General features: G+C 42.5%; 1 protein-coding gene across 1 annotated transcript; it reads left to right on the top strand.

Annotated features, from left to right (window-relative positions):
- Positions 1-35,927: 35,927 nt before the first annotated feature.
- On the top strand, positions 35,928-193,740 carry LOC137319851 (eukaryotic translation initiation factor 3 subunit E). The gene is made up of 13 exons (XM_067981769.1): positions 35,928-36,036; positions 37,937-38,054; positions 45,865-45,982; positions 61,529-61,571; positions 62,850-62,954; positions 74,333-74,458; positions 74,664-74,788; positions 98,981-99,107; positions 115,328-115,429; positions 150,086-150,195; positions 170,096-170,198; positions 177,749-177,883; positions 193,538-193,740. Exons 1-13 carry the CDS (start codon positions 35,947-35,949, stop codon positions 193,574-193,576), a joined length of 1,341 nt encoding a protein of 446 aa, XP_067837870.1. The 5' UTR covers positions 35,928-35,946; the 3' UTR covers positions 193,577-193,740.
- Positions 193,741-202,330: the final 8,590 nt, after the last annotated feature.

Here is a 202,330-nt window from a genome sequence, read left to right on the forward strand (position 1 = left end):
GCGGCACCCCACTAGTTACAGATTGCCATTTTGAAAATGACCCTTTTATCCCGACTCTCTGTTTTCTGTTAGTTAGCCAATCCTCTTTCCATGCCAGTATATTACCCCCAACACCATGAGCTCTTATCTTGTGCAGTAATCTTTTATGTGGCACCTTATCGAATACCTTTTGGAAATCCAAATATACTGCATCCATTGGCTCCCCTTTATCCACCCTGCCCGTTACTTCCTCAAAGAACTCATAAATTTGTCAGACACGATTTCCCCTTCATAAAACCATGTTGACTCTCCTTGATTGTATTATGAGTCTCCAAATGTCCTGCTACCACTTCCTTAATAATGGATTCTAGCATTTTCCCAATGACAGATGTTAGGCTAACTGGTCTATAGTTACCTGCTTTCTGTCTCACTCCCTTCTTGAATAGGAGGGTTACATTTGTGGTTTTCCAATCTGCTGGGACCTTTCCAGAACCTAGTGAATTCTGGAAGATTACAACCAATGCATCCATTATCTCTGTAGCCACTTCCTTTAAGACCCTTGGATGCAAGCCATCAGGTCCAGGGGACTTGTCAGCCTTTAGACCCATTAGTTTACCTTGTACTTTTTTCTCTCGTGATAGTGATTGTTTTTAGTTCCTCCCTCCCCTTTGCCCCTTGATTTTCTACTATTATTGGTATATTAAATCCCTCTATGGCCTCGCCCCTCCTTACCTCTGTAACCTCCTCCAGCCCTACAACCCTCCAAGATCTCTGCACTCCTCCAAATCTAGCCTCTTGCGCATCCCCAATTTTAATCGCTCCATTGGTGGCCGTGCCTTCAGCTGCCTAGGCCCTAAGCTTTGGAATTCCCTCCCTAAACCTCTCCGCCTCTCTACCTCTCTCTCCTCCTTTAAGGTGCTCCTTAAAACCTACCTCTTTGACCAAGCTTTTGATCACCTGTCCTAATATCTCCTCAGGTGACTCGGTGTCAAATTTTGCCCGATAATGCTCCTGTGAAGCGCCTTGGGACATTTTACTACGTTAAAGGTGATATATAAATGCAAGTTGTTGTTGTTATAAATATGGATAAGTGTGAGGTAATGTATTTTGGTAGGAGAAATGAGAAATCAGATTGTACATCAATGGAAAGACACTTAAGGGCATGGATAAAGAGAGACCGAGGGGTTCAGATACATAATTCCCTGAAAGTGCGAATGCAGGTAGATAAAGTCATTTAAAAGGCCGCCAGCATTTTGGGTTTTATAAATGGGGCAGAGAGTACAAGACATAAGAGATAAATTTGTACAAAGCATTGGTTAGGCCACAGTTCAAGTAAATGTCCATTATAGAAAGGACATTAAAGCCATAGGGAGCATTCAGCATAGGTTCATCAGGATGATGCTAGGGATAGGAAACTATTGATCTGATGAGACTGGAGATACTGGGACTATTTCCACTGGAGCAGAGAAAGCTAAGAGGAGATTTAATTGAGGCTTTTAAAATTTTGAAGGATTTTGATATTGTAAATATGGAAAGACTATAGGGTACGGTAGCACAGTGGTTATGTTACTGGACTGGACTAATAATCCAGAGTCATGAGTTCAAATCCTGCCATGGCGGCTGGGGAATTTAAATTCAATTAATTAAATAAAATCTGGAATTAAAATACTAGTATCAGTAATGGTGGCCTGAAACTACCAGATTGTCATAAAAACCCATCTGGTTCACTAATGTCCTTTAGGGAAGGAAACCTGCCGTCCTTACCCAGTCTGGCCTATATGTGACTCCAGACCCACAGCAATGTGGTTGATTCTTAATTGCCCTCTGAAATGGCCTAGCTTGCCACTCAGTTGTAAAATCTCGCTGAAAAAAAAATTAACTCCCTACCTAACAGCACTGTGGGAGAACCTTCACCACACGGACTGCAGCGGTTCAAGACGTTGGCTCACCACCACCTTCTCAAGGGCAATTAGGGATGGGCAATAAATGTCGGCCTCGCCAGCGACACCCACATCCCATGAACGAAAAAAAAATTCCTCTGGTTGTGGAGTCAGCAACAAGGGGATCATCAATTTAAGATGATCATTAAGAGAGTGAGGAGAAAGGTTAGGAGAAATTTCTTTACACAGAGGGTTCTTGGAGCATGGAATACTTTGCCACAGGGAGTGGTTGAGGCAAAGACCATTGCATCTTTTAAGGGAAAATTGGATAAGTATCTGAAGCATAGGGAGATACAGGACTATGAGGAGAGAGTGAAGCAGTGGCATTAGTTTGTGAATTGCTCTAGCAAAGAGCTGGCACAGACACGATGGGCTAAATGGCTTCCTTCTGTGCTGAAAACCTCTGCGGTTCTATGGTTGTTACTGGGAATGGCTAATCATTGGATAAATGTTGTAATGCCTGTTTGCAGGTGTTTGCTGCATTAGAAGACTGCTTTGTAATGCGAGTCCCAGTTGATCACTAATGAGCTATAAATTGAAGTACGGCATTTGCCAGCCAACTCACATCCTTTTAATGAGAACATTTATTTCGATGGAATATTTACCGAGGTGCTGTTATACCCTCCTGCGTTCGTGCAGCATTCAGTATAATTAAAGTGGTCACGTAAAGAGAACATTATGATAGACACAAAGGATGTTGTCATTCACAGATGCAGGCTGGCATGCTATTTGATGCATTTCATGTTAAATAAAGGGAAGACCATAAGTCTTTTTTTAGCAGATTGTCTGTCTGTCTGGCCACATGTTTGCTGCTCAATGCCAGTGGCTGGTATAATGACAGTCATGGCACCAGACGAGGATGAAAGGTACTCCATATAGCACACACACACCATCAGCAGGCACACAACGAGTCATAATACAGGGACGAAACATTTGGTCTATAAGTAGCAATACTGCTATTTATGTTTCTCTCAGCCATATCCAGCCTAGATTAATCCCACCGCCGCCACCCTCCGCACCCCCCCCCCCCCCCAACCTCCACCCTCACACTCATCCATCGTCCAGAGTTACAGTGCCACATGTGGTAATTAGTAGTAAAGAGTTAAAACCAGTGACTGCAACCACTTCGGACTGTGTGGTTTGAGAAGCAGATAGATTTACATTAAGGTCTGGATTTAAGTACAATAACAAGATACCCCCTGGCGATCTGTTGCTGTGAAGTCGAGTACGATTCCTTCAAACGGTTCAAAATGCCCACTTGCTCACTCAGTGACAGGTTATGGCGCTTTTCTTTTCGTTTCTGTTGAGCCCTCTGAAAAATTGACTTCCATTCCTTCCTCACCTGCACAACACGAATAAGTAGGTGGAAACTGGTATGCAGCCACAATGACCAGTACCCCCCAGTCAGATTGAGAGGTGAGAGCCTCCCAGTTCAAAGGTAACAAACCTTGTTAAAGTGGGATTCCTGAGTGCCACACTTGCAATAAATGAAATTGCGATAAAACAAACTTTTCACAATTGGAAGTACAGTGGGGGAGAAAGGGGGACTCAAGAAATGGTTGCTTTAAAGTGGGAATTGCAATCAAGTGAGTTACAAATAAACGGGTACAACTGTAATGCCATACTGTGACAGTGGAACTGAAGATTTGTGTGATAATTCAGCTCCAACATCACTGCTACCTTTCCTACCCCCTTACTTGCGCCCTCCATTTCTACCATACTCAATGTGCCTGTTGCACAGCTCCTAATAGAATCCTTTGAAAAACTGACCATACGTTATAAAGAATAACACATGTCTGGCAATCGTTTCCAAACTGTAACTCAGTTTCTCAGGTCTGCTGAGGCTCATAAACCAATCGAGATTTGCTGTAAAGGTTTACGATGCCACTAAAGCCCTTTGATTGAATTACCTCCTTGAAACGCAGTGTCTATTATCTTATGCAGCTAAGGGTGATGCCGAGATATGTACCCAAAACTCAAGCCCCGGTGCCTTTTCCATTCAGACCTCCCAAAGGATTTAGTATGGGATTAAATCGCCTGATTAAAAACTTTACGTTTCACACTTTGCACATTCTGTGGAGACAGCCTCGGGCACTATGCAGAGTTTATTTAACAAAGAAACCCACTGGTGGACTCAGTTATTAGCGGATGTTGTTGGATTGTTCGTATGATGCAGGACAATTGCGGACATTCGATAACGTGTGGAGTCTCTTCAAACTTCGTGGACCTTATTGTATGTGTCAGGTTCAGACCGTACATATTGTTTTCTGTATGGGTACGGTGGTGTAGTTGCTGGACTAGTGAGTCAGAGAATGTGAGTTTATATCCCACCATGGGCAATTTAAATTCAGTTGAAAAAAATCTAGAAATAAAAAGCTGGTGTCAGTAAAAGTGACTATGAAGTTGTCAGATTGTTGTAAAAACCCAACCCTTTAGAAAGAAAGAACTTTCAAGATGTCCCAAAGTGCTTTACAGCCAAAGAAGTACTTTTTGAAGTGTAGTCACTGTTGTAATGTAGGAAATGCGGCTGCCAATTTGCACACAGCAAGCTCCCACAAACAGCAGTGTGAGAATGACCAGACCAAGCCTTTTAGTGAGGATGTTTAGGGAAGGAAACCCACCGTCCTTACCTGGTATGGCCGATATGTGACTCCAGTCCCACAGCAACGTGGTTGACTCTTAACTGCCCTCTGAAGTGACCGAGCTAGCCGTTCAGTTGTATCAAATCACTTGCGGTTCAAGAAGAAGGCCCACCACCACTTTCTCAGGTCAGCAAGGGATGGGCAATAAATCAATGATGTCCACATCCCAAGAATGAATAATTGAAAAAAATAATTAATTTCCTGGGAATTTTTCAATTTTTGTTTTGAATTCAATAATACAAAAACTTTAACAGTTATTCACCGTGGCATGTTTGCTATTTAGTTTGGGTCATGTTTCTAACAAGTACATTGGAGAGTCAACGAGAAAAAATACTGCAGGCCTCACCAGACTCTATCTCCATGTGCAGCCGAGAGAGATTGAACAAACAAATTCTGTAAGATCTATAAAAAAAACCTTTGATTTTTGGAAATCTGCTGGGTTGGTAACCCTGATGCAAATTGAGCAAAGAGAAAGGATTTGAAACAAATTAAAAATGCAGGAGTTCCTGATAGATAAATAGTGATGAAACTGAAAATGAAGAGGCTTATAGTTACCATCCTGTAGTAGCAGTGAGCTGCCAGGCTCTGTAAATCACTGCTGTCTGGACCACTAAAGGCTTCTTGTAGAAAGGACATGGGCTAGAAACAGTAAATGAGGTTCTTGTGTCTAGACTGCAGCAAGTGTGTGTGTGCTTGGCGTTGGAAAAAAGGTCAGAGTTTCCACAGAAAAAAAAAACTGAGGCAACCTCTGGCCAGATGTGCCTTGAGTGGGAACCACAGAATTCGAGATGTTCGCAATGCGACTGAGGTCCCATTCATAACTGTGGAAGCTGCAATCAGTTAGAAAATACAGAGGAAACTAAATGAATATATCTCCTGGGATATCCAGTCTGCAGTGACAGAGATGCAAGATCCTTTTCTTCCATTCGCTTTTTGTTCTTACAGAGATTCTTCTTCTTCCTTTCTTTTAACTCCTCATTTTGTTTCAGCTGCGGCTCAGTTGGTAGCATTCTTGCCTCTCATATCAGAACATTGTGGTTTCAAGTCCCACTCCAGAGAGACTTGAGCATAAAATCTAGGCTGACACTCCCAGTGCACTACTGAGGGAGTGCTGCACTGTCGGAGGTGCTGGCTTACGGATGAGACGTTAAACCAAGTCTCAGGCGGACGTAAAAGATCCCATGACACTATTTCGAAGAACAGCGGGGGAGTTCTCCCCAGTGTCCTGACCAGTATTTATCCATCAACCAACATCACTAAAAAACAAATTACCTGGTCATTATCTCATTGCTGTTTGTGGGACCTTGCTGTGTGTAAATTGGCTGCCACATTTTCCATATTACAACAATGACTGTACTTCAAAAGTACTTCATTGTCTGTAAAGCACTTTGGGACATCCTGCGGTCATGAAAGGCGCTATAGAAATGCAAGTTATTTCTTTTGTTCCCCGTGATAAGTCATCATTCCTTCATCAGTTGGAAAGATAGGTCAGTAAACTGGAAATCCTGCAATGTCCTCCATTTATTTATGTCGCAGGGAACACTGGCACACTTGCCATATGATGAGTTAAATGAAGTGTACTTTCTTTGTGGAAAAGGACTCAAACTTTTCTGAAGTGCCCTACCTATTAGTCAGACTGGAACATAGGAACATTAGCAAGCCATTCAAACCCTCGGGCCTGCTCCGCTGTTCAATTAGATCATGTCTGATCTGAACTCCTTTACCCACCTTTGCCCCATATCCCTTGATACCCTTACCTAACAAAACTCTATCGAGCTCAGTCTTGAAAGCTACAATTTCCCCCTGACATCCACAGTCTTTTGGGGAGGGAGTTCCAGGTTTCTACTATGAGCATTAATAGATTGGCTGCCCATTATACACCCCGCCCGATCTTTCTTTCCACTGACATCAATAGATAGGAAATTCGGACAAAGTTTATAACGAGCAACCAATCCACTAACGCCCGTTTTGTACCACCCCCCACCTCCCACCGACCCCCCTCCCCAACATTCGTTCTTACTGGAACTAGTCAGGAAACGATCAAACATGCTAACTACCTCATGCTTGTTCCATCTTTCAAATGTGGGACAGCCAAACACACAGGCAGAGTGTGTTTTAAATGTTACACATGTACATCAGCAGTTCACAGCCCACTGAAGTTCTATCAATGAAGCTGGATTTGAAAAGTGGTCAAAGGTTTCTAATTAACTTACCAAATAATATTCACAGCTTAAAGCAAAACCACATTTGATCTCCTTTAAAATAGTTTGTGGAAGGGTTTATACTTAGACATCTGAAAAATGGAAAAAATGTCTAGTAGAGAAGGTTCATTATTCCTGAAAGCCACAGCAGGAACATCTGGAAGTGTAGATCTCACTCCTTCATGTGTCATAGGTAGAGGATGTAACAGTTTGAAAGAACTGGATTGCAGGGTCTCTTTGTCCTATAGTTATGGCCATATTTGGTGGTGAAAGTAAAAGAAAGAACTTGCATCTATATAGCACTTTACACAAACTCAGGACATTCCAAAGCGCTTTACAGCCAATGAAGTACTTTTGAAGTGTAGTCACTGTTGTAATGTAGGAAACACGGGAGCCAATTTGCGCACAGCAAGGTCCCACAAACAGCAAAGTGATAAGGACCAGATAATCTGTTTTTAGTGATGTTGGTTGAGGGATAAATATTGGCCAGGACACCAGGGAGAACTCCCCTGCTCTTCTTCGAAATAATGCCGTGGGATCTTTTACATCTACCTGAGAGGGTAAACATGGCCTCGGTTTAACGTCTTCTCTGAAACACGACACCTCCGACAATGCAGCACTCCCTCAGTACTATGCTGGGATTGTCAGCCTAGATTTTGTGCTCAAGTCTCAAGACATGGTGTCCTTACGTTGTAATTAAATAGCTCAGTTAAATCACAAGGAAGTGAAACAGAAGATACCACGCCAAACATTGGACAAGTTTCTAACAAGCCCACGCTAGCTAAAGTGTCTGCCCTCACTTAACCAGAGGTCTGTAGGAAAGAACGAGACCCATCAAACGATGAGTCACTCTTGAGACCAGCTTACAGAGTTTCCCTGTGGTTGACACGGATGCCTGCGTACAGCTGATCCAATTCAGAATTTACACAACATGTAGAACATTTAAAGATCTGTCTCTTACAAATTTTGCAATGTGAGAGGAATTCTATCCCAGCAGATTGCACTGGATGTGCTTGTAGGGGCATCCCCTCCTCACGTCTATTTATAAGTCCATATGTTATATCGAACACATCAGTATTTCCCTCACATATGTATGCTACCGACCCCATTTTTACTCCATTATGTTTTGTTGACACCAGGCAAAACCAGTTAAAATCAACCCCAACGTATTGTTATATATTCTTGTGAGGTGTATAATTGCCTGGTGCTATGATATATGAACATAGGAACAGAGGAACAAAATAACATTGGAACAGGTATAGGCCATTCAGCCTCTCGAACCTGTTCCGCCATTCAATTAGATCATGCAAACAATGGCAGACAAGAAAAGACCCTTTGGTCCATCCACCCTGTCCCACACAATTGTGATACCTTGTGTATCATAATATGTACACTTCCCACCCCACACCATGTCATCTTCTGGGAGAGGCTGATCTGTATCTTAACTCCATTTACCCGCCTTGGTTCCCTAACCCTTAATACCCTTGCCTAACAAAAATCTGTCAATCGCAATTTTGACATTTTCAATTGACCCTCAGCCTCAACAACTTTTTTTGAGGAGATCTCTCCAGATTTCCACAACCCTTTGTGTGAAGAATTGCTTCCTGACATCATCCCTGAATGGCCTAGCTCTAATTTTAAGGCTGTGACAATGGAATTGATTAGGATCCAGAGTGCAATAATCGAGAACTTATCACTCACTTGCACTGGCAGGGCTACTGTGTGAGGGCAGATGCATGCATCCTCTGATTCGTGGGGCCAGCACATGTTTGAAAGTTCCTGTTAGAAGAAATAAAACATGCTGCTTTAGAACAGTTCTCCTTAATTAGTTCAGCGCACCTCGAAAACCACTTACGGTTCTGTTGCCCAACAAACCGTGTCAGGCGAAGCACTAACTGTGTGCAGTCAACAGATGATTGAGCAGGTCTTCTGAAGTAGCACCTACCAGTATGATGACCATGCCCATCCTGTATGGTATATGTCTCGCAGATTCAAGGAGAGAATAATCTCAGAAAACGTGTTTCCCCCGGGTACCAGGGATGAGAGACTTCAGTCTCACGGAGAGACTAAAGAAGCTGGGATTGTTCTTCTTACAGCAGAAAAGATTAGGGGGAGACTTAATAGAGGTGTTCAAAATTATGAAGGGTTTTGATAGAGTAAATTAGGAGAAACTGTTTCCAATGGCAGAAGGGTCAGTAACAAGAGGACACAGATTTAAGGCAATCGGCAAAAGAACCAGAGAGGAGATGAGGAGACATTTTTTTACACAGTGAGTTGTTATGTTCTGGAATGCACTGCCTGAAAGGGTGGTGGAAGCAGATTCAATAGTAACTTTCAAAAAGGAATTGGATAAATATTTCAAGGGGAAAAATTTGCAGGGCTATGGGGAAAGAGCAGGGGGAGTGGGATTAATTGGATAGCTCTTTGGGCTGAATGGCCTCCTGCGTTGTAAGATTCTATGATTTTACTTAAGGTCAGTATCAGTGCTTTAGATCTGATAAAATTCTTCAAAATATGGCTTGGAAATGTTTGGGGAAAAATATCAATTCACCCTACAGTTTACTTTGAAGCACTCAATGTAATAACAAGATAAATTTGAACAGTCTAATTAGATTCCATTTACTTGAATTGTACCAGCATAAAGAGCCTTTTACAACAGAATGTAATAATGACAGGCAGTAAATCCTGGATTCTTCCTGAAAGGATTTACAGAGATATTTGTTCACTAAATACACCGTGTTTTCAGAAACCTACATCTGTGAGTTAAAGGACACGGTAATTAGCTTTTTATATGACTAGGGCCAAGTATGATAATGTGAAGGCAGAAAAAAATGGTGTTTCACAGAGTAAGAAATGGACAAAACAGAGTGAAGCCATTTAATAAAGATGCAGGGCAATTCCATTTGGAAAGAATGAGTTGATTTATTGGAAGTAAGTCTCCTCTGTCTCTCTCCATATTGATCTCTTCATTAATAAACATAATAGAACTGGATTCTGTAATAGGTTTACAGGCCATATGTCTAAAAATAAGAATCAAGTCAGAAGGTTTTTTAGCAATAATGAATAAAGTGTGTGACATCAGCCATCTCAGCACATCAGGGACAGACATGGTACTAAAAGAAACTGAATCGTAAATACTCTCTTCACCTTTTATGTCTCATTTCTAAACAGCTCAGTGTGCTCACTGCCTTCCTGGGAAATCACCAGTTTATGGAATTTCACCAACAGAAAGAAGAAAGCTGAATGTGTGTCCCACTCCCTGGTCACTGTCTGAGGTTGAACAAAACTGTCCGCAACCTTGGCGTCCTTTTTGACCCTGAGCTGAGCTTCCAATCCCATATCCTCTCCATCACCAAAACTGCTTACTTCCACCTCTGTAATATCTTCCGCCACCACCCCTGCCTCAGCTCATCTGCTGCTGAAACCTTCATCCATGCCTTTGATACCTCCAGATTCCTGGCCGGCCTCCCACCTTGCACCCACCATAAAATTGAATTCATCCAAAACTCTGCTGCTTATATCCTAACTTGTACCAAGTCCCGTTCGTCCATCACTCCTGTGCTCGCTGATCTACATTGGCTCTCGGTCCAATTTTAAAATTCTCATCCTCGTGTTTAAGCCCTCCACGGCCTTGCCCCATCCTATCTCTGTAACCTTCTCCAGCCCCACAGATCTCCAAGGGCTCTGTGCTCCTCCAATTCTGGCCTCTTGCACATCCCCAGTTTTCTTTGCTCTACCATTGGCAGCCGTGCTTTCAGCTGCCTAGGACCTAAGCTCTGGAATTCCTTCCTTAAACTTCTCCACCTCTCTACCTCTCTCTCCTCCTTTAAGGTGCAGCTTAAAACTTACCTCTTTGACCAAGCTTTTGGTCATCAATCCGAATATCTTTTTATTTCTTTTTTATTCATTCATGTGGGTGTCGCTGGCAAGGCCAGCATTTATTGCCCATCCCTAATTGCCCTTGAGAAGATGGTGGTGAGCCGCCTTCTTGAACTGCTGCAGTCCGTGTGGTGAAGGTTCTCCCACAGTGCTGTTAGGAAGGGAATTCCAGGATTTTGACGCAGCGAGGATGAAGGAACGGCAATATATTTCTAAGTCGGGATGGAGTGTGACTTGGAGGGGAACGTGCAGGTGGTGTTGTTCTCATGTGCCTGCTGCCCTTGTCCATCTAGGTGGTAGAGGTCGCGGGTTTGGGAGGTGCTGTCGAAGAGGCCTTGGTGAGTTACTTCAGTGCATCCTGTAGATGGTACACACTGCAGCCACGGTGCGCCGGTGGTGATGAGAGTGAATGTTTAGTGTGGTGGATGGGGTGCCAATCAAGCGGGCTGCTTTGTCCTGGAAGGTGTGAAGTTTCTTGAGTGTTGTTGGAGCAGCACTCATCCAGGCAAGTGGAGAGTATTCCATCACATTCCTGACTTAGAACATAAGAACATAAGAAATTGGAGCAGGAGTAGGCCAATCGGCCCCTCGAGCCTGCTCCGCCATTCAATAAGATCATGGCTGATCTGATCCCAACCACAAATCTAAAGAACACAAGAAGTCGGAGCAGGACCCGGCCACATAGCCCCTGGGCCCTCTCCGCCACCCACAGGGCATTGACCGATCCGAACTCAGCTTCATGTCCAATTTCCTGCCCGCTCCCCATAACCCCTAATTCCCTTTACTTCTAGGAAACTGTCTATTTCTGTTTTAAATTTATCTAATGATGTAGCTTCCACAGCTTCCTGGGGCAGCAAATTCCACAGACCTACCACCCTCTGAGTGAAGAAGTTTCTCCTCATCTCAGTTTTGAAAGAGCAGCCCCTTATTCTAAGATTATGCCCCCTAGTTCTAGTTTCACCCATCTTTGGGAACATCCTTACTGCATCCACCCGATCAAGACCCTTCACAATCTTATATGTTTCAATAAGATCGCCTCTCATTCTTCTGAACTCCAATGAGTAGAGTCCCAATCTACTCAACCTCTCCTCATATGTCCGCCCCCTCATCCCCGGGATTAACCGCGTGAACCTTCTTTGTACTGCCTCGAGAGCAAGTATGTCTTTTCTTAAGTATGGAGACCAAAACTGTATGCAGTATTCCAGGTGCGGTCTCACCAATACCTTATATAACTGCAGCAATACCTCCTTGTTTTTATATTCTATCCCCCTAGCAATAAAAGCCAACATTCCGTTGGCTTTCTTGATCACCTGCTGCACCTGCATACCAACTTTTTGATTTTCTTGCACTAGGACCCCCAGATCCCTTTGTACTGCAGTACTTTCCAGTCTCTCGCCATTAAGAAAATAACTTGCTCTCTGATTTTTCCTGCCAAAGTGCATAACCTCACATTTTCCAATATTATATTGCATCTGCCAAATCTCCGCCCACTCACCCAGCCTGTCTATATCCCCTTGCAGGTTTTTTATGTCCTCCTCACTCTCTACTTTCCCTCCCATCTTTGTATCATCTGCAAATTTTGATATGTTGCACTCGGTCCCCTCCTCCAAATCGTTAATATAGATTGTAAAGAGTTGGGGACCCAGCACCGACCCCTGTGGAACACCACTGGTTACTGGTTGCCAGTCCGAAAATGAACCATTTATCCCAACTCTCTGCTTCCTGTTTGATAACCAATCCTCCACCCATGCCAGAATATTACCCCCAATCCCGTGATTTTTTATCTTAAGTAATAATCTTTTATGTGGCACCTTGTCGAATGCCTTCTGGAAGTCTAAATACACTACGTCCACTGGTTCCCCTTTATCCACCCTATACGTTATATCCTCGAAGAACTCAAGCAAATTTGTCAGACATGACTTCCCCTTCATAAAGCCATGCTGACTTTGTCCTATTAAATTATGCTTATCTAAATGTTCCGTTACTGTCTCCTTAATAATAGACTCCAAAATTTTACCCACCACAGATGTTAAGCTAACTGGCCTATAATTTCCAGCCTTCTGCCTACTACCCTTTTTAAATAACGGTGTTACATTAGCAGTTTTCCAATCTGCCGGGACCTCTCCTGAGTCCAGGGAATTTTGGAAAACTATCACCAAAGCATCCACAATCCCTACTGCCACTTCCCTCAAGACCCTAGGATGGAAGCCATCAGGTCCAGGGGATTTATCCGCCTTGAGTCCCATTATTTTACTGAGTACCATCTCTTGAGTGATTTTAATCGTATTTAGCTCCTCCCCCCCGAGAGTCCCCTGTTTGTCCAGTGTTGGGATATTCTTAGTGTCCTCTACTGTAAAGACTGAAACAAAATATTTGTTCAGCATTTTTGCCATCTCCATGTTTCCCACCATTAATTTCCCGGTCTCATCCTCTAAGGGACCTATGTTTGCCTTAGCCACCCTTTTTCTTTTTATATAACTATAGAAACTCTTGCTATCTGTTTTTATATTTTTTGCTAATTTCTTTTCATAATCTAACTTCCCTTTCTTAATCAATCCTTTAGTTACTTTTTGCTGTCTTTTGAAGAATTCCCAATCTTCTATCCTCCCACTAAGTTTGGCTACCTTATATGTCCTTGTTTTTAGTCGGATACTATCCTTGATTTCTTTACTTAGCCACGGGTGGCTGTCATTTCTTTTACACCCTTTTTTCCTCAGTGGAATATATTTATTTTGAAAGTTGTAAAATAACTCCCTAAATGAACACTACTGCTCATGTACCGTCTTACCCTTTAATCTATTTTCCCAGTCCACTTTAATCAATTCCGCTCTCATACCATCATAGTCTCCTTTATTCAAGCTCAGTACGCTTGTTTGAGAATCAACCTTCTCACCCTCTAATTGGATATGGAATTCAACCATGTTGTGGTCGCTCGTTCCAAGGGGATCCTTAACTAGGACATTATTAATTAATCCTGACTCATTACACAGGACCAGGTCCAAGGTTGCCTGCCCCCTTGTCGGATCAGTTACATACTGCTCAAGAAATCCATCCCTGATGCACTCAATGAACTCGTCCTCAAGGCTGCTCTGCCCAATTTGATTTGTCCAGTTAATATGATAATTAAAATCCCCCATAATTATGGCTGTTCCCTTATTACATGCCCCGACTATCTCCTGATTAATACTTCTTCCAGCAGAGTTGCAACTATTAGGAGGCCTATATACTACGCCCACTAATGTTTTTTTTCCCTTATTATTCCTTATCTCCACCCAAACTGTTTCATTATCTTGATGCTTTGTCCCAATATCATTTCTCTGTATTACAGTGATTCCTTCCTTTATTAACATAGCCACCCCACCTCCCCTTCCTTCCTGCCTGTCCTTCCTGATTGTTAAATACCCTGGCATATTTAATTCCCAGTCGTTGTCACCCTGCAGCCATGTTTCTGTAATGGCCACAAGATCATACCCATACGTAGTTATTTGTGCCGTTAACTCGTCCATTTTATTACGAATGCTACGTGCATTCAGATAAAGAACTTTCAAATCTGTTTTGTGATGCTTAGTTCCTGCTTTTTCCTTTTTTAACACTTTACCTATTACTCCATACCTTCTGTCCCTTCCTGTTACGCTTTCCTCTCTCTCCCTGCTCAGGTTCCCAACCCCCTGCCACTTTAGTTTAAACCCTCCCCAACAGCACTAGCAAACACTCCTCCTAGGACAGCGGTCCCGGCCCTGCCCAGGTGCAGACCGTCCGGTTTGTATTGGTCCCACCTCCCCCAGAACCGTTTCCAGTGTCCCAGGAATTTGAATCCCTCCCCCTTGCACCATTCCTCTAGCCACGTATTCATTTGAAATATCCTCCTATTTCTACTCTGACTAGCACGTGGCACTGGCAGCAATCCTGAGATTACTACCTTTGAGGTCCTATTTTTTAATTTACCTCCTAACTCCCTATATTCTGCTTTTAGGACCTCATCCCCTTTTTTACCTATATCGTTGGTGCCTATGTGCCTTGCAGATGGTGGAAAGGCTTTGGGGAGTCAGGAGGTGAGTCACTTGCCACAGAATACCTAGCCTCTGACCTGCTCTTGTAGCCACAGTATTTATGTGGCTGGTCCATTGAAATTTCTGGTCAATGATGACCCCCAGGATGTTGATGTTGGGGGATTTGGCGATGGTAATGCCATTGAATGTCAAGGGGAGGTGGTTAGACTCTCTCTTGTTGGAGATTGTCATTGCCTGGCACTTGTCTGGCACAAATGTTGCTTGCCACTTATCAGCCCAAGCCTGGATGTTGTCCAGGTCCTGCTGCATGCGGGCATGGACTGCTTCATTATCTGAGGGGTTGCAAATGGAACTGAACACTGTGCAATCATCAGCGAACATCCCCATTTCTGACCTTATGATGGAGGGAAGGTCATTGATGAAGCAGCTGAAGATGGTTGGGCCTAGGACACTGCCCTGAGGAACTCCTGCAGCAATGCCCTGGGGCTGAGATGATTGGCCTCCAACAACCACTACCATCTTCCTTTGTGCTAGGTATGACTCCAACCACTGGAGAGTTTTCCCCCTGATTCCCATTGACTTCAATTTTACTAGGGCTCTTTGGTGCCACACTCAGTCAAATACTGCCTTGATGACAAGGACAGTCACTCTCACCTCACCTCTGGAATTCAGCTCTTTTGTCCATGTTTGGACCAAGGCCGTAATGAGGTCTGGAGCTGAGAGGTCCTGGCAGAACCCAAACGGAGCATCGGTGAGCAGGTTATTGGTGAGTAAGTGCTGCTTGATAGCACTGTCGACGACACCTTCCATCACTTTGCTGATGATTGAGAGTAGACTGATGGGGCGGAAATTGGCCGGATTGGATTTGTTCTGCTTTTTGTGGACAGGACATACCTGGGCAATTTTCCACATTGTCAGGTTGATACCAATGTTGTAGCTGTGGAACAGCTTGGCTAGAGGCGCAGCTAGTTCTGGAGTACAAGTCTTCAGCACGACAGCCGGGATGTTGTCAGGGCTCATAGCCTTTGCTGTGTCCAGTACTCTCAGCCCTTTCTTGATATTGGTGTCAAATTTCATCTGATTATGCTCCTGTGAAACACCCTGGGACATTTTACTACATTAAAGGCGCTGTATGAATGCAAGTTGTTGTTGTTGTATGGCCCACGTGCTCCTCGGCAGACTGAAACTGAAGTGGTTTCCATTTGGGTTCATAAAGAAGGCACTCAAACCACAGCAACTTACATCTCTATAGCACCTTTAACGTAGAAGAAAAACGTCCCAACGTGCTTCTCAGGAGCTGCTGTCAGAAACAAATGGATGCTGAGCAAAGAGGGAGATATTAGGGCGGGGGACCAAAATCTTGGTCGAAGAGGCTGGTTTTAAGGCAAGGCGGAAGGAAGAGAGGGAGGTGGACAAGTGGAGAGGTTCAAGGGGGACAATTCCAGAGCCTGGGGCTAAGGCGGCTGAAGGCATGGCCGCCAATGGTGGGGCGATGGGAGGGAGGAATGCACAAGGCCAGAGTCAGAGGAATGGTGAGTTCAGGTGCGGGTTGTAGGACTGGAAGAGGTTACAGAGATAGGGAGGGGCAAGGCCATGGAGGGATTAAACATGAAGATGAGAATTTTTAATTTGTGGCATTGGAGGACCTGGAGCCAATGCAGGTCAGCAACCACAGGGGTGATGGGTGAACGGGACTTGGTTCGACAAAGGATACGGGCAGCAGAGTTTTGGATGAATGGAAGTTTATGGACTGTGAGAAGGGGAGGCCAGCCAGGATAGCTTCGGAACAGTCGAGGTAACAAAAGCATGGACGATGGGCAATATTACAGAGGTGGAAGTAGGCGGTCTTTGTGAGTCAAATAATGCACCGAGGTTGTGAAATGTCTGGTTCAAGTGAAGACAGTGGCCAGGGAGGAGGATAGAATCGGAGATAAGGATACAGAGTTTGTGATGGGAGAGTTTGTGATGGGGGCCAAAGAAGATTGCCTGGAACCTCCTCCAACCTGACAACTCCCCCCAGAACTCTCCATTGCTTCGACCTCTGGCCTTTTGTGCATCCTCCTTCCCATGCCTTAATCCATTTAGGCCCTATGCTCTGAAATAGTCTTCCTAAGCCACTCTGCCCTTCCACTTCCCATTTCTTTGACCAAGCTTATGGTCATCTCTCCTAATATAGGAACATAGGAACAAAAGGAGGCCATTCAGCCCCTCAAGCTTGCTCCGCCATTCTATTAGATCACGGCTGATCTGTTTCTTAACTCCATTTACCTGCCTTTGCTCCATATCCCTTGATACCTTACACAAGAAAATTCTATCGATCTCATTCTTGAAAATTTCAATTGACTCCCAGCATCTTTTGGGTGGAAGAGAGTTCCAGATTTCCACTACCTGTGTGAAAAAGTGCTCCTTGATTTTGTTCCTGATCAACCCAGCTCTAATTTTAAGATTATGCCCACATGTTCTGGGTTCTCCCACTCGAGGAAATAGTGGGGGTTAAATTGCCCCGAATCTGGGCACGGGCATCGCGGTGCGCGATCAGCCCACGCCCGGTGATTCCGATGCAGGCAGCATGTGAGATTTCGTGCTGCCTCCTCGTTTACCTGATTGTAGTGCAGCAGTCAGGCCTGTCTGTATTGTTCTCACCAGCTCCGCACTTCTCACCAGCAGGAGGGTCCAGATATCGCGTGAGTTGCTCACACCTCTTAAAGGCAGCCTGCATCTCTTATGTGCAAAATACAAGGTACGGGTCCGCAAGGAGTCTGAACGGAGATCAGACATCGCACATTTAAAACACAGATGCAGGTCCCGTCGCTATGCTTACAAAATGATGAGTTATGTTAAAACATTGAATAAAGGTTGCGCACTACTAAATCCCACGTCCTCCAATCTGCACGCCCGACCTCACCAATCTCCCGATCTGAGTTTATACCGGGCCTGTGAGAGAGTGTGCACCAAGGTTCTCTGATGATGCACTAGAGGCCTTGGTGCAAGAGGTGGACAGAAGGAGGGGCATTCTATATCTGCAGGGGGACACAAGGCCCTCCAGACATATGCTCCCGAAGCACTGGGAGGCAGTAGAGGACGAAGTCAATGCCAGGCGCATAGCACCACGAACATGGATGCAGTGCAGGAAGAAGTTCAAAGCTTTAACACGAGTGGTCAAGGTGAATGAGGTCAACTGTCAAGTGACATCTCCTCACCAACTGCATCACGAGTCACATCCACTGCTCCACACACTACACCCCATCACCCACATACCAACAAACTCTTTCAATCACTACTCAACTCTTCCAATCAGATGCTTCCTCTCACCCTTACACATTACCACTGTTGTAAGCTGCACACCCACAACTCACAGGTCACACACACTGGCAGCTAGTCAACCATGACAGGCACATCACCCAAACATCTTGCTGGACATTCACCACTTTCTTGCAGGAGGAGGTGGCGCATAATAGGAGGCAGCAAGTGGCAGTGGCGTTTAGTCCCGCGAGCCAGTTCCGCCATTCAGTGAGATGATGGTTGATCTGTGACCTAACTCCGTATACCCGCCTTAGCCCCATATCCCTCATTACCATTGGTTAACAAAAATCTATCAATCTCAGATTTAAAATTAACAATTGAGCTAGCATCAACAGCTGTTTGCAGATGAGAGTTCCAAACTTCTACCACCCTTTGCGTGTAGAAGCGTTTCCTAACTTCACTCCTGCAAGTCCAGATTCTAAATGTTAGGCTATGTGCCCGCTTCCTAGTACTCAAGTATAGGAGACCTCCAAAAACAGGTACAAATGCAATAGCAGCCAGATGCAATAATCCATCAATTAAGCTGTAAATCCTGCATGGTCCCTTTAAATAGCGCTGGTGGGGAGTCCTCCAGGCTGCCTATCACATGTTCAGCTAGTCATGATTGGGACAGTGCGTTGGCTGGAGCATTGAGTGCCAAAATGGTATCTGTCCCTTTAAAGCAGCGTTTCACGCTGATCTAACACATATTCTCCTTACTTTACAAGCTGCCGGTATTCATTCTTTGTGCATGCATGAACCCCTTTACCAAGATGGCATCCGGCGCACATCACGCTAGAAGTGTCCCAGACACCATAATGCCTAACAAACGGGCGCTACACGGCTGAATTTGTAGCCCAGTTTCTCTCTATCTACGCCATCAAATCCTTTTATTATTTTAAATGCCTCAATTGGATCATCCCTAACCTTCTGAACTTAAGAGAATACAAGCTATGTTTATGCAACCTGTCCTTATAATTTAACCCTCTAAGCCCCAGTATCATTCTGGTGAATCTGCACTGCACCCTCTCCAAGGCCAATATATCCTTCCTGAGGTTCGGTGCCCAGAACAGAACGCTGCACCAGGTGGGGTCTATCCAGAGCTCTGCACAGCTGTAACATAATTTCTACCCCTTTGTATTCCAACCCCCTTCAGATAAAGGCCAACATTCCATTAGCCCTATTGATTACTTTTTGTATCTGCCCACCAGCTCCTTTTTCTTTAACTCAACTTCCATTTTTCTGATCAAGCTTCTGTGAAGCACCTTGGGACATTTTTCTACATTAAATGCGAGTTGTTGTTATAGCCGTACGGTAATTTCAGCATGGAGGTTAGCCATTCAGCCCAACTTTAAGGAACTCGCTACCCTCATTCCAATTCTCTGCTCTTTCCCCAAACCCGTTAATATTTTTCTTCATTAAGTGTTTATCTGCTTCCCTGGGCTGGATTCCATGACTCACATGCCCAGAGCATGGGTTGCGGATTTGGGGCTGTAACCTTATCTTCAACTGTGCTGTGGCTCACTTGGTAGCACTCTTCAGATTCAGAAAGTTGTGGGTTCAAGTCCCACTCCAGAAACTTGAGTACATAATCTTGGTTAACACTCCCAGTGCAGTACTGAGGGTGTTGAACTGAGGCCCCATCTGTCCTTTCAGCTGGATATAAAAGATCTCATGGCCACTATTTGAAGAAGAGCAATAGAGTTCTCTCTGGTGTCCTGGCCAATATTTATCCATCAACAAACATCACTAAAAATAAACAGATTATCTGGCCATTATCACATTGCTGTTTGTGGGAGCTTGCTGTGCGCAAATTGTCTGCTGTGCTTCCTACATTACAACAGTGACTACACTTCAAAAGTACTTCATTGGTTGTAAAACACTTTGGGACATCCTGAGGTCATGAAAGGCACTATAGAAATGCAAGTTCTTTCTATTCTTTTTTCCTGTAAGCCCAGCTCCCCATGGGGAGAATGAGATTGTGGAATTACCCCATTTTATATCTGATTTTTAAAAAAATAATTTTTCCTTTTAATGCATTAAACGGGATAGCCCTGAAATTCCTCAGGGGTTTCTATCGATCTCCCGCTTTATTCCATCTTCTTGGGGGCTTCCTTCTCCAGTCATGGCTGGAGACTAGGGTTGCCAACTTTGGTTGGATGTATTCCTGGAGGCTTCATCACGTGACGTCTTGCCTCCAACTGCCCCTGCCCAGCCAAACAGCCTTTTCCCATCCCCCCCTTCCATTTCCAAAACTTTTATAATTAATAAACAAAAGTCTTCAAAGAAAATTTGAAAATATAATGCCCCGATGAAATTTTCTCCTGGGTTTTGCTTGCAGCAGTGTTCAGGAGATTAATCTTCGATTCCTGGAGACTCCAGGGCAATCCTGGAGGGTTGGCCACCCTACTGGAGACTGGTAGACTTCCCAATGGAATTTTAAGGCCGGTAACATCAATAGGTGCAAGAGAGAGAGAGAGAGAGAAAGTTGGAGTTGAGGGAGAAAAGAATGAGTGTACTGTGTTGTGCAGTAGTGAGAAGGAGTATTGACGTGATGGTCGGCTCAATACCGTCACTGCACTTATAGCAACAAACATGCATTGTGCGAGCTCCATCTTTCTGAATGCTTGATTGATCTGCTTGTCTTTTAATCTTCAAACCTGCAATGTGGCTCCAAGTGAATATGTGGTCAGGTTGGTTAGGCATTCCAAATAATACAAGAACCACATAAAAATAATCACAGCCCACCAAGAGGCCAGGAGTCTCCACTGCTGGCAGCGTCAGTGGCAAAGATTATGGTCGCAAGCTGCAGGCCAGACCAGGCCTCCACTGGGGCCTTTGACGTCAATGCTTCTCCCGTTCAACTTAACTCATTGTCCGCTTGAGCGTGAAGCCAAGCCACAGACGGAAACTCTGACTAAGAACACTTGCAGGGTGTTTGCATTGGAATAACACGGTTCTGGATAACGAGTGGACACACAAGTCTTAAAAACTGGGTTCCAGTGCTTTAAAAAATTAAACAAGTGGAGCGCAAAGACCATGACTGACTGCTGCTTGCGTAAACAGGTCCAGTTTTTACAGCATGTGTATGTTCCCTTTTTCCAAGTACTTCAGCTTAAACAGTTGGATAGTCAGTCAGCAGTTCTTCACTGCTGGATGAATGCAGATAATAAGAGGTGCTAATTTGCAAACTGTTTTCTTTTAAGGCAGGAGCTCCAAAATTTAGCTGGAAAGTGAAAGCACTTTGATCAAATAATTCGAACCATTTATTTTTATAAATGTAGATAACAAAAACCAGCAACTACTTACACTTAAGTCAAGTCTATAACTTAGTGAAATGTCCCAAGGCTCTTCACGGAGGAGTAATCAGAATAAAATGGACACTGAGCCACATAAGGAGATATTAGGACAGGTGATCAAAACCTGGGTCAAAGAGGTAGGTTTTAAGGAGGGTCTTAAAGGAGGAGAGGAAGGTGGAGAGGCAGATAAATTTAGAGAGGTAATTCTGGAATGTGTGGTATTGGCGGCTGAAGGCATGGCCGCCAATGGTGGGATGAAGGGAGGGAGTTGCACAAGAGTACAGAGGCAGAGGAAGAGAGATTTTTGGGGATTGTATGGCTGGAGGAGGTTACAGAGATAGGGAGGGGGTAGGCCATGGGGGGATTTGAAAACAAGGATGAGAATTTTAAAATTGAGGCATTGCTGGACGGGGATCCAATGTAGGTCAGCCAGCACAGGGGTGATGGATGAACAGGACTTGGTGCAAGTTAGGATACAGGCAGAGGGGTTTGGATGAGCTGAAGTTTACAGAGGGGGCGAAGGTAGGAGGCCAGCCAGGAGAGCATTGGAATAGTTGAGTCTGGGGGTAACAAAGGCATGGATGAGGATTTCAGCAGCAGATGGGCTGAGGCAGGGGCGGAGATGGGTGATATTAAGGAAGTTGAAGTAGGCTGTCTTGGTGATGGAGTGGATATGGAGTCGGAAGCTCAGCTCAGGATCAAATAGGACGCCGAGGTTGTGAACAGTCTGGTTCAGCCTCAGACAGTGGCTGAGGAGCGGGATGGTGTCAAATTATGAAATATCTGATTCTACAGTGTTGGGCCTATTCTGAGCTAGCAGATCTCACCTGGGATAGATATGGGGAGCTTATTCCCCTATGGGAAAGCACGCATGTGTGACTATTGGGTAAGTACAGGACTGTGCTCAGCTCACTGTGGTGCTGTTATTGACTCCTGGTCCGGCAACACCTTGATTTTAAAATTCTCATCCTTGTTTTCAAATCCCTCCATGGCTTCACTCCTCCCTAGCTCTGTGACCTCCTCCAGCCTTACAACCCTCCGAGAACTCTGCACTCCTCCAATTCTGGCCTCTTTTGCATCCCCGATTTTCATAGTTCCATCATCGGCGGCCTTGCCTTCAGCTGCCTAGGCCCAAAGCACTGGAATTCCTTCCCTAAACTTCTCCACCTCTCTCTCCTCCTTTAACATGCTCTTTAAAACCTACCTCTTCGACCAAGCTTTTGGTCACCTGTCCTAATTTCTCCGTATGTGGCTCAGTGTCAAATTTTGTCTGATAACGCTCCTGTGAAACGCCTTGGGATGTTTTACTACATTAAAGGCGCTGTATAAATGCAAGTTGTCATTGTTGTTAAGAGCTCAGTGTGGTGCTGTTATGGCCTCAATTCCCACACAAAGAACGATTGCTTGAGTGAGGTAGGAGGCAGTCAGTGTCTTTGAATAATGACCTACGATGAGTCAGCACCTTCAAGCGAGGAAAGGGGAATGCAGGTTTATTTCTAAAAAGCATCCTGATTCTCCACCTTTTACACTTGCAACTTTGTGCATAATATGGAGTAATTTCCCTGGTCTGTAGGAAACAAAGGGAATGTTGATTTCCAGTTTTCATCTCTGTCCTTGTAGCTGTACGAGGTTCAAAATGAGCTCACAGGGAATGTTAGTAACAATAATGAGTAACCTCTGGCATCGAACACTGAAATCAGTATCATATTTAACTGATTGGCAACATATAGAATTATGGAGAGTTGGGAGTCAGTAAGGAGGCTGTAATTTAATCAGTGTTTCAGATGATGTCATATGGTTTACAGACATTATCTGAAACCTGGGATTAAATTGCAGCCTTTTACTCACCCACATCCCTTGGTATCACCATTTAACTTTCATCGCACTGACTGCACTGTGTTCCAAGTGTGACTTTTCAGCTCCACATGAGTCCACCACTCAGTCTGGGTCTCTCCTCCTGCCACTAAAACTGTCGTAGCTGATGTTCCGAATCCACCGGTTTTAACGACTTAGCCTCTTGATAAAGGCTGTGAATAAAAAAACAAAGTAATGTTCGTGCTAAACCTCTATAAATCAATGGTTAGGCCTCAGCTTGAGCATTGTGTCCAATTCTGGGCACAACATTTTGGGAAGGTTGTCACAGGCTTGGAGAGGGTGCAGAGGAGATTTACCAGAATGGTACCAGGGATGAGGGGCTTCAGTTATGTGGAGAGATTGGAGTAGCTGGGATTGTTCTTCTTAGAGCAGAGGAGGTTAAAGAGAGATTTAATAGAGGTGTTCAAAATTATGAGGGGATTTGATGGAATAAATTAGAAGAAACTGTTTCCAGTGACAGAAGGGTCAGTAACCAAAGGACGCAGATTTAAGATAATTGGCAAAAGAACCAGAGGCGAGATGAGGGGAAATCTTTTTATGCACGGAAAGCACGGTCTGAAAGGGTGGTGGTGCAAATTCAATAGTAACTTTCAGAAGGGAATTAGATAAATACTTGAAGGGAAAAAATTGCAGGGCTATGGGGAAAGAGCAGGGGGAGTGGGACGAATTGGACAGCTCTTTAATAGAACGGTACAGGCACGATAGGCCAAATGGCCTCCTTCTGTGCTCTATGATTCCACAATAAAAAAATTGGTGTGGATGATTTTTGAACCAATGTACACGGAAGCTGAGAAAGGCGGAAATCGTCACTTTGTTGTTGTTATGTGTGGGCTTGCTCAGTTTCATGCTGCAAGATTACTCCAGTCAGAAGTTGCTGTCAGTAACTGAGGGGAATTGATATTAAACTGGACAACACTAATGTTTCACTGCCACAAGGTGAAACATGAGTTAGTCCTAGAGCGGAACAGCAGTTAATGAGATTTTTACAGGCACACAGGAGGTACTGTCACTGCAATGAATATCATCAAGAGACAATTTACTATGCTGCAGTGCTGGATCAGTGTTGTCCAATACATTAGCCACTTGTGGCTAATTGGGAATCCAGATGTGGCTAATTGCCTTTCTTATTAGTAAATAAATAATGAGTAATAGACATCCTCGTTGGGCCTGTGATCTCAATACTCATATTAGCATGGCGTCTGCATGTGCCCTTTAACCTTTTTGTGCATGTGTTGGTAAAATGGTAAGACAAAAAGCAGAACGCGAACGTTTTTTGATCATTGAATGCTATATTTCCATGGTTACTGAATGGTGGCAGATGTTTGTTCAGTGACTATACATGTGAAGTACATTTACCTGTATTATGAGAGTGTGTGTAAGGCGTCTTCTGAAAGAAAGAAAGAACTTGCATTTCTATAGGCCCTTTCATGACCTCAGGACGTCCCAAAGCGCTTACAGCCAATTAAATACATTTTGAAGTGTCGACACTGTTGTAATGTAGGAAATGCGACAGCCAATTTGTGCACAGCAAGGACCCACAAACAACAATGTGATAAATGACTGGATAATCTGTTTTAGCGATGTTGGTTGAGGGATAAATATTGGCCAGGAGAACTCCCCTGCTTTTCTTCGAATAGTGCCGTGGGATCTTTTATGTCCCCCTGAGAGGGCAAACGGGGCTTTGGTTTAACGTCTCATCTGAAAGATGGTACCTCCAACAGTGCACCACTCCCACAGTACTGCATTGGGAGCATCAGCCTGGATTTTGTGCTTAAATTGCTGGAGTGGGGCTTCAACCCTTCTGACTCAGAGGTGAGAGTGCTACCCACTGAGCCACGGCTGATGCTACTAAAATTAGCGCATGTGGCTAAAATGGTGTCGCTGTAGCCACACTTGTGGCTAGTCAGTGATTTCTATTGGACAATGCTGGGATAATGATGAAAAGTTTCCACTTTATGACCAACTCTGAAAAATGTCTCCGTCTTGTCAAAGCGCAAGGGCAAACTGCAGATGTCAAGAAAATTGTGGTTTATATAAATGACTGAATACCTTGAGCTGGATTTTACCACCCTTTTTCGAGCAGTTTCCAGGTGCATAATTCAGCAAAATAGGGCATTAAGGCCTACCATTATAAAAACTGTATTATCCTCTGAGAAAACCACTTGTCCAGACCCTGTCTCACCACAGTTGAGTGGGGTTGGGTACTCTTAAATTTCTTTGTTATTCATTCTCCGGATGTGGGTGTCGCTGGCAAGGCTGGCATTTATTGCCTTTCTCTAGTACAACTGAGTGACTTGTTTGGCCACTTCAGAGGGCAGTTAAGAGTCAACCACATTGGTGTGGGACTGGAGTCACATGTAGGCCTAGGGTAAGGATGGCAGGTTTCCTTCCCTAAAGGACATTAATGAACCAATTTGGGTTTTTATGACAATCTGACAGCTTCATGCTCACTTTTACTGATACCAGCTTTTTATTTCCAAATTATTCAAATTCTCAAACTGCCCATGGTGGTTCACGTTCTCTGGATTATTTGTCCAGGCCTCTGGATTATTAGTCCAGTAATATAATCACTGCACTACCGTACCCGTATAATGTGAGCTATCCACAGGTCCAGGATGATGGTGGTCGATCAGGTTGCCTGCTTCTCTTGACAGAGGCTGAAACAAAACTTGCCCCCATATGCAGCCACTTGCCTGCTGGCCAGACTGCCTGCTTTCCCTATTGGGCTTATTCCCAGCAAAGGGCCAAAGCTGCATTGGTGACTCCGAGTAATTATTCAGATGAGCTGAATCGCAAGGTTGTTGAGCGTGGCTTACTACAAAAACCTGGGTTGTGCCGATAGCAGAAAATTGTCCCTCCCATTGCTTGCCACTGATGCCTGAGCTGGACGGGTGCACTGGGGTGGTGAAAAAACACAACAAGCCCACAATTATGATGCAACAAGTTCCAGCTATAGAAGTTTAGTGCACTTTCAGTGTTGGGTTGAAGATCAAAAGCAACAATTAAGACCAAGTTCAATGGTGCAAGAGAATAGAAATGGATGATGCTCCATCCAATGTAAAATTCTGAAAACTATTTTTTTTAATAACTCTCCCTCACGGTCCAAATGGAACAATTTGAGGCTTTGTGTATTTTCCCAGTTGTGTATGGGATGGGAGTCTTTAGTTCCCAATGCTCCCTCATTTTGGTAGAAGGAAATTTGAAATTGGAATCTCATTATTCATCTGGTGGGCCTTAATTCCACATTACACTGCCAAACAAAATATGTTCTTAGTGCCATGCCTCATTGAACCGCTATTAGAAACAGCATTAACGTCAATGTTAATAGCAATAATTAAACTCAGGCTTTTATCTTTTACTTTCATCAGCTATTGAAGACAGCACACCAAAAGTTCAGTTAACAGTACTGACTTCATCCAAATTCAGTAGCTGTGCAGTATAAATCACCTTTTGACATGTTGGCTTTAATTCGACTCAGCCCTCGGTCAGATGTTTGATCACATGCTAACAAGGAAAGCACTGTGTTCCTTGACACAGTGTTTCATTCTGCAGTTAGCAAGGGCTGTACGCAATGCCTTGAGGTTGTCAAGAGAACAAGGTCAGTGGAACCTATTAGAAACGGTCCATTGAGCAGATGGTGTTGGCTGGAAGGTGCTCTGTATGGCCGGCATATGAGCACCTGCACACAGCTGTGCAAGTCCGCCAAAAAATCTGCAACTCATTTATTCCAGGCCACGCGAGTACAACATTGAAAATCTACTGAACTGTCAGCTATAGTCAAAATAAGGCGATACAATGAAAGCATCTCAAATGGTGATCATTTCCTCTGCGTTCGATGAATGAGAAGTGGCAGCGTTATCTTTGATTCCTGTGAGTTACATATCAGAACTCCTTAGGGCTGTGAGATTTGAATGCTCCACAACTGATCACAATTTGCCTAGGGCTGCCAACCCTCCAGGATTGTCCTGGAGTCTCCAGGGATTAAGGATTAATCTCCTGGTTACTGCTGCGAGCAAAAACCCGGGAGAAAAATCATTGTGGTCATTAAAAAAGAGGTGTGTTTTTGTCATTTTCTTTGAACACTTGTTTACTACTTATAAAAATATTGGAGATTTTACAAAAAAGCTGTTTGACCGGGCAGGGCAGTTTGAAATGGGAGATCATGTGATGAAATCTCCAGGAATACAGCCAACCAGAGTTGGCAACCCTAGTTGTACCTGCAATAGTGCGCTGAGCCTCTCATTAAATCGCGGACAATCACTGACAGAGCTGATGTCAGCAACTTGTCGCTAATGTGGCCTTATAGTGTGCATGCCTCTTGCACATTTGGTTGAGGGACTTAGCTTGAAAGTCTGTGATACCCAATGTGCACAAAAGTCCTACATTCCATCAGCTCCTTAAAAACAACCCTTCTGCTTTTTGTGAATGAAATATTGCAACCTGTGTTAATATCACTGCTCCTGCAGGTGGTCCCAATAATCCATCTTAATAGGACTTAGCAATGCCAATATCTATATTCACCGATTTCTTGGAACAGGTTAGTAATCTTTTAAAACTGAGGACCAAATCACAGTAAACACCAAGATAGGCATTCCGTACTAGTACTAGCTTGCAAACCTCATGGTGTGCAGACATACCTCCAGAGGTTAGGGCTTTTTAAAAGCCAAAGTGCATATTCATACCATTGGTTCAAGAAGCTTCATTGGTTTGCAGCACAGGTAATAAAAAACCAACAGAGAATTTGAAAGGAACATGCCTATTTTTGATTGAACCTTCTCCAATTGTGGCCTCTTGCGCATCCCTGATTTTCATCACTCCACCATTGCCAGCCGTGCCTTCAGCTGCCTCGGCCCCAAGCTCTAGAATTCTCTCCCTAATCCTCTCTGCCTCTCCACCTCTCTCTCCTCCTTTAAGACACTCCTTAAAACCCACCTCCTTCACCTGTCCTAATATCTCCTTATGTGGCTCGGTGTCAAATTTCCTGATTGTCTGATAACACTCCTGCAAAACGCCCTGGGACGTTTTACTACGTTAAAGGTGCCATATAAATGCAAGTTGTTGTTGTGTTAAGCATGGCTTAGGTACAAAATAAAGTTCCCTCTACCCTGCCTCAAAATGTCTTAGACCAAACGACAGAAATCATCTACTTCTGTACCACTGCTACCGAATTCGTGCTAACGAATGGCCAGCTATGGGTAGTTTTTGTGCTGTTGATTTGTACCCACTGGAATCTGACAGACTGTGGGAAGTGATTTCATGTGGGATCCTCCCAGCTGTTAGGCAGAAGAGATCTGTGCTTGATAACCAGGTCGAAGAACCAAAAGGACAGTCTTCTAACCCATAGTGCCCCCGATTCCCAGATTCTTCTGTCACACAATCAGCAGTCACTGGCAATTATTGCATAATATGGCTCAAGATATTTAACATGCATTTGTAATTTTGATCACTTTTTGTGCCCATAAAATAATACTTATTTTAATTCACCTTACTCTTAAAAAATCGTCAATGAGATATATTTGATGACTTGCAACCTATTGCACTCTTTTAGCTCATAATTCTCATGCTGAAGAAGGGGCGGCCTTTGTCATCTCTGTGGGTTACAGTGAATCTCCGTGTATGTTGTGTGCTCACCACTGTTGGTGCACCAAGTGTGCAATGTAAAACGCCATTGTTCTTGCTCTTTCAACCACCATAAAAGCTGATGGTTTCCATTTCTCGTGCCTTGCCTCGCTCCATACCTAATATAGCAAGTAGAGGAAGAGCATCAAAGAAGAACATCTGCTGCCAGGATGAGGAGCTGAAATGCTGCTGCTTAATGGAAGTCCTTTGTGAGGGGCTTTGGCCAAGAGATGTGCGAGACTGTCTTCCTCTCCAGGACGCTCAGTGACATTTGTTGTAGGACAGAGATTCCTGGACTTCGGGGCACTGACACAATCATTTTTTTTTGCTTGCTTGTGTTTTATTGTGTTGCAGTTTGGTAAGTCTGGGAGAGAGTGTGCACTCCATGTTAGGCAAGTAGAAACTCTACTTGTGTGGATTTCTCAGCAGCTTGGTGTTACATTTAGAGTCCGCCTTAGATATTCTGTTATGTACAGCAGTGCTGGTCACTCCCGTAAACGGTCTGAGCATCTTATGTTGAGGAGTGTGCCCGTATTACCCAGTATCTAACTATACGTTAGTGTAACCCAGAGATGTAACATTGTAATCTGAACTGGATGACATGTCCGCACATGTACCTCGCCGATCTTTTTGAAGGCAGATTGAGAAACTAGTATTCAAGACAAGTCTAGATACAACTCGTTAAACTGCTTTATTTCACAGCAAATTAACATTAGCAGCAATAGTTTTGACTGGACTCACTTACTTCAATCAATACAACTTGCCTTCACGTAATAAAAAAAAATGAATATGCTATATCTGCCCACATCAATGCCGCATCTTGCTTGACAAGGTAACTTTAAACTGTCCTCCTGTATTCTAACTTTCTGAGTGACGAAACCTTTCTGTTCAAAAATTTGGCTCTCTGTCTGTCTCTGTTGTCTTATCTCCCTCTGACCACAACCCAATGAGAGGGGTTTATGCCAAGCGGTCAGGACCAGAGATCTACTAGCGAAATGGGTCTGATGTGCTTATCTATTGCTGAGACAGGCTAACAAATTGCTTACTGTTTTCCCTCAGTGGGGAAACAACTTCAATGCTTAACTGATTTGGATTTGAGCCACCTTTCATTTCAGTGCTTTATAAAAAATTTTTTTAAGTGAATACACTTTGCTTTAAAGACCTACCACTTAAATGTAACTCTTGCCCAAATCAGTGGAAAGAAATAGTCATTACTCATGTGCACAGACTTTCCCAGCCATTGGATAACTTCCCGAGCTGATGTAAATACATTTTTTTAACAAAACAGCAGTGCAGGTGTGAAGCACAGACTCACTCATACATACATGCAGTTGATTGAACTATTTATCTTGACTCTAGTAGTGTCTCTAGTGGCTGGGAACTCTCCTCGCAATGAAAAACTATTCCATCCATTCATCACTGCTGTAAAAATGAACACTTCTAATCTAAACAGTAATGTTAACAGCAGCGAGAATTGCTTAATGAAGCACTTTTGTGATATAACAGATATCTACTTTGAAGAACATTCATTGCAAAAACATTTCGAAGGATATTAAGTTGCATTTTTTTTAATAAGTTCCATTAATTTGTCCGTAACAAAATATTCCATTAATGGCCCTATTTTTTGCCTTATAGCGAATCATCGTAGGTATTGGGCCAGAATTGGCCTCCACTGTAACACCGAGTTTAATGGCACTCACCTTTATTAATCTGTAAATCGCCCAGCAACTTGTGGCGAGGAAGAGATGTCCCGTGGATTGCATAATCACCACATGTTGCTGGACGATTTGTGCCGTTCCGCCGTGAGCTTTGCGAAAACAGCAGCTTGCCCTCAACCTCCCCGTGAGTTTCAAGAAATTGATGGATTTGCAAATTAATCTCATGGCACAAAGTTAGGGTAATTAACAGTGTAAGGACCTTTTTAACAACGTGATAATTGTTAATGTAATGCCAATCAACCTCTCTGGCCCAGAAAGGGAACAATTTAAACTGTTGCATCTCAGGTAGTAAATTCTTCTGAGAGATTTAAAAAATTTCATATTCATAATTTAAATTTTTTTTTTACTTTTTCTTTCTGTCTCTTTTCTTCTCTCTCTCTTAATCCAATCGCTTTCCCTCTCTTTATTTCTCTTTTTGTACCTCATTTGACTCTAATTCACCTGTTCAATTTATGGGGCAAAACAGTTTTTAGCTGAAGGGTGAGGGAAAAAGTCCAACAAATGGGGCATGCCACAAGATGCCCCACTCCAGCAAAACCTGGGCCATTGCTACTTTCATTACCCACCCACCAAAGCGTCCACGAACCATTAATACTTGGATTGCAATGTATTCATTTCACACTTTCCAGGCAAGGCACTTTCACGCTCAACCTCTTCTCCGTGGCAATATTTTTTTCTTTAATATTTTTCTCTCAGCAGTTTCTCCCCATTCTCCTGAATCCATTAACTCCTCGCCAAAATGGCCACTGTTCACGTGTGAGCTTTGAACAGCGAGTGTCAGTGGGTTAAAAGCAAAGAAAGAACTTCCATTTGTATAAGGCCTTTCATGACCTCAGGACGTCCCAAAGCACTTTACAGCTAATTAAGTACTTTTAAAGTGTAGTCACTGCTGTAAAGTAGGAAACCAGCAGCCAATTATTTGTGCACAACAAGGCCCCACAAACACCAATGTGATAAATGATAGTACAATCTGTTTTTAGTGATGTTGGTTAAGGGATAAATATTGGTCAGGACACTGGGGAGAACTCCTCTGCTCTTCTTCAAATAGTACCATGTGATCTTTTACATTCACCTGAGAGAGCAGACGGTGCCTTGATTTAGCATCTCATCCGAAAGAAAGGGAGAACCTTCACCACACGGACTTCAGTGGTTCAAGAAGGTGGCTCACCACCACCTTCTCAAGGGCAATTAGGGATGGGTAATAAATGCTGGCGTCGCCCACATCCCATGAACGAATAAAAAAGAAGACAGCACCTCTGTCAGTGCAGCACTTTCTAGTACTATGCTGAGAGTGTCAGTCTAGATTATATGCTCAAGTCTCTGTGGTGGGACTTGAACCTACAACCTTGTGATTTAGGGATGTGAGTGCTACCCACTGAGCCACAGCTGACCCATGTAAGAAATATAATAGTCACCCATCTAGATGTGCTGATCAGAAACCATCCAGAAGAACCTGGTTCAACAATGTTGAGACGCCAATCATTCTCAAGGTGGTACAATCCAGGAGGCTACAATACTCAACTCAGGTATTCCCTCTGCTCATTCCACACACCAAAACATCACCAACAGGGTGATCCTTTACTCGCCAATTGTACAATCTTGGGGGAGCTCAGAAGCTGTTTCCGTGATATAAGAAATGAAAAACGAGAGCACCACCTGGCCTTTGCCCATCAGGAACATGTCCAACTTTCCTCCCTACCTTTTCCCTTACCATCCTCATCTTTCTAACTGTCCTACTCTTTCTTTCCTGCCCAGAACCTCCTCCTCTTCTTAGCTCAGCACTTGTCAACAAATGCTATGGAACTCCTAAATTTCATTCTCAAACCATCGAACACTTCCTGTCACTCCAATTTTACCATCCGCTCACTGCTCTTTCCCGCTCACCACCACACGGACTGCAGCGGTTCAAGAAGGTGGCTCACCACCACCTTCTCAAGGGCCATCAGAGATGGGCAATAAATGCTGGCCTTGCCACCATCGCCCACATCCCATGAACGTATCAAAAAAAAAGACGGCACCTCTGTCAGTGCAGCACTCCCTTAGTACTATGCTGGGTGTGTCAGACTAGATTATGTGCTCAAATCTCAGTGGTGGGACTTGAACCCACAACCTTGTGTGAAGCTCTACCGGAGAATGACTGTTTCCTCCTCTTCCCTTCCCTAATATTCATACTTCTTCAACCCAGAAATATTACTCCACAAACTTAAACCTCTCTGACCATCTTATACCCAACTTTGCACTTGAACTTCCATCAGCGGAGGAACTGATACTCATAAACATATCATTCTCAAAATACTTTTATTGAATCGTCTGTATTCAAAATATTACAGTAAGATTATGCTCAACACATTATTCATAATATACAAAAACTTTACCTTTTATCACATCTAAGTACACACTATTTACACATTACGGGGTAGATCTTGACTTTGTGCATTGATGATGACTCCACATGTGCAATGGCACGGGAGGCTGACTGGTAAAATAATATAAAGCTTTTCTGTTCCTTGCCCACATTGAGTCCGACCTCTGCTGCTTCTAGTAACATCATCTCTCATTCTTTCTTCTGTAATTATGTACTGATTCAGTTCATTATTCTCACATTTGTAATTGTGTTCTTCTCTCACTGTCCTGCTTTTTGTCGATGGTGAACTGTCTCTATGTGGATCAGTCACTCAACAGATGCTTGTGTATTAATCCAGCCACTGACAATATTGCGACATTAATTAGACAACTTGCAACAAATCTATTCCTGCATCATCCTGCGTGGGGTAGTGTTACTGCACATTGACTGCTGATTGTGATATGTTACTGCTGGCAATAATCCAATATTTACGGTAATCATTCCTGATCCAGACCCCATGAAATACTAAACTCAACTTTAACACTATATCATTTGTTGACCAAATCATGAAATAAAATAATTATTTGAGAATGGGTCTTATTAGAACAGGCCAGATAGGTGCTGTCTGCTTGCTGTACCTGCATACTAACTTTTTGTGATTCATGTACTAGGACACCCAGATCCCTCTGTACCTCAGAGTTGTGCAATCTCTCTCCGTTTAAATAATATACTGCTTTTCAATTCCTCCTGCCAAAGTGGACAAGTTCACATTTTCCCACATTATACTCCATCTGCCAAATTTTTGCCCATTCACTTAACCTATCTATATCTCCTTATGTCCTCTTCACAACTTACTTTCCTACTTACCTTTGTGTCATCAGCAAATTTAGCAACCATCCATTTAGTCCCTTCATCCAAGTCATTGATATAGATTGTAAACAGTTGAGGCCCCAGCACTGATCCCTGTGGCACTCCACTTGTTACATCTTGCCAACCTGAAAATGACCCATTTATGCCTACTCTCTGTTTCCTGTTAGCTAACCAATCCTTTATCCATGCTAATATGTTACCCCCTGCACCATGAGCTCTTATTTTGTGTAGTAGCCTTTGATGTGGCACCTTGTCAAATGCCTTCTGGACATCCAAGTACACCACATCCACAGGATCCCCTTTATCCACATTGCTTGTTACTGACTCAAAAAACTTCAATAAATTAGTCAAACACGATTTCCCTCTCACAAAGCCGCATTGACTCTGCCTGATTGCATTGAGATTTTCTAAGTGCCCTGCTCTAACCTCCTTAATAATAGATTCTAGCATTTTCCCTGTGACAGATGTTAAGCTAACTGGCCTGTAGTTTCCTGCTTTCTGTCACCCTCCTTTCTTGAATTGAGGAGTTACATTCTCTATTTTCCAATTTGATGGGATCCTTCCAGAATCAAGGGAATTTTGGAAAATTAATACCAATGCATCTACTATCTCTGCAGCCACTTCTTTTAAGCCTCCAGGATGAAGTCCGTCAGGACCTGGGGACTTGTCAGCTTTTAGTTCTAATATTTTTTCGGAACCCTTTCTTTGGCGATTGTAAATGTTTTAAGTTCCTCCCTCCCTTTCACCTCTTGATTCACAATTATTTCTGGCATGTTATTTTTATCCTCTACAGTGAAGACGGATGCAAAATATCTGTTCAATTCATCCGCCATTTCTTTATTCTCTATTATTAATTCCCCAGACTCACTCTCTAGAGGACCAACGCTCACTTTACTTACTCTTCTCCTTTTTAAATACCTGTAGAAACTCTTACTAATTGTTTTTGTATTTCTTGCTAGCTTTCTCTCGTACTCCAATTTCTCCCTCCTTATTATTCTTTTTGTCATTCTTTACTTATAAAAAGGATATAGAGGCATTGGAGAAGGTGCAAAAAAAAATGACAAGGATGATACTAGAACTAAGAGGATATGCTTATCAGGAAGGGCTGAACAAGCTGAGGCTCTTTTCCCTAGAAAAGACAAGGCTGAGGGTTGACCTGATAGAGGTCGAATATAATGAAAGGGTTTGATAGAGTAGATGTCGACAAAATGTTTCCACTTGCTGGGGAGACCAGAACTAGGGCTGGTAAATATAAGATAGTCACCAATAAATCCAATTAGGAATTCAGGAGAAATTTCTTTACCCAAAGAGTGGTAAGAATGTGGAATGCACTACCACAAGGAGCAGTTGAGACGAATAGCACAGATGCTTTTAAGGGAAGCTAGATAAGCACTTGAGGGAGAAAGGAATAGGATATGCTGATGGGGTTTGATGAAATAGGAAGGGAGAAGGCTCATGTGGAGCATAAATGCCAGTACAGACCAGTTGGGCCAAATGGCCTGTTTATGTGCTGTAGACTTGATGTAATGTAGTATAAATGTAAGTTGTTGTTGAATTTTTTTTTCTTTTAAAATTTTTTTTTACCTGTTTGCATCAATTCTTTGTTGTTGTTGAGTTAAGATGGGCTAAATAACCCTGCACATCAGTATCTTGATTGATCTGAACTTCACTCCGCTACTCTGCAATACCAGCAGTTTCTCCTGAATTCCTTATTGGATTTATTTGCGACTATCTTGTATTGATGACCTCTAGTTTTGGACTCCCCCACAAGTGGAAACATTTTCTCTACATCCACTCTATCAAACGCTTTCATTATCTTAGAGACCTCAATCAGGTCACTCCTCGGCCTTCTCTTTTCTAGAGAAAGGAGCCCCAGCCTGTTCAGACTTTCCCGATAAGGTTATCCTCTCAGTTCTGGTATCGTCCATGTGAATCTCTGGCTGCCTCTCTTCCGCGGCCTTGTCCGCGCCCGGGTGGCCCTGGGCAACGGGAGCACGCGGTGTCTGTCGGTACGCTCGAGGCCTTCTGCGACTGGCAGGGACTGGAGGGTGTGGCAGATAATAGTGATAACATTATTATTTTTTAAAAGTTCCTTGTGGTTTTGTGCTTGTTTCTTTGTGAGCCGTGCCCCTTTAAAAGGGGGGCACTTTAGTTTGGTGACACTGGGGCAATGCAGTGATTGACAGGGCGCTCCACCAATGAGCGCAGGGCGGGGTGGCGGTGCTCCGGTGTCCGCGGACAGTCGCTGTTAATAAAGTTTCTGGCGGTTTGAATCCCTTTTTCCCAAGATGGCGGACTATGACCTGACGATGCGAATCGCCAATTTCCTGGACCGGCACCTGGTCTTCCCGCTGCTCGAGTTCCTGTCCGTCAAAGAGGTAAAGGCAGGGGCCCTCCCCCCTCACCTCATACAGCCTCCGCTCGGGGCCCTGGCCGGCCGCACCGCCTCACGTACCCCGGGGCCTGTCAGCGCCACACGTGAAGAGGGCCTGGGCCTGGGCCTGGAGTGAGCGTCGCTCGGTTACCAGCTGTCCGGGCGGGTTGTGGAAGACCCCGCTGCTGTTGCAGGGGGGTGAGGCCGGTCCCCTTGCCGAGATCAGACCGCCGGCGGCAGTGTATTCCAGGTTCCGTCAGTTCAAACCCCACGGGAGCGCCCCGCAGTGGAGGAAAGGCCCCGAGTGCGACCGCCCCCGTGGTCACTTGTCTTGTGTGGGTGCCGAGTCTTGTTTTAAATGATATCACAGGAGGAGGCCATTCAGCCCCTCGAGCCTGTGCCCCCATTCAATTGTAAACAATTTTACAACACCAAGTTATAGTCCAGCAATTTTATTTTAAATTCACAAGCTTTCGGAGGCTACCTCCTTCCTCAGGTGAACATCGTTCACCTGACGAAGGAGGAAGCCTCCGAAAGCTTGTGAATTTAAAATAAAATTGCTGGACTATAACTTGGTGTTGTAAAATTGTTTACAATTGTCAACCCCAGTCCATCACCGGCATCTCCACATCATGACTCCCATTCAATTAGATCACGGCCAATCTGCACCTCAACTCCATTTACCCATCTTTGCTCCATACCCCAACAAAAAATCTACTGATCTCAATCTTGAAAACTCCAATTGATCCCCAACATCCACAGCCTTTAAGGGGAGAGAGTTCCAGATTTCCACTAACCTTTGTGTGAAGAAGTGCTTCCTGACATTACCCTTGAATGGCCTAGCTCTAATTTTAAGGTAATGCTCCCTTGTTCTGGACGCTCCCACCAGAGGAAATCTACCCTATCAAATTCTTGAATCATCTTGCATGCTCAATTAGATCACTCCTTAATCTTCTGTACGCGAGACTACAAGCCTACTCTATGCAACCTGTCCTCATAATTTAACCCTTTTAGCCCTGGTATCATTCTGGTGAATCTGCGCTGCACCCACTCTGCGGCCAATTATTCTGGACGATGTTGGGAGCAATTGGCTGTGGAGTTACTGGGCCACATGCTGTATGGGAGAAGTGAATTAACACACAGCTGAAGCTTCTGGATCAATGGTATCAGCATTGTTGGAATTGGTATATTCAGCACCCCTGTGTCTCAGGGCGAGTAGTTGACAATGTAGATGGATTTGTTAATCACAATACTTTTTAAAGAAAGGTGTTTGACTGTTGAAAGGTTAACCTAAAATGTGGCTTCTTCCATTTTCCTTTTTTGTCAGAATGCATTTCTGTAGCTTTACTGAGATGACTGTGATCTTTTCACAATATACTTGTGGAGGAGGCAGGCCATTTTGCCTATCTTAATCCAAAATGACCCTGCTAGTCCTTCTACCCTTACCATTGCTGCATCTAATTGTTCCTTAAATGATTCCAGGGTTTCCTCCTCCACCACTCTGTCCTGGAGTCCATTCCAAGCATTGATCACTCTCTGCGTGAAGGAGAACCTCCTGATGTCTGTCCAAAATCACTGTTTACTAGCTGAAACCTGTGCGCCTTGTCTACTCCCTCTGTTTATAGTTGTATTCTGTGACGGTCGATCTTTTCCATACCGTTCATTTTTGTATACCTCTGAGATCACCCCTCTGATGTGTTACTGGGTGTTCCTTGTAACTCCAACCCTTGGCACTCAGGGCCGGCATTGTGGCTGTTCTCTGCATTGACTCCTGTGTTTGAATGTGTCCTGTTTCTTGCCGACCAGAACTGGACACATCACTCGAGCTGTGATCCAACCAGAGCACCGCATGAAGTGATTTAAGTTTAAGAATCCTGTGCTAACATTTGACATTTTAATTTCAGATTTACAATGAAAAGGAACTCCTGCAAGGTAAACTGGATCTTCTCAGTGACACAAACATGGTTGACTTTGCTATGGATGTGTACAAGAACTTGTACCCCGATAAAGAAATTCCTCAAGGTGAGTTGTACACAATAGGTTGAGTGTATTTCAGGATTTAAAATGTTAAATTTTCGCAATTCATAAGCAACAGAGGTCTTGCGAATGAAATCCATTCATGACTTGCCCTGTAAAAATATACACGTGTATCTATAGCTTATTGTAGTCGAGTTGTATTTGGGTTAGATATGCGTTTCTCTTGTAATTGGAATTTTGCAGCTAAACTGTGATGAATTAGCCATTGTCCAACCATGTCTCTACGGTGATTAGAATATATTTTAATGCCAACACGTTTAATGCAATGTTGTGGACTACTGCTATGTCTCTTGCACTAGTTGCAGCAGCCATTTTGCAACCTGAGGAGGACTGGGAGACATGAGCACACAGAAGGAGATCCTACTCTGTGACAGGTCTTGAAATTGACTAACTGCGCAGTAGTGTGTTTGGAAGTACTGATGCGGATATGTGCACGTTGTCAGTTAGTCCAAAGGCTTGTGCTAACCAATAAGGTTACTCAATAGCGATTAGTTTGTGATACCCAGGAACCTGAGGTCAACTTCATCCTTGCCAATAACTGAGAGGTGGTGCATTTTGATGGGAAGAATAAGGAGGCCACATCCTGCTTGGATAATAAGAGTCCAAATGGGGTAGAGGAGCAAAGGGATCTGGGGGTACAGATATACAAATCATTAAAAGTAGTGACGTAGATTAATAAGGCCATAAAAAGACAAACCAAACATTGGGGTTCATTTCTAGAGGGATAGAATTGAAAAGCAGAGATGTTGTGTTAAACTTGCATAGAACCATGGTTAGACCACACTTGGAGTACTGTGCACAGTTCTGGTCCCCATATTATAAAAAGGGTAGCGGCATTAGAGAAGGCGCAAAAAAGATTCACAAGGATGATCCTAGAAATGAGAAGATATATTTATCAGGAAAGTTGAACAGGCTGGGACTCTTTTCTCTAGAAACGAGAAGGCTGAGGGGTAGACATAGCGAAAATGTTTCCACTTGTGGGGGAGACCAAACTAGGGGCCATAAATATAAGATAGTCACTAATAAATCCAGTACGGAACTCGGGAGATATTTCTTTACCCAAAGAGTGTTAATAATGTGGAACTCGCTACCACAAGAAGTAGTTGAGGCAAATAGCATAGATGCATTTAAAGAGAAGCTAGTTAAGCAGACAAGGGAGAAAGGAATAGAAGGGTATGCTGATAGGGTTAGATGAAAGAGGGAGGAGGCTTGTGTGCAGCATAAATGCCAGTATAGACCAGTTGGGCTGAATGGACTGTTTATGTGCTGTAGACCTGATGTTTTTCACATACCTTGTGGGACAACCGCCTGCAAGGCCAGCTTTTGGGGTATCTGAACCTGTGGCTTGTAACCCTTTTATATCCCATCCTGCAGTGACTGCAGAGAATAGGTACATAGAGGATGGTCTATTCCAGAGCAGAAGTTTTACTTGCTGAATAAGCAGTTTAAGTGCCACAGTCAATCTGGAGATGCCTTCCAGTATGAGTCACCTAAATTGCTTACGGTCGTTGTAGTGTTCTGAAGGCCATGGAACTTGCCATTCACAGGGCCGATCAGTAACCTCAAGGGAGATGAGAGCCACACAGCCTTGTACCAGGTGGTGAAGAGCCAATATCTGCATCGCAAGGTGAAAATCTCATTGGCCTCCTGTTTCTATGTTCCCAGGTGATATTCAGCCCTTCGAGCCTGTTCCGCCATTCAGTTAGATCATGGCTGATCTGTGTCTCAACTCCATTTTCTTGCCTTTTTTCCATATCCTTTGATACCCTTACCTAACACAAATCTTATCAATTTCAATGGAGGGCCCTCCTGTTAGTCTTCCCATGCAGTCTTTCAATGATCTGACAGGCCTGTTCTTCAAATAATTGAGATGATCCAATCAAATAGTCATAGAGCTGTTTGCAAGTAAGTTTAATGCTACTGTCATGAAACTGTACCCATTGACCTCTGTAAATGTGTGCTGCTCCACCGCTGGCTCTACTCTGAAATGCCTCCCCCACCCCCCACCCCCTAACACTGTTCGGTTGTGCTATTGGTGCTCGTCAGTGCTTGGTAACGCCTTGTGAAGTAATGGGGCAGTGGACTGTTTTAGTTCAGGTGCCACAATTTCTCTGCTGCTACCTAGAAGACTGGTGTCCTTGGATTGTAGTGGGGTGTGTTTTGCTGATTGGCATATTATTGGACAATCAAGGCTCAAAGTGGAGAGGGGAAACAAATCGGATTAGGAATGTATCAGACCATCTCCATAACCACATCTCCCGTAAAGATAACTTGTATTTAAAAGAAAGAGCTTGCATTTATATAGCGCCTTTCATGACCTCAGGACATCCCAAAGCCCTTTACGGCCAATGAAGTACTTTTGAAATGTCGTCCCTGTTGTAATGTAGGAAATGCGGCAGCCAATTTGCACACAGCAAGGTCCCACAAACAGCAATGTGATAAAGATCAGATAATCTGTTTTTAGTGATGTTGGTTGAGGGATAAATGTTGGCCAGGAAACTGGGGAGAATTCCCCTGCTCTTCTTCAAAATAGTGTCATGGGATCTTTTACTTCCACCCGAGTATGGCCAGTACTCCAGTAGATATCGAAAGCGATCTGCATTGAATTTCTCTGTTGTCATGGTGACCTTGCAATATGTTCCCCATACGTAGTGGGAAGATCCTTTCCAGTATCCGTGGTGGAGACTCCCACAGCAGATTTCTTTTTCACTCCTCTCCCAAACATTCCAATTGTAAACAATTTTACAACACCAAGTTATAGTCCAGCAATTTTATTTTAAATTCACAAGCTTTCGGAGACTTCCTCCTTCCTCAGGTAAATGTTTCAGGAGCTCCTTGAAGCCTACGCATTTATACATATAGAACAATACATGGTGTTTACAGACTGCCCCTGCAACTGCCCGTTGCCAAGGCAATCACCGTGTTCATTTACCTGAGGAAGGAGAAAGTCTCCGAAAGCTTGTGAATTTAAAATAAAATTGCTGGACTATAACTTGGTGTTGTAAAATTGTTTACAATTGTCAACCCCAGTCCATCACCGGCATCTCCACACCGTGTTCAGACAGAGAGATGTCACCTGCAGAACCCCCGAATACACATTCAACAAAAAAACAAACAGGACCCACGGCAATGAATCACTAAAGAGACTACACGATAACATCAACAAGTTCCATCCCACCATCAAGCTCACCATGGACTACTCCTCAGAATCAGTTTCTTTCTTGGACACACGAATCTCCATCAAAGACGGGCACCTCAGCACCTCACTCTACCGCAAGCCCACGGACAACCTCACGATGCTCCACTTTTCCAGCTTCCACCCTAACCACGTCAAAGAGGCCATCCCCTATGGACAGGCCCTGCGAATACACAGGGTCTGCTCAGACGAGGAGGAACGCGATGGACACCTACAGACGCTGAAAGACGCCCTAGTAAGAACGGGATATGACGCTCGACTCATCGATCGACAGTTCCGACGGGCCACAGCAAAAAATCGCATAGACCTCCTCAGGAGACTAACACGGGACGCAACCAACAGAGTACCCTTTGTCGTCCAGTACTTCCCCGGAGCGGAGAAACTACGCCATGTTCTCCGCAGCCTTCAACATGTCATCAATGAGGACAAACACCTCGCTATGGCCATCCCCACACCTCCACTACTCGCCTTTAAACAGCCACCCAACCTCAAACAGACCATCGTTCGCAGCAAATTACCTAGCTTTCAAGAGAACAGCGTCCACGACGCCACACAACCCTGCCACGGTAACCTCTGCAAGACATGCCAGATCATCGACACAGATACCACCATCACACGAGAGGACACCACCCACCAGGTGCATGGTTCATACTCCTGTGACTCGGCCAACGTTGTCTACCTCATACGTTGCAGGAAAGGATGCCCCAGAGCATGGTACATTGGCGAGACCATGCAGACGCTGCGACAACGGATGAACGGACACCGCGCAACAATCGCCAAACAAGAGGGTTCCCTCCCAGTCGGGGAACACTTCAGCAGTCATGGACATTCATCCACCGACCTTCGGGTAAGCGTACTCCAAGGCGGCCTTCGAGACACACGACAACGCAAAATCGTCGAGCAGAAATTGATAGCCAAGTTCCGCACCCATGAGGACGGCCTCAACCGGGATCTTGGGTTCATGTCACGCTACACGTTACCCCACCAGCGAACAAATGTTATCTGTTTTTAATATAATGGGTCATTTGCTGGCTCTCTCTGCCTTCCGGATGTTTCTGCCTCTCTGTTTTTTTTTCTCTTTTTTTCCCTGTTTGTTTTTTTGTTGAATGTGTATTCGGGGGTTCTGCAGGTGACACCTCTCTGTCTGAACACGGTGATTGCCTTGGCAACGGGCAGTTGCAGGGGCAGTCTGTAAACACCATGTATTGTTCTATATGTATAAATGCGTAGGCTTCAAGGAGCTCCTGAAACATTTACCTGAGGAAGGAGGAAGTCTCCGAAAGCTTGTGAATTTAAAATAAAATTGCTGGACTATAACTTGGTGTTGTAAAATTGTTTACAATTGTCAACCCCAGTCCATCACCGGCATCTCCACACCAAACATTCCAAGCTGAGGAGCTCTGCAGTCTTCCTCTGCGGCTCTCCTGGCCTGATGTTTCAATGCCGTTTTCTCCTTGGTGGTTTTCGTGATGTCACTGAACCACTGTGGACTTTGCTAGTTTTTAATTCTGGGAGGCTGATGGGCAGCACCCGCCCAGCCCTGCCTTCTGTTGTGTGGGTTTGTGGCGATGAATTCTAGTTTGTGGTGGACTGTATCTGCGCCCCCCCCCCCACCCCAGAAGCACATATTGGCTTTGTTGTTTTCCCCATGTCATCATTTTTGCAGTCAGGTCTGCTGAACAGTGACTTGTCGGGGTCAAGGTCCTGATTTCCAGCTTGTTTTAGTGTTTAATTCTCATTGCTGCTGCCTGATGATTGCAAGGCTTAAAGTATTCAACATAAAATGCCTGATGGTAAATGCAGATAATCAGTACCAGCAACCTCTGCAAAGTAAATCTGCACCAGACATGCTGAATGCCCTAAATGTCATTTTATTTGTTTCAGAACCAAAAAAAGAGTGGTTTTCTCTTCATTCACAGATGCTGCAAATAGTTTTAAGAATAATTGATCTCATGTTGAACATGACTTAATTAAGCTGTCACAGAAGTACTGTAGTGAAATATTTCTGTATTCCAAACTGCAGTATGAACTACTATGATTTGCATGAGTCATCCATGTTGGGTAGAGCCAATCTCTAGAAGTGTTGGCTTGGTGCTTCCACACAGGGAAGTGGGGAATGTACCAGTGAAATGTTTATAATGTGAAGCACAAGGTGGGTGTGGGGGGAAAAAAAAAACTTTTTTAAGAAGTCTTCTACTTTTAAAGGAGAAGTAATTGTTCTTACTGGTTCACAATAATTTGCCTCTTCCTGTCCTGGACTTGCCAGTGACCCTTTTAACTGCTGTTAGCTATAAGAAAGAAAGACTTGCATTTATATAGCACCTTTCACAACCTTGGGATGTCCCAAATCGCTTTACAGCCAATGAAGTAATTGATTTTGAAATGTTGTCACTATTGTAATGTAGGAAACGCGGCAGTCAATTTGCGCACAGCAAGCTTCCACAAACAGTAGTGTAATGACGACCAGATCATTATTTTTAAAGTGTGTTGGTTGAGGGATAAATATTGTCCAGGACGTTGGGGAGAATACCCCTGCTCTTCTTTGAATAGTGCCATGGGATCTTTTACGTCCACATGAGAGGGTTTAATGTCTCATCCGAAGGACAACAGCTCCGCACTCTCAGTGCTGCACTGGAGCGTTAGCCTAGACTTTGTGTTCAAGTCCTGGAGTGGAACTTGAATCCATGACCTTCTGACTCACAGGCGAGAGTGCTGCCACTGAGCCACGGCTGACTGCTACAGACTCTATCAGTTACCAGATTATAGTCGCATCTGGCATGTTTTGAGATCCTTGCTAATGACTGGGAGAAGTTTAGGGCAGACATCATTTGAGTGCCTGTGTATGAACTTGAAGAGACAAATGCAGAGTCTCTGGAGCTTTTTTTTTTATTCGTTCATGGGATGTGGACGTCGCTGGCGAGGCAGGCATATATTGCCCATCCCTAATTGCCCTTGAGAAGGTGGTGGTGAGCTGTCTTCTTGAACCGCTGCAGTCCGTGTGGTGGTTCTCCCACAGTGCTGTTAGGAAGGGAATTCCAGGATTTTGACCCTGCGACGATGAAGGAACGGCAATATATTCCCAAGTTGGGATGGTGTATGACTTGGAGAGGAACTTGCAGATGGTGGTGTTCCCATGTACCTGCTGCTCTTGTCCTTCTAGGTGGTAGAGGTCGCGGGTTTGGGAGGTGCTGTCGAAGAAGCCTTGGCGAGTTGCTGCAGTGCATCCTGTGGATGGTACACATTGCAGCCACTGTGCGCCGGTGGTGAAGGGAGTGAATGTTTAGGGTGGTGGATGGGGTGCCAATCAAGCGGGCTGCTTTGTCCTGGATGGTGTCGAGCTTCTTGAATGTTGTTGGAGCTGCACTCATCCAGGCAAGTGGAGAATATTCCATCACACTCCTGACTTGTGCCTTGTTGATGGTGGAAAGGCTTTGGGGAGTCAGGAGGTGAGTCACTCGCCGCAGAATACCCAGCTTCTGAACTGCTCTTGTAGCCACAGTATTTATATGGCTGGTCCAGTTTAGTTTCTGGTCAGTGATGACCCTCAGGATGTTGATGGTGGGGGATTTGGCGATGGTAATGCCGTTGAATGTCAAGGGGAGGTGGTTCGACTCTCTCTTGTTGGAGTTGGTCATTGCCAGGCACTTGTCTGGGGCGAATGTTACTTGCCACTTTTGAGCCCAAGCCTGGATGTTGTCCAGGTCTTGCTGCATGCGGGCTGGGACTGCTTCATTATTTGAGGGGTTGCGAATGGAACTGAACACTGTGCAAACATCCCCATTTCTGACCTTATGATGGAGGGAAGGTCATTGATGAAGCAGCTGAAGATGGTTGGGCCTAGGACACTGCCCTGAGGAACTCCTGCAGCAATGCCCTGGGGCTGAGATGATTGACCTCCAACAACCACTACCATCTTCCTTTGTGCTAGGCATGACTGCAGCCACTGGAGAGTTTTCCCCCTGGTTCCCATTGACTTCAATTTTACAAGGGCTCCTTGGTGTCACACTCGGCCAAATGCTGCCTTGATGTCAAGGGCAGTCACTCTCACCTCACCTCTGGAATTCAGCTCTTTTGTCCATGTTTGGACCAAGGCTGTAGTGAGGTCTGGAGCCGAGTGGTCCTGGCGGAACCCAAACTGAGCATCGGTGAGCAGGTTATTGATGAGTAAGTGCTGCTTGATAGCACTGTCGACGACACCTTCCATCACTTTGCTGATTGAGAGTAGACTGATGAGGCGGTAATTGGCCGGATTGGATTTGTCCTGCTTTTTGTGGACAGGACATACCTGGGCAATTTTCCACATTGTTGGGTAGATGCCAGTGTTGTAGCTGTACTGGAACAGCTTGGCTATAGAATAATGTGGAACATGTACATTCTCCTTTAACTTATCAAAAACTGTAGCAGATTTTTTTTGTGGGGAGAAGAGGGGAAGAGAATATACTTTCCTTCCCACGCCCCCACTTAGCAACAGCGTGTGTGTAATCTTTAAAAAAAAATCCAAGAACAATTTAAAGCTAGTACTGATTTGAAGACTTCTCTTCTATGAAAGTACACATGTGACCATTCGAGTAAAACAAAAAAAAATCTTTGATTTTTTAGCTTTGAGAGAAAAGCGGACAACTGTGGTCGCTCAACTGAAACAACTCCAGTCTGAAACTGAACCAATTGTGAAGATGTTCGAGGACCCAGAAACTACAAGGCAAATGCAATCAACCAGGTAGGCAGACATGAGACCCGATTACATTTACATGAAATGCAGCCATGTTCGGTTTTTATTTATCTTGGGGTCATTTGTGTAAAGCACTTGGAAAAGTATGGGCTAATAAATGAAAGTCAGCAATAGACTTTAAAGCAAAATTTAAGCTCATAGGGTTAAAGGGGCAGTAGTAGCGTGGATACAAAATTGGCTTCGGAACAGAAAGCAGCGAGTAGTGGTGAACGGTTATTGTGTATGCGTGCGTGCGTACGTGCGACCGTCCGTCCGTATAATTGCAACGTTAGCAGATGACACGAAACTCGAAAATGTGATAAATAAAGTGGAGGATAGTAACAGACGTCAGGAGGACATAGACTGGTGAAATGGGCGAACACATGAAATTTAATGCTGAGAAGTGGGAAGTGATACATTGCGGTAGGAAGAATGAAACTAAATAGTACAATTTTACAGGGGATGCAGGAACAGAGACCTGTGGGTATATGTGCACAAGTCTTGGAAGGTGGCAGGACAAGTTGAGAAGGCTGTTGTTTTTAAATAAACACGAGATCCTGGGCTTTATAAATGGAGGCATGGAGTTCAAGAGTGGGGAAGTTATGCTAAACCTTTATAAAACACTGGTTAGGCCTCAGTTGGAGTATTGTGTTCCATTCTGGGCACCACACTTTAGGAAGGATGTCGAAGCCTTAGGGTGCAGAAGAGACTTACAAGAATGGTACCAGGGATGAGGGACTTCAGTTATATGGAGAGGCTGGAGAAGATGGGGTTGTTCTCCTTAGAGCAGAGACGATTAAGAGGACATTTGGTAGAGGTGTTCAAAATCATGAATGGTTTTGATAGAGTAAATAGAGAGAAACTGTTTCCACTAGCAGAAGGGTCAGTAACCAGAGGACACAGATTTGAGGTAATTGGCAAAAGAACCAGCGGCAACATGAAGCATTTTTTACTCAGCGAGTTTTTATGATCTGGAATGCACTGCCTGAACTGGTGGTGGAAGCAGATTCAACAATAACTTTCAAAAGGGAATTGGATAAATACTTGAAGGGGAAAAAATTATAGGACAATGGGGAAAGAGCATGGGAATGGGCCTAATTGGATAGCTCTACCAAAGAGCTGGCACAGGCACGATGGACCGAATGGCTGCCTTCTGTGCTGTATCCTACTATGATACTATGACTATGAAATCAAAGGGAGATAACCTTCATGCCAGTTGTCTGATCTGGTTTTAAACCCATACCGCATTGTTGAAAGGGGAGAACAATGATAAGCTGCCCTACTCATGATCTCAAGTTGGGTGTTGTTAAGTGCCCAAGTTGACGCTTTGGAGATCGATGACTCACTTGAATATGCTTGATATTTAATAGAAGATAATGATGAAAGATGGAATAGAAAATTGATTACAGGTGCATAAAAAGTTTTTGTGATTGGAATGTTGCATTCTACATTTACCTATTGAGTGTTATATTTTGTATTTTACACAATATTACAAACCCAAATATGCAAATGATACCACTTGCCCATTTAACTCTTCCAGTGCCGTGAATTGTTTTACTTGATCAGGCTTGGTTGGACTTCAGGGGCTGCAGATGGGAGTACAGATGTTTGGCCCAACCATGCCTGACGTTTTCTTGTATGTTGACTGCGTGATACATTTTTGTTGGAACAGATTCTGTACATGTGCACTTGTCAAGGCTAGTAAAAGGAAACTTTTGACTGATTACCCAGGCATGTTGAATTAATACCACCTGTTCATTTTTACTGAGTATGTAATGCAGAAGAACATTATAGCCACAAATTTCCCCAGCTATAAATTACCACAAGCTGTACGGTTGTCGTCCTGCAGTTTCCGGTTTATGTAAATTAAGAACAATTAAATGCACCTTTTTGTTTAAAAGATAAAGCACCAGGTTGCTCCTTGCGTCCCAATGTAATCAGTTCAGTGGAGCTATGGTGTGTTAGTTGTTAGTTATTTAATTAAATATTAGAGCTAATCTTTGTGAGAAGCAATCTAATATGCCTATAGTTTGCAGATATAAAGTGTGTTCTGACCCAGTGTTATATCCCCCTTTCCCCCATTTGATTTCCACAATAATACACACTATTTTCAGGCTGTGGAATGCTACTCTAAAACTGGCTCCTCTGAAGTCCGCAATAGCAGTTTGTCTTACAACCTTATTAATTCCCCCTCCCTGTGAGAGCATGTTGAAAAATGGGGGTGCAAATCTGTAACTTGAAATCACAAACACGGTTATGCATTTGCTGCTATGTATTACCAACTACAGAGACTCGTTCCTTTAAACTTGATGCAACCCGAGTATTAGATGTGGTCATTAGTTCTTGTATTCATCTTGTGTAATCTTGCTGTAAAGGATTGGTAATGGCAAAAGTTTTTTAAGATAATTGGCAAAAGAACTGGGGGGAGATTATAGAATCATTACAGCACAGAAGGAGGCCATTCGGCCCATCGAGTCTCTGCCAGCTCTTTGTAAGAGCAATCCAGTTAATTCCATTTCCCTGCTCTTTCCCCATAGTCCTGCAAATTTTTTCTCTTCAAATATTTATCCAATTCCTTTTTGAAAGCCACGATTGAACCTGCATCCACCACCCTTTCAGGCAGTGCATTCCAGATCATAACTACTCACTGCCTTAAAGTTTTCCTCATGTCACCTTTGGTTCTTTTGCTAATCACCTTTAAATCTGTGTTCTCTGGTTCTCAACCCTTCTGCCAAGGGCTTCTCTTTATGTACTTTATCTAAACCTGTCATGATTGTGAATTCTTTTATCACATCTCCTCTTAACCTTCTCTGCTCTAAGGAGAACAACCCCAGCTTCTCCAGTCTATCCACGTAACCGAAGTCCCTCATCCCTGGAACCATTCTAGTAAATCTTTTCTAAAGCCTTCACATCCTTCCTAAAGTGCGGTGCGCTGAATTGGACACAGTACTCCAGTTGTGACCGAACCAGTGCTTTATTAAGGTTCAACATAACATCCTTTCTTTTGTACTCGATGCCTCTATTTATAAAGCCCAGGATCCCGTATGCTTTTTTAACTGCTTGTCGACCTGTCCTGCCACCTTCAAAGATTTGTGCACATATACCCTGTGTCTGTTCCTACACCCCAGAATTTTTTTTATGCAGCGAGTTATGATCTGGAATGCACTGCTTGAAAGGGTGGTGGAAACAGTTTCAATAGTAACTTTCGAAGGGGAATTGGATATATACCTGAAAAGGAAAAATTTGTAGGGCTGTGTGGAAAGAGCAGGAGATCCGACACAAGCACGATGGGTGGAATGGCAGCTTTCAGTGCTGTAAGATTCTATGGCCAATAGTGACAGTCTCAATCTGCAAATAAGCTGCCAAAAATGTGAACTGTTCATGAGGGGCTCATGATTTTGCATTAGCTTCACCAGGACACTTTTTTGGAGGGCAGGGATGGGTGGGCATCAGGAAGTTCATATGTACTCATCTGTTATTAAAAGCTGGGAACTGGAGTAGAGCAAACAAGATTACTGGAGCAAAATTGTTTTACCTGTCGTGAATTTAAAAGAACAGTTTATTTTTATATAATACACTTTTATTAAACTCCATCTGTGTAGTGTTCCAAATGTTGATAGTTTCTCATTTAACTATCTGCTGTTTAATTATAACCCTGCGCATTAATTAAAGTTTCCAATTATGAATATTGCTGCTAAATGATTTTAGCATGTAGATGAATGGTACAAATAAAAAAAAATTGTGTATGTAATTTTTACAATTATATTCAGTGTAATTTAACTGATACATTAAAGAAAGTATTTTATTGAAGTACTGGCTCTGTGAGGTACCAACAGATTGTAGAGCTTTAGGGAATCAAATGAAAGGCTTTGGTTGTATGCTTGGGGATCAAAGTTGGAGGAGAGACTCTGTGTAAAGTGTCATTAATAGATTTGACAAGCCACATCAAATGCAGGGCAGTGAGCGGCCCAGAGTCTTTTCTGTGTGAGGGACCACAATTGGAATGAAAACTTGACTTGGAATGAGGGACCACAGACAAATGGGTCTTGTCTTGACTGGTTCGTAAGTAATTGAAGATGTCAGTCTTGTGTAAAATATGTCTGGCGATTCTGCAGTGACTTTGACGGGGCCGGTGAAGTCCAAGCCTTTCCTGCTGCTTCAGCTACCTGTGCCTAGTGGAATAAGTAAGGCTGTAATATTTGGGATGTTTCTTCTCAATACACGCAAAGTTTAAGTTCCACTCGAGTCAGGATTCTGGCGGTGTGGCTGGTTGATGCTAGGTTGCAAGTTGAACCCAGCGATTTCCCCATGTGGTGGATCCCGTTCTCAGCAATGTCTTTCGAGGAAGTGGAGAAGGTTTAGTGCTTCTACGCAGGGAAGGGGAGGAAATAGAAAGCGAGTCAACCTGTCCCATGCTTCTGTGTCCCAGCAGTGGCCTTGGGGATGGTTTGATGCCTTGCAGAAGATGGTTTCAGTTCTGTACTTTCTTAGGTTGGCATTGACCATGGCTGTGGTAAAGTTGGCTGCTCAGGTTTTTCCTGGATGTAGGTGTGGGGATAGATTAAGGTAGGAAGGTGGTAAAATGGGAATATAATGGATCCTGAAAAAGATGATGAAACAATGAGGTGAAAGGGGCAAGACTGTTGGGGAGGTGGGATGGAAGTAATGAAACAAATTGCACAGTAGGTAGATCAGGAAGCACTTTTTCACACACAGGGTAGATGGAAGCTGGACTGTCAAAATGCTGTGGATGCTGGGTCAATGAAATTTTCAAGACTGCGATTGATAGATTTTTGTTAGGTCAGGCTATCAAGGGTAAATGGAGCTGAGGTACAGATCATCCATGATCTAATAGAACAGCAGAACAGTTTGAGAGACTGATTTCACTTACAAATGAACCAGCTCTAATTTTAAGATTGACCCCTTAATCTGGATTCCCTCCTTAATCTGGATTCCCTCACCAGAGGAAATAGTTTCTCTATCTACCCTATCGAATCCATTTATCATTTTGAATACCTCAGTTAGATCACTGCTCAGTCATCTTAATTGAGGTAATATAACTCATGTTTATGCAATCTGTCCTCATAATTTAACCCTTCAAACCTATCATACTGGTGAATCTACACTGTACTCCCTCCTTGATTTAATTCCTGAGGTGCCGTGCCCAGCACTGAACCCAGTATCCCAAATGGGGTCTGACCAAGGCTTTGTACAACTGAAGCATGACTTCCTCCCTTTTGTATTCCAACCCCCTTGAGATCGAGGCCAGCATTCCATTAGCCTTTTGATTGCTTTTCATACCTGTGCACCAGCTTTGTAATTTGTTTACATGGTCACCTGAATCCCTCTGCTTCCTTGCAGCTTCTAGTCTTTCTGCATTTAAAAAAAATGCTTTAAATTTGACTTTCTTGGATCCAAAGTGGATGACTTAATGCTTTCCCACATTGATCTCCATTTGCCATAGTTTTGTCCACTCACTCAATCTGTCTTGTGTCCCTATGTAAGTTCCTGCTCCCATTTCTGCAACTTATGTCTCTTAACTTAGTGTCATCTGCATACTTGGACATACAACTCTCTATTCTTTCATCCAAGTTATTAATATTTATGGTGAAAAGCTGAGGCTCCAGTACAGATCCCTGGGGAACACCACTTGTCGCATCTCGCTAATCAGAGAATGTTCCCTCTATCTCTGCTCTCTCAACCAACTACCAACGCGTGTCACAAGGTTACCCCAATATCGTGCGCTGACAAAAATATCGTCAGGGCCCAATATTTAACACATTTCTGCACGGCAGATCGATCTGCTAACCTTTAATATGACCACGTCAATGTTTATTCGTTCAAAATTTTATTTGGCTGCAACTAGTTTTAAAGACAATGAAAATTAAGTTTTGTGAAAGTTGCTCTCACCTCTAAAATGGACAGTGGGAGCCAGGATAGGAGTAAAGCTAAGCAAGAGATATTCAAGTTAGAAAAGGATTGGGTAAGTGTAAAGTAAAATTAAAATATATATAGGACAGAGAATGGGAGGTCTGACAGGTGAACAGAAATAATTTATTAAATTATTTATTTTTAACTAAAATAGTATTATAAGTGCTTATTTTAATAGTCCTGTTTTAATACAGAAATAAAGCTATAGCTAGTAGCTTTATTATGGTAATAGCCGATGCTTCAGCATCACAGTACATGAGCGGGAACCATACAAAGTAAATTGACCAAGACAGGAATGTCTTTAAACCTGCTGGCAGTCCAAGGGTTAAGTGTTCTGGTGTGTGTTAAATATCAGGGGAAACTGCTGGTTATTGTCTGGTTATAGCTGGTTTTGTTCTTTGGACATGAACCTGCTAGAAACTCTGAGACTGCTCAAATCCATTTCACTTATTACGATTTTTCAATTCTGGTGGGAAGCTTTTCTCCCATCACTGTGGGTGGGATTCAAACCCATGTCCCAAAGGGCAATCATTAGCCCACTGTACCATGCACTCTGCCATAAGTATGTCTCTGGTAAAAGAATATTGAACAGAGTGGTCCGGTTAAGAGCTATAATAAAGTGGCCAGAAGAGTGGGTGGCCCAGAGGGCTTTCACCCCTGAGGCCTGGGTTCAAATCCATTCTGTACGAATGCAGCACAAAACTGTTAACTGGCCCCTAATCGGCTGGTGTGGAAAATCTTAGTAACATGCTGGTGCCAGGGAATGTGTTCTTCAGGTTTGCAAATGAGGCATGTTGTTGGGACAGAATAGAAGTATCAGCGAGCAGGTAAAATTCAGTTATTCTCCATTTTTTTTTTAAAAAGGCAGTCTGCCTTAGTGCATAACTGGAGGAAACAATCTTTCATTTCTGAGCGTAACAGATGATAATCCTTATATAAAGAATTACCATGGGCATTGTTTCGTTTTCTCTTTTTTTATTGCTTTTTTTTAAAAAGCTTTAAAGGAGTGGCATTACTTCAGTTTAAATCACTGCTCTTATTTGCCAGACCCAGCCCGAACAATCTCCCTGAAAAGTTTTCTTCATGGTTGCTTGATTCAACATAATTTGTATTGACTTGATTGCTTGGTAACATGGGCAGTCCTGGTGTGTTTGAAAGCAAGTCTCTGGACAGTTGGGCTGTCTCGGCATGCACTTGGGATAGCACCGTACCGACCAGCAGCTATTTTAAATTATAGTGGGGTGGGAGGAGAATAGATTCTGCTGTTGGCAGACAAAATTGAAGCTCTTCATTGCCTACTTCAGTTATTAAAAAAAATCATAGTTGGGCTGAAATTAAAGCATGCTTTTCTTGAGTATTGAGTATCAGTGAAATTGGTTTTGAACAGTTAATGAATTTGACACAGTAAGTAAGCAGAGTTTAACATACCTCGTTGGAATAACATGATTTATGGCTGCAGCTTTGACTCCATCTTGACTGATAGTCAACTCCCTCGCGTGGTCTGGTTTGGCAGCTCCTCCAAGCCAGTTCCTCTGCTGATGTGCTGAGCGCTCATTTCAACATGTAAAAAAAATGATGTGCTGAAGCATGCAATTCTTTGTCACTGATTTATGTAAAAAAAAAATTAACTGATGGTGAAGCTCCTTGTTTTGTTTTTAAAATCACTTTTCAGATTAGTGTAAAATTCCACATGTACTGTGAAACCTCTTGCAGGTCAATTCGTTCATTCGATATTGCTTCAAAAAGCACAGAATAGTGACATTACAAGCTATTCACTAACATTTTCCAGTTCTGCACCAGAAGTATCCTTCGTTTGTATCTTCAGTTCTAAATCTGAATTTAGTGCTTCCTGCAAGGAGCTGTACAGGATACAAAATAGAAGGCTTGAAAGAGTTGGCTGCAGCTTTCATTAAAAGCTACTGCCGAAAGTTCTGGAGTTACTTAGGCGTGTCTTTGAAGAGTGAAGTGTTGTTAATAGTGACAGTTTTGTGACTTGGCCTAGGAAGTCTGTTTCCAAATAGAAGATTAGATGCTGTAGCCTGATTTGTGAGAATATTTTATCTTACTTTTCACTCCATAAATGTCTAATTGAGAAAGGTTACAGGTGTAGAAATGTTCTTCGAGCCACGGAGCCTAAACCTACGGGTGTGAGTTTTATTGAAGTTCTTATTGTGAAGGACAATATATTGAGTACTGCAATGTGCTATATTTAACCTGAGTTTTTTTTTGTAGTGACCTTTAAAAACCTTTTAAATAAACCATACAGAATATTATGCTGCCTAGACATGAAAAGGTTTTCAGTTTCATGCAACACAAAGCTATGACAAAAGGCCATACGGCACATGGAAACTCATCCTCATTGTACCCCAACTCCCCCGTTATAAGCAGCCAATTATGTTGGGATCATATAGACTGTTCTTGTCTCTACTGTCCTGCCTGGCAGCTTAATGGCTCTGAATAACAAAGCTTGTCCCAATTTTTAAAAATATTTTTCACTAATTTAAATGTATGTTCTCTGTTTATACTTTCCTGGTTTAATTCGTAACGGTAATGTGCGATGAGTTTGCTGTTTAATTGCCTTCTTTCCACAGTATAGTGTTTGAGCTTCTCTGATCTTTCCTCCTAACTCGTCACCCTTACACTTGTTGCTTTTTCCTCTGCATCCTCTCCAGTGCAGATGTCCGTTTTGTGACGTGGTAACCAGAATTATACATGGTAATCCCAAATGCGGTCTGCCCAGTATAAAGCCTTGATGTAATTCCTGGAACATTGTACTCCACTGTTCCAGGTGTCAGCTGTGGCTCAGTTGGTAGGATACTCGCTTCTGAGTCAAAAGGTCGTGGGTTCTAGTCCTCCCCCAGGGACTTGAGCACAAAATCTAGGCTGACACTCCAGTGCAGTACTGAGGGAGTCCTGCACTGTTGGAGGTGCCGTCTTTCGGATGAGATGTTAAACCGAGGCCCTGTCTGCCCCCTCAGATGGATGTAAAAGGTCCTGTGACACTATTTGGAAGAAGAGCCGGGGAGTTCTCCCCAGTGTGCTGGCCAATATTATTCCCATAACCAACATCATGAAAACAGATTATCTGGTCATTACCACACTGTGGGATCATGCTTTGTGCAAATTGGCTGTCGTGTTTCCTACATTACAACAGTGGCTACACTTCAAAAAGTACTTCATTGGATTGTAAAGCGGTTTGGGATGTCCTGAGGTCGTGAAAGGCACTATATGAATGCAAGTCAGTCTTCTTTCTTTCTAGCTATATATCCCAACATTCTATTAGTTTTTAATTGCTTTGCCACATTTTCTAGATATCGAAAGTGTTATGTTCACCATTGCTCCCAGCTCCCATTCAAAGCCTTCCTTTGCCAGATCAGTTGAATTTGTTGTATACTGTTGTGCATTTTTGACCAATATGCAGTACTTTGCATTTGTGTTAAATTTAATTTGCCATTTGTCTCCTCCAATCTTTTTGCTGCGTCCCTTGCCACAACTGCTGTTCCTATTTGTGTTGTCAGCAAACTTGACAAACTTAACATTTGCTTTTAATATCCAATTCTTTTATGTAGTTGGGAAACATGAGAGCCCAAGATTCCCTGCCTGACTGCTGTATACATCTTCAGTCTAACTTCACAGTTCTTGCATATGTTCGTTCTCTCCTATTTTTAATCAGTTCCCCATTCTTCCTCCGGCTATTGGTTAAATTAGAAGCCTTTCATGAGGACCTTAAATTACCGAGAGTCCAAGGAAACTATATCTTCGTAAAACGCGCTATCTTATTTGTACTGTCTTTAAGAAGTCAAGGATGCACACCTATATCCATCTTGGCTGTTACTTAAATTTATTCATATACAGATATTCCTAATGTCAGAACAATTTCTATTATTTTACCTTTTTTTTTATTCGTTCATGGGATGTGGGTGTCGCTGGCGAGGCCGGCATTTATTGCCCGTCCCTAATTGCCCTTGAGAAGGTGGTGGTGAGCCGCCTTCTTGAACCGCTGCAGTCCGTGTGGTGAAGGTTCTCCCACAGTGCTGTTAGGAAGGGAGTTCCAGGATTTTGACCCTGTGACGATGAAGGAACGGCGATTATATTTTCAAGTTGGGTTGGTGAGACACTTGGAGGGGAACGTGCAGGTGGTGTTGTTCCCATGTGCCTGCTGCCCTTGTCCTTCTAGGTGGAAGAGGTTGCGGGTTTGGGAGGTGCTGTCGATAAAGCCTTGGCGAGTTGCTGCAGTGCATCCTGTGGATGGTACTGCAGCCACTATGTGCCGGTGGTGAAGGGAGTGAATGTTTAGGGTGGTGGATGGGGTGCCAATCAAGCGGGCTGCTTTGTCCTGGATGGTGTTGAGCTTCTTGAGTGTTGTTGGAGCTGCACTCATCCAAGCAAATGGAGAGTATTCCATCACACTCCTAACTTGTGACTTGTTGATGGTGGAAAGGCTTTGGGGAGTCAGGAGGTGAGTCACTCGCCGCAGAATACCCAGCCTCTGACCTGCTCTTGTAGCCACAGTATTTATGTGGCTGGTCCAGTTCAGTTTCTGGTCAATGGTGACCCCCAGGATGTTGATGGCAGGGGATTCGGCGATGGTAATGTCGTTGAATGTCAAGGGGAGGTGGTTAGACTCTCTCTTGTTGGAGATGGTCATGTTAATAGGCCAATGGACACTTAAATGCCTGGGTCAAATTTGTTGCCTTTTTTAAATATGGTGCTGCCTTTGCTTGTTCCAATCCTGCAGACACCTGCCCAATGATTCTTCAGTGATAATAGCAAGTACCCTATAAATGTCCTCCCTGATTTCCTTCAGATCACTAAAATATGTCATTTGTTAGTCTTAAGTTGCCCTAACTTGTCAACCACCTCTGTTTTCTTGACCAGCTGGAAGATTATGCTTTCCAAGATCACTGAATTCTTGGAATATATTCCAGCTGCTCGACAGCCTCTTCGGGGGGAAAAAAAACTCATCTTACTAATTTCTAGCAGTCCTGCTGAGAGCTAGAACAACTTTCCCATTGAGGAAATTGTGCGTGGAGTATCCATAAGGAGAATCAAACACTGACCCACTAACTGGGAGTGTAGTTTTTGTTAGAGGCACTGGTCACAATGTACTAACAGGGCATCTTTTATGCAAAATATGCACGAACATTTTAGGAACAGTGTATGATTTCCTGTTGCACGAGAATGCCAGATACTCCATTTTCCAGTAATACCCAGCATGTTGTCCAATTTATTGTAGCTATGTAGTGCAAGGCAGAAATTGAATGACCATTATGGCGATGGTCAGAGGAGAAAACACAGGTGACAAATGACAGAACTCTGAAGTAATAGTTTGGGGTTGGGGGAGGGAGGAAAGAACTAAACAATATGCCAGGCAAGTGCTTTGAATGATGTAACACAGTCTTCGATCAGATGACTGGATGAAATGCATAAACTTGGTCAATTGTGCCATCCAAAGGTACCAGCACGTTACAACCTTGTAACTGTCACAGCTAACTTAGATTCTGTGCAGTTGCTATGGCCAATTACAGCTTTAAACAGTTTGGTGCAAATCTTAAAATAAAGCTCGATAGGAAATAGTTCGAGCATTCTACAAATGCAGTGGAGAAAAATCTTTTTTGTCTTAATTTTTTTCCTACCCTTTCATTGCAAAGAAGCACATTTGAAAGAAATCATCATGCGGTAACCAGGGATTGGGATAAAATGTATTCAGCAACTTCAGCTCGTGGGATGATAGTCACATGCTGAACAGGTGGTCCTCATTTTCCTTTTCATGTTTAGAAGATATTTATAAATTACACACTGTGGTGCACATGGACAAAACTCCTCACAGTGTAGAGAGATCCTAAAGCAAATAATAGAACGATGACAGCTATTTTATGTATGGCAACCAGTTGTGCTCATCCGGTTGTTCTTGCTGTCGTTTAAGGGTAATTAGGTGCCCCAAGCTGCTTGGACGTTTGAAGTTAAGTCCTTGTATAATTGTGCTTTAGCTGGGGAGCAGTGCCATAAGGCTGAAGTAAGTTGTCTTTGAACTTTAATGGGTGTTCTAGAGTTATTGCACTGACAATGCCTGACTGTATGCAGCGCTGTAATTAATATAAAGTCTGTCACTTGTTCACAATTGGTTGCTGGTGGATTAGCATAGGTTAAGGAAAATGTAACTTCCTATAGCGCTGTTAATGGAAAGATGTGATTTTTGAAGAAATAAGCCTGGTTAAATACTTCAAGTTGGAGTTTAATTGAGTCAATCTTCAAGTGGATCAGAAGTTTAAACAAATAAATATGGCCTTTGAACAATTCTGTACTTGAGAAAGTGTTCATAAGACTATTGAGGGTGAGGGCTAAAGTTGAGTGGCCCTATTATATTTTATTATATCTCCTGCTAGTACTTGATGTGCCGAATGGCCTCCTTCCATGCTGTAACCTTTCTATGATTCCACTTGCCTGTGCATAATCCTGAAATTGGAATAACTAGAATATCTTTGCAATTAGACCAAGTCATACTTTCAGCTTCCTGCTTAGTTTAGTTTTACTTTAAACTTCAATCAGTTTTGGCCAGCATATTTACTGTGTTAAGAATCTAATTCTATTGTGGAGTGGTTTTCACAATTCAAGTGGACATAAGAGTACAACAATTTCACACACATACCATTACGATTCACTAAAATCGGAGTAGTACTGCTGTGCACCATACAGTATGTTGTAAAGATTATTGCAGCAGTGAAAATATTTTGGATCGATCAGTGCGAATGTAGTGTATGGAAACTTGGGAAGCTCCCTGAACATCTGAGGCAGTTTTAGTAAAAGAAATTGAGATTTTTCCATTGCATTCCACAGGAACACCATTTTATTGGGGCAAAGTTAATCAGGTATGAAAATACACATTGCACCATCACTGCTGGGTTCTAAATGTTCAAAAGTGACCTTTCTCGCCACTTTTTTGATGCATTTGTCTTGGCGTCATTTCTTTCTTGTCAGATTTCAACAAATTTTTGATTAAAGCTTGTATTGTGCAACTTTTAAGAAAGGTATAGAACAGAGTAGGAGTTGCCCATGTATGGTTACTGTAACCAATCATTGTGTGGGCATCACAATTTCAAGCAATTATATTTTATGGAACGGAGGGGTATGATCACTTTGGAACAGGTCATAAGGTTTGCATTTGTTGTGAAGTAGACATTCTTGTTACACCTGGAGTAAGAGTAAACGATGTAAACGTCAATATAATAGTCTTGATATATGAAACTGTGACCTGCCCTCGGGACTAATCGTAGGCATGAGCATTCCAAGCCATTTTTGTTGAGATATATATGAAGTGGTAAAGAAAGTATGAGTGATCAGTACAAAGGACAGATCATCATAGAATGATACAACACAGAAGGAGATCATTCGACCCATCGTGCCTGTGCCAGCTCTTTGAAAGAGCTATCCAATTAGTCCCACTCCCCTGCTCTTTCCCCATAGCCCTGCAAATTTCTCCTCTTGAAGTATATATCCAATTCCCTATTGAATCTGCTTCCATCACCCTTTCAGGCAGTGCATTCCAGATCATAACTCGCTGCGTAAAAAAATTCTCCTCATCTCCCCTTTGGTTCTTTTGCCAATTACCTTAAATCTGTGTCCTCTGGTTACCGACCCTCCGACCAGTGAAAACAGTAAACAGGGAAAAACTATCAAAACTGTTCATGATTTTGAGCACCTCAAATCTCCCCTTAACCTTCTCTGCTTTAAGGCGAACAATCTCCATTTCTTTTGTCTCTCCACATAACTGAAGTCCCACATTCCTGGTACTATTCTGGTAAATCTCCTCTGCACCCTCTCCAAGGTCTCGACATCCTTCCTAAAGTGTAGTGCCCAGAATTGGACACACTACAGTGATTTATAAAGGTTTTTTTGTAACTTTAAGAGTACTTCCATGAATGTAGAGAATTTTTAGCTGCTGTGGACAAATTTTGTGTGGGAGGAACGCATTACAGGAGTTGTTTCACCCTGATCTTGCAGGAGCCAGAGTATATAAAGAGAACCGGACTGGAAATTTACAATTAACTGGGGCAAATTTTGTAAAATGTTAGATAAATATAATTACAAACATCTGGGGCTCATGTGTATCTGTCAGTCTGATTCACCAGTAAAATATTTTTTGCATCATTAAGTTTGCAATGTGACAGCATTGGGTAAATTGCTGTTGCATTTAGGCTGCAGGTAAAACCATAGTAAAAGTGAAACTACACTTAAGGTTCCAGATTACTCATGAGCTGTGCCACACTAAATATATACATACACAGGAAGGTTGTTGATTTGAACCCTGATCACAACCAGGGCCACAGTGGAATTGTTTCATTTAGCCATAGTGTCTTGTGGCTGGGAGGATCAAGTACCCCTGCCGGAAATGGCATTGGTGGAAGCTGGCTGGGGTCAGACTGAGTTTTGGTTGTGCCGAATAGCCAATGACATTTGCCGCACAAGCTTTTACAGAGGAACATCATTTAATTGACAAATTGAAGAGAAGAAAGTCATGCAGTTGAATGGTCTTCCAAAGAAGCGGTCAAAGATGCAACAAAATCTTCAAACATGCAAATTAAGAAAAAAACAAGCTGACAAAACCAATGAGTACTTCTTAAAAATTGCATTGCATTTGTCAGTGCAAAATGAAGAGAAAAATCTTGCCTGTATTGGTGGTTTCTATTGAAGGTTTTATGATCCTTTGTGGATGCAGAAGTACTGTCAACATAATGTTATCCCATGTTTGTTGGCATATCTTAAGATTTCAATAATTTTGTAGAATGTGTAATTGTACTGAGGAAGAAGAAAAACTCGGATGAGGTGATCAGTGAAGGTTTTCATAATTCTTCAACCAAACAGAATTGGCCAATGAGTCTCCATGGGGGAAATATATGATAGAAAATTTGGAGAAGTTCTGATTTTTGCCTAAGATGCTTCATCACTGTTTCCCCACATGTTACAGATGCCTGGGTTTTTACAGCAATTTTGAAATGCGAAATGGTGCACGTTTTATGTTTTTAAAAAGTGCACTGATATCTGGCATTTACTGAAATTAGAGATGCTGAGACCTCTGCCCCAGGTTTGCATCAAAACATACTTCTGCGTGATAGGAGCCCGTTAAACTTGCAGCCACGCACACTGCGCACATTTTGTTGTTTTTCCAAGACTGGCTGGAGTTCAGCAGACTGCCAGCCAAAGCATACTTTCATTGTTAACCCCAATGTGGTGCAATAATGAAAAACAGACCATTATGTTTCAATTTGGGAAAACTTCGTGTGGGCTTGGGCTGATTTGAAATTGCAGCCGTCTTCGCAATCCATCTTGAGCGTTCATAATTGTATGCATGCACATGCTCGGAATGAGTTGAGGGTGACTTGGTCCAGCTCCCATCAGCATTTATCCAACATAAGATAATGTTAGTTACTTCCAAAAACTGTTGATTATTGCACTGATCTTGGTTCCAAATGAAATAGTGCACTTTTTTACACCCGATCTTTTGTTACTCTTTAAAAACATCACGGGACATGATTCTTGTGATGTCCTTCAATCCTAAATGATTGCTAAATGCATGTGTGTTTTCAATTATTATACTTTTGAAACTTTTTTTCCCTATCTATATAGGGATGGACGAATGCTGTTTGATTATCTAGCAGAAAAGCATGGGGTAAGTGATGGGCATTCATTTATTCTCATGAATATTTCAAGATGACTGCAGCATTGCATTGTAGCTCAGTTGCTGCAAAATGAAATTGCTGTGATTGATGAGTACAAGTTGATGCAAAATATTAGTACCTTCCATATTAGATTTTCCCCTAAAATGCACTTGATTCTGCAGTAAGTTTGGCTGGCATAGACTGATTTCATTTAACAGTGTTAATCGATTATTTTGTAACTGACTAGAATTACATAGAATGTACAGCACAGAAACAGGCCATTCGACCCAACAAGTCCATGCTGCTGTTTATGCCCACACGAGCCTCCTCCCTCCCTACTTCATCTAACCCTATCAGCTTATCTTTCTGTTCCTTTCTCCCTCATGTGTTTCTCTAGTTTCCCCTTAAATGCATCTGTTTTTTGCCTCAACCGCTCCCCGTGGAAGCGAGTTCCACATTATAACCACTCTCTGGGTAAAGAAATTTCTCCTGAATTCCCTATTGGATTTGTTAGTGACTATCTTATGTTTATGGCCCCTAGTTCTGGTCTCCCCCACAAGTGGAAACACCTTCTGTATGTTTACCCTATCAAACCCTTTCATAATCTTGAAGACCCCTATCGGGTCACCCCTCAGTCTTTTTTCTAGAGAAAAGAGCCCCAGCCTGCTCAATCTTTCCTGATAGGTGTAACCTCTCAGTTCTGGTATCATCCTAGTAAATCTTTTTTGAACCTTCTCCAGTGCCTCTATCCTTTTTATAATATGGAGACCAGAACTGTTCACAGTACTCCAAGTGTGGTCTAACCAAGGTTCTATACAAGTTTAACACGCTGCTTTTCAATTCTATCCCTCTAGAAATGAACCTTGGTGCTTGGTTTGCTTTCTTTTTATCCCATTGCTACTTTGTGATTTGCGTATCTGTAACCACCCCCCCCCCCCCCCCAGATCCCTCTGCTCCTCTGCCCCATTTAGACTCTTATTATCCAAGCAGTTACCCTTATTCTTCCTACCAAAATGTAGTATCTCACACTACTTCATTAGTTGTTAAAACAATTGCTCAAATACTTTGGATATGTTTTGAGATCAAATGTAACTTTGCAATATCATGCTCGTTTATCGTATCTTAACGGGAAACTGGATGAAAAATGACTGTGCTTTGAAACGCTACACGCCATGGTATAATTTACGTCAAATTGAATCTTGTGTTTATTCCCCAATGTAAGTGTCTTAATTTTTTTTTAAAAAGTCTTGCTTCCCTTCAGCTGATTGTACCTATATTTCTTTTTGAAGTTTCGTCAGGAATATTTGGACACCCTGTACCGATACGCTAAATTCCAGTATGAGTGTGGCAATTATTCAGGTGCAGCAGAATACCTCTACTTTTTCAGAGTTCTGGTGAGTACCATTTCCTAGAGATAATTGAAGCTTGGTGCTCGACTGTCCAGAAGTTCTGATCTAGTTGGTCTTTCCCATGATTAATGGTAAGACAGTCCCCACCGCCAACAGCAAAAACGATCTGCCCGCTATATGTGATGGCCGGTATAATGTGGTAGCGAGAGAGGACAGTTAAAATGTCCAGACAGAAGCAGGATTCATACAGTAAGTAATGCTTTCCCTTGGCATTGGCTCTGAGTTACAGAATAGATAAGAAAAGAGTAACAATCTTAGTTTGGTCAGATGTCTGTGATTGACAGGTTTTACATGAGATTATATACTCATGGAGTACTCTGCTAACCCGAGACCTGACCAAGGACCTCGGGCTCCGCAGTGCCAACCCCATAAAAGTGATTAAATAACATCATGCAAGCTGCTAAATTGTTTGACCAGCCCACTATAGATGCCTTTGATCCAGGGGGCCAAGACAAAAATTGACAGCATTCTGTTATTCATGACCCTGAAAACTTGTGTAATTCACAAGAATATATCAAGACTGCAAGGTGTGAACTCGTGAGTAAAACACAGCTGTTTCTGCCAGAAGTAAATGGAGCACTTAGGACCTGTAACCAGCAACTTTGAAATTGATGTTAATACAAATGGCTAATGGTTATCACTTTGTGGTTGACATAAACGACTGCCCGTTTCAAACTTGGATGTTTTAAGTAGTGGGGACTGTACTGTAATATACATTCCCAGAATACCTACATGAAACATGGAAAACAATACTGTCCTTAGTTCTAAAAGTAGACCGTAAAAACCATGAAAACAAACCGCTTGCTGATACAGTGCTCAAAATTTGCCTTTAAAGCAACCACACACTTGGAAAGTTGTACTCGAGATGTATACAGTCTGTACAAGTTTGGCTTCTATTCTTTGTGGTTACTGTAACCAAAACCCAAAATGTATACTGATGCTACTGTACATACAGAAATGGCATTGTGTGTGCACACACATACACACACACACTTATTTTAATTTTGTAATGTTGCCTAGAATTGAAAACTGCAATCTCGAGTAAATGGCAGTGGGTGGGAACAGATTTAGGAAGTGGTCTTTGGGTATTGACACAGTTCATGTCTTTTGCTAGGATAAGAACATAAGAAATAGGAGCGGGGTAGGCCATACGGCCCCTTGAGCCTGCTGTGCCATTCAGTAAGATCATGACTGATCTTCTACCTCAACTCCACTTTCCCGCCCGATCCCCATATCCCTTGATTCCCTTAGCGTCCAAAAATCTATCGATCTGTCGTTTTACATTAAAAAAAATCAGATATTGCTGAAATTGCAACTGTGTTGCTGTAATACAAAGATTTAAAAAAATAAAAATTGACGTGCGTCATCCCTCTTTATATAATTGCGATAGGAAACTTGGAAATATGTAGGCTAACAATGTTAAAGGAACAATCTGTGAAAAGTGATCTTTCAGATAATGAGAAATAGTATGTTTATTTCTGTGACAGATTTAGTGCAGCTTTTCAGCAGAATATTGAATGTTGAAGGTTTCCTGCCTATATTTCTTGACCTAAATGTTACATTTAGATTGAAGGGGTGCCCTTTGGGAGAGATTATAAGTGGGGACCTGAGAGTTATCGCAAGGCTGAGAGCACAGACAGAAAAGAGTTCCAGGAAAATCTGTCTAGAAGTGGTACGAAGAGGTCAGGAGGAGTGACTGGAACAGTGACTGAGATGGTTTGTGTGAGTGTTTGTTTCTAAGTTGGAGAGGCAGCAGCAGAATTCTGTTCATTGGTGCAGGAGTGGGTGGCTTGGATGGTAAGAAATAAAGGCGATGCTCATGGTATAAAAAGTAATTGCTTTCCACTGAGCACTATTGAGGGAATATAATTGAGTGATTTAAATAAAATGCAATGTGCTGTATTTAATTTTAAGTCATCATGATCAGATTTTTCTTCATTGAAGTCAATGGGAATCAGGGGGAAAACTCTCCAGTGGCTGGAGTCATACCTAGCACAAAGGAAGATGGTAGTGGTTGTTGGAGGCCAATCATCTCAGCCCCAGGGCATTGCTGCAGGAGTTCCTCAGGGCAGTGTCCTCGGCCCAACCATCTTCAGCTGCTTCATCAATGACCTTCCCTCCATCATAAGGTCAGAAATGGGGATGTTTGCTGATGACTGCACAGTGTTCAGTTCCATTCGCAACCCCTCAGATAATGAAGCAGTCCGAGCCTGCATGCAGCAAGACCTGGACAACATCCAGGCTTGGGCTGATAAGTGGCAAGTAACATTCGTGCCAGATAAGTGCCAGGCAATGACCATCTCCAACAAGAGAGAGTCTAACCACCTCCCCTTGACATTCAACGGCATTACCATCGCTGAATCCCCCACCATCAACATCCTGGGGGTCACCATTGACCAGAAACTTAACTGGACCAGCCATATAAATACTGTGGCTACGAGAGCAGGTCAGAGGCTGGGTATTCTGCGGCGAGTGACTCACCTCCTGACTCCCCAAAGCCTTTCCACCATCTACAAGGCACAAGTCAGGAGTGTGATGGAATACTCTCCACTTGCCTGGATGAGTGCAGCTCCAACAACACTCAAGAAGCTCGACACCATCCAAGATAAAGCAGCCCGCTTGATTGGCACCCCATCCACCACCCTAAACATTCAATCCCTTCACCACCTGTGCACCATCCACAGGATGCACTGCAGCAACTCGCCAAGGCTTCTTCGACAGCACCTCCCAAACCCGCGACCTCTACCACCTAGAAGGACAAGGGCAGCAGGCGCATGGGAACAACACCACCTGCACGTTCCCCTCCAAGTCACACACCATCCCGACTTGGAAATATATCGCCGTTCCTTCATTGTCGCTGGGTCAAAATCCTGGAACTCCCTTATTAACAGCACTGTGGGAGAACCGTCACCACACGGACTGCAGCGGTTCAAAAAGGCGGCTCACCACCACCTTCGAGGGCAATTAGGGATGTGCAATAAATGCCGGCCTTGCCAGCGACACCCACATCCCGTGAACGAATTAAAAAAAAAGTACAAATGAATGCAGTTGCATTTGAATTGGGGGCGGGCAGGGGGGTGGGGTGTGTGTGTTAAAAATCTTAACTTGCTGTTAACTTTTCCCATTATAAGTTGCTTTTCCGCAGTTGTAACGAAAATCTCCTGTCGCATGTCACGCTGTAATTCGACTCCTGCTTGATTTCTTGGATTCCAAATGGTGTTTTGGAGATCAAATTCTACAACTCTGTTCATTAGTCTATGAAAACAGGAAATGACTGGCCTTTATTCCTTCACCTATATGCATTTAATTTTTTTTAACCCTCACCATTTTTATGCTTGAGGGTGCACAGCAAAAAAGATACACAAGGAATCTGGTATTTCAGGATCATGAAAATTGTTCTTACCGATTTATTTTCTCTTCCCCCCCCCCCCCCCCCCCCCCCAACCCAGGCGCCCACAAACAATATACATATTCCTAGACTAATTTTCAGGTAGATTTCTTTGGTTTGGAAGCCCCCATCCTTGAACTTTTGGATCCAGTTGTGTGCTTGAGGAATAAGCAAGAGATGTGAGCTGTGCTAGTGTTGAAGGTGCACAACAAATTACTGAGGTTTTGGATGTCAGCTAATCTAGGTGACGGTTCATTTTATTGCAAATCATCAAGTGAGCCTGTTACTAAATGGGTGTCTTGCTAAAGTAGGTTGTGGAATGTATCTCTATCATTCCTTGGTTGGGTAGAAACTGTAAGGAAGGTTTGGCGCTCATCTGGGTATGGCCTCATTTTGGGCACAACATATCACAACAGTACATTGGATGCATATTTTCTGCAGCATTATTACCTTAATTTGACAGCGGATGGTGCTATGTAAATTCCTCAGTCTTCCATGCAGTTTGCTGTATTTACAAAGCTCCCTCCCAACCTACCTTTTGACTGTTTCTTGGAGATTTGTTTGCTCTGTGCCTAACTTTGTTAATGGTTTGTCCAATTTGTTCCCCCTATTGCCGACTCCTTTCAAGCGAACTGAGTAAATGCTGTCCATGGAAGGCTTGTACATATGTAATAGGGCATGGCAAGATCATGTGATTGCCATGACCCCTACGTGGCACCAGGCACACACAAGGATAGTATCGCAATGGGGTTCCCCCCTCTGAATGACTCCTTAGTTATACAAGTGTGTGGAAGTTGAACTGTTATAAAAAAATGAGAAACATCAAGTCGAAGATAGGTAATCAACTATTTTAGTACATTTTTAAACAATCATATAACTACTGAGTAATTTGAGTTCAAACCTGTCCCATTCTGGATCCTAACTGTACTCCTGACAGATCAGCATTAGAGATAAATACAGTCAGATGTCCTGATACCTGTTAGGTCACTTGAGAACTTTCAGTGCTTCTGTAGGGTTGAAGTTAATGCCAGTGTGATGTAATATAATGCTGGAAACAAACCAGGATTTTATAATGCAATAAATTGAAGTAGAAGTTCAAAATATGTTTCTAAGCAGTTGAAAATTGATTTCTAACTTAAATTTCTGCATGACGTTATGACTTGAACTGCCTTTTGTGGGCAAAGCAAATTTAGAAGGAGGAGTAAAATCTACTTTTTCCACAATGTAAATTACTTGTGAAGTCTTTGTGGAGACTACATTATAGATGGGTGAAAGAGTAAAAACATGTGTATTACAAAATCCTCCTCACTAACATCCGGGGACTTGTGCCAAAATTGGGAGAGCTGTCCCACAGACTAGTCAAGCATCAGCCTGAAATAGCTACACTCAGAGAATCATACCTTTCAGCCAATGTCCCAGACTCCTCCATTACCATCCCTGGGTATGTCCTGTCCCACCGGCAGAATAGACCCACCAGAGGTGGTGGTACAGCGGTATACAGTCAGGAGGGAGTGGCCCTGGGAGACCTCAACATTGACTCCGGACCCCATGAAATCTCATGGCATCAGGTCAAACATGGGCAAGGAAACCCAGATCCCTCTGTTTCTCCACCCCTTTTAGAATTGTGCCCTCTAGTTTATACTGCCTCTCCTCATTTTTCCGACTGAACTGTATCAGGACTGATTCATCAGCTGATTGCCACCTACCGTCCTCCCTAAGCTGATGAATCAGTCCTCCTCCATGTTGAGCACCACTTGGAGGAAGCACTGAGGGTAGCAAGGGCACAAAATGTACTCTGGGTGGGGGACTTCAATGTCCATCACCAAGAGTGGCTCGGTAGCACCACTACTGACCGAGCTGGCCGAGTCCTGAAGGACATAGCTGCCAGACTGGGCCTGCGGCAGGTGGTGAGTGAACCAACACGAGGGGAAAAACCAAATTGACCTTGTCCTCACCAATCTACCCATTGCAGATGCATCTGTCCATGACAGTATTGGTAGGAGTGATCACCGCACAGTCCTTGTGGAGACAAAGTCCCATCTTTAAGTTGAGGACACAATCCAACGTGTTGTGTGGCATTATCACCATGCTAAATGGGATAGATTTCGAACAGATCTAGCAGCACAAAACTGGGCATCCATGAGGCGATGCGGGCCATCAGCAGCAGCAGAATTGTATTCCAGCACAATCTGTAATCTCATGGCCTCGCATATTCCTCACTCTACCATTACTAACAAGCCAGGGGATCAACCCTGGTTCAAGAAGGTATGCCAGGAGCATGCCAGAGCAGCACCCGGCATACTTAAAAATGAGGTGCCAACCTGGTGAAGCTACAACACAGGACTACATACGTGCTAAACAGCAGAAGCAACATGCTATAGACAGAGCTAAGCGATTCCATAACCAATGGATCAGTTCAAAACTCTGCAGTCCTGCTGCATCCAATCGTGAATGGTGGTGGACAATTAAACAACGAACAGGAGGAGGAGGCTGAATGATGGCTGAGTGCAAAAGACAAGGCTGAAGCGTTTGCAACCATCTCCAGCCAGAAATGCCGAGTGGATGATCTATCTCTGCCTCCTCCCGATATTCCCACCACCACAGAAGCCAGTCTTCAGCCAATTCGATTCACTCCACGTGATATCAGGAAACGGCTGAGTGCACTGGATACAGCAAAGGCTATGAGCCCTGACAACATCCTGGCTGTAGTGCTGAAGACTTGTGCTCCAGAACTAGCTGCCTCTAGCCAAGCTGTTCCAGTACAGCTACAACACTGACATCTACCTGACAATGTGGAAAATTGCCCAGGTATGTCCTGTCCACAAAAAGCAGGACAAATCCAATCCGGCCAATTACCGCCCCATCAGTCTACTCTCAATCATCAGCAAAGTGATGGAAGGTGTCGTCGACAGTGCTATCAAGCGGCACTTACTCACCAATAACCTGCTCACCGATGCTCAGTTTGGGTTCCGCCAGGACCATTCGGCTCCAGACCTCATTGCAGCCTTGGTCCAAACATGGACAAAAGAGCTGAATTCCAGAGGTGAGGTGAGAGTGACTGCCCTTGACATCAAGGCAGCATTTGACCGAGTGTGGCACCAAGGAGCCCGAGTAAAATTGAAGTCAATGGGAATCGGGGAAAACTCTCCAGTGGCTGGAGTCATACCGAGCACAAAGGATGATGGTAGTGGTTGTTGGAGGCCAATCATCTCAGCCCCACGACATTGCTGCAGGAGTTCCTCGGGGCAGTGTCCTTGGCCCAGCCATCTTCAGCTGCTTCATCAATGACCTTCCCTCCATCATAAGGTCAGAAATGGGGATGTTAATAGAATCATAGAAGGTTACAGCACGGAAGGAGACCATTTGGACCATCGAGTCCGCGCTGGCTCTATGCGTGAGCAATCCAACTGGTCCCTCTGCCCCGCCCTATCCCCGTAGCCCTGCACATTTTTCCCTTTTTGAAGGCCATGATTGAATCTGCCTCCACCACTCCCTCGGGGAATGCATTCCAGATCTTAACCACTCGCTGTGTAAAGTTTTTCCTCATATCTTTCTCAACTTGCTGTGCCACCTTTGATGATTTTGCATATACACACCCAGATCCCTCTGTTTCTCCACCCCTTTTAGAATTGTGCCCTCTAGTTTATACTGCCTCTCCTCATTTTTCCTACTGAACTGTATCACCTTGCATTTTTCCACGTTAAACTTCATCTGCCACGTGCCCGCCCATGCCACTAGAGTGTCTATATCCTCTTTAAGTCTATCGCTGTCCTCTTCACTGTTCACTACCCTTCCAAGTTTTGTCATCCACAAATTTTGAAATTGTGCCCTGTATCCCCAAATCCAAGTCATTAATATATATCAAGAAAAGCAGTGGTCCCAGCACTGACCCCGGGGAACACCACTGCACACCTCCCTCCAGTCCGAAAAACAACTGCTCACCACTACTCTGTTTCCTGTCACTTAGCCAATTCTGTATCCATGTTACTATTGTCCCCTTTATTCTTAAAGTGCCACATGGTAGGCTTGCTATTATCAAATGCTTTTTGAAAATCCATATACACCACATCAGCATCATCTGCCCTCTGTTACCTCATCAAAAAACTCTTATCAAGTTGGTTAAACACAATTGGTCTTCAACAAATCTGTGCTGGCTTTCCCTAATCAATCCACACTCGTCCAAGTGACTGTTAATTCTGTCCTGGGTTATCGTTTTCAAAAGTTTCCCCACCACCGACGTTAAACTGACTGGCCTATAGTTGCTGGGTTTATCTTTACACCCTTTCTTGAACAAGGTGGTAACATTTGCAATTCTCCAGTCCTCTGGCACCGCCCCCGTATCTAAGGATGCCTGGAAGATTGTGACCAGTACCTCTGCAATTTCCCCTCTTACTTCCCTCAGCATCCGAAGGTGCATCCCCTCTGGACCAGGTGACATCTATTTTAAGTGCAGCTAGCCTTTCTAGTACCTCTTCTTTCTCACTTTTTAGCCCATCCGGTATCTTAACTATATCTTCCTTTACCGAGACTCTGGCAGCATCTTCTTCCTTGGTAAAGACTGTGCAAAGTGCTCATTTAAAACTCAGCCATGCCCACTGCCTCCATGAGCAAATCTCCTTCATGGTCCCTAATCGGCCCCACCCCTCCTCTTACTACCCATTCACTGTTAACGTGTCTGTTGAAGACTTTTGGGTTCCCTTTTATATTGGTCCCTAGTCTATTCTGATACTCTCTTTGCCCCTCTTATTTACTTTTTCACTTCCCCTCTGAACTTTCTATATTCTGCCTAGATCTCACTTGTGTTATCAACCTGACACCTGTCATATGCTGCTTTTTTCCACGTCATCTTATTCTCTATCTCCTTTGTCATCCAGGGAGCTCTGGCTTTAGTTGCCCTACCTTTCTCCCTCGTTGGAATGTACCTTGTCTGTACCCGAATCACCACCTCTTTAAAGGCTGCCCACTGTTCAATTACAGCTTTGCCTGCCAATTTACGGGCCAGATCTGTTCTCATCCCACTGAAATTAGCCCTCCTCCAATCCACTGGTCGCTGATGATTGCACAGTGTTCAGTTCCATTCGCAACCCCTCAGATAATGAAGCAGTCCGTGCCCTCGTGCAGCAAGACCTGGACAACATCCAGGCTTGGGCTGGTAAGTGGCAAGTAACATTCGCGCCAGACAAGTGCTAGGAAATGACCATCTCCAACAAGAGAGAATCTAACCACCTCCCCTTAACATTGAACGGCATTACCATCGCCAAATCCCCCACCATCAACATCCTGGGGGTCACCATTGACCAGAAACTTAAATGGACCAGCCACATAAATACTGCGGCTAGAAGAGTAGGTAAGAGGCTGGGTATTGAGTGGCGAGTGACTCACCACCTGACTCCCCAAAGCTTTCCACCATCAACAAGGCACAAGTCAGGTGTATGATGGAATACTCTCCCCTTGCTTGGATGAGTGTAGCTCCAACAACACTCAAGAAGCTCGACACCATCCAGGACAAAGCAGCCCGCTTGATTGACACCCCTTCCACCATCCTAAACATTCACTCCCTTCATCACCGGCGTACCGTGGTTGCAGTGTGTACCATCTACAGGATGCACTGCAGCAACTCGCCAAGGCTTCTTCGACAGCACCTCCCAATCCCATGACCTCTACCATCTAGAAGGATAAGTGAAACAGGCACTTGGAAACAACACCACCTGCACGTTCCCCTCCAAGTCACACACCATCCCAACTTGGAAATATATCGCCGTTCTTTCATTGTCAAAATCCTGGAACTCCCTTTCTAACAGCACTGCGGGAGAACCATCACCACACAGACTGCAGCGGTTCAAGGCGGCTCACCACCACCTTTTCAAGGGCAATTAGGGATGGGCAATAAATGCTGGCCTTGCCAGCGATGCCCACATCCCATGAATGAATTGAAAAAATAAATTGTCACTGACTTGTATCTGTGGGGTGTTAAACAGCTTGCTGCTATTTCTAAAGTTACTGTGCTCTACTAATTATCTACCAATTCACTGGGTGAGGCGATATCAGTAATTTAAAACAAATACAAAAAACAAAAATCAGATGAACAAGTAAGGATTCAATTAGTTAAATCCAAATGCTGCTGGAACAGTGCTGTGTGGCGAGATTGCACCCATTAATCGGATAGTTAAGAAAAGTTACACGTTTGTAAAGGTTTGGTTTCTGAAGGGCAGTAATTTAGCACCTATCATGACCAGGTTGAAACCTACAGTAGCAAAACTAATTCTAGCAAACTGGCTAACACTCCATCACCTTTTTTTCAAAGTTCTCTAGATTCAGGAACTGTCCCTCTGGATTGGAAAATTGCACATGTCACTCTGCTTTTTAAGAAAGGAGAGGGAGGGAGACCAGGGAATTATAGACCAGTCAGCCTAACATTTGTTGTGGGGAAAATGCTGGAGTCTATAATTAAGGTTAGGGTGACTGAACACCAAGAATTTTCAATTAATCCGAGAGAGCCAGCATGGATTTGTGAAAGGTTGGTCGTGCCTGACAAACCTGATTGAATTTTTTGAAGAGGTGACTAAAGTAGTGGACAGGGGAATGTCAATGGATGTTATTTATATGGACTTACAGAAGGCATTTGATAAGGTCCCACATAAAAGACTGTTAGCTAAGATAGAAGCCCATGGAATCAAGGGAAAAGTACGGACTTGGTTCGGAAGTTGGCTGAGCGAAAGGCGACAGAGAGTAGCGATAATGGGTAGGTGATCGCGTTAGCAGGATGTGACTAGTGGAGTCCCGCAGGGATCTGTCTTGGGGCCTCAATTATTCACAATATTTATTAACGACTTAGATGAAGGCATAGAAAGTCTCATATCTAAGTTTGCCGATGACACAAAGATTGGTGGCATTGTAAGCAGTGTAGATGAAAACACAAAATTACAAAGGATATTGATAGATTAGGTGAATGGGCAAAACTGTGGCAAATGGAATTCAATGTAGACAAATGTGAGGTCATCCACTTTGATCAAAAAAGGATAGAACAGGATACTTTCTAAATGGTAAAAAGTTAAAAACAGTGGATGTCCAAAAGGACCTAGGGGTTCAGGTACATAGATCATTGAAGTGTCATGAACAGGTGCAGAAAATAATCAATAAGGCTAATGGAATGCTGACCTTTATATCTAGAGGACTAGAGTACAAGGGGGCAGAAGTTATGCTGCAGCTGTACAAAACACCTGGTTAGACCGCACCTGGAGTGCTGTGAGCAGTTCTGGGCACCGCACCTTCGGAAGGACATATTGGCCTTGGAGGGAGTGCAGCGTAGGTTTACTGGAATGATATCCGGACTTTAAGGGTTAAGTTACGAGGAGAGATTACACAAATTGGGGTTGTATTCTCTGGAGTTTCGAAGGTTATGGGGTGATCTGATTGAAGTTTATAAGACATTAAGGGGAACGGATAGGGTGGATAGAGAGAAACTATTTCCGCTGGTTGGGGATTTTAGGAGTAGGGGGCACAGTCTAAAAATTAGAGCCAGACCTTCCAGGAGCGAGATTAGAAAACATTTCTGCGCACACAAGGTGGTAGAAATTTGGAACACTCTTCCGCAAACGGCAATTGATACTAGCTCACTTGCTAATTTTAAATCTGAGATAGATAGCTTTTTGGCAGTCAAAGGTATTAAGGGATATGGGCCAAAGTCAGGTATATGGAGTTAGATCACAGATCAGCCATGACCTTATCAAACGGCGGAGCAGGCACGAGGGGCTGAATGGCCTACTCCTGTTCCTATGTTTTGCTGATCATCCAGAATTACCATACGATTTCCAAGCCTTAATCGTACACTGCAAAAGGAAGCTTATCAGGATGTCCCTAAGTGGTCTCACATATGAAAGGTTGTTTGATTATTTTGCCTCACCAGTTATGTAAGGGAACAAGTTCAATAGGTTGCAATAATTAAATTTAATGCATTTTCTTCCTGTTTCAACAGGTTCCATCCACTGACAGGAATGCCCTGAGTTCACTCTGGGGGAAACTCGCATCAGAGATTCTGATGCAGAACTGGGAAGCTGCTATGGAGGATCTAACACGACTGAAAGAAACCATTGACAACAACGTAAGCACCTTTCACATGTTGCATACTTTACCCAAAGGTTAAATTTAGTCAATTTGTGGTTTTGTGGGCATTTTTCAAATTTTAGAAGAGGACGTCAATAAGTTTTGTAACTTGAGTGCATTTGGTACAGGTCGAGCTTTGAAGTATATTGGTTTCCCACCAGATCTAACCTGCAGATTAAAAGCTTGTTTCATTTTTCTTTCAGTCTGTTAGTTCTCCTCTCCAATCTCTTCAGCAGAGGACATGGTTAATCCACTGGTCACTGTTTGTGTTCTTCAACCATCCTAAAGGCAGAGACAACATCATTGACCTCTTCCTTTATCAGCCACAGTGAGTACTACGTACGCACATCATTCTTCACTTGTTAAACTTTGCATACAATAAGATTAACAGTCATGCCCATCCCATCAAGACTGAAAGTCATGTAATTTCCTTTAATGTCTTGTGAACACGCTGTCTGTTTCCCATTGCAACTTGGTGCTTTTTCACCCAAGGACTTGAAGACTGTTAAGTCAGCCAAACCTGTTACCATGTGGCTGTATTTTTTTAAAAAAGTGTATTTTAAGTCCAAGAAAAGTGGTTAACTGAACACCAAATACTATGTTAACCACAGTCGTAGTTGTTTTTACTTTCCTGCATGTGCAATTTGAAGGCGTGCTGAAAAATGGAGTTTTGAGGTTCAATGCTGGTAAATAAGCCAAAACATTTATTTACCAGGAACTATTTGTTTAGTTGTAGAATACAGGATTATTGCAAATACTTGGCTGGTTTGTTAGACTCTTAATTGGAGTACATTTCAAATCCAGACACAATTCTTAATGGAAAATTCTTTTTCTAAATATCCTCAGACCACAAATTTTGTACAATGATGATTTGAAAGTAAATCTGAAATCACAACTTTCTTTTTGTAGAGCCGGTAAATTTTTAAGTTTGGTGCAAATCAAACAGATGACTTAGATACATAAATCTACAGATGACTTGCCTTGTGAGATGCATTATTTTGTAGGTGGCATCATCTTGCACAACGCTAACAATCATGAATCTACCTATAGCACCTAATAAGCTGATGAGTAGTCAGGATAGAAAAAGTCAGGGGGAGGAAGAAAGCCTGTGGAACCAAGCAAAGCAGTCGAAAGAGTTGCAGAACCTCTGAACAAAGGCACCTTAGCTGCCACACAGTAGACCTGTTGAGAAACCCAAGGAAGTGAATTGGTTCTGGTGCTTGTCCAGAGTCCAAGAGTGCGTGTCATGCTGTTTCTGATTTAAATTGGGTTCGAATGGACTTGGTAGCTGCACATGCGTGGCAACTTAGTTGGCTGGCGTGACATGCCAATTCCAAATTTAAGAGTACGAAGTAAAAATGTTTGCCTTTTGGATTGTAGTTTGAAATTGCCTTTGTTGAGTAAATTTAGTGAGTCCAAGAAGGAATGTGTTTCTAAATTGTTTGATCGGTTGATTTAAGAACATAAGGAATAGGTGCAGGAGCCTTTTCCGCCATTCAGTAAGATCATGGCTGATCTTCTATCTCAACTCCACTTTCCCGCCCTATCCCCATAACTTCATTCCCACAGTGTCCAAATTGATCCCAGTCTTGAATATAATCCTCAGCCCTCGGGCAGAGAATTCCAAAGATACACAACTCTGAGTGAAGAAATTTTTCCTCATCTTGGACCTAAATCACCAGCCCCTTATCTTGAGACTATGACCCCTAGTTCTTGACCCTGCAGCCAGGGGCAACAGTCTCTCAGCATCTACCCTGTCAAGCCCTCTTAAGAATTTTATATGTTTCATTGAGATCACTTCTCATTCTTCTAAACTCCAGAAAGTATAGGCCCATTTTACTCAATCTTTCCTCATAGTGACATAGCCTTGTCATCCCAGGAATCAACCTAGTGAACCTTCATTGCACTCCCTCCTAAGGCAAGTATATCCTTCCTTAGGTTAGATCACCAAAACTGTACATAGTACTCCAGGTGTGATTTCACCAGAGCCCTATATAATTGCAGCAAGACCTCCTTACTCTTACACTTCAACCCCTTTGCCATAAAGGCTAACATACAATTTGCCTTCCTAATTGCTTGCTCGACCTGCATGTTAACTTTCTGTGATTTTGTGTCTTCTACTGTGAAGACAGATACAAAATATTTGTTTAACGTCTCTGCCATTTCCTTATTCCTCATCATAATTTCTCCTGTCTCTGACTCTCGGGGACCCACGTTTACTTTCTCCAACCTCTTCCTTTTTACATAGTTGTAGAAGCTCTTACAATCTGTTTTAATATTTCTTGCTAGTTAACTCTCATTTTCAATTTTCTCCCTCTATCAATTTCTTGGTTATCCTTTGCTGATTTCTAAAACCCTCCCAATTCTCAGGCTTACTACTCTTATTGGCAGCATTGTAAGCCTCTTCTTTTAATCTAATACTATCCTTAACTTTTCTAGTTAGCCACGGTTGGATCGCTTTTTCCCGTGGAGTTTTTATTCCTCAAGGGAATGTATACTCTTTGATAATTATGAATTATTCCTTTAGATCTTCGCCATTGCATATCTACCGTCATATCTTTTCACTAATTCCCCAATCTACCTTCGCCAACTCACCCCTCATACCTATATAATAGGCCTTGTTTAAATTTAAGACCCTAGTTTCGGACTTAACGACATCACTCACAATTTCATATTGAGTTTGAATCATAGAATCACAGGTTACAGCGCGGAAGGAGGCCATTCGGCCCATCGAGGCCGTGCCAGGTCTATGCAAGAGCAATTCAGCTAGTACGACTCCCCAGCCCTTTCCCTGTAGCTCTGCAAATTTTTTCCTTTCAAGTACTTATCCAGTTCCCTTTTGAAGGCCATGATTGAATCTGCCTCTACAACCCCCTTGGGCAGTGTGTTGTCCAGATCCTAACCACTCACTCTTTTTAAAAAAAAAAAGTTTTGCCTCATGTCACCTTTGGTTCTTTTGCCAGTCACCTGAAATCTATGTCCTCTTGTCCTTGACCCTTCCATCAATGGGAACAGTTTCTCTCTATCTATACTGTCTAGACCCTTCGTGATTTTGAATACCTCTATCAAATCTCCTCGCAACTGTCTCTGTTCCAAGGAGAACAACCCTAGCTTCTCCAGTCTATCCTGTAACTAAAGTTCCTCATCCCTGGAATCATTCTAGTAAATCTCTTCTGCACTCTCTGTAAGGCTTTCACATCTTTCACGATGCTCCAGTTGCGGCCGAACCAGTGTTCTATAAAGGTTTGTCATGACTTCCATACTTTTGTACTCTATGCCTCTATTTATAAAGCCCAGGATCCCATATGCCTTTTTAACCACTTTCTCAACCTGTCTGCCACCTTCAACAATTTGTGCACATGTACCCCCAGATCTTTGTTCCTGTGCCCTTTTTAGAGTTGTGCCCTCTTGTTTATATTGTCTCTCCTCATTCTTCTTGCCGAAATGTATCACTTCGCTTTTTTCTGCATTAAATTTCATTTGCCATGTGTCTGCCCATGCCACGAACCTGTCTATATCCTCTTGAAGTCTATCACTATCCTCCTCACTGTTTACTACCCATCCAAGTTTTGTGTCATCTTCAAATTTTGAAATTGTGCCCTGTACCCAAGACCAAGTCATTAATATGTATCAAGAAAAGCAGTGGTCCCAGCACTGACCCCGGGGAACACCACTGTACACCTCCTGCCAGTCTGGAAAAAAAATGTTCACCACTACTCTGTTTCCTGTCCCTTAGCCAATTCTGTATCCATGTTGCTCCTGCCCCCTTTATTCCATGGGCTGCAATCTTGATGATAAGCCTACCGTGCTGCACTTTATCAAATGCCTTTTGAAAGTCCATATACACCACGTCAACTGCATTGCCCTTATCTATCATAGAAGTTTACAACATGGAAACAGGCCCTTCGGCCCAACATGTCCATGTCGCCCAGTTTATACCACTAAGCTAGTCCCAATTTCCTGCACTTGGCCCATATCCCTCTATACCCATCTTACCCATGTAACTGTCCAAATGCTTTTTAAAAGACAAAATTGTACCCGCCTCTACTACTGCCTCTGGCAGCTCGTTCCAGACACTCACCACCCTTTGAGTGAAAAAATTGCCCCTCTGGACCCTTTTGTATCTCTCCCCTCTCACCTTAAATCTATGCCCCCTCGTTATAGACTCCCCTACCTTTGGGAAAAGATTTTGACTATCTACCTTATCTATGCCCTTCATTATTTTATAGATCACCCCTAAACCTCCTACTCTCCAGGGAAAAAAGTCTCAGTCTATCCAACCTCTCCCTATAAGTCAAACCATCAAATCCTGGTAGCATCCTAGTAAATCTTTTCTGCACTCTTTCTAGTTTAATAATATCCTTTCTATAATAGGGTGACCAGAACTGTACACAGTATTCCAAGTGTGGCCTTACTAATGTCTTGTACAACTTCAACAGGTCATCCCAACTCCTGTATTCAGTGTTCTGACCAATGAAACCAAGCATGCCGAATGCCTTCTTCACCACCCTATCCACCTGTGACTCCACTTTCAAGGAGCTATGAACCTGTACTCCTAGATCTCTTTGTTCTATAACTCTTCCCAACGCCCTACCATTAACGGAGTAGGCCCTGGCCCGATTCGATCTACCAAAATGCATCACCTCACATTTATCTAAATTAAACTCCATCTGCCATTCATCGGCCCACTGGCCCAATTTATCAAGATCCCGTTGCAATCCCAGATAACTTTCTTCACTGTCCACAATGCCACCAATCTTGGTGTCATCTGCAAACTTACTAACCATGCCTCCTAAATTCTCATCCAAATCATTAATATAAATAACAAATAACAGCGGACCCAGCACCGATCCCTGAGGCACACCGCTGGTCACAGGCCTCCAGTTTGAAAAACAACCCTCTACAACCACCCTCTGTCTTCTGCCGTCAATCCAATTTTGTATCTAATTGGCTACCTCACCTTGGATCCCATGAGATTTAACCTTATGTAACAACCTGCCATGCGGTACCTTGTCAAAGGCTTTGCTGAAGTCCATGTAGACCACGTCTACTGCACAGCCCTCATCTATGTTCTTGGTTACCCCTTCAAAAAACTCAATCAAATTCGTGAGATATGATTTTCCACTCACAAAACCATGCTGACTGTTCCTAATCAGTCCCTGCCTCTCCAAATGCCTGTAGACCCTGTCTCTCAGAATATCCTCTAACAACTTACCCACTACAGATGTCAGGCTCACCGGTCTGTAGTTCCCAGGCTTTTCCCTGCCGCCCTTCTTAAACAAAGGCACAACATTTGCTACCCTCCAATCTTCAGGCACCTCACCTGTAGCTGTCGATGGTTCAAATATCTCTGCTAGGGGACCCGCAATTTCCTCCCTAACCTCCAATAACGTCCTGGGATACATTTCATCAGGTCCCGGAGATTTATCTACCTTGATGCGCGTTAAGACTTCCAGCACCTCCCTCTCTGTAATATGTACACTGCTCAAGACATCACTATTTATTTCCCCAAGTTCCCTAACATCCATGCCTTTCTCAACCGTAAATACCGATGTGAAATATTCATTTAGGATCTCACCCTCTGTTACCTCATCAAAAAACTCTAATCAGGTTAGTTGAACACGATTTGCCTTTAACAAATCTGTGCTGGCTTTCCCCAATCAATTCACCCTCGTCCAAGTGACTGTTAATTCTGTCCCAGATTATCGTTTCTAAAAGTTTCCCCACCACCGAGGTTAAACTGACTGGCCTATAGTTGCTGGGTTTATCCTTTACACGCTTTTTTGAACAAGGGTGTAACATTAGCAATTCTCCAGTTGTCCAGAATGATCATATTATGATCTAAAATAGTCTGTTCCCTAGTTGGTTCCTCGACATATTGTTCTAGAAAACTGTCTCGAATGCATTCCATGAACTCGTTCTCCAAACTACTTTTGGCTTGCCCGGTCGATACGAAGGTAAAGTCCCCCATGACTATTGTATTACCCTTGTTGCATGCTCCCCTAATTTCCTGATTTATACTCTTTTCAACACTATATCTACTTCAGGGGGCCTATAAGCTACTCCCACCAGTGCTTTTTGTCCCTTATTTCTTCCACCCATACTGATTCTGTATCCTGATTTTCTAAGTTAAGATCCTTTCTCACTACTGTCTTTATCTCATCCTTTATTATCAGGGCTACCCTGATAGGGCTTCTAAAAGTCAAGTACCTTGGAATATTTAGTTCCCAACCTTGGTCACCCTGCAACCACGTCTCAGTAATGGCTACCACATCAAACCCATTTATCTCTATTTGTGCCATTAATTCATCTGGTTACAAATGCTTCGTGGATTCAGATGCAGCACCTTTAATTTTAACTTTTTACTTTTATTCCCTGATATGACCTTAGTCACTAATGCCCCATTATTTAAACTACATACAGATCTGTAATCTGCCTGTACTCCTGCTAGTCTGAATTAGAAGTAATGATTCCAATAAATGTTGACTTTTATTGAGCAGTGTTTGTGGCATAGCTGAAATTTGGGTGAATTCTGAGTCATAAAAGTGAATTATCTTGTAAAATGTGTTATTGCTGAGGAGTTTTATAAAGTGGGAGTGAAATGAGGCACATTTTAAGATGTTAATGGATTGAGCGCTGGGCTGTGAGGAGATGGCACTCTTGGAAGTTGTGGCAAGTTGCATGTTGGTGGTGGTGGTGATTGGAATTCAGTGCACATTTTTTTTCTCCTAGAGAGAATCTGAATCTAGCTTGTTACAGCAGAGATTGAATAGTTGCAAGAGGTTAATTAACCTTTTTTTTAAGCATGATTATATTGAGGCTGCGTTGAATGAATTGTTTAAAATAGAAATTCAGGTGTGCAACATGGCGAATGATATTGTTACAATTTTCAAAGCATTAACATCATAGATTGTAAGTGACTTGAGAAGTAAAATTATCTGTAAATACAAGATTTATTTGAAGATTAGTCAACCATGACCACAAAAACATGTAGACTGTTCAGCAAAGCCAGCTGCACTAGTGTGTTTTATGGAACTTTTCCTGCGAAACAGATGCATTGGATATATTTCACTTGATACGGGAGAGGTTGTAAATACTGTAGTGCTCTGAACATAAACCAGCTTCCTATTTGAAAGATTAGAAGCTTTCATTTTTAAATGCAAGATGAAAAAGAACTATTTGAGCAGCCTGTAAACTGTCTGGTAATTGCTAAATGAGTAACTTGCAAGCAGGAGTCTGGATAATTAAATCCTTTGGTGTGTAGAGCTTCTGCAGTTTCAAATTAATTGCCCCATCTTCAAGCAGTGTGAATGTATGCACATGGCTTGTGTATCGGCTCGCCCAAAGGGATCTGTTAGTCTTTAGTTGTTAATCTACATTCTATCGAGTACATGTGGGCAGCTTCTAATGTAGACCACATGAGTGCTGAACGCCTACTGCAATGCGTGGTGTGGATGAATCCTGTTCAAATTATAAGATGTCTTGCCCATTGCAGGCTGTTCTAATTTGCCCTCGAGAGTGTGTCACTGATTCTTAATTGCTCCCGTTTCCTGCAGCGCTCTTGGTAAAGTAAATTGCTTGCTTATTTTATCTCCGCTTTTGGTTCTCAGGAGGTGTTTTTTTCTTTTGCATGCTTAGCCTTTGGCATTCGAAACGCCATTGCCCTGTGCTCGTTAAAGTTGAATTAAGTGAAGTTGAAATCTCTTGCTGTGGATTCATGTAATCAGTGAGGTTGAGTTGAATGTTGAATGAGGTTGAGCTGTGTCCACTGAGTTGCTGCTTGCAAGCTGGTAATGTGTAATTTTTGTAAGAAGGCATCAAACCCATCTGACTAAATGTCTGAGACCCTTTAACAAAAACATTTTGAATAAACAGGAGAAGGGAGAAAAAAAACAGAAGAAATGTAATTTTAAAGAAACCACTCCTAATGTAAAGTTTCTGTGAAAAGTATCTTTCAGTGCATACTAATTCTAGTTAGTAAAGAATGTTACGCAAAAACTAGATGCTCTCATTAGAGCAAAAAAGGTTAAGAGGAGATTTAATAGAGGTGTTCAAAATTGAGGGGTTTTGATAGAGCAAATAAGAAACTGTCTTTACTGGCAGGAAGGTCGGTATCTGGAGTACGCTGACTTAAGATAATTGGCAAAAGAACCAGAGGGGAGATGTGAATTTTTTTTTAACGCAGTGAGTTATGATCTGGAATGCATTTCCTGAAAGGGTGGTGGAAGCAGATTCAATAGTAACTTTGAAAAGGAAATTGGATATATGTTTGAAAAGGAAAAATTTGCAGGGCTGTGGGAAAACGGTAGAGTGGGACTATTGGATAGCTCTTTCAAAGAGCAGGCACGATGGGCCGAATGGCCTCCTGTGCTGTACATTTCTATAATATGAAATATCCATAAGTCACTAAACCAGAAGGGAGGCATCTGAGAATCCTCAAGAATTGAGAGGAGGAAATTCATGATATTTTGGTATTTTCAGTGCTCCATCCATACTGGAGAAGTGAAATTGAAGGATGACAAATATAGTGTCAATATTCAAAAAAGGTAGTAAGGCACAAACCTGATTATTGGCCTACTGCCGCACAGCTCTGAGAACGTCTGATTCTATCTGATTTCTGAAGCTGAACTAGTTCCAAGTCAGTTTGCCTAACCTCCAAAGTGGGAACTGTGCTTAAGGGTGTTCTGTAGGGTATATTAACGAGCTTTTGAAGGACCTGGGTATTGGGAGCAGTCAGCGTGGTTTTAAAATTGATCGACCCTGGGGGCAGCATAATTTGAGAAGGCAATTCAGTGGATGTAATTTACTTTGGATTTTCAGAATGCATTTGTTGAAGTTCCTCATGTAAGGCTAGTGAGGAAGCTTAACATTCATGAGAGTTGACAAATTGTCTAGGTGTCTTTCTCAAGATAAATAGCTTGTATACTTCAAACGCATCTATTCCTTTCTTGACTTTTAAAGCCCTGAATCATGTCTCCCCCTCAGTCTTTTCTCCATCAAAAAAAAAGTTTAGTCACTGAAGCCTTTATTCGTAAGATAGTTCCCTAACTCCTGGAATTGTCCTGGTGACTCTTGAGTGAATCCTTGCATAGCTACATCCTTTGAGGTATAGTACCCAAAACTGCAAACCATGGTCCCGTATTGTCCTGACTGCTGATCTGTATGTCAGGATAACTTGTGTCTTGTAGTCCAATGCCCTACGGTACACTACAGTACCTGATGTATCTTGTAAATAACGGCTTCACACTAAATGCTTTTCATAAGTATGAGCAATGATCATGTCCAAATCCTTTCCAGCTACTGCCATGGACAGCCTCCCTGGTGTGAGCCCATTAAGGGGAGGGGCTGCCTGTATCCCAATGGGGTTAAAATTAACCAAAGGAAGCCTGGAGCAAGACCATTCACCCCATCCCACCAATCCATCCAGTCTATATTCCATCATGCGTTTCCTATTCTCACCATCTTTTGATCCCGACTGTTCTCCCCTCCTGGAAAAAAAAATCCAGCAGTATTGTTCAATATCTCTGTAACCCTTTTAAATTCAAGAAAGGTATAGATAAGTTTGAAGTAACCGAGCTACTTATCTAAGGCAATCAGCATCGGATGTTAAAGGACACCAATACCAATTTCACAACTGTTGAGCAAGGTTGGAATTAGTGGTTTAAGGGGTGTCTCTTCTAACGCATGTAAACAAAGTCACAACGAAGGGAGTTATTTCAAGATCCATTTGTACTTCAAACTTGAAGCTCAATTGCTAGCTGTTGAAACGTGAGATTGAGTGTTCCAGATATTGAATAACACTGGTTGATTTTTTTTCCCAGGAGGGGAGAACAGGAAAAGAAAGTAAGGATCAAAAGATGGTGAGAATAGGAAGCCCATGATGGAATATTTTTATTTAATCTTTCATGAGAAGTGGGTGTTGCTGGCAAGGCCAGCGTTTATTGCCCATCCCTAATTGCCCTTGAGAAGGTGGTGGTGAGCTGCCTTCTTGAACCACTGCAGTCAGTGTGGACTTGGTGGATTGGGTGGGATGGGATGAATGGTCTTTTCTTGCTCCAGGGTTTCTTTGGTTAATTTTAAGTTCTTTTCAATTAACATTTTTAAATTTCAAAAATGCTCCCCCCGCCCCAAACTCCCTCCTGCCCCCTACCTGCTGGGAGATTGTTCTGCAATGCACAGGAACAGCTGCGGGTTTCTGCATTTGACAGAATTATAGCTTTAGGAATAATAACTCAATCCACAGGCTTGTTGGAAAGACTAGGCCTCCGAATAATGCTCTTGAAGATACTCGAAGATAAAAAGTCAAGTTTATAGTACGTTGAATCTTGTTGTTGTGAAATGTCATTTGTCATAGTTTTAGTTGTTACAAACCTTATTGTCAACATTAGATATTTTAGTTGCTGAGAAAACAAAGTAAGTGGCCAAAAGGAATAATGAAAATGGAAGAAATTTTCAATTTAACTAACTAGCTGCAAGTGTGCTGGAAATTTGTCCAGGATTTCGGAATGACATAGTGGCCAGGAGGTGTGGGCAGCTATGCTGTGTATTTATGGGACTCTCCCAGTATATTCACATACATATTTGATGAAAGTATTGCACATTTTATGAAGCTTTTGTACATTTAAATGTACACTCACAGGTGTTATGAGGCTGCTGTCTGTATAGGTGTACTGTTGCATCAATTTTATGTTGGATAAACGCTGTCCAAATAGTTCCCTTGCTTCATCCCTGCCCCATTAGTGTAGGGACTCTGCGAAATGCAAGAGGCTGCCCAGCGCCTCCCCTTTAAATGGAAGATGCCAGAGTATCTGGTTGTAGTCTCCAAAAATTTTCTTGTTTTAAGGCTGCAATCATGTTCCATTTTCTGCTGCCATGTCTAATGGTAGCCTGGAATATTACGCCATGGAAGTGATCTCCACTTAAGTGCAATTTGAAATGTATTTCTTGTCGATATTTTTATTTCTTCGGTCCTTTTGTGGCTCTCCCCCTGCTATGTAATATTCCTAGCTAAGAGGGTAAGTGAGCAACCTTCTCCCCAGGCCTTCAGTGTCTCTCTGAAGCCTGCCAACAGAAAGTATATAAGAGCAGCCTGTGGTGCTTTTCCCTGCTTTCTTTTCCTTTAAGGATGTAACTCTTTGGATGCCTCTCCATGATTGCTGAGGTAGGATGAGTAACCCAGTTTGTAGACTACAATGGGTTCAGAATATAAACGTGTTTGTGAGTCAGCATCGTGCGATCCTCTTGCACATTGAGTTGTATGGTGTTCTGTGGGTGTTGCTAATTTATTCTGTGTCAACATACGGTAACATCCATGTGACGAAATCTAGTTTGTTTCAATTATGAGGAGCTGATTGAGTTTTTGACAAAGTTTAAAAATGTTAGTTTCCTCAATGTAATTAGCAGCATTGCTTCTTAGTTTGAAAAGATTGGTTTCTTCCATTGTTTAGAATTGTATCAAAATACTGTGGATGCTGGAAATCTGAAATAAAAACAGAAAATGCTGGAAATACTCGGCAAGTCAGGCAGCATCTGTGGAGAAAGAAACAGTTAACGTTTCAGGTTGATGACCTTTCGTCAGAACTGGAAGAAGTTGAAGATTAAACCGTTCTTAAGCAAGTACAGAGCCAGAGGAGGAAAGAACAAAAGGGAAGGAGGGTGGTAATGGGACAAGTAAAGAAACAAAAGATGGGCCTAGAGCAGCTGTAAATGGCAACATCAGAACCATTACCAGCACCTACTGTCTGAAAAAATGGGAGTAGAGGTTATAATCTGAAGTTGAGTCCAGAAGGTTGTAAAGTGCCTAATCGAAAGATGAGGTGCTGTTCCTCGAGCTTCCGTTGAACTTTATTGGAAAAGTGTAGGACGCCAAGGACAAAGTGGGACGGCGAATTACAACGGCAAGCGGCTGGTCAGGGTCACTCTTGCGGACTGAGCGGAGATGTTCAGCAAAGCGACCACCCAATCTGCGTTCGGGGTCTCCATTGTAGAGGAGACCGCATTGTGAGCAGCGAATGCAGTATACTAATTTGGAAGAAGTACAAGTAAATTGCTGTTTCACCTGGAAGGAAGGTTTGACCCTGGACGGTGGGAAGGGAGGTGGTGAAAGGGCAGGTGTTGCATCTCCCGAGCTTGCACGGGAAGGTTCTGTGGGAAAGAGAGCGGGTGTTGGGAGTAATGGAAGAGTGGACCAGGGTGTCGTGGAGGGAGCGGTCCCTTTGGATTGAGGGGAGGGGAAGATGTGTTTGGTGGTGGTATCGCAATGTCAGTGGCGGAAGTGGCGGAGGATGATAGATTGAATGTGGCAGCTGGTGGGGTGGAAGGTGAGGACAAGGGGACCCTATCGTGGTTCTGGGAGGGAGAAGAAGGGGTGAGGGCAGAAGTGTGTCGAGGGCCCTGTCGACTACCTGTAGTTGATAGGGCCCTTGACGGTGTCCGTTCCGTTTCTCGCACTTCTGCCCTCTGAAGTGTTCATATGTTCCAGGATGTTCTTCATTTTGACATCTGTTTCCTATTGATAGGATATCATGCTGTTTTAAAAAGTTTCCTGTCTGCATGATTTCTGATTGGAGAACCTTAAAGCAATGCTGATTGTTTTTTCTAACCCTGCGATGATACTAGTCATGTGGTTAGCAGCAATCAATATCAATCTCAACGTCAGTCTCTACAGTTAACTAAGAGCAATATTTAAAGAAACAAGAGTCTATAAAATAACTCACCTACCATTCTGTGTACATGTGCTGTGACCCTGCTGCCTGAGACCATCCTCTCTTGCCGACCCTAGCTCCCACCTGCTCCATAGGTTGGGCACAGCTTGCTCTGCTTGCAGCCTGCCCCTTTCATGTCCAGCCCTCATAACTGGCCACTTGAGCTCCACTGCTGTCCTTGCTTCTGCCCGTGGATAACATAACTGAATGGTGGGGCGAAGGAATTTGGGGATGCAGAAGAGGCCAGAATTGGAGTAACGCAGAGTTCTCAGAGGGTTGTAATGCTGGAGATTAGAAATGGGGAGGGGCGAGGCCATGGAGTTATTTGAATATGAGGATGAGCATTTTAAGATTGAGGCATTGGTGGACCGGGAGCCAATGTCGGTCAGCGAGCACAGGGACTTGGTGCGGGTTAGGATATGAGCAGCAGAGTTTTGAATGAACTCAAGTTTGTGGGTGGAGGGTTGGAGACCGGCCAGGAGATTAGATTAATCAAATCTGGAGGTAACAAAAGTAGTAGTTGGGCTGAGAAGTCAGAAGCCAGTTTCATGACCAGTAAGAAACCCATTATGGCTTTCTTGCTGTCTATACACGCTATTATATATTGTCTTTCTAGAATATTCTGATTATTATGCTTCATATTAGTTATGTGAATAATAAAAATATTACTTGGGTTTGTAAACCTTTGGTCTGTATGGTCATACTGGACATTTTGAAAAGACTTTGGTATTGTCGGGTGAATTTATTAAATTGGGTAAATAGGTTGCTGCAAAATAGGGCAAATGCTAACCCCTGAGGTAAGCATTGCTGTGGCTGCAGAGTACAGAAAAGGTGCAGCTTCAGGATTGTAGGGGAGGAGATCAATCTAGGAGCTGCTGTTGGACAATGCAATGGTAACCATTGGAATCAATCATTGTTCAAGCCTGTGGAGATGATGCAACACTCTTGCTGTTGAGAAGGGTAGTTCAGCTGTACGCTATTGATCTGAGCGCTTTGGTTGTTTTGACGTTGCAATAATGTCACATCTGCATAGTTTTGTGGTGAAGTATTATTTTGTTATGCTGCAAGTAACCATTGCTTTTTTAAAACTTGAATACAGTTCATAGCAATCGTGCAAATACCAGAGAAGAGCTGAGTGACTGCAGGTTGCAGTTTAGTTGCTGTCTCAGTCTCGCCATTGTGGAATCAACAGGAATTCTCTGCTGATTTAACCTCCTGTTCTGCCAAAATGATTAATTTATTAAGGGAGGCAGACACAACTGTAAATGTTGTGGTTGTTGAATTAAATGTTCGAGTTGGAAATAGAACATTTCAGCAGCAAAAAGAAAATCATGAGACCTATCTGAAGGTTGGCCTTTGTGTAGAGTAGGTATACATGTGCAGGTGAAATACAGATGGAAGAAACAAATGGTCTGGAAGCAGACTAAACACACTGATAGGTTTCCTATGAAGCAGACTTAGCCTCTGATGATGTCAGTCTTGGGCACCTGTGGATTCCTGTTTATGCTCTTGCAAAGCTAATTTTTGCTTTTAAGACTGTAAAAGTTGATTGTCTTTCAGACTTCACAGAAAAACCCCTAATTTATTTGATTATTTTGAGAATGATTGAAAATTTCCAAATACAAATGATCTTCAGTGTAAAGGTAGATCTATGGATAAATGTTCAACTCGATCACTTCCATGTTTGTAGTTTTTTTTTAAAAAAAGGTTCATGCATATTTCAGCAAATTGACAGGTGGGAGGGGGTGAAGATTCGAGGGAAAGATTCTATTGACACTAGATTTGAAGATACTGTGCCATTTTACTATCTTCAGCTGAAGAAAATGAAGGACAAATGGGCCCACAGTTGCCCTCCGTTAGAAGTAAATATTTTTAAGTTTAGTAATAAAACAACGCACAGCTGATCTACAAATCAAGTTTTGTCCTTTAAGTTGCAAAGATGCAAAAAGCAGTGCTTTTAATTTCATTGTTTCAACAATCTTTTATATAAAAAGTGAAGGGGTTAAGAGAGCATACTGCAGCTGGAGGTACAATTTACTCTGCACTGGAAAACAGTCAGCTTTCATGTTATCCATTATATTGAAGATATTTCAAATTTCTGAAAAGTGGAATTAGATAATGAACAGTAGCTATGAGCAAACTGGAGAGTCATCAGATTTTGTTTTAATTACATTTTGCTGAAGGAATATGACTGCTGTCATCAATATAGTGACTATTCAATTGCCTCCCCACCAAACTTGGCTTCAGCCTGGCCTAATCCTCAATTGCAGATTCATGTGAGATCCTTCCAAGTTGAGCAATGTGTATCTCTTTGTTCTGCATTTAGTGAAATACTGCACAACACTTGGTTTTGATATTAGACCCTAGTGATCAATCTTTAGACGAGTGTGTCCTTTTTATATATAAAAAAAATTGAGAGAATTGTATTGTTTTCTATGTTCAGATTTAAATCTGAGAAGAGATGGGACTTGAAGTGTAGTCTGTAAAACAGTGAACAATAGCTTCTTGCGTTTATATCATGCCGTTAAGGTCGAAAAACATCCCAAGGCACTTGAGGTGTCAGGGTTACAATGGATGGCGAGCGAAAGAAGGAGCACTGATAGGGGTGACCAAAAGTTGGAACCGAGGTTGGGTAAATCAAGAGAGGGAGATGGAAAGGTGGAGGGATTTCAGAAGCCAAGAGATCACGGGTACTGCTTTATTGAGATTAAAAAGGCCTAGCAGTTTGGGACTGCGATAGCATCGAGGAAAATGTGGGGTTCTCCTTACAAGCCAGCAGCGTTGAGATGGGATTACGTATCATGATGATTGTCCTTGACCTGTCTGTGCTGTAATGGTATTTCAATGCCAAAAAGTCTGTGCTGCTCTGATGGCTATAACATCACCTGATTTGACTTCTGTGTCTCATCTAAAGAATGTTTTCGAGGTTTGATATTGACACCATAAATAGTGATTTGAGGGTAAAGTAATATCTGAGATTAGGCATTAAAAGCAAAGCGAAACTAGCTTCATGGGCAATTAGTGGCAGTAAACTGTCCACAGCTGACCTGTAATGCAGGTGCTAATATGATAGTTGATATATTTGTAATTGAATACTGTACTACTTCTAGGCTATTATGTCATATCTTTGGCTAAAGACTCAGGTCAAGCTGATATGTGAACTTTTCATTTGGATACTGTTGAGATTTTAGGAACAGTTTTCTCCTTGCAGTATTGTACTAGAAATAGATGCAGTAAGTGCGTCATTTAGATTACAATATTGATCTGTGTGCAAAGTATGTAGTTTAGATAATGTCTGGGCTAACATCACAGAGTGCAAGTTCAGTGCTGTGCTGCTGGAAGTCAAGAAATTAATTATTGTTTTTTTTTAAAAAAAGTCAGTTATTTAAGCTAGCTCCTTCAGTCTTTAATTGCCATTAAATGGACGTAGTTCTAACAATTGTGGCCCAAAGTGTGGCTGTTCTCGTTGGGTCCTACTTATTGCAGCCATTCTGTAAAAGTGGCTGAATACATACATCTTACCACAGTGTACCATGTCTCCAGTTAGTAAGGAAGGCAATGGCGTATCGGGTAGTTAAATCATTTGCGTTTATATAGCATCTTTCACATCCTCCAGTGCTGCACAGCCAAAGGATTACTTTTGAGGTGTTGGTGTATTTACTGTTATATAGACAAACCACTGGGAAATTCTGTAAGCTAGATGTGATTTGAAAGCTTGTTCTCAACTATTGTGGGGTAATAATGTCCAGTTGAAGCCCAGGCTTTTAGCCGGGCTGAGGTCTTCCAACTAAAAAAATTCAATGAAAGCATTGAAAGACACAAGATAATTAAATAATTTGATCATGTTGTGAAATGTGTAGCTTTTTTGTGAATTACGTTTTATTTACATTTTTTTTAGAAATTAAAAATTGGAGGTGTTAAAAAAAAAATAAAGGCAGCTGAAAAAAATTCATATTAAGGTTCCCAAATATGCTGTAGACTGTGAAATTGCACTTTTACTGGCTGTTACATGAATGGGAAAATCCCATTAAAACGTCACTGGGTGTTGACAGAATATGGAAAAACCCATTGACAATGTTGACCTAGGACTTCTGAATGGAAGAATGGCAGGCAAATTGTTTTTAATATATTAATGATTGACAAATAACAAAACAATAACCAGCTTGGGACAAACGGACTCAAATAACTGAAGAGGAAGGAGAAAATTGACTGACTCAATGTTTGCGACAAATACAAAAAAATACTGTGCAAATTGTGTCCTTTTTCCTATACAAACCATGTGAGATGCCCATAAAGTACCCCGATGGCTATTCTTGGGATTGTAGGGAAAAGTAGCATCATTTCAGTTAGTTTAACCAGATCCAAGATGCTGCACGTTCTGCAGGAGCACTGCAAATTATCATAAAATGCAACTTAAATCTTTAGTACAGTATTAGGTCGGATCAGACTGAGAGATTACGAGAAGGTCTAAGGTTTAGAATGCACGTGTGTAAATGCACGAAGCATGGTAAATAAGGTTGGTGAGCTGCAGGCGCAAATAGCCACATGGGAATATGATGTGGTGCCAACAACGGAGACCTGGCTCAAAAAAGGGCATGACTGAGTACTAAATATTCCTGGATACAAGGTGTTCAGGAAAGATAGGGTAGGAAAAAAAGGAGGTGGGGGTGTGGCAGTATTGATTAAGGAGAATATTGCAGTGCTGGAGAGAGAGGATGTCCTTGAGGGGTCAAGGGCAGAATCTATTTGGTTAGTTAAGAAACAATAGAGGCACCATTACACTACAGGGTGTATTCTATAGGCCACCAACTAGTGGGAAGGATATAGAGGAACTAATTTGCAGAGAAATTAGAGGTGCAAGAACTATAGAGTAGTAACAATGGGGGACTTCAACTATCCTAATATAGACTAGGATAGTAATAGTGTAAAGGGCAAAAAGGGGGAGGAATTTTTGAAGTGTGTTCAGGAGAACTTTATTGATCAGTATGTTTCTGGCCCAACGAGGAAGGAGGCATTGCTGGAACCAGGTCTGGGGAATGAAGTGGAGCAAGTGTCAGTGGGGGAACATTTAGGGAATAATGATCATAGTATCCTAAGGTTTAGATTAATTATAGAAAAGAACAAGGAGCAATCTAGAGTAAGAATACTCAATTGGAAGAGGGCCAATTTCAGTGGGTTGAGAACGGAACTGGCCCGGGTACATTGGAATCAAAGATTGGCAGGCAAAAGTGTAATTGAACAATGGGCAGCCTTTAAAGAGGAGATGATTTGGGTCTAGGTATGGGGGAAGGGTAGGACAACCAAAGCTAGAGCTGCCTGGATGACGAAAGGGAGAGAGTAAGATGAAGCAGGTAAAAGGGGGCATATGACAGATGTCCGGTTGATAATACAAGTGAGAACCAGACAGAATATAGAAAGTTCAGAGGGGAAGTGAAAAAGGAAATGAGAGGCAAAGAGAGAGTATGAGAATAGACTAGCGGCCAACATAAAAGGGAATCCAAAAGTCTTCTATAGGCATATAAACAGTGAACGGGTAGTAAGAGGAGGAGTGGGATCGATTAGGGACCAAAAAGGAGATCTGCGCATGGAGGCAAAGGACATGGCCGAGGTACTAAATGAGTACTTTGCATCTATCTTTACCAAGGAAGGAGATAGTTGATATACTGGATGGGCTAAAAATTGATAGAGGTGGTGCTAAAAAGGCTGGCTGTAGTTAAAGTAGATAAATCACCTGGTCTGGATGGGATGCATCTTAGGTTGCTGAGGGAAGTAAGGGTGGAAATTGCAGAGGTGCCAGCCATAATCTTCCAATCCTTAGATGTGGGGGTGGTGCCAGAGGACTAGAGAATTGCAAATGTTACACCTTTGTTCAAAAAAGGGTGTAAGGATAAACCTGGCAACTACAGGCCAGTCAGTTTAACCTCTGTGGTGGGGAAGCTTTTAGGAACGATATTCCGGGACAAAACTAATAGTCACTTGGACAAATATGGATTAATAAAGGAAAGCCAGCACAGATTTGTTAAAGGCAAATCATGTTTAATTAACTTGATTGAATTTTTTGATCAGGTATAAGAGGGTGTTGATGAGGGCAGTGCGGTTGATGTCCATATGGACTTTCAAAAGGCGTTTGATAAAGTGCCACATAATAGGCTTGTCAGCAAAATTGAAGCCCATGGAATAAAAGGGGCAGTGGCAGCATGGATACGAAATTGGCTAAGTAATAGGAAACATAGAGTAGTGGTGATTGGTTGTTTTTTGGACTGGAGGAAGGTATACAGTGGTGTTTCCCAGGGGTCAGTACTAGGGCCACTGCTTTTTTTGTTATATTAATGACTTGGGCTTGGGTGTACAGTGCACAGTTTCCAAATTTACAGATGACACAAAACTTGGAAGTGTAGTAAACAGTGAGGAGGATAGTAATAGACTTGAAGAGGACATGGACAGGCTGGTGGAATGGGCGGACACACGCCAGATGAAATTTAATGCAGAGAAGTGCGAAGGGATACATTCTGGCAGGAAGAATGAGGAGAGGCAATATAAACTAAATGGTACAATTATAAAGTGGGTGCAGGAATAGACACACCTGGGTGTATATGAGCACAAATCTTTGAAGATGGCAGGACAGGTTGAGAAAGCGGTTAAAGTATATGGGATCCCGGGCTTTATAAATAGAGGCATGGAGTACAAAAGCAAGGAATTTATGTTGTACCTTTTGCAAAACACTGGTTCGGCCACAGCTGGAGTATTGTGTCCAATTCTGGGCACCTCACTTTAGAAAGGATGTGAAGGCCTTAAAGAGGGTGCAGGAAAGATGAACTAGAATGGTTCCAGGGATGAGGGATTTCAGTTATGTGGATAGACTGGAGAAGCTGGGGTTCTCCTTAGAGCAGAGAAGGTTAAGAGGAGATTTGATAGAAGGGTCGAGAACCAAAGGACACAGATTTAAGGTGATTGACAAAAGAACCAAAAACGTTTTTACGCAGCGAGTAGTTATGATCTGGAAAGCATTGCCTGAAAGGGTGGCTGGATGCAGATTCAATTGTAGCTTTCAAAAAGGAATTGGATAAATACTTGAATGGAAAAAATTTGCAGGGCTACGGGGAAAGAGCCAGGGAATGAGATTAACTGGATCGCTCTTACTCAATGGTTTGAATGGCCTCCTTCTGTACTGTAACTATTCTATGATTCTGATCTGTAATTACAGTACCACATGTACGAAGCATATACTGTGTTGCTGGAAGTACAGAAAGGAGGAATTATTTCATTTAAAAAAACAAAATCCTGCAGATGCTGGAAATTTGAAACAAAAACAGAAAATACTGGAAATGTGAGGAGAAACTGTTTCCACTGGCAGAATAATCAATTACCAGATTTAAAATAATTGGCAAAAGAACCAGGGTGAGGTGAGGAGAATTTTTTTTTGTGCAGCAGGTTACGATCTGGAATGCACTGCCTGAAAGGGTGGTGGAAGCAGATTCAATAGTAACTTTCAAAAGGGAATTGGATAAATATGTGAAATGGAAAAATTTGCAGAACTATAGGGAAAGAGCAGGGGGTTGTGGGACTAATTGTATTGCTCTTTCAAAAAGCCAGCACACACATGATGGGCCAAATGTTCTCCTGTGCCATTTGAGTCTGTTTCATTCAGCAGAGCAGGCAGAGATCTCGAGAGAGACAGAGCAGAGGAGTTGATGTTTCAGGTGTGGACCCCTTGTCAGAACAGTTATGGCAAAGGGTCCACACCCGAAACATCAACTTGGTAATATTTTGTTGCTTTTGTTTTCATTTTTCGATTCATTTATGGGGTAACATGATTTTTACAAAATTGAAAGCTGTTGTGGAACAACGGAATGTTTTTAAAAACAATGCTTGGTACTGAGTTCATTTTAGTAACTAAGTACTACAACAAGAAGAACTGAATGTTATCTTGTGTTTCTGACGTAGAGAGAGACATTCTCATTACCTGAAAGCTGTGTCGTAACTCCATTTTAAAGGAACATATTTGGGGTGGATAAGGAGTGTCTTTCTAAAGTACGACTACTGGGTAAAACTGTGGCAGATGGAGTTCAATGTGGGAAAGTGTGAGATCATCCACTTTGGACCTAAAAGATAAATCAGGGTATTTTCGAAATGGCGAGGAGCAGAAAGATTTAGAGGTCCAAGTACAAAAATCACTAAAAGCTAGTGGACAGGTACAAAAAATAATTAAAACATGAATGGAATGTTGGCCTTCATCTCGAGGGCTGGAATACAAAGGGGTAGAAGTTATGCATCAGTTGTTCAGAGCTGTGGCTAGACCTCATCTGGAGTACTGCATTCAGTTCTGGCCACTACACCTCAGGAAGGATATATTAATCTTGGAGGGGGTACAGTGCAGATTCACCAGAATGATTCTGGGGCTGAAAAGGTTAAATTGACGACAGGTTGCATTGACCACGCTTGTATTCCCTTGAATATAGAAAATTAAGGGGTGACCTAATTGAGGTGATTTAAAATAATTAAAGGAGTTGGAGAGAAACAATTTCCTCTGGTGGGAGAGTCCAAAACAAGGGGGCATAACCTTAAAATTAGAGTTAGACCCTTCAGGGGTGATGTCAGAAAGCACTTCTTTACACAAAGGCAAGTAGAACTCTGGAACACTTCCCACACCCCCCACCACCCCCCCAAAAAAAAGCTGTTGTGGGGTCAACTGAAAATTTCAAAACTAAGATTGCTAGATTTTTGTTAGGCAAGGGTATTCAGGGTTATGGAACCAAGAAGGGTAGATGGCATTACGATACAGATCAGCCATGGTAATTGAATGGCAGGAACATGAGGACATTCAGCCTATCGAGCCTGTTCTATGTTCTAGCCAGTATGTTGCCTTACTGCAATGGCTGAAAATGAAAACTAGTAAGAGTTGGGCTTGTTGGAGGGACAGTGGAAAGTTTGGGTATAAAATATTCAGATCTGATGCATGTAAAATTTCATAATCTTGGCTGGAGAGGAGTTCTGTTATTTAAGGAAAGGAAAAGAGTAGCCTGTTTGGGGTGGGTAAGGAGTGTCTTTATAAAGTACTACTACTGGCCTGTTGCCAAAGGATTGGCATTGATCACGTACATATTTAGAGGTTGGAGCATCCCACGTACTTCCCGGTTATTACACCTGAAGCAGCCTTGAAACTATAACCTGAACATGGCAGTCATTTGAACCCTTAGGGGTACTGTTAATTCTGTACCATAATGTGTACCTGTAGAGAACAATTTTGTGTATTCTGTTGTGAGCAGGACATGATGGACTGTGTAAAATAGTGAGTGCTGCTGAACAACTCCTTCATTAAAAGGAACTTCTGTAGGTTCTGCTGCGTTTGATTGAACTGTAGCTCATGCCTGAGGATGACTCCACCAGCTGACGTTAGGAATTAGACTGACCGACATGGGCAGATAAGAACATGAGAGTTCTAAAAGAGGTGGATGCATTGGTTATGATCATCCAAAATTCTCGAGGTTCTGGAACGGTCCCAGTGGATTGGAAGGTAGCAAATGTTACCCTGCTATTCAAGAAGGGAGGGAGAGAGAAAACGGTGAACTACACGCCAGTTAGTCTGACATCGGTCGTCGGGGGAAAATGCTGGAATCCATTATTAAGGAAGTGGTAATGGCACTTAGAAAATCATAATATGATTAGGCAGAGTCAACATGGTTTTATGAAAGGGAAATTGTGTTTGACAAATTTATTCGTTTTTTGAGTATGTAACTAGCAGGATAGATAAAGGGGAACCAGTGGATGTAATATATTTGGATTTTCAAAAGGCATTCGATAAGGTGCCACATAAAAGGTTGTTACACAAGGTAAGGGCTCATGGGGTTTGGGGTATTAGCATGGATAGAGGATTGGTTAAAGGACAGAAAACTGAGAGTAGGGATAAACAGGTCATTCTCAGGTTGGCAGACTGTAACTAGTGGGGTACCGCAAGGATCGGTGCTTGGGCCTCAGCTATTTACAATCTGTATTAATGACTTAGATGAAGGGACAGAGTACAATGTATCCAAGTTTGCTGACGATACAAAGCTAGGTGGGAAAGTAAGCTGTGAGGAGGACACGGAGTCTGCAAAGGGATATAGACAGGTTAAGTGAGTGGACAAGAAAGTGGCAGATGGAGCATAATGTGGAGAAATGTGAGGTTACTCACTTTGGTAGGAAGAATCGAAAAACAGAATATTTTTTAAATGGTGAGAAACTATTAAATGTTGGTGTTCAGAGAGACTTGGGTGTCCTCGTACAAGAAGCACAAAAAGTTAGTATACAGGTACAGCAAGCAATTAGGAAGGCAATGGCATGTTGGCCTTTATTGCAAGGGGTTTAGAGTACAAGAGTAAGGAAGTCTTACTACAGTAGTTGTACAGGGCATTGGTGAGACCTCACCTGGAGTACATCATACAGTTTTGGTCTCCTTATTTAAGGAAGAATATACTTACCTTAGAGGCGGTGCACCGAAGGTTGACTAGATTAATTCCTGGGATGAGAGGGTTGTCTTTATGAAGAGAGGTTGAGTGGAATGGGCCTATATTCTCGAGTTTAGAGAAATGAAAGGTGATCTCATAGAAACATATAAGATTCTGAGAGGACTTGACAGGGTAGATGCTGAGATAGTTTCCCCTGGCTGGAGAGTCTAGAACTCGGGGGCATAATCGCAGGATACAGGGTCGGCCATTCAAGACTGAGATGAGGAATTTCTTCATGCAAATAGTTGTTAATCTTTGAAATTCTCTACCCCAGAGGGCTGTGGATGCTGAGTCACTGAATATATTCAAGGCAGAGATGCATAGATTTTTGGACTCTAGGGGAATCAAGGGATATGGGGATCGGGTGGGAAAGTAGAGTTGAGGTCAAAGATCAGCCATGATCTGATTGAATGGCGGAACAGGCTTGAGGGGCCGTATGGACTACTCCTGCTCCTGTTTATGTTCTTACATACAGGCTCCAGTTGTCATACATTGGAATTAGACTGACCAACATGGGCAGATACAGGCTCCAGCAGTCATAGCTCTGTAACAAGTTATTAAAATCTAACTTAAATTACTTACTCACTGACACACTGAATATTCCAAGATTATGAATGCATTTCATCACTGCTGAAAATGACCGTGTCACAAATCTCTGGTAATAGGCACACTGCTTCAATTTCTTCCCAAACTTGTGATTTTAAGATGCATTTAGTGTTGTTGAGTCAGAGAAATTTAGATTAATTGCTAAAATATTATTGGATTACTGACTGAGAAAGGTCCGAGTTGCAGGAGGAAATTAGACCCATTTCATGCAGCTGAGTAAATTATGGAAATTAGCATACTAATACCATTTTGAAGGAAATTTATTCTGTGGTCTGAATCCCCAACTGACAGTGTCATGATTACACATTTTGGTCCCTAATGTATTTATTTTTACTTTTTGCCCTTGGACTGTTGCTGCTACCATTTACCACATCCTTCCTCACTCAGACCAGGAGGAGAGGCTGATGTGAGCAGCTCTTAGTGCAGCTGTATAATTAAGAGGAACTCTTCATGTGGGGTAGGAGTGGTTCCACCAGTCTCCTTTGTTTGGACATTGAGCAGTTCATAATGTTTTATCTAGAATCCTGAGCATTGGTGAAATTTACCTGTGCATGCCAAGTTTAAATACAGTCAAGCATGGAATCTGGGTTGGAGGCTCTCTGAATTGCAGTTGCTGGCCTCCTTACCCATTTTGTCAAATTGCATGTTTCTTGCCATGTATTTACTTTGTTGATTTACTTGATGCCCAGTGCAGACTTGACTTCTGTCTGCCTCTTCCTTCTCTAGATATCTAAACGCCATTCAGACGATGTGTCCACACATCCTTCGTTACCTGACCACAGCCGTAATTACCAACAAGGATGTGCGGAAACGTAGACAGGTCCTGAAGGATTTAGTGAAGGTCATCCAGCAAGTGAGTAACAGTTCATTCATTCATTCCTCACACAGAATCCTTTCTCTTTCCCAGTACCTCAAAACAGGGAACTCCTTACTTCCCCATCCTCCTTCCTTCATGTGATCTTCAGGCTTTTAAAGCCCAAGCTGATGAATACTTTGTGACATACTCCATCTCATTTATTCTCTTCAACCTTGGCGCTATCCTGCACAATAACTCTTCATTTGAGTTTCTCATTTAAAAAAAAAATCTTCAGAATGTAATTATTTGGAATCATTGGCAATAATATTGCTTTAAATAGCTAGACTCCTAACCATTGGATAAAAAGGTGTCAAAATGTAATCATAAGTAAATATTCATGTTGCCCTACTCTATCTCCCCTACACACGAGCCAGCTGTTGCGTATACTGATAGATGTAACTGGTATAATAGATCAGGGAGAACCAGTGGGTGTGGTTTATTTGGATTTTCAGAAGGCCTTTGATAAAGTCCCACATAAGAGGTTAGTGTGCAAAATTAATGCACATGGGATTGGGGCAATATATTGGCATGGATTGAAAATTGGTTAATAGACAGGAAACAGAGAATAGGAATAAATGGGACTTTTTCGGGTGGCAGGCGGTGACTAGTGGGGTATCGCAGGGATCAGTGCTTGGGCCCCAGCTAGTCACACTGTATATCAATGAGGGAACCAAATGTAATATTTCTAAGTTTGCTGACTACACAAAACTAGGTGGGATTGAGTTGTGAGGAGGACAAGTTGAGTGAGTGGGCAAATACACGGCAGATGCAGTATAACGTGGATAAATGTGAAGTTATCTACTTCAGAAGGAAAACCATAAAGGCATAGTATTTAAATGGCGATAGATTGGGAAATGTTGATGTACAAAGGAACCTGGTTGTCCTCGTACACCAGTCACTGAAAGCAAACATGGAGGTCCAGCAAGCAGCTAGGAAGGCAAATGGTATGTTGGCCTTCATTGCAAGAGGATTTGAGTACAGGAGCAAGGATGTCTTACTGCAGTTATACAGGGCCTTGGTGCAGTTTTGGTCTCCTTACCTAGGAAAGGATATACTTGTCATAGAGGAAGTACAGCGAAGGCTCACCAGACTGATTCCTGGGATGGCAGGACTGTCTTATGAGGAGAGATTGGGTCAACTCAGCCTGTATTCACTCGAGTTTAGAAGAATGAGAGAGGATCTCATTGAAACGTATAAATTTCTGACAGGACTAGACAGACTGGATGCAGGGAGGATGTTTCCCCTGGCTGGAGGGGTCCAGAATGAGGGGTCTCGGGATATGGGGTAGGACATATAGGACCGAGATGAGAAATTTCTTCACTGAGGGCGGTGAACCTGTGGAATTCTCTACCACAGAAGGCTGTGAAGGCCAAGTCACTGAATATATTTAAGAAAGAGATAGCTTTTTAGACACAGAAGGCATCAGGTGTATGGGGAGAGTGGGAATATGGAATTGAGATAGAGGATCAGCCATGATCATATTGAATGGCGAACCAAAATAGGTGGCTGGTATGTTAAAATGAAAAACTTAAGAATGTCATTTGCCCCCACTCCCAATGGAAATACTTGAATGTTTTTGATTTTTGTTCAAAGGCTAAAGATCCATGGAAAATAGGAATGGCCTATTCCTATTTTCTATGTCTCTTTGTACAGGATTAGTCTGGCGCTAGCTCTCCTTCCTTGTAGAGAAGCCTCAACCTGGTGCTGCTGTGACTACTAATTGTACATTTGCCGTGTGTTCAAATTTTGGGCCTTTAGAGGCATACTGAGCCAAAGAATTAACAATTAGGATGAGTGACCAAAAGCTTGGTCTAAGAGGTGGGTCTTAAAGCAGCAGAGAGAGAGAGGTGGGGGTGTTTTGGGGGGTGGGGGGGGCAGGGGGGAACAACTGGAACGTGAGGTCTAGATTGCTGAAAGTACAGCCACTAACAGTGGGGTAAAAGGAGGGAGGATATCAGAGGCTGAAATCAGGAACGGAAAGTTCTGGGTGAGTGGGGAAATTGCCCACTTTCACTCCAAAAAGGGTTAGGACTAATGTGCAAAAACTAAATGTTTTGGATGAGAGGAATTTTGGGGAATCTTGTGGATATTTTGGGAGTCTTGTATGGTATATGGGTAGTACAATCTTAAGTATCAACTAAATAGACACACTTTGGGTGTTAAGCAGACAATGCAATTGGTTAGTCAAGAAGTCGGTGCTGTTTGATTTCTGCAGCAGCCTGTGGGGGAAATTATACATGTGGACACACTATGTAATAAGATTAAAATGCAACAGATGTAACCTGAAGACTTTACAGATGAAAAATTTACAGTTGCATTCCTTCTGCGTGTCTGCCTGAAGAATTTGGAGCAAAGAACAAAGTGCAGGTTTCAGAACGCAAGAACTTTTCCTGCTGAGAATTGTATTTTAAGCCACGTTACCATTCTCAAAATAGGTGGCTGGTATGTTAAAATGAAAAACTTAAGAATGTCATTTGCCCCCACTCCCAATGGAAATACTTGAATGTTTTTGATTTCTGTTCAAAGGCTAAAGATCCAAAATGCATCTCGAAATGAGAAATGGGGGTCCTTTGTGAAAGGAAGATGTAAAATCTCAAGACAAGTTGACCTGAAGTTTGATATGTGAAATTCCATTTACCTCGTACCTGTTTTCTGGCACAACAGCATTTGTGGGGCTTACTTGCAGCTCCTAGGGGTGTCGGGTTGAATAGTGCATCAGTGAGAAACCCAGAAAACCTCTACCTGTGCTCCCAATCCTATGGGGATTACCTTACTTCAGTGTTTGTCACCCAGCTACTAGTTACAGGGAGAAAATTCAACCTGATGCATTCCCCCCAACCACCTCAACCCAACAACCTGATTGTGCTTCTGATGCTTATCCCCCAATTACATTTCTGCTTTAGCAATCTCTGCATTGTCGTCTTGAGTCAGTGTTTGCTAATTGGTGGTGGGGGTTATCCCAGGTATTACTGTTCTCCCAACGCTATTTTGTTTTGTGTTTATGGCAAAAGGAGATTGGGAGTTGCTGAATGCTATGACATTCTCTCAATAATCAGACAGCCTATAATCTGAAACACACCTCCCTATATGTGCTGTATCTGCGATAGCGTGCCAGGGTTAACAATTATCTTCTGATTGTGTGACTGCTGGATATCATGTGGAGTGCCCACGATGTTCCCATCCCTTTCGTATGTAAGGCAGAAAGTAACACACAGAGACCATTGCCTACTGGCTAAAACTAATGGTCAGATTTATTTACAGTTTAAATAATAAATAATACTAAGGTACAACAAGATACAGAAAGTAGAAAGCAAAAATAAAATCAGCCCATTGAGGTTAAAGTACCCTTTGCAGCACTTATTTCTTTTGCCGTTTGATAAGCAACCAAGCTTTTAGATAAGTCTTCTGTAGACCTTAATGCCATATTGAACGCAGATGATGTGAAATTTTCAATCGGAGTGACACCACTGTGTCAATGAGCTGAAGGCGTGGCAGGATGTAAAGCAGACCGTCTATTTTGCAGCAGTCTATTTACTCAGACAAAAATCTATTTAGAGTCTCTTTAAAAACTTCAGCAAACAGAACTCATGACCGAAACCACAGCAGAGAAAGAAAGAGGGGCAGGAAAGGAACAACTTGGTGAGGTCTGTGATGGGATGGAGGGCAGGACTGATTTAAATGACTGAGGTGATGGCAAAATGAGATGATTATGAGATAGGCATAGAAACAAAAGATGGGTCCGGAGGAGGTGTAAATGGTTACAGCAGAATAGCAGAGTGGGAGGAAAGCATGGCAAATCTGGCAGAGAAGCCTTGGTGGCGCGGGAACATGGCGGAAGAAAGGGGTGCGGGACAGCCCGCCAGCCGTGTACGCCCAACCTGGCTTTTTCTCTGACATCTTTCTTTTCTCCGTTTTAAAATTACTTGAGGAAAGACTTCTATTTTAATTCCAGCTATTTCACAACTGCAGCTGCTAACAGAGCTATCTTCCCATTTTGTCTGAAACAACAACAATTGCATTTATATAACTCCTTTTAACGAAGTAAAAGGTCCCAAGTCGCTTCACAGGAGTGTAATCAGACAAAATTCGACACCGAGCCATATAAGATAAGATATTAGGACAGGTCAAAGAGGTACGTTTTAAGGTGTGTCTCAAAGGAGGTGAGAGGTGGAGGGGTTAGGATCTGGACCGCTGAAGGTACGGCTGTCAATGGAGGGGAAAAGAAATTTGAAGATGTGCAAGTGGCCAGAATTGGAGGAGTGCAAAGTCCGCGCGCACAGGGGTGATGGGTGAACGAGACCTGGTGCGAGTCAGGATAAAGGGGAAGTAGAGCTTTGGATGAGCTGAAATTTCCGGGGGTGGTGGGTGGAAGATGGAAGGCCAGCCAGGAGTGCGTTGGAATAGACAATACGAAGTGTATTGTACTCGACTTGTTTCAGGAACCTGTGTAAATGTGTAGCAGAACATTCTGTAATGGGAGATCCACTTGAAAAACAAAATCCATGATTGCTACTGTTGATCTGTTGAATAATATCTTGAGCAATTTCATCTTAATGAAGAGGAAATTTAGGGTGCAGCTTCATTACTTTTGAATTGAAGACATCCTAGTTTTTTTGTCATACAACTGTGAAAGTGGAGCATCTTCAAGGACCTGTTTGCAGACCGTGTTAATAACTTCCAGAACGTGAACATTTTCAATTCATTTCTTAATTTTAAAATCTGTGCCTTTGAGTCTTGGTGACATTGCTTCACTACATGCCTATCAAGCTTTATTTTATGTGCGGATAGTGTATCAGAAATGGTGAAAGGGTTAGTAAACAATACTGTCTGCATTAGTCAATCTGTTCTGCAACAACTGGAGTATTAAATTATTTGGGTAATATTACAAGAAATAATGTGTCCTCATTACATCACTGTGTTATTGTGCTGATCCCCTGTAACATCACACTTCTGTCCTTCAACTTCTTCTGATGCAGTATTCATCAGCTGTTTGTTAGATCATCCTCAAAATATTTTTCCAGCTTTTGTATCTTAAAGCTTGGCTTGAATCCCTTCTTAAAATATTGGACCGAGATAACACTGGATTTGCACGTAACACAGGTTAATACCAGAACGTATGCAGTGTTATGTTGACCATGTCGGCAACCTTTTTTTTGCCCTGCTCTCATCTAGATTGATGCTTGCCAATTAACTAATCGCAAACCTTCAAGCCTGCCCTTCAAGCACCAGCAATTTCATGTGCTATAATGCAATCTGTATAGTGAATATATTCAAAAATTGCAACTATTGCTGCCCTAGCTGAGAGCTATATAAGCAGACCAAGAGTTGAATCTCGGCCATGGTGCTGTGTATTACCATCTGCAGCCACTTAGGTTACCTATATGTCAGAGTTCATAGTCAGTCCAAAAATTGTGATCGGCTGACTGGAATACTGTTTTTCCATTCCTGTTGTATTTGTAAACCCAGCAACGATCTCTGCACAGTTAAATCTGTTACATTTGTACCTTCTGTTATCATGTGAACAAGAGGGCAAGCTCCCCTGGTGTCACTGTGGGTAAATGCACTGCATGATTCAGTACGAAACTATACAAGCAGGATCTTCAGTTTGATCCCTGGTCTGCTCAGTTAGTTGATGTTGGGCAAGCCACAATCCCGAGGTAGGAAGGGAAAAAGTGAGCCAAGGATCCAGCACCTGATTGTTGCCCAATGACCCTTGCTGGAAAATATAGGCGTGTGGCCATCGGGTGGGGGATGTAATAAGACACAGCTGTGATATCTTCCATGGTCAAGTAAACTGCTGACCCTTGCCTGAGGACACACCTAAGGTTTGCCCACTAGGCTGAGGTACCAGAGGTCTGCTGGTGCCCATGGAACCAGACCCAAAAAAGAGTTGGTGCCTTCAGGAGAAGGGGGGCAGCGAAGAGACATGAGCAATTGAGTCATTGTCACAATGAAGATCTCCCCAGGGGAAGTACGGCTTCCACTGGTTGAAGTTGAGGTCTAACTGGTATTTGTAGTAAACTGGGGAATAGAACTTTATCTTCCTGCTTAATGTGGAAGTTTGGGATCCAAGGTCGCGCAGTTGTAGAACATAGTCTTATAACAAGGGTGGAGTAGAATATAGATCAGATATATGTAACCTGTTGCCAAATCGATTTAGTTTTTTTGGTCAGTTGGATGTGTGAAATCCATCATTAATGTTTGAGTTTCCTAGAAGTTCCATCAGCCACCAGGTGATATAAACGCATCTTTTAAATGCATTGATTCCCAGTTCTTGAGTTGGTCTTGGAACCCAACTCCAGTTGGTGAACTTGTTGCATCTTTGGGCAGCGTTGCATTCCATACCAGCCTCGACTTGATCAGCCCTCCGTTAAAAATTGTACTTCCACTGGCCTGCTATTCATCCCCGAAACTTAAGCAGTTTGGTTCTTGCATCGGTTTTGTTGAGTATATTTAATTAAGTTTGTCGTAGAGATGTTGTTTCTCGTTGATCTATTCCCTTTGAAGTTGAAGAATTATCTGCAAGCGTCGGACTCAAGTTGGTTTCTGAACGTCACTGTTTCCACAAACATTGAGAACTTGTTTTTTGCAGGAAACAGTGTGGTTAAGTTAAATTTGCCAAGCTCAGCATTTTCTTCAGTTGATCTTGGATTCACTTTTGTAACTTCTCATCACGGTTGATTGCGATGTATCGTATGTGAGATAATATTTTCTATTAACATGGACACGTATTTGACTGCTGCACCTTGGGATTGAGTTGGCTCCAAGATGAAAGAAAAACTGCAAATGCTGGAAATCTGAAATGAAAACAAAAGAAAATTTGGAAATACACAGTATGTCAGTCAGCATCTGTAAAGAGAAGAGACAGGTTATGGTGTACCCTTCACCAGACAATGAATACTTAATAACTCATCTGATGAAGGGTACACTCCCAAAATGTCAAAATCTGTCTTTTCTCATTACAGGTGCTGACTAACCTGTGCATTTCCAGCCTTCCCTGATGTATTCCCAGGGCAATGTGCCTGACGATCGAAGACGAAACCAAGTAGGCCTTGGAGCAGATGTGGTAAACTGTTGCCTATGCCAGGCAGTTCCGCAGTTCTCTAGGGCGCCGGTAACCGACCAGCTACCTTGGCTGCTCACTGGGAGTAGGGATTCTTCCCACTCTGCTTCAAACCCATGCCCTAACTGGTCAGGTTGTCCTAGCTGGACAAACAATGAGATGTTTTGATTGTTAAAATTCCAGCAGTACCCCTCCCCCCCCCCCCCAACACCACCGCACGCTTGGGTTCTGCCGTACCCCCACCACCACCGTACGGTTGGGTTCCAAAAGCCTTGGGTTTGCCAACCTGTGCCCAAGCTCCCTGGACTTGAGTAAGTGGGATGCGTCCCTATAGGGGGAGAACGTGCACTCCGTATCGGGCAAACTGAAGTGGTGTGGGTTTCTCGGTAGCTTGGTTTAGAGAATCTTAGGCGTATGCTCGACATCTGGCCAAAAAAAAAATTGACTCTGCTATAGCTCACACATTTCGGCTTAGAGTGTAGATTTTGGCTTGGTTTTAAAAAAAACACACACAACCCTCTCACCAGTTTTACTTGCATACAACTACCATTTTTGTATTTTTGCCAAAATTTAAGTGTGCAGTAATATGTCATTATTCAGCTTCATTGTTTTAAGTGCTTTGTTTCTATCCTGCAGCAAGGGTAAAAGGTGACACATTGTATTTTACAAAAACTAAATTTCCAAGTCTTAGTGGAAGTTTTTAAAAAAAAAATGGGTGTTTGTTGATCTGGCTAGTTTCCTCAGATAAAACATATCCATGCTAGTGTATACTTGTATATGGTGTTTTCCAATAGTTCTTTACATTGCATTTAAAAGAAAGTACAGTGCTCGTAACAATCATCTGACTTGTGTTGTAAAATGTGAACTATGATCTCATTCTCTGCAATGAGTATTGATGGAAATCTTATCCTTTGTGTTACCTTGGGCTGCCTGACACTTCTGTTGCCAGTTTTGGCTGGCATGTAATTGTTTGAGCTATCAACTTTTTTAGTTTGCATTTTCGGCTACTTTTCAGTCAGCTGCTGACTATCCTCGTACATGAAGAATGGGTCCCTGGATGATGCTGCAACTTGTGGAGCCATAATCCAGCACGAGTCGGAGCCTTTGGCAAGCATGAAGGAAAGGGGAAAAAATGGGGAAAATAAGTCGACCAGAATGCAGTTCTGTACAGTGTTCATTTTGAGTCCTGTGCTTTAGTTGACAGTGCACAATGATAGTGAGGTTGTAATGGTACATTTGTATGAAAGCAAATATTTTTCTTAATGTTTGACAAGCGTGATAGATGTGTCTGTTCCAAGTGAAGAATTGTATTCTTTCTCGGTGACAACATCCGAAAACACAATGTCAGGTTTCACGTATATGACCGCACCCCTCTCTACAGAGCAGAAATTGTATTCAACTAAATATTAGGAAGACTGAAGCCATTGTCTTCAGACCCTGCCTCAAACTCCCTTCCCTCGCCACTGATTCCATCCCCCTCCTTGGCCACTGTCTGAGGCTGAACCAGACCACTCACAACCTTGGCGTCCTATTTGACCCTGAGATAAGCTTCCGACCCCATGTCTGCTCCATCACCAAGACCGCCTACTTCCACCTCGTTAACATCGCCCATCTCCACCCCGTCTCAGTTCATCTGCTGAAACCCTCATCCATGCCTTTGTTACGTATATGCTTTCCTGGTTGGCCTCCCATCTTTCACCCTCCATTAACTTGAGCTTATCCAAAACTCTGCTGCCCCTATCCTAACTTGCCCCAAGTCCCGTTTACCCATCACCCCTGTGCTCACTGACCTACGTTAGCTCCCCGTCCTGCAACACCTTGATTTTAACATTCTTATCCTCGTGTTCAGATCCCTCCATGGCGTTGCCCCTCCCTATCTCTGTAACCTCCTCCAGCCTTACGACCCTCCAAGATTTCTGCGCTCCTTCAATTCTGGCCTCTTGCACATCCCCCATTTTCATCGCTTCACCATTGGCGGCTGTGCCTTCAGCTGTCTGGGCCGTAAGATCTGGAATTCCTTCCCTAAATCTCTCTACCCCTCTCTCCTCCTTCAAGACACTCCTTAAAACCAAGCTTTTGGTCACCTGTCCTAATATCCCCATATGTGGTTTGGTGTCAAATTTTGTTTGATAATGCTCCTGTGAAGCGCCTTGGGACTTCTTACTAAGTTAAAGGTGCTTTATAAATGCAAGTTGTTGTATGTGGGAAGCTATTTTAAGGAAGTCAGTGTTTTCATTTTTGAACACTTCCTATCCATTGTGTTCAATCTTTCCCTTTTGCCATCTACTCAGTTGTGCATGGAATACTTAGTGTACTGGGTGCTGCTAGAGACGCTTAATTTACGGAGGAGGAAATTAAGAACAACCTCATGTTTCTGATGACCATTTTTAAGACATGGACCAACTGATATCATCTACCACATGAGGCCATACGAATGCATGCAAGCCATTTAGCCTTAGGCTTAGGTGGTTGATAACACAGCTTCACTTACCCAAACTGTTTTGCTTGTGCTGGAAATTTAGGGATAATGCTGCAAATAAATAATCATTGCCTGAGACAATGGGCTTTGAAAGAATGTTTTGCAGTGCATGGATAAGATGAACCCCTAAATGAACTGGTCTCAGGAATTGGAAGTACAATTTCAAAATTTGTGGAATGGGCATGTAATTGGCAAATGAATTTCAATATAGATAAGTGCGAGGTGATACATTTTGGCAGAAATAATGAGGCCACATACTGCTTGGAATATAAGAGTCTAAATGGGGTAGAGGAGCAGAGGGATTTAGGTGTGCAAATCACTAAAAGTAGCGACGCAGGTTAATAAAACTATTTTATTGAAAAAAATATCAATCCAAGCACTAAGGTTCACTTCTCGAGGGATAGAATTGAAAAGCAGAGAAGTTGTGCTAAACTTGTACAGAACCTTGGTTAGACCACATTTGGAGACCGTTCTGGTCTCCACACTATAAAAAGGATATAGAGGCACTGGAGATGGTGCAGAAATGAGAGGTTATCCCTTTCAGGAAAGATTCAATAGGCTGGGGCTCTTTTCTATATAAAAAAAAGAGCAGATTGAGGGGTGACCTGATGGAGGCCTTCAAGATTATGAAAGGGTTCGGTCGGGTAGATGTCGAGATGTTTCCACTTGTGGTGGAGACCAGAACTGGCAGCCATAAATATAAGATAGTCACTAACAAATCCAATAGAGGATTCAGGAGAAACTTCTTCACCCAAAGAGTGGTAAGAATGTGAAACTTGCTACCACAAGGAGTAGTTGAGGCAACTGGCATAGATGCATTTAAGGGGCAGCTAGATAAACACATGAGGGAGAAGGGAATAGAAGGATATGTTGATAGGGTTGGATGAAGAAGGGTGAGAGGAGGCTCATGTGGAACATAAACACTGGCATGACCTGTTGGGCCGAATGGCCTGTTTCGGCTGTACATTCTTTGTAAAAACTTTTGTACTTATGCATTGCAAGTTAACAGGAATCTGCACTTGTAGTACTAATGCAATGAATCTATACTCAATTTCTTAACAAAGCCATTCCCCTCAATATTAAACCCTCCTCAGTGTTTCAGTACTTTATGCATATGCATTTGTTCTAGTTTACATATTTAAAAGTACTATATTATACATATTTGCACGATATTGTGCAATAGATTCTGTACATGTATCTGGAGTTTTTGTATGTGGCACTTCATACTATCGAGACAATTAAAAGTCTTGCTTATAGCATATGATGCATTAAATATGCAGTGTATGTAAAGCACATGACAACATTTTAAATATGCTATATCAAAAAATGACACCCTTTTTTTCAATAGCTCAAAGAAACAATTTAGCCATAGTGGTGCACAGAAATATAGATCAGCAAAGCTTCTTAGATACTCACTGCTACTGAAAAGTAACTACTTGAAGGGCTGCACTTCACACCAATCACATTGCTGAATTTAGTTAGTTGCATCAATCGTCTCCCAGCTTGTCGATCCTCCTAATATCCCAATAGTTGTAACCGATGATATGTTTCTCCCAAGCTACTTGTTCACTTTGACTTTGAGGATATCCAAGTTACTTACTTGCTTTGTCACTTCCCTCAGAAAACTATCACCACCCTTGGTGAATTAATGCTTGCTTTTGTCATGCTTGAATCTACCTGGTTTTAGCGAATACTTGTATTTCCTTGTTCTGCTATCCTGTACCATATCTAATATCCCTGACTTTTTCAGTACTCAAAACACATTACTCCCTTTGTCAATCATGTTGGCTCCACAAAAATGCACTTTGAAAAAATTATTGGACATTGAAATGGACAAGAAGTGGAAGTACTTGTGAAACACATGTTGTAACACCCTCCTTAAAACCTTGGACCAAGATTATGGTCAACCCTCCTAATATTTCCCCCTTTGCTTATTGTCTGTTTTTTGTCTGATTACACCTCTGCGCGCAGTGCCTTGGGATGTTTTTCTAAATTAAGGGCACGATATAAATGCCAGTTGTTGGGGATGTAAAGAAAAACCTGGTGAAGAACAACTTTCTGAAACTTGAGTCTGTTGGGTAGCTAAGGAAATGGCAGTTTTATTGGGCTGGTAGAGTGGAAAACAACACTTTTGATGCTAAGTGTGAGCTGGAACAAGAAATGTAGGGTTTTAGCCAAGTTTGACAAATGTTTGCATCAAAGTCAAGTTCATCTGTAACTATTTTGAATTTTTCTGCTTATTTGATAGCCTGGAAATGATGTGCAAAGAAAAGTGTCTGAATTATTCAGTGTCTGGGCTTCATGTTGATTTGATTTTCACCACTACAACTCTGTTGTTTTCTGATGCATAACGGCCGTCATTAAATTCACTCCTAAATTGTAAAGTTCAGAAGTTGGTCCCCTACATTCTTGTGTTTCCCACCCTTACTGTGTATATACAATCCTTGTTTTGGAAATGTATATGCATTCTTGTTCTTCTGTTTGCACTATTAGCACATCAAAAAATATAAATAGCCCAGCTAATTGACCATTTCATATTAAATTCATACTTCCTGATAGCCTTGTCTTTTGGAAAAAGTGTTTATGTAAAATTAAGCCATCAAAGTTTCTATAGGGCAGTTTTCCAACTTTGGGAAGTCATCACCTTGGCTTGCAGTCCCAGGAATTCCTCCTTTTTGTCCTCTGTTGGTGTTACTTCATCATTGCCTTCTCCCCTCATCCTTGTTTTTGGTTAGTACCTGTAACTAGTTTCAGGATTTATTCTTGGTGGTGATTCTTCCAGCAATTTGCTACCAAAGTAACAGGTTCCATCAACTATCTCATTTAGGTGATTGGTAACACAGCCGAACAAACTGTTCTGCATATGCTGGAAATTTAGGGATAATGCTGAAAAGTTCACCCTACCATGTTTTCCCTGATATTAAATGCAGAGATCTCACTTTCCTGCTCATTGAAGAAGCACAACTCCAAATGGACTTCAAAGACTAATCATGTATGATCACACTTGTCATGAAAGAAAAGAAACATCAGAGTTCATTAGAACTTGCAGAAACTCCTGCAGCTCAGCTATTTAAGTACCTAAGTGTTTCAAAGTGACTTTGGATGGCAAGAGTTGAAGTGTCAGTTAATGCAGTCTCCCCTCGCAAGAATCACTACTCAACCAAGACCAGTCTTGGTGAGTATACTGGCACTGACTACAGCTGGTGTATAGTTGGCATTGTATGAATTGATTCTAAACCAGAGGTGTAAATTACAGCTGCACCAAAGCCCTGGGAGTGAGCCTTGGCTGGTGAGGATCCTATCCGTGCTGCTCTTGCAAGGGGAAGTCAACAACTGAAGATCTGTTTTTCTGAAACACTTCAAAAAAAAATGTTGATTCAACCTACTTACCTATGAAGGTTTTGGCTTTTCATAACCACACCACAGGGTTGGGTAAAACACATTTTAATCAAAGCACCATGCAGTTCTCTCCTGGTCCTCTTCGACATTACTAGTCCATTGACTTGTTCCAAATTGGCTGAGCATTGCGGATTATTATACATCTAAACTGGAATTCTCATGAGGTGACAAACCTGTTAGGGAAGATAAGGGTGTTCCTACTCATGCACATCTCAAATTTCATTTTCCACAGGTTTGGTGGACCTTAAATCACTTTTCCTCAGCCACTCCCAATGTTGATAACAGCTCAAAACTCAAGGGAGAACTTGGAACAAAGATAAATGAACATCAGGCCTGACCAGCTTATCCAGAGTCCCAGTGACACTGGAGTGTCATTTTCATTGCTTGTCATTCCATGTCTGAGCTAAATGTGATTAGTTACTTCAGAAAAGTTGGATAGAAGGTGGCTCTGTTGAAGGTTCTCTTGTTGATAGTTGCACCTTACAAAGAACTTGGGATCAGTTACTCCAACATCTCTTGTTGTGGACTATTCTTCACCTCTTGATAATATGCAAGACTACATTGTATCCAGCAAGCAGATTACTGGAAATAAGGGTCAATTAAAAATCTTTGTCTCTGTGAAGAGCAGGCTGGTGGGGAAGGGTGAAGAACAGCACAACTTTGGGCTCAGAGGCGATCAGGTTTTCTTACAGGAACCAATGTGAAAGCTCTGCGAAAATCGTGCAGTTGTCGGTAATTTGCAACAGTCTTGACCTAGGAGAAATGAACTGCACTCCAGGAGGTACTTCACTTATAGCTTTCCCATCAAATCTATAGTTCAAATTACAAGTTACATAGAGTATATAGTACTCTTCATAAAAATGTTGGAATGCTTTACAAGTGGAGGTGGGTACCGAGCAGGAAGTGAAGGAATGTGGCCGGTTAAATGAGACTGAAGGCATAGCTGAAAAGTTTTTAGACAGCTTTGAAGGTAAGAGGAGAAAAATAAGAAGGCATATTTGGTTTGGGGAGCTGTAGAAGACACGAGAATGGCTGAAAGATCTGATGGTAGAATGTACAGGGCAGGGAACCAACAGTAACCCAAAGCCAGAGGAATGGAAGGTGTTGATAAGGACATTTGGCTGGAGTGGGTTCCTAAATAGCCTGAAGGAAGTCTGCACAGTCATTTCAAAATGAGAATGAGAAGCATTAAACTGTTTTGTAGGGGCACCAGAATGCAGGAATGGGGCAGTGAAGTGATTTGCGTGCAGTAGAGAGCTGTGGTCTCATAGCTCTGGATCATTTTAAGCTTATGAAGGGTGGAGGCTGGCAAGAAGTAAGTTTGAGAAGTCATTTGTTGAGGTGAGCAAGGTGCCAATATGTAGGGGTGAAGTAGTAGTCTGTTTGGAGGTGGAAGAATGTGATGTTGGGGATGGGCTGGATGTGGGGCAGAAGGCTCTGCTCAGGTTTGAGCAGAAGTTTCAGGTCAACTAGAAATTGCATTCTGACTGAATATTCTTTTTGGGGAGCTACGCTGCAAGGTTTGAAGAAAAGGTCGCCATTTCTCGAGAGAGTTGCTGATGTAACTTCCAAGAGAAGCTGCTCTGCCCGAATGTGTATGATGAGATGTCCCTAAGATGGGTGTTTTACCTCTGGTTTTAAAACAGCTATAATAGGCAGCTGGACACCTGCAAGAATGTATCACCTGCAGCTATGTCCATCTCTGCTCATCAGCAACGAGTCCCAATCACTACCGCCCACAATTCTGGTAGGTTTGCTCCTTGAAGATTTAATTGGACCTACTTTAGACTGTTTGTTTAGTCAGGGGGTTGATTTTAAAATTTAAACAGCATAGAAAGATTTCACTTGAATCGTGGAGGATGTAGTCCTAGATTTCCACTGACCTTGTGTAAGCTCCAGTGACCATGGTTCAGCATGTGATGGTTAATTCTACATTTGAACTTTAAACATAAGGTAAAATGCCAGGTGATAACACGACTGGAGAAAGTTCCTCAGTAAGAGCTCCATGTGAAGGCTTGATGCAGTATGTAGTACAGAGATCCTAACTGATGAGAAATGCAGCTGCTGTCGCTCTTGTATTCTGGCTTAACTGTGGAGTTTTGGTTGAAGTCGCACGTCAGTGATGCTTGCTGATAGTTGATAACGTTTTTGTATTAAAATTACATACTAAATTGAAATTTTCCTCCTGAAACTGCAACACCTTTTCTTTTCTCTAAATAGTTGGCTTATTTTCCCTATTGCCAGTTTTTCCTTCCCCCTTACGACATTGACGCCCTGGAGGGCAGTATTGATGCCCTCTGGTATCCACCCGAGTGCCCATTACTCATGGGTGAGCCCAGGCAGTGATTGTATTCACCCACACATGGTGGCGGTATCACAGCTAAACCTCAATTGTGACATCCGGACTCCTGCACTTCCAACAGAAGTGGGAGCCATAGCAATTTTTTTTTCTTTTTCCCCCCTCCCCCGCCCCCCACCCGCAACAGGGTCTTCTTTCCCCGCTGATTCTGCCAAGCCCGTTCCCTTGGCTGTGGTTTCGCTAGTAGGTAGGGACAGTGGGAATCTCGTAGAGGCCACTTGTAGTAACCCACCACTGCTGGACCAGCTAATGTGACACAGGCTGGCGATTGAACTTGGAATCTTTGTTCTGTAAGCCTCAGCCACTCACTGGACAAACTTGTAGGGGAGCCTACAAATAGTTAGCTTTGAAGAACCGGAATTCCACCCACCCCCCAAAAACGTTTTATATCTGTGATTCTAAGTCATATGTGACAAATAAGTGTCATCTAGAATTATCTTGAATGCAAAAGAGTTGCAGAGTGAGGTTACTGCTCATAGGCTGATCAGTTAAGGAAACAATCAGTTTGCTTTTCTGTAGGTAGAAGTAACTGCTGAACCTCGTAAGCTGTTTAGAATATGAAGTGTGGGTCATTAATATTTTAATAGAAAACAGTTAACTTTTGTGTGAGCTTTTACTGCACGAATAGCCAGCTAAATAATCTTGGAATGGGTTTCATGTGAACTAGATAAATTGATTTTTCTTGTCCTTAATGGGTCTGCGAAGGAATTGATTGTACTCAAAGAACCTTGTATCATGCAAGGTGTGTCATGCCATATGTAATCTTTCTCCAGTGCCCTTCTTTAGTGAAGAGATTAGTCAAAAGTCTGCTTAGAAACCTATAGGGTCGCGACCGGTAAATCTACATAATATCCTGGTTAATCACTTATTTTTCAAGTGCCTTCTCTAAGTGACTTCAATTCTTGAATTTGTTGCAGGAATCTTACACTTACAAGGACCCCATCACTGAATTTGTGGAATGCCTGTATGTGAATTTTGATTTCGATGGTGCTCAGAAGAAACTGCGAGAATGTGAATCGGTGAGTTTCTTTTCAACACTTGAGTTTTACTGTATTATTAGTCTTACATAATTTCTACACAATTATGAATATTTCAGAATCAACAATAACGTATCCTGTTTTAAAAAAAAATTCTCCATTTCAATTCCTGTATGAAAGGAGCATTACTGAATTAGTGCGTCAGTTGGTATTTGGGAGCTCTTCGGGGGTGTTGACGTACAGGGAATACATTAATCCACCTCTAGCTTTCCATTCCCCACCCCCCTTTTGGTTAGATTTCTCCTGTTTGGCATGGTACTAGGGTTGTACTTAACTGACGGAGAATGCAGTTCCAGCAGGGCCGGATGGACAGTGCCCAATTCCTTGTTCAGAATGAATTCCTGACTACCTCACTGTACTTCATGCAGCAAGGCTCGAGAAGGGGGTCTAAAATTTGGCCAACCTAAATTAGGCTGAAATGACCAACATCTTGCAAGGATTAGGGCGCTAAGGTGCTTGAGCTATCTGGGTTCATTAAATATTGTATTAAATTCCTTCAATTTTAATGTAGTACATGAATGTTGCCATGTGTTCTTAATTGCTTTGCACATTACCACCACTCTCAGTTCACCACACGACTTGATGTGTGAATATTCTGCAATAGGAGGTGAGACTGCATCAGCATAGCCTGGAGATGAAATATACATTACTAAATGTGTGCTGTATTGTCGGAGGTGCCGTCTATCAGATGAGACATTAAACCCCGAAGCCCCGTCTGCCCCCACAAATGGATGTAGAAGATCCCATGGCACTATTCAAAAGAAGAGCAGGGGGAATTCTCCCTGGTGTCCTGGCCAATATTTATCCCTCAACCAAAAACACTAAAAGCAGATAATCTGGTCATTATCACACTGCTGTTTGTGGGACCTTGCTGTGTGCAAATTGGCTGCCGTGTTTCCTACATTACAACAGTGAGTACATTTCAAAAGTACTTTGGGATGTTCTGAGGTCGTGAAAGGTGCTGTAAAAATGTTAATTCTTTATTAGATTTGAAAATATGATCCAACGTTATTGCTTGATATGAACTGACTTATGGATAAAATATCATCGGTGGGATAAAATTACACACGTTATGTCCTGAGACTCCTGTCAACTGAGTGTTTGCTATAAATTCCTGACTGCTTTTTGTCCACATTATAGCGTATGCTGCAGGCTGCAGTAATTGCATTTAAGCACAAAACTTTGCATTGTGTCTAAAATGTTTCTTTAAGCCTGAAAAAGCATGATAGTTATCAGTAATTTTGTAGTTTACATAGTCAGTGCCCGCGAGTAGTGCGTCAGCATGTGGCAACTTCATTTAAATTATATTTATGAAAATCCTTATTATTGGACCAATTTGGGTTAATCTCCTTCACATGCTTAAACTAAGACTAACTTTGTCAAGATAATTTATTGGAAAATTATGGGTGAGTAATGGTGGTTTCAGATTTAATTAAAATCATAGCAAAAGTCCTGAATATGTCTTGTGTGTTTGTGGGTGCGACACTCTCTCTCGTGTCTCTCTCTCGTGTCTCTCTCTCGTGTCTCTCTCTCGTGTCTCTCTCTCTCTCGTGTCTCTCTCTCTCTCGTGTCTCTCTCTCTCTCTCGTGTCTCTCTCTCTCTCTCGTGTCTCTCTCTCGTGTCTCTCTCTCTCTCTCGTGTCTCTCTCTCTCTCTCGTGTCTCTCTCTCTCTCTCGTGTCTCTCTCTCTCTCTCGTGTCTCTCTCTCTCTCTCGTGTCTCTCTCTCTCTCGTGTCTCTCTCTCTCTCGTGTCTCTCTCTCTCTCGTGTCTCTCTCTCTCTCGTGTCTCTCTCTCTCGTGTCTCTCTCTCGTGTCTCTCTCTCTCTCGTGTCTCTCTCTCTCTCGTGTCTCTCTCTCTCTCGTGTCTCTCTCTCTCTCGTGTCTCTCTCTCTCTCGTGTCTCTCTCTCTCTCGTGTCTCTCTCTCTCTCGTCTCTCTCGTCTCTCTCTCTCGTCTCTCTCGTGTCTCTCTCTCTCTCGTGTCTCTCGTCTCTCTCTCTCTCTCTCTCTCGTGTCTCTCTCTCTCTCTCTCTCTCTCTCTCTCTCTCTCTCTCTCTCGTGTCTCTCTCTCTCTCGTGTCTCTCTCTCTCTCGTGTCTCTCTCTCTCTCGTGTCTCTCTCTCTCTCGTGTCTCTCTCTCTCTCGTGTCTCTCTCTCTCTCGTGTCTCTCTCTCTCTCGTGTCTCTCTCTCTCTCGTGTCTCTCTCTCTCTCGTGTCTCTCGTCTCTCTCGTGTCTCTCGTCTCTCTCGTGTCTCTCTCTCTCTCTCGTGTCTCTCTCTCTCTCTCTCTCTCTCGTGTCTCTCTCTCTCTCTCTCTCTCTCGTGTCTCTCTCTCTCTCTCTCTCTCGTGTGTCTCTCTCTCTCTCTCTCGTGTGTCTCTCTCTCTCTCTCTCGTGTGTCTCTCTCTCTCTCTCTCGTGTGTCTCTCTCTCTCTCTCTCTCTCGTGTGTCTCTCTCTCTCTCTCTCGTGTGTCTCTCTCTCTCTCGTGTGTCTCTCTCTCGTGTGTCTCTCTCTCTCTCTCTCGTATGTGTCTCTCTCTCTCTCTCTCTCTCTCGTGTGTCTCTCTCTCTCTCTCTCGTGTGTCTCTCTCTCTCTCTCTCGTGTGTCTCTCTCTCTCTCTCTCTCTCTCTCTCGTGTGTCTCTCTCTCTCTCTCTCTCTCGTGTGTCTCTCTCTCTCTCTCTCTCTCGTGTGTCTCTCTCTCTCTCTCTCTCTCGTGTGTCTCTCTCTCTCTCTCTCTCTCGTGTGTCTCTCTCTCTCTCTCTCTCTCGTGTGTCTCTCTCTCTCTCTCTCTCTCTCTCTCTCTCTCTCTCTCGTGTCTCTCTCTCTCTCTCTCTCTCTCTCTCGTGTGTCTCTCTCTCTCTCTCTCGTGTGTCTCTCTCTCTCTCTCTCGTGTGTCTCTCTCTCTCTCTCTCGTGTGTCTCTCTCTCTCTCTCTCTCTCGTGTCTCTCTCTCTCTCTCTCTCTCGTGTGTCTCTCTCTCTCTCTCGTGTGTGTCTCTCTCTCTCTCGTGTCTCTCTCTCTCTCTCTCTCGTGTCTCTCTCTCTCTCTCTCTCTCTCGTGTGTCTCTCTCTCTCGTGTCTCTCTCTCTCTCGTGTCTCTCTCTCTCTCTCTCTCTCTCTCTCTCGTGTGTGTCTCTCTCTCTCTCTCGTGTCTCTCTCTCTCTCTCTCTCGTGTCTCTCTCTCTCTCTCTCTCTCTCGTGTGTCTCTCTCTCTCTCTCTCTCTCTCTCGTGTGTCTCTCTCTCTCTCTCTCTCTCGTGTCTCTCTCTCTCTCTCTCTCTCGTGTGTCTCTCTCTCTCTCTCTCTCTCTCGTGTCTCTCTCTCTCTCGTGTCTCTCTCTCTCTCTCTCTCTCGTGTCTCTCTCTCCCGATACGCAATCACCTCCCGTGTGCTCATTTAATAAGAATGTAAGAAATAGGAGCAGGAGTAGGCCATACGGCCCCTCGAGCCTGCTCAGCCATTCAATAAGATCGTAGCTGATCTTCTACCTCAACCCCACTTTCCTGTCCTGATCCCCATATCCCTTGATTCTCCTAGAGTCCAAAAATCTATCTGCCTCAGCCTTGAATATATTCAACGACTCAGCACTCACAGCCCTCTGGGGTGGAGAATTCCAAATATTCACAACCCTCTGAGTGAAGAAATTTTTCCTCATCTCTGTCCTATATGTCCGACCCCCTTACCCTGTGACACTGTTCCCTAGTTCTAGACACTCCTGCCAGGTGAAACAGCCTCTCCGCATCTATCCTGTCAGAATCTTATACGTTTTAATGAGATCACTTCTCATTCTTCTAAACTCCAGAGAGTATAGGCCCATTTTACTCAATCTCTCCTCATAAGATAGCCCTCTCATCCCAGGAATCAATCTAGTGAACCTTTATTGCTCCCCCTCTAAGGCAAGCATATCCTTCCTTGGGTAAGGAGACCAAAACTGCACAGCACTCCAGGTGTGGTCTCACCAGAGCTGTATATAATTACAGCAAGACCTCCTTACTCTTATACTCCAACTCCCTTGCTATAAAGGCTAAAATGCCACTTGCCTTCCTAATTGCTTGCTGTACCTGCATGTTAACTTTGATTCATATACAAACGCCTCCAAGTCCTTCTGAATAGCAACGTTTCTAGTCTTTCACCTTTTTAAAAAAAAATATATTCTGCATTTCTATTCCTCCTACTAAAGTGGATAATTTCACATTTCTCCACATTATACTCCATTTGCCACCTTCTCGCCCCCTCACTTAACCTGTCCATATCCCTTTGCATCCTCTTTGTGTCCTCCTCACAACATACTCTCCCACCTAGCTTTGTATCGTCAGCAATCTTGGACACACTACACTCAGTCCCTTTATCTGAGTCATTGATATATATTGTAAACAGCTGAGGCCCAAGCACCTCACTAGTTACAACCTCCCAACCCGAAAATTTATCATCTCCCCCTGCGCGCTCATTAGGGACCAGACGATCTCAGTGTTCTCATCATCTCTAAATGAGATAGCTGAAATGGATCTAGGAATTGCTGAACTTATTGGAATGTCATGAAAGCTGAAAAAATTCAGCAAGATTGGGCTGCATACTACAATGTGAATTTTTAAAAAATCATTCTTGGGATTGGGCGTCGCTGGCAAGGCCGCTAGTTACTTCCCAGCCCTAGTTGCCCTTGAGAAGGTGATGGTGGGCCGTCGCCTTTAACCTCTAGTCCGCGTGGCAAAGGTGAACGAGTAACTCTGGCTATTTGGTTATAAACATCTCTGTTAATGAATGTCATTGGAATTCTGAGTTTTACAAATGACAGACTGTTCCTGTATCACACAATTGTAGTAACCAAGGCTGGAAGTGTGACCTGATGATGTCGAATAAAATTAAAATAGAGACATTTAAAAAAGATCGTAACTCCAGTAATTGCAGCCTCAGGAGACGATGCTTTTAATGGGTTCGGAGTGCTCAGTTTATGGATTGTCGAGAGCATTTGGTTTTCCAAAATGAAGAGCTGAAAGTAAGTGAAATAAATGTGATTCCACGTGCTCCTTTCACCGGCACTTCAAATATTTCAAATATTTTGAAGAGGAGCTAATGAGCAGAACTCATGCTGGGGCTGTAATACTAGCCAGTAATATCCTCTACAGTCAAGGTAGCCTGTAACCCCAACCACACAGCACAACATTTAGCACTTTTCCTCCACAATTTACACCAGTAAGAAATAAACAATATGCATGACATTCACATTTTGCTATCACCTCAGAAGCAATATTAATTTTTCACAAACCATATCAGGAGTGTTCTCTGATTATGGCTGGTGTGGCAGTTCTAAGGGCAACAGGATTCCAGGTGACAGATCATCGAGCTATCAAGACCGGCCAGAAAGCCAAATTTATTCTCGCCAGGGGAAAAAAAATCAAGGGGGAGAAGATATGAATTGAGTTTTTAAAATAACAAAGGAAATTCATAGCTCGGATGCAGCATTTTTTTTTCTTTTGCAAGATCATTGGACTTGATTATAAGTTGAAGAAGCCATGAGCCGAGTTCTGAGGATAAATTTTACATGGTTGTGAATTCTGCCGACTCAGTGGAAGGATTTAAAGAAGTACTGGGCGTGTTTCTCTTTTAGCAGGGAGTCAAAGCATATGGGCTGGAGGTGAGGAAAAAGAGTAAACTGTGTCTAGAATGGGACCTGGGTGGGCTAATCTAATTTATAATGCTGATGGGCACTGATTCCAGTTTTGTTGTGTCTTAAAAATTCTAACTCTAAAAGGCTGTTTCTTGTGTGAGCACTGACAAAGCACTTAAACAGACTCGGTCTTCCCAAGATTGGTCCCTTTGACGTTGGGTTTAATACTAGCCTGCTATGATCATACCCAGTTGTTGTTCAGATGCAAAGAAGTTGCTTTCAGCCAGGTCGTAGGACCACTGCTAGATGCAGTGGTATCTCACTGTTTCTACAAGAACCCTTCCATAGTAAACTTGGGATTGTTTTGACTGAGCTTACAGATCCGATCCATACCATACTGTTCCATTCACCCTATTAAGCAGCATCATTTGAACGTTTTTTAAAGATACAATTTATTTTGAGAGTAAGAATAAAAAAAAAGACGCCACAAGCAGTCTTGATTCCAAATGTAGTGAGTTCTTGATCCTGGCAAAGCTGCTGAAGGTGCTGCTGAACTGAAGCTGGATTGTACTGATTTGGTACAGAAAATAATTGGGGCCTTTACTGTGCGATGGTGGTGGCTGCAATTGTACTGCTAATTTGGGCAGTTAAAGTGACTTGATTGTATTGTTTCACCTTGAGTTGTAATTTTTAATTCTCCAAGTTTTATCCTTTTCAGTGGACTCTGGCGCTATCCTTGCACCTCAAAGCTCTTTGCAGGCAGTGGGTTAGCACATTATTTGATCTCGGATGAGAGTTTAAATCCTGTCCGGCTAAAAGTTGCTCTATTAGTTGACTTAGGGGTCCAACATGCCATGGGTAGTCGAGCCAGCTTATTATGGACGTGGGCCAACGAGACCAAACTGACCGTCATTTGCTACAAGTTGCCACCCTAGTCATACGAATGGCTGGATTGGGAATTCGAACAGTTCAGACTGGTTCATTGATGGAGAGGAGTGGTCTGTGATTAGATCCAAGGCACATTGTGGGACCAAAGTAAAGGTAGCTTTACTCTGTGTCTGACTCAAGAACACTTGCTGGCAGATTTTTATCCAAGTTGAAAATGTATTCCGTTTCCAACACTGATAGCCATTCCCTCGGCCAGTACAAAATTCAGCAAAATAGTTTCGTTATAAATCTGAAATTGGGAGAGTACATGAGTGGAAATATGATGCTCACCGCTGCTGTATTAAAGATGGCTCAATTTATATATTCATCAGTAGGAAGTGTAGGTCCAGCCAAGAACATGTTTGTGGTGAGCTGGATACTCCATTCAGGAGCTTAGAATTGCCCTGCTACCAGCATTCTGTTGGGCTTGGCAAAACCCACTGTGCATATGGTATGCAGGCTGAGACATTTCGCTTCAAGTTTATTCTCTTTAGTGGAGAGTTTTTGTTGCATGACACTTCAAGATTCATTTTATAAGATGGGAAATATGTCTAAGCAGTTGAGTTGGGGAGCAAATTGGATTGAATACATTGAGATTTAATGAGTGTGAAGTGCATTTTATATATTGTGTGTGTATATTTGTGAATGTAACAAATAATTCATCTGTTTTCCTTATGGGCTTGACAATAATTGACTGCATTTGTAAAACATTAAACTTCACCTGAACCACCAGACCTGGTGTACTGAAACCAAGGCAACTGGTTTGCAGTTCTCATGGAAAATGGATGCAGTCACACAATGTAACCACAGTAGTAATCTTGGGAAATTCTCTAATTCTGTGTGACTCCATCGTTTGGAGCCAGAGGTCCTAATTGTAAGTGAGTGGAATCATAAAAGTGGACCCCCAAAACACTGGTTAAAATCCTGGAACCTGTAATAGTGAATTAAAAAAATATATATATTCATTCTCGTGTTGTGGACATTACTAGCAAGGTCAGCATTTATTGCCCATCCACTAGTTGCCCCTTGAGAAGGTGGTGGTGGGCCGCCTTTTTGAACCGCTGCAGTCCATGTGGTGAAGGTGCTCCCACAGTGCTGTAAACTGTAAACCAGCGACTGATTCTAAGTCTATAACATTATAAGGTCGTGATTCTGGGCATTGTGAGACTGCAGTCTGGTTCCATTTCAAAACTGAAATAAGAGTTAAATATAGAACATGTTCGACAGTTCTGTGTGTACAAGACAATAAGTATTTGCAGTTTTGTGAAAATGCAGTCATTGATGTATATTTCTACATTACATTTTGAGAGGAAAGTCAACAAAATGATGTGCCAGTCTGTTGGAGTTAATTCATGGTTATACCAAAGGTAAACATGATTAAAATTAACGCTTTTTTGAAATCCTAGTAGATCCCCAGTGGTGGTGCTCTGAGTAGTCGGGGTCCTGCAGTGATTTTTGATGTATATCCTAGAAATAACATTAATAGCACAACAATTGTTACCCACGTAATTCTGAAAACGGAAAATCGCAAAAATGGACTTGCCCACAAAATTGGCCAACGCGTGTTAGAAATGCCTGTAAGGTGTTTCCCCAGGAGGCCCACCCTTCTGTTTGGAGCCTGGGCATTAGTTGAAAATTTCGCTTGGAGGTCTCTATTTCCAGCTGCTCTTGACAAATCCTGTGTGTAGGAGAGATTCGTTTACAGTCCCCGACAACCTAAACATGCCAGCAATTATCACATGGACTCCTGGAGTAAAAATATTACATACCTGACTGATACTGAAAGATAGCAGTATCTGAAATATATTTGCAGTGCTGTTTACTTGCCACTTCAGCAAGTTTTGTAAAGATACAAGTCACATTGTTATCTCCCAAAAACTCTTGGGCACAGTTTTTTTTTAAGAAGGGTTACAGCATGGAAGGAGGCCATTCGGCCCATCGAGTCCGCGCCGGCTCTGTGCAAGAGCAATCCAGCAAGTCCCACTCCCCTGCCCTATCCCCGTAGCCCTGCAAATTTTTTCCATTTTCAAGTACTTATCAAGTTCCCTTTTGAAGGCCATGATTGAATCTGCCTCCACCACCCCCTCGGGCAGTGCATTCCAGATCCTAACCGCTCACTGTGTTTAAAAAAACGTTTTCCTCATGTCACCTTTGGTTCTTTTGCCAATCACCTAAAATCTATGTCCTCTTGTTCTTGATCCTTCTGCTAATGGGAACAGTTTCTCTGTATCTACTCTGTCTAGACCCTTCGTGATTTTGAATACCTCTATCAAATCTCCTCGCAGTTCCAAGGAGAACAACCCCAGCTTCTCCAGTCTATCCACATAACTAAAATCCCTCTTCCCTGGAATTATTCTAGTAAATCTCTTCTGCACCCGCTAAGGCCTTCACATCTTTCCTAAAGTGCAGTGCCCAGAACTGGACACAATACTCCAGTTGTGGCCGAACCAGTGTTTTATAAAGGTTCATCATGATTTCCATACTTTTGTACTCTGTTCCTCTATTTATAAATGATGTGGAGATGCCGGTGATGGACTAGGGTGGACAAATGTTAAGGAGTCGCACAACACCAGGTTATAGTCCAACGGCTTTATTTGAAATCATAAGCTTTTGGAGCTTTGCTCCTTCGTCAAGTGAAGTGAGGAGGAGTTGCATAAAGGCACAGCATATATGCAAACCAAGAGCAGGAAGCTAGAGAAACTCTGCATCACCACCAGCAGCAACCAAGCCTCCCCTGGTACCACGGTTGCAACCACAGGGAAGTCCATCGTCAACTTGTCCGACCACACCCTTCAACCAGACGAAATCGAAGTTTTCAGCCGAGGGCTCCATTTCTGCCCCACCACCAAAATGGACCCCATCGGTCTCGCGGCGGACACATAGGAATTCATCAGGAGAACGAGGCTCCGGGAATTCTTCCACAAATCCCAAGATGTCAGCAGCGAACCCAATGAAACAATCAACGATCCGGAACAGCAGACAGAGGGATCCGCGGTACAGCAACCGAAGAAAGAGTCAAACTGGACCCCTCTGGAGGGTCGCTGCCCTAAGCTTGACATGTATGCTCAAGCTGTCAGGAGATGCGTCAATGCCAGATTCATCAGCCGCACTCAAGACAGTCCAGAATGTCACCTGAGCACAACGCAACGCCATCGACGCTTTCAAGACCAACTGCAACATTGTCATCAAACCAGCGGACAAAGGAGGAGCCATCGTCATACAGAACAGAACGGACTATTGCAAAGAAGCATACCGACAACTGGACAACCAGGAACACTACAGACGGTTACCCGCAGATCCGACCAAAGAACACACCCACCAGCTCAACAAACTGATCAAGACCTTCGATCCAGACCTTCAAAGCATCCTACGCGCTCTCATCCCACATACTCCCCGTGTGGGAGACTTCCACTGCCTCCCAAAGATACACAAAGCCAACACACCCGGACATCCTATTGTATCAGGCAACGGAACCCTCTGAGAACCTCTGGATACGTTGAGGGCATCCTGAAACCCATCGTGTAGGGAACCCCCAGCTTCTGTCGCGACACTACAGACTTCTTACAAAAACTCAGCACCCACGGACTAGTTGAACCAGGAACACTTCTCACCACGATGGATGTCTTGGCACTCTACACCAGTATCCCCCACGATGACGGCTTTGCTGCAACAGCCTCAGTACTCAACACCAACAACAGCCAATCTCCAGACGCCATCCGACAACTCATCCGCTTCATCCTGGATCACAATGTCTTCACCTTTGGCAACCAGTTCTTTACCCAAACACACGGAACAGCCATGGGGACCAAATTCGCACCCCAATACGCCAACATTTTCATGCACAAGTTTGAGCACGACTTCTTCACTGCACAGGACCTCCAACCAACGCTATACACCAGATACATCGACGACATTTTCTTCCTATGGACCCACGGCGAAGAATCACTGAAGAGACTACACGATAACATCAACAAGTTCCATCCCACCATCAAACTCACCATGCACTACTCCTCAGAATCTGTTTCATTCTTGGACACACGAATCTCCATCAAAGACGGGCACCTCAGCACCTCACTCTACCGCAAGCCCACGGACAACCTCACGATGCTCCACTTCTCCAGCTTCCACCACAACCATGTCAAAGAGGCCATCCCCTATGGACAGGCCCTGCGAATACACAGGATCTGCTCTGACGAGGAGGAACGCGATGGACACCTACAGACGCTGAAAGACGCCCTCGTAAGAATGGAATATGACGCTCGACTCGTCGATCGATGGTTCCGACGGGCCACAGCGAAAAATCGCATAGACCTCCTCAGAAGACAAACACGGGACGCAACCAACAGAGTACCCTTCGTCGTCCAGTACTTCCCCGGAGCGGAGAAACTATGCCTTCAACATGTCATCGATGATGATGAACACCTCGCTAAGGCCATCCCCACACCTCCACTACTCGCCTTCAAACAGCCACCCAACCTCAAACAGACCATCGTTCGCAGCAAATTACCCAGCTTTCAGGAGAACAGCGTCCACGACACCACACAACCCTGCCGCGGCAACCTCTGCAAGACATGCCAGATCATCGACACAGATACCACAATCACACGAGAGGACACCACCCACCAGGTATGTGGTTCATACTCATGTGACTCGGCCAACGTTGTCTACCACATACGTTGCAGGAAAGGATGCCCCGGAGCATGGTACATCGGCGAGACCATGCAGACTCTGCGACAACGCATGAACAGACACCGCACAACAATCGCCAGACAGGAGGGTTCCCTCCCAGTCGGGGAACACTTCAGCAGTCAAGGACATTCAGCCTCCGATCTTTGGGTAAGCGTTCTCCAAGGCGGCCTTCGAGACACACGACAACGCAAAATCGTCGAGCAGAAATTGATAGTCAAGTTCCGCACCCATGAGGACGGCCTCAACCAGGATCTTGGGTTCATGTCACACTACATGTAACCCCACCTGACGTAGTGTCATCCAGACTCAAGTCGTAGTTGGCTTGTTCTCCGTACACAGATGCGGCCGGACCTGCTGCGATTTCCAGCAAAAAAAAAGTTACTCTGTTTTTAATACAAACCCCAGCATCTGCTACATTTGACCCCTGGTGACCCCACCTCAGTATTCTTGGATGTAAGATTTCCCTGACTAACCTGTTTGAACACTCCTTTGATTGCTGTGATTATCTGTCTGCCGAGGTGTGATAAAGGGCAGTTAGAAAGATTATCTGTAATCTCCATGCATTGTTCTCTGACTATGTATGCTGTGCCTTTATGCAACTCCCTCTCACTTCACCTGACGAAGGAGCAAAGCTCCGAAAGCTTGTGATTTCAAATAAAGCTGTTGGACTATAACCTGGTGGTGTGCGACTCCTTACATCTATTTATAAAGCCCAGGATCCCGTATGCTTTTTTAACCACTTTCTCAACCTGCCCTGCCACCTTCAACAATTTGTGCGCATACACCCCCAGATCTCTCCGTCCCTGTACCCCTTTTAGAGTTGTGCCTTCCAGTTTATATTGCCTCTCCTCGTCTACCTGCCGAAATGTATCACTTCGCATTTTTCTGCGTTAAATTTAATCTGCCATGTGTCTGACCATTTCACCAGCTGGTCTATAGCCTCTTGAAGTCTATCACTATCCTCCTCACTGTTTACTACCCTTCCAAGTTTTGTATCATCTGCACATTTTGAAATTGTGCCCAGTACACCCAAGCCCAAGTCGTTAATATATATCAAGAAAAGCAGTGGTCCCAGCACTGACCCCTGGGGAATACCACTGTACACCTCCCGCCAGTCCGAAAAACAACCGTTCACCACTACTGTTTCCTGTCCCTTAGCCAATTCTGTATCCATATTGCTATTGCCCCCTTTATTCCATGGGCCGCAGTCTTGATGATAAGCCTACCATGCAACACTTTATCAAATGCCTTTTGAAAGTCCATATACACCACTTCAACTGCATTGCCCTCATCTACCCTCTCTGTTACCTCGTCAAAAAACTCATCAGGTTAGTTAAACACGATTTGCCTTTACCAGATCGCTGCTGGCTTTCCCTAATCAATCCCCACTCGTCCAAGTGACTGTTAATTCTGTCCCAGATTATCGTTTCTAAAAGTTTCCCCACCACCTAGGTTAAACTGACTGGCCTATAGTTGCTGGGTTGATCCTGACACCCTTTTTTAAACAAAGGTGTAACAGTTATTTATATTAGAATGTTTCTAGCCCTCCTTTCCCATCGTGGATTTACAGCATTTGCTTCAAACGAAACTACTTCACACATTTTTCCCCCGCATAAGCTTTATTTATTTCATCATTTAGATTTTTTTCCTCTTCCTTCCCACAGTGGACTTGTAGTTGTTGCTGAAGATGTCATTGGTGTGGCACTGAAGGGAGAGGCCTTCCCTACGTTGTCAAGCCTCCAGTGAGCAACGATAGTTAACTAAAAGTTTGGGTATTGAAAAAGTAAATGATACATATTGCTCCCATTCCCATTAGTTTAATATGCCCTGTTGAAAAGGCTGAAGGATTGTTTCAGCCATTCCAAGGTTGGAAGGCAGTCCTGGCTGCTGGAGTATCAAAGCTGGTTTATTCTTGCCACAAAGACACCTCACTGTCCAACTTGGCACAAAAGTATTTTTCCACTCCAAGGTCCAATGAGAATCGTGCATGAGCAGGACCTGTTCATGGGACTGCACTCGAGATAGTCTAATATTTTTTGAATAGGATTAATGTGAGTGATGTAGAGTTTGTTGGAAATTGGTTGCAGGGACTGAGAGCCTTTGATGCAGTGAATCCTCTATGTAGACCACTTCAGCATATGTTCTTTTTGATTTGACAAAATTTGTGTCTGCTACCAGTGCTCCGGAGACCTGCTAACTCGTATTTAGACGGCATGCCTTACTGCATCATGCTGTTTAGCTCTCGGGTAGCTTGTCGATAGGGGTCTATGACATTGCAGTTTAATCAATCAGGGAAATCTTCTGGATGGCTTACCATGTTCTACTTCATGGTAATGTTTTTTTCCAGTTTAGATAGATTTTTGTTCGGCAAAGGTATTAAGGGATATGGAACCAAGGTGGGTAAATGGAGTTAAGATACTGATCAACCATGATCTAATTGAATGACAGAACAGGCTCGAGAGGCTGAATGGCTTACTTCTGTTCCTATGTAGCAGTGTGAACACTTGTGGAAGCAGTTTCTCAATGCATACACATGTGTACATCATCCAGTTTACAACACAGAAGACACCCATTCAGTCTATGCCGCCTCTTGAGTTGAACAATCTAGAACTCATACCAATGCCTTACTGTCTTCCCATGGCCCAGTGCAGTCCCCACCACTTAAACCGTCCGCACTTATCACGGACAATTGCCCTGTATTGGGTAAACGGCACTAACCATTTGCCATTACCATAGGAGTCAATTACAAAGATACTGCTTATAATGTATTAAGCATGCTGATACTTCAGGCAGTTCAATAAGGTCTTTGCACTTTATTAATTCCCTGTGTTCAAAAATTTATTTTTAAACATATTAAATTTTTTATTGGCCTTCCCTGCTGTTTGTAAATACTGGTAGTCTTTCAGGTTTTTCTGCATAACTAGTTTCTCATGCCTTGCATCATTCTGGTTGATTTTTGTATCTCCTCACTCTTCCCTTGGAGAACAGTGTGAAGTAGTGGGAGGATTCGCAGGCTGATTAACAGTCTGACGGGCCGTGACGTGAAAGCTCCTTCCATGGCCGTAACCATCTTTATACCAGCTGATAGGGGGTTAGTCCTATACAGTGGGACAGTTTTATGGGCTCCCACAAACCATATGATGATGGAGAGGCCACCACACCCAATGCAAATATACTGGTAGACATCAACCCAGAATTCAGAGCCGGGGCTCCGGCCTCCACTCGCCGGGGCTGTCTGGACCTCCGGCCTCCAGTGGGGTTCAAACCCTGCACCTACTGACTCAGAGGTGGGAATGCTAACACTGAGCCAAAGGTTCACTTCATCATCCTGGTGAATCAATGCTGTGCACTCTGGCTTTAATGTAGTTATGGTTGGAGTGTGAGCAACTGTTGCTTTTATCCTTTCTCTTTTTTTTCATCAAAGATTCAGCTTTTCTTATCCTACTACTTTAAATCTTAGTCAGTGAGGCTTGTGACGCGAAACACGTTTGAAATATCCTTTTTGTAAAAGTTGATTCTTAGAGCCGTTTAAGAAATGTTGCCGTTCTTCCCCTCACTGCAATGATTGTGTATAATGGGCATCTGGGACTCTACCCAGGATACACTGGAATCAAAAAGCCTCAAACAGGTACCAGCAGTGATTACTGCACCCTACTTTGCCCTCCTAAGGAACATAGGAAGCAGAGTAGGCCATTCAGCCCCTTGAGCCTGTTCCGCCATTCAGTTAGACCATGGCTGATCTCTGTCTTAACTCCATCTACCTGCCTGGGTTCCATAACCCTTAATACCCTCACCTAACAAAAATCTATCAATCTCTGTTTTGAAATTTTCAATTGACCCCCAGCCTCAACAGCTGCTTGGGGGTATTGAGAGCAGGTAGATTATGGGGCATGAAGCGTGGAAAGTGGGTCTCTTTCTCTCTGAGCTTTATTTCCGTACAATATTAAATCCTTAAATGAAACTGCAGATGTTTCAAATGGCATTTCTTTGCCTGTATTTTGAAGGGTTTCTCCTTTTGGGAGATGGCGCAGGTGGTTGGTTGGAGTGGAGTCAAGTGATGGGTGGTTGGAGTGGAGTCAAGTGAGAGGAGAGGGAAAATCTGAGATCTTAAGTCACATGTTATACAAGAGAAATATTTTGAAAATTGTGAATCATTTTTCTCCCCTTATTAAGATCACAGACCCTGAAAGACCATCAGTAAATTCAAGGAAAATGCCAATTATAGAAGCTGCGAGTTGAATTATTTCAGTGATGTAGTGGTAATTAGGCTAGTTGGAAATGGTACTTCAGCTCTTTATATAGCTGGTTGTTATTAAAAGACTAACATAGTGGCTTAGTTCCAGTAAATATTGAAGTTAGACATTTTATGCCATAATTATGTTAGGCTAAATTATGTTACATTATATTTCAGCCTCATAAAATATACCCAGCCAAATATTTTTATCCATTTAATATGTACACGTTGCTGTATCATGCGATGGGAAAGTAAAAGTGATGGTGCACATGTTTTATTACCATAATTATTACCATGGTATGTGCAGGATAATAGCAATGAGATGCAACAGCAGTATTTCAATCTCTAATAAATGACATCCTTAGCAAAGTGGTTTAGAAACACACACAGAACTGAGATTGAATTTCAGTCTTACAATAAATGCATGGTGTTAAGTTTGTTTTTTTTGAAAACAACAATCAGTTTTCAATGAAATTGCTGTAATCTTTGCAATGGCCTTGAATGCTGTTGAAGTCATATGTACCTTTTTTGGTTTGGTATTTAGCGTATTTCCATTTGCTGGGTGCAATTTCAGTGTGTTGAGGCTACCATTGATTGGATATCTAGATGCTGTGTTTTAAGTCTTACGATTACCATAGTCTTTACCAAACAGCTAATGCCCAAGTTGTCAGTTTGTCGGAATTGTTTGAAATGTTCACAACCGGTTTGAGACAACATGACTCATTGTAAACTAGATTATTGCTCTTGACAACAAGTCAGGACTGCTTCTGAGTTAGTTTTATTGGAGGGTTCCCCTTTAGTTACATAAGAACATAAATAGGAACAGGAGTAGGCCATACGGCCCCTCGAGCCTGCTCCGCCATTCAATCGGATCATGGCTGATCTTTGACCTCAACTCCACTTTCCTGCCCGATCCCCATATTCCTTGATTCCCCATGAGTCCAAAAATCTGTATCTCAGCCTTGAATATATTCAACGACTCAGCATCCACAGCGCTCTGGGGTAGAGAATTCAAAAGATTCACAACCCTGTGAGAAGAAATTCCTCCTCATCTCAGTCTTGAATGGCCAACCCCTTATCCTGCGACTATACCCCCATTAACTAGACAGGGATTGTTTCCTCTGGCCAGACTCTAGCCAGGGGAAACAATCTTTCAGCATCTACCCTGTCAAGCCCCCTCATAATCTTATAAGTTTCAATGAGATTATCTCTCATCCTTCGTTGTACTGCCTCCAAGGCAAGTATTTCCTTCCTTCGATAAGGAGACCAAAACTGTATGCAGTCCTGCAGGTGAGGTCTCACTAAAGCCCTGTACAACTGTAGTACCCTTGTACTCCAACCCCCTTGCAATAAAGACCAACATGCCATTTGCTTTTCTAATTGCCTGCTGTACCTGCATAATAACTTTTTGTGTTTCTTGTACGAGGACACCCATTTCTCTCTGAACATCAACATTTAATAGTTTCTCACCATTTTAAAAATGTTCTGTTTTTCTATTCTTCCGACCAAAGTGAATAACCTCACATTTCCCCACATTATACTCCATCTGCCGCCGCCTTGCCCACTCACTTAATCTGTCCATATCCCTTTGCAGACTTTGTGTGCTCCTCACAGCTTACTTTCCCACCTATCTTTGTATTGTCAGCAAACTTGGATACATTATTCTCGGTCCCTTCATCTAAGTCATTAATATAGATTGTAAATAGCTGAGGCCCAAGCACCGATCCTTGCGGTACCCCACTAGTTACAGCCTGCCAACCTGAGAATGACCTGTTTATCCCTGCTCTGTTTTCTGTCCTTTAACCAATCCTGTATCCATGCTGATGTATTACCCACAATCCCATCGTGTGACCCCATCCAATCGAATGCCTTTTGAAAATCCAAATATACCACATCCCTTGGTTCCCCTTTATCTACCCTGCTAGTTACATCCTCAAAAAACTCAAATTTGTCAAACATGATTTCCCTTTCATAAAACCATGTTGGCTCTGCCTAATCATATGATTTTCGAAGTGCTCTGTTACCACTTCCTTAATAATGGATTCCAGCACTTTCCCGACGACCAATGTTAGGCTTGTAGTTCTGTTTTCTCCCTCCCTTCTTGAATAGCGGGTAACATTTGCTACTTTCCAGTCCACTGGGACCATTCCAGAATCTAGAAATTTTGGGAGATCATAACCATCATTATATACAGTTAGATTCAGTCCCCTCAGTGCCCGCTATTCGAAGAGCAGGGGAGTTCTCCCTGGTGTCCTGGTCAACATTTACCCCTCAACCAAACATTACTACAACAGATTATCTGCTCATTGCTGTTTGCGGGACTTTGCTGTGCGCAAATTGGTTGCCACGTTTCCTACATTATACCTGTGACTACACGTCTAAAGTACTTAATTGGCTGTAAAGCTCTTCAGGACGTCCTGAGATCGTGAAAGGCGCTATTTAAATGCAAGTTCTTTCTCAGCATGTTAACTGTGAGATGTTGGAAAGCTACTGAGAGGATTGCTCGAGAGTTGCTCGTATCTGCACTGTGATGGCATATAGTATATCACATAGTCCATCATAATTGTGAAGAAATGGTCATCAGTTAGAGTACTACTTTGAAAAGACTTATGTAATCTTGATTATCAATCCAAGTCATGTGAAGCTATTAACTGAGTGGAATAGATATAACATTTGCTGTACCTTACCAATAAAGCTTATTATCTTATATTTTAACAATTTCAAATTCCTGACCCATTTGCACCTAGATTCTATACTTGCACTCAATCGGGAAACAGTATATGTACTTGGTCTGCAGTGATTTACGAAGTGCGGGGTGTTCTTCTGTTTATCGTTTCTCCACAAACATGTAAGACTTTAAGGGGCAAAGTTGAATTAACAAGATTTTAAATGGCTCAAATAAATTACGTGTTTTCACAGTGCTTAAGCACGTGTATGTGGTGTCGTCATATTGGGAGACAATTGCCAGGTTTACATTTAAACTTGCAGTAGAACAGTTGTAGAGATATTTTCTTGTCCCATTGTTTCCATCCAGCTAGTCTCTCTTCACTATTAGAAACCGTATATGCTTATTGCTGCAGGTAGTTGATTTTTCAGAGTGATAGTCCAGCATTTTGGAAGCAGGACACAAACTCTACTGCATGGGTAAAATGCCTTTGTTAAATGTGAAGAGACACAGACTTCATTTTTTCCAGGTGACTTTTTTTTAAAACCATATATTCCTATTTGGTGTAACTAATTGTGTAGAGACCAATAGGTATTCATACTTTAGGCATTATTGATTTGTGGTCCCTGCAGTATTGTGTTGCTGGTTATCCAATCTTCAATTCTACATTTTCAAATTAGCTTCGTGTGATTGTGTTGCAGTGAAATTCTTGGATTGTTCACAACCGTATTCCAAAAGCAACTTGCAATGAGTCAATCTCCTGTAGTATTGTACATAGGAAGTCAAGACCAAATGTCATCTTGAGCTAAATTAAGGTTAGAGGATGGGGACTGTTGGACCACAGCACACAGATGTAATTCAGTCCCTATTTTGTCCTGATTTTTATATTACCATGTTTCAATAATTCCTGTTTCAATATTTGTAATGGGAACTGCCTATGTAAACTTGAAAATCTCTGAAGGTTCATGCCATGAAGCTATAGTCAAAGCGAAGCGAGTTCTAGTGTATATTCACAATACAATTCACTATAAAACAAAACGCATCATTTTATCCATGTACAAGACCTTGGTCAGGCCTCAGTTAGAATACTGTGTCCAGTTTTGGTCCCCCCACATGGGTGATATTGAGGCTTTGGAAAGGGTGCAGAGGAGGGCCACAAGATTAATTCCCAGTTTAAAACGCCTTATTTATTCAGATAGACTCAAAGAGCTGGGTCTCTGTACTTCAGAGAAGAGTAGACTTGGGAGTGATTTTGATCAAGGTTTATAAAATAATGACAGGCTTGATGGACCAGTAGGTCTTGTCCATCATTTTTGATAAATTAATTTTTGATGTATTGGCACTGTTGTGGGTGGTAGCCTGGAATGAAAATTACAGCGCTGAAAGAGGCTTATTGACCCAGTGCTGGCTGATCAGAAATAGGGAACGCACAAGTACGTGGTCTCGAGGACCGTAGTAACACCAGCCAGTTTGATGCCAAAACTGCATTTGGAAGTGGTAAGACTAAGTAGGTGTCAAACTGCAGCTGTCACTCTCATTCAAACTTCACAATCAAAGGTTCAATAACAAAAAATAAGGTGCAGCCCTGAGCATTCAAACACTGGAAATAGTTCTACATGTGAACAAAATTCAGGAAAGAGAATATAAAAATGTTAAAATGATTCAAAACTTTTCAACTCCCTTTTCCACTGTTTCACTCTGTTGTGCTCAAGTTATACTGGTGCTACTGGTCTTGTTATTGAAGGAGTGCGTGGAGATTATACCACCAAATCAGGGAAGGCAGAGCTCTTGGTCTGCATGTGTATGGGACTACTGTCATAAGAACATAAGAAATAGGAGCAGGCGTAGGCCAATCGGCCCCTCGAGCCTGCTCCGCCATTCAATAAGATCATGGCTGATCTGATCCTAACCTCAAATCTAAATTCATGTCCAATTTCCTGCCCGCTCCCCGTAACCCCTAATTCCCTTTACTTCTAGGAAACTGTCTATTTCTGTTTTAAATTTATTTAATGATGTAGCTTCCACAGCTCCCTGGGGCAGCAAATTCCACAGACCTACTACCCTCTGAGTGAAGAAGTTTCTCCTCATCTCAGTTTTGAAAGAGCAGCCCCTTATTCTAAGATTATGCCCCCTAGTTCTAGTTTCACCCATCCTTGGGAATATCCTTACCGCATCCACCCGATCAAGCCCCTTCACAATCTTATATGTTTCAATAAGATCGCCTCTCATTCTTCTGAACTCCAATGAGTAGAGTCCTAATCTACTCAACCTCTCCTCATATGTCCGCCCCCTCATCCCCGGGATTAACCGAGTGAACCTTCTTTGTACTGCCTCGAGAGCAAGTATGTCTTTTCTGAAGTATGGAGACCAAAACTGTATGCAGTATTCCAGGTGCGGTCTCACCAATACCTTATATAACTGCAGCAATACCTCCCTGTTTTTATATTCTATCCCCTTAGCAATAAACGCCAACATTCCGTTGGCCTTCTTGATCGCCTGCTGCATCTGCATACTAACTTTTTGATTTTCTTGCACTAGGACCCCCAGATCCCTTTGTCCTGCAGTACTTGCCATTAAGATAATAACTTGCTCTCTGATTTTTCCTGCCAAAGTGCATAACCTCACATTTTCCAATATTGTATTGCATCTGCCAAATCTCTGCCCACTCACCCAGCCTGTCTATATCCCCTTGTAGGTTTTTTATGTCCTCCTCACTCTCTACTTTCCCTCCCATCTTTGTATCATCTGCAAACTTTGATATGTTACACTCGGTCCCCTCCTCCAAATCGTTAATATCGTCACTGGCCTTTAGATTGCTGTGTGTTTTATCAATGAGTTTACCTATGCATTTTATTAAGGTTTTTGTATAGCTTGCGCAGTACTTACGGGAGTGTAAAGCGCCTACTATGCCTTCAGCTCGCTGTTATAATTAGAAACTTGATGTTTTAAAAAATAATTAAGGAGGTTTAAACCTTTAACACTAAATGTTCAAAATTCAGCTTCAGACCAGTTGCACTTTCCAGGTACATATGATACTGTCAGTTGCTATTGATTTTGTCCCTTGCATGTTAGTTAGTTAGTCAGTCCACTTGTTCCTCAGATGTCTTGTCTTACCACGGTGTCATCTGGGATACATGTCTGGGATGGATGTCAGTTGATAACCGGGTCAGGCTCTGATATGACCTCTCTCGTGTTGAAGCCTTTTGGGTGGGATACTGAGCTGCCAGCGCCTGTGGAAATGCACTCCACAAGAGGAGGCGAGGAAAGTGGGAAAAGCATTGTTTTCCTGATTACTGCCCTTATAATGACAGAAAGATGGGATATATGTTGTACTTCCTAAATCATTCCATGTGCGACGAAGCTATGTGTACTGGTGATGCACAGATAACATTACACACAAATGAGGGGAAAAGAAACAGATCTCAATTATTAAGCTATCAATAAAATACTACTGTTTGCATACTAAGAATAGTTACCACAATTGTGGATAATGTGGTTGCTTTGTTGTGCCCAGAAAACAAGTCTACTTAATAATCTTGAATGCACAGTCTGGGAGAAAATGTAACTGGAATGTAGGCTAAAGCAAGCAAGTGATTGATGCTTTTTCTATTTTAATTCAGCATAATTGATGCTCCAACTTGTGCAGAATTCAGCTGATTTTAATTATGATAGTAACTAATTATTACGCTGGCAAAAGATGAAAGCCGGAAAAAAAAATAATGCTTTCATGATTCTCCTTTTCTAAAAATGGGTGAAAGAGCTAAAATGAATCAGGTAGATTAATGGTTGTTTCTCAGATTCCTTGTGTTTGTAAGCGGATTTCTAAAGTTCATTGCTGCAAATGATCACTGTGTAGTTGGGAGCTTGATTCACGTCTATGCCTTCATGTGGGGTGAGTGGTATTTTGTGGGTATGGTTTGATTCATATCAGAGCCTCTATTCACTTTGACAAAGTAGTGTTTCTGTTCAATCACTTTTAGGTAGCTGCCAAAAAATAAATGGCCACGATGAGCAAGCATGTAATTTTTGTTATGAAAGTACTTTAAAGACTTTGTTTGAATTTTTGGACATTTTAATGAATCATCGTTGTCTGACTATTGCAGAGTAATGCCATAACAATTGTACCCTTTGCACACAATGTTAAATGTTGGCAGCTATTCATTCGCACTCTAGTTATTTCAGCAGTGGCTGTACCATTGAACGTTTCAATTCTTTTCCTCTAGAAATGAACCCCAGTGCTCTGTTTGCATTTTTTATGTAAGGAATCTTACAACACCAGGTTATAGTCCAACTGTTTTATTTGAAAATCCCGGGATCTTGGGATTCATGTCACGCTACACGTAACCCCACCAGCGAAAAAAAGTTATCTGTTTTTAACACAACGGGTCATTCTCTGTCTTTCTCTTCCTTTCGGATGTTTCTCTCCCTCTCTCTCTGTTTTGTGTTCTGGCCGTTTGTGTATTCGGTGGCCCTGTAGGTAACATCACTCTGTCTGAACACTTTGATTGCCTTGACAACGGGCAGTTGGAAAGATTATCTGTAATCACCAGGTATTGTTCTCTGACTATAAATGCAGTGACCTTCCATGGAATCCCACACTCGCTCACCTGACGAAGGAGAAAGCCTCCAAAAGCTTGTGATTTTCAAATAAAACAGTTGGACTATAACCTGGTGTTGTAAGATTCCTTACATTTGTCAACCCCAGTCCATCACCGGCATCTCCACATCATGCATTTTTTATGGCTTTATTAACCTGTGTTACTATTTTTCATGATATTTGCATATGTTTATATATGAAAAGCTGGGCCCCAGTAACACTTGATTCTTGCCTACCAATATCTCTCAATGTTTCCTTTACCCTAACTCTCTGCTTCCTACTTCCCCACCAATTTAGTGTCCGTGCTGTAAGGTTTGCTGAAAATCCATGTGCTTGAATTTTAGCTGACAATCTCTTGTGGGAAAACCTTATCGATGTCTTATAATTCATATATATAGCATCCATTGATCCAAGTAATCACTTGCTCAGTCCCTGATCAATTCGAGTAATTTTCCCAGTACTACCATTATACTCACTGATGTATGCTTATTTGGCTTGACTGTGTCATTTTTTGGAAGAATGGTATGTCTTTTGCTACCTTCTAATCATTTGGTATCCCTGAATACAGTGAGCTTTGGAAGATTATAACTAATGTATTGTTGCCTCTTTCTTTTAATGCCTTCAGGTGGAAACCACCTGAGCCTGTGCCTAACTTCAATCCCATTACGGACCGGTTACTGTTTTTCTGTTTGTACCAGTGGTGCATAGTTTCTCCCGTTAACGAGTCTCTGATCCTCTTCCACTGTGAAGACCAAAGCAAAATATTGATTCAGTAGTTCTGCCATGTCCTTGCCCACAATTATTGCCTTTTATGGACCCACCAAGCTGTCCTGTTCTCTCCTTGATGTAGGCCATCTTTATTACTCTTGGTGCCATCTGCTAGTTTTTCCATATTCTCTCTTTGCCCTCATTATTTTCTTGGTTTCATTTTGTTGCTTTCAATAATCTTCCCAATCCTCATTTTTGCTATGGTTCAAAAGTACCTCATTGGCTGTAAGGCACTTTGGGACAGCTTGAGGCCATGAAAGGCACTATATATTTTTTTTTTTATTCGTTCACGGGATGTGGGCGTCGCTGGCAAGGCCGGCATTTATTGCCCATCCCTAATTGCCCTCGAGAAGGTGGTGGTGAGCCGCCTTCTTGAACCGCTGCAGTCTGTGTGGTGACGTTTCTCCCACAGTGCTGTTAGGAAGGGAGTTCCAGGATTTTGACCCAGCGACAATGAAGGAACGGCGATATATTTCCAAGTCGGGATGGTGTGTGACTTGGAGGGGAACGTGCAGGTGGTGTTGTTCCCATGCGCCTGCTGCCCTTGTCCTTCTAGGTGGTAGAGGTCGCGGGTTTGGGAGGTGCTGTCGAAGAAGCCTTGGCGAGTTGCTGCAGTGCATCCTGTGGATGGTGCACACTGCAGCCACAGTGCGCCGGTGGTGAAGGGAGTGAATGTTTAGGGTGGTGGATGGGGTGCCAATCAAGCGGGCTGCTTTATCTTGGATGGTGTCGAGCTTCTTGAGTGTTGGAGCTGCACTGGGGTTCATTTCTAGAGGAAAAGAATTGAAACGTTCAATGGTACAGCCACTGCTGAAATAACTAGAGTGCGAATGAATAGCCCCACCCATAATGCCACCTGCTTTTTAAACTTAGTTGATCTCTCCTTTCTACTCCATTCTTTCTAAATATCCTATATTCTGGTAAATTTAATTGCCAATCTTGCTCAGTCAGATCTCTAATTGCTATCACAATTATCTGCATGCGCATGTATCCATCTTGGTAAACAGAATACTATTGCGGGACTGCAATAAGCTGCACAAGACATTGTATTCTCTGTCCTCAGCGTGTTAAATTTCTGCTTAGTAAGTTACCAGTGTCGTAATTTAGTACTTGATGGTCTGCCATTAAGGGTAAATAAAGTCCGTTTCTTCTCTTCCCGGCATACCCTGTGTTGGGCAGTATGAAATAACCATAGAACCATAGAAAAGATACAGCACGGAAGGGGGCCATTCAGCCCATCGTGTCCGCGCCGGCTCGAAGAACAACCAGGTACCCATTCTAATCCCACCTTCCAGCACCCGGCCCATAGCCCTGCAGCTTACAGCACTTTAGGTGCAGGTCCAGGTACTTTTTAAGAGTTGGGGGTCCCTGCCTCTACCACCAATTTGGGCAGCGAGTTCCATACACCCACTACCCTCTGGGTAAAAAAGTTTTTCCTCATGTCCCCTCTAATCCTTCCTCCAATCAGCTTAAATCTATGTCCTCTAGTTCTTGAACTCGCCGCTAGGGGAAACAGGTACTTCCTGTCTACTCTATCTGGGCCCCATATAGTTTGGTACACCTCAATCAAGTCTACCCTCAGCCTCCTCTGCTGCAAGGAAAACAACCCTAGCCTATCCAATCTCTCCTTTATAGCTGCAATTTTCAAGCCCTGGCAACATTCTTGTAAATCTTTTCTGCACTCTCTCTAGAGCAATTACGTCCTTCCTGTAATGTGGTGACCAGAACTGCGTACAATACTCCAGCTGTGACCGTACCAGCGTTTTATACAGTTCCATCGTTACATCCTTGCTTTTGTATTCTATACCTCTATAACGTGACGCAGTTAGTAGTTCTAGCGATGAGTTGCATCGCCATGTCCTGTGATGTCAACGCACAGCACTACATCCCTTTGTGTCTCCACTCACCAGTACTTCAATTTTAACCAGCCTGTTTAAAGTACCAGTGTTCCACCTGTCAGCCCACCTAACCTTAAAGGTAGTTTCCAGCTGCTTACTGTGGCTGTTGGTCTTGCCATTGATGAGCACTTGGCTCATTGCAACTGTTCAAAATTAAAGCTTGGAGTTGATTGGTGAGAAGAGGTGCCAGTGACTACATCTTGCAGTAACCAGTTGGCAGACTCACCGCACATTTTTTCCAGGCGATCTTTCGAACACTACGAGTCTTGAAAGGTGCCATGGCATTTTATCAGGGTTCAGCGCCAAATGGAGGACAGCGCTGTGATCAAGCTGTCCCTCAACATCTGCCATCCCACAGACCAACACCTGCTAGTGATGCAGAGATACAAGTGGTACGTTGACATGCTGGAAGAGCAAGTTCAAAAGCAGATGGACCTTCCTGAAGAAACCTTGACCACTGAGGAGAAAGCAGCTGTCAGTTGCTGAGCACGGCCTGGCTTTATTTTCCTGCATTCTGATTGCCAGGGAACAGCTACAGCTTGAATCTAGGGCCAGCTGGTTACTGCAACAGTTGCTCTTGAAGTCAGCAGGCGCTCTTGCCTTGCTTGCTGTCACTTCTAATTCAAACTAATGTTAAGCAGTGGTGGAAAGCTAACCACTTACTGACAGAAACTTCCCTCACTCTTGGGCTGAGAAAGATGGAACACCAGCACTTTAAAACAGGCCGCTGATCAAAATTAAATTGTCAAAGGCACGGAACTGACTGGGACTGACTTGCTGTTGCAAGGAAAGGATTTCCGCAGCTGCCCACGATTTTGGGCAATTTGTGCTGCGCCAAATCACTTGCCAAAACCATTGAACCTTCTAGTGAAGTGGTTCAGTTAAAAAGAAACGTGTTTGCAGTGTGTTACGATGCTGTGGCTATTGGTGATATTTAGATTTAATGTTTTGTTTGGAATCCATTGAAAGTGAGTGTTAGATTTTTCCCCTTATAGAAATATTAAAATAATACCTTTATACTGGACTTAGTTTTATAGTGCCATAAAATAGTGCAGTCCTGGAATACTGTAGTAAAATGCCAGTTATTTATTCAATACATGCTTCAGTGAGTTAGGTATTCTGGCCTGTTTCCATTGAGCTACTTATTCCATTATCCTGCACACTGTAGCTAATGTGATTTCTTCCTGGTTATATGCAACTTTTTTTTCTTCATCTCGACTGTGTATATCTATCAAAATTCTACTGAGCTACTTTATGGGTTGATTCCTTGTGATCTGTGACCTCAGGAAATTGTGAATGCAAGCAGGAATCATCCTTATTTGCTCTACTTCAATGTTAAACAAATTGACTACCCAAATCAGGAGTGGAGTGGCGTTTGCTGCCATACTGGGGCTATGGATAGTAATAACTGCACGGGCAGTGTTTACCTCGCAGGGGCCCGATGCTAAGGTTTGGTTTGAGGCCCCTAGATTTTACAGTACAATGATACTAACAATATACTACTTAGTCTGGTGTCAAATCCACACACGTGCGATCGTGGAAAGGCCTGTTTGCGACAGGTAATATAAAAATATTTGACAAATGATGAGTGATAGATGGAATTGAAGGAAACCATTATCATTTTTCTGAATAAATGAATTGGATTCTTTTTATTTTATTTTCATCCCTCAAGATTTCATGTAGACATAGTGTGACAGTACATAAATTTCTTTGAAGCTTCTTTGGTGCAACAAAAATGAATTTAACTTTTCTTTCCTTCAGTATTATGTATAGTTGTTCCTTCAGTACTCTATCAAATTCAGTATGTTTTCTTGTGCCGAAGTCCATAACAACAATAAAGCTTGCTTCTGTGAGAGATGTATTATCTAAAGCAAAATCAGAATGGGTGCATGTACCCCACGCTCTGGTACTGAGCAATATCGACCATAGGGTTCATTACCAGTCTGAGTGCTATAATTGGCTTTGGGGAGGTTGGGGGGGTGGGGGTGGTAGTGGGATCAGCCAGGGTTCCTACTCCTGATCCTTTCCAGTTGTCCTTGCTGGAAAGTGTGTGTGTATATCTTAAGACTTATTGGATGGGCTGAGCTGTGATGCCCCCTGTTCACTGTACAAGCTCTTACATGGCTATTTTGTGAGGTCCCAGGGGGCATTTGGCATCCATGCAACTGCAACCCAATAAAAGACAGGAGAGAAGGGGATCAAGGGGTTGGCTAAAAATATAATAAACAATGTCGGCATTATATTCTTGTAAGAAAGTAGCCAAGTGCAAATTGTATTCCATTGAAACAAACATTGCAAATGCACGAAGATATAGACAAACCAATTAAATAAAATGCTACAGTAGAATGCTCTTTATCTGCACGGCTGAAGACCCACCTCCTCTCTTCATGGTGTGAAAGCATTGTAGATATCAGGTAATGTCCCACAGCACAGTGCAAGGTCCCAGGCAGTGGCTATGGTTACTTTCTGACATTCTGAAGCACTGTGTTGCGTGGAGGGAAGGGCCACTTTGTGTAATTTTCAGAGGGGTTTTCTTAGATCTTGAAACCATTTTGCAAATGGTGCCAGATTCAGGGGGTGTTATCAGATCCCCAGGGTGGAAGAGCTGCCGCCGAACTGACTGAAGAAGGTCCAGGTGAGGCAGTGTCTGCAGACCGTGGAGGTCTGTCCCACACTCAGCGACTGGTGTCCTTTCATTGAATCTGCTCGGGGCTCCTGAGTGGCTGGGATCCTCATCCAGTTGCACCGCCCCAACATCGCCTCTGGATGCTGGAAATCTGAAACGAAAACACAAAATGCTGGAAACACACAGCAGGTCAGGCAGCATATGTGGAGAGAACAGATGAATTCACATTTCGACTATTGCCTCTTCAAGCTTCTTCCATTTTGAAGAAGGGTCTGCATTTGAAAAGTTCATTTCTGTCTTCTCTGGCACTGAGTGTTTCCAGCATTTTCTGTTTTTATTTCTGTGGATAATAATACTGCCTTCACTAGCATTATTTTTGATGGCTTTCAGATTTTGCACCGATATCTGCTTTTCACCCTCAACCAGTAAAGTCCTGCATTAGCTGTGAAGGCCATGGTGAATTGCTTCGAGTCCCTTGGTGTACTTGCAAAATCTGCTTCCACTTGTACCACATGACTACTCAATCTCTGGATTCTGTCAACAATCTGGTATCTACTAATACTGGAGCATAGGCCACTAAAATAGTTGAAAGCAACAAACTAACAGTCTCCTTAAGGCATGTGTATCAACTGATTCCAAATGAAGCAAGTTCTGGTGACGACAAGCCAACACCACAGTAATAAGTCTGCCATCGGTCCTTGGCCTCTGAATCGAAACTATCTCCAATGCTCTGCTTGTGGCAGTTGTGGCCAGCAGTGACTCTCCCTCATACACACCCAAGCATGGTTGATATGTTCCTTTTGAACCTTTATTGAGTTGCTCCTAGAAAAAAACCCCAAAAAGATGGTTAATTGGAGAAAGTGGTTTTAGTGCCCATAGCACCAGTCTCAAGGATTGGTTTTCTCAGGACCACTGGGCTAAATTTGTCAATGAGAAAATAACAGAAACAACGGCGTCAGTAATTGCAGCCTAACGCCTTAAGTAACAACTCTTTGACCAATATGGACAAAATTAAATACTGCTGTTTACTACTCTTGCCCTATTTATAGGGGAGGTCAGATGGCACATGCACCAGGCTCAGGATCTTCGATTTCCCTTCAGCTGATTTTTTTTTTTGATTATGCCTCTGTGAAGTGCTGTGGGAATGTGTAACAAAGAAAGCATTTGAATTTCTTTAGCGCCTTTCACGACCTCAGGATGTCCCAAAGTGCTTCACAGTCAATGAAGTACTTTTTGTTTTGATGACATTGGTTGATGGATAGATGTTGGACAGGGCATTAAGAAAGCTCACCCGAAAGACGGCACACCCTCGGTACCGCACTGGAGTGTCAACCTAGATTATGTGCCCACATCTTTGGATTGGAGCGTGAACCCACAATCTTCCAACTTGGGGGCAAGAGTGCTACCTCTGACCCAAGGCTGACACCTATAAATACAAGTTTTTCTTGTATATTTGTACAGCAGAATATTATAAATTCCCTTCTCTGGGAAGGATCTGTTTTGAGAGCAAGTAAAAACCCCATTAGAAAGTTCTGAGAAACAGCGACAAAGGCTGAAGATGTGGATCTGAGAGAGTCTTAGATAGTCAAGCCAGAGAAATTCCTTTTTTTTAAACCAGTATGGGTGGATAGGTATGACCCTGAAAAGGCGGCTTTTGCTCACTGCATTCTTTCCAAGAACTGCTACTTTTGCTTAGTGACATTTTAAATATGAAGAACACTAATGTGGTTACAGGAATTTGTGGCATTTTCATTTCTTCTTCTGTTTTGGAATCTCATGAGCATTTTATAATGGAAAATTAACACATTTTGATACCATTTTGCAGCAATAATAGATGCGTGTATGTCAGGTAACCAAGCACATGGTGGGATGAAGGGTTGACGAACTGGACTTTTTCATTTGTTTTTAATACGTTCCCATTGTAACAATCCAGTGTGACTGGGCGTGTTGCCATCTGGAAAAAGCAATGAGTATTTTTAAGGATTTCCAAAGAAACTGGATCAATATAAAACCATCACCAATCAGACAAGGATAGAACAGGATTCAAATTTATTTGCCACCTTCAGGGAAAAGGATGACTACTTGAACTAATAACAGGCAATTCATAGCTCTAATGATGGACTTATTTTTTAAAAAATCTATAGATGCTAGGAATTTGAAACAAAAGCTGAAGGCAGAAATGCATAGCGGGTCAGTCAACACCTGGGCGGGGGGGGGGAAACAAATAAATGAATGTTTCAGTCTATAGCCCTTCATGAGTTAACAGCCCTATTTGAAGGCAGAACATTTAAACAATGTTTCAGGGTTCAGGTGCTCGACCGTAATTTCATCCATCAGCATTGGGTCACAATTGGCTTCAACAACTGGGTACAATTGTGAGATGCTGGCTGCGTGGCATGAAAGGAAAGCTCGTCAGAGGTAGCTAACACGTATCTGTAAACACATCCACTGAACCACAGATAGGAACAGAGCAGAGCCCCTTCACTAAGATTGCTATGCAACAGATGAGAGGTATAATGTAAAGTAAGCAGGCAATTAAGTGGGGTCGTGACTTCACCTAAGGATGTTGAAGAAACCCACGGATGCAATGGTGTGTGGAATTAAGGGTTAAATAATAGCAGCACATATCAGAGCACACCTCCCCACAGAACCATCCAGGTCTTGCCTTGTACATCCAACCGGGTACGGTAGCATCGTGGTTTTGTTACTGGGCTAGTAATCCAGAGGCCTGGACTAAAATCCAAAGTCATGAGTTCAAATCCCGCCACGGCAGCTGGCGAATTTAAATTCAATTAATTAAATAAAAATCCGGAATTAAAATACTAGTATCAGTAATGATGGCCATGAAACTACCGGATTGTCGTAAAAAAAACCCATCTGGTTCACTAATGTCCTTTAGGGAAGGAAACCTGCCGTCCTTACCCGGTCTGGCCTAAATGTGACTCCAGACCCACAGCAATGTGGTTGATTCTTAATTGCCCTCTGAAATGGCCGAGCAAGCCACTCAGTTGTAAAATCGCGCTACGAAAAGTCAGAATAAGAATAAAACCGGACGGACCACCCGGCATCGGACCACTAGGCACCAGACACGACAACGGCAAAACACCAAGCCCAGTCGACCCTGCAAGGTCCTCCTTACTAACATCTGGGGACTTGTGCCAAAATTGGGAGAGCTGTCCCACAGACTAGTCAAGCAACAGCCTGACATAGCTATACTTACAGAATCATATCTTTCAGCCAACGTCCCAGACTCTTCCATCACCATCCCTGGGTATGTCCTGTCCCACCTGCAGGACAGACCCACCAGAGGTGGCGGTACAGTGATATACAGTCAGGAGGGTGTGGCCCTGGGAGTCCTCAACATTGACTCTGGACCCCATGAAATCTTATGGCATCAGGTCAAACATGGGCAAGGAAACCTCCTGCTGATTACCACCTACCGTCCTCCCTCAGCTGATGAATCAGTCCTCCTCCATGTTGAGCACCACTTGGAGGAAGCACTGAGGGTAGCAAGGGCACAAAATGTACTCTGGGTGGGGGACTTCAATGTCCATCACCAAGAGTGGCTCGGTAACACCACTACTGACCGAGCTGGCCGAGTCCTGAAGGACATAGCTGCCAGACTGGGCCTGCGGCAGGTGGTGAGCGAACCAACACGAGGGAAAAACTTACTTGACCTCGTCCTCACCAATCTACCTGTCGCAAATGACAGTATTGGTAGGAGTGACCATCGCACAGTCCTCGTGGAGATGAAGTCCCGTCTTCGCACTGAGGACACCATCCAACGTGTTGTGTGGTACTACCACCGTGCTAAATGCGATAGATTCAGAATGGATCTAGCAGCTCAAAATTGGGCATCCATGAGGCGCTGTGGGCCATCAGCAGCAGAATTGTATTCCAGCACAATCTGTAACCTCATGGCCCGGCATATTCCTCACTCTACCATTACCAACAAGCCAGGGGATCAACCCTGGTTCAATGAGGAGTGTAGAAGAGCATGCCAGGAGCAGCACCAGGCGGACCTAAAAATGAGGTACCAACCTGGTGAAGCTACAACTCAGGACTACATGCATGCTAAACAGCGGAAGCAACATGCTATAGACAGAGCTAAGCGATTCCACAACCAACGGATCAGATCAAAGCTCTGCAGTCCTGCCACATCCAGTCGTGAATGGTGGTGGACAATTAAACAACTAACGGGAGGAGGAGGCTCTGCAAACATCCCCATTCTCAATGATGGCGGAGTCCAGCACGTGAGTTCAAAAGACAAGGCTGAAGCGTTTGCAACCATCTTCAGCCAGAAGTGCCGAGTGGATGATCCATCTCAGCCTCCTCCCGATATCCCCACCATCACGGAAGCCAGTCTTCGGCCAATTCGATTCACTCCACGTGATATCAAGAAACGGCTGAGTGCACTGGATACAGCAAAGGCTATGGGCCCGACAACATCCCAGCTGTAGTGCTGAAGACTTGTGCTCCAGAACTAGCTGCGCCTCTAGCCAAGCTGTTTCAGTACAGCTACAACACTGGCATCTACCCGACAATGTGGAAAATTGCCCAGGTATGTCCTGTCCACAAAAAGCAGGACAAATCCAATCTGGCCAATTACCGCCCCATCAGTCTACTCTCAATCATCAGCAAAGTGATGGAAGGTGTCGTCGACAGTGCTATCAAGCGGCACTTACTCACCAATAACCTGCTCACCGATGCTCAGTTTGGGTTCCGCCAGGACCACTCGGCTCCAGACCTCATTATCGCCTTGGTCCAAACGTGGACAAAAGAGCTGAATTCCAGAGGTGAGGTGAGTGACTGCCCTTGACATCAAGGCAGCATTTGACCGAGTGTGGCACCAAGGAGCCTTAGTAAAATTGAAGTCAATGGGAATCAGGGGGAAAACTCTCCAGTGGCTGGAGTCATACCTAGCACAAAGGAAGATGGTAGTGGTTGTTGGAGGCCAATCATCTCAGCCCCAGGGCATTGCTGCAGGAGTTCCTCAAGGCAGTGTCCTAGGCCCAACCATCTTCAGCTGCTTCATCAATGACCTTCCCTCCATCATAAGGTCAGAAATGGGGATGTTCGCTGATGATTGCAGAGTGTTCAGTTCCATTCGTAACCCCTCAGATAATGAAGCAGTCCGAGCCCGCATGCAGCAAGACCTGGACAACATCCAGGCTTGGGCTGATAAGTGGCAAGTAACATTCGCGCCAGATAAGTGCCAGGCAATGACCATCTCCAACAAGAGAGAGTCTAACCACCTCCCCTTGACATTCAACGGCATTACCATCGCCGAATCCCCCACCATCAACATCCTGGGGGTCACCATTGACCAGAAACTGAACTGGACCAGCCATATAAATACTGTGGCTACGAGAGCAGGTCAGAGGCTGGGTATTCTGCGGCGAGTGACTCACCTCCTGACTCCCCAAAGCCTTTCCACCATCTACAAGGCACAAGTCAGGAGTGTGATGGAATACTCTCCACTTGCCTGGATGAGTGCAGCTCCAACAACACTCAGGAAGCTCGACACCATCCAAGATAAAGCAGCCCGCTTGATTGGCACCCCATCCACCACCCTAAACATTCACTCCCTTCACCGGCGCACTGTGGCTGCAGTGTGCACCATCCACAGGATGCACTGCAGCAACTCGCCAAGGTTTCTTCGACAGCACCTCCCAAACCCGCGACCTCTACCAGCTCGAAGGACAAGAGCAGCAGGCGCATGGGAACAACACCACCTGCACGTTCCCCTCCAAGTCACACACCATCCCGACTTGGAAATATATCGCCGTTCCTTCATTGTCGCTGGGTCAAAATCCTGGAACTCCCTTCCTAACAGCACTGTGGGAGAACCGTCACCACACGGACTGCAGCGGTTCAAGAAGGCGGCTCACCACCACCTTCTCGAGGGCAATTAGGGATGGGCAATAAATGCTGGCCTCGCCAGCGACGCCCACATCCCATGAACGAATAAAAAAAAAACCTTCCCCTTCACTTTCTCCCACCACGCCTTGGTTGAAAGAAGCCATAACTGTTTTACTGACAGCTCAACTCCTGGGAATTGTTACAACATTGAAATCTACTTTTGCTAAATTCAGGTGGGTTAGAATAAAAAAATATTGCATATGTTGGGATATGACCAAATTGGACCCTGAACATATGGGACACACCTCCTGCTTAGATCATGTTTTATTTGGTAATCCCAGCCGGTTTAAGTGACGATTCTGTTTTCACCTGTATCAATTTTTATTCTCGTGAAGTTCAAGGCAGTAAAAAATGATTAAAAGATTCAAATTTCCCAATTAACCTAAACACTAAGGGATGAACTCTTTTACTTTGTTTCCTAACTTGAGAGATCTGCTTACAAATCATGGTTACACATTTAAATCTTTGCAGCTTTTCCATTTGTGTCTCCAACACTCTGCAGAGTGTCCGTAAACCTTTCAGTTCACTTTGTTGCTATGTTTATTTCCTGTGTTGTCCAGTGAGCATTTTTATTTCTAAGATCATTGGACTGTATTGCAGCTTACTATAACTACAAGTGCTGGCTGTACAAATCAAACTGTGATATCTTGCTAGTTTAGTGGTTTAATATTTTCTACATATATATGATCCTTTTCATTCTCATTCTCATTCCAGGTACTTGTGAATGACTTTTTCTTGGTGGCGTGTCTTGAAGACTTCATAGAGAATGCCCGTCTCTTCATTTTTGAGACATTTTGCCGCATTCATCAGTGCATCAGCATCAGGTATGGACGTTACTCAATCACACAATTTGTGCTACAGCCTCTTAAAGGGAACGGGGGGAGTTTTCACTCATGTCCAGATTCCAGTGCAATCTGGGTGGAATCGGCCGAACCAGCACAAAAGATCATGCAATTTAAAATGTAGGTGAGTTACGCCCAAAACCACCCTCGCTCGTGTTTTCCACGATCTTTTACACTGGTTCAAGATTCACTTCGCCCGGATCAGGCCCTGCCTGCGACTGGCCATGCGCCCATGTCACCATTACGAGTTTCCACTGAGTGCTGGTTCAGGAAGGCTCTTCAAATTGCGCTCATTTTCTTCGGCGCACGGGCACTCGTAGGCAAGTTTTCAAACTTTTTTTTCATATGAAAACATATTTAATTTACTAAGAAACTGACTAGTGTACACCAATGAAACTACTAAATGGTTCGGTATAGTTTTTTTAAAAAGTCATTTTCAGTGATTTTAAATCAGGTTACTCACAGGTGGAGGGCTAGACACCCTTATTAAAAATGCTTATTTTTGGTGGTGATCCCCATTTTCAGCTGTATTAACAAAACTGCACCAGGTTACCACTCTTAAATAGACCGAGGAATGCTTTTTAACGGAAAGAGAAAAAAGAAACGATTATGTTCTATTCCGCTGCCTGATTGCGCTGGTTCATGGAAGATTTTATGTTTGTGACTATGCAAATAAATTGTAGCAGACATTTGAAGCGTAACCTAACCAGCGCAACTTGTGGGAGCAATTTCCCGATTGCGCCCAAAGCGGAAACGCTAATCCAACATCACGCAACAAGCAAAAGATTGAGGGCTTCACCTGGTAGTGCCCCAGAAACAGGTTCCATGAGAAGCTATGGATGGGCAGTCTATTGGTGCTTGAGTAAAAGTCTCCTGTTTAAGTGAACAACTCAACTGATATGGTTCACACTTAACTGACACTTTGGGCAGTGGTCATGAAATCTTCAAGTATAAATTTTGCATTCAGATGTAATTTTTAGTTCCATCACTTACATACAGCAAGAATGGTGTTGCTGTTTAAACAATTTTACAAGATCCATTTTCAACTAGGGGATTGAATGGAATGTTGGAGTTTGAGAGAGTTCAAATTCATGGCCTGGATTTGAGTCTGGGCCGGATGAAGATCCTCTACTCCTATTGAACCAGCCCCTTATTTGCTGTCGATATAGATTGTTTGATCTGAGTATGTATTTGAATATGTGCTGTTTCAATCATGTAGTGGCTCTGTATCCGCCTGGAGCTGATTTAAGAGATGGGACTGCTCAAGTTTTTGTAAAAACCGGTACAATGGTTAAAATGATCGTGTGATTTTAATGGTATTCATTGGAGTAGGATTTTGATTTCTCCTCCTCCTCGTATGAACTCAAAATATTTACGTGATTTTTGGTCTTTCAAGCTAGGAGTTTATATAAACAGAATCTGTTCAATAAGTATGGACTTACTTGCTGCTGCAGTATTTTGTACATAGTCAATGACTATCTCAAAATATGACCAGAATGGGTCTACCAGAGCCGATGGTTGTATATTATGGCTCAGTTTGATATAACGAAGTCTTGCAAAATCTCTAATACCCAAGAAAATCAAATCTGATCTTCAAATCTGTTGTGACTTAACGGTGATGATGAAGATCACTTGACGGAGCAACAGAAAATGGATAGAGTGTTACAACTGTTTAAGGCCATTTTAACCCTTCTCCTCCTCCCCACCATATGTGGGATAGAAATCAGTGAAATAATTGTATTTAAGTTTACCCTGAAATCCTGAAAAGAATGGAGAATGTCTTTCTCTTTCTTTTGTCCTCTTTTATAGAAAGGATGATAGGATACTTCAAATCAAAATGCGATGTCCTCCTTAACACCTTTTTTAAAAGAAAAATTCAAGACATTTACTGAACATTAACATTTTGCAGAAATGTCCCTTAATGCACCTGTTCCTTATTTGCCATCAATATGTATTGTTTGTTTGATCTGGCTGTGCATTTGAATGAAATGTGACTGCCGTTTGAATCATCTACATGCTCTGTTTTTCCCTGGAGCTGATTAAGAGGTGCGCCTGCTTCCTACATGTTTATGACTTATTGGTAATAAGTGGTGTAATACAGTTGCTTGTCTGGTGCAGAATTGGAAGCAGATTTACAGAGCAGATTGCCTGGACTTTACAGAACCTAGCTATGTTCTACACTGCAGGATGCATGCAGTATTTGAACTTGGCTTCATGTAGCAACTGTTAAACTAATGCTTAACAAGCATGTGGAGTCCCAACTATAAATTGCCAAATGAAACAAAACTGAGTTAGAAAAACAATCAGTAACCATTATTAACCATCATTCTAGGAAAAAAAGTTGAATTGCTCGAAGTGTCAGGAACTTCAAGATATAATAATAGGAAACCTCAAACTCATTTACTAAAAGTATATATGAAAGCTTGGAGCTAAGCAGATGACAATAACTGGATAGGATAAAATCATTTGCAACACTAACTATGCAGTTGCAGGGGGGAAGGGAGGGTGATATTTCCTAACAAGAATGTAGCTCAAGAAAAATGTCTCCTAAAATCGTATATGAAAGAGCCTGTTGTTCTGTTCTGTACTAAACACTCTGCAGCCTTTCAAAGCCATTAAGTGCCTAATCCGAGCAGCTGATTCATTTTAATTTTGCGTAGGTGATCAGGGTCCTAGGATGTCAGCGGTCAGGTGCCCCTGTTCTACTGCCCATTAGTGGTGGTCATTGATGTCTGTTTGCTGATATAAATTACTAGGCACTAGCGAGAACTATTTTCACAAGTAATGGCCATTGAGTCAGTCATGCTTCGAGTTTCTAGACTCAGGGAGAAGTAAAATGTTTAAGCATTAAATTAAAATTTCTGAACGCAGCCCCTTTGTTCCAGAATAGATTGTTTCAGGTGGCATTCGGTTACCTTTGTTAATAGATTCGGTATGGAGCACCCGAGCATGTTTGGAAGTGTTCGGAATAGATTTTAAAAACAATTCTAAGTTTTATTGCAAAACCTTTCACAACTGTGACCAGCTGAGCAGTCCTTATTGCAATAGTTTTCGTTTTTCCAAATAATTTGGAATGCACAATTTCTTGGGACAGTGGATCTGCAGAGTTGACATGTGACCATAGTGTAATTTTGTGATGAATTTCCCATCACATTGCTCATGTCAAGTCAAAAGATAGGACTTTCATGGGGAATATTATGTCATGCAATAAAGAAGGGAAGAGACTATTGTTAAGGTGAAGCTGCATCCCTTTAAGGCCACAAAGTTTAATTATTGAGAATAAACAACCACAGGTCAATCAGAGTCTAAAGCCCCGATCTTAACCTCGTGTGCCCGGTGAGAATGAGACACGTTTGGGACCGACACCTGATTTACACCCTACCCCATTTTCAGCTCCCACCTGAATGAACCCCGTTCTCATGGGGCACATTAAATTAAAATCAGGGCGTAATTGTTTGGTGTGGAATCTTTCTAGATTGGAAAGCATGTGTGAATTTAATTGTACAGGTTAGAAATGCCCAGCAATAGCATTGATTGGCTTTCTCTTAAATTTGTGTTGCCTCTGTAGTAAGATGCGACATCTGGTGTGTGACACGTGCACGCACGCTGGATGCAGGACTCCATAATATGGCGTTCAAAGCTAGGCTTGGGTCTCGGGCATGGTTGTGATGCTTTAGCTACTAACCTGGCCTGTCTCTTTAAGGCCACTGCTCAAGTTCTCTCTATGGAAATCCAGTTGGTTAATAGCTATTTGTAAATTGCTGAAAGCAATTAGGGGTCAGTAAATTGCTTGTAAATTTGACTTTGCCTTATTTCAAAAGATGGTTGTACACCTGTAACAGTGTGATAAAAGTGTGTGAGGTTAAGACTTTTATATCGATATTAACGTCCTCTTTAGCACTGTTCAGTATGTCTGTTGGAAAGGGGGCTTGTGAGAGGGAGGAAGGGTCCACACTTGCAAGAGATCTCTGCAGACAGTGCACTGTCATTTTTGTTTGCTTCCTGGAAAATAAATCAATTGTGTTTTCCCTACCTGATGCAAGTAGATAAATACCAGCTATATAAATTTCTCCAGTGAGTTTTTATAACAAATACCAAGAAATATATAAAATGTGAGAAGATTAAACTACCGTGCATCTTCCCCATGCCAACTACTTCTGCAATAGTACTTTGTGTTGCAAATAGTGATTTCTTTTTAAGTACTCAAGCAGAAGTGAATGAGCTCTTATGAACTGGAAGAAATGGCTTTTTTTTACACCACCTGCTTCTTGGTATTTGACAAAGACCAAAAGGACACTATTAGTCACTTTTTCCCTCCAGAGTTTAACGAAGGAATACCTAACATCACGTTGTAGTGCCACATGATTGTACGTTTCTGATATTAATGCATGTTTGTGAATATCTGTGCATCAAACATTGACTGGATGGAATAAGCCAAGTGTTAGCGGAAGCTAATATTGACAGTATATTGTATTGTGCATATCATGCAGCATCTTGGGGCTTTTGAAGCTGAGATTTTGGTAATCCAACCCTGATTGTGGACGACCAGTGCTGAATTGTAAATGGCAAGTCGGGATTACATTGTGAGTACAAAGTTATAAATGTCCAGTGCAAGAGATAAGTTGTACAGAGTGGATATGAGCAGCAGAGTTTTGGACAAATTGCAATGGGGGAGGATGGGAGGCTGAACAGATGAGCATTGGAGTACAGTCCCCACCACTAAAACCGTCCACTCTTAAATCGGGCAAGTAGTGCTAACCAATTTCTGTTACCATTGCTGTCAATTACAGAGTGGCCGCTTACAGCGTGTTAAGTGCGCTGGCTGTTTCGGGTAGACACAGGTGTTCATTAAGTAGTTAGCACCTCATTGAAGTGTACTCAGTAAATGTCACAACAATAACCCAACCAAGCAGTTCAGGTATGGCTAATCCATCCAGCTTTTTACGATAGTCAAGATTTATCTTTGTTTTTCATCTGCTTCCCCTGCCAAGCTTCAGTGGAGTTCAAGTTCTTCTGTTGCTGCTACTGCCTCTGCTGTTCTTATGTAGGCAATCATTGAGAGAGGAAAGTTACAGAAAACAAGCAATACTGATTAAATCAGTGTACCTTTTCTAAGCTAGTAACTAGTGGCACTTTGCACAGGCTCTCTAGAACTAATTTATTTTTTTGTCCATTTTAAGGTTTAGTTAGTGTTGGAATTTTTTGATTGTGTGAACTGTCCAACGTGTATAGCTGAGCAATTTGCGTTAGCACCAACACACCCCTTATAAGCGGTGGGAGCTGTAATTAGGCCCGATGGTCTCAGTGGCAGGTGGGGTGGAGGCGGACAAAATTGTGGAGGTGGAAGTAGATGGTCTTTGTGTTGGAGAGGATATGGTGATAGTCAGCTCGGGATCCCAAGTTTGCAAAAAGTCTAGTTCTGCCTGAGATGAAGAACAAAATTGAGTGAAATTTCAAATGCTCTTATTCTTCAAGAAAGTGAATCAGCATCTTTCATTGATGCAGCTTTGTTTAAAAGATCAATTTTTGGACAAAGTAGTTTGTATCATTAATCAAAAAATTAGATTACGGTGACTGGGATGGACAGAAATTTAACATTTCTCCACAAATGAAGCATTTTCACATGCATCTAAAATGAACATTTTTAAATTCCTGTCTCATTTTAAACATATCCATGGTATTGTTCACAGCCAGTTGATTTTATTTTTCAGTATACAAGATGGTAATGGAGTAGAGAGAGACTTCAGAAGGTTGCTTCTCAGCGCCACTCTCCTCCCTCCTTCTCCTCCCCACTCCATCTGTCTGTTCCTCTCTCACGTAATAAATATATATACATATCTCTGTAACTTACCCCAAAATCAGTCTGAGAAAATGCTATAATTCTGCACTGCCCTCCTGCACTGCTTCTAAAATGACATCAGTGTGATACTGATACCAATATTAAAACTACGGCATGAGATGTTTTTGGAAATTTCCAAATATCAGTTATAAAATGGCCAATACAGGAGTTATTCAAACTTGATTTCATTTTAGTTTTAATTCACGCTATTGCTCAAATTTCGTGATGACGAAGATCAAGATTAGTAACCTACTCCAAGGTCTCCTTTTTAAAGCAAAATAACACCTTTTAAAGAAATCTGTTATTATCAGACGGTACGTCAGACTGAATCATGCAAGTTGTAAAGGAAGTAATAGTGTTTCTATTTTATGTTCTGGATTATCAATTAATTACTGTCAGCTTGTTACCTTATCAGTGGGAGTTTTTCAGTAGTCAGATGCATGTGTTTGTGGAAAGCCTCTCCTGGTTCACATTAATTTAGCACGAGAAAATAAATCACTTAGAAGAAGGGCACTGATATAATTCTGTCTTTAATGAGATTCTGTAACCACTGGTTTGGACATCTGTGGTTCATTCCTTCAGAGTAAAACCTGGCCTTAAACGGAAACATTTGACATCTGAAACATTAACAGGTTTCTCAACATTCAGGATTGATAGCATACTGTTAATCCGGCAGTGCAGCTATACAATCAAGCAACAATTCCCTGTCTTTGTAATTTAGCTGCTAAGAAACTTTTAGTTGTTTTAGGTTTGTTAGTTACTTTTCGCTACAGTATTGTGTGTGGCTGTTTTCAACGATCTTTGCATATTTACACAAGTTTATAAACTTGCAAGTAAAATTTGTTTAATATATACCAAAGTGATGTGGGACCAGCTAATCTGTTTACATTTGCTTGACTGGTAAATGCTGGCCAGGACATTGGGAGAACTATTTGCTCGTCTTTAAATAGTGCCACAGGATCTTTAACCATCCAACAGAACAAATAAATTGGGCCTCGTTTTAATGTCTCGTGCGCGGGGTGCCACCTTCAACAATGCAGTAGTCTCTCAGTACCGCATTGAAGTGTCAGTCCAGATTATATCCTCAAGTCATGAAGTGCCACTTGAAATCACAACTTTTGAGTTGGAGGTAATAGTTACCACTGAGGCAAGGTGACACATCGGCTATGGTCATGCATTTGAGGCTTGATTTTGAAAGTAAGCAGTCATGAATTTTCGATTGTTCTAATGAGCTCCGTTCTCTTTGAGTTGTGTGAGGCACGTCATACATCATACTCCAGTTGTAAGTGGATTTGAGCCAGACCTATTCCTGGCAGCCACCTCACCCGACTAGGAAGTCGCTTGCATGTGTGTGTTCATATGTAGTTTTATGTTTTCTTTCACTTATTAGGAATATCTAACCGTAAGTCAGAATATGGGGATTGCTCGATCTCAATGCTTAGCTAATATTTTGCTGCTTTTAAGGAGGCAAAATATTTGTGTAATACAATATTCCTTTGAGGTGTGGCAGATGCAGAGCTCTGTCATGCTCGCTGCTCAGGGAGTGCATTCTTGACCAGCTGTCCAAAGGCCTTATTAAATATGTACAATATTGCATTGGGATAGGCACCTACAGTATAAGTATTCAGCGTGACTGGACAACGTGTTAAAGCACCTTGAAAAGAAACTGCACAGAAATAGATTATAGACCCAAAATGTTTTTGCTCTTCACAGATGTATGTATTTCCAGCACTTTCTTTCTGTGTTTGTGATTGATCGTTGCTCTGACACGTGGCTTTGATACCATCACACCTGAAAATTCTATGGTAAATTTTAGAAACCGTCGTGTGAATACGCTCAAGTTAAGAGGAAAGGCCTAGGAAACTGAACATTGTTTTAGTGGCAAGCTACTTTGAGTTGACTATTCAAAATGGCACGACACTTTTTGGAAAATGCAACTTTATAATTACAGCACTTAATGGAGCCCAAGCTATTGTGCTTTGCCATTCGTTTATTTTTAGGATGGCTAAATTACAGCAGATGTTAAGGTCAAGTAAATCGCCCAAAAAATGGAGAACGTCAGCCTAACTAGCCACTACAAAGCAGGTCAATAACTTAGAGAGAAATGAAGATTTAATTTACATTGCAGACATTCCCTACTCTTAAAGAATGGTATTTTGTTAACATCAGTACAAGTAGTTGTGAAAGGAGGCTCTTGATGGAGGAGAGAGAAGCGGAGAGGTTTAGGGAGGGAATTCCAGAGTTTAGTGCCTAGGTAGCTGCAGTCATAGTGGAAATGCAAATGGAATCCAGAGTCTTGGCTCTGGAAGAGGGAGTCTTGTTTTGCTTCAGAATTGGTTTCATATGATTTACACACTTTGTACAAGCCGTTTGGGCTTTGCACCAATGCTAAACTTGTGGAGTGTGAATGCATTGTTCCATGCACTTCAGTTTTCTCAAAGTCGCTGCAGAATTGCCAGCTGAATTAATTAGTTAATAAACTTAAAAGGTATGATGTATTCCTTAATTGGCTACTATTGGTTCTCAATGTAATTTAACCCTGTTCTGCAAAAGAGAATTTTTTAAAAATAAATTCTATGCAAGTTGCTGCTCCTGCAATCTTACACTAACTGCCATTTTGAATGTGGCCAAGCAAAATGCAGTTGTTCTTGTCTACCTGTAGCCTTAGTGTATCTAATTGACTCGTTCATATGAACATGGGAACAGGAGCAGGCCATTCAGCCCCTCCAGCCTGCTCTGCCATTCAATTAGAGCATCTCTGATCTGTACCTCACTTCCATTTACCCACCTATGCTCCATTTCCCTTAATACCCTTACATAATAAATATAAATCGATCTCAATCTTGAAAATTTCAATTAACGCAGCATCCACAGCCTTTTGGGTGAGCGAGTTCCAGATTTCCACTACCCTTTGTGTGGAAAAGGTGCTTCCTGATTTCACTCCTGAATGGTCTAGCTTTAATTAAGATTTTGTTCTGGATTTGCCCCACCAGAGGAAATAGCTTTTCTATATCTACTCTATGCAATTCCTTTATCATTTTAAATACATCAATTAGATCTCCCATCAATCTTCTATACTCAAGGGAATATATGTTTACGCAACCTAACCGCGTAGTTTAACCCTTTATAGTCTCTATCATTCTGGTGAATCTGCGCTGCACCCTCCCTAAAGCCAATAAACCTTTCCTGAGATGTGGTGCCTAGAACTGAATGCAGTACTTCAGATGGGGTCTGACCAAGGCTCTGTATAACTGAAGCATAACTTCCTCTGCTTTGTATTCCAGCCCCCTTGAGATAAAAGCCAACTTTTTCTGGTCTTTTTGATTGCTTTTTGTATCTGTGCATTAGCTTTTACATGGACAACCAAATCTCTTTGCTCCTCCACAATTCCTAGTCTCTCACCATGAAGAAAATACTCTGATTTGTCTGTCTTCGATCCAGAGTGTATGACCTCACACTTCTCTCACATTGAACTAATTTGTCACAGTTTTGCCCACTCACTTAATCTATCTATGTCCCCTTTGTAACTTCCGCCTCCCATCTGCACTACTTACAGTGCCACCCAACTTAGTGTCATCTGCAAACCTTGACGTACAGCTCTTTATTCTTTCATCTTTCCTGGGTCCAAGTCATTGATAAATATGGTGAAAATCTGAGGCCTCAGTACAGATCACTGGGGAACAGCACTTGTCATATCCTGCATGTATTCTTCATCTGAACCCAATTATATACTCTTCATCAGAACCCAAGATAAGAGGAGAGAGTCACTGGCTGCACTGCAGAGTGATTCCCTCATTCTTGAAGATATTTTTCTACAAATCTCTCTCTCTTTTTATTTATATATATATATATAGTTACAAAATCAGGTTCCTTTCAAGGATCATGAACCAAAGATCATTTTTTAATCTTTCTGTGAATAAACTGAAAAAATGATTTTTTTTTAAATTGGGAGAAATTAATGCTATATATTCAAGGAGCTGTACTTTTTGCAACAAAAACTAAGTATTTTGACTAGTTTACTGGAATTCATTGAGATTGCAACTAAATTGGTGGATATAATTTATTTGCATTTTAGGAAAGTATTCAATACAAGTTCTCCACATGAGATTTATGAAGATTATTTGACTCTTGGAATTATGATGGAATAACTAATTGAATTCAAATCCAGCTTAACTAGAAATGAAATGTATTAGTGGCCACTGCTGCGGTTGGGAGCAGTGACTGCTGGGGTTCGATAGGGTTCTGTTTTGAGGTCCCAGCTGTTCGCCGTTCTGGACATAGTGCTGGTCATATAATGTAATAAAACTGGTTACGTCACCAAATAACGGGCTGGTGTGCAGAGGGATCCAAATCAATTAAGTGCATTGGACAGGGATAGATGGGTTTTAATATATTTATGCTTACCGGAACAGAAAACTTAGTTACATTGTAAAAAAAAAATGTCTATTTGTAAAGGTGGTGAAGGGTATGAATTGGATGGAATTTATCACGACTGACTAAGTATCCAATCAGTGTGAAGCTGTTAGTAAGGCTAATCACAGTGAGTCACATCTCAAAAGCAATTAATTAGAAAGCAAAATACATTATTCTAACTTTGTATGGTGAGACTACATTTGGAGTATTGTGTGCTAATTTGGGCACCCTAGCTTGAAAAGAAATTTGAAACAGATCTTAGACTTTGGATTCTAAGCTGGAGGGGGAGGGAGGAGAGAGAGAGAGACACCCAAAGCTATTCTAAATTAGGGAAGAGAGAAGTTGAAGGCTGTTCTAAGTTGGAGAAGAGAGATGTTGAGAGTTAAACTTGTTTTCACAAAGATCAAGAGCGTAGTGATCCAGTTTTGTAAGATATTGAGAGGGCTGGATAACGTAGATAAAAACAGATTTTAACAGCACAGAACTAGAGAAAATGACTGCAAAATTAGCCAGCAGCAAGCAAGCAAGATTTGAGATTGGGAGTTTTTCTCCCAAAGAGCAGTGGACAGATTGACTCTGGCCCAGACAAATCAATTATTGGTTTGTTGTTTGCTATTTTTTTTTTAAAAAGCTAGGAAGGTGTGAGCTTCGTTCAATTGATGGGATACTCGCCCTTGAGTCAAGGTCAATACTCTAGCACTTGAATATATATTCTAGGACAACAGTTCGATGCATTTCATTTGAGAAACAAACTCAGGCCCCCTCTGTCAGTTCAGTTAGACATGAAAGATTTTATGGTACTACTTGAAGAACAACATGGAGTTCTCCCACTGCAATGGTCAATGTTCATCTCATAACCATCACCAAACCAGATTAACTGGTAATTTATCTCATTTGCTGTATGTTGAACCTTACTGTGTGCAGATTGATGCACATGGGGAAAAAATTAATGAAGTTAGCTGCGAGATGCATTGGGACGTCCTGAGGGCATGAAAGGCGCTATGTCAATGCAAGTTTGTTCTTTCGAAACATTAGGAATGGGATAGTGCATTGAAAACGATAAATACAAAGCGAGATAATCAAACAATGTGTGGGCTCGATGGTTGCTGAGCTAGTGGGGCCATGGAAATATAAGCTACATCATTAAATAAATTTAAAACAGAAATCGACAGTTTCCTAGAAGTAAAGGGAATTAGGGGTTATGGGGAGCGGGCAGGAAATTGGACATGAATTTAGATTTGAGATTAGGATCAGATCAGCCATGATTTTATTGAATGGCGGAACAGGCTCGAGGGGCCGATTGGCCTACTCCTGCTCCTATTTCTTATGTTCTTATAATTCCAAAGAAGGCATCATGTCGAGACTGAAAATGTGGTATGTTAGATATTCTGGAGTTTTGCCGGGTTTATCTTTTGGGTGCTGGAGAGAAGCATAGCTCAGTGGGTTAAATGATTTTGAAGAGTCCCAAATAGGATTATAAATGGCCCATGGAAGAAATGAGACTGATGGGCCAAATTACCTTTTCTCATTCCATTCTTCTGGTCATCTTATGAGTGTATCCTGATTTTGCTCGCATCAGATGTTTAAACTTTTCCATTTCTGTTTGTCTTCAGGGCACATGACAATTTAACTTGCTCTGTTTTTTCCTTTCTGGTCTGCTATCTTTTTTTCCTTATGTCCACTTTCCGTGATTTAAACATTTTTTAGGTGTTGGAAATACTATTCCATAACATTGCACGCCACTGACTCAACGTTGTAGATCAGAGTCTTCAAATGTTTGGCTGATGTCAGCCATGTATGTCTGGGGCAGAGATCACCCCATACGAAATGTAGGTACTATATAACGTTAATCATGGTCAGACTGGGCTCCTGGACTAGTTTCGATCGCTTAAAGGGGTCAGAGGAATTTTCCATTTTTTTCCCTCCTCCTAATTGGTCTGTGTTTTTATGATTTTTTGCCTCCCTTAGGGGATCACTTGGCTTTCGGGTGGAATGGGAAAGTGTATATATTGTGATGTGCAAGGCATCACAATTGTGTGGGACAGGCTGGATGGACCAGAGGGTCTTTTCCTGTCTGTCATTGTCGTATGCTTGTATGTACCTGTTTCTGTGGGCTGTTCGAGGGGACTAGACCTTTAAATTATTTGCTGCTGAAGAAATAAGCAGCAGTAAGTATTTCCCAGTAGAATATCCTCCTTTAAAAGATCATCCCCTTTTTTCCTCCCCCCCCCCCCCCCCCCCCCCCCCCCCACACTCCCGGCTTGGATCATCTGTTGATCTCCCCTGACCATTAGTGACCATTTTCTTTGCTTCTACATCTCATTGTGCAGACACTAATGCCAGCTTGGTGCACAGAAGCATGCAGACATCGGCAGCTCTGGTGATTGAGATATTCAGGAGCTGGCAGGCTGAGGCTGTCTCAACTGAATTTCAGGAACCCAAGTTGGCAAAAACCCATATTCAAATGGCTATTAAACTTGTGGTTCATTCTATCCTCTCTGCTCTCAAACCTTCCCCCCCCCCCCCCCCAATCTCAAATGTCCACTAGCACATGGTTAGAATGATCAGACTGCTGTTTTAGTGCTTAATTTTGCACAGTTGAAGAGATTGCTGAATAATATCCTGGCTGCTGCATGAGTAATTTGCCTTGCACTTAACTGGAGGAAGGGGGCAGCACTGTTTGCATGAACAATTCAATTAGTCAAATACTTTGAGGGGGAAAGTAATTGTTCTAATGTGACTTTTGAGAACGTGTGCTATCGCCAAGCTGCTTAGTGCTCTCAAGTCCATTTTAAAAAATGGGAGCGCTGCTATGTGACACACTAATATGCTCAGTTGCAAAACAAAGTTATTCTTTTTTCTGGTAAGCATTACAATCAGATTGATTTCCTTTAAAACTTAGAAGAATCAAGTGGTTTGAATGAACATACTCCTTGAGCTTACAGCTTGCTCCATACATCCAGAGACTTATGCGACAGCAGTTCAGCGCTCGGGGAATATAAATGCAATCCCACAAATATTTTTATCATGAGATGGAAACAAAAAAGTATGCTACCATGCATTCAGGCTGGATGTTGGCATGTGTTTCAAGCTATAGATCACTTGGCATCGTTCTTCACAGAAACAGATTTCATTCCATGTTTTCAAAAACCTCAACCCCAGCAATAAAATTTGTGAAGCTAAAGAAATGTGTTGGCCAAGGAGCCAAGATGAACCTGTTGGTCACTCGGATCTCTCTGGCTTTGGAAGATTGCTCTTGCGCTGCATATGTAAGGTGTTTCTGCCGTTAACTGTCAGTTTTATTTTGGTATACGAGGCGCTAGGTAACTAAATATTTCTTTTTAAAGAAGTCGTTGGTAACTGCTGATCGGTAGATCGAGTTTCAGTGACAAATTCCCACCTCATACATGAGTTCTTCCAATCCTCAGCAGGAGCATGCATTCTGTTAGTAGGAAGATTAATCTCTCAGCTGCATTGTACCTTCTGTTGACTGATGCTTGAGAGGCATTGATGGTACCTGTGAGTGGCAAAGTCTTCCTGGCTGAAGAAGGATTTGAGCTGAATAGAGGGTTCATTTGCCAAAAATCCTGTACAAAAATAATCCCAGGATTTAAATCTAGAATACTGATATTCTGTGTCCAGTGATGTAATGGATGTTTAATTGTCCTTGATTTATTAGAAGTGCTGTCTTTCGTCCCCCTTCAGTTCTCCCTCTCATTTTCTCCTCTTCGTATTCCCTTTACTACTGACGGCATTGACTCGACTTTGGGTATGGCTCCACAGGTTCCAGCTGTCCTCTGGGATCTTGCCCCATATGAATTGGGGAAGGGAAAGGGGGAGGAGGAGAAAATTGTGGGTGAGTTTGAGGCAACACCTGCTCTTCCAGCAGTGGTCATTGGATCATTGCCAGGAAATGGGCATTTATAATTCTCTCTTGCCAAGAAAGTGATGCCATATTTAATGCCCCTGCAGTTGCCCGAGCCAATATTCGCCAGCGCATCAATGTCGAGGTTGACATTTCTTGCCTATATGACTCCGTACTATGCCATTTGTTACATCAGCACACTACCATCTGGGGACCTGAAGATATATAGATACTTAAGTATAATGTGCTCTATCTTTTTTTTTCTTTTGGAAACCATAGTAGAATTGTTACATTGTGGAATTAGTGCATGTCCCTGGCAAGCTTGGAGTCTTTTTAAAGTATCACTTCAAACATCATGTCAGCCGTGGCTCAGTGAGTCTCTGAGTCACAAGGTCATGGGTTCAAATCCCACTCCAGAGAGACTTGAGCCCATAATCTCGGCTGACACACCCCAGTCCAATATGGAGGGAGTGCTGCGCTGTTGGAGGTACGGTCTTTCGGATGAGACGTTAAACATCCGCCTTCTCGAGTGGATGTAAAAGATCCAGTGGCACTATTTTGAAAAAGAGTAGGGGAGTTCTCTTTGGTATCCTGCCAACATTTATCCCTCAACCAACATCACTAAAACAGGTTATCTGGTTATTGATCACATTTCTGTTTGTGGGAGCTTGCTGAGTGCATATTGGCTGCTGCATTTCCTACATTACAACAGTGACTATAATTTAGAAGTACTTAATTGGCTGTAAAGCGCTTTGGGATATCCTGAGATCATGAAAAGCGCTATATAAATGCAAATCTTTTTTCTTTTATTCCTAATTTTCTCAGACTGGAAAAGCTTTGTCAAATACCCAATAGTATGTTACTGTTGGTCACTCTCTTCCCCATATCCCCCCTCCTTCATTTGTCCACAATTTCATCTGAATTCAGGTTATGCATTTAAGTCAAATTACGAGTAACAGCTGTATTAAAATTCAACTTATTGTGTTAGTTGTATGCGGATAATTGTGAGTTGCATGAAAAGGTTCAGGTCAGAATTTGAAAATAAAAATATCATGTTTATAACACAAGTAAAAAGATATGCAGAGGTTGAAATGTGTTAATGTAAGCTTATACCATTGGTGCTTTAGGAAACTTTCATTTTATGCCTTCTGACAGACTTGAGCCTATAATCTATGCTGACAGTGCTGCTTGTAAATGGTGCCATCCTTCAGATGCGACATTGAACTGAGGTCCTGCCTGTCAGGTGGATGTAAAAGATCCCATGGCATTTGAAGAAGAGCAAGGAGTTCTTCTGTGCTTATGGTAAACATCGCCCTCTTAACCAACACCACCAATAACTGACAGTCATTCATTGGCTGTTTGTTAGACCTTTCTGTGTGCAAATTGGCTGCCACATTTGCTTATTTGTGACTTCACTTCAGAAGTAATCCACTTGTAGAGCTGTGAGGAAGTGAAAGGTGCTGTATAAATACATTCATTAAAGTTTAGTGCTGTATGTGTTTTGCTGTAATCAGTAGTGCTAGGTAACTATGTTCAATGAAACCGTTCACTGGAGAAGATACGCAAGAATTGTCACAACTGTCATTTATGCCTACATTACAGATTAATGGAGTATCAGATCGTAGCCAGTGCTGTTAATATTATGGTTGGAAAGAGTGAATGATGGCAAGAATTTTGTTTGATGTTTCAGCACACGAGAAGTTGAAGTGCAATTTGCCAAAGCACAAGACTCTCAAGTACATGTGGTCTAGATGAGCAGTGCAACTCATTATATTGTAGCAACTTAATCTTGGAGGCATCTACCAGCTATCTTATACTTCAGTTCAGTGTTCAAACATGTGGCTAATTGCATTTCTGATTAGTAAATTAAAAATGAGTAATAGATTCCCTCATTGGGCCTGTGATCTCAATACTCATATTCACATGGCATCTGCATGTGAACTTTAACCTTTTTGTACGTTGTTGGCAAAGTGGTAAGATGGAAAGCAGAGTGTGCGAGTGTTTTTTTTATTTTTGTGAATTCTTTACTTGGTTACTGAATGGTGGTAGATGTTAAGTAAATGTGCACATGTGAAATACATTTATCTTTTTGTGTGAGTGCATGCAAGGTGTTTTCTATTAAAAATAGTGCATGTGGTGAAAACAGTGTGTGTAGCCACATCTGTGGCTAGTCAGTGATTTTTGTTGGACAAGGTAACCCTACTATTGGATTATGAACATGAACTAGTGGAGCGGCTGTATGTTTTATTGCATGTTTATATCAGGGGAGCAAACCTGATTTTTAGGGAAGGGAAACAAATAATTTGAGCCAAATCCCCAGCTCCTGATAAGTGTTCTTTTTTTCACCTCCCCATTTTCAGGACTCCCATGTCTCCCACCTGCAAGACAGGCAAACGACCTGTTTCCAGGCTCTGCCTTGGGTACTCTTGTATAACCAGCTGGCTGGGGATTTCCTGAAGCAGCACAGGCTACTTTGCCCATTGTTCTGTTTAAATTTCCTTTACTCCTCCTTCATCTGTTTGGCAGTGCAGTTGAAATCAGAGAAATCATAGTGCAGGGTCTTGCAGGTGAAGCCCCGTTTTGTTATTCTGACCAGTAAGAAATACTTTCACTTAGTGCTTTCTAATGTTACCGAAACATCCCAAGAGGTTCACACAGCTCATTACTTTTTTGGGGTGCAGTGACTTGTGTAGACAAACTTTTTTATTGTGTTGTGAAGAAACCTCTTGTATTTTTTTATACCATGAGAGGATTCAGCCATTGCTTATGATTTGTGCAGTGCAATGAGTGTGCGATCCAATTGACCAGCTTGCTCTTGCTAGTTAGGTTTTGTAACATTTCTTTGGAACATACGGCCCAAAAACATGGGAAAGTGGCACTCCAATAAATACTGTTAATCTGCAACTGTTGAAAGATGCTTGTTTCGCAGAGAAGCACTTCTGAAACATTTCAAAAACTATTAAATTAGTGTAAGGCTTGTATGTTTCATTCTCCAAGCTTTGCATGAGAAAGAAAGAACTGCATTTATATCTTGCCTTTCGCATTCCTCGACATCCCAAACGTTTCACGGCGAGTGAATTACTTGTGAAGTATCTTCACCAGTGTAATGTAGGCAAACGCGGCAGCCAACGTGGGTGATATAGTGGCCTTGGAAAAGGTTCAGAGGGGAGCAACAAGAATGATTCCTAGCTTAAAGAACTTTAGTTACACAGACCCAGCTCTTCAATCCTATTTACTTTAGAGCAGAGTAGACTTAGAGGCAACCTGATAGAGGTATATAAAATAATGAAAGGGCTGGATTGCGTGCCTATAGATTATTTCAATTTGACTGATTGGGGAGGACCAAGGGACGAGTTTAAACCACGCAAATGTAGGATTGGATTGTATGTTAGGGGGTTCTTTTCCTAGAATGTAGTAAACCTTTGGAGTGCGTTGCTGGGTTCTGTGGTTGGTGCTGACTCTCTGCATGCCTTCAAGAGGAAGCTGGACCGGTTCTTGACTGGGGCAGAGATCGCATCATATAGAAGGTAAGTACATTGACCATGTGTGGTTAACTGTTAATGTGATCTCCTGGACTGGTGAGGAATTTTCCAGGTTTCTTTCTCCCTTTTTGGCCCTGGGATTTTTAATGTTTGTTTTACCTCTCCCAGGAGATTACATGGCTGCTGGTAGGATAGGAAGTATCTCTAGTCAGGATGCTCCGGGCATCGTGAGTGTGCGGCTGGCTTGATGGACCAGCTGGTCTTTTCCTGCCCCTCATTTTCGTATGTTGGTATTTCCGCACCCCAAAGATGCCGCAAGCAGAAGAGAGATAAATGACCAGATAATCTGTCAGTGGTGTTGGTTGAGGGATAAATGTTGACCTGGACACTGGGCAAACTCTTTACCTATAGCTCACACATTCCTGGTCAGGTTTACTGTTGTAAATTTTTCACTTGTTAGATTAAAATCTCAACACATTCAAATGTACTATTATTGCCTAAGTGGGGCTTTACTTAAATGTAATGCTGTCATGGCTTTGTTTGCATACATCTCCAAAATCCAAATTAAAGAATTCCAAGTGTGTATTTTAAAATATGACCAGTTATAATATGGTTACTAGTTTGTCAATTTAGTGTGTTCAGAAGCAGGGTTAATTGTAATGAGAAAGTTACTCAGCTTTTGAAGAAATTTAATTGCCGGAAGTAGTGAGAAACTACAAGGTCTGTGGCTTTAATGCGTGCTATTTACTGGCAGGTAAATGCAGACTGCTGCTACAGGAAAATACCAGTAATTCCTTGAGACTTGCAGTTGATAGACTGGGATTTAGGGGTCTCTGAAATTAGTCTCACAGCAGCAGGGTATGCAATTAGTTTATTGAAAAACCACAGGAAACACCATCTGCACTTATGATGCTTAGTCAAAGGAATGCATTTTGGATTTTTCTGAAGAAATAAAAATGACACCTCTCGTTTTAGGCAGAGAATGTGGTAGGAACTGGCCTTTGAGTCTGGGCTCTAATGGGACCAGTCAGCAGACTGACCGCTGCACGTCACATTTGCAAAGCATCAGAATTTCTCTGATCTGCTATGTTTGTGGCATTTGTTCCTTCAGGATCAAAGTAACGTAGTGAACTGAGCATCTTTTATAACTAATAATGGAGTTAATATGAAGCACTTCTGGACCAGTTTTCAATATGGCTTCTTCGTGTGGCAATAGCAGACAACAAAGACTTGAGTTGCCAAGTTTAGTATTCACCCCCTTCTGGTGTTGTGGTCAAATTAGCTGTTTCATCGTGAATGCCTGATATCATTAGAGTTGCAGAAACTTTGAGCTGTTTGGTTTCGTTAAATATACTAAGCAACCTGCTGCCTTGTGTGAGAAGTGCAGTTGGACCCGGAATAACAAGTAGGCCCTCAGGACTACATCAAAAGGGTATTTATGGATAAAAAGCTACATGATTTTATTGATATTCTCCCTTTCTGCTAAGGTAGAGTGCTGCTGCAAGTTGTTCCTTAGGAAGTCATAAGGAAATCATAGTGGCTATTCAACACATAGTTTGAGTTCCTAACTGGGGTGGTAGTCAGGTTTTATAAACAGGGACATAGAGTTCAAGCGTAACGAAGTAATGAGTTTGAAACACAACATCAGTTAGGCCAAAGAGTACTGTGTGGTGTTTTGGGCATCCCAGTATCGAAAGGGTTTTAAAGCCATAGAGAGCGTAGAGTCGAAATTCACCAGGATGATATCAGGAATGGGAAACTGTGGTTATGAAGAGATACTGGGGCTATTTCCACTGGAGCAGAGAATGGTAAGAGAAGATTTAATGGGGTTTTTAGACAATGAAGGGTTTTCATAGTGAATAGAAAAAGGCTATTTTCTCTGGTTAGGAAGTCTGTGACAAGCGGTCATCATTGAATGGGGAGAGAGATTAGGAGAAACTTCCCTGTGCAGTGAGTTTTTAGAGTGTAGTGGTGGAGGTGGAGACCGCTGCATCTTTTATAAGGAAAGTTGGATAAATATTTGAAGTGGTGGGAGATACAAGAGAGCAGGGCAACAGGAATAGTCTTGGATTGCTCTACCAAAGAGCCCGCACAGCCACGATGGGCTGAATGGCCTCTTTCTGTCCTCTAAATTACTTAGATTCTATGAAAAAAAAATCACTGGAAAAGATTTGTCACATTACCAAGTCAGAGGACAATCTCAAGACCTATTACAAATTGTGTGGTGAAGTAAATGATAGAATTACTTTTGTTGTAAAGATTCTCTCTTTCCCTTCATTGCAGTATGCTTGCGGAGAAACTGAATATGACGCCTGAAGAAGCAGAGAGATGGATTGTCAACTTAATTCGAAATGCAAGACTAGATGCAAAAATAGATTCAAAACTGGTAAGAGGTTTTTGTTTTTGTTTGAGTGTGTGTGTCTCAAATATTATTTGGCTCTGGCGGAACTTAATGTATCATTAGCAATTACTGGGGTCACAAAGACCATGAGTGTGATGGCCTTAACTAAGTATTTGGACTTGTACATGTTTGTCTCCAGAAGAGTACTGGATGATTCTTCATTTGTTCAGCCTCCATGTGCAAGTGAGATGCACAAGGAACAACAACAACTTGCATTTATATAGCCTGTATTTAGCTTATTTGTAATAAAATGTCCCAAGATGCTTCACTGGAGCGTTGTCAGACAAAATTTGACACAAGCCACATATAGATATTACGACAGGTGACCAAAAGCTTGGTCAAAGAGGTAGGTTTTAAAGAGCGACTTAAAGGAAGAGATAGAGGCGGAGAGGTTTGGGGAGGGAATTCTAGAGCTTATGGCTGAAGGCACAGCCGCCAATGGTGGAGCGTAGGAAATTGGGGGGTGTGCAAGAGGCCAGAATTAGAGGAGTGCAGAGATCTCTGAAGGCTGGAGGAGGTTACAAAGATAGAGAGGGGCAAGGTCATGGGGGGGTGGGGAAGAGAGCTAATACTTTGTTATGTTCTGCGCCGTTAGTTTTTTTTCTCTCTAATGTCAGTCTGCAGCAGATCTTTTGTTTCCCACACAAGAGTTAGGAACTCAAGCTACATGTGGAATAGCCACTTTGATTTCCTTATGGCTTCCTAAGGAACAACTCGCAGCAGCAGTCTACCTTTAAAGCTTTCCGGATAATATGGCAACCCAACTTTCTCTTTCTCTGCCATCTATACACTGCACACTCTTGGATCACTGCCATTCTTGTCATTTGTGGTTCCCTGAAATAGCTCTGCATCTCTCTGAAAAAGCACACCATTGTTTTTTTCACTGTAGCTTACAAGCCAACCGTAGTCAACTGTACCTCTTCATTCTCCTCAACCTCTCCACTGCCATCAATAGTGCCAAACATTCCTTCCTCTCCAGACGTGTCTGCACCATAGTCCATTTCCATGGTGGTGTGGTCTCCTGATTCCACTTCTGCATGTCGTGATACATCACAGACTACTTCACCTCCAGTGGTTTCCCACGCCTGCACACTCACCTTTATCATAGAATGAGACAGCACAGAAGGAGGCCAATCGGTCCATCGGCCCTGTGGTGGGTCTTTAAAAACTCTATCCAACTAGTCCCACTTCCCTGCTCTTAAGAGCATAAGAAATAGGAGCAGGAGTAGGTCATACAGCCCCTTGAGCCTGCGCCGCCATTCCATCAGATCATGGCTGATCTTCAACCTCAACTCCACTTTCCTGCCCGATCCCCATATCCCTTCCCAGCTCGGGGTCAAAATCATGCCCTTTGTGTCCTCCCCACCTAGTTTTATATCATCAGCAAACTTGGATACACTACACTCGGTCCCTTTATCCAAGCCATTAATATAGATTGTAAATAACTGAGGCCGAAGCACTGATCCTTGATACTCCACTAGTTACAGCCTGCCAACCTGAGAATGACCCGTTTATCGCTACTCTGTTTTCTGTCCGTTAACCAATCCTCTATCCATGCTAATATGTTACCCCCAACCCCATGAGCCCTAATCTTGCGTAACAACCTTTTATGTGGCACCTTATTGAAAATCCCGCCAAAATGAGAGTGAGGAACTTTCCTCAGAGTGAGAAATGAGGGTCCGTGATAGTTTTTGGGGAGGGGGGGGGAAGTCACTACAGGTAGGTTTGTTGGGCCTGGGGGATGCACTGCCTTTTGAAAATCCAAATATACAACATCCACTGATTCCCCTTTATCTACCCTGCTAGTTGCATCCTCAAAAAACTCTAATAAATTTGTCAAACACTATTTCCCTTTCATAAAACCATGTTGACTCTGCCTAATCATATTATGATTTTCTAAGTGCCCTGTTACTACTTCCTTAATAATGGATTCCTGCATTTTCCCGAGTACTGATGTCAGGCTAACTGGCCTGTAGTTTCCTGTTTTTTTTTCTCCCTCTTTTCTTGAATAGCGGGGTTACATTTGCTACCTTCCAATCCGCTGGGACTGTTCTAGAATCCAGGGAATTTTGGAAGATCATAACCAGTGCATTCACTATCTCTGTAGCCACCTCTTTTAGAACTCAGATGTAGGCCATCAGGTCCAGAGGATTGATCAGCTTTTAGTCCTATTAGTTTCTCAAGCACTTTTTCTCTGCTGATATTAATTACTTTCAGTTCCTCACTCTCATTAGCCCCTTGGATTCCCACTATTTCTGGTATGCTTTTTGTGTTCTTTACTGTGAAGATAGATACAAAATATTTGTTTAATGCATCTGCCATTTCCTGTTTTCCCCATTATAATTTCTCCTGTCTCAGCCTCTAGGGGACCAACATTTACTTCTGCTACTCTCTCTTCCTTTTTACATGTAGAAGCTATTACAATCCATTTTAAAATTTCTTGCTAGTTTACTTTCATTCTATTTTCTCCCTTTTTATCAATTTTTTAGTTGTGATTTGCTGGTTTCTAAAACTCTCCCAATCCTTAGGCGTACTACTCTTCTTGGCAACATTTTAGGCCTCTTCTTTTAATCTAATACTATCCTTAACTACTTTAGTTTCAACTGCCATACCCTTTAATTTCCCAACCTACCTTAGCCAACTCACCCTTCATATCTATATAATTGGCTTTATTTAAGTTTAATTCTCTAATTTCAGACTTAAGTACATCACACTCCAACTTAAAGTGAAATTCATCATATTATGATCGCTCTTCCCCAGAGGTTCCTTTACTTTGAGATTACTAATTAACCCTGTCTTATTACACAGTACAAGATCGAAAATAGCCTGTTCCCTGGTTAGTTCCATGATGTATTGTTCTAGGAAACCGTCTTGAATGCATTCCATGAACTCATCCTCCAAGCTACCTTTGCCAATTTGATTTGCCTAGACCATATGAAGATTAGACTTCATATAGATTTATCTTTCCCCACAGCCCTGCAAATTTTTCCCCTTCAAGTATTTATCCAATTCCCCTTTGAATGTTGTTATTGTTGCTTCCACCACCCTTTCAGTCAGATCATAACTCACTGCGTAAAAAAATTTCTCCTCTTCTCGCCTCTGTTTCTTTAGACCTTGAATCTGTGTCCTCCGGTTACTGACCCTTCTGCCAATGGAAACAGTTTCTCCTTATTTACTCTTCAAAATCCTTCATGATTTTGAACACCTCTATCAAATCTCCCCTTAACCTTCTCTGCTCTTTTGCATTAGATATTCATCCTGGTACAGTGTCTCCGGTCTGTCCCATAAATGGATCTCATGACCCTTGCGATCAGGAGTTTAACTTTACTACTCAACATCTAGCCCAACAATATCATGACCTGGGGATCATAATAGTGAAACCTTTTGTTACATGAACGGGCTATTGTAATCTCTCTCGTCCTCCCCTTCATATCTCTCCATGACCTTGTGGGTAGTGTCAGACTGGCGAGAGGGTTGCTGATTGGAGTACTGCAAAAGTTAGCACTTGAAACCTTGCTGTTTTCATTAATATAAGTGTCCTGGGTGTGGACGTGAATGTTGGTTAAATATGCAGACAACAATGACAATTGTTGTCTGCATATTTAACACTGACAATTGTTGTCTGCATATTTAACACTGACAATTGTTGTCTGCATATTTAACAATGACAATTGTTGTCTGCATATTTAACAATGACAATCCACACCCAGACAACAATGAAGTAGAGGAGGGGTGAGGTTAAGGACAGAGGAAACAGTTGAGACAATGTGGAGAAGCAATTTCAAAAAACGAAGCTAGAATGTTGGGATACTCTTGCAGGTTTACAGAGGTTATGCTGTGGTGTTTATAATACATTGGTCAATACAGCTTTGAAAAGGGACGTGCCTGCATTGATGCAGAATGCAAAGAGTGACAGGACTGGTTACAAGTGAGATGGGGATGAGCTGCGAGGAGAACTTAGAAACGCGTACAGTCCCAAGAGATGATGACTAAGGGGGCTGGAGAGAACCTCACTGAAGTATATAAAGTATTAAATGGTGTAGATAGATGAAGTGAACCCAAAATAGCACTTCAGTGTTTCAGACCAGTAGGGCACAAATTTAAATTGGTGAAAAGTAAATTTACAAGACGTAAGAGAAGAAATTTCATAACTTCAAGGGTGATCAATATTTGGAAACCACCAGTTGAAGAAATTAAGTCAGACTTTCGAGGCTTTCAAAATGCAGTTGGACGCTAGGCTGGATGAGTTCGTATCACTCTAACCTCTGAGTCAAAAGCTCATGGATCCCACATGACTCCACTTGAGCATATAATCTGGGCTGACACTCCAGTCAAGTACCGAGGAAGTGCTGCAGTTATGTAGTGTCCTTTATGACCTCAGAATGTCCCAAAGCGCTTCAGAGGTGCCGTCAGTCAGATGAGATGTTAAAGCAAGGCCCCATCTGCCCTCTAAGATGGATGAAAAAGATCCTATGGCACTATTTCGAAGAAGAGTAAGGAGTTTCCCCCAGCCCTGGCCAACATTTATCCCTCAACCAACACTACCAAAAACAGATTATCTAGTTATTTATCTCATTGCTGCTTGTGGGACCTTGCTCTATACCAGTTGGCTGTTGTATTTCCCTACATCGCAACAGTGACTACACGTCAAAAGCTGTGAAGCGCTTTGGGACGTTATGAGGTCATAAAAGGCATTACATAATTGCAAATGCGTTCTTTCTTTCAGTTGAGGGATAAGTTTTGATGGGAGAATGGCCTTCTTCTGTCCTTGACTTTGGTTTATGGCACACAGCAGTATCAGACAGTCGTATGTGGATATTTCACAGCTAGGGCCTTGCCAATTGCCCAGGACCTTCCTCTTATTAACTGTATCCCTACACTTATGGCCATGGCCCCTCTTACTATATCAGTGGGGGCACTGAATGCTAAGTTAAGAATTCTGTGTCTGGCAAGGGTTGTCTCTGATGGATGCAAGGGCTCATGATGTGACCCTCTCAACAAAATCAAGTAGTGCATTGATTTCCTTGTATTCTCCAGACACTAGAAATCAATCAAAACACTATAGTAGGATTGCACTGGTCCAAATAGAAAAATTATCTTGAGATACAATATGCAGCCTCCACCTCCCTCCTTCAGTCTGATGGTGGATGCTTCTGTAGGTATAATTACATAAGAACATAAGAAATAGGAGCAGGAGCAGGCCAATCGGCCCCTCGAGCCTGCTCCGCCATTCAATAAGATCATGGCTGATCTGATCCTAACTTCAAATCTAAATTCATGTCCAATTTCCTGCCCGCTCCCCGTAACCCCTAATTCCCTTTACTTCTAGGAAACTGTCTGTCTATTTCTGTTTTAAATTTACTTAATGATGTAGCTTCCTGGGGCAGCAAATTCCACAGACCTACTACCCTCTGAGTGAAGAAGTTTCTCCTCATCTCAGTTTTGAAAGAGCAGCCCCTTATTCTAAGATTATGCCCCCTAGTTCTAGTTTCACCCATCCTTGGGAACATTCTTACCGCATCCACCCGATCAAGCCCCTTCACAATCTTATATGTTTCAATAAGATCGCCTCTCATTCTTCTGAACTCCAATGAGTAGAGTCCCAATCTACTCAACCTCTCCTATGTCCACCCCCTCATCCCCGGGATTAACCGAGTGAACCTTCTTTGTACTGCCTCGAGAGCAAGTATGTCTTTTCTGAAGTATGGAAATTGGCCATAGTATTTTTGGACAGCCCAGTCAAATGCTGACAGATTGGGACTGGTGACTTGGTGGTTGGTCTTATGGTTCGTCTGAGATTTAATTATGGATATAAGATTAGTCAGCACATATTTAGACAAATAACATTGTTTTGTAGAAGTGCAAACCTATGGGGGGCCAGAAAGGGGAGTGAAGACTTTTCATGTGATAGCATTTTTCAGATTGGTGACGAGTTGAGATAACCAGGTTATTTTAACTGATGTTGAAGTAACCAGATTACCCTTTCCCAGAGCCATGATCTGGCTGGAGCATTTAGCCATATATTTTCAGAGCAGGGTAGGTGTTACAGCAGTTAGTGGGAAAACTTTTGTTTTGCAAATTGAAATGTTGAGAGATGGATCTGTTTGCAGCTTTTCACAACGGGAGACTTTACAGTTTCTGTCTTTGCTAACCTCTCAACAGGGGGATTCTTGTCTGGCTAACAATATCCAGATGGAAAGAGCCAAGAGTCAGTGTTGTCAGACAGATTTTAGTAAACCAGTAAAGTGGAAGCATCACAATTTGCACGCAGTTGTACTGTAAGTGTTTTTGTTTAGTAAAGTTTCAGCAAAACGTAATGGTGGGTTGGTAACATTTTTGTGCTGAAACTGTAGAAAAAGACCCAAGTGGTATGGTGGGCCTCGATTACATCTGGGGCTAGATAACAAGATGGTGAAATATTGGTGCTAGTAATGGTAGTGGTGAGGGTAATCTCAAATCATGAATTAAGAGCATTCTATGAGAAATATATTGAAGAACAATTAGTTGCAATTTGTTTTGTTTGCACATCTCCTCACTCTTCCCTTGGAGAACAGTGTGTAGTGGGGGGATTCATGGGCTGATTAACAGTCTGATGGGTCGCGACGTGAAAGCTGCTTCCATGGCCGTAACCATCTTTACACCAGAAGATTTAGGGGGGTTAGTCCTATCCAGTGGCAGGGATTCATGGGCTCCTACAACCCATATGAAGAGGGAGGGGCCGACCATGCGCTCTGGAGCTCCGGCCTTGAACTCTGCACCTTCTGTCTCCGAGGTGGGACTGCTCCCATTGAGCCAAAGGCTCGCTTCGCGATTTGTCTTAAAAGCCCAACATTCCAAAAATTCCTAGTGACAACACCAATGATAATGACTTCTCAGAGGTGCCTTCAGACTGAGATTTTCTCATTATGACTGTAGTTTTTCTGATTTCTCTACCAACAAGAATGGGCCTGTTTTTGCAATTGAAGAACCAGATTTGGCTTTTTTTATTCCTGCAAGTACTTCTGTTGACAACCTGCAACAGGTTACAGATGCTAATTGTTTCGGAATGTTGCAACTTTGGGGTTCTGGAGGCTAGGCTCTTCATGAGAATTGTCATGAAACCATTTGCTATAGTGGAGACTAATACAGCATTAAAGCTCATACAGTGTGTATTTGGTATACTTCAGGCGTGAAAGTTGATGAAATCAGGTGGCTTGTTGGCAAATATTTCTTTAACAATGCCATTTTGAAAGGATATCTTTGATTGTCCTCTGCGGGCTTTATATTGAAGGCTAAGGCCTGTTCATGTAATGTTGATGGGCATTGCCAAGTTTGACCTAATTTTAAATGGATAAAGTATCAATGAAAATATTATAGTGACCTCAGATTTTTGCAAAAACAAGTTTTTACATTCTTTATTGGAACAGAAATTTAAACTAATTTTTGCATAGGCATATGGTATTTTTGAAGTATTTAAAGCCTCTACAACAAATTATGGGCACATACAATTCACTGAAAATTTCAAATGGTCCTGGCAACCATTTTTTTATTTGTAGGGGCACGTCGTCATGGGAAACAACGCTGTGTCGCCATATCAACAGGTCATCGAGAAAACAAAGAGCCTCTCTTTTCGGAGTCAGATGTTGGCTATGAACATTGAAAAGAAAATGAATCAAAACAATAGGACCGAGGTGAGTACTGTTAACTGCTTTAAGCGTACCCTGTGGACCAAAGAGTCCCCCTACGAGCATCTACATCTTGCAGACGTGCATTAGGGAGAGTGCAGGCGATGCTGTTTTGAACCAGGTTTGGTAAATTACAATTAGGTAATTGCCTATTCTTAAACTCAAGCTTTAACCACATCAGTTTGTTTTTTTTACCTTAAATATGGTATCACTTTTAGTCCAACATTCTGAACATTTGTAAATCATAGAAATCATACAGCACAATAGTTACAGAGAGAAATTAACGTGCGATTGAATAACATTCTAAAATTCTGATCAATCCCTTGTAAAAGCCATCAGATTGAACTAAATCTGCGTTCAATTAGCAAAAAGATAATCGAGAAAAAGAAATTGCAACAAATCTAAAAATGGCTCTTTCCATTTACAAATAGCATTGAATGGTCACTTTGTTTCTTATTCACACAAGTACGAGATGACTTATTGTATTTTTTCATTCCCCACAAGAAATGGATAAAAGGTCTCAAACAATATTTCAACACAGTACAGCAACTAGAGAATTGTATATTCTTCAAGGTGTTTTTTTTTTAAAGTTTCTCTATTCATCAACCTTTCAATTATAGCTTTTTATATGCATCAATTTTATGTTTGGAAAGTAATCGGAAGGGCAAAATTGCTCACTTATCATGTTCTGCTCTCTTAAATTGGATCTCTCACATATTCCAACAATGTTCACCTGAGGAAGGAGGAAGCCTCTGAAAGCTTGTGAATTTAAAATAAAATTGCTGGACTATAACTTGGTGTTGTAAAATTGTTTACAATATACGGTGACTATACTATTGAGGCTGTTGGGCAAAAATGAACTGTTCATTGGGGTAAGGGGAACTATACAGGCAGGAATTTTCAAATTCATTCGCACAAATTCTCTCCTTTTTATTGATGTTGTAGATTTTTTTCTGTCTACATTGGGCAATGAGTTGTGAACCAGAAATTTTTCCTCAATTTTTCTGTCTGGAAATAACCACTTTTTTTTTTCTCTCTGTCCATTTGGCTACTGATAATGGATCTAGCAATGAAGGCTCTGCGAATGTGATTCGCTATTTACCTAGGGATTTTTCAGAAGGCTGAGCTCAGTGCAATCCTATGGCCATATTAACAGTTACTTGCTAACATGTCTGGTTCTAATAAGCAGTAACAAAGCTGAGCTTCATAATTATGATAAGTTGAATTTGCTGTGATTGACTACAAAGTACAAAATGAAATAAGTGTGACTATAGAGAAAACATCTGTAAGCTGTTTTGGGGAATTTGAGAGCGCTGCTTACGTTGTTTGAATGGTAAGTGTTAAAAGGGAACTTTAGAGACAAGTACAATGAGTGATGTGTACATCGGTTCCATGTATTTTAATAAAAACATTAATATCTCTGCTGTTCCTCTCCACTGGAGTTCTATCCGCACCCATTTCAGTTTAGCAGATCTGATGGGTCGGTGACAAGATTCAATGCCAGTGAGGATAGAGGATTGGTTGTGATTGATTAAACACCGGTGTCAGACTCTTGTTTTCCTCCCCATTTTTCTCTGTCCTGACAGAATATGGTGTTGAGAAAGAAAAGCATGTGAACGAACTGTGCAGTCAACAAAACAACCTCCAGCTGTGCTGAGAGGGAATACTTTTTTGCCATGTATTTTCCCATTAGAGCCAAAATGGGCAAGCCCAGCTCCTCATCCAAGGAGCTTATAATTGCAGTTCATCCTCGTTCAGTCTTCATAAGTCAAAAAAAAATGCTGCCATCCAGAAGGAAGGAAAACTTCTGGGACACTGCATGTGTTTTGCAAGCACAGGCCTTCCTCCAGGCCCTATCACATGTTTTCCTTTATTTCAGTTCAGTTCACTACTTCCTCAGTCAATTCATCTTGCGTATTTCTTCTTACAGCCTTTTTAAAGTCTGTGAAGGTTTCCATTATGCTTTTGACTTCTGCGCAATAAATATTGACTATCAATTGCGGATCATATTTTGTGTCTGAGAGAGAACTGTTAAAGTTTTTGGGTTTCTTTACTGTTTTAAACTCTAGCTATTTTTGGCTTCTGTGTTTGACAACTCTCGAAGGTGAATCCTAAATCCTCATGTCCCAGAGGGAGTGTTTTCACTTGCCCAGATATTTGTCTACGTTCATAGTGTGCCCAAGGATCGAGCAGAAAATCCTCACCAACATATTTCAGTTCCTGGTCTTATAAAGGGGTTTTGTGATCTACCGTTTCAGAAGTTGACAAAATGCCATCATACTTCAGCTGCAACTGCCAAATAAATTTATTAAGCACTAAAAGAACAGGCAGTACCATTTTTTTATAGTAATCGTTAAACTTAGCTCAATCCTTATGTACTGGGAAATAATAGTTTGCAATTGCCTTGCTAAACTGAAATATAACTAATCCTGTATTTTCTCGCCATTTACGAAAGCTATTTGACCTTATTATTTCTGAGTTGAACAAAAATTGATAAGTACCCTTTTTAAAAATAAAAAGTGACTAGGACCAAGCAGATTTAAGTAACTTGATTTTTTTTTAAAAAACTGCTAATTTAACATATGAACAAATCCCATATGCTTCTATTTGAATTGAATGGCTTTGTCCCTCCTTCAGAGATCAGGTACAGAAACACTGCCAAAAATCTGTATCTGTCAGGCAATGTAGCATGTTCATTATTTTTATGTTTTAATGCGGAGGTAAAGTGTATCTATTGAACTAAGTGAATCTGGTCAGAAGTATAGCTCTGTAGATTCACATTTCTGTGAAATAAAAGAGCTTAATCATTCAAACCAAACTTTGTCTCATCTGGTTTTAACTCAGCCCAACTTCAAGAAATTTAGGAAATGTATGTGGAAAATTTGCAGATATTCGGGTCATATCCTTCAAGTAGATATAGACCGATGTCAATCCATTCCCATAAAAGAAAGATCCTCAAACCACTTATAGGAATGTCTGTTGCCACTGAACCCAAGATCATACAGAATCATGTAGTATAGAATCATGGAGGCTATTCGACCTGTGCCATCTCATTTGAAAGCTATCCAATTAGTCCCTCGGCCCTGCACATTTTTCCTTTTCGACTATATTAATGGTAGACCCAAATTCATAACAAAATATAAAGCTTCCTTCCTCCCTTGAACTTTTCTTAGACTTGCTGCACATTACATTTTGTCATGTCTGTGTTTCTTGCCTATTATTAAATTGGGGTCTTTACGACCACATGTTATGTATTGAGACAAGGGCCATTGGGGCCCATGCGCACTAGCCCCATTTCTTACTGAATTTGTCCTTCCCCTCCTGCCCACCTCTTGGGAGAGGCAAACAAAACATAGAAACCCATAATCAATTCAGGAAATCTGTCAAAACTTCCTCTTCAACCCCACAAAGGCGATCAGGCAAGCACCATGAGGCCCGACATCGTTGGTTATTACCTAAAACCTTGCCTTCCTTCTGAGATCTCCTTTTCTTCTAGAAATGTGTGTACTGCCAATTTGTGATCCATTTTGAGATATCACTCGGCGCGTGACTTTAGCACACGTCCTTTGTAGCACTTTATCAGAAGATATTTGGAAATGAAAATCTTTGCTAAAGAGCTGTGCTATTATACCCTGTTGTTGATCGACTAGTGTGCCGTGTTGGTGGTGGTGGACTGGCGTGCCGTGTTGGTGGTGGTGGACTGGCGTGCCGTGTTGGTGGTGGTGGTCGACTGGCGTGCCGTGGTGGTGGTCGACTGGCGTGCCGTGGTGGTGGTCGACTGGCGTGCCGTGGTGGTGGTCGACTGGCGTGCCGTGGTGGTGGTCGACTGGCGTGCCGTGGTGGTGGTCGACTGGCGTGCCGTGGTGGTGGTCGACTGGCGTGCCGTGGTGGTGGTCGACTGGCGTGCCGTGGTGGTGGTCGACTGGCGTGCCGTGGTGGTGGTCGACTGGCGTGCCGTGGTGGTGGTCGACTGGCGTGCCGTGGTGGTGGTCGACTGGCGTGCCGTGGTGGTGGTCGACTGGCGTGCCGTGTTGGTGGTCGACTGGCGTGCCGTGTTGGTGGTCGACTGGCGTGCCGTGGTGGTGGTCGACTGGCGTGCCGTGGTGGTGGTCGACTGGCGTGCCGTGTTGGTGGTCGACTGGCGTGCCGTGTTGGTGGTGGTGGTCGACTGGCGTGCCGTGTTGGTGGTGGTGGTCGACTGGCGTGCCGTGTTGGTGGTGGTGGTCGACTGGCGTGCCGTGTTGGTGGTGGTGGTCGACTGGCGTGCCGTGTTGGTGGTGGTCGACTGGCGTGCCGTGGTGGTGGTGGTCGACTGGCGTGCCGTGGTGGTGGTGGTGGACTGGCGTGCCGTGTTGGTGGTGGTCGACTGGCGTGCCGTGGTGGTGGTGGTCGACTGGCGTGCCGTGTTGGTGGTGGTCGACTGGCGTGCCGTGTTGGTGGTGGTCGACTGGCGTGCCGTGTTGGTGGTGGTCGACTGGCGTGCCGTGTTGGTGGTGGTCGACTGGCGTGCCGTGTTGGTGGTGGTGGACTGGCGTGCCGTGGTGGTGGTGGTGGACTGGCGTGCCGTGGTGGTGGTGGTGGACTGGCGTGCCGTGGTGGTGGTGGTGGACTGGCGTGCCGTGGAGGTGGTGGTGGACTGGCGTGCCGTGGTGGTGGTGGTGGACTGGCGTGCCGTGGTGGTGGTGGTCGACTGGCGTGCCGTGTTGGTGGTGGTCGACAAGATTGTGTGGATGTTTTCTCTGTGTAGCAAGTTAGTCTTGTTGAAGCTGTTGAGGAAACGTATAGTGCAGGCAGGTGACTTTCTAGGAACAGGTGTAGGCCATTCAGCCCCTCGAGCCTGCTCCACCATTCAGTTCGATCATGGCTGATCTGTATCTTAACTCCATCTACCTGCCTTGGTTCTGTAATCCTTAATACCCTTACATAACAAAAATGGAGGAAGGAGGAGGGAGAATCTGAATGTGAGTTGGGGCACACTTCTTTTAGTTACCATCTTATATTGCAACAGTGACCACATTGGCTGTACTTCATTGGCTGTAAAGTGCTTTGGGATGGCCTATGGTCATGAAAGATGCTACATAAATGCAAGTTCTTTCTCTTCTTTTCATCTAGTGGCAAATACAAGAGTTGAACTGACAAAGATGGAAACAGGTTGCCTACCCTTTTGGCCAGAGAAAGATGAACTGTCCCAACTCCTATTTCAGCAGCTCAGTGACTGTGATGAATTACGAAAAGCTCATTTTAGCATATCTGCCTTGGCTGTGTGCTGCTTCAACCACTCTGAGATATTGGATCTCAAGGATGCAGCTACTTTCAATTAAAATAACCATTTATCTTGTTAAGACTGATTTTAACAACTTCATCAAAGATTAAATGGGGCCCCAAATATCTCATTTTACCCCTCTCCACCCCCCCCCCCCCCTTTTTAAATAGATAATGGTATTTGCTACTTCATTGGTCACATTCCTTGATTTCTGACGGTGCCACACTTTCATTGGGGAGCTGGCCAGGAGTTATCCCTGAGGAAACCTGAATATTTAAGATGTGGGAAAGTGAGAATTGTGCTGGTGCTGGACCTGTATGTAAATGGACTCCTTATCTCTGACTTTCTTGTGTTCTTGCTTGAGACATTTCAAACAACATTCAGCCTGAGTATGCCATCATCTGCAATTGAAAGTGGACCGGCCCAAACTCCCATGCCTGCCTGATGTGTCTTTCAATTTGGCGGTGTTGGTGTAAATCAAAGAATTATCTTGAGACCATAGCACACTAATCTGGGAATCTGGTTATAAGGAAACTGAACCTTCATTGTAAACTTCTATTGGATGAATCACGACTCTGAATAGAATGTAATGCTGTGCTGCCTGCTGGTCCATCAACACAACCTGTTTAATTTTTCAGTACATTACCTCGAGCAGTCTGTTTTCTACCGTGCCTCACAATTTGTACGATTGTACCAGATGTGTCAGCTTGTAAAAATAGTTCATACCACAGTCACCTTGCTCTTAAATTACTGTATTTTCAGTACCAAGGAAGCTTTTTATTCCACTCTTTAAAAGGTGGGTGTCATGCTTCACTTTGTTTTAATATGGGAATTTCTAGGTTTTGAAGCAAGAAAGTCCTGATCAACATCTATCCTTTTCCCCGTTGTCTTTCATCTTGAGGGGAATTTAAATGTTGCTTAGTTTCCTGAAGCAGAAATATATGAAAAACTGATGAGAAACCTAATGGAATATCCTCGCTAACTTATTTCTGTTCCCTTGAGCCTCTAGTCAGGTGGGTGGGGGGGCAATTTATGTTCTGGAATTCTCCAGAATGATCCAGCACAGAAGAAGGCCATTCGGTTTTTCGTGCCTTTGCCGGCTCTTTGAAACAGCTATCCAATTAGTCCCACTCCCCCTGCTCTTTCCCCGTAGCACTGCAAATTTTTCCTTTTCAAGTAAATGTGCAGTTCCCATTTGGAAGTTATTATTGAATCTGCTTTCACCACTCTTTCAGGCAGTGCATTCCAGATCATAACTCACTGCATAATAAAAATTCTCCTCATCTGCCCCCTGGCTTTTTTGCCAGTTACCGTAAATCTCTATTCTCTGGTTACTGAACCTCCTGCCATTGGAAATGGTTTCTCCCTATCTATTCTATCAAAATCCCTCTATATGTGGTGCTGCACCCCAAGTACCAGCACAGGAGCCATCTCTTCTTTGCCAGATTTTCCAGGCTTCTCTCCCCTTCTGCTATTCTGCTGTAACCATTTACACTTCTCCTGGATCACCAAATGGTCTTTTCCTGCCTTTTTTCTATGTAGATTTCAATGTGGCCTTCTCCCCCACAGGGGAAATGCCTACCATTGACTATCTGATTGGAAATGAACTTGTGGGGTAAACTGGTGTCCAATCACACTCTGATGCCAACTCAGCCAATTCACTTTTAAAAAAAAAATCATTCTCGGGATGTGAGCATCTCATTTGCTGCCCATCCCTAATTGCCATTGAGGTGGTGGTGAGCTGCTGCCTTGAACCGCTGCAGTCCGTGTGGTGAAGGTTCTCCCACATTACTGTTAGGTAAGGAATTCCAGAATTTTGACCCAGCAACGATGAAGGAACGGGCGATATATGTCCAAGTCAGGATGGTGTGTGACTTGGAGGGGATGGTGTTCCCATGTGCCTGCTGCCCTTGTCTTCCTAGGTGGTGGAGGTTGCACGTTTGGGAAGTGCTGTCGAAGAAGCCTCGGGGAGTTGCTGCAGTGCATCCATGGTGTGCCGGTGGTGAATGTGCTGCAGATCAAGTGGACTGCTTTGTCCTGGATGGTGTTGAGCTTCTTGAGGCTGTTAATATTTTTAAATTGCTTTGGCATTTGATCTAAAAATGGAAGAAACCCAAGCTTTAGAGTAAACCGCTGTAAAGAACGAACAAACTTGCCATTTATATAGCACCTTTGACGCCTGGGGACATCCTGAGGCACTTGAAGTGTCATCACTGTTCTGTAAGCAGATGCAGCAGTCACTTTGCGCACAAGGTCCCACAAGCAGCAAGTACAATAAATGACCAGTTAATTTGTTTCTTTGCCGGTGTTGGTTGAGGGATAAATGTCAACCAGGGCACCTCGTGCCATGGGACCTTTCATGTCCACCCGAACAAGCAGGCATAGCCTCAGTTTAATGTCTCATCCAAAAGATAGCACCTCCAACAATGCAGCACTCCCTCTGTACTGCACTGGAGTGGCAGCCTTAATTATGTGCACAAGCCCTGGAGTGGGGCTTGAACCCACCAACTTCTAATTTGGGGGAGTGAGCCAAGCTGGCACCTACATTTTTATTCTCGATTTACTTTTATTTTGCTCACAATTGAATGTTTGCAGCAGTAACGTTGGATAAGGGGAGAGAAAATAAATCTTGCATGATGATTAATCTTCATCAACTTATCTAAGAAATGAGATAGGCTTGTACACTGCCAGCGGTGGGGTAGGACTGCATTTATTAGCCTAATGAGCCTATGATACCAGCACCTCTAAGTAAACCTACCCTCTGCAGTTTGGTGAGAAGAAGCCTTGTCTCAACTTTTAGGACTTCCATTTGATTTATTTGAGAGATCCAAGCACTCATGCCTTAATCAGCCAGTATAAGCACGCAGGTGAAAGCTCCTGCTGGTTATCAAAGGAGTCTCGCAATTAGAGGAAAAGATGACTAGCTCAGTGATGACAAACTCAACACTGCTTTTTGTCTCCAACTTCCTCGAGCAGTGCAAGGGTTTTGCTTCTGTAAATCAGTAGACTTTTAATAGCTGTGCTAAATAAAGCTTCCTGTATCTGGCATATGGTACTGGGGCACTGGCTTGGTGTATACTACTGCAGCAGCTAACAATCTAGTGCTTGAGAGATTGCAACAGAGGTGTGTTCAGGGGTGATGTCAGGAAGCACTTCTTCACACACAGAGTAGTGGAAATCAGGAACTCTTTTTCTTCCCCACCCCTTAAAAAGCTGCTACGGCTGGGGATCAATTGAAAATTTCAAAACTGAGATTGATAGATTTTTTTTTTTTTTAAATTCGTTCATGGGATGTGGGCGTCGCTGGCGAGGCCGGCATTTATTGCCCATCCCTAATTGCCCTTGAGAAGGTGGTGGTGAGCCACCTTCTTGAACCACTGCAGTCCGTATGGTGAAGGTTCTCCCACAGTACTGTTAGATAGGGAATTCCAGAATTTTGACCCAGCGACGATGAAGGAACAGCGATATGTTCCCAAGTCGGGGTGGTGTGTGACTTGGAGGGGAACGTGTATCTTAAGTAGGGGTATTAAGGGTTACGGAACCAAGGCGGGTAAATGGAGTTAAGATACAGATCAGCCATGATCTAATTGTTTGGCGGAACAGGCTCGAGATGCTGAATGGCCTACTCCTGTACCTATAACAGAGCCTGAATGTGAATCCAGTACCCAAGAAGAGAGCGAGCGCACTCAATTTGTTCACAAAGTTGCATTGTGATGTAACAACTGCGTGAAAACCTTTTTTAATGTAGTGCTGTTTAACACAGTCCCAGTGTGAATTTTTGAGCATCTCAATCGGTTCATTAGCTTTAATGCCCTCTCTTCAGGTACTGGGTAACAGATGCACCTTCTGTGTCATGAAAAGTGAACTTGCTCTGACTGTGGGTCAGCCACAGTTATAAGAGGCAGTGGGAAATTGTGTAATTCTCATCCGAGCACTGGGAACAGTTTGGTATCCTTCTATAAGAGTGCGTATTAGGTTTGTCAGTGTAGCTACTTTAGATACGTGGGGGCCACTTATCATAAGGCATTATTATTTTATATAAATCCCAGAATATGAGGATTAATAAAACATGGGAGTTGATCACGTGATTGTATGGTGTTTAGGTACTGGAATCATTTTATTTGATTGAATTATGAAAATTACTACAAACACGAGGAGACTGATATGACTAGTGGTAATGCAGAGTCGTGAAACTGATGTACAAAATTTGCCACGTAGTAAGAAATTCAAAGGATAAATTGGATGTTGAGGCTGAAGAATTCGTGTTGAGCTGAACTGTAGGGAAGCACTGAGTGACTGGGCTGGGTGTGAGGTACTGCCATGTGGGTAGTGCAGAAGTTATCCCAATTAGCATTTGCCTATCTGAGTGACCAGCTATAGATTAGTAGGCATGCAAATAGATCTTCAGTCCTAAGAACAAACTAGTCATGGGAGTGGAAAATTGTGGTTGTGAAATTGTACGGAATGCAGACGATTAAGCTGGTGTCTGAACTTGGGGGCAAAAATTCTTGCAGCCTCAGGAAAGGATCAAAAGCATTTAGACTTATTTGCAGCATTTGCCAAGGCTGGAGAAGATGGCTTAAGAAGTGAAAGGCAACTCCATGTTCAGGAGTGACAATATTCGGCAAATTACTGAAATGCAACAGATCTGATTGAAGTTCACTTCTTTCTTCAAAACTCTCAATCACCAAACTGCATGATAAAATTTTAATGAAATTGAATATGGCTCTTCAATACCCTGTCCACAGTGGATTTCAACCTTCCAAACATAACCAGATCACAGTCTTATCAGGGATCCTGGATTATTCCCTATTTATCTTACTTCTGGGTGCCCAAGCTTATTTTTTGAAGGCAACATCAGGATAAACACAATGGGATACTCGTAAATATCCACCCTGGAAATGGAGCTAAAATATCAAAGGAGAAGCAGAAAGAGATGGATGTAGAAGAATTAGCAGTGTGATTGAGCAGCAAACTGGGATATAGGCCACATTGGGCAGAGAGAAGAACAAGAGGGCACCAAATGAATGAGCAAATTTGGATAGAAGCTAATTCAGAGTGAAGTGTAGACACTGAGTGAAGTTGAGAAAGAGTAATGAAGTTCAGTGAAGAGTGGATAAAATATAAAATGAAATAGGGTGAGGAAGAAAATATGAAAAGTCTACCCCCCCCCCCCCCCAAACAAAAAAAAAAGCTGAACAAAATTGAGAGGTTGTAACTTTGTAAGCCTACTTTAAGTGCTGGAATGAAGACTCTTTCACTCCTAATTGGACCCCTACAAGTAGTGTTACTGACCAATAAAGGTTTGAAGGGCTATGAAAGTTTGTTGAACTCCCTATTTTGTAATTGGGGAAAATTGAAACTTGTTTGGTTGTTACATTGTTAATGCTGGGTGTGGAGGAACGGACCTGTTTATCATATGCAAGTTTATAATGCTGCATACCTATGGGGCATAAATTGCTCACCCGAGGACGCTGTTCATCAATGGTGTCCCCTCAAACTGCCGGCGAAGACGTGCTCCCATTGGATTGCCATTGGAGGGCCACCTATGCTACAATCAATAAAATCATTAAACATTCGTAAATTTGCCCATCTGCCCAGCTGGAACGAAGATACTTACGCCACCAAAAGGTATGCTAGAAAATTCCAGCACTACACCGGGAATAATCCGGAGATTACTACCTTCCAGGTTCTACTTTTTAAAAGCATGATGACTGTTAATGACTGCGAAACATCAAAAAATTAAATTTTAAAAATGTGGAATGTCATTACTCTTAATATTTTTTGATCATTAGAAAAAATTTAAAAATTAAGAATTTTCATTTTTTTTACTTTTAACTTCTGTAAGTTTCATTACATAAAATCATTTGCTTGGCTTTTTATAATCAGGTTAAATTTTATTTTTATTTAACCTAATATACAGAAGTTAACTGTGAAGGAATGATTTCTACTTGCCTGCTTGTGGGCGTGACGTCTCGCCTTGATAAATTCTGTGGGCGTGGCTTCCATTCCCACAGTCTGTATCGGTTCCAAATGAACCTGCGCTGAAATCAAAGCGCTGAACCTAAAAAAAAAAATTTGAAAAGAGAGCAAGTGGACGTTTGAGACCACGAGGTAAGTTTTCTCGTAGTGTTTGTCCGCAGGATGTGCAGACAGCCTTGCCATGTTAGTCAGAGCAAGTTCCGGCCCAGTGTATTTTAAGTTTCAAGGTAGTGACAGTTATTAACAAGTTAGAGCTAAACATGTCTGGAAGGCCACTGAATGCATATGGTAGTAATTTTGCACTCCTTCTGATTGCTACATCAGTCCTGCAACAGCTGGTTAGCTGAGCAGTGTTCATAACCTTTGTCAAAGTGCAAAGACCCTTCTGTACATTGTAAATTTTACTGAAATAAGCAGTTTTCCTTGGCTTAACAGGTCAAGCTTCTCCTGATGCTGTGAGGTATTGCCTTAATTCATGCAGTGTGTGATCGCTGACTGATCAAAACAATATTGACTGTGTAGTGGAAAGGTTGGGTGGTTTATGACATTCTGTTATGAAGTACCAGCTCATAACTAATAGAAATAGTGCCATAAGAATTTTCTCTCAGCCCAGAACTGAAATTTGAAAGTAGCATGGCATGCATTTGTAAAGAAGTTGGAAATATCGTGCATCGTATTCCGTTAAATGTTTATCATTTGTCTCTTCTGTGAAAGGCTTTTACACTTATTTCAGTGAGTCTGATTTCTGATCGATTTCGATTGGATTTCTGTCAGTGTTGGTGATTGAAAGTAGTGGAGTGACACACATTGTTGGCGTAGTGGGTTACCTACAGCATCCCACCAACTTTTCAATGTACTGAGTATCCTCAAATGCGGTTCTACCATCAGATGATGCTGTGGGCATACTTTTTTTGCCAAGGGGGTGAATTTGGACACCAGGCCACTATCGAGACACCTCCAGGTACCCCACTATATGATGCACAGCAAGAGAGGAAGGAGAGATGAGAAACATTTCCTAGCGAATGACTTTATCCAAAAGTCTTCTATAGGCATATAAATAGTAAACGTGTAGTAAGAGGAGGGGTGGGGCCAATTTGGGACCAAAAAGGGGATATACGCATGGAGGCAGAGGGCATGGCAGGTGTACTAAATAAGTACTTTGCATCTGTCTTTACCAAGGAAGAAGATATGGTCAAAGCCACAGTAAAAGAGGAGGTAGTTGAGATACTGTATGGGATTAAAAATTGATAGAGGAGGTACTAGAAAGCTGGCTGTACTTAAAATAGATAAGTCACCAGGTCCAGATGGGATGCATCCTAGGTTGCTGATGGAAGTAAGGGTGGAAATTGCGGAAGAACTGGCCACAATCTTCCAATCCTCCTTAGACACGGGTGGTGCCAGAGGACTGGAGAATTGCAAATTTTGCGCCCTTGTTTAAAAAAGGATGTAACCCAGCAACTACAGGCCAGTCAGTTTAACCTCAGTGGTAGGGAAGCTTTTATAAACAAACAATAATCCGGGACAAAATTAATATTCAGTTGGACAAGTGTGAATTAATAAGGGAAAGCCAGCACAAATTGTGTTTGACTAACTTGATTGAGTTTTTTGATGAGGTTACAGAGGGTTGATGAGGACAATGCGGTTGATGCTGTGTATATGGACTTCCAAAAGGCGTTTGATAAAGTGCCACATAAAAGGCTTGTCAGTAAAATTGAAGCCCACGGAATAAAAGGAGGAGTGGCAGCATTTATACGAAATTGGCTAAGTGACAGGAAACAGAGAGTAGTGGTGAATGGTTGTTTTTCAGACTGGATGAAGGTATCCATTGGTGTTCCCCAGGGATTAGTGCTGGGACTGCTACTTTTCTTGATATATATAATAATGACTTGGACTTGGGTGTACAGGGCACAATTTCAAAATTTGCAGATGACACAAAACTTGGAAGTGTAGTAAACTGTGAGGAGGATAGTGATAAGACTTCAAGAGGACATAGACAGGCTGGTGTAATGGGCGGACACATGGCAGTTGAAATTTAACGCTGAGAAGTGTGAGGTGATACATTTTGGTAGGAAGAACAAGGAGAGACATTATAAACTAAAGGGTACAACCCTAAAGAGGATGCAGGAACAGAGAGACCTGGGGTATATGTACACAGGTCGTTGAAGGTGGCAGGATGGGTTCAGAAAGCATACGGGATCCTGGGCTTTATAAATAGAGGCATAGAGTACAAAAGTGAGGATGTTATGTTGAACCTTTATAAAACGCTGGTTTGGCCACAGTTGGAGTACTGTGTCCAATTCTGGGCACCGTACTTTAGGAAGGATGTGAAGGCCTTCGAGAGGGTGCAGAAAAGATTTACTAGAATGGATCCAGGGATGAGGGACCTCAGTTACGTGGATAGACTGGAAAAGCTGGGATTGTCCTCAGAGCAGAGAAGGTTGAGAGGAGATTTGATCGAGGTATTCAAAATCATGACTGGTTTAGACAAAGTAAATAAAGAAAAACTGATCCCACTGGCAGAAGGGTCGCGAAGCAGAGTACACAGATTTAAGGTGATTGGCAGAAGAACCAAAGGCGACATGAGGAAAAGCTTTTTTAGGATCTGGAATGCACTGCGTGAAAGGGTGGTAGAAGCAGGGTCAATTATGGCTTTCAGAAAGGAATTAAATAGGTATCTGAAGGAGAAAAATTTGCAGGGCTATGGGGGAGTGGGATTAGCTGGATTGCTCTTGCAGAGAGCCGGCGCAGGCTTGATGGGCCAAATGGCCGCCTCCTCTGCTGAAACCATTCTTTGTGCATTCATTTTTTCCTGTTCTGCGGCTCAGTCCCCAGTTGACCAGGAACGTTGGCCTCCTTTTACCTTGTCTCTGTCGAACTGTACATGGTACTATTGAGCTGTGGAACCAATAATCTGCGAGTTTATGTAGTCTGCATGGTGCATTTTCAGACCAGGTTATTATAAATGTACACTGTACATGTCCATACTATTTAAGCTGAAATTTATTCCTTGCTTTTTCTTTTACTTTGAGAAAGCAGCAGGATCACACGAAATACAATCACAAATGGAGGATTTTACACTGTACCCAGATGTCATTAATAGAAATTTTATTGGAATAAATTTTGTGGATTGGGCTTCTGTTCATGTTTATTACATCCATTTGCTTCAAGCTGCTTTTATACTGTTTTTACTCTAGTTCTGGGTGCCAGCTATTCAATCTGCTTTCTGCAGTCCCGTGGCAGAATGATTTCCCTAGGTTTACCTCTGCTTCCGAGTCTGTCCCCAGGCTACAAAACCAGATTGAACGGAATAAGCGGCAGTAGCCAGCTCTCGGATCCTGGACTCCTGGAATTGCAACTCCAGGAACAGTTACGAATTGGCAAGAGGTGTTCCCTTCACCTCATGCAAGGGGAAAACACAAGCTGGATAAGGTGTTTCAATTGATGGACAAGGTCACTCCAAATGGCTGGCTGGCTTCTCTTCAAAAGAAGCTTAAAATTGTTTATTTTTAGTTTGTTCACAAACATCATTTTCTACCAGGTCTGTTGAATCGTGGTCTCCATTGTTAGGGAGAAATTTACCTTCTAAATTTGGACTTTACACAGACAGGAGTTTTATTAAAAGTGCCATTTTGACGAGATTATCTCGCGGTATCTGCTTTGTCGTATTGTGTGTAACTTTTCTGGGAATCATTGGTGGGAGGAGGAACACTAATTTTCATACAGGGAAATTATAATGTTTGAGGTTATAGTGCAGTTCGTGTGCACACTCTGCCCATTACTGTAATATTTCCCAGAATGTGTTAAGGGTTTCAGAACCAAGGCTGGTAGATGGAGTTAAGATACAGATCAGCCATGATTTAATTGAATGACAGAAACGGGCTCGAGGGGCTGAATGGCCTCCACCTAGTCCTGTGTTCCTAGATAAAGAAGCTATGATCTCCTGGTGTGATGGGTAAAAATGTAGCGATATCACCAGAGTCTCCTGTTACAGCAGGAATCTTCAGAGGAGTTTGGTTTTGTTCACAAGCTGTACAAATTTACAATGTTTGATTTTCCATTTTAGCAAGTCCACAGAAGAAACATAATGAACAGAACCAGCCCAGTGTGATAGAATTCACCTAATTGCTCTTGAAATGATGATGCTTCACACTTCAGACACTTAGTAATTTAGTTGTTTATGGGCATCTGGTTTTTGGAACTTTTGGATGGTATTCTAAGCAGACAGCGTGATCGCTGTTCAGCATTAATCCATATACAGATTTCCTTATTCAGTTAAGTACAGCCGGAATATAGAAGTGTTACAGACAAGGCCTTAAACTCTGAATACGTTCAGTTAATAAGATGCCAACTCTTAACGAGTTATATAAATCTCCTGTCTTTTTCCTAATGGATTTGATTTGACTCTTGTTTTGCAGGCTCCAAACTGGACTACTACAGACTCTGGCTTTTACTGAAGATGATTACAGAAACCTGTGTAGATTGAAGATCAGATCAGTCTTGGTTTGTCAGACCAAATGAAGTTCATCGTTGCAACAATTCATTTTTTAAATACAAAGACATTATCTTGTCATATTTTGGAACCCATATCAGTGGATAAAATAAAATGTCAACTTTAAAACATTGTGATGTTTTGATTTTTATTTAAGGGTTATTTGTAGTTCTGTCGATCTTCATTGTTGCTTTATAAAAATTGTTCTTGTACTATATTAGGATTTCAAGGGAAATCAGTCTGTTCTGTAATATTAAGTGAGTGATGTTCTGCAATGGAAAGCTGATTGCAAATGCTGATACATTGCACCCTGCCTTCATTGAGAGTTTGTAAAACATGTCTGCATCAAGCATAAGTGCTGTGTGCAAACTGTATGATGTACTGCACTTAAAATATGGTAGGTAGGCAGGAACTGAGGGGCAATAGCAACCCAGGGATTGATGTGGTCTCAAAAAAAAACCATAACTGAAGTGCATAGTTTCAGCGAGTAGTGTGAACCCAGCAGTTGTGCTTCCCATACAATGGGCAGTTCCCCATTCAACAGTCAAAAGTTCACATCACTGCTACTCAAGGAGAGTCTAGGTGTCTGACTTTGAACTTCTCTCTATCTCTCACCAGTTTAACATACGCCCAGCTATCATCCTAAAAGTAACTGTCCTCTCTCACTTTTCTTTGTTTTAATGTGGTTCAGTGGGTAGCACTCTCCAGTCAGAAGGTTGCGCATCCGAGTCCCACTCCAGAGATTTGAGCACAAAATCTAGGCTGACACTCCAGTGCAGTATTTCAGATGAGACGTTAAACCGAGCCCCATCTGCCCTCTCAGCTGGATGTAAAAGATCCCATTACACTATTGGAAGAAGAGTAACAGAGTTCTTCCTGGTATCCTAGCCAATACTTATCCCTCAACCAACATCACTAATTATCTGGTTATTATCACATTGCTGTTTGTGGGAGCTTGCTGTGTGTAAATTGGCTGCCGCGTTTCCTACATTACAACAGTGACTACACTTCAAAAGTACTTCATTGGCTGTAGAGCGTTCTGGGACGTCCTGAGGGTTGTGAATGGTGCTGTATAAATGCAAGTCTTTTTCGTTAATGCTTCTGTTGTAAATTGTGCCTACTGGTGAGCTTATATGAGGGAATTATTTTGACAGATTGCTGAGCCTAACCTTGTGAACTGTTGAAGTGGTTAATTGCTCCACTAAATTCAGCTCCTTCTCACAGCCTGGATTAATGGCTTTTCCAGTCTTTTTCCCTGGTGTTGTTAGAATAGGTGGTTAAATATTCCAAAATCAACAAAATATAACCTGGCTATAAAACAGGAATGGCAGTGGCACTAAGAATAATTTTGGCCCCTTTAATGCCAAGGTTTCATTGGCACCGAAACATCATCCACATCAGTTTTTTTTCATAGAATTTTACAGCACAGAACAAGACCAATCGGCCCATCATGTCTGTGCCGGCTCTTTAAAAGAGCTGTCCAATTAGACCCACTCCCCCTGTCCACCAAACTCCTGCCAGTGGAAACAGTTTGTCCCTATCTACTCTATCGAAACCCCTCAGAATTTTGAACACTTCTATTAAATCTCCCCTTAACCTTCTATGCTCTAAGGAGAACAATCCCAGCTTCTCGAGTTTCTCCACTCATGTAAGTCATTGGTTGATTACACCTAATTGCTCCAAGGAAATAACTATCAATCCAGCCACACGGAACAAAAAGCAAAATACTGCAGATGCTGGAAATCTGAAGTAAAAACAGATGATATTTGAAACTCAGCAGGTGTGTCAACATCTGTGGAGAGAGGATGGTTGGGTTAAAATTTCAGGTTGATAACCTCTCGTCAGAACTGGGAGCTGCTTATGATGAACTGCTTATAAGGAGGAACTGAGCAGGGAGGGGAAAAAATGAATGGTCTGTGATTAGGTGGAGGACTAGAGATGGTTAAGTGACCAGCCTCATTTAGACATCAGATGGAGCATTGTGTTCAATGCTGGGCACCACACTTTAGGAAAGATGCCAGGGCCTTGTCGAGGAGATTTTCTAGAATAATACCAGGGACAGGGGACTTCAGTAATGTGGAGAGACTGGAGAAGCTGGGATTGTTCTCCTTTGGAGCAGAGAAGATTATGGAGAGATTTAATAGAGGTGTTCAAAATTATGAAGGTTTTTGATAGAGCAGCTAGGGAGAAACTGTTTCCACTGGTAGGAGGGTCAATAACCAGAGGACGCCAATTTAAGATAATTGGCATAAGAAGCAATGGGGCGATGAGATTTTTTTTTACGCAACAAGTTATGATCAGGAATGCACTGCCTAAAAGGGTGGTGGAAGCAGATTCAATAGTAACTTCCAAAATGGAATTGGATAAGTACTTGAAAGGGAAAATTTTGCAGGGCTATGGGGAAATAGCAGGGGAGTGGGACTAATTGACTAGCTCTTTCAAAGAGCCAGCGCTGACACGATAGGCTGAATGGCCTCCTTCTGTGCTGTAAGATTCTATGGACTTTGTTATTCTGAGTGACAAACATTCCAGTAGAATCAAAATCTTTGGGGTTGTTCTGCATATAGTTTGATGCTGTAATGTGGAAGTTAGTATACGAGAGGGATGAGCTTTCATGATCTGAAGCACTTCATCTTGTCCCTGACTTCGTTTTATTTTGGTGATATTTCTCCCTTCGCCACTCAGAGTGTGACTCGCCCTGAATGGCAGATGCCGTGTCTCGCAGATGTAGAGTGGGAAATCTGAGCATCGTCAGCCTTTGATGGTGTGAGTGCTCCACTCTCCCAGCCAATAAGGCTTTGTATGAATTGAACAGATTGGGATATTTATAAATACATATAAAACATCACCTCACAGTTTGAATGCCGCAAATATTAGAAGAGAGTGGGTTGGTTGAATGTTCATGTGACTTTTCTAGTTCTGACAGCAGGGATACCTCAGTGCAATGACATAAAAAGGGGCAGAATTAAAGGTGCAAGAGGAATTAAAGGGGTGGTGAGGCCATTTTATGACTATTAGAACATACAAGATAAATATGACCTAGCACTTTGCAAATGCCACAAATTGTAGCTCCAAATTGCTGATGAGCATCACCTTGGGTTTGTCCCAATTGGGCTTGTGTGCTGTTTAGGAGATCGGAGTGAAGGAATGATTTTCTCTTTGGATTATTCCTCAACTACCATGTTGAGGGAAATACACATTTCACTTGGTGGAATAGCTTCCTCCTGTGTTGTAAGCTTGTATGGACTAGTAAGAAAAATCGGTCATGTAAAGGATAGTTTTTCCAGGTAGACGGCTGCCAAGAGTCAGTATGCCTTTGATTTCTTAAGGATTATAAGAGGGTGGGGTGGGGGTGACAGAACTTAGGATCACCTTGTCTCCAAAATGAGTGCTTCTGAAATGTATACTCCAGTAGGAGAAATTATTTGTTTATAAAAGTAAATTGTTTTTATATATTGAATGACACAAGGGGTATGTTGCTCTTACCTCTTGGGAGGTCACACAGGCACACAGTACAACAACAATAATTTGCATTTATGCAGCGCCTTTAATGTAGTAAAACATCCCAAAGCGTTTCACAGGACCGTAATCAGACAAAATTTGACACTGAGCCACGAGATATTCAGACAGGTGGCCATAAGCTTGGTCAAAGAGGTAGGTTTTAAGGAGGAGAGAGAGACGGAGAGGTTTAGGGAGGGAATTCCAGAGCTTAGGGTGCCGGCTGCTGAAGGCACAGCCGCCAATGGAGTGATTAAAATCGGGGATTCGCAGGAGGCCAGAATTGGTGGAGCGCAGAGATCTCGCAGGGTTGTAGGACTGCAGGAGGTTATAGAGATAGGGAGGGCCATGGAGGGATTTGAAAACAAAGATAATCATTTTAAAATCGAGGCGTTGTTGGACCGGGAGCCAGTGTAGGTCAGCGAGCACAGAGGTGATGGGTGAACAGGACTTGATGTGAGTCAGGATACAGGCAGCCGAGTTTTGGATGAGCTCAAGTGTACGGAAGGTGGGAGGCCGGCCAGGAGAACATCGGAATAGTCTGGAACAACTACCTCCTACATACTTAGAAAAAGAAAAAAACAACCCTAATATTGTAGTTGGGGAGGAAAAATGGGTAGTTAATAGACTAGGTTTGTTTTGTTTTAAAAAAAGTCAAATGTTGCTTGTTAAGGCCTTGAGTCATTGTTAATGAATTCACACACTGTTCCAGAGTTGCATAGTTGTAGGAGCAGGAGTCAGCTGTTCAACTCCTCAAGCCTGTTCCGCCATTCAATTTGATCACGATTGATCTGTACCTCAACTCCATTTACCCGCCTTTGCTCCGTATCCCTTGATACTTTTACCCAACAACAATCTATCGATCTCAGTCTTGAAAATTTCAATGGACACCGAGCATCCACAACTTTTTTTGTGTGTGTTGGGGGGGGGGGTGGTGGAGTTCCAGATTTCCACTAGCCTTTTGTGTGAAGAAGTGCTTCCTGACATCAGCTCTGAATGACCTAGCTCTAATTTTAAGATTGTGCCCCTTTTTTCTGGATTCCCCCTCCAAATGAAATAGTTTTCTCTATCTATCCTATCGAATCGTTTTAACCTTTTAATCACTTCGATTAGATCACCCCCCCAACCGTCTAAATTCAAGGGAATACAAGTCAAGTTTATGCAACCTCTCATCATTAATTAAACCTTTAAGCCATCGTATTATTCTGGTGAATCTGCGCTGTACCCCCTCCAAAGCCTTTTTATACTGATTAGATGGCTCTTCGGTGTAATCTCGTGTTGAGTGAGGCGGTTTTGGTGAATCGTATCAACAAATCCATTCGATACAAGTGAGTGTTGTATAACTCTGCACCTATTGTGTAAAGACAACGCTTCAAAGAAAGGATATAAAAGTACTTGGCTGAGGAATTAAAGATTTTTTTAAAAACTTAGTGAATGTGATTTCATTTTTCTTCCCAATTCCCCAGGGTGGAATGCTATGGAACTTGTACGATTTGCTTTATGTGGAGCTTTATATTCCAGTAATGTCACTATAAGAAATATCCCACATGCGCACTTCTTAAAAAGAATTGTGATTAATATTTTCACCAGTAAAAGGAGTAAACACATGTGAGTGTTTCTCTCGTCCCAAGTCTTTTACGTTACTCAATGCTGACACATGACTTTTGCCAGACTACTGAAAGAAGCTTAATTCTTAGGAATAACTGACTTTCATGCATCATTTTTTCCCCATGTGTATAAAGCATTTTAATATTAATCCCTGAAAGGATGTAATGCCCCATTGGATCAAGAAATGGTAACAAGAAATATAAGTTTTAGGTATGCATCTTTTGCTGACACTTATTTGACTTGATCTTGGAATTTTGTCGCAATGTGGGAGGTCAAAGAAAACACTGCGTACTTTAGAAGTACAGTAACAGGTGAAGCATATACTTCATGGTACGAAATAGGATTACCTGACCCCTCTGCTCTCCCCTGAATCAAATAACCTACCTCTTCACAAAGCAGCTGAATTATGATTCCCCAAATCATGGGGCAAGGTCTGTGCCTGTGAGTAATGGTGTACCCTTAGCATTAAAAAGTTGGCTGTTTTTAATCAAAATAACCCTTCAAAGTATGCATATGACCTCGTATATTTACATCAAGGACTTGACCATTGTAATTCTTCTCAAATACTTTTCATATTTGTGAATCATCTATTAATAATCTGAATCCCATAACTTTTTACCCCTCAAGATAAGACTCGACAGCTATCGTATATAATCCTTATTGAGATGACATTAACTGCATTCTATTCACCATTTCACCTTCAGTGTGCTGTACAAGCTTGAATATGATTTTAATGGAGTGCATACTGAGAAATATTGATATTGCCGTCACGCTGTGGAATTGCAAAAAACAAAAAAAATAAATGGGCTCGTAATTTTGCAAAACCTGGTTACATTCAGCCGCAAGTGACAAATGAAAGAGAACTTATTTTGGCACAAGTTTGTATCTCACTAAACTCCTTCCCAAAAATTGTCACGCTATACTGTAATGGCTTTAGAAATAGGTAATGGGATCACTGATACAGCGGAGAGGCACAATGAATAATGTATTTCACTCTATAGTGAAATGTTTACATCGACCTGATGTTCTGAATCCACTAAAACTTATTTAATTGTCAGTTTACTCTGCTCCAAGGAGCAATAAATTCTCAAATATGGAAATTTATAACTCTTCATATTTCTTCCATACTTAGTACCTTTTATAAAAACCTCACCGTTCAGCTGGTCTGTATTAAGATTGGTAAAAGTAAGATCTTGCATTTCTATAGCGCCTTTCACGACCACTGGACGTCCCAAAGCGCTTTACAGCCAATGAAGTACTTTTGAAGTGCAGTCACTGTTGTAATGTAGGGACAAGTTTTGTTCTTGCATTCCAACAAGGACAAATTTTGAAATTAAATGCTCTGAATAAGTAATGAAATGAGTCACAATAATTATCAGAAAAACATGTACAATATGCTATGAGCAAATTTTTAAATCCTTGGTCATCAATCTTAATATCTTTCAATGATTAGATTCTGTGTCATTAACAAAGTAGATGTGTATGTTGGTAGACCTAGAATCATAGAAAGGTTACAGCACAGAAGGAGGCCATTCGGTCCAATGAGTCCATGCCGGCTTTATGCACGAGCAATCCAGCTAGTCCCACTCCTCGTAGCCCTGCACATTTTTTCGTTTCATGTAAATAAATCAAGTAAGAAAATTGGAACGGTCAAGATTTCTGCAAGTTGGTTCGTTGTATGCTGGTTCTACTGTTGCACCTTAGTTTGTCCGATATGGTCTAGTTTGACCTTTTGTATGCGAGTGATTCTCAACCTCTTGAACTTAACTTCCCACAGCAACAAACATTTGTATTACACCTTTAAAATAGCAAAACTTCCTACGGCGTCTCATAGTTTGCTGTTAGAGCTGAGAAAGAGCAGGAGGGAAACTAAAGGAGATGACCAAAGGTACATTGAAGAGGTTGCTTTTAATGAGGCTTTTGAAGATGGGGAGAGAAGTAGAAAGGCAGAGAGAGTTCCAGAGTGTGGGGGTGAGATAGCTGAAGACTGTCACTGAAAGTAGAGCAGAGGCAGTGAAAAATGCTTGACAGACCAGAGTTAGAATGTAGGATCGGAGAAGATTGGAGCGAGATGGCAAAGTAAGACCATGAAGGGATTTGAAGATCAGGACAAGGATTTTGAAGTCACTGCACTGAAGAATGGAGCCAATGGGAATTAGCAAGGACTGGGGCGATATGAAAGGAACCATGTCTGGATCAGGACGTAGAACACAGAGCTCTGGGTGACCTGGATGGTGGAGCTCAGAAGGGCATTGAAAACATGAAGGTCAATTTTAATGTAACTCACCAGTCGGAAAACTGACGGGATTGGATGCAATGCTGGTTTAACACCCTGCTGATTTTACTCTCTGTTGAAGTCAGTGGAGAGTAATATTGGGCGGGGTGTAAAACCAGCCTTCCACCCGATCCCGTGGGTTTCCCGCCTGGCGAGTTAGGTTACAATTACCCTCATGGAGTGTCTAGAAGTGACAAAGGCATAAGTGGGGGATTCAGCAGTGGAGGTGAGATGGAGGATGATGACCAGTGAGGTAGACATAGATAATGCCTTGATGATAGACTGGATGTAGGGTTTGAAGCCAAACTCTGGTTAGCACCACTTATTATAGTTCCAAACATTAACCACATTTCTATCATTTATTTTTCTCTCAAACTTTCGAAAATATTTCAAATTTTGCCGATATAATTCAGTGCAGTATTGATATTGTTTTAAATTACTCTTCCTGCAAAGTTATCCTGTTGCACTTCTGGACATTAGAAGTCCTTATAATATCAAATTCAGTTTTCTCCCCTTTCAATAAATACTTTTGAAGGGGGTTTACTGAACACAGTAATGCTTTTTCTGCTGTTGTTATATTTATCCCACCAATTTATTCCCCTCCCCTTCTCTCTGGAAGACACTTGCCTAGAATTTGGATAATGCCAAGCCCGTTTTTTCAGGCGCTAAACGGGCACCTCAGCCTCCAATATGGTGGGTAGGAAGCGCACGTTCATTAAAAGCCCAAAGTGTGTCGCTCGCAACATTGGTGTAAGCAAAAGAAAATAGGCGTCCATGGCTCACGCCTGAAACAGGCATTAGGCTCTTTGCGTATGCCAATAAGGGGCCTAACACCTGTTTGAAGCCCACTGTGCAAAATTTGGTTGCCCTGAACACAGCCGGCACCGGGCCTGCCTTGCTCAGGTGAACTTTATTGATGTGTGAGTGAATACTGGGGTATCAGGGCTGGGCGTGGGTCTGGGCCTGGAGCCAGGGTCTGGACCTATCCTCACCTACCATCCAAACATGCACTTCCAGCAGGAGTCACTGAATTGCCAAATTTCCCCTCCCTAATCCAAGTGTACTGAGCCCAATTTTAGTGCTCATGCCAATCCCAATGCCTTAGCTGAGATGAGGTAACTGGGCACAGCCAAGGAACTAGATCTGGGGGTCTTCCTTGTTTATATAGCTCAGATACTCACTCAATAAACACACTGCGCTGTCAGGGTAAGGCTTCTGTGTTATACAGTCTCGCAGTTTCAATGGATCATTTCAATATTTTTGCCATTTTTTCTTAATGTTGCCATTTTATTTCCGTAGGTTAATTTGAATTAATTCAATTTTTTTCACGTAACAAGT

Source organism: Heptranchias perlo, chromosome 3 (genome assembly GCF_035084215.1).
Source record: "Heptranchias perlo isolate sHepPer1 chromosome 3, sHepPer1.hap1, whole genome shotgun sequence".
Taxonomy (NCBI): Eukaryota; Metazoa; Chordata; class Chondrichthyes; order Hexanchiformes; family Hexanchidae; genus Heptranchias; species Heptranchias perlo.

What these genes read in the sequence shown, in the direction of transcription:
- LOC137319851 (XM_067981769.1), top strand. Translation starts at nt 35,947, where the DNA reads ATGGCGGACTATGACCTGACGATGCGAATCGCCAATTTCCTGGACCGG. An exon ending in TAGTGAAGGTCATCCAGCAA is followed by an intron (nt 99,108 to 115,327) that starts GTGAGTAACAGT and finishes AATTTGTTGCAG; the next exon opens with GAATCTTACACTTACAAGGA. An exon ending in ATCAAAACAATAGGACCGAG is followed by an intron (nt 177,884 to 193,537) that starts GTGAGTACTGTT and finishes CTTGTTTTGCAG; the next exon opens with GCTCCAAACTGGACTACTAC.